General features: G+C 53.0%; 19 protein-coding genes and 1 long non-coding RNA gene across 44 annotated transcripts in view; 12 read left to right on the top strand and 8 right to left on the bottom strand.

Annotated features, from left to right (window-relative positions):
- The window catches only part of CELA3B (chymotrypsin like elastase 3B), a 4,650-nt gene extending 2,503 nt beyond the window's left edge, over positions 1 to 2,147 (top strand). Inside the window, exons 6-8 of the mRNA XM_072884299.1 lie at positions 1,405 to 1,550; positions 1,637 to 1,812; positions 2,141 to 2,147. Of these exons, the coding sequence (XP_072740400.1) occupies positions 1,405 to 1,550; positions 1,637 to 1,812; positions 2,141 to 2,147 (329 nt within the window). The remainder of the gene's footprint in view (positions 1 to 1,404; positions 1,551 to 1,636; positions 1,813 to 2,140) is intronic.
- Positions 2,148 to 4,797: 2,650 nt separating this feature from the next.
- Positions 4,798 to 7,510, top strand: TMEM269 (transmembrane protein 269). The gene is given in 6 exon segments (XM_072884298.1): positions 4,798 to 4,822; positions 6,386 to 6,578; positions 6,664 to 6,761; positions 6,850 to 6,993; positions 7,076 to 7,276; positions 7,377 to 7,510. Coding segments are annotated over 6 exon segments (795 nt in total).
- Positions 7,511 to 8,503: 993 nt separating this feature from the next.
- SVBP (small vasohibin binding protein) lies at positions 8,504 to 9,712 on the bottom strand. Its single transcript, XM_072883977.1, has 3 exons — positions 9,543 to 9,712; positions 8,811 to 8,932; positions 8,504 to 8,724 (listed from the first exon to the last, which is right to left on the bottom strand). Exons 2-3 carry the CDS (start codon positions 8,928 to 8,930, stop codon positions 8,638 to 8,640), a joined length of 207 nt encoding a protein of 68 aa, XP_072740078.1. The 5' UTR covers positions 8,931 to 8,932; positions 9,543 to 9,712; the 3' UTR covers positions 8,504 to 8,637.
- Positions 9,713 to 10,817: 1,105 nt separating this feature from the next.
- On the bottom strand, positions 10,818 to 14,873 carry TRIM62 (tripartite motif containing 62). Of its 2 annotated transcripts, XM_072883939.1 has the most exons (6): positions 14,741 to 14,873; positions 13,755 to 14,171; positions 13,091 to 13,186; positions 12,342 to 12,598; positions 12,155 to 12,270; positions 10,818 to 11,540 (listed from the first exon to the last, which is right to left on the bottom strand). In XM_072883939.1, the coding sequence occupies exons 2-6, from the start codon at positions 14,160 to 14,162 to the stop codon at positions 10,990 to 10,992; spliced, it is 1,428 nt and encodes a 475-aa protein (XP_072740040.1). In that variant the 5' UTR covers positions 14,163 to 14,171; positions 14,741 to 14,873; the 3' UTR covers positions 10,818 to 10,989. The 2 variants fall into 2 exon arrangements, with proteins under 2 accessions (XP_072740040.1, XP_072740041.1); XM_072883940.1 differs by lacking the exon at positions 14,741 to 14,873 and having other exon boundaries at positions 13,755 to 14,186.
- Positions 14,874 to 21,452: 6,579 nt separating this feature from the next.
- On the top strand, positions 21,453 to 32,802 carry ZNF362 (zinc finger protein 362). Of its 8 annotated transcripts, none has more exons than XM_072883947.1 (10): positions 21,469 to 21,525; positions 23,203 to 23,287; positions 25,361 to 25,561; positions 28,969 to 29,032; positions 29,195 to 29,441; positions 29,576 to 29,897; positions 29,992 to 30,216; positions 30,895 to 30,973; positions 31,086 to 31,244; positions 31,322 to 32,800. In XM_072883947.1, exons 4-10 carry the CDS (start codon positions 28,970 to 28,972, stop codon positions 31,436 to 31,438), a joined length of 1,212 nt encoding a protein of 403 aa, XP_072740048.1. In that variant the 5' UTR covers positions 21,469 to 21,525; positions 23,203 to 23,287; positions 25,361 to 25,561; position 28,969; the 3' UTR covers positions 31,439 to 32,800. The 8 variants fall into 8 exon arrangements, with proteins under 8 accessions (XP_072740046.1, XP_072740048.1, XP_072740043.1 ...); XM_072883942.1 differs by lacking the exon at positions 25,361 to 25,561 and adding an exon at positions 23,069 to 23,095 and having other exon boundaries at positions 21,478 to 21,525; positions 31,322 to 32,802; XM_072883941.1 differs by lacking the exons at positions 21,469 to 21,525; positions 25,361 to 25,561 and adding exons at positions 22,182 to 22,228; positions 23,069 to 23,095 and having other exon boundaries at positions 31,322 to 32,802.
- Positions 32,803 to 34,467: 1,665 nt separating this feature from the next.
- PHC2 (polyhomeotic homolog 2) lies at positions 34,468 to 44,776 on the bottom strand. The gene is given in 17 exon segments (XM_072883915.1): positions 34,468 to 34,881; positions 34,976 to 35,282; positions 35,372 to 35,513; positions 35,590 to 35,704; positions 35,856 to 35,985; positions 36,109 to 36,317; positions 37,737 to 37,896; positions 38,413 to 38,759; positions 39,262 to 39,324; positions 39,469 to 39,564; positions 39,567 to 39,675; positions 39,756 to 39,860; positions 40,515 to 40,676; positions 40,771 to 40,848; positions 40,925 to 41,083; positions 41,172 to 41,360; positions 44,604 to 44,776. Coding segments are annotated over 16 exon segments (2,481 nt in total). The 5' UTR covers positions 41,316 to 41,360; positions 44,604 to 44,776; the 3' UTR covers positions 34,468 to 34,726.
- On the top strand, positions 36,470 to 49,696 carry LOC140661582 (uncharacterized). The gene is made up of 3 exons (XR_012045817.1): positions 36,470 to 36,707; positions 43,510 to 43,739; positions 48,916 to 49,696. It is a non-coding gene; the product is annotated as an uncharacterized lncRNA (long non-coding RNA).
- A 27,124-nt stretch (positions 49,697 to 76,820) lies between these two features.
- Positions 76,821 to 89,477, top strand: SLC2A1 (solute carrier family 2 member 1). Its single transcript, XM_072883938.1, has 10 exons — positions 76,821 to 76,965; positions 81,615 to 81,707; positions 85,488 to 85,648; positions 85,843 to 86,083; positions 86,441 to 86,603; positions 86,684 to 86,871; positions 86,986 to 87,090; positions 87,192 to 87,293; positions 87,598 to 87,801; positions 88,170 to 89,477. The coding sequence occupies exons 1-10, from the start codon at positions 76,948 to 76,950 to the stop codon at positions 88,365 to 88,367; spliced, it is 1,473 nt and encodes a 490-aa protein (XP_072740039.1). The 5' UTR covers positions 76,821 to 76,947; the 3' UTR covers positions 88,368 to 89,477.
- A 3,012-nt stretch (positions 89,478 to 92,489) lies between these two features.
- ZMYND12 (zinc finger MYND-type containing 12) lies at positions 92,490 to 104,883 on the bottom strand. Its single transcript, XM_072883951.1, has 8 exons — positions 104,702 to 104,883; positions 103,404 to 103,545; positions 98,609 to 98,780; positions 97,462 to 97,631; positions 95,940 to 96,062; positions 94,962 to 95,082; positions 93,845 to 93,990; positions 92,490 to 92,693 (listed from the first exon to the last, which is right to left on the bottom strand). Exons 1-8 carry the CDS (start codon positions 104,881 to 104,883, stop codon positions 92,574 to 92,576), a joined length of 1,176 nt encoding a protein of 391 aa, XP_072740052.1. The 3' UTR covers positions 92,490 to 92,573.
- On the top strand, positions 104,871 to 107,564 carry PPCS (phosphopantothenoylcysteine synthetase). Its single transcript, XM_072883965.1, has 3 exons — positions 104,871 to 105,362; positions 105,866 to 105,969; positions 106,911 to 107,564. The coding sequence occupies exons 1-3, from the start codon at positions 104,882 to 104,884 to the stop codon at positions 107,232 to 107,234; spliced, it is 909 nt and encodes a 302-aa protein (XP_072740066.1). The 5' UTR covers positions 104,871 to 104,881; the 3' UTR covers positions 107,235 to 107,564.
- A 96-nt stretch (positions 107,565 to 107,660) lies between these two features.
- Positions 107,661 to 147,182, top strand: CCDC30 (coiled-coil domain containing 30). 13 transcript variants are annotated; one of them, XM_072883887.1, is made up of 25 exons: positions 107,661 to 107,824; positions 110,080 to 110,247; positions 110,705 to 110,825; positions 116,072 to 116,262; positions 119,924 to 120,013; positions 120,876 to 121,029; positions 122,760 to 122,831; positions 123,833 to 123,948; positions 126,593 to 126,700; positions 127,136 to 127,242; positions 128,096 to 128,288; positions 132,782 to 132,880; positions 133,529 to 133,669; positions 136,500 to 136,657; positions 137,699 to 137,945; positions 139,604 to 139,777; positions 140,099 to 140,308; positions 140,997 to 141,154; positions 141,698 to 141,845; positions 142,429 to 142,550; positions 143,657 to 143,798; positions 144,377 to 144,513; positions 144,814 to 144,928; positions 145,846 to 145,913; positions 146,636 to 147,182. In XM_072883887.1, exons 2-25 carry the CDS (start codon positions 110,239 to 110,241, stop codon positions 146,847 to 146,849), a joined length of 3,294 nt encoding a protein of 1,097 aa, XP_072739988.1. In that variant the 5' UTR covers positions 107,661 to 107,824; positions 110,080 to 110,238; the 3' UTR covers positions 146,850 to 147,182. The 13 variants fall into 13 exon arrangements, with proteins under 13 accessions (XP_072739988.1, XP_072739996.1, XP_072739992.1 ...); XM_072883884.1 differs by lacking the exon at positions 107,661 to 107,824 and adding an exon at positions 109,939 to 109,980 and having other exon boundaries at positions 133,529 to 133,654; XM_072883885.1 differs by lacking the exon at positions 107,661 to 107,824 and adding an exon at positions 109,939 to 109,980 and having other exon boundaries at positions 141,012 to 141,154.
- Positions 147,183 to 151,312: 4,130 nt separating this feature from the next.
- Positions 151,313 to 167,052, top strand: LOC140661556 (uncharacterized). The gene is made up of 14 exons (XM_072883929.1): positions 151,313 to 151,414; positions 152,443 to 152,658; positions 153,013 to 153,245; positions 153,888 to 154,012; positions 162,505 to 162,566; positions 163,135 to 163,291; positions 163,549 to 163,787; positions 163,908 to 163,993; positions 164,542 to 164,600; positions 164,975 to 165,092; positions 165,293 to 165,410; positions 165,764 to 165,981; positions 166,178 to 166,303; positions 166,775 to 167,052. Exons 2-14 carry the CDS (start codon positions 152,623 to 152,625, stop codon positions 166,890 to 166,892), a joined length of 1,695 nt encoding a protein of 564 aa, XP_072740030.1. The 5' UTR covers positions 151,313 to 151,414; positions 152,443 to 152,622; the 3' UTR covers positions 166,893 to 167,052.
- Positions 167,053 to 172,285: 5,233 nt separating this feature from the next.
- LOC140661559 (ankyrin repeat domain-containing protein 26-like) lies at positions 172,286 to 182,849 on the bottom strand. Its single transcript, XM_072883937.1, has 9 exons — positions 182,678 to 182,849; positions 181,001 to 181,232; positions 178,811 to 179,302; positions 177,653 to 177,805; positions 176,409 to 176,624; positions 175,822 to 176,054; positions 175,054 to 175,178; positions 174,066 to 174,208; positions 172,286 to 172,368 (listed from the first exon to the last, which is right to left on the bottom strand). The coding sequence occupies exons 2-8, from the start codon at positions 181,181 to 181,183 to the stop codon at positions 174,084 to 174,086; spliced, it is 1,527 nt and encodes a 508-aa protein (XP_072740038.1). The 5' UTR covers positions 181,184 to 181,232; positions 182,678 to 182,849; the 3' UTR covers positions 172,286 to 172,368; positions 174,066 to 174,083.
- Positions 182,850 to 182,922: 73 nt separating this feature from the next.
- PPIH (peptidylprolyl isomerase H) lies at positions 182,923 to 193,089 on the top strand. Its single transcript, XM_072883973.1, has 10 exons — positions 182,923 to 183,015; positions 183,608 to 183,672; positions 184,290 to 184,313; positions 184,828 to 184,872; positions 185,310 to 185,352; positions 187,362 to 187,454; positions 188,984 to 189,071; positions 189,868 to 189,908; positions 191,198 to 191,286; positions 192,907 to 193,089. Exons 1-9 carry the CDS (start codon positions 182,950 to 182,952, stop codon positions 191,264 to 191,266), a joined length of 534 nt encoding a protein of 177 aa, XP_072740074.1. The 5' UTR covers positions 182,923 to 182,949; the 3' UTR covers positions 191,267 to 191,286; positions 192,907 to 193,089.
- Positions 193,090 to 197,184: 4,095 nt separating this feature from the next.
- Positions 197,185 to 207,422, top strand: YBX1 (Y-box binding protein 1). 3 transcript variants are annotated; one of them, XM_072883961.1, is made up of 8 exons: positions 197,185 to 197,505; positions 197,859 to 197,922; positions 201,482 to 201,515; positions 203,792 to 203,881; positions 204,105 to 204,407; positions 204,783 to 204,865; positions 204,960 to 205,237; positions 207,047 to 207,422. In XM_072883961.1, exons 1-7 carry the CDS (start codon positions 197,349 to 197,351, stop codon positions 205,204 to 205,206), a joined length of 978 nt encoding a protein of 325 aa, XP_072740062.1. In that variant the 5' UTR covers positions 197,185 to 197,348; the 3' UTR covers positions 205,207 to 205,237; positions 207,047 to 207,422. The 3 variants fall into 3 exon arrangements, with proteins under 3 accessions (XP_072740062.1, XP_072740063.1, XP_072740061.1); XM_072883962.1 differs by having other exon boundaries at positions 197,186 to 197,505; positions 204,972 to 205,237; positions 207,042 to 207,422; XM_072883960.1 differs by having other exon boundaries at positions 197,186 to 197,505; positions 207,042 to 207,422.
- Positions 207,423 to 209,865: 2,443 nt separating this feature from the next.
- On the bottom strand, positions 209,866 to 212,643 carry LOC140661573 (claudin-16-like). Its single transcript, XM_072883969.1, has 5 exons — positions 212,530 to 212,643; positions 212,104 to 212,206; positions 210,902 to 211,066; positions 210,558 to 210,749; positions 209,866 to 209,957 (listed from the first exon to the last, which is right to left on the bottom strand). Exons 1-5 carry the CDS (start codon positions 212,641 to 212,643, stop codon positions 209,866 to 209,868), a joined length of 666 nt encoding a protein of 221 aa, XP_072740070.1.
- A 4,527-nt stretch (positions 212,644 to 217,170) lies between these two features.
- Positions 217,171 to 221,227, bottom strand: CLDN19 (claudin 19). 2 transcript variants are annotated; one of them, XM_072883968.1, is made up of 5 exons: positions 220,977 to 221,227; positions 219,848 to 220,012; positions 219,528 to 219,615; positions 218,918 to 219,064; positions 217,171 to 218,009 (listed from the first exon to the last, which is right to left on the bottom strand). In XM_072883968.1, exons 1-5 carry the CDS (start codon positions 221,197 to 221,199, stop codon positions 217,988 to 217,990), a joined length of 645 nt encoding a protein of 214 aa, XP_072740069.1. In that variant the 5' UTR covers positions 221,200 to 221,227; the 3' UTR covers positions 217,171 to 217,987. The 2 variants fall into 2 exon arrangements, with proteins under 2 accessions (XP_072740069.1, XP_072740067.1); XM_072883966.1 differs by having other exon boundaries at positions 217,171 to 217,547.
- A 1,676-nt stretch (positions 221,228 to 222,903) lies between these two features.
- P3H1 (prolyl 3-hydroxylase 1) lies at positions 222,904 to 230,749 on the bottom strand. Its single transcript, XM_072883923.1, has 15 exons — positions 230,256 to 230,749; positions 229,665 to 229,817; positions 229,266 to 229,455; positions 228,658 to 228,789; positions 226,972 to 227,111; positions 226,127 to 226,216; positions 225,960 to 226,012; positions 225,482 to 225,603; positions 225,175 to 225,302; positions 224,973 to 225,068; positions 224,693 to 224,843; positions 224,071 to 224,188; positions 223,786 to 223,861; positions 223,480 to 223,620; positions 222,904 to 223,400 (listed from the first exon to the last, which is right to left on the bottom strand). Exons 1-15 carry the CDS (start codon positions 230,709 to 230,711, stop codon positions 223,275 to 223,277), a joined length of 2,172 nt encoding a protein of 723 aa, XP_072740024.1. The 5' UTR covers positions 230,712 to 230,749; the 3' UTR covers positions 222,904 to 223,274.
- Positions 230,750 to 230,943: 194 nt separating this feature from the next.
- On the top strand, positions 230,944 to 234,666 carry C19H1orf50 (chromosome 19 C1orf50 homolog). The gene is made up of 4 exons (XM_072883972.1): positions 230,944 to 231,099; positions 232,108 to 232,194; positions 233,317 to 233,448; positions 234,163 to 234,666. The coding sequence occupies exons 1-4, from the start codon at positions 230,959 to 230,961 to the stop codon at positions 234,343 to 234,345; spliced, it is 543 nt and encodes a 180-aa protein (XP_072740073.1). The 5' UTR covers positions 230,944 to 230,958; the 3' UTR covers positions 234,346 to 234,666.
- A 4,625-nt stretch (positions 234,667 to 239,291) lies between these two features.
- CDC42 (cell division cycle 42) lies at positions 239,292 to 269,521 on the top strand. 2 transcript variants are annotated; one of them, XM_072883970.1, is made up of 6 exons: positions 239,292 to 239,389; positions 252,809 to 252,949; positions 257,819 to 257,891; positions 261,816 to 261,925; positions 262,030 to 262,227; positions 268,092 to 269,521. In XM_072883970.1, the coding sequence occupies exons 2-6, from the start codon at positions 252,845 to 252,847 to the stop codon at positions 268,179 to 268,181; spliced, it is 576 nt and encodes a 191-aa protein (XP_072740071.1). In that variant the 5' UTR covers positions 239,292 to 239,389; positions 252,809 to 252,844; the 3' UTR covers positions 268,182 to 269,521. The 2 variants fall into 2 exon arrangements, with proteins under 2 accessions (XP_072740071.1, XP_072740072.1); XM_072883971.1 differs by lacking the exon at positions 239,292 to 239,389 and adding an exon at positions 239,415 to 239,552.
- The last annotated feature ends 2,770 nt before the right edge of the window (positions 269,522 to 272,291 follow it).

The raw sequence follows: 272,291 nt of genomic DNA, 5'->3' as shown, positions 1-272,291 counted from the left end.
AGGGGAGATGGAAGGGGAGATGGAAGGGGAGGTGGAAGGGGAGGTGAAGGGGAGATGGAAGGGGAAATGGAAGGGGGAGATGGAAGGGAGATGGAAAAGGAGATGGAAGGGGGAAATGGAAAAGGAGATGGAAGGGGAGATGGAAGGGAGGTGGAAGGGGAGGTGGAAGGGGAGGTGGAAGGGAGATGGAAGGGGAGATGGAAGGGGAGATGGAAAAGGAGATGGAAGGGAAATGGAAAAGGAGATGGAAGGGGAGATGGAAGGGGAAATGGAAGGGAAACGGAAGGGGAGATGGAAGGGGAGGTGGAAGGGGAGATGGAAGGGGAGGTGGAAGGGAGGTGGAAGGGGAGATGGAAGGGGAGGTGAAGGGGAGATGGAAGGGAAATGGAAGGGGAGATGGAAGGGGAGGTGGAAGGGGAGGTGGAAGGGGAAATGGAAGGGGAGATGGAAGGGGAGATGGAAGGGGAAATGGAAAAGGAGATGGAAGGGGACATGGAAGGCGCATGGATGGGGAGATGGAAGGGGAAATGGAAGGGGAAACGGAAGGGGAGATGGAAGGGGAGATGGAAGGGGAGATGGAAGGGGAGGTGGAAGGGGAGGTGAAGGGGAGATGGAAGGGGAAATGGAAGGGGAGATGGAAGGGGAGATGGAAAAGGAGATGGAAGGGGAAATGGAAAAGGAGATGGAAGGGGAGATGGAAGGGGAGGTGGAAGGGGAGATGGAAGGGGAGGTGAAGGGGAGATGGAAGGGGAAATGGAAGGGGAGATGGAAGGGGAGGTGGAAGGGGAAATGGAAGGGGAGATGGAAGGGGAGATGGAAGGGGAAATGGAAGGGGAAATGGAAAAGGAGATGGAAGGGGAGATGGAAGGGGAAACGGAAGGGGAGATGGAAGGGGAGATGGAAGGGGAGATGGAAGGGGAGGTGAAGGGGAGATGGAAGGGGAGGTGGAAGCGGAGGTGGAAGGGGAGGTGGAAGGGGAAATGGAAGGGGAGATGGAAGGGGAGATGGAAAAGGAGATGGAAGGGGAAATGGAAAAGGAGATGGAAGGGGAGATAGAAGGGGAGGTGGAAGGGGAGGTGGAAGGGGAGATGGAAGGGGAGATGGAGTGATGGAGAAGGGATGGAGGAATGAATGGAGGGATGAATGGCTGGGGAGATGGAGGGAAGGCTTGAAGGATGCAGGGATGGATGGATGGATGGCTGTGGGCTGGACAGATGGATGGACGTGGAGTGGACAGACACATGGATGGATGAGGGATAGATGGATGGATGGATGGATGGATGAGTGGACGGATGGACGGATGAATGGATGGATGGACAGACGGATGGCCGCGGACGGTCAGGGCCACCAGGCAGGACACGGGGCGCAGCCCCCGCTCCGGCCCCGCTAACGCCGGGTTGGCAGCGGGGGGGCCGCTGCCGGAGCGGCTGCAGCAGGCGCTGCTGCCCGTGGTGGCCTACGAGCGCTGCAGCCAGCCCGACTGGTGGGGCGTCCTCGCCATCCGCCACACCATGATCTGCGCCGGCGGTGCCGAGAAGGCCGGCTGCAACGTGAGTGCCGCGCCGTGCCGGGGCGGGGGGGAGAGACACCGGGACCCCCCTGGTGCTGAACCCCCCCCCCCCCTCCTGTGCCCCAGGGCGACTCGGGGGGTCCCCTGAACTGCCGGGCGGCCGACGGGCACTGGGAGGTGCACGGCATCGCCAGCTTCGTCTCGGGGCTGGGCTGCAACGCGCCCAAGAAGCCAACGGTCTTCACCCGCGTCTCCGCCTTCGAGGACTGGATCGCCGAGGTGGGGACGGGCGTGGGGGCGAGGTGGGGTGCCAGGGTGCTGGGGTGCCAGGGTGCTGGGGCGCTTGGGTGCCATGGTGCCGTGGTGCTGGGTGTCAGAGTGCTGGGGCACCAGGGTACCAGGGTGCCACGGAGCCGGGGTGCCAGGGTGCCAGGGGAATGGGGTGCCGGGGTGCTGGGGTGCCAGGGTGCTGGTGTGCCACGACACTGGGGTGCCAGGGCGCTGGGGTGCTTGGGTGCCATGGTGCCGGGGTACCGGGGCGCTGGGGTGCCGGGGTGCTGGGGCACCAGGGTACCAGGGCGCCGGGGTGCCAGGCTGCCGCACTCCCCCTGAGCGGCTTCTCCCTTCCAGACCATGATCTGGAACTGAGCGCGGCGGCGGCGGCGACGTCCTGGCGTGGCATCGGGCAAATAAACCCACAGCTCTGGCACCACGCGTGTCCCTGTGCTGCGGCGTGGGCACGCGTGCGGGGTGGCCGGCACGCGGGGGCGGCTCGGTTGCTGGCGGAAGGCACCGGTAGAGCAGGCGTGGGGAGCACCCGGAGGTGGCCGGGTACCACAGGGACGGGCACCCAGAGACACCCAGAGACCACAGGGACAGGCACCCAGAGGTGCCCAGACACCACGGAGATGGGCACCCAGGGACACTCCAGTGCCACAGGGACGGTTTGCCCCGAGGAGCCATGACGCCACGGGGATGGGCACCCGCCAGTGCCCAGATACCATGGGCATGGACACCCAAAGACACCCAGGTGCCACAGGGACAAGCACCCCGAGGTGCCCTGAAGCCATGGGGATGGGCACCGTGAGGCACCGTGATGCCGAAGGGACAAGCACCCCAAGGCGCCTTGATGCCACAGGGATGGGCCCCCTGAGGTGCCCTGAGGACACGGGGATGGCCTCAGCCGTGTGCCGTGATGCCACGGTGATGGGCACCCAGTGACGTCCTGTCACCATGGGGATGGGCCCCCCCCGAGGTGCCCCGAGGCCCCAGGGATGGCCCCCTCCAGGCGCCCCAGGGCCAGCGGCCATGGCTGTGGCTCTCTCCCACCGCCTCCTGCCCTCCCGGCCTGGCCGTCGCTTCGCAACCGCTGCCGCCGGCGCGTGACCGGCGAACAAAGAGCCCTTTCACCGGCGACCCCACCACGGCCAGCACCCCGAGACCCCCAGCCGGGGCTCCTCAGGTCCCCCCAGCCCCACCCAGGCACCCCGCGGGGACGGGGGCTGCAAGCACCCCCCAGTTCCCCCGGGGATCCGGGTGGAAAATTCCTGCCGTGGGGCGCCGGGGCTGTATAAGTTTTATTGGCCCCTTGTCACCGTGTCCCGGGGGACCTTTGCTCTCCCCGCGGTGGCCCGGCATCGCCACCATCGTCCGCCAGTGCCGCCCCGGCGCGCCGTGGCCCCGCTGCTATCGCGGGCCCTTTGCTCGGGGATGGGGGGGTTGAGGCCACCCCAACTCGTGACACCCTTGCATAAGTGGGTGCCGCCCGCCAGAGGCCCTGGGGGGGGACGGGGGGACCTAACCCGGCGGCGCTCGGCTGAGCCAGCCGTTTCTTATCGGCACGGGGAGGGGGGGCACCGGCTGTGGCCCCCCGCGGCGCCGGCGACGTGAATCGGCGGTGATACGGCACGGGGTTGGGCACGGTGGTGTCGTGCCCGAGGGTGGCAGTGGGCACAGAGGGAGCGGGGGCGTGGTGGTGCCGGGTGCTGTGGGCACGGCATGGGTGCTACGAGCATGGCATGGGTGCTGTGAACATGGCATGGGTGCCGTGAGCACGGCATGGGTGCTACGAGCATGACATGGGTGCTGTGAGCACGGCATGGGTGCCGTGAGACTGGCATGGGTGCTGTGAGATTGGTATGGGTGCTACGAGCATGGCATGGGTGCTGTGAGCATGGCATGGGTGCTGTGAGCACGGCATGGGTGCCGTGAGACTGGTATGGGTGCTGTGAGCATGGCATGGGTGCCGTGAGACTGGCATGGGTGCTGTGAGATTGGTATGGGTGCTACGAGCATGGCATGGGTGCTGTGAGCACGGCATGGCTGCCGTGAGACTGGTATGGGTGCTGCGAGATTGGTATGGGTGCTACAAGCATGGCATGGGTGCTGTGAACATGGCATGGGTGCCGTGAGACTGGTATGGGTGCTACGAGCATGGCATGGGTGCTACGAGCATGGCATGGGTGCCGTGAGACTGGTATGGGTGCCGTGAGACTGGTATGGGTGCTGCGAGATTGGTATGGGTGCTACAAGCATGGCATGGGTGCTATGAGCCGGGCATGGTGGCGTGGGTCTGGCATGGGTGCTGTGAGCCTGGCACAGGTGGGTGCAGCCCTTGTGCAGGTGCTACAAAGCATGGCAGGGGTGCTGCAAAGCGCGGTACGGATGCTGTGAACCCGCCATGGGTGCCGTGAACCCGCCATGGGTGCCACAAGCCCGATGCGGGCGGCGCAAGCCTGGCGTGCGTGCCGCGAGCCTGGTGTGCGTGCCGCGAGCCTGGTGTGGGCGGCGCAGACCTGGTGTGGGTGGTTGGAGCCTGGCACGGGTGCCGAGAGCCTGCTAAGGGCGCTACAAGGCTGGCGAGGGTGCTGCGAGCGTGGCGCAGGTGCTCCACACCTGGCATGGGTGTCGCAAGCCTGGTAGGGGTGCCGCGAGCCCCGCACGCACGCTTGCGAGCCTGGCATCGGTGCCGCGAGCCTGGCACGGGTACTTCGAGCCTGGCACGGGTGCTGTGAACCTGGCACGGGGCCTTTGAGCCTGGCACGGGTGCCGTGAGCCTGGCACGGCCGCCCGGGCCCCCCCCGGGGCAGCTCCTCCCTCGCCGGCAGTGCCAGCTGCCTCCGAAAACCCCTGTGTCCTCTGGCCGGACCCACCCCCAGCGGGGTGACTCAGCCGGCGAAGCCTTTCCTTATATAACGCGGTGTCCGTGCCGGGCAAGCGCCCGCCGAGCCGCCCCTGCCTCAGTTTCCCCTTGCCGGGGCGTCACCGCCGCCACCACCGCCGCAGCCATGTGGATGGTGTCACCGCCCGTCGGTAAGTGTCAGCTCGACGCCGCGATGCTGCTCGACCCCTTCGCAAGGCGTCTCCCCCCCCCCCTCCAAAATCACCGTTTTGGGGGGTTTAGCGGAAAAATAAGGGTCATTGGCTGAGCGCCGCGCGCTCGGCCCTGCGAATTGGGGTAGAAAAGCATAAAAACAGTAAAGCAGCCCCCCAAAATAGTTTAATTCCACACCTCCTCCGGCTGAACCCCCTTTGTCCCTCAGCTCTGGGGGTTCCGAGACCCCCCCGGGGGGCACAAGCCCCCCGTAACACACACGGGGTCACCCGGGAAGAGCCAAAACTGCCTTTTTTTCCCCCCAGAAATAGTAATAAAAAGCACCAGCAGCGGTGCGGGGCTGAGGAGATCCTTCCCGCCCCAGCCCTTTGCTTTTGGGGCTAGAAATGCCAAGAATAGGCAAGTTTGAGTGCCACGGCGATGCCTGGGTATTGTGACGCTTGCTGGCACCAGAGCCGGTGCGGCGGCAGCACCGGTAACTCTCCCCGGGAGCCTGATCCTGCACGGTGCTGGGGAGGGTAGGGATGGTGACAGCGAGCCCCCAAAATCACCGTTTTTTGCCCCTTTTCGTCTTTGGAGACTCCGAAACACACTGGCTTAGCCCCAGCCAAGGAAAAGCAGGAGGGGACGGCGCAGGGCACGTGCTCAGCCCCCCAAAAAAACACCGGATCCGGTCAAATCCAAGGCAGCGGAGCGACCATCCCGGCAGATCGGGGGGGATTTTCCATCCCCGGCCGCCCGGCTCAGCCCGTACTGGTGGCGTGGGGCGCAGTGTCCAAAGGTCACCGGTGGCAGTGGCCGCATCCGTCCCGCTGCCGGCACGCGGAGCCACCGACGCCAGCAGGATTCCCCAAACCAGGAATATATTTTAATTCCTTGCTACCGAGGTGGTTTTTGTTTGGTTGGTTTTTTTACACCTCGGGAGCCGTTTTCGGTGGCGTTTTGGCACCGGGACGGTGATGAGTTGGCCCGGGCTCAGCCGGGAGCGGGTAACGGGGGGCGGCGAGGGGCGGGGGTGGCTCGTGTTTTGCTCTGACGTGCTGTTTTCTTTCAGATGAAGGATCTCACCAGCTTGCCTGGCTTTGGGACCACGGCAAAGGCAGGGTGCAAAGCCCACTAGTAGGACATGACCCTTAAACTCTTTCTCTAAAGCTTAGCCCTATAGGTATATAAGATCAATAGAGCTTAAAACCGGGGTTGGCTTTTAGTCTAAGCTTGGGTTTGGATTTCTTTTTCTTTTTTTATTTTTTTTTGCAGTTCTTTTATTGGTTTATTTGGTTTTACTTTCGCCTCCGGCGGGTAGATAAGAAGCAGGGCTGGCAAAAAGAATCCCGCCACTTGCTAAAAGGCTTTTGGGTGCTTCGGTTTGAGGAGGGGAACAGCCAGCAAGGCTCCCGCCGTCGGCAGCACCCCCCAAAACCTCCTCCAGCCCCTTCCCAGCACTGGAGGCGGGGGGGGGGGGGGCTGCGGGGGCTTTGCCCCCCCTCCCCAGCACCGACCTGCTGCCTCGGGGGGGTTTAAATCACTCCCCGGTTGGAAAGCGGCCGTCGGTTCTGCCCTTCACTGGCCGCCTCGGCGGGTTGCAGGTATTTTCCAGTCCACGAAGAAGCTGTTCCTGAGCGAGCGAGCGGGCCGGGGTCGGACGCTGGAGTTCATCCGGAAAAACGCTGCTAACGGGCTCTCCGTGGCCAATCTGGTGGCGGGGCTCTCCTCCGTCCTCTGCAGCCTCAATAGGTGAGGAAAAAGGGGAAATGGGGTGAAACGGGAGGGGGTCGCAAAGGGGGGGTCACCCCGTTTTTGCCCTCTCCATCCTCCCCAGGCAACACCACCACTCGTGCTGGCTGCTGCTGGTGGGGTTTCTGCTCGATCTGGCTGACGGAGCTGTTGCCCGACAGCTCGACGCCTGCTCGGCGCTGGGTGAGTCTGTCCCGCCGCCCCGGGAGCCCACTGCCGGGCCCTCCCTGCCCCCCTACCCCTCTGGCAGCTGCCCGCTCGCTGCCCGCAGGTGCCAAACTGGATGATTTCGCCGACTTCACCACCTTCGGGCTGGCCACGGCTCTGCTGCTGCAGCCGCAGGGCGTCCTGGACGGGCTGCTGGCCATCGCCTACGTGATGGCCGTATTCGCTCGCCTGTGCTTCTTCTCCAGTGGTAAGCCGAGCATTTTGGAGGGCATCGGGGGGGTTTGGGGGTGATTTCCCCCCGCCCCGGCTGAACGCCTGGCACCCAGCAGGGATCCCCTTCACCTACCGGGGGCTGCCCTGTCCCTACGCCTCCTCGCTGCTGGCGGGCACCTTCCTGCTGACGGGGGGTAACGTCACCCTGCTGCGCGTCACCGCCATCGTCATGATCCTCTTCATGGTGGATCGGGGTTTCTACCCCCACGACAAGGTGCTGGAGTCCCAGCTCTGGAAGAAAGTGGTTTACGCCGGAGGTAAGGACAGGGACAAAATCAAGGGGGGGGGTAAGTAAACCCACCGAGGCGGCGGCAGAAGAGGAAGGAGCAGATCCCAAAGGGTTTTCCCCGTCCGCAGGGGTGGCAGCCGTCCTCTTCTCACCAGCGCTGGTGGCTTCCGTCTACTGCCTCGCCTGGTCGATGTCCTACATCATCTTCCCCTTCGCCGTCTGGAGCTGCAAAGCCTAACCCCTGCCTTCGCCTAACGCCTAGTAAAGCCTTCCTCTTCCTCCTCGCTCTCGGGTGCCGCCTCCTCCACCGAGATCTCCCTTCGCTCTTGTAACCGCGGCAGCCGAATCCCAGCCGCGGTGGGAGCCTGTTTAGAAAAGAAAAGAGAAATAATTGAGCGGTAGGAAAGGCTCCGCTTCGGGGGAGCCCCAAAATACCCTCCCCGCACCCTGTCCCTCACAGGGGGGATGAGTGAACCCCCGTCCCCCACTACAAGAACAACAGCCCCACTCCAGAGACCCCCAAACCCTTCCCCGTGCAGGGGAACGTGAAATTTAGGGATCGCCGCCACTGTACATCATTAATTTATTACGAGGGAGAGGTTTACACCCCCAAAATCCTGACTGTAACGAGGCAGCCCCCTCCCCAGGGGGAGGAAGCCGCCGATCAAATCTCCAGAGGGTTTCTGAAACCCAATTCACCGGCAGTGTTTTGGTATTTATTATTTTACTCGTCGCTGTAGGGAAATAATCTCTCTAATGTGTTTTATTTTTCCCTCCCTCTTGGTGTTTGCTCGCTGGGGCGTGGGAGGGAGGTGGAAGGGCAAAGCGAGATTTGAAGCCGGCGATCCGAATTCTCTGGAAAGCCGGAGGATGCCGGACGATGGCGGTGGCTGGAAAGCGGAGGGCGTGTGGGTGGAGGAAGGAAGCGAAGGTCAAACCTCGCGCCGAGCGGTGGAGAGAAACACTCGGGGTCCCCGGGGAGGCTCCCGCAGCGCCAGCAGCTGCGAGAGCTGGACGCGGCCCCTGCCGTATCCCCCCCATGGCCGAATCCAGGCACCGGGAGGGCAGGACCGTTCCCCTTGGCAGGGAACCGGCGGGCCGAGGTCTTGCTCGGCGTGAGGAGGGCCGGACCTGGCGGCCAGTGGCTGCAGCTGCTCTGGCGCCCGACCCCAGTCCAGCCTCCCCCACGCCATTCCCAGCCGGCACCGGGCCGGACCGGAGCCGCCAGCGCCGCTGAGGGACCAGGAGCCGGAGAAACGTGGAACCACCACAGATTTTATTTAAAAAAAAAAAGCAGTTATTTGGTAATAAATAACAAAGCCGTTAGAAAAAGGGACAGGCAGCAGATGGGGGGGTCCGGGGTCGTTTGGGGGGGCCACGCACGCCACCTCACTCGCCAGAGGCCTGCATCTGCTTGCAGAAGGAGTCGAACTGCTGCTGCTCCAGCTCCGTCATCACTCGGTTGAGGGCATAAATCTGCACGGGGAGGGGGGAGAAAGAGGTGATGGGGGGATTCGGCCCCAGTGTTGCCATCGTCCCCACACCCCCCCCCCGTCACTCACCTCCGCCCTCTGCCTCTGCTTCAGCTCCTGCTGGGCTGATTTCTGCTTGGCCTTCTCCAGGCGAGCCGCCGGCTCCCGGGGCTTCGGCCTCTCCTTCCGCCCCCCCCCACTCGGCTCCATGGCTGGAGCGGGGGGGGTGTCACCCCCGGGCCCCCCACTCCCCCTTCTGCCAGCCCCACGGACAGCTGTCCCGTGTGTAGCCCCGGCTCCACAGCCCCCGGGCCCGCAGCCCTACCCCTGCCCCACGGCCCCCCCGGCCAGCCCAGCGTCCCACAGCGGCCTCCACAGACACCCTGGGCCCAGAGGCGCCCCCCACACCCCCAGCGGCACCCTGAGCCCCACGGGCTCCTCCCCATAACACCCCACACCTCCCCCAGCTCCCTCAGCTGCCCCATCTCCACACGCTCCACCCCACAGCCCCCCCCGGCCCCACAACGCCCTATAGGTCCCACAGCCACCCGTGCCCCACAACCCCCCCTCCAACCCACAGCCCCACTGCCCCCATGAACCGCAGCCCCCCGCCCCACAGACACCCCTGTCCCACAGCCCCCGCCCCACAACCCCTCTCCATCCCCACAGCCCCCACGAACCGCAGCCCAGCCCCGCAGACACCCGTGCCCCACAGGTCCCCGCAGCCCCCCGGCTGCCGCAGCCCCTCAGTGCCCCTCCATGCCCCGCCCCAGCCCCACAGCCCCCGGGTCCCCTCAGCGGCCCCCCACCCCCTCCCGGTACCGGCGGGGCCGTGCCCGGGGCAAGATGGCGGCGGGGGCGCGCCTCTGCCCGGCCTGCGGCGCACGCGCGGACGTGCCGCCGGCGCAGGGGCTGCCCCCAGCGCGCATGCGCGAGCCGCCACCGCCGCGCGCTCAAGCGGGGCCGGCAAGAGGGCGGGGGTGGCAGCAGCGCCCCCTGGCGGGCGGGAGGGGACCCGCGGGGGGCGGTGCCCCCCTTTCCCCCCGCTGCCCCTATATAACCCACCCCTATACATCGCACCCCGGTACAGCCCACCCCTATATAGCCCTGCCCCCGGAGAGCCCACCCCCTATACAGCCCCCCCTATATATTACATCCCCTGTATAGCCCAACCCTGTATATATCAGACCCCCTATATAGCCCACCCCCTATACAGCCCGACACACGCGCAGGGCCCTACAGCACAGCCCCGCTCTCCACATCATGTCCCCCTATATACATATACCTCACGCACCCCAGCCCATCCACGTGGCACGGCCCCATAGGCAGCATCCCCTATATGGGAACCGCTCCTATACGTAGGCAGCATCCCCTATACGGGCCCCTCCTCATCACCCTGGCGTCCCCGGGGCTGTGACAGCGTGGCACAGCATGGCATGGTACACCACGGCACCGTGCAGCCCGTATGGTGTGGCACAGCATGGCGCAGTACAGCACAGCGTGGCACACCACGGCACGGTGCGATATGTACAGCACGGTGCAGAACGTATGGCGTGGCACAGCACGGCGCGGCATGGCACGGTGCAGTACACGTGGCCTGGCACGGCACAGTGCAGTGTATATAGCACGGCAGACCCTGGTGCACCACAGTATGGTGCAGTACGTATGGCGTGGCACAGCACGGAGCACAACGGCACAGTGCCGTACATATGGCGTGGCATGGTACGTATGGCATGGCACAGCACGGAGCACAACAGCACAGTGCCGTACATGTGGCGTGGCACAGCACGGTGCACAACGCCAGGGCACGGTGCAGTGCATATGGCACGGCGCGGTATGTACGGCGTGGCACAGCACGGTGCGCGACGCCGCGGCACGGTACATATGGCACGGCACGGTATGTACGGCGTGGCACAGCACGGTGCACGACGGCACGGCACAGTACAGACGGCACGGGACACCACGGCCCGGCGCAGTACCTGCGGCGTGGCAGGCCATGGTGCCCCCCGTCCCGGCGCACCCCCCGCCCAGGGTGCTCCACCACCCAGCCCCTTCTCTCCAAATCCGTTTATTGCAGCAGCCCGGCCCCCCCCCCCCCCCCCGCACCGGGACCCTCCTGGAAGCACAGGACAGAGAGAAGGGGGAAAGGCCAGATCCTGCCCCGTGCCGGGGGCAGTTCCTGGGGCAGGACCAGCCCAAACCTCCACCAAACAGCGGGAAAACACCCGGGGGGGGACACATGCCGAACCCCGGGGGCCACATCCCCCCGTTAGATGCGAACGGTGTTGATCCGGAGGGGCTGGACGTTCTTGCCGTTGGCGTGGCTCTGCCCGGGGCTAAAGTAAGAGCAGAGCTTGCCGGGAAACCTCTCCCGGAAGGTGTAGAGCCAGGACATGTCGTCGGCGTTGTAGAAGATGAGAAGCCCCTTGTCGTAGTCCAGGAAGACCCCCACCTTCTCCAACTTGCTCTTGACATTGAGCCGGGTCCAGGGCTCGGTGCAGGCGCTGTACTGGTTACCGTCGTGCATGACGATGCAATAAAAACCTCGGCTGGGTTGAATTTGGATGCTACCCTTGCGGGTGACGGCTTCGTGGGCCAAACCGATCATCCACTGGGTCTTCTCGGAGACCACCACCTCCCAGTAGTGGACCCCGCCGCCGAACGCCTCCGAACCCAAGACCGAGACCTCCACGTCGAAGCGTTTCGGGGAGTCCTGCAGCGGTTGGGGGTGCAGGTTGCCGTACGCCACGATGGTGCAGTCGTCGGAGAGGATCAGGCGGTGGTGAGCAGTGCCGGGGTCCAGCGTCAGGGCTGCCGGCACTGGGGGGGGACGGGACACGGGGACAAGGGGGGACAAGCGTCAACGCAGCCCCCAGACCCAGCGCAGGTGGCTCTGCCCCACCGGTTTGCAAACTACTGCGGCGCAGAGGTCACTGGTGTGTCCTCACCCCTCACCAGTGCGGCCCCATCCCTCACCAGTGATGTCCCCGTCCCCGTCCTTCACTGCTGTGACCCTGTCCCTCACGGGCACGTCCCCGTCCCCATCCCTCACCAGCGCGTCCCCATCCCTCGCTGGTGATGTCCCCGTCCCCATCCCTCACCAGCGCGTCCCCATCCCTCACCAGTGATGTCCCCGTCCCTGTCCTTCACTGGTGTGACCCTGTCCCTCACGGGCACATCCCTGTCCCCATCCCTCACCAGCGTGTCCCCATCCCTTGCTGGTGATGTCCCCATCCCTTGCCAGTGACGTCCCCATCCCCATCCCTCTCCAGCATGACCCTATCCCTTGCCAGTGACGTCCCCGTCCCTGTCCCTCTCCAGCATGACCCTGTCCCTCGCCAGTGACGTCCCTGTCCCTATCCCTCTCCGGCACGTCCCCGTCCCTCGCCAGGAACCCCCCGATCCCGCAGCCAGCTCATCCCCGCGCCTCTCACCAGGATGGATATCCTGGAAAAGGGATTTCCAGATGGTGTACTGCAGCGGCCCCATGTATTTGGAGGTGGGAAAGTCCTCGTAGGTCAGGTTGGTCTCGTGGATCTTCCCCTTCAGCCTGCGAAGGGGAGATGATGGAGAAGGGGGGGACGACATAGGGGACCCCGGTGTCACTCCAGTGTCACCCACCTCTCGGAAAGGGAAGCGACGCCGGCTAAAAAGACGTGTTTGTCGGCTTCGGCCAAGCGCTCCTGGAGGATCTGGCTGCCCTCCTGCACCTTGCGGAGCTGCTGGCTGTAGCGTTGGATCTTCTGCTCGATGTCGGTCAGCGTCCGCGCCGTGTCCGCCTCCAGCTCCTCCAGCATCGCCTTCTGCCGCTCCCGCAGCAGCCGGTGCAGCCGCTCGAAAGCCTCCCCGATAGTCACCCGCAGGCTCTTGGCTGAGGACTTTTGGGGTGCAGGTGGGCGTCAGGACCCCCCAAACCTGCCCCAACCCCTCCATGAACCCATAATTCCCAAAATAAACCCCTACGGCCCCGTTAACTCAAACAATTCCAGATGCTCCGAGCATCCAAGGATGGATATTTGACCCCACATCCCTACAGAAAACCTAAAAAACCCCCGTTGCTGGTGGGAATGGAGAGAAAATTGAACCTCGCTGGAAGCTGAATCCCTGAGCAAGGAGAAGGAGATGAATATAAAATAAAAATTAATTTAAAAGATAAATAAAAGCAGCCCTGAAGGAAATAAAAGAGGGATGAGCCACCTCACGGGTGGCTTTGTCAACCTGCCAGCGGCTTTTGGAGTACCGGAGAAGGAAAAAAATGGGGCAGATCCATGAAACTGGGGGGTCTGGGGTCTTTGGAGGTCCCAAAGTCAGGTCGGCGAGGCTTGGGGCTGGGGTGCTATCGGGGGGCACAGCCACGTCCCCGCTCGTACCTTGGTCTCGGCCAGCTGCCGTTTGAGGAGGTGCAGGGCTTCGGTGTGGCCGCGCTCGCTCTCCTGCAGCCCCTGGAGCTGCTCCTTCAGCTCCCGCTGCAAGACGGGGAGGAGAAAAACCCATAAAATAGGGGATTTGGGGAAAAAAGGGATCCCAGCAGGCAGCTTTCCTGCCAAAACCCAGCTCGTGGGGTACGAGGGTCATGGGAAAGGGGGTGCAGGGGGTGGCAGGGGCATGGTCGGTCCCTGCCGGCACGGGGGTCCCATCCCGGGCAGAGCTGGGGGGCGGGTAATGGCTTGGGGGGGTCCTACTTGGGGGCAGCTCAGCAGATCCATGGGGGTGCGTGGCTGTCTGGTTTGGGGGTCCCAAAGGACCCCCAGTGTGGACAGACAGACAGATGGGCAAGGGGGAATCCCACGGGGGCAGATGCACAAGAACATGTGGATTAATGGACGGACAGACAGACGGGAGGAAGCCACGGGGCTGACCCCAATGGGGACAGAAAGGGTGCAGGGGCAGACAGACGGGAGCCAACACCGAGGCAAGAGGGGACAGACGGACAAAGGAGCTCAGAGGAGCAGCCCAGGGCAGGGGATCCTGGAGGGATGATGCTTCATGGCCAGGACGGGATGGAAGGATGGACGGAGGGACGGATGGACCCACCTGCAGCTCCTCGAAAGCATCGTCCACGTTGGTGACCTGGTGCTGCTCGTGCATGGCGGGTTCGTCGCAGAAGAAGCAGACGACGGCGCGGTCGGTGAGGCAGAAGAGCTTGACCTTCTCGTGGTCCTTGCAGGGGAAGGGGCTGCGCTGGGCGCCCAGGATGGCGTCCAAAGGGAAGGCGCTGTAACGCTCCACGATGTTGGCCAGCTTGAGGCTGGGGGCCAGGGTGGGTTCGGCGAAGGTTCGGCGACACTCGGGGCAGTCGCGGGTGCCCTGGGGCTCCTGGCGCACCCAGTGCTCGGTGATGCACCGGCGGCAGAAGTAGTGCTCGCAGCCGAAGCTCACCGGGTCCTGGTAGATGCTCAGGCAGATGGAGCAGAGCAGCTCGTCCTTCAGGCTGCAAGCCATGGCTCGGGGCTGGGGGCAGACGGTAAAGGGGGCCCTGGAGCGGGGGAGAGCTTGGGGGCGGGGAATGGGGGGCCTGGGTGTGAGGCTGCTAATGAGGGGGGCTGGGGAGGGGGATGGAATGGGGAGGAATTGGGGGTCAGGCGGCAATGGGGGGGAGCTGGGAGGGTTGCAATGGGGAGGAACTGGGGGGTCAGGTGGCAATGGGGGGCTGGGGCGGTGGCAGTGGGGGGCCGGGGGTGAAGCTGATATGAGGGGCCTGAGGGTGTAACGGGGGGCTGGGGGTGAAGATGATATGGGGGAGCGGGAGGGGCTGTAATGGGGGGGACAGAGGGGGAAACTGATATGGGGGAGCCCGGGGGTGGGGGCTGCAACGAGGGCACCCAGGGGAGCGGCTGCAATGGGGGGGCCGGGGTTGAGGCTGCCGGGAAGCTGCAACGGGGGGACCCGGGTTCGAGACCGCCCCCCCCGCTCCCGGCAGGACCCGGGTTCGAGACCGCTCCCTGCTCCGCGCCCCACCAAGACCCCGGGTTCGAGGCCGCCCGCCGCCTCCCCCAGCCGCCGGCGCCCGCTGCCCTCACCCAGCCGGTGCCGGTGCCGGTGCCGGTGCCCGGGGAGGGGGGAGCGATCCCGCCGCCGCCTCACAGCGCGCCCCGCCGCGACGGGCGGGGGGTGGGCGAGGAGGAGGGGGCGGGGCCGCGCGGCACTTCCTGCCTCCCCCCCCGCAGCCACGGTGGTGCCGCCCCCGCCCCATTGTCCCCCGCGCGGCGCGGCCCACCGGCGCGCACCACCGCCCGCCCGCGGGGGGGGGGGGGGCGCTTAAAGGGGCCGCGGCGCCGCTTGCGGGGGGGGCGTTTAAAGGGGCCGCGGCGCTGGGACGGCCCCGGAGCCGCTCCCCGGGCTCCGCCGGCTGCTCCAGCCCGGCCCCCGGCCGCGCAGCCCCCGCTCTGCGCCCGCCTCCCGCGGCACCTCCACCCGTGTCCCGTCCCCTCCAGCCGTCCGTCCAGCCGCCACCCGCTCGCCCTCCCAGCCCTCGGTCCGTTCTTCTGTCCCTCTGTCTGTCCATCTGTCCACCCGTCCCTCAGTCCCCCGGCCAGCCATCTCCCCGTCCGTCCCTTAATCCCTCCATCCATCCGTTTGTCCATCCATGCTTCCATCCCTCTGTCCCCCTGTCCCTCCATCTGTCTGTCCCCTCCATCTGTCCATCCTTCCGTCCCTCCGTCCATCCTGCCATCCTTCTGTCCCTCTGTCCCTCCATCTGTCCATCCCTCTGTCCCTCCATCCCTCCGTCCCTCTGTCTGTCCATCTGTCCAGCCCCCAGCTTTCTGCGCCCACCAGCGCTGCCCCCATCCCACCCCCCTGGCAGAGCAACAGGGGACCCATGGGGACAAGGGACAGGGGACACCACGGGTGACACTGGCACAGGTACTGCTGAGAAAACACCACTTCCCCCCCCAGTTTTACCAATTTGGCCAAAAATCACCTTGAGAGGAGTTTTGGGTGATGAGCTCGCACCGTCCCCTCCTGTGTCACCGTGACGCTTGGCCGTGGTGGGACCTACGGGGACCTATGGGGACCTATGGGACCTATGGGGACCGGTGGGCTTTGCCAGCACCAGCTGCCCCACGGCAGTGCCAGCCACCCCACAGCAGTGCCAGCCACCCCACGGCAGTGCCAGCTGCCCCACAGCAACGCCGGCTGCCCCACAGCGAGACTTCCCCCCAAAAAGAACCCGGGGAACCCTGGGGACCCGTCCGGTCCCCCCTCGAGGACCGAGCAAGGCAGAGGATGGGTCCCCCCAACCCCGGGGCAGGAGGGGGCCGGCGGGCCGGGGCCCAGGGGTCTGGGGCCGGGAAGATGGAGGGGACGCACGCACACACACGCGATGCCCGGGGGGTTAAGCTGCATATTTCGGAGGCGGCGTGAACGCCTGGCCGGGAGCCAAGGGGAACAAGCGCCTCGGCTTTCGCTGCCGAATCGCCCCGCTCCGGCTGCCGGCACCCCCCTTTCCTCCATGCCCCCCCCCCCCAGCACAACCCGGGTATCCCCCCATATCCTTTCCCTTCCTTTTGGGAAATAACCACCCGCTTTGTTCCGCTTCCCGACAGGCCCGAAAAGCTTGGAAAAAGCCAAAAAAAAAACCCAAAAAACCCCACATGGGTTTGTTTTTTTCTGCTTGTTTTTCTGCATTAGGAATTCAGGTCTTGTCTCCCCTCCGGGACCCACCGGGGACCGAGGAACGGCTGAAATTAAATCATCAAAGAGCCGCGCCGGCGAGCGGGGATGGGGCCGGCTTGGCCGCGCACTCGTTTTGCCAGAGAAAAGAAAAACCTTTTTTCACCCCAAATCCAGCCCTGCTCATATTCAGGGCCGGGGGGTCCCTTCGCGGCTCGTTAACAGGTTATTATTTAATTTGTATCCCAAGCGGGTGGCCGAGATGCCCGGGAAATTTGGGTGACGGAGAGCATCGTCCCGCTGGACCACGTGGCGGTCAGCCCGGATTGCCGATGCTCATCCCGGCGGCTCGTTAGGCAATGAAGGGAAACCACGGGGCGGGTGTGTTTGGGCAAACAGGGAAATTAATCCCAGTTAATTAGTAAATTGGCTTTGTTACCTCACGGTAACCCTGGTGCGAGCCGGGAGGGCTCCGCCGTGCCTTGATTCTTGGTTTTTTTGGGGGTACGCAGCCCCTTTTCTGCCCCCGGCTCCGGCATGCCGGAGGATGCCAGGACGGAGTGAGGGTCTGGGCGATCCGGCGAAGCGCGGTGATGCACCCGCCGGGCAGGGAAAACCCAACGCCTTCCCACGTGTGCCGCGTGTGCCGGCTCTGCCGCGGGATGCTGGCGGGAAGGGAGGCCCCTGAGCCGCAAGTGCTGGAATTTTCCCCGCCGCCGCCGGATGAAACGGCGCTGCCAGCGGGATGGGCACGCCGGGACGTGCCCGCTTGGCTCTCGGCAGGCGTGCCTCCATCCCGGCACAGCTTTTCCCCTCGCGGCAGCCAAGGCAAAGCGCCGGCAGCACGCCTCGCCGCTTGAGATCTCCCGTCACCGGAGCCCGTCGCCTGGCTGGGTGTTAAGGCCGGCCTGGCCAGGCTTGGTTTAAGGAGTCCCCTCCTAAGGGCGTCGCGGGGAGGGGATTTTAGCCAAAGCCCCCCCACCCCTCCACGGGGTGCAGCATGCGGATGCCCCACGCTGGCGTTTTTCATCTCCTAAGTGCTTTGCAAACATTAACTAATTAATCCTAATTAACTCATTACCTAATTAGAACCAAACGGCCCTCCCATTTGCAGGGAGAAGGGAAATTCACGCACCTTCATTCACGCACCCCAACACCCCAAAACCCCCGCCGGCTTCGTGCCAGCATCGGCGAGGACCTCGGTGCCCGGCCCTCCCAATCGCCGCGAATCTGGGGTGAAAAACCCACTTTATGGGTTCGCTAACCCCAGGAAACCAGGAATGAGGATTTTCATCCGTCTGTCCCCAAGCAGCTCTGGGAACACCGGCGTCACCCATGCCTGGCGTGCCCACCCCGTCACGGGGGAACCTCCTCCGGGGCAGGCGGCGGTGCTTTCACCGGCTTTTTATGGAAAACGAGGGATTTCTTGCGAAGGAAACGAGCAGGCGGTCGGGATGGAGGCGTTTCGGAAAGGCATTTCCCAAAGGATGTCCTTCCCGGTGCCCCAAAACCAGGGACAAAGGCTTTGGGGACACCAAAAAAGCTGGCCGGGAGCCCCACATCACCCCTCGGGACCACGTTTTCCCACCGGGACGTCCCAGGTTGCCCTCCATAAACATCTCCCTTTCTCCGCCGCCTCAGCCGGCGGGGTTTTACGCAGCAGCGGCGCTGTGCCGGACGGATCCGGCTTCACGGTGATGCCGAAATGGGAAGGAGCCGCCGTTCCCGGTGCTTTTCCCGGGCACAGGTGTAGCGGCCCCGTAGCTTTGCCGAGACCCCTGGGGCGGTGATTTACGGCAGCGATTTACCTCTGGTCCTGCCTTCCCCTCCTGTTAATCGCGGTCGGATCTATCCCGGGGGCAAAACCAGCCTTGGAACCATATTTTTTTGGAAGGTGAGTTCTTATTTCCTCCATTTTGCAACCCAGGATGGAGACGGGCACGGCTTTATTATTATTATTTTAATTTTTTTTATCCCTGCATACCAACCACCTCCCCAGGAAAGGGGCCCCTTTCCCACACCCAAGATTAAATCCACCCAACGTAGGGTCGGAAAAAAAGCCCGGAGCGTTGCTTATCTCAGCCAGTCTCAACAAGGACGGTCGCAGGAGATGTTCACCAACCCTTGATGGACCCCCCAAGCTCAGGGGTGACCCGCACCGTGTCCTCCCGCCGCAGATTTGGGGTTGGACAACCCCCCCAGAAGTCAAGAATCACCTAAAATGGTGCAGAGGTTTAAAACCACCAGTTTCATAATCACGGCAAAAAAAAAATCCCAGCAGCCGAAAGCCCCAGGGCTGCGGGAGGAAGCGAAAGCACCGATGAAAATAAAACCAACGAGGGGGAACTCGGCAGCATCGGGGACAGACATCGGTGGCTTAGGGGACAGCAGGGACGCTCTGAGATGTTCCAGTCTCTCCTGGTGTCCTGTTTTGGGGTGACACCAGCATTGATCAGCAACTGCTAGGTGTCAACATCCAAAAATCAGATAAAAGGGGAGTTTTCGAGCTGCTGGCTCAGGTTCTTGGTTGAGTCATGGATAATTAATGGATCTGGGGACCTTCCAAGATGGGGAAATGTTGGGCGATGGGGAGATCCCAGGCCAGCTAGCTGGTGCTGGTGCTAAAGAAGGGTGGGGACATGGGCAGGGGACACGGCCAGAACTGAGAGGTCACCGGGGGGGTGGCAGCACCCCTGCCCCAGCACCACCGCCTCGGCCAGAACCTTCCCTGGGGTCTTCATGCCCCTCCACTCGCCCGGGGCAGTTAGAGGTGGACGCCCACACCTCGGTGGAGACCTCTTGGAAGCTCATCCCACCCCATCCCATCCCATCCCATCCCATCCCACCCCACCTCATCCCACCCCGTCCCACCCCACCCCATCCCATCCCACCCCATCCCATCCCACCCCACCCCACCTCATCCCACCCCATCCCACCCCACCCCATCCCGTCCCATCCCACCCCATCCCACCCTGTCCCATCCCACCCCATCCCACCCCGTCCCATCCCTGCTCCTTCCCCACTCCCCACCTCTCTCTCAGAGGCATCGTTTGGGTTTGCTAATTACGGGTCTGCCTGTTCAGGGCATCCGTGTCACCTCCATCACCCTCCGTAGTGGACCATTTTGGGAAAGTGTGAAAAAAATCACCATTTTTGGGGCTTTAAAAATGATTTTTAAATTAGAAACTCAGAAGCACTGTCACCCCCTGGACCTGGGGAAGAAGCAGCAGAACCGGGAGGGTTTTGCCCCCGCTTTTCCTTCCCCAGTGCACTGTATCTGCTGATTTGGGGCACAGGGCTGAGATGGCGGGGGACACGCAGATAAAATGATGAAAAACCAGATAAATAAATTTAAATTTAAAAAAAAGAGGATGCTCCCCAAAAGGGACGTGGGGAGGAGAAAGCAAATGGAGAGGCCCAAGGGGCTGGCAAAGCTGGGGGGTTTGGGGAGACCCTGGGGTCTGCAGAGACCCACAGAGGGGATGGGGAGACCCCGAGATGGGGGAGACCCTGAGAGGGGCTGGGGACCCCCAGGGAAACGGGGGACCCTCAGGGGCTGGGGGGGACAGGGGGGCAGCGTCCCTGGGGGCTGCGGAGACCCACAAAGGGGCGGGGGGCAAAGGTGGGGGGTGACAGCCCGAGGGGGCTGTGGGGCTGCAGAGGCACAGAGAGGGGTGGCGGGGAACCGGGGGCTGAGGGGCCCTGGGGGCTGAAGAGATTGGGGGGGGAACTGAGGGGATCCAGGGGGCTGAGGGGACCTGGGGGGCTGAGGGGAACTGGGGGGACTGAGGGGAACTGGGGGGCTGAGGAGAATTAGGGGTCTGAGGGGAACTGGGGGGCTGAGGGGAACCGGGGGGCTGAGGAGAGCCAGGAGGCTGAGGGGATCCGGGGTCTGAGGAGAATTAGGGGTCTGAGGGGAACTGGGGGGCTGAGGAGAACTGGGGGGCTGAGGGGAACCGGGGGCTGAGGGCCCTGGGGCTGAAGAGATTGGGGGGGGAACTGAGGGGATCCAGGGGCTGAGGGGACCTGGGGGGCTGAGGGGAACTGGGGGACTGAGGGGAACCGGGGGCTGAGGGGAACCGGGGGCTGAGGAGAGCCAGGAGGCTGAGGGGATCCGGGGTCTGAGGAGAATTAGGGGTCTGAGGAGAACTGGGGGGCTGAGGGGAACCGGGGGGCTGAGGAGAACTGGGGGGCTGAGGGGAACCGGGGGCTGAGGAGAACTGGGGGGCTGAGGGGAACCGGGGGCTGAGGAGAACCGGGGGCTGAGGGGAACCCTGGGGCTGAGGAGGAGTGGGGTCTGAGGGAGAACTGGGGGACTGAGGGGAACCGGGGGGCTGAGGAGAACTGGGGGGCTGAGGGGAACCGGGGGGCTGAGGGGCCCTGGGGGCTGAAGAGATTTGGGGGGAACTGAGGGGATCCAGGGGGCTGAGGGGACCTGGGGGTCTGAGGGGAACTGGGGGGACTGAGGGGAACCGGGGGCTGAGGGGAACCGGGGGGCTGAGGAGAGCCAGGAGGCTGAGGGGATCCGGGGGTCTGAGGAGAATTAGGGGTCTGAGGGGAACTGGGGGGACTGAGGGGAACCGGGGGGCTGAGGAGAACTGGGGGGCTGAGGGGAACCGGGGGGCTGAGGAGAACTGGGGGGCTGAGGGGAACCGGGGGCTGAGGAGAACTGGGGGGCTGAGGGGAACCGGGGGGCTGAGGAGCTTTGCGAGGGGCTGAGGACAACCCTGGGACTGAGGGGAGCTGAGGAGAACTGGGGGACTGAGGGGAACCGGGGGCTGAGAAGAACTGGGGGGCTGAGGGGAACCGGGGGACTGTGGTGATCTGGGAGGGCTGAGGGGACCTGCGGGAGGCTGAGGAGACCTGCAGGAGCTGCGGGGACCCAGAACTGAGGTCTGGGGGGCTGAGGAGGGAGAGCCGGGGGGCTGAGGGAACCGCGGGGCCTGAGCAGATCTGGGGGGGCTCTGAGGGGAACCTGAGGACCCGGTGCCCCGCCGGGCCCCGCCAGCGTCCCCGTCCCCCCCGGCGGGTAGAGCGGGGGGCGAAGGCGGCGCCGGCGGCCGGGCCCGCCGCGTCCCGGGGCGGGGCGGGCGGTGGCGGGGGCGGGCGCGGGGCGGGCGGGCGGCGCGGGGCGCCCATCTTCCTCCGTGCGGCGGAGCCGGCGGGACGCGGCGGGGCAGCATGGCTGTTGGTATAGGAAGTGTCTTTTTTTCTCCCCCTTTTTTTCCTCTTCCCTTCCTTCCCCCTTTCCCCCACATCCATCCCTCCGAAACACCTCAACCCCCTACCCCCACCCCGGGTACGAGCGGGGGGCGGCCCCACACCCCCGCGCTGCGTTTTGGGTTTTTTTTTTATTTAAATTATTTTTTATTAATTTTTTTTACATTTTTTTCCTCACCCCCCCTTTCCCCTCCTCGCAGATCTGCAGAATATGGCGTCCCCGTCCTAGCGTTTTAAAAATAAGCCGGGGCTGCCATTTTTGTTTTCCTTTTGTCTGCGAATTTTAATAAAACCGTCTGAGAATGTGGGAGAGGCGGCGGATGAAGGGGGGGGGGAAGCTCCCGGCCGGGCCAGCCCCCCCAAACCCCCCCCTCCATCCCCATCCCCCGGCCTTTTTGTCTGCAAAAAAAAAGGCCACCCCCCCATCTCCCCTCCCAGGTCGAGGATTTCAACTTCACTTAACGCCAAACTTCGCCTTTTTCCACCTCTTTTTTTATTATTATTATTATTTTATTTTTACCACCCCCCCTCTTCGCCGAGAAGGAAGAAGAAGGAAAAGGGGGGGGGGGAAGGGGGAAAAGGGGGGGGGCATCCAGGAAAATACCCATTTTGCTGGATTTTCTCTTTTTCTCTCCCTCTGGATGGTCTAATGGAAAAGTTAATTGCAGCTGAACGTACCTATTTTTGTGGATGTTGCATGATGGGGGGGGTGTTTGCTTTTTTATTTATTCATGGCTTTTTTCTTACACAGGGGGTGGCGGAAGAAGCGCGGGGGGGTGGTTATTATTATTATTATCATTTTTATTCCTTTTCTTTCCCCCCTTTTTCTTCCTTTCCTCTCTTTCCGCTTTAACCGGTTTTGTCTAGAAAGTGGTCTCGCTGGCTGGAAGGTCTAACGGGGGAATATTTTTGCATCGCGCTTTGGCAGGAATGCGGCAGCCTTAGCGAGGGACCCAAATTTCCGTGGCGGTGCTTAGAGAGGTCTGTCTGTCTGCCTGGACGTATATTTAGCCATATACTATTTATACATCCATAATCTCCTGGCCACCTCGGGGGCCCGGGGGGGAGCTTAGAGCTGGCGTGGCCGCAGCGAAGCCGGACGAAGATGTGTTTTAACCCAGGAATGATTAATTTGCTGATTTTATTTCTTTTTCTCCAGCAAATACCCTGCAAGGTCGGAGGATGCTCCTTGTTTTTTTTTTTTTTTCCCCGGCCCTGCGGTCCTTCGGACATCAGCCGGGTTTTTTAATCCGGGGAGGATGGAGTGGGCGATAGCGGCTTCGAGCCCGAGGCCTTTTGAGATTATAAAGTGATATTTTAGCGGAGAGGTAAAAAAGTTTTCGGTCCCTCCCGGCGTGCAATTTGCCGAGAGGCGGAGGGTCTGGGGCGAGGGGATGGATTTCAACCCCGATTTTCCAGCCAGCTCCCCATCCCTCGGCTTCGCAGGCAGCTTGGGGGTGAGCTGGGCTAAAAGAAAAACATTGCTTTTTTTTTTTTTTTCTCTCTATTTTCAGGAAAAACCCCACGTTCCCACGGGTCGGGTAGGTCGGAGCCGCTTCGCTTTTGTTCCTCCGCTCTGGGATCTCGCGCGCCGGGGGCTGGCGGTGGGTTCGGGGTGTGTGAAGTTGTCCTCCTTGTCCCCCCGTAGAAAAACGCCCCGCGTGCAGCACCCGGTCTCAGCTAGAGCTGGAGATGGACGCGGATAAGGGGAAGCAACGCCAGTACTCGCAGAGGTGGGCATGCCGGCTTTATTGAGGGGACTGGAGAAAAAAACCCATATATATACATATATATATATATATATATTTACATTGTAAAATAATGTGTATGCACGTAATAATATATATGCATATAAAAATAATACATATATGGACATAGTAATATATGTATTATCATGTGCATATATATATTTATATATAAGTGGGGGCAGATTTCGGCCCTCCCTGGGGGATTTTGGGGGGCACGGGGGGCTATCTGCCCACCCCCTCTGCGGGGAGGGGACCGCATCCGGCGGCGGAGGGGACCCCACTCACGGTGTAAGTGTGACCGCTTGAAATTTCCGTTTTAAGGTACATGTATTTGTATGCGTAAAATAATCTTTCTCTCCCTTGAACCCCCCCCCCCCCCCATGATTTTTTTTCCCCTCAAAAAAAATGTGGATTTTCGGTCGGTGGGTGCGATGTCACGACAAGTGCATGTTGGATTTGGTGCGTGCTTGCTACCTCCTCGGGGCAAACCCCTGCTAAGCCGCCCGTGCCTCGGTTTCCCCACCCGCCGCCCCACTGCGGTGGTCCCGTCAGCGCGGGGTGTCACCCGTGGGTGCTCTCCAGACCCCCCCTTGCTGCCATGGGGGGCCGGTTGCCCCCCGAGCTGGCTGGTTTGCGGGTGCTGGCTTTGCCTTGTGGGCGCCCGGCTGGTCTCTTTTAGAGGGGTGGGTGTATTTGGGGGTCTGGGGCAGCAGGTAGCCTCCCAGCGCTGGGGAACAGTGTGTTTTGGGGGGGATACGGGCCCCGTGTTTGGCATGAGCTTCGCCCCACGGCCGCTGGTTTTCCCTGCAGGCTGTCCCCGTGTCCCCTTCGGTGGGTCCCATTGGTGACGGGACAGACGGACGGTGTTTTGACCCCGAGGATTTGGGGTTGCGCTGCCTCAGCCCCCATCTTTTGGGAGCCTTGCCTCCCCGGTTCCCCCCTCCTTCATCCCCGGGGCGGGGGGCACACCGTGGTGGTCCCCAGCGTGGCTTTGCCTCCCCTTTTGCTTCACACCGGTGCTTGGCTCCTCATCCCTGTGCCCGTGCACCCCCTTTCCCACACAGGGATCCCCATGCCAGGATGGGCTTTATGCCGGGGCTCATTTTGGGTTGGTTTTGCTGAAAATCTGAAGGAGAAACACCAGTTAACGGCCCTTCGGGGGGCGGAAACATGGGGTTTAATTGGTTCCATCTTGGGTGAATTCTTCTGGCGCGCGGTCTGCCCCCCCTCCCCGAGCGATGGGGATTTCGGGTCTCGCCTGTCGTTTCTGCTTCCCCGGCCTCGCCTGCCTTCTGCCACCTCTGCTTTGGGGCAAATCCCTCCCGGATGAGGACAATCCAGGCGGGGAGGGATGCGGGTTCCCCGAGGATGGAAGCGGGATGGTGCTGGATGCTGCTTCCCACCCTGGCAACTCTGGGATGGGGTTTTTGCGGAGGGGCACTCGCTTTCCCTCGGAAAATCCTCCTGCTCCGGGCAAACCTTGCTTGCACACAGGGGGAAGCCCGTCCTTGCGGGAGGAGAGGGGCCGTGGCCTCGTGGTTTTGGGGGAAACTGAGGCACAGTGGAGGGCAGAGCTGGGTTCTGCCCTCGCCCAGCCGTGGAGGTGGCGGGGACGCGGCTACGCTAGTGTCACCGTCCCCTGCCTGTCCCATGGCGGCGAGGGCATGCTGGGATTTGGCGGGGGGACACAGGGGACCTCACCCCGCTTGGCTCTTGCCCGCCGTGCCGTCTCGGGCCGCCGTTGGCTTTCCTGCGCTCGCCGCTTGGCATGGGGGGGTGGAATCTCTGCCCCGATGCTCTCGCCGGGACCCTCGGGGACAGGACGCTGCGGCTGGGGACACCGAGGGCTCGGCTTCTCGCTCGGTTGAGGGCACGTTTAGACACTCCGACCGCCGCTCCGGTCACCCCAAATCCCTCCCCTCGCCTCCCAGCCCCCCGTTTGCCGGCTGTACCGGGTCGGTGATCGCTTGCCGTCCGCAGGGTTGCCGGTACCCGGGAGCTGCCCCCTTTCTCTCGGCGGTGCCGTGAAAAGAAATCTCTTGTTTCTTTTTATTTCAGCGAAGGCGAGACAGAGAGGGCTGCCAAGGTAGAGGCGTTCCCTAGAGAACTGTAGCTTGACTTAGCGGCAGTTGGGTAGGAAGTTGGAAGGCTCTAGTGAGCTCGTGCCCACCCGTGCCATCATCTACCTCCCATCAATCTGGAGCCTCATCGACACGTCTCCCCAGGCAGCTGCGGCCACCTGGCTTCTGAGGCCAGCCTGTGAGTACCAAAACACCGGCATCCGACCATATCTCGCCACCGCCGACCCCTCGCTGCCGCCGCCGCACCCCTTTCCCCCTCGGCATCCCCCCTTGCCCCGGCTTGCCAGCTTCTCACGCTCTCTTCCTTCCCCGTGGGTGCGGAGGCGATGATTTTTGTGTCTTTTTAGGGTCGCCCGAGATGCTGCCGCTTCCCCCCTTCGCCTGGTTGAGCGGCGATGCTGGGTACCACGCTGTTCTGCGGGAATTCGGGGTTCGGCCCCTGTTTTTGGGGCTCTGCGCATCTTCCTGCTTGCTCTTCCGATATCCCTCTCCTCCGGCCGTGCCCGCTCGGGCGGCCGCGATGCTTTTTGCACCCACCCACGCCCCCTGGGACAACCTTTGGCAAGAGTTGGCCAAATCCGGTGCCCGTGGAGGATGCCGGGGGCTCTCCCACTCTGCGGTTTGGACTGCAGGACCCCGTGCTGCGGGAGAGCTGTTACCCGGGGAGGGGGATTCCCCTGCCCAGCCAAAAACTGGGGGGCACGGAGAGCCCTAACATGCCCCCCTACCCCGCAGAGCTGGGGGGAGATGCGCTGCAGTGTTCCCCACCCTTCATAATTTCCATTTTAATGGATTTTCTTCTTTTTTTTTTTTTCTTTGCTGCATGTCAGCTTCCATTTTTCATAGTTAGTGGAGAATATAGAAAAAGGGAGGTTTTATATATTTTTTTTTTCCATCTGCTTTATATCCCCTCCCGCTCCCTCCCCCAGCCATCCCAGCCCTGGGAGAGGGGGAAGCCGCTCCCTCCGCTCCCGATGAAATACCGCACGATTTATAACATTAAATCGGGACAGGAACAGGGATTTTTTTTTTTTTTTTTTTTTTGGCACGCCGACCATTTCTTTCCTCTTTATTCCGGGCAGGTTCGTCAAGCTCTGAGCGCAGTGGTTTTGCAAATAATTTGTAATTAATTTAATAAGACCTCCTCAAGTGGAGGCGGGGGGGATACATGCAGTATTTGCACTTTCCTCCCCAAAATGCGCTTCGTGCCTTTGCCAACCCCCCCTCCAGCTTTGTGCAAGGGGTCCTGGGGCTGTTTGTAGCGGTTCCTGCCGCATCCCAACGATTGTTTGGGAGCCGCCCCGGCGGTTTCGATCCTTCGTGGTGCCACCGATGGCTCCGGCAGAGCCTGGCACGCTGTCGGGACAGGGAGAGGGACAGACAGATGGATGGACAGACAGACGGGAAAGACGGAGGTCGCAGGGCACCTGCTGTGACGGGGGAGCAGCTCCAAAAAACCCTTTTCTAATCATAGCTCCGGCTTCCTGTTTTCCCACACCGCGGGGCTGCTGCCGGCCGAGCCGGGGCGGTGGGGTTCATGCCGGGGTGCTTGGCTGCGTTGCGGGGGACCCGGAGCCCTCCTGCCTGCACTCCCCTGCCTGCCCGCTGCCTGCTTTCCTGCCTGTCTCCATCACGAGGGGTTTTCCCTGCCACGACCTCCTCTTTCGGCCCCGTCTCCCCGTGCGCCGGCCCCTCGTGCCGTCATCCCAGAGTCCCCCATCCCATGCTCATCATCCCGAGCGATCTTATATATATATACGTAGCCAGTGGGTAAACACACGACGTGGGTGGCGTGCGGGTACATATATAATCTATATAAAATAGCCGGTGGCAGGCGTGTACGCGTATGGGAAAGCGCATTTAATAGCCCCAGCAATTTCCCTTTCTGTGTGCACAGGCGTGGTGCAGAGCGGGACGCCCGGCTCTGCCTTTCGCCTGCCTGCGCTGCGGAGAGGGGGGTAAATACAGCGGAGGGAGAGAAAACACGGGAAAAACAATCGTGCCTGGGGATATTGTGAGGATCCGGGTCTGCTTTCACTTGAAAAAGCCTAAATTTGGTGCATGGGCAGCTGGGAGGTGACATGGAGCGGTTTGAGGCGAGGAAGGGGAATTTCCGAAGCCGGTCGGGATGCTCGGTGTCCGGGTGGTCTCCCAGCCTGGCCGCGGCGTTGGGGTCTGCCACGCGAAATGGCTCCTATTCCTTGGCGCTGCCTGCAGCTGCTGGCGCGTAGGTCTGAGTCGCCCCAAAATGCGCCTTGTCCTGCGCCGCGCTGCTCCGTATCGCGAGGGTCGGGCGGTCCCCTCCTCCCTGCCTCAGTTGCCCCCAAAAAACGAGCCTGGAGGGGTCCAGCCCGCAGCTCTTTTTCAGGCTGGGGTGGCCACATGGGTGCTAAGTCCCTGGTGGGACCAGGACCCCCTTTTGCTGGGTGCTGCCCACCCGCCTACGGAGAGCTCAGGGGCTGATTTAAACCGAGGGGCGGCGAGTGAGTGCGATGATGAGGAGGAGGAAGGCTCATCGCCCCATCCCAGCCCCGGGGTGCTTTTTTTGTGGGAGCAGGGATGCTCCCGGACGGCAGCGGCACCGGCGCCGTTCGGAGGAGGCCGCCCATCCAGCAAACACAGGACTGCGTCCAAACCCGCACAGCCGTGACCCGGGGCCCTCCGTGCCTCGGTTTCCCCAGCCGCCGGTGCTCTGCTGTAGGCACCTCGCTCCCAAATCCGGCCACCCCGAGGGCTTTCGGGGACGCGCTTTGCTGGAGGTGCCGGTCTAGTTTCTCCCAGGATCCCAGCCGCGGCCTGGTTTATATTGCAGACAGAGCTCCTCGGGGACCTCTCCTATATATTCCACTGGGGTCCCTTATACACTTTACCCTTAAACACCCTCGTAATGAGGTTTGCTGGCGCGGCGATGCCCGGTTACGCCGGACTGTTTCGCCAGTGTCGTTTTCTCGCCGTCCCCCTTTCAGATGTTTTCTATTACGCGAAGATGGATTTAGAATTAATTTTCCCAACGTGTTTAAGCGTCTCTATAAATCTCCCGGCCCCGCTGCAGCCGGGCTTTCCTGCCGAGCTGCCACGGACTTTGCAGGTCGCTTCGCTTGGGATTGGGGGTGGCTTTTTTTTTTGGGGTGGGGGGGGATTCAGCCGGGGTTGGCTTCGGGTTCGATGTGCCGCCGTCATGCCGGCCCTCGCTCCCGCGGCAGCATCCCGCCCGCCTCCGTAATCCCTCCTGGAGATACTGGAGGAGCAGCGCGGATATCTCCAGGGCTTGGGAGATTTGGGGGGTTTTCCCCCCCAAATCCCCCCTTCCTCCTTGCCCAATTGTGTCCTGCGTCCTTGTGCGCTCGCTGGCGTTTCGGGGTCTTCGAGGTGCTCGGCTCCTGCAGGAATTTCCAGCTGGGAGGATGCTCGGGGGGTGCCCGGCCCTGCCTGCTCCCTGCCTGCTCCCTGCCCTCTTTTAGAGCCTGGGCGTTGCTTTTTGGGGGGGTTGGTGTCGGTGGGGTTTGAGCCCCGGGGGGAGGCGGGGTGGGGGGTCGGTGCGGCAGCCGGTGCCAGCCCGTAACCCGCCCCCCTCTCTCCCCGCAGGATGGCGGAGCCTCGCTTCAACAACCCCTACTTCTGGCCGCCCCCCCCCACCATGCCCAGCCAGGTAGGACCCCCCACTGCCGCGGTGGCTCGGGGACAGAGGGATTTTGGGGAGGAGAGAGGACAGACGGACGTGGGGGATGCCCGGGGGGAGGCTGGGGGTCCCGGGGGTGCCGGCTCCTCCGCCCCCCCGCCCACCTCTCTGCCTTCTTCCCCCACCCACCAGCTGGACAACCTGGTCCTGATCAACAAAATCAAGGAGCAGTTGATGGCGGAGAAGATCCGGCCCCCTCACTTGCCCCCCACCTCCGTGGCCTCCCAGCAGCCCCTCCTGGTGCCCCCCTCGCCCGCCGAAAGCAGCCAGTCCATCATGTCCCTCCCCAAACTGCAGCAGGTCCCGGGTCTCCACCCTCAAGCCGTCCCCCAGCCCGACGTGGCCCTGCACGCCCGGCCGGCCACCAGCACCGTCACAGGTACAGCGGGGGGGCTCCCGGCGGCGCCTGGGGGGTTTTGGGGAGGGATCCCCCCAGTCTGGGACCATGCTGTGAGAGAAGAGGGGAGGGTGGACCCCCCCCAACGCCAACGCCCCCCCCTCTTTGCCCGCCAGGGTTGGGGCTGGCTTCCCGCGCGCCGGCGGTCAGCACCTCCGAATCCAGCACGGGGACGGGGACCACCACCCCGTCGACTCCCACCTCCACCAGCCAGAGCCGCCTCATCGCCTCCTCGCCCACCCTAATCTCAGGAATCACCAGCCCCCCCCTCCTCGACTCCATAAAGACAATCCAGGGCCACGGCTTGCTGGGGGCACCCAAGGCGGAACGAGGCCGGAAGAAGATCAAGGCGGAAAACCCCTCGGGACCGCCGGTGCTGGTGGTGCCCTATCCCATCCTGGCCTCGGGGGAGACCGCCAAAGAGGGGAAGACGTACAGGTAGGCGCCCACCCACCCGCTCGGGGGGCCGGGGCGATGGCGGGGTGCCCGCCCCACCCCAGCCCGGTCCCTGCGGGGTTCTCCCCCCCTCCAGGTGTAAGGTCTGCCCCTTGACGTTCTTCACCAAGTCGGAGATGCAGATCCACTCCAAGTCGCACACAGAGGCCAAGCCCCACAAGTGCCCCCATTGCTCCAAGTCCTTCGCCAACGCCTCCTACCTGGCCCAGCACCTGCGCATCCACCTGGGCGTCAAACCCTACCACTGCTCCTACTGCGAGAAGTCCTTCCGCCAGCTGTCCCACCTCCAGCAGCACACCAGGTGAGGGCACGGCGTCCCCGCGGGGCCGGGGGACCCTCCAGCCCCCGACTGCCCTTCGTGTGCCCAGCATCTCTTGCGCCACGCTCATCGTCCCCACCACCTTCTTCATCCCCGCCACGCTCATCTGTCCCGGCCATGCTCGTCGTCCCCACCGCTTCCTTCATCCCTACCATGCTCATCCGTCCCCACCACGCCAATCCGTCCCCACTTCCTCCATCGTCCCCACCACGCTCATCATCTCCAGCACCTTCATCGTCCCCACCACACTTCTCCATCTCCAGCACCTTCCTTGTCCCCGCCATGCCCATCATCTCCAGCACCTTCATTGTCTGCACCACACTCATCATCTCCAGCACCTTCATCGTCCCCACCACGCTCATCATCTCCAGCGCCTTCATTGTCCCCGCCATGCCCATCATCTCCAGCGCCTTCATCGTCCCCACCACGCTCATCACCTGCAGAGCTCTTGCCCGGCCCAGAGCCGAGCCCCCTCTCGGCTCTCAGCCCCGGGTCTCCCCCACCTCTCCCCCGTGCCCCGCTGGGCGCTTTGCCCCCCTCACTCAGCGAGGCACCGACGTCGCCGCGGTCCCCGTCCCCGGTGCGACCCCTCCGCGTGGTGCGGGGGGCCGCGGCGGGCGCCGGGAGAGGGGACGGTGACCTGACGTTCCCCTTCCCCAGAATCCACACCGGCGACAGACCCTACAAGTGCCCGCACCCCGGCTGCGAAAAGGCCTTCACGCAACTCTCCAACCTCCAGGTCAGCGCCCGGGGCGGTGGCGGGAGCGCCGGGGGAGGGGGGGGGAGAGGAGCCCCCCGGGAGGGGCGGGCGCGGCGCGGGGTGCCTGCCCTGACCCCCCGCCCCTCCGCAGTCTCACCAGCGACAGCACAACAAGGACAAGCCCTACAAGTGCCCCAACTGCTACCGGGCGTACACGGACTCGGCCTCGCTGCAGATCCACCTCTCGGCTCACGCCATCAAGCACGCCAAGGCCTACTGCTGCAGCATGTGCGGCCGCGCCTATACCTCGGTGAGCCGGGGGGCACCGGGACACCCCCGCCCCAAACCGCCCCCCCCGCCGCTCACCTTCCCCCTCTCCTCCCGCAGGAGACCTATTTGATGAAGCACATGTCCAAACACACCGTGGTGGAGCACCTCGTCAGCCAGCACTCGCCGCAGAGGACGGAGTCACCCGGCATTCCCGTACGGATCTCCCTCATCTAACCGGGGACGCCTTCGGCATCGGGGCGGGGGGGACGGGACACCCCCGCGCGGAGGAGGAGGAGGAAGAGGAGGAGGAGGAAGCAGACCCACCCGCAGCACCCCAGCCCTGGCCGGGAGCCCGGCGGGACGTGCCCGGGGCCGTGTCCCCCCCGCCCCGCTCCGGGTCCCCGCAGGTTTGGTGACATCCAAAGACGGTCTCAGAGCACTTTGAATCTCTGCGGTTTGGTTATGGGGGGGCGCGGGGGGCGCGGGGAGGTTTCTCCTCCTCCCGAGAGCCCCTGCCCCCTCTCCTCTCACTTTTTGGATACAAATATATATATATATTTATTGGCCAAGAACTTGGTGCTGCTAAAAACAGAAATAAGACCCAAAACGAACCGTGGATGGAGAGAAACAAAGCGGGGGGGGGGTCCCGCCGCCTCCCCCCCCACGGACTCTCCGGCGGGAGCAGACGGGACTCGGGCCGGGGACCGCGGCGGCCGCCACCGCCTTGGGGCCGTTTGGGGTTTATTTTTAAACGTTTTGGGGGGGTTTTTTTGGGTCCCTTTCGAGGGAGAAGCCGGCGGGCAGAGCCACGTCCCTCCGGGGCTGGATCCGGCCCCCCCCCAATTCCGAGGATCCCCAGAATCCGTCTGGGGGGGTGTAAATCGCTTTGCCTTGTGCCTGCCGGCCCCGGGCGCCTGTACATACCCCCACGTATAGAACCGGGGGCGCGCCCCCCGCAGAGCCGCGACAAAAAAACTCATCTATATTCTGTACTCTTTGGTTCCGTTTTTGGATATTAACTGTGTTATTTTTTATACACTTTTTAAGCCTTAACTCATCGTTTATTTTGGGTTTTTTTCGCCAGGGTGTTTTATTTACCTTCTGTTTATTAATTTTTAATCTCCCCCCTCTCCCTGCCCCCCCGTTATTTTTTATTTCCCCCCCATTCCTCGTCCCCCCTCGGTGTTGTACGATACTCAATATTGTAATCTTTTTTGTCAGCATGTTAATACCGTGTAAATACGCCTCTTATACACTTAACACCCCTCCCCTCCCCCCTCAGTTTTGGGGCTTTTTTTTTTTATTTTCCTCGATGGAAATCCAGGCCACGCGTCCCTAGAGCTAGTTCGTACCTTATTAAAAAAGGAGGAAAAAAAAAAAAAAAAGGAAAAAAAGAGAAAAGAGAAAATAACAACAAAAAAAAAGCCCCTCCCCCCCTCCCCTCCCCCCCGCTGTCTTGCATTTGTGGTTCACGGAGAAGCCGGGGGGGAACCGCGGCCTCTCGCCGGGAGCGGTCGCGGTGTCGAAAAGGAGTGAAACCCCCCCAAAACCGGCACCCGTTTCCAAAAAAAAAAAGGAAAAAAAAAAAAAAAGAATAAACCAGAACGACAAAAAAAAAAAAAAAGACTAAATTTTGTTTGTGTTTGTTGTGGACACCCCAAACGCTTCAGGATAAAAGTGGAAGCTGGGGGCGAGCCGGGGGCTGGTGGCCGATGGCTCCTCCGGGCCACCTCGGGGAGCTCCCGCTGGGGCCAGGGCCCGGCCCGCAGGAGGGGAGGGCGAAGGTGGGGGTCGCCCCGCCGGCGGGCGCCTTGTCCCCACCGCGTCCCCAGGGGAGGGGGGCGGCAGCGCCGCAGCCGGGGGGTCACCAGCGTCCCGGGGTGAAGGCGGAAGCGCCTGGTGTGCGGGGACGAGGGCCCGAGCTGGGGCCAGCCCTGGGGAGCAGCGGGACGGGGCCGGGGCCGGGGGGGCACCAGCTCCAGGGACACCTCACTGCGGCCACCACAGCCTCGCCGCGGCCACCAGCTCTGAGGACCCCTCCCCAACGTGGCCAGCAGCTGTAGGGACACCTCACCACAGCCCCCAGCTCCAAGGACCTGTCACCACCTCCAGGGACACCTCACCAACGCGGGCACCAGCTCTGGGGACGCTTCACTGTGGCCACCACCTCCCGGTACACGGCACCATGGGAGCAGCTCTGGGGACACCTCACTGCCATGGGCACCACTTCCAAGGACGTGTCACCACTCCAGGCACCAGCTCTGGGGACACGTCACAACGGCCATCACCTCCAGGGAGACCTCACCAACGTGGGAACCAGCTGCGGGGACACCAGCACCGCAGGCACCAGCTCTGGGGACACCGCACCACGGCCACCAGCTCAAAGGACGCGTCACCACTACAGGCACCAGCTCCGGGGACACCTCGCCGTGGCCACCAGCACCGTGGACCCATCACAACGGGCACCACCTCCAGGGACACCTCACCACGGTCACCAGCTGCGGGGACACCTCACCACAGGCCCCAAGGACGCGTCACCAGGGCCACTAGCTCCAGGGACATCTCACCACAGACACCATCACGAGGTGCCACCACGGTGGGTGTCCCCTCCCCACCTCACGTCCTTTGGGGCCCCACGTCCCCGAGCACCGGGGTCACCCTGCAGGTGCGGAGGGTCCCCCCTCCACCGGGGGGTCCGGTGAGGGGGGAGCGGGCGTGGGGGGGGGTGGGGACACCTCCGCCCCCCACCCCCCCTCGGGGGCACGCCGGGGTCACACAGGCCAGGAGGGCAGCGGGGGGTGACACCAGCCCTGTCCCCACCACCCTCGGTGGCACCTGGGGACACCCCCAAGGTGCTGCCTCAGTTTACCCAGGAAGGGGGGGGGGGCGGGGGGAGGAGAAGCGGGGGGGCCCCGAGGTTTTCTTTTTTTCAGTGTTTATTAAAAACAAAAAAAAACCAGGAGAAAAGGGGGTGGGGCCCTGTGTTTTTTCCTTTTTTTCTTTTCTTTTCTTAAAAGACCGTGGTGGCCGGGGGCGGGGGGTCCTTACCTGCCGGGGGGAGGGCCCCCACCACCACCGACCTCTACTACGGTGCCCCCAAACCAGCCCCAGCATGGGGTGGGGTGGGGGGGTGGCTCCTTCTCCACACCCGGGCACCCCGAGACACCCCCCTGCCGCCGGGGGCTAACACCCCCCCAGGGCTGGTAGCCCAAATCCCGGCTGCTGGGGGGTGGGTGGGGGGTGGGGCACACGTTAAGGCAATCGTCCTGCTTCGCCCTGCCGTTTTGGGGAGGGGGGGGACGGGACACGGGGGAGACGCGGGGACCCCCCCTCCCTGCCGGAGAAGGGGGGTGACCCCCCCATACGGGGGGCCGCTATAGCTACGGGCTATATACACACCCCTGGGGGCGTCGGGGGGCCGCCCCGGGGCTCAGTTGTGCTCAGGAGTGGCTCCCCCCCAGCCCCCTCCCCACGGCTGGGCAGGGGTTTGGGGGATCCGTGGGTGCCCCCCCCCAACCGGCTCTAGGAGTCCTTGAGCATGCTGATGCGGGCGTAGATCTTGAGGGCCGGCCCCAGTTTGATGTTCATGGTGCTCATGAGGTGATCCTCCTTCAGCAGCAGCAGCGCCTGCCCGTCGATCTCCTGCGCCCTGAACTCCTCCGCGATCTCCTGGCAGCCTGCGGGGAGGGCACCGCGCTCAGAAAATCCTCCCCAAACCCCAACTTCCCCCCCCCCAAAATATTTGCGGGGGCGTCCCTGAATATTCCTCACCCGGCAGCGAGCGGATGAACTCGTAGACGTCCTCCACGTTCCACTTGCTGGGCTCGCTGGGCAAGAAGCGATGGCCGATGCTGGCCAGGTCCCGGACGTGGACGTCGGGCAGCTCCATCTCGCGCAGCTCCAGGTCTCGCTCGCCCTGCCGCCGGCGGGAGGTGGAGGAACTGGCCGAGATGGGGGAGAGCGGCTCCTCGTAGCTCGAATTATCCGAACAACGACTCGAATCTTCTTGGCTGTGGTTGAGCTGCAACGACGCCGTCACGGAAAGAGGCACCGAACCCGGCGGGAGAGAAACCGGCGGCTGCGGGACGGAGCAGCACCGGCCTCAGAGCCCACCCACGTGCGTCCCCCCGGACTCGGGGACGAATCCTGCCCGTCCCCTGCCCTCACCTGCTTCTTGGTATCTTTGCTGAGGGTGGGCAACGTCCCCTTGCAGGTCCGGCGGCGGCCGTGGGGGGGACCGCCGGGTTTTTGCAGCTTGCTGCGATCGGGGTGGAACAAACCCACCCGCTTCGTGCACCCCACGTTGTACCTGCGGGGAGGGGAAGGGGGAGGGGTGAGGGAGGGGGCCGGATCCTGCCGGGGGCTGCGGGGGGGTTCGGGGTTACCTCTTGGCGCAAGCCATGGAGCAGAAGCGCTTGGAGCGCTTGAATTTGTAAGCGAAGTCGACGCGGCCGCAGAGCTCGCACTTCAGTTTGGGGGGGTTCCCCTCCTCTTTGGATTCTGGGGGGCGCGGAGGGACGCCCAGAGAGAGAAACGCAACCAGCTCAGCCGCGGGGGACCCCCAAAACATCACCCGGCTTCGGGGTGGGGGTGGGGGGTTCCACCGCACCCCGCTCGGCGGGGAAATCGCTTCGGGGGGGCCGGGCGCTACCTTGTAAATAGGGCTCCTCCATTTCGGAGTCGGTGGTGGTGGTGTTGTCCTGCTGCGGGAGTTTCTCAGCCAGCAGCTCCTGCGCATACTTCTTCTTCAGGTTCCCCACCAGCAACGAGGAGCGCCCCACCTGTGACGGAAAAACACTAGTGGGTGTCCCCCCCGCCCCTCCCCCCCCTTCCAAAAAAACCCCAAAAAGCAGAAATCCAGCCCGGCAAGCAGCGAGAAGGCCGCGGAGGGGGGGATACGTTACCGGGAACGGTTCTGCCCCTTCCTGGATGACGAAGCCCTCGATAACGTGGGTGAGGATCTGGGGTTTCACGATGGCCTGGGGCGGTTTGTTCTCACCATTGTGGGGGGCAGCGCCGGCGACGGTGGAGGCAGAGCTCCCGGTGCCCGAGGTCATGCCGGGAACGCTGGCGAGGGCCTGGGGCTGAGCATGAAGGCGGTCGGCGGGCGGCTCTGCGGGGGCGAGGGCGGCCGTCAGCCCCGGAGGGAGGGGGACCCTCGGGCGGCTACGGGGGACGCGGTGACGCCGGCGGTGACGCCGGGGCCCGTATTACCATACAGCTGGGCTGCCTCGGGAAGGGGGGGGCGGGGGGGGAGAGCAGCTGCCGCCGCTCCCAGTGCGGCCCAGTGGGTCCCAGTAAGCCCCGATACGCCTCCGAGAGCCCTCGCGTGTCCCCGGGGGGGGCCCCAGAGAGCCCCCGGGCCCCCCCGGTGCGGCCCAGCGAGCCCCGAAGGACGCCGGCGGAGCCCGGACAGCCCCCGGGCGCCCCGGCAGGCCCCGAGGAGCCCCCCCGGTACGCCCAGTAAGCCCCGGTACGCCCAGTAAAGGCGCCGAACACCTCGGTAAGGCCCCAGCAGAGCCCGGTAAGGCCCCATCTGCCCCGGAAGGCCCCGATCTCCCCCGGCGAGCCCCCGCCTCCCCGGTAAGGCCCAGTACGCTCCAGCAGGGCCTCATCTGCCCCCGCACGGCCCGCCTGGTGCCGGTAAGGCCCCGGAAGGCCTCGCTAGGCCCCGGTAGGCCCCACCACCTTTGTCCGGCGGCGGAGCCCGCTCCCCCCCGCCCCTACCTGCGCCCGGGCCGCGGCTGCGGAGCCGGGACCGGGAACGGGGCGGGGAGGGCGGGGGGGGTGCGGGGGAGGGGGGGGGCGGATGCGGAAGTGAGGTCAGCGCCCGCCGCCCCGCCGGGCCGAGCCGGGCCGGACCAGGCCGAGCCTCGTCGGGGCGGGTCTGGGCGGGGCCGGGCCGCACTCACCGGCGGCGCTCAGCGGCTCGGCGGCCCCATGGCGCGGACAAAGGCGGCGCGGGCGGCGGCGGCAGCGGCGGAGCGGGGACAAAGGCGGCGGCGGCGGCGGCGGCGGGGCCGGGCCGGGCCGGGGCGGCGGCGGCGGCTGCGCGGGGAGGGCGGGGCCTGGCGCCGGGCACGCCCCCCGCACCCCTATTGGCCACCGCCGCGCGCGCGCCCACGCCGCCAGCGGGCGGAGCCTCGGGGCGGGGCCACGCCTCCCCCAGCAGCCTGGGCCCCCTCCCCTGCCCACGCGTGGGGGTGGGCGGCCCCCGCGACACACGCGTGGGGGGGGGGGCAACGCGGCGGGGACACGCCGCGCCCCCCCCCACCCCCCCCGCAGCCAGAGGGGGAACCCTGCACTCGGCCCGACCCCCCCGCCCCACCGTGTCACCCGTGGGCTCACGGGCCCCGCGCCGGAGCGCAGCCCCGCCCCACGCGGAGCCCCGCAGGCGCCGCACGCCCACCCGTGCCTCAGTTTCCCGCCGTTGCGGCCCACCGGGGAGGGGGGGAGGTACGTGTGTGTGTGCGTGCGCGTGCGGGCAGCTCCACCCCGCGAGTGGGTGCCCGTGGGGGGGCGTGGGGCTTACCGTGAGTGGGGGGCCGCTCGCCCTCGGGGGTGTCGGGGCCCGGGGGGGCGGCGGGCGGCGAGAGGGCGGGGGGCTGCGGCGGGGCGGCGGGCGGGCTCTCGGCGCTCCTCGGGGCGGGCAGCGGGTCCCGGCGGGCGCCCTCGGGGACCCCGAGTGGGGGCTGCGGCGGCGGGGGCACACGCGCGTGCGAGGGTCAGGCGCGCACACGCGTGCCCGGGGCAGACAGGCGTGCGCGGGCGTGCGGATCCGGCACGAGCGTGCGCGGGCTTGCGCGGATGGGACGCGCGCGGATCAAGCACGCGCACACGCGCGTGCGTGGGTCCGGCGCGCACGTGCAGACGTAGGTGCAGGGACGCGGCACGAGCGTGCACACGCGTGCGCGCGTCGGGCGCGCGGATGGAGCACGCGTGCGCGGCTCGGGCACGCGCGGGGATCTGCCGCGCGCGCACACGCCTGTCTGCGCGCGGACACGCGTGGACCGCGCGTGTGCGGGGATCGGGCACGCCTGCGCCCCCCCCACCCCCGCGCGCAGCGCAGGTACGCGCACGCTCGCACACGCGTGTGCGCAGACCGGGCCCCCCGGCCCCCCATGCACCCCCACCCCTCTCCCCCCGCGCGCAGACGAGCCCCCCCAAAGCGTGCCGCGGGGGTGCGGGGTGCGGGGGACGCCCCTCACCGTGGCGCCGGCGGGCTGCAGCTGCAGGATGACGGCGGAGGCGTGCTGGAACTTGCGGGGGGCGGCGTGGCAGCCGGGGTGACCGTTGGGGGGGCCGCCCTCGCCCCCCGCTCCTTGGGGGACCCCCGCTTTGGGCTGGGGGGCCGGGCCGGGGCTGGCGGGGGGCAGGGGTTGGAGTTGGGGGGCGGCGGGGGGGCCCGGGGGGGGCTGCCCGCGCGGCGCCAGCTGCTGCTGCTGCTGCTGGATGACGAACTGCTGCTGCTGCTGCTGCTGCTGCTGCTGCTGCTGCGGCTGCACCGGCTTCGGCGGCTGCTGCAGGAACTGGGGGGGCTGCAGCGGGGCGTAGGCTGCAGGGACAGCGATGGGGGACAGGGACCCCCCGCTCGTCACCGGCACCTCAGCCCCTATGGACCCCACCCCTGGGATCCGCCCCCCACGAGGCTGCTCCTCACGCTGGCATCTGTTCACTCTGGTGCCTACTGACACCCAGCTTTGCCAGCTCCCGCTGCTGCTGTGGGAGGAACCTGGGCTCAGGCTGTCCCGGGGGGAGGGGGGGGAGGTCCCTGTTTTGGGAGCAGTGCCAGCACAGCGTCCCCAGGCTCCGTCACCCCGTGGGGTCCCCTGGCCCACACCCTCACTGCTCCGGCACCCTGCACCCCACTGCAGAGGCTCACCCCACGGGGCCCCAGGACCCTATGGGTGCTGCAGGTGCCGAGACCCTCGAGACCCACAAGGTCCCAAATACAGGCAGGGTGCCCATGTACAGGAAACACCAGGCCGGCCATCATGAGGTTTCAGAGTGAACGCCCCACAGGCTGCTCGGCTGAGGGCTGCGCCCACCCTGCTCACCTCGCCCCGACTTTCTGAGCACCCGAGGCGGGGGCGACATGTCCTGGAAGCGGGTATACAGGGCTGCCGGTCCCACGTACAGGCAAGAAAACCACGAGGCCCATCGTTAGGTTTCAGAGCGAACGTCCCACCCCAGCACCGCTCCCTCCCTGTGACTCCCCCAGCACCCACGGGTGCCCTGCCCCCCGCCACGGTGCAGCACCTTACCTGGGGTGACGAGCGGGTGGGCGGCAGCGGGGGCGGCGGCGCGGGCCAGGGGGTGGGTGCGGGCATCGGGCCCCTCGGCTTTTTTGAGGTGCTCGGCGGGGGGTCGGGTGGGGGCCCCGGGGGCCGGCCCGGGGCGGGGGCCACCGGGGGCTTCATGGCCAGGGCAGGGAGGTGGGGGCCGGCGGGGCGCAGGGCCAGGCTGTGCACCTGCAACGGCAGCGGGTTAGGGGGGTCCCGGGCGGGGATTCTGGGGGCTGGCGGGGGAGCGGGGGCGTGGGGGGGCTCACCTGGGGGGCGGCGGGCGGCGGGGCAGGCGGCGGTGCCGGCGGCAGTGCCGGCGCGGGGCTCTCGGGCCGGACGGCGCTGACGGGGCCCGTGGGCGTGAAGATGAGCTGGGGGGCACAGAGAGTGGGTGCGTGGCCCCCGATGTGGGGGGTGGCACCCCATGCGTGTGTCCCCCCCTCCGTGTCCCTATGGGGTGGCACGCGTGTGGGGCGTGGGATTGCGGGTGGGGTGACACGTGTGTCCCCATACCCGCGTCCCCGGGGACCTCCGGTGCCGGGGGGGGTCCGAGGGACAGACGGCCTATAGGGTCTGGGCACCCTATGGGGCCTGGGCACCCCCAGTGTGGTGGGGGACACCCCATAGGGTCCTGACGCCCCCCAAAGGCAAAGAGCACCCTCTTGGGCTTGGGCACCCCCCAACGGGGCTGTGGGTGCCCTGTGGGGTCTAGGTACCCACAGTGGGGCAGGGGGCACCCTATATGGAGGCGGGAGGCACCCTATAGGGTCTAGGTGCCCTCTGGGGTGTGGGCACCCCAGAGTGGGGTCAGGTGCACCTTATGGGGTCTGGCTGCCCCACTGCGGGGTGATGGGCACCCCACAGCAGGAAGACGGGCGCCCCACGGGTCCTGGCCACCCCACGGCGGGACGATGAGCGCCCCACGGGTCCTGGCCACCCCACGGCGGGACGATGAGCGCCCCACGGGTGCCGGCCGCCCCACGGCGCCCTGGGGCGGGGCGCCAGGCGCGGCGGTCGCCCCTTACCATCTGCGCCCGCAGGTACATCTGGGCCTGGCTGGCGGTGAGGGCGGGCGAGGCGGCGTTGCCCAGCAGCACGGCCTGCTGCGCGATGCCCGAGGCCCCGGGGGTGACGCTCTGCGCCCGGTTCAGGAGCTGCGCGGCCGCCGGCGACGTCGCCAGGTTGATCTGCAACGGGGCGGCGGGAGGAAGGCTGGGGTGCCGCGCCGGATCGGCGGGTGGGCGACGGCGGGATGGGTGCCGGAGGGGACGGGGGACTCACCGTGGGTTGCTGCGCCGGTGCCGGCTGGGCGCCGTTACCGCCCGATGAGCCGCTCTGCCTGTTGGCCGCCAGGCTCGCCTGAGGAAAAAAGCCGAGCGTCGCCCGCGTGCCGCGCCGCAGCACCCACGGGTGCCCCCGGGGCGACGTCCCGTACCTGCTGCACGGCGGCCAGGCTCTGGAGCTGGGCGCTGGTGAGGTGCTGCTGCTGGAGCGCGGCCGTCTGCAGCATCAGGTGCTGCTGCTGCGCCGCGTACATCTGCTGCAGGTACTGCGCCGCCGTGTTGGGCTGCCGGTGCAGCGCTTGCTGGATCACCTTTTGGGGTGCAAACACGTCCCCGGGCTGCACCCCGACCCCAAAACGCCGCCCTCCAACTTCCCCCCCCACCCCAAAAATATCGTACCTGGACGGTCTGGCGGTCGGGGATGCCGCTGTAGACGGAGATCTGGGGAGCGGGTGGCCGGGCGGTGCCGGTGCTGCTGGGCGTCGTGGCGGTGCCGCCGGCGCTGCTGGCGGGCGGGGGTGCCGGGAGCTGCTCGTTCTCCATGGCGGTTTGCCGGGGCGCCGTGAGGCGGCGGGGGTCAGGCTAGAGCTGGGGGGGGGCGAGAAGGGGTGAGAGGGGGCACCCAAAGTTGGCACCCGATGTCTGCTCTGAGCCTCGGCGCAGGGTTACGGCCGGGGTGCCGGCGTGCCCGTGCCGATGGGCGCGTGGGGCTGCTGCATCCCCCCGGTGTGTGGGGGATGGGGAAGAGACACCCCCCCCCCAAGAGCCCCTCCCTTTGAAGGCTCCCCGGGCAAAGCATCCCCCACCCCGGCGTGCACCCACGGGTGCCAGCGGGTGCGGGGGGATTGGCACCCGCGTGGTCGCCCAAGCTGGCACCTCCGGCAGGGCCAAACCCCCCCGGGGCCGGGCGCCCTCCTGCCGCACTTCAAAGGTCCCGGGGGCCGCGGCCCCCTGCCCGCTGCTTCCGGCCTGCCAGAGCCCGGCTGCGGGGGGCCGTGGCTGTGCCCCCCCGATGTCGGCGGAGGGGGAGGAGGAGGAGGACGGCGGGATGGAGGAAGGACGGCGGAGGCCCCGTGGTTCATCTGCCCCCCGCCCCAAAGAGGGGGTCAGCGGGTCCCCGCAGCCCCCCGGGGTGAAGGGGGCCGGGGCCGCATCCTGCCCCGGGTGCTGAGGGAGGGGCAGGGCGGGAGGAGCCCCCAGCACGGGGGGAGACGGGGAAGGGGAGGAGGGACAGGAGGGAGGATGGACAGAAGGATGGACAGAGTAGGGAAGGCATGGATGGACAGAGGGACGGAGGAAAGGGAAGGAGAAAAGGAAGGACAGAGAGAGGGACGGCTGGGAGGAAGGGAGAGACGACGGTAAGGATGCAGGGATGGACAGAAGGACGGACAGGAGGAGGAGAGGGGTGAAGGGACGGACGGACAGAAGGAAATGAGGGAAGTAGGCAAGGGACAAAGGACAGGAGGGAAGGAGAGAAGGACGGACGGAAGGAGGACGGGACAGAAGGAAGCAGGAAGGGGATGGAAGGAAGCAGGGACCAAGGGAGGGAGGGAAGGACGGACAGAAGTAGGAAAGGACAGACAGAAGGACAGATGGAAGTAGGAAAGGGATGAAGGGAAGGATGGAAGGACAGACAGAATGACAGACAGGAGGAGGAAAAGGATGGACAGAAGGATGGGTGGAAAGGGAGGGAAGGGTGGACAGAGGAAAGGATGGACAGAAAGAATGGAAGGAGGGAGAGAAGGATGGACGGACAGCGGAAATAAGGACAGACGGAAGGACGGATGGAAGGAGGAAAGGGACAAAGGACAGGAGGGAAGGACGGAAGGAAGGAGGGAAGGGACAGACAGACAAGAGGGAGGAAGGATGGACAGACGGAAAGAGACGGAGGGAGGGAGGGAAGGACAGATGGAAGGAAGGCCGGATGGACGTAGGGATGGAAGGAAGGATGGACAGAGGAAAGGGACGAAGGGAAGGAAAGACGGAAGGAAGGACAGACGGAAGGAAGAGGGACGAGGGGACGGAAGGAAGGGGAGGGACGGGAGGACGGGACAGGGACCGAGGGCCAGGTGCTGTGGAGGCCGCAGGGGGTTGTGGCAGCTCCACCACGACCACGGTGGCCCTGAGGCTCCGTGGCCACCGACATGCCTGTGCATGGTGGCCCCGTGCGGTGGCCACGGCTCCGGTGGCCCCGTGCAAGCCAAGGGACCTCTGGTCACCCGCCCGTGACACCCGTCCCTGCCGAGCCCCTGCGCTGCCAGGCGATGGGTGCCACCGCCGTGGGTGCCACCATGATGGGTGCCACTGCCACGGGTGCCACCACGGCAGGACCAGGGACAGCGGTGCCGGGCGCTACAGACCATGGACAGCGGCCACGGCGGGTGGCCTCGGTGGCCACGGTGGGTGGCCTCGGTGGCCACGCCACAGTACGGCCCCACCAAACCATGCCAGCCACCTCCAGCCCCAGCACGGCACCCGAGGGACGCGGCAGCAGCGACGTCCCCGGCTTCGGTGGCCCGTGGGGTCGCGTCCCCTGAGGGCGTCAATGCCCTGGAGCACGTGTCCGCGGGCGTGGCACCACGTGTCCCCACCGCTGCTTCGCCTGGCATTCCTGCGTGTGGCCCGTGACGCTTCCCAGCCTCGGGCCTGTCCGCTGGCACGTGTCCCCCACGAGCCGGAGAAGTTCTGGGAAGCGCCTTTCCTCACCGAGCGGCCACGGACCTTTTTTTTCCCCCAGAAGAGCCTGGTGGCATCGAGGTGACACGGGGCCACCGCAGTGACAGACACGGAGGGACCACGCCGGGCCCAGCCGGAGCCAAAATCCCCCCGGGCGGAGCACGGCACAGGGAGCCCCTGGCAGCTCCCACCACCCACCCGCCGTGGGTCCGAGCCCCCCCGTCCTCACCCGCACCAAACTCCCGTGGACTTTGGGGTGTCAGACGGGGGGACCTCGCTTTTGAGCCACAGGTGACAGAGGAAACGCGTTGCCGACCCCTGCAGCCCCCCCAAACCCATTAAACCCACCCCAAAAAAATAAAAGGGGGAGAACTCCGGCACCTCTGGGTGACGGCAGGACCCACCGTGGCCGGGGGGTGTGTGTGGGGGGGTCCCACAGCCGGCACGGGGAGGAGCCGCGGAGCTGGAACCCCCCCGAGCTGAGGCCAAAATGGGGGTGCAAAATAATGGCGGGGTGGGGAAATCATAGTGGGGGCGGGATGGCGTGGGGGGCAGAGAGCGGGGGGATGTAATAGTAAGCAGTGGAGTATGACAGTGGGGGGAGTAATAATAAGGGGGTGTAAAATCAGAAAGGGGGTGCAAGAGGATGGGGGCTGTGATGATGGGGGTGGAAAACACGAGTGGGGGCTGGGCTAGAGAGGGGGTCGGACAGGATAGTAAGCGGTGGAATATGGGGGTGGGAAATAACAATAAGGGGTGCAAAATCAGAGAGGGGTGCAAGAGGATGGGGGATGTGGTGGTTGGGGGAAACACGAGTGGGGGCGGGACAGAATAGAGGGGTGGGATACGATAGTAAGCAGGGGGTATGGTGGGGGAATAACAATAAGGGGGTGCAAAGTCGGGGGCGAGATGATGGGGGGCGGTGGGGGAAACACGAGTGGGGGGGGGGCGGGGAACGGCGGGGGGACACGGACACCGCTGGGGCCTGAGCCGGGCCGGGCGGGCGGCGGTGGGCGCCCGGGTGGGTAAACTGAGGCACGGCGGGTCCCGGGGCGCATGCGCGGCGCGGCCCCCCCTCACCCCGCCCCCCCTCCCCGTCCCTGGCCCGGCCCAGACAAAGCCGCCGGGGCCCGGTAGCGGCGGCAAGCGCGGTACCTGCGGCCCGGGCGGAGCGGCTCCCGCCGGCCACGGCCATGGCCCAGGCGCCTCCGGGGGCGGGCGGGGGAGGGGGGGGGTCCCGGTGCCGGTGCCGGTGCCGGCGGGGCCGGGCCCGCGGCCGCTCCCTCCTCCCTCAGGCGGCGGCGCGGCGGCCCGATGCCATAACTCATTTGCATTCCTCCGCGCGTCACGTGGGGCGGGCGGCCAATCACCGCCCCGCCCGCCCCGACGGACACGCCCAGCGGGCCCCGCGCCCGCCGCGACGGCGGCCGCCGCTCGCGCTCGCCATGGCAACGTGGGGAGGGGAGGGAGGGGAGGGGGCGGGGTCGCCATGGCAACGGGGAGGGGAGGGAAGGGAGGGGAGGAGGGAGGGAGGGAGGGGGAGCCCCGCGCCCCGAGGGGAGGGGGCCGGTACCGGCGGGACGCGGGGCGGGGGGAGGTGGCACCGGCCCCCGGTGCTGCCCGGGGTCACCCGGGGGTGCTCCCGAGGGTGCCCGGGATGGTGCCGGTGGGATGCTGCACGGGAGGGGTGGTGGCACCGCTGCCCCTGTCCCCCCTGCTGCCCGGGGTCACCCCGGGTGCTCCCGGGGATGCCCGCGGCCGGTACCGGAGGGATGCTGCGGCGGAGTGGACGGTGGCACCGGTCCCCGGTGCTGCCTGGGGCCACCCTGGGGTGCTCCTAGGGGTGCCCAGGGCCGGGGGATGCGGGTGGTGGCACCGGTCCCTGTGTCCCCCTGCTGCCCGGGGTCACCCCGGGTGCTCCCGGGGCGCCGAGGGCCGGGCAGGCGCCGGGGGACACCGTGCTGGGGGGCCCCGCGCCGTCCCCGCGTCCCCACGGCTGCGCGGCGTCACCCACCCGCTTCACCGCGCCGCGGGGACGATGGCACCGGCGGGGACGTGGTTTGCAGAAGGGATTCTGGGCGCTGCAGTGCGGGCGGTGAATCGCCCCTCGTCACCTGTGGGCTAATTAACACCTCTTCACCTGGGGTGCCCCTGAGAAGCCTGCAGCCCCCCCCCCGGCGGGTCACCCCCAGAGTTCCCGGGGGCTGGAGGGAGCCTGGGGGGCTCGTCCCTGCTTCTCCGAGGCCGGGGCGGGAGCTGGGCTTCGGACCCGTCCGCCCGGCGGCGGGTGGGCAAATCAGCCCGGCGAGGGTGAAGGGTGCCGGGCCGCAGGTGCCGGCCATGCCGCGAGCTCGGCCACACCACCCCAGCCTGGAAATAAAAATATCTGCTCCTAAAGGGCTCGGGGGCTTGCAATGGGACTTGGGGGCTTGCAAAGGGACTCGGGGCTTGCAACAGGCCTTGGGGCTTGCAACGGGATTCGGGGGCTTGCAACAGGCCTCGGGGGCTTGCAACGGGCCTTGGGGGCTTGCAAAGGGACTCGGGAGCTTGCAACGGGCCTCAGGGGCTTGCAACGGGCCTCGGGGGCTTGCAACGGGCCTTGGGGGCTTGCAACGGGACTCGGGGGCTTGCAAAGGGACTCGGGGCTTGCAACAGGCCTTGGGGGCTTGCAACGGGGCTCGGGGCTTGCAACGGGGCTCGGGGGCTTGCAATGGGCCTTGGGGGCTTGCAATGGGCCTTGGGGGCTTGCAAAGGGACTCGGGGGCTTGCAAGGGGCCTTGGGGCCTTGCAAGGGGCCTTGGGGCCTTGCAACGGGCCTTGGGGGCTTGCAACGGGCCTTGGGGCCTTGCAACAGGCCTCGGGGGCTTGCAACGGGCCTTGGGGGCTTGCAACGGGACTCGGGGGCTTTCAAAGGGACTCGTGGGTTTGCGAGGGGACTTGTGGGTTTCCACGTGGCACTGGAGGATTGCAAAGGGGGCTCAAGGGTTTGCACGTGGGGCTTGAGGATTTGTAACCAGGCCCTGAATATTGGCAAAAGGGGCTGGTGATTTTGCAAAGGGGGCTCGTGGGTTTTCATGCGGGACTTGGGGGTTTGCAAGCAGGATGTGAGATTTGCAGAGGGGGCTCGAGGATTTGCATGTGGCCCATGAGAATCTGCATGTGGCCCTCGAGGATTTGCAAACAGGACTTGAGGATTTGCAAAGGGGGCTCGTGGGTTTGCAGAGGGACTCGTGGGTTTGCAGTGAGGCTCGGGGGTTTGCTACGGGACTCGTGGGTTTGCAACAGGGATTTGTGGGTTTGCAAAGGAGGCTCGTGGGGTTTGCAAGCAGGACTTGAGATTTGCAAACGGGAGTCGAGGGTTTGCAGCAGGCCTCAGGAATTTGCATGCGGGGCTCGTGGCTTTGCAGAGGGACTCAAGGATTTGCATGTGGGGCTTGAGGATTTGCAGCAGGGCTCGAGGATTTGCAAAGGGGACTCGCGGGTCTGCACATGGGACTCGAGGAATTGCACGTGGCACTTGAGGATCTGCACGTGGGGGTCGTGGATTTGCAGAGGGGACTCGAGGGTTTGCAAAAGGGACTTGTGGATTTGCAATGGCACTCGTGGGTTTGCAACGGGGCTGGGTTTTGCAAAGGGGGCTCGTGGGTTTGCAAAAGGGACCGAAGGATTTGCACGTGGGGCTTGAGGACTTGCAAAAAGGACTGGAGGATTTGCAAAGGGGATTTGTGGGTTTGCAACAGGACTCGTGACTTTGCAAAGGGGACTCGCGGGCTTGCATGTGGCACTCGAGAGTCTGCACGTGGGACTTGAGGATTTGCAAAGGGGGCTCGTGGGTTTGCAGTGGGGGCTCGTGGGTTTGCACGTGGGGCTTGAGGACTTGCAAGAGGGACTCGAGGGTTTGCCAAGGGGAATGGTGGATTTGCAAGGGGTCTTGTGGGTTTCCGTGTGGGACTCGAGGGTCTGCAGAGGGGGCACGGGGATCGGCCGCGGGGCTTGAAACCTTGCAAGCGGGACTCGTGGGTTTGCCACAGGCCTGCGGGGTTTGCAAGTGGGACTTGAGATTTGCGAAGGGGACTCGCGGATTTGCAATAGGGGCCGGTGGGTTTGCAAAGGCGACGCGTGGGTTTGCAGCGGGACCCCTGGGCTGCGACGCGGCAGCCGTGGGTTTGCAGCTGGGGGGAGCAGCCCTGAGCGGGGCCGAGCCCCGGCTGCCCCTTGTGCCCCGGGGAGCGGCAGCAGGAGCCCCGGGGGGGGCAGGGCCCGGGGCCAGCAGCCCCCTCCCGCTTTGGGGGGTCCATCCCACCTGCGGGCACTTGGGGTTCCCCCCCGCCCGGCTTTGGGAGGGCAGGTGCTGCCTTCTCCTGCCTGCACTGGGGGGTGGCAGGGCTCCCTGGGGCGGCTGTGAGGGCTGTGGGGGTACTGGGGGGCATCTGGGGGCTATGGGGGGCACTGGGGGGCTGTGAGGGCTGTGGGGGTACTGGGGGCATCTGGGGGGCTATGGGGGGCACTGGGGGGCTGTGAGGGCTGTGGGGGTACTGGGGGGCATCTGGGGGGCTATGGGGGGCACTGGGGGGCTGTGAGGGCTGTGGGGGTACTGGGGGGCATCTGGGGGGCTATGGGGGGCACTGGGGGGCTGTGAGGGCTGTGGGGGTACTGGGGGCATCTGGGGGCTATGGGGGCACTGGGGGGCTGTGAGGGCTATGGGGGTACTGGGGGCATCTGGGGGGCTATGGGGGCACTGGGGGGCTGTGATGGCTATGGGGGCACTGGGGGGCTGTGAGGGCTGTGCAGGGCACTGGGGGGATCTGAAGGAGCTATGGAGGGGCTGTGAGGGCTATGGGGGTACTGAGGGGGATCTGGGGGGCTATGGGTGGCACTGGGGTGGCTGTGAGGGCTATGGGGGCACTGGGGGGATCTGGGGGGCTACGGGGGAAACTGGGGGCACTGGGGAGGATCTGGGGGGCTATGTGGAGCACTGGGGGGCTGTGAGGGCTATGGGGGCACTGGAGGGGATCTGGGGGGCTATGGGGAGCACTGTGGGGGCTGTGAGGGCACTGGGGGGCACTGGGGGCACTGGAGGGCTGTGCGGGGCACTGGGGGAACTGGAGGATCCACGACGGCTATGGTGGGGCACTGGGGGGCACTGGGGGGGCTGTGAGGGCTATGGGGGCACCCCAGGGAAGCCTGCTGGGGGACTGGGGGACTGGGGGACTGGGGGACGTGCCACGGGCTGGGGCATGGCTGAAGCCCCACTTCGGGCTTCGTGGCTGCTGCCACGAGGGGGCAATGCCTTCCCTCCCATGCCGAGCCTGGACAAGGCCTGGGTGAGGCGGGGTTTGTCCCTTTCCCCCCCTTTTTCCCCCTTCCCCCCTCTTTTCCCTTTTTTCCCCCCTTTTTCCCCTTTTCCCTCCTTCTCCTCCTCTTTTTTATTTTTTCCCTCCCTTTTTTTCCTCCTTTTTTTCCCCAGGACCTCCCGGGATTCAGGGTGCTCTGGGACCATCCTTGCCCACACCAAAACCACTTCAGACCAGTGTAAGACCCAAACCGTGCCCTTTTCCGCCCAAAAAAGCAGCCCTGGGTGATGACATCATCAACCGCAGCAGAGGTGGGGCAGGGGGTCCCCGTCAGGTCCCACCACGGCGATAAGACGATGCCCATCAAGCAAACCTCCAGCACCCTTTGCCCCTGGAGATGTGGCTTCATTTCGGGGTACCCCATCCCGCATCCCACCCCTCATCCCCGGCTCCGCATCTCTGCATTGAACTCCCCAAAAAATCCAAGCGACGCCAAGACCCAGGAGCCCCGATGCTCCTCGTGCATCCCGCCGGCACCGCGCCACGATGATGCTGGTGGGGTGTAATTCCTGAGCGCTCTGGGGAACCGGGCAGGAAAAGCTTTTAAGCAAAAATCCGTATTGTTTCCACCCAGCGGGGCGACCATTCAACCTCAAAACACGCTCAGGGTTGGGTTTCCAGCCGGAAATTTCCCGCTGAAGGTACAAAAAGCTACATTTAGCCCCCAAAAATAAGGGGGGGGGGGTGTCAGAAAAAATTCCTCCGCCTCCCCGCGCGTTCGGGCTCTGCAAATGTTTATGCGGTTCAAAAAGGTCCCAAGGGAACAAAGCACGGACACGGCGCGTCCCGCCCCGAACAATGAAGCCGGATATTTTCTGATGTGAGCGGAGCCGAGCCCGGAGCCGGTTCATATCCGCGTACCTGCGGCCTCCAGCTGGTTTAAATCCCTCCGAAAAAAAGGCAACATCTTTTTTTTGGGAGAGGGGAAAAAAGGCTTTTTGGGGGAAAAAAGGGCTTTTTTTGGGGAGGGGGGGAAGGCTTTTTTTGGGCAAAAAAAGGCTTTTGGGGAAAAAAAGGCTTCTTTTGGGGGAAAAAAGTCTTTTTGGGGAAAAAAGTCTTTTTGCGGAAAAAAAGGCTTTTTGGGAAAAAAAAAAAAAAAAAAGGCTTTGCAGAAGCGCCAGGCTCCCACCTCCCTGCGAGCATCCGTAGCGTGGTGGGGGGTCGCACCGTGGTGGTCCCCAAGTGGACGATGCACGGTGTCACCGGGTCCCTTTCTTAATGAGGCAGGCGGTTTAACGAGGCTGGGAGGTCATTATCGCCCGCCGGATGCCGAGGGACCCCCGTCCGTCCCCGCTTCCCTTGCACGAGCATCCCGGGATGCAGAGGTCACCGTGATGGCCCAAAGCATCACCCCCCACCCCAGAGACCCCCCCGGCCTCGAGCGTCCCCCGTTGCAGGGCAGGAAAGCGGGGAAAAGGGAATGACCGAGGTTACATAAATATTTTGAGTCGGCTTTGGGGGTTTATTTCATTTATTTGCAATGGATTCGGGTATTTTTCCAACGGAAATCGCAGGCTGACGTGGTTCCCCCCTCCCCGCTGCCCTCCCCGGCTTCTGCTGGATGCTGCAAATTGGGGCTTTTGGCACCATTTTACCTGGTTGCAGGGCGGATTTTTTTGCAATGCCTCCCATTTTTGCCCCAAATCCTCCGGTTTCTGCTCACTGAGCAGAAATTGCCATTTCCATCCACTTGGTGTCAGCTCCAGCCCCCTCTCCGGCCCCGCCGTCTGTCTGTCCATCCCAAACCACCCCAAACCCATCAGTGTTGGCTTATTTGGGGGGATGCATTCACCTCCCTGCAATTAAGGCCTTAATTTACCAGTGTTAACGATTACTGGGTCACAAATATCCTATAGGATACATATGGGAGTGATTCAGCCCCTATTTTTCAGCTGGAAACCCCGCCGGGTGCCGAATCGGCGCTGGGAACCGAGCGCCTTTTAGTGCTTTAAATCTACTCGTGTCTCCCATGCATCATCTCCTTTGGCAATTAAATCATGCCAATTAGTTCGCAAACAGCTTAAACTCCGGGATGGGGGGGTGTCTCCCAAAACGGAGCCGCTGCTCTTGGTTGCAATGTGAATTTTTCTCCCTGGCACGTCAAAGCAGGGTGAGCCGAGCGCTGCTGGGGTGGGTGTGCTGCCTCGGGCGTGCCGGGGCGGGTATTTAATATCGGGGCACTGGGGAATTCAGCGTTGGTGCATTTAGCATCCGTGCATTTAGCGAAGGAGCCTTTAGCTCCGGGGTATTTAGCATCGGGGCATTTAGCGAAGGAGCCTTTAGCTCCGGGGTATTTAGCATCGGGGCATTTAGCGAAGGAGCCTTTAGCTCCGGGGTATTTAGCATCGGGGCATTTAGCGAAGGAGCCTTTAGCTCCGGGGTATTTAGCATCGGGGCATTTAGCGAAGGAGCCTTTAGCTCCGGGGTATTTAGCATCGGGGCATTTAGCATCTGGGGAATTTAGCATCAGTGCATTTAGCAAAAGAGCATTTAGAATCAGGGCGTTTAGCCCTGGGGCAGTAAGTGTTGGTGCATTTAGCCCTGGGGCATTTAGCACCAGGGAATGAAGCACCACGGCATCTAGCACTGGTGCATTTAGCGTTGGGGCGTAAAGCATTGGTGCATTGACCACCACGGCATTTAGCATCGCTGCATAAAGCATTGGTGCCTTTAGCACTGGGGCATTAAGCATCAGGGCGTTTAGCACCGGGGTATTTCAGCACTGGGGCGTTAAGCAGTGCTGCATTTAGCACCGGGGCATTTAGCATTGGTGCATTTAGCACCGGGGCATTAAGCATCAGTGCATTTAGCACCAGGGCATTTAGCAAAAAGGCATTTTGCACTGGGATGTTTAGCCTCGGGGCATTAAGCATCAGTGCATTTAGCCCCGGGACATTTGGCATTGGTGCAATTAGCAAAAGGGCATTTAGCACTGGGGCATTAAGCAGCAGGGCGTTTAGCATCGATGCATAAAGCATCGGTGCATTTAGCACCGGGGCATTTAGCACTGGGGCACTGAGTATTGATGCATTTTGCACCACAGCATTTACCATTGGTGTTTTTAGCACCGGAGCATTAAGCCTGGGGCATTTAGCTCTGGGGCATTAAATATTGGGGCATTTAGCACCGGAGCATTTAGCATTGCTCCTGGGGTGCTGCGTTGCACGCACCCCCCAGCGAGGCCCCGGCAGCAGCCCGGGCCCCGAGGAGTTTACAGGCGCGAGGGATTTTCATTTTTCATGCCTAGACCCCAAGAGGAAACCCAGCGCTGGGGCCGAGCCCGGGATTTCTCACTCTGTGAAACTGGTGCCCCTGGTGCTTCCAGCACCCATGCAGAGAAGCGGCTCCAGCTGAGATTGCAGCAGGCTCCGATTTTCTAAAGAGCAAATAAACCTTCCCCAGCGGAGTTCGAGCCTGGACAGGGCACTGTCCTGCAAGCGGTCGAACGAGAGCCTTCCACGAATCACAGCGCTGGGGAGAGGGCTGCAAGGCTGGGGGGAAGCCTGCAACGCTGGGTTGCAATGTTGGGGAGCGGGTGGCGATGCTGGGCAGAGGGTTGCAATGTTGGGGAGCGGGTGGCGATGCTGGGCAGAGGGTTGCAATACGGGGTGAGGCTTGCAACACTGGGGAGAGGGTTGCAACGTTGGGAAGAGGTTGCAGTGCTGGGGAGAGGGTTGCAACGCTGAAGGGAGGATTGCAACACGGGAGAGAGTTGCGACGCTGGACACTGCACCACTGCCCGCAGGACCACGGGATCTCCACCACCGCCTGCTTTTCCCCCGCTGGGGATGCTCACGCTGGGGTTGCCCTAGCACCATCCCTCTCCTTCCTCCTCCTCCTCCTCCTCCCCTGCCCCAGCCCGGCATTGTCTGGCTCTGGCTGCGGGAAATGCAGCGGGTCCAGCAGAGAGCAGTGGTAACACGCCGGCATCCTGCTGCCTCCTCCTCGCCCATCCTGGCCTTTCCAGCAAATTTTAATTTCCCTGGAAAGAGAAAAGTGGAATTTGCCAAAAAATTTGAGCTTAATTAAAAAAAAAAACAAAACAATTTTTCCTGGTGTTGGAGGTGGGAAGGGAGCGGACGGAGCTGGCAGCAAAGATTTACGGGCTGAATCGAGACTGGTAATAGCAAAGAAAATAAAAAAACCTGGTAATAGCAAAAAAAAAAACCCTTGTAAAAATAAATTATAAGCTTCTCTATTAAATTTTTCTGCCCCGCTGGAGCTGGACACCCGTCGCCTTTGATCCTCCCGGTCCCGTCCCGTTCCCAGCCCATGGGACGGGGTGAAGGGGACCCGGATGGTAATGGGCACTGACAGCTTGGAAAAGCGAGACGGACGCTTCGTTAATGAGCCCTAACAAGGCCGAGGGGCCCGACGAGGCCGTCGGCGGGTTCTGCTGAGCCGGCTGGGATGGGAGCGGTGGGGTGATGCCCCGGCGAGGCGTTGGGCTTTGTGAAGGGGAAGCTACAAGAAGAGATTTTTTCTCGTTCGGCTTTTGTGCATCCGTCATTTTTCCAACAGGAAATATTTAATTAAAGAAAAATTAACTGGAGATACAGATTGGCGAGCTGGGGGCTTGGGTGGCTTTTGCAATAGGGTGGGCTAGGGAGCTGAGAGTCCAGCCTTGCAGTGAGCTTGCAATGAGCTGGCATGGGCTTGCAAGGGGTTTGCAATAGGCTTGCAATGGGCTTGCGATAGGCTTGCAATGGGCTTGCAATTGGTTTGCAAGGGGTTTGCAATGAGCTTGCAATGGACTTGCAATGAGTTTGCAATAGGCTAGCAAGGGGCTTGCAATGGACTTGCAAGGGGTTTGCAAGGGGCTTGCAATAGTCTTGCAATGGGTCAGCGAGGGGCTTGCAAGGGGTTTGCAATGGGCTTGCAATGGGTCAGCGAGGGGCTTGCGAGGGGTTTGCAATGGGCTTGCAATAGGCTTGCAACAGGTGTGCAAGGGATTTGCAATGGGCTTGCAAGAGCTCCTATCCATACAGGCAGCTAAAACTACTAGCGCATCTCAGGAAGCCAAGTCCCAACTCCCGATTTTTACACCTCGTCCCCAAAAGCCGGCTGGCCGGCGCTGGCGCGGAGGTTTCCCAACGCCCTCGTGATGCCTCCAGCTTTCCCAGGGCTGTCTTATTTCAGACCATCCAGGGCGAGGTTTTCTTTCAAGCCACCCCCCTGCCCTTTGCTTTCCATGATTTAAGGAAAAGCAGCTGCAAAAGTGGGAGATTAAAGAGTCGGCTGAAGCCAAGGGGGGAGGAAAAACCCCGCGGCACTGCAGAGCGGGACCCCGAAGGCACAATGGCTGCATGGGGCTGCGGCTGGTGACGCGCGGGAAGGCAGGATGGCCGAGATGCAGGAAGCCCTGGAGCCTCCGAGTAACTGGAACCAGAAGGGAGGGGAGTCCAGGCTGGGAAATTCAGCCCAGGGAGGCTTGGAGCAGCAGGGTTCCTTTGATCCGGGCATCGGTTCCCGGCTTCCTCCTTCCCTCGCTGGTGGGGATGCGATGGGCTTGCAGTGGGCTTGCAAGAGGCTTACAACAAGCTTGCACAGGCTTGCAACAGGCTTGCAAGGGGCTTGTAACAGCTTTACAAAAAGCTTGCAACAGGCTTGCAATGAGCTTGTAACAGGTGTGCAGTGGGCTTGTAATAGGCTTGCAATGAGCTTGCAATAGGCTTGCAATGGGCTTGCAAGTGGCTTGCAAGAGGCTTGCAACGGGCTTGTAATAGGCTTACAATGGGTTTACAAGGGGCTTGCAATGGGCTTGCAGTGGGTATTGCAATGAACTTGCAGAGGGCTTACAATGGGCTTGCAACAGGTTTGCAATGGGCTTGTAAGAGGCTTGCAGCTGGCGTGCCACAGGCTCGCAACAGGCACGTGACAGGCTTGCAACGGGCTTGTAGTAGGCTTGCAATGGGCTTGCAACAGGCTTACGCTGGGCTGCTCCTCTCACACCTGAGCGGTCTCACTTCTCCCGCTGTTCCCTCCCCTCCCCTCTCCCCACTGGCATTTCAGCCAAACATTTGGTGGCTTAACGAGCAGATCCCAACCCTCCCACTTGCCGAGGGACCCTCTTGCATGCTGGCCATCAGAGGGGGACAGAAATTGAAGAGCATTGCTCCATGCCATTTTCCGCCCCAAGGGAGAGATAAATGCAGGTTTTATTATAAAATATGTTGCTTGTTGCATTTTGTCTTCAATTTAGGGCAAAACGATGGCGAACGGAGGTTCAGCATCTTAGGCAGGTTGGTGGTACCCAATGTGATGCTGTATCAAGACGTGGAAATCCAATTTATGGTGGGAAACGCTTCGATTTCTCCTGGAAGACGCTAGCGGAGGCTCCCAGCACCGCTGCTGAGCAAGAACGGTGCTAAGACAGTAGAGGGGAAGCCCCAGAAATGGGTTTGCAGATCTACGAGAGCCGCCAGCAGAGACCTCCAGGTCCATCTCTGCTTCTCCCACAGCATCACCTGAGGATGGGATTTTTTGGGAAAGGCTGGAAAATGATGCTGTTGTCCTGCTTGGGCCATCCTGGGCTTGCTGTCACCCGCCGCCGGGCATCACTTTGCTTCAATTCCCCCTTGCTTTTAACCAGGAAATGTTAATCATCGAATTAGTAAGAATATATTTTATTTTTAATTTTGAAAGAAGACCTAAATACGCCCATAAATTAGGGGAATTATTTGCATTTTACCATTTTGGAAGGAATTTGATGTTACTTTCAGCCTCTGTTATAGATTTGTATTGCAGATAGAGGAAACCAGCCCCGCTAATTGCAAAAATTGCTTCACTCCAGGCATTTACTCCAATGCAAAAGTCAATAAAATCCCACCACAGCCCTTGTTTGATGAGCAATCCCGTGTCAATTAAACAAATTAACAGGGATTTGGGTGGGAGAGCTCCAAACTGACTCCCAGCTCTGTAGCATCCCCTCCTTGGGGCCAGCTCAGCCATTGGCCCAACTCAAACCCAAGCGCGCTTGCCGTCCCCCTGCTCTTCCTGGGGCTTTCCCTTGGGAAAAGGGAAAAAAATAATCCGTTTTCCCTTAAATAAGGATTTACTGCCTTACTCCAAACCTAATTTATGGCTTTTCCACCTCTTGATACGGCATCACATTGGGTACCACCATCCTGCCTGTGATGCTGAACCTCCGTTCGCCATCGTTTTGCCCTAAATTGAAGACAAAATGCAACAAGCAACATATTTTATAATAAAACCTGCATTTATCTCTCTATATTATATATTTCTGATTTTTTTCTCTTAATGGGGCTACTCTGCCAGTAGGATTTCCCTTTGCTTTTGAGCTTTTGCCTATTTTCAGTGGGATCTGATGATGCTTTTGGTCCCTGTTTTGCACCATGGGGGATGTTCAGCATCACCCCCTGAAAAAATTACATATATCAAGGTCCAAATTGCAACGGGTTGGGGATGGAAATGCCCTTTGCTGGAAATTTCCCCAGCCATCCTATTTGCAATCCCAAATCCCAATTGCTGGAGCAAGATGCTGAGATGAAAGCACCAAGGAGGGATCACTTTGGGATGGAGGTGGAGAAGACATTGCACAACTGGTCTGAAGAGGTTCCCAGCCCATCCCAACCGCTTGTTTTAATCCTTGATATCCAAAACAGAGGAAGAGGAGCTCGGTTCGGAGGGTTTTCACCCATGTCGAAATGCAATGATTCACCCAGCCCCACAACCAGTTGCATGGGTACAGTCACCCATGGGCGTGTGGAAACCTCCCGTGTGGATTGTTACCCTTCGAGAAACCTCCTGGAGAACCTGCTCCTGGTATTTTGATTTTTCCTTGGAGGAGCAAAGACGTTATCGCTGGTAGGTCCTGGAGAACTCATCCAGCTTTGCTTCCCCCCAAGCCAGAAACACGCGCCAAATCAAGCAAAGGAGGAGATAACGCAGGAAAAATAGACTCCCCCGCAGCAAAATACTCCTCAATTTATTTATACCGCCAGAGAAAAACCTGCGTTGATGCTGAACCTGCGTCGTGATGCGAACGTAAAGCTAAAATCCCCTCGATTCCTTGGTGGAGCTGTGTTTTTTTGGCGGAGCAAATGGAGCTGTGTTTTTTTTCCTGCAGATACGGGGTGTTTATCCCTCCGTCTGTGCAGCGAGCAGCAAGTCGATGCCCTCCCCGTGCTCCCCACCATGACCAGGAATGCATGATGATGCTCTGATGCTGCTGGAGATGGTTCACAGCCCCTCGCCCAGCTCCTGGGCATCTCCTGGGGAGATGTTTTGCTGGAGAAACCACCCAAATTTGCAACAAAGCCATTTTCTAGAGCAGGGATGAAGTGCTGCTGGTAATTAATAGAGGATTGGGGCACACTTTGAAGCCTACCGTGATGTTGCTTGGCCATCCCGCTATTGGATGGCGTTGGGGGACTGCAAAACCCTCATTCCTCAGGTGCGTCCATCCATCATTTGGGTGCAATCGCCTCCAAAATCTTTACATGCCAAGACCCTGGCTCTAATGAAGATGCTACAAGCCCTGTATAGTTGCTCATCACTGGAAATTTCTCCTCCAACCACCTCCCGGATGGTCCCACCACCCATCGGAAACGATTGGCTTGGCTCTTGGGAACACAGGCGAGGAAAAATAAACACAGTGAGCTCTTCCCGGGTTATTGAATGTGGCAGCGAGCCAGGCTCAGTATCACCTGAGCTGGTGGGAACAGCTCCGGATTCGGGCTCTTATCTCCAATTACAGAAGGTAAACGGTGGATTTGGGATGTAAGCCGGGCTTAGGTGGGATGGGTTGGTTGTTAAGACAGGTATTGGCATGGTGAGGATGTAATCAGCTGGAAATAAGTCTCTTCTCTGTCATTTATAAATATTGAGTATACGAGTCTATGAGTGGGTAACCATATCCCATAGCTGCATCCAGCCTGATTTCCTGTTGCTTTTGGGGCACATAATGCCATTTTAGGGCAAAATAAGTGTGGTGTCACCTCCAGCTGCTTTACCCAGACATGTCATATGCATCCGACCCCAAATCAACGCAAGGTTTAAGCTCTCCCCTCCAAGACCTTAAGGATTATGCTCCGATGTTCTTCCCGTATCTCCTCCAGCATGGGATGGAGCTGGGACATGGCTGGAGCCGTGCAGCCCCATCCATCCCTGCTCAGCTCCTCTCCAACCAGATAGTTTTGAGCCACCTTGAGGTCATTGACACAAAGTCTTCCACCAGCTCAAGTCCTCCTCGTTGCTCTATTAATAGATTTGGGGGCCAAAAGCTGCCTTCATCATCTCTGGGAGCAACGGGGAGCGCCTGGGCGTGCAATGCTTCTTCCTCGCTTTGTCCAGTGCTGAGCTGTTGCTGGTTGAGTTTCTCCTCCAGCTTCATTTTCCAGGTGATATTAAAACCACGTGGGCCACAAAGCCTCATTGCACCGCTTCGAGTCGCATGCAAACGAGAGCTGGGAGCATGCAAAGTTGTGGAGCTCCCCATGCAAAGCTCCTGTTGGCTTTGCATGCAACTTGGTCCACCCAAAGTAATCGAGAGCTTCAACGTTAGCTCCAACTCCTCCTTTTCACAGCTCTGGTTCTCCAGCCCAGCCTTGTTGCATCTCTTGCTCACACCAAGACCTTCATCACTTGTTCACACCAAGATCTTAATCTCTTGTTTACACCAAGACGTTCATCTCTTGTTTACATCAAGACTTTAATCTCTTGCTCACACCAAGACCTTCATCTTTTGCTCACACCAAGAGCTTCATCTCTTGCTCACACCAAGAGCACCGCAGGTTGGATACACAGTCCCAGGCGAGACTCAACCCCATTCCCACCACTGTTTCCATGGGGTTGCATCCTCCTGCTTTGCTCTTTTGGCCGTGATTATTTGTCTACCACTTGGCTTCTTCCTTTTCCTACCCTTTGAAACAGAGTTTTTGCTTCCTTTTGAGTCAGCCTGGAGTTCCTGTGCTATCCCGGCAAAGATGTGAATAATGTAGGGTTGGATGAGCTACGCTGCTCCGGGAAGAAGGATGAGAGAGAAGAGGTTAAGATATCAACCAGGCTTTCTCCTTTCTCCTCTGGCCAGGAGAATTGACAGCCCCATGACCAGGGAAGGTGACAGCTCTCTTCTTGAGGAGTAAGTAAGCAAGCAAGCAAGCGTATTTCCGACATACGCTTGTTAAGCGTCTGGCCAGTCAAGACCTTTGCTCCTTGGGTCCGTGGCAGCTTCTTGGGACGAAGTGACCAGTTTGGGGACCCCTAGGTCAAGAGAAAGCAGAGGAGGACCAACGTGGGGTCACCAAGATGCCCAGGTCAATGCACGTTGAGAGATACGGGGGAGCTGGGCTGGGGGATGCTGATGAAGAGGAGGGTAAGAGGAGAATGTAACTACAACCACAGTGACGTGGAGGGTGTTCCCAAAGAGGACAGCGCCAAACCTGCCTGAAAATCCAAATTTACCTTAAAATAACTCAATTCCAACACGCTCCAACACACCATCTCCATCACGTGGGGCAACGCAAGCCTGGAGGTGCAGAACTCCTCCGGTTTCAGCCCTCCTTCCCCTCTCCTTTGCCTTTTATAACTCAGTAGCAATAAACCCGCAACGAATGCAGGGGAAACTCGAACAAAACCCCCTGCAAATTATTTCAGCTCAACAGGTCGGAAGGAGGCCAAGACGCCGGCGGAGCTGTCGCTTTCTATTTTCCAGCCCTTTGCACTAGCAGGAGAAATTTAATGTAAATAAAAAAACCCCACATCCATCCTTGCCAGCCCTGTTGAACGGCCGCAGACGCCGTGCGTCCAACCTCAATATAGGTCGCAGCAAAGACCATCGCCTGGCTCTGAATCCATCCAACTCCGATGAAGCCCTTGGCATGAAAATCCTCAGCAAACATCTCAGCTGAGGGGTTTTTTTTTCCCCAAAATCCTTCCCGGCAGAGTTTTCCGGGAGGCGATACAGCCCGGATTAGCGTTCCGGCATCCCACGTAGCAGTGGGTGCATGCGGAGGGGGAAGATGCCCATCAGGTCCACCCTGATATTTCAAGTGAAGAAAAAAGGGGAATTTAAGTTGTGTTTATGATTTTTGCAGCCCTGGAGGGGAGCTTTTAAATCCCCCAGCCTGAGCTATCCTAGGGGTTATAAATTTTATATACATATATACACACACACACACACACACACACACACACATATTTAAAGTTATATATATATATATTTATATATAAAATATAAAGTTATAAATTTATAACCCCTTTTCCCTGCAAAGGGGCTAGCTTGGTAAGGGAGAGCCCAGCCTCAAGCTTAGCTGCCTCCAGCTTAATCCCCTGCCAGCTCCTAACGAAGAATAGACCTGTTATTCATTAAATGGCGAAATAAAACTACAGATGCTCGAAAATATTTCCTGCTGCGGCACGTGCCCCTAAATCCCACGGCCAGGTTTGCTGCTTAGCCCAAGTTTATCTTAATCTCGATCCATAACGTTGCCCTCAAACATCCTCCTGCAGCTTTTAGGCTCGGTTTTATGGTTTTTAAGGTGAAATAAAGGCTTTTTTCATGCCTGGAAATGGGAAAGCATGCTTGGGAATAGAAGTGGATACTAGAAATCCAACAAAAATTTAATTTTTCAAGCTAAAGAAGAGCTCCTAGAGACAAGCAATGAGTAGTTCCAGCCTTTTTATTTTTAAGCAATGCATTATACATAAATTGGTGCCTGTTTTTTGCTTTGAAGATGCCCTCAACTCCCCCTTTTTTTGTGGCCAGGAAGGGGAGGGAGGTGTGAGCATCCCTCTCTGGGGTCGGATGCGACCCTCGCGGGGAAGATATTTGGTGCTGAAGCCGACGAGATGTCCCGCCGAGTGCAGGCGTAGATTTTGCAGCCCTCCTGCTTTTCACAGGGGAAGCAAAAATGCTTTGCAAAACGATGCTCGGTCAAAGGGGAAGAGGTAACGGAGCCTCAGGTAGGCAAAAAGGGGCTCCATGTTTAGAAAAAGGCACCCCAGGATTGCAAAATGGGGTTGTAAATTTGCCAAGCGGGGTCCCAGGTTTGCAAAAGGGGTCCCAGATTTGCAAAAAGGCACCCCGGATTTAAGAAAAGGCACCCCAGGTTTGCAAAATGGGCCTCAAGGCTTGCACAAAGGAGTCTTGGTTTGCAAAACGGGACCCCAGGTGTAAGAAGAGGGACCCCAGGTTTGCAAAACGGGGCCTCAAGTTTCCAAAGAGGCACCCCAGGTTTGCAGAATGGGGTCTCAGGTTTGCAGAAATGCACCCCAGGTTTGCAAAAAGGCGTCCTAGGTTTAAGAAAAGTCACCCCAGGTTTAAGAAAAGGAGCCCTGATTTGCAAAACAGGGTCCCAGGCTTGCAAAAAGGTTTGTAGAATGGGGTCACAGGTTTGCAAAAAGCATCCCCAGATTTGCAGAAAGGCACCCCAGGTTTGCAAAAAGGCACCCCAGATTTGCAAAAAGGGGCCCTGGTTTGTGACACGGGGCCTCAGGTTTGCACGAAGGGACCCCAGGTTGAAGAAAAAGGAGCCCTTATTTGCAAAAAGGCACCCCAGATTTGCAAAACGGGGTCCCAGGTTTGCAAAAAGGTACCCCAGGATTGCTAAAAGGGGTCCCAGGCTTGCACAAGGGCTCCCAGGTTTGCATCAAGCAGCGGGCGTCCCGGGAGGATTTCCCACCCCGTCCCACGCGGGAAATGCCCCTTGAAGCCCCAAAGAGGTATTAAAAATAAAAAAGCCTGGTTTTGGGAAATGATTTAATTGGCAGCAACCCCTCGTTGAGTGGCTCAAGGGCTATTTTTTATCCCCGTGCGATTTTTTCCCAGCTAATCTGCTAATTACTTGATCCCCGCGCTGTTATTTCAGCAAAAATAGTGGGAAAAAAGCACCAAAAATCCCCATTTGGAGCAGAAGAATCTTTGCTGCGCCCGGTTGCACCCCAAAACCCACGCGATCCCCAAAACCGGGGTCGGGGGCTGGAGCATCCCCCCAGCCCCTCGCAGAGCTTTTGATGCGGGAAGGGACTCGACGGCAGGCGTGGGGACACGGGGGGACACGCGAGGGGACGTCACCGGCCGGGCTGGGGGCTCTGCCGGCAGGGACGAGAGCAGACGCGGCATCTCCGGCCTGGCCCCCCCGGCCCCCGCAGGGCGTTTATCAGCTCCCTCCCCAGAGGTAAATGCGTGAAATGGAGACAGGGGGGTTTGAAGAGTGGGGGCCCCCAATAAACTCGTTTTTCCAACATGGGGTCCCCAAGAGACCCGCGTTTGTAACACGGGGTCCCCCAAGAAATTTATTTTTGCAGCATTGGGTCCCCCACAAGACTTATTTTTTTTGCAGCATGGGGTCCCCCGAGAGACCCATTTTTGCAGCACAGGGTCCCCCCCAGAAACTTATTTTTGTAATGTGGGGTCCCTCCCAAGACCTGGTCTTTTTTCAGCGTGGGGGTCCCCCAAGAAACTCACTTTGCAGCATGGGACCCCCCAATAAACCTACGTTTGCAGCGTTGGGGTCTCCCATGAGACACAATTTTGCAGCACGGGGTCCCCCGATAAACCCATTTTTGCAGTGTTGGGGTGCCCCAAGAGACCCATTTTTGCAGCATGGCGTCCCTCAGGAGACCCCTTTTTTTGCAGGACGGGGTCCCCCAAGAGACCCATTTTTGCAGCACGGTGTCGCCCACAAGACCCAGTTTTGCAGCATGGGGGTCCCCCAATAAATCTATTTTCACATTATGGGATCCCCCCCCAGACCCATTTTTGCAGCGTGGGGTCCCCCAAAGAGACCCAATTCTGCACCGTGGGGTCCCCCAATAAATCTGTCTGTCCAGCATGGGGTCCCCCAGGAGACCCATCTTGCAGCACGGGGGTCCCCGGGGAACCCCAGCAGCTCTTGGCGGCGCCGATCCCCCGGGGGCTGCATCCGCCCCCCCCAGCTCTTGTCTCCAGCCCGGGCCCCCCGAGAGGGATATTTTTGCAGCTAGGGCCGGCCTAAAGATATCTGGCCTAAGGATAAACCCAGCCTAGCGCACACAGCCCCTTCGCGTGCCCCCCAAACCCCCTTTTCTCTCCATCCCCCATCGCCCAGGACCCCATCCGTCCTCTGCAATAACAACAACCATAACTTGAATTTGAATTATTGCATTTGAGAAATGAAACGTTTCACTTAAATGTTTTAAAATGGGGTTTTGGATGGATTTAGCCTCGTTTTTGAATAGACTCGGGAGAAAAAAAATGCGATGTTGGAGGATGAACATCAGCTGCGGGGGGTGGACGCGCCTGGGTAGCCAGAAAATGCCCCGCTAAGGCTGGATGCCTGGAAAAAAGGCTGAAAATGGGCAAAATTTATTATTTTACTGGAAGAATAATATGAAAAGAAAATAATAAATACCATGAAAATGAAATAATGGAAAAATGAAACGAAGCAAAAGCAAAACAGTGCAAAAATAAACTAAGGCAAAAAAGAAAATATTAAAATCAATAATGCAAAAATGAACGAGGACTGCAAAAATGAGAATAATAAGATAAAAAATAGAAAAATAAAATAATGCGAAAATAAAACTAGTAAAATAAAAAAATACATGAATGCAAGAATAAACTAATGCAAAAGGAAAACTAATACAAAAATAAAAATTGTAAATGGAATTAAAAAAAAAAACAATACAAACCCAAACTAACGCAAAAATAATGCGATAATAAACTAATGCATAGCTAAAAATGCAAAAATAAAACGAGTAAAATCAATAAAAACTTAACAGAACACAAACCTAAAATAATATAACAATAAAATAATGCAAGAATAAGAGTGCAAAAATAAAAGAGTGCAAAAATAAAAAGAATGCAAAAATAAAACTAATAACATTTATTATTTTACTGTGCCTCCCCCTCCACGTGCTCCCGCGTCGTCGCTTTGCCGGGAACCCCGGCTCCGGCGGGGAAGGACTTTGCGCTGGAGTGGATGCGGAGCGCTCACACCTCCTTCCTCCTCCTCCTCCTCCTCCCCCCCCCCCCCCGCCCCGCGGGGGGTTCCCGGCCGCTTTGTTCCCCCCAGCGCCCTTGGCGGGGAACCGGAGCGGGAACCGACTGGGCACAATGCACATCCCGCCCTCAATAACACCGGGAGGGGGTTTTTTTTGGGTTTCCTGAATTAAATAAACATGGTTTTTTTCCCACCTTTCTGGAATTTTCCTGACCCCACGAATGCCCTCGTTTGTGGTTTATTTTATTATTTTTTATTTTGTTCTCCGGCTGTTCCGGGAAGAGGAAAACAAACCACGCAGGCATCAAAAAAGCCCCCAAACCTCCTTGGACATCAGGTGACGGCAGAGAATAATATCCCAAAAATGTTAATGCCTGAAAAAAAATCCGTGGTGGATTAAAGCTCGTTAGAAAAGGCCTCTCCTAAGGAGCGCGGGCGGTGGGACGGGGGAGGATGCCGCGTCTCCTGCATCCCTGCCCGCGTCACCGGGGGATGATGCTGGCGTGGCCTCGGTACCCAGCGCAAGCGGGATGCTAAAGGGGGGGCCCTCCCCAAAACCCCGTAATCCATGGATTGAGCTCTCTGAGATTTTGGAAAATCCTCCCCCAAAAATCCCCCCCCGTGGGATTTAAATGATGCTCCAAGGGCTCGTGGCCGGCGCCACAAGCGTCAGGAGTTTGCCACGGTCTCAGCCCTGTTGCTCCCTTCGCTCCTGCCCAACCTTCCCTTCGCCGGGACGTCTTTTGCTCCGCGTCTCCTTAGAAAAAGGGACTAAAAAGGTGTTTTTCCATGGGAAGGATTTGAAAGATTAAAACATCCAGTTAGTTATTTATTAGTAGTATTTATTTAGTATATTTCTTCATTATTGTTATTTTAGTCCCAGATATATAATATTGTATGATTTTAATATTTCATTATATATGTTTATTGTATTCTATTATACTATATTATATTATGCTATACTATATTATATAGTAGTATTATATAGTATTATATAGTATAGTATATTTATTATATAATATATTATACAATATATAATTATATTAATATTATATTTATAGATTATGTGTGTGTGTATATATAGAGATATATACAATTTTGCAGCTTTCTAGCGCAAAAAAGTACCCGTCCCCCCCATATATATTCCTATATATAATTGTGCAGCTTTCTGGTGCAAAACAGACCCCAGCCCCCTCATATATATTTTTTTATATATAATTTTGTGTCTTTCTAGTGCAAAAAAGACCGTGAAACCTCCATATATATATTTATAGATATAATTTTGCAGCTGTCTAATGCAAAAAAGACCCCCAAACCCCCATACTTATATTTTTATATATAATTTTGCGGCTGGCATGTCTGAGCATCTCCGCCCGGCTCAGCCCCCCCGTCCCGGCATCCCGGCTGGGTACCAGCCCTCGGCTCATCCCAAACCAGCATCCTCAGGGTTTTCCTCCATAAGGAAAACACCACCCAAGCACTTCTATCTTATACTGGGAGCAAAACTCTTCCAGATGTTCCCTGGCATCCCAGATCCAGATGTTAATTAATTTTCGATGGATGCAAAACTACATTTTTTCAAAAATTTTGGAAAATTTGATATTTTGGGCAAAATCTTCCATGCAGAACTGTATTTATTATCACATTTTTTTGCTTCTTTCTCCCAAATTTATTTTCACACCTTTCCAACCTTCTTTGGAAATTACTTTTAGGGATCTGGTGGGAAAATAAACGAGGATTTTATGTCTATAAAAATCATAACTATGATGATTTTTCGGTGGGACATTAATTTTTCGGCAGGGCGATGCAGGAATTTACAGCATCTCATCGGATTTGGAGCCTCGATGGAAAATTACCGTCGGGTGAACAAAGAAGTCCGGGATTTGGGAGCGGGAAGGGGAATAAACAGGCGGGCCAGGAAGCTGGGAGGAAATCTTGGGCAGGGGAAGGGAAGGGAGAGGAAAGCTCGCGCCGCGGGGGGCGGCGAAAATAACCCCCCGAGAGGGGCCGGGGCCGTGGGAAAGGGGGCGAGCGGCTTCCGCGCCCTGAAATCCCCCCCAAATTAGGATCATCTGGCCGGGGTGTGATGGCGACGGGGGCGAAGCATGTTTCCTGCGCACTCGAGGCCGGCGGGGCGAGCGATCGTGCTCTTCTTTGTTGTCACCCGGGTTTTTCACACCTGCACCCCCCCTGCACCCATATTTTGGATGGGGGGCCATTTTGGGGGGCCAAGGGGTGATTTCTCCTTCCCTGGGTTTATTCAGCCTCATACGTCTTTGCAAGCAGTAAGTGTGCAAGGAGAGCGAGCGTGCAAGAGAACAAGCATGCAAGGGGAGTGAGCGTGGAAGGGAACAAGCATGCAAGGGGAGAAAGCTTGCAAAGGAAGCGAGCGTGCAAGGGGAGCACGCGTGCAAAGGGAATGAGCGTGCAAGGGGAGCAAGCTACAAGACAGCGAGCGTGAAAGGGGAGCAAGCATGCACGGGAGCAAGCGTGCAAGGGGAGCAAGCGTGCAAAGGGACAAGCGCGCAAGGGGAGCGAGCGTGCAACGGGAGCAAGCGTGCAAAGCATTTAAGGGGAGCAAGCGTGCAAGAGGATCAAGCATGCAAAGGGAGCAAGCGTGCAAAGGGATCAAGTGTGCAAAGCACGTAAGGGTACCAAGCTTGAAAAGGGAGCGAGCACGCAAGGGGAGCAAGCGTGCAAAGGGACAAGCGTGCAAGGGGAGCGAGCGTGCAAGGGGAGCAGCCCCTCACCGCGCTTTCGGGGCTCTCCCGCAGCCGGCGGGCTTTGCTGCGCAGCCGAGCGCGGCGGGAGCCAGGCTTTGCAAAGCCAACACAGCCCGACCCGCCGCCCCGGCCCTGCAGACGCAGCAGAAACGCCGCCAGCAGCTCCCACCGCTTCTCGCCCCGGGGCAAAATATCCGGGGGTTTTAGATTGAATTTTGCTTTATTTTCCCCTTGCCTTTTAGAAAATAAACTTTACAAAGAGGTATTAAAAACAAAGTCGCTTTCAAGCCGGGCGAGCACCCAGCATTAGCACCCGCGTCCCCCATGCACCCAGGGCTGGAAATGGTCATTTTCAGGGGTATTTCGGGTGCGAACTGCCTAAATTTGGCTCATGAACAGGCAGATGGAAAGCGGGTGACCCTGGGGGGGGACACACGAGCCCCCCCAACCCCGTGGTTTGCTGCCAGCGAGCGTTTTTGGCTGCTGGAGGTGACCGTGGCCCCGGGAGAAGGGCTCGACCACGATGCCGATCCCCCATCCCCGGGGAACGTCTCCACCAGGAGGATAAACCCAGCTCCGGAGCATCCCGAAAAACGGGAAGCGAGGGGATGAAGAGCCCGGGAGAGGCAGGGAGGAGGCAGCTGCCTGCTCCTGGGCAAGACGGTGCCCATCACCCCAGCGTCAGGCCGCTACATGCCCAACCCCGCTGCCCTCCGCCCTCGTGCAAGAGCTTGGTATGAGGAAGAAACTCGTCCTCCTCGTCCTCCTCCTCCTTCTCCTCCCCACATCCTGGAAGGGGTGCCAGAGCCTGGCCGGGGCGTCACCCCAAAATCCAACCCCCACCCCAGAGCGACCTGTCCCCAGATGTCACCACCGCGGTCCCTCTCGGGGGGGGAGGGGACAGGACCCCCACCCCACAGATGTCCTTCACCCCACAGATGTCTTTCACCCCATGGATGTCCTTCACCCCACGGATGTCCTTCACCCCACAGATGTCCTTCACCCTGCAGATGTTCTTCACCGCACAGATGTCCTTCACCCCACAGGTGTCCTTCACCCCATGGATGTCCTTCACCCCATGGATGTTCTTCACCCCACGGATGTCCTTCACCCCATGGATGTCCTTCACCCATGGATGTCCTTCACCCTGCAGATGTTCTTCATCGTACAGATGTCCTTCACCCCACAGGTGTCCTTCACCCCATGGATGTCCTTCACCCCGTGGATGTTCTTCACCCCATGGATGTCCTTCACCCTGCGGAAGTTCTTCACCCCATGGATGTCCTTCCCCCCACTGATGTCCTTCATCCCCCCATGGACCTCACCAAGCCCACTGGGAAATGGTGCCTATCGGTGTCACGAGCTTCCCAGGGCTCAGCCTCCGCTTGCAGCCGGCCGGGAGCCCGACGTGCCGGAGCAAAGCTCCGCCGCCCTCCCCAACCGCCAGCCAGCAACAGGCCCCAATTATTGCAACAGGAGGCAACAAGCCTTGGCCTGACACACACCCCCCAAAAAAATTTTGGGGCTCCCGTGGACGTGCTTCTGTGCAGCTCCGGGATGGATCGTTTTTGGGTGGGTGTTGCCAGGATTTGACCTCAGTTTTGGAAAGCAAGGGATTTTGGTTTTGCTCCCCTTGCAAAAGCCAAGCATCATTTTTGCGGGGGTCCTTAGGCAAAGGGGTGTGTGGAGGGGAACCCCTAAAATATTGACCCCCCAAACGAGCCAGGGAATATGGAAAGGAGGTAAAAATAAAACAGAAATCCAGGACAGGGTAACGCAGGGTATAATTCAAAAGCCGCAAGAATTTTGAAGGCTAAAAATTGAGGGAGGGATCAAAGCGGCTGCGTGGGAACCTCGCAAGCCCCGGCAGAATCCGAAGGTGGCCTTGCTTTGACATCCCAAAAAATTTTGGTCCATCCAACCGGCATCACTCACCGTCCCGGCACGCTTGGCTGACCCCTCCCTTGCCCCCAAAATTGGGGCTCAAAGCACCTAAAGGACCCCGTTGGGGGGGTATTTTTGGACACCTGGCTTTTTCGGGATGCTCTGAGCATCCCCCGTGGCTCAGCATCCCCCAAACCCCCTGGCACATTTGCAGCCCGGCCGGTTTTCCGGCATGCCGGGACGTGCCGGGAAGCACTCGCTTCTCCAGCATTTTCCTATCTCTCTCCGCTCCTATGCAAAGAATTTGGTGCTAAAAAACCGGTGCCAGGGGCTTTGTTCTGGCTCAATCCCACCTTCCCTGCGGGATGCGGCGGTGATGCTGCCTGCCGGGTCCGGCTTTTGGCATTGCATGGGATGGTTGCATGGGATTGCATGGGATAATTGCACAGGATTGCATGGGATCGCATGGATTGCATGGGAATTGCATGGGATGATTGCCTGGTGTTTCGTGGGATTGCACTGGATGATTGCCTGGGATTGTATGGGATTACTTGGGATTGTGTGGGATTGCATGGAATGATTCCATGGGATTGCATGGGATTGCAGGGGATTGTACGGGATGGCTGCATGGGATTGTATGGGATTTCATTGGAGGCTTGCATGGGATTGCATGGGATTGCATTACACTGCATTGGGATTGCATGGGATAATTGCATGGGATGATTGCATGGGATAATTGCATGGGATAATTGCATGGGATAATTGCATGGGATGATTGCATGGGATAATTGCATGGGATGATTGCATGGGATAATTGCATGGGGTTGCATGGGATAATTGCATGGGATGATTGCATGGGATTGCCTCGGATTGCCTGGGACGATTGCATGGGATTGCATGGGAAGCAAAGCCTGAAAACAGAGAAAGAGCTGCTTCTGCAGGTGCATGAAGGATTTTGGGGGATGCGAGATTAAGATGAAGGGGGATGTTTTGCACCCGTGCACTTTGGGACGGACTCAGGCCCTGTTGCAGCCCTTCGGCAAACATTCGGGGCTCTGAACTGGTCCTGTTGCATTTACAGCCCCTGGGAATGGGGAAGGAGAATCCAGCTGGGAAGATATCGGAGCCGGTTTGGCCGTTGGGGACTTTCAGGCTCCATTGGAGCCTCGAAATTGGATTTAAAAGCATTAAACCTTGCAAACTGCCCAGATAAGGTGCAAAAAGCCTCTTGGCATCCCCTCCGGCCAAATCCAGCCAGGAGCCCCCACCCCCCCGATTCTGGGATTTAATGGCGAATGGCATCGATGCCCCTTCCCTATGACCGCAGCAAGACCCTCCACGTCACCCCACGTTTTTTTGGGGTCTGAGCCCCCCGCTCCACCGCCTCTGCTTTCTTCTAATGAGTGGAGAATTTCCCTTTCCTTCTGCTTTTGTATTTAATCAGCCACTCATTAAAACCTTGGGCTTTAATTACTCCAGACGAGGTGCAGTGGGGGCTGCATTTCCAATTTCCTTTCTTTAATTCTTTTAATTGGGAGAAGCGAGGGGCCGGTGACCCAGCACTGCAAGAAAATCAACCAAGGGGTTTTTGGGGGGCTATTTTCCACCGATTCTATCCAACGGCTTTGCATCACCCCCCAAAATAGGGAGAATACCCCCAAATCCATGAGCAAAGGGGTTGCAAGCTCTGCTTTATCTTGCCCATCGACGCTCAGGGCATGCGTTTGCTGACTCTTCACCTCTCCCAACCTGACACAGCTAATAATAATACAGATAATTTCTATCCAACCTTTTTATTCTTCATCATTTATAAACCCTAAATAAAAATTTGAATAAATCCCAAAGCTGACGGAGACGGTTTTGGGGAGGTTTTTTTTGGAGACGAGCCGGCGGCATGGCTTTTCTTCTTCTCCGACTTGGAAAGGAACAGGTCAAGTCATGAGTTTTGCAATCCGCCTCCTGAATTTTCGGGAGATGCCGAGTCATGAGTTTGGGGAATGGGGTTATTGAGAGGGCGGGTGAGTCTTTGTGAGATGGAGAGATGCTGGGAGCACCCCCAAAAAATCAAATTGCATCATCCTGGGAGTGTGATACCCCCCAAAAATCAAACTGCATCATCCTGGGAGGGTGATACTCCCCAAAAACCCCAGCCCAGCGCTGCTGGAGCGGGAGGGCACGGGGCAGCAAGGTGATGCTCGCCGCCCCGGGGCAAGGGTGATTATTCTTTTTTGCTTCTGAGTTAGCAGAAACGCGTTTGATGTACGGGACCGGCTTTAAAACATGCCCCTGCAAAAGAGTTTTTATGACTGAAGAGCAAAGAAATACCTGACTAATTATTATTCAGTGAGTTAATTAGGTAATGGGGATTAATCTGTCTTCCTGCGGGGCGGTAATTGCCGATGCGAGCTTGCTCCAACCTATTCCCAGTGCAGAAACTGGGCACTTCCCAGTCCAGCAAGGGGATGCGGGGGCAAAGCCCATCTTGCCCGTAGCTGGAGGGATTTTTAGTGCAAGATATGAGGATTTTTGAACTCTGGGATGGGCTTTTTTTTTTCCCCTTTCTGGTGTTTCACAGCTTGGGATGCCAACGCTGCCTGCGCCCAGCATCCGACGTGCTCCCTGTGGGTGTAGGGGGAAAAACTCACCCGGCTCTAGCCTATTTCAGAGGGGGGAAAATTATTAATTAAATTCATTAATTAAAAATGGAATGGCGTCCCATGGAGCATCCCTAAAGCTCTTGAGATCTTCCTTCTCCATCTGAAGCGGGATGTGTGGAGCATCTCGCCCTGCATCCCCCGGGGAGGTGCTTGGCAGCACCCAGCCCACCCTCGCATTTAATATTGCAACAGCAACAACACTCCCAGCCTCTAAAACCACATTGATGCAACTCCCCCATCCCCAAAAACCTTGAAAATCACCCCAAAAATCGTCCTGCAGCCTCTTTCCAGGCTCCCCACAAATGACCGGCCGCAGAAAGCCCATTTCGGGGATGCTGATGGGGATGCTCCCTCTGCACCAGCAGCCCCCCTCGTCCAGCTTGCAAGCTGTCAGGATGCCTTAAATTAGCAAAATTGGGCTATTTTGGGTGAAAAATCAGCATTTTTGGCTTTGCCAAGCCCGACAGGGAACACGGGACAGGCAGGCCAAAATCTGCCTGCAAGGAAAACCATCGCTCCGGGAGCAAACCTGCAATTTCTCCAGGCGCCGTGGGATGCTCAGTGTCGGGCAGGATCCGGCCGCTGCAAAATCCCCCCAAAACCTGGAGAATTCCTAAATCCTGAGCAATTTTGGGTGGATTCCAACAGGGAGGCTGATGCTGGGGAGGGGAGGATGCCCTTTGCAGGGTGATGGGGTGCAGGGGGTTTTGCTGGCGGCAGTTTTTGGGGCATGGCCGTCATGACTCTTGCTCACACATCCCTTATCGCGGCGACCTTGAGCCAAGGTCGGTGGCCTTGGGGACGCGCCGGCTGTCCGGCCTCGGGGCAGCAAACAGGCAAAAATGCCCTTATTCCACCCTTTTTCTCCCCAGGCAGAGAAAATCCCAGTGGCTGAACCCCAAAAACCCCGCAACCCCCCCAAATTCCCCCATAATATGGTCCACACCATGGGAATGGGATGACAAAAATAACTGAATCAATCAAAAATTAAACAGAAAGGAGCATCCCTGCAAGTGAAGGCACAGGAGTGACCGTTAGCTGCTTATTATCATTAATTATTAATTATTATCATTAACAGCCACTCTCCTTTTGCTCCATAAATAGCTCCCGAAGAAGGAAACTGGCAAAGGGGAATTATTTCATCGCAATGTTATGGGAAAGGGGAAAAAAAAATCCCCTTTTTCTGCGATTTTGGCTGCCTGAGGATAGTTTGTAAAGTCCAAGGAGTTTTTATGGGCAGGGAAAAGCAGCATTATATACATGTGTAAGTGTGTGTGTATATGTGGGTGTATATATATATATACACACACATACTTACATGCCCCTTTTTCTTTCTGCTTGGAGGAGGAAGAGGAATCCGCTCGCGTGAACGTGCGAAGCCGAATGGAAAATGGATTCCTGCCCTCCCTTCCCATGGTTTTCAGCTCCGGCTCCGTCGGCACGACACCTCCCAGCGCCGCGGCGTGACTCACCCGGTTATTTTTAGCCCCAGCCTCTTTTCTCCCCATGTTTGCCATGCATGTCGGGTTGCCCTAAAAATGCAAAATAAGGGCTGAAATGCAAAATCAGCCTTTGCAAGACCCAGGACTAGGGGATAATTTCCCCCCTTTAATGGATAAACCAGAAATTCCCTCTTTTTTCCAATCTTTTCCACCTTTAAAGGGCGAAAAGGCACCAAAACCAGTCCAGTTTAGGACTAGAAAGTCACTGCCTAGCCTGGAAAACTTTAAACGAGGCTCGCTGCTTACTCATTGGGATAAATTAAATGACAGTAATTGCTTTTATTGGGTTGAGCATTCCTGCTTTCTCGGACACAGAGCATCCGTCTGTCTCATTCTAACCCACGGACTGGAGAGTTTAATGCACTTTAATCCCGGCCTAACAAGGAGAGGGGTTTAACTAGTCCTGGTTTAAAGATAAAGAGTGAAATCCCAGAGATTATGGCTGTTAAATCCAAACGCGATGGATGTTACGGAGCTTTGGCGTCTCCGGGGTTGGGGTGATGGGGCTGGCGCGTCACCACATCCCTTGAGCTGGAGCGAGCGGCGCCGGGATGCAGCAGAACCATTCCCTGGATGAGGATGGAGCCAAGAACCCCTCCGGGAGCACCACAAAATCCCGACGAAAAAGTCAACTCAAGATATTTTAGGACTGAAATCCCTGGGGAAGGTTGTGCCGGCATTGCCCAACGCAATTTTATTACAAATCCCAATTTCCTTATGGACTTTGCCCCGAATTTCATCACCTGGGCTGATGTTTTCCAGCTTCAGACGTTTTCCTGGCCCGACCCCGTCTCAAGCTGCACCTTCAAAGAGCCTCACGGCAGCAAAACCGTCGCGGTTTGACCCAATTTGCCGAATGCCGGCGTGGCAATGGGGTCACCGGGGTGCGGCACGGGCCAGATGTTGACAGCTGCTTCCGGCTGTTCGGGGCCGGGGTTGTTGTGCAAGCAGCAGTAGGAATGACAAGGTCTGGTGGGGTTTTTTTCCGTGATGTTTTGGGGATGGGGACACATTGGGATGGTGCGTCTCTGGAAATCCCATTTATGGGGATTTTTGCCTGGATTTTAAAAGGGAAAAAAAAAACAACAACGCTTTCGGCTCAGGGACTTATTTTAAAGCTCCTCAAGGCTCAAACGCATTGAAGGACACTGGAAATATTAAATTAAATTCCCCCCAGAAGCGGATTGACTCCATCCCAAGGATGCTCGGCATCGGAGTTCAAGTGCGAAAGTTTTCTCTAAATTTTTTAGGGATAATCCGGGATTTTTGGCTGTGGAGATGCCGATGGCTTCAAGTCAAAGCCAAATTCCCTTCCTTGTGCCGTCTGGAAATGCCGACGTTATTACCTGAAAACCATCCCTGGAAAGGCATCCCAGCCTGGACTTTGCCTGAAAAAATGGGAGCCGCTGCTCAGCCCCTCCAGTCCCGTGTGTCACTGGGACGCCCGTGTCCCCAGTGTCCCCGGGACAGCGATGGGAGAGGCCGTGAGATAACGACCTCGTTCGACGACAACGTGAGATGACACAGGGAAGGGATATAAAAGACACCGGATTTCCTCGTCTGCCGCGAATTACGTTTTTCGGTAGAAATCCTGCCGGCCACGTAGTCGGGGGTGTGTGCCGCGCCGGTGAGTCAGAGCCGAAATCTGCAGTGGGGGATAGGGCAAGGACGGAGAGGCTTGAGCCCATCCCCGTGGCCTCTGGCCTCCCCACAAAACCCCACCTTGACCCTTAAAAAACCATAAAATCCCAATTTCCCCTTTTCTTCCCTCATTCCGTCCCCCTGCAATTCCCCGGGATGTCGGGATATTATTTTAACCCTTTTTCCCCTGTTCAAAGGGACGGGACGGACAAAATCTCCCCTAAATCCCCCTCCAGCGCATCGCACCGAGGGGATTATCCTCCTCCAGCCCTTTTCCCTTCCGTCAGCATTCCCGCCCGACACCCTGGGTTTTTTTCCTGTCATAAAAATGCCAAATCAGCAAATTTTTTTCCCCGTTTCCCATTTGGGATGAGCAAAAAAAAGGGAAAAAAAATTAAAAAGGGGGTTGGGATTGCTAAAATTTATATTTATTGGAGTTTAGAGTTGATGATTAGCCCCAAATGGCCAAATTTGGGGCAAAATTTTGCAGCTTTAGGAAAATAAAATTAATTGTTGAATTTGATTTTTTGGAATTTTTGCCCAAGTTCTGCTTTTGTTTTTTTTTTTGCCTTTTTTTTTTTGCTTTTTTTTGCCTTTTTTTCCCTGCATTTTTTGCTATAGCATAAAACGAGGATTGGAAGAAAAAGAATGCGGGGAATTGAAATTTTTGAATGATTTTTACAATTTTAATGATTTTTTAATGATTTTTTAAAGTGGTTTCAGGGGCAAAGGGTGAGATTTTGGGGGCGGAGGGTGGACAAAGAGCTGCAGGCGCGTCCCTGCGCGGGACCCCCGGCATCACCTTTTGTGGCCTGGCGGTGGGACGCCGGGATGGGAGGAGCTGGCGGACGTGCACGCCGGCACATCCACCCCAGAAACCCCTGCCCGGCTGGTTTTCCCTCCGGATTTTCAGCTGCGGGCACCCCAAAAATTCGTTGCACCCTGGAAAAAGGGGAGGGGGGGTGCTCGGCTTGCTCCCACCAAGCCCTGTGCCTTGGGGGGGGTTGCATTGGGTGCGGGCTTTTGCACCAGGAGGAGGGTTTTGCTCTGGGACTGGGGTATTGCACAGGCCACGGGGTTTTGCAGCGGGCCCGGGGTTTTGCACAGGCTGCGGGGTTTTGCACCGCATGCAGGGTTTTGCGCCGTGCGCGGGGTATTGCAGCAGGTACGGGGTTTTGCACGGTGTGCGAGCTTTTGCACTGGGTGCGGGGTATTGCACTGGGTGCAGGGTTTTGTACCGCATGCAAGGTATTGCACCGGCCATGGGGTTTTGCACCAGGTGTAGGGTATTGCACCGGGCATGGGGTATCGCACCACGTGCGGGGTTTTGCACTGCATGTGGGATTTTGCATTGCGTGTGGGGTATTGCACGGCTGCTGGGTTTTGCACCAGGTGTGGGGTATTGCAATGGCAGCAGGGTTTTGCACCAGGCCCGGAGTATTGCACCGGCTGTGGGGTTTTGCACCACGTGCAGGGTATGCCATCGGGTGCGGGGTTTTGCACCACACGTGGAGTTTTGCACTGCACGCAGCGTTTTGCACCACGTGCAGGATTTTTCACCAGGCACGGGGTATTGCACCGGGTGCAGGGTTTTGCACTGCCTGCAGGGCTTTGCACCGGGCCCACAGGATTGCACCAGCCACAGGGGATTGCACCGGCTGTAGGGTTTTGCACTAGGCCGCAGGGTTTTGCACCGGGGTGATGCTAGAGGAGGATGCTGGCTCGCGGCCGCCTTCTTCCCCTGGTGTTGGTGTTCCAGTGCTGTTCCCGGGAAGCCGGAGCTTGCTCAGCAGTGGGACTCCCGGACTTTTCTGGGGTCGAGGCAGGTGGAGCCGGGACCCCCAGGAACCGCGCTCTGCAACCGGGTGTTGGTGCAAGGGGGGCCGTGCACCCAGCTGCACCGGCGGCCTTGCAGGGCCTGTTGCACACGCACGTGTGCTCGCCAGGGCTTTGCAGGGAAGCTCTTGCATGCGTGCACCCACGTCTATGCACACGCACGCGCGTGCACACACGTGGACAGGCGAGCGCGCGCAGGCAGCTGCGTGCACGCGCACAGGCAAGCACGTGCACGCGCTGCTGCGCTCACCTGCACGGATGCACCCGCACCCTGACGCGGACGCACCCCGACGCGTTGCACGCGTGCACACGCGTGCAGGCGCGCGCAAACATTTGCACGCACGCACGTGAGCGCACGCGTGCGGGCGCGCGCGCGCACAGAACGACACAGCGGTGCGGGCGCGCGCGCGGGGACGCAGACACACGCGCGTGCACACGCGCGCACGTCCACGCAGCTCGGGGGCTCGCAGGGGCTTGCAGCGAAGCGCTTGCACGAGCGGCCGCACGCGAACAGGCGCACGCACGCGCGCACGCTCGCGTGCAGCACAGACCGGCGCGCACGCTCGCGGGCATACGCCCCCGGCCTTGCACGCTCCCCCGCGCGCGAACGCAGGCGCACACCCCCCCCTTGCACACTCACGCACGTGCACACCCCCTCCCACGCACGTGCACGCCCCCCGCCCCCGCGCCCACGTGCGGACCCACACGCGCTCCCCCGCCCCGCGCGCCCCTCCCACGCCCCTCCCCGCCCCTCCGCGCCCGCCCCTTCCCCGCCCCGCCTGGCCCGCCCCTCCCCGCGCCGCCACGCGCCCCCTGCTCGGCCGCGCTCTTAAGCCGCTTCAATGCCCCTGCCGCGGCCGCGCGCCACCGCTCCGCTCCGCCGCGCGCCGCTCCGCCGCCCCCGGCCCGCCAGCCCCAGCCCCGCCGCCGCCGCCGCCCCCCCGCCGCCCCGGGGCCGCCATGGAGACCGGCAGCAAGGTGAGCGCGCCGCGCCTGGAAGGGCCCCGCCGGCCCGTCCCGCTCCCCTCCGCTCCGCTCCCCTCCCCGCCCCCCCGCCCCGCGTTACACAACCGGAGGAGGAACGCTCGTCCGCGGGCGATCCGGGCGAGGCGTGAGGCGGCGGGCGGGGGGGGGAACCGGGCTGCTTTTGGCCCCCTCGAGCCGTCAGGCGCAGCCCGCGCCGCGGACACGCGTGGGTGCCGCCACGCAAAAAAAAAAAAAAAATTTTAAAAATTTTACCTCAAAAACAAGGAAAAACACCCCAAAACCACCCACCCCGCAGCCTCAGCGCTTCACAGCGCGCCTGGGAGAGAGTTTCGGGGTAACCCCCCCTCCCCCGCCTTGAGGTGAGAAAAACGCAAAGGAAAGAGCCAAAGAAGGCACTTTTGGCCCCATTTTGGCTGTGCGGAAAAGGCGACAAGGCCCCAAAACTGCTGAGTTTGCGTTTGGGGGGGGTGCAAGGCTGGGGGGGACGGGACCCCCCCCGGGACCCCTCCGGCGGTGCCGGGCTATGGCGGGGTCGCATCACAGCGTGAGCCCTCTGCGCCGTTTTGACCCAATTCCCATCGGTTTACCCCCCAAAATTGAATTATTAAATAATCTAAACTCGCTCGGCTGGTCGGCAGCAGCCAAGTCCTCCCAGCGCCTCGACTTGCCCCAAATAAATTGATTTATAATAACAAAGGTGGGTTAAAGTGATGCGACGTCAGGCCCTAAATGAGGAAGGTGAGTTAATTGCGGCGGGGTCGTTAACATTAGACCCCGGGTTTCGCTTGTCCCAGCCTCGCCCGGGGATGCTGCCCCCCAGATATTCCCTCCTGGGAGTGTTTTGGGATATATTCAGGTACATAGGGTTTCTTTTTCTAGGGAAATAAATAAAAAATTTGCTCCATGGTGGTGCAGACTGCTGGGCAACATGTAATTAAAAACAAAAATAATAATTTTATTCCAATTAAAGATGTTACGGGAACGACTCCTCTTATTTTTCCCCCCAGCAAACAACTCCTTATTTTTCCCCCCAGCTTTGGAGCATTGGGAAGACTAGTTTTTTTAAATTTTTATATATATGTAATATTGTTAAAAATTATTTTAAAGCTGGCTCTACCCCAGCGCAGTTTTTTTGGGGGCGAGGTGTGGGTTTGGGGCTGGGAGCCGGGAACGTGACGGCCGGCAGCACGTCGATGGGGGGAGGAATTAAAAAGAAATTTGCTCTCGTAACGAAGAAATCTGATGCGCTGCCGGCCGGGCTTAACTCCGGCTGCCGAAATGGAGCCAGAGACGCGCTCCCTCTGCTTTTCCATCTTAATAACTACCCCGTTAGATAAATTTGAGTTAGAAATGATTAATTTTTTTTAAGGTAATTAATTGCAGGAACAATTTTCGGCGCTCTGATGGGTGACGCTTAAATCCAGAGAGCATTTTGCAAGGAAAAAAGGGATTTTTATTGAAGCAGCCGGTGGTAGGGGGTGCTGGGGGTGCTGGGAGGTAGGGGACGAGCTCACCCCTCCACCCTTAAACTTAGTATTATTGAAGCCGGAGATGCTTTTCTGCCCGCGGAGCTGGGCTGCTCTGGCTCTTTGCGTGCAAAAACATCTCCCGGGCTTGTCGCAGACGCTCTTGCGGTTGTACAACTCGGAGGGCTTGTGTCGCCGTCCCCAGCTGACCTTTAAGAAACAAAATAAAAAATAGAATAACGTCGCTCTGGCTCAGCTTCCCCTCACTGCGAGTTTTCTCCCACACTGATAATCACCCAAAATCTCGGCTGATCCCCGCGGTGCCGGTGTTACCCCCCTCTTTGGCTGCACGCCCCCCCGTTGGTAAATGTCGGTGCTGTGGCACATGCCGTGGCTTTAGGAGCAGCTTTTACCCGGCCCTTGGTGGGTGCGTAAGTTTTTCCTGGGCTGGGAGCCAGCGTGCAGCCATGTTATCCCGGGCAATGGCTGGATCCGGTTATCTTCACTCTGGTGAGCGTGCAAACAAGCGTGCAAGATGCTGCAAGGCTGCACCCCCTCCCCACAATAACCCCCTGCATCCATCCCAGGACAGGACCTCTTGCAGTCAGCCTCTGGGATGCTTGTTAAAGCCTCGTGCCTAATTTTTATGGGCTCCCATATGAAATTCCTTTCTGGGGCACTTTTTAAAATATTATTATTTTTTTTTTAATCGGATTATTCATTTTCTTGTTCCATGAGGCAGGCAGCATCCTGAAATCCTTCCACACAGGAGGGGAAAAAACAAAAAGGGTAAAAAAAAAAAAAAAGAGTTGTAAAGCCAAATGCAGCCCGCTGGGGGCTTGGGGGGCTGCTGTCACCCCACGGGTCGATATCTCCTTTGAGCATCCCGGCTTCCACGTTCAAGTGACAAAGGAAGCAGCAAACCCCCCCCCCCCCCCCCCCGAATTTATTAAAATTACAGGCACTGCGCTTGCCATCCTATAGGGTCTAGGAGTTGGTAGGGAAAAAAAGACAAGTGTTGGATATCTCCAGGCTGTAAATAAGTTTATTAGACAAAAGCAAGAAGGGGAAGTATGTTGTGGTGGGTTTGTTTTTTCTGCTGTTTTCTGCAGGCAGTTAAGGGAAAAAAAAAATACATCCCAACAAACCCTGCGTGTGCTTTTGCAGAAGTTTCCCATGCAAGGCTGCCCTTAAAAATCAACTTATTTATTTATTTTTTTCCTAACTCGCCATCTTAAGCCTCTCCTTTAATGGCGAGGTTAAAACTGAAAGGCTCCTGGATCAGGCCGGGCAGCGTGTTTGGAGCTGGGAAGCCTGAAGCGAGCGGGAGGAGCTGACTCACAGTGACCCTGCCCGGGGAGAGCCTCCAAAAATGCCGGCAGCCTTCCTACCAACTCTGTCCCTTCACCTCTTTGAGCTGCTGGAGTTTAATAGAAATATAAGTTGGTTGGTTTTTTTTTTTTTGCAAGAGGTTAAAATTGCAAAAGTAACTTTATTTAAAGGTGGGGTAGGGGCTGGTGTTGGAGCGAAGAGGTGTTGCTGCCTGCCACCTTTATGGAGCAAAGTTCACGCCGGCGTGATGCATCCCGTCCCCGCGGCATGCTGTCGCCGTGACTCACCTGCCCGCTCGCCATATGGGGGGGATCGCCTGTTGGCTTTCCTGGGGCGGGCGAGCCAGCCTTTAGCGATGCAAAGTAAAAATTGCTACCCCAAAAGTGAGGGGTGGCTGCCGAAAAGAAAAATCACCCAAAACCCCATAAACCCCCCAAAACAACAACCAAAAAATTCCCCAAAGCCACCCAAAGACCAAAAAATCCCTCATTTTTTTAACAACATTTGTTCAAGCACAGGTTGCTTTTGGCATTCCCAGTGTTGCCCATCAGTTTTGCGGAGCAGAGGGGGGATGGATAAGGTCAGAGTCAGGATTTCAGATTTTTGGGGGCTTTTTCTTTGTTTTTCTGGGATGCCAGCAACTTTCCAGCCTGTTTTTGCCCTCCCAAGCAGGGCATTTTCTTCTCGGGGTAGGTTTATTCAGAAGCACTGAACAAAACCGAGTGCCCAAACCTCCCTGATTAGTTGTGTTGGGGCCAAGCCTAATTAATGAGCTTCATTAACGGAGCTGGCTTTACTCCCTGTTGCTTTTTCCCTGTGAACTTTAATGTGGGGGGAGGCGGCTTGGCTGGAGAGGCGAGGTCCGTGAGCAGCACTTATTTATATTCATTTATATTATTTGTAAAAAATTAAGAAAATGCTTCTTAAGTAAGAAAATATCCAATTTTTCTTTCATCTGCTTTGCAATCAGCCCTCCTGATCTAGGGGTTGCATTTAGTTGGGGTCCGACCGGCACCAATCCCTTGGGAGTATTAATCCGAGATGCCGGGGGAGCATCACTGAGTTGGGGTGATGCACCGGTACCTGGGATAACCGGGGAGAGCCCAGCCCCCTAAATTAAGGGGCTTATAAATTTCACATGGATCATCCCAAAGCTGATTAACTGGGAATGTCGGATCCTGGTTCTCAGAGCTGAGTGCCGGGAAAATCTCCTGCCTGGGATAATTGGGCTGTTAACGAAGGTGGCCCGAGCGCTGGCCTGCCCTGACCCTGCTCCCAAACAAGGCTCCGATTGTCGCTCCGGCTTAAGCGGGAGGAAGAGGAGGCGGGCGAAGGGTTTGCCAAATAGCCGGGATTTTGCTTAGTGACTGTTAATTAGGTTCTGATGCAAAAACTTCGTTAGCGGTGGCTGTCCAGGACATCCTTGTGCCGATGCTGGGACGATGCTTGGCCGGCGGCGTCCCCGCGGCGTCCCCAAAAGCACCTCACACTGGCGTGCTGCCCAGGTGTCATGTGGAGCCCTTGGAGGGGACCCTGCAAGCCCAGAGAAAACCTCCTGCCCCAGTCCAGAGGCAAAAAATTCCTGGAATCCCCAAACAGTATTTTTTTTAAGCCCAAAAGAGTATTTTATTAATTATTTTTTTCCCCTAGCCCATGTGGATACCATAAAAAAGCAAGTTTTCTCTTGTATCCTGCATGTTCCTGCTCATGATCGTATGAGCAGCCCTCCTCCTCTTGCTGCTCCCTGGGGAGGAGTGCTGGGGGACCTCTCTGATGGGGGGGGCGTAGCCAGGACCCCAAGTATAACCCCTCTTTTTTGTTTTCTTCCCCCTTTTCCTGCAGATGACGGCTCGCCTGATGCTCGCCGTGGGAGGAGCGGTGCTGGGTTCTTTGCAATTCGGCTACAACACTGGTGTCATCAACGCCCCGCAAAAGGTGAGCGTGTGCCGAGCCACCTCGCCGTAGCAAAATTCCACCCTCCCGTGCCCGAAAACAAACCTGCATCCGCTGCCAGCCTGGCTAAAATAGTACATCCCGCTAGGCAGCTTACTGCCTGTAATGGGATTTGCGAGGGAGTTATTTAGCTCCTGCCTTCCCGGGAGAATTAGTTTCCTTCTTGCTTAGTGTTTTTGCTGGGAAGAATCCCAGGAACGTGTGCAGGATGCTCTCCGGGTGGAGACTGGCGTAACTTTTAACCTCGGATTTAGCGAAGGTCTGGGAGCTAATTAGGGTTTGAGTCATCTCGAAGGAGGGAGTGACCGCTCCAATGGGAGCTTTGCATCCCAGAGCATCAGGGGCAGGACAGCCCCCGGAGGAGAGAGGGTCGGCTGGGATGGGCTGCCTGCAAAGGGGGATGAAGAGCAGGCAGTGTTTGCTCCTTCCCCTACCACAGTGCCAGGACCCTCCAGCGACTGGTAGGTACGTGGGAGCCTTGAAAAACTTGACTTTCCCCAGATTTTGTGGCTTTTTGAGGTGTTAAAGGCTTGGAAATGTTAGCTCAGAAATCCCATCTGGTGCTTGCAGCGTGCCCTGGGTAAAGCTCAGCTGCCAGGGTAGGGTGTTGAAAGACGAACCGGGGTCCAGCTGCTGCTGCGTGAGAGCAGAGCCTGTCCCCGAGCACCATGACGGCCTCTGGTGCACCATCCCAAATAATCAAAACCACCAAGGCAGGATTCACGCCACGAGACTATTAATCCTGTTACCAGCGATTGGGCTGCAAAATCTCGTCTCAAGTGCCAAAAAAAACTCCTTGCGGGAGAGAAGACCCTGTGCAAAAACTTCCCAGACCCCCATCAGCGTGGAAAGAGCAAAAAACCTGCGAATTGCCTTTATTCAAGGTATTGCATTAAGTTGTGTTTAATCACAGTGAGTGGCCTGAGCAGGATTTCACGCGGCTGGAGGCTGCGACTCCCGTCCAGCACCCTTGGTGCTCGCACCCACAGCCATGGTGCATGCATCCGTCTGCCGAAAGCATTGCCCTGCTGAAAAATCCTGACCTGTGCTCGCCTTCACCTGGACCAATCTGCGCTGGCGATGTTCGTGCTCAGCTGGCCGCGAGCATCCTCCTCCGGAGACGGGTGATGGGAGCAGCGTTTCAAACAGCGGCAAGCTGGGAAATCCCTGGAACCGTGCTGAGGAGCTGCTTTCTGGCATCTGCCCTCGTTTTTCCCCGAGCTCCAGCACCGCGGGGAGCAGGCGCTCTGTCATTACTGCCTTGTGTTGGGTTTGGGCCCGCATCCCAAGGACGCGTGTGGTTTCCCTGCGGCTGAAGCACTTTTCTCCATCCTCTCCTGACCCAGGAGATGCCGCTCTGGGTGACGCAGGCAGGGACCGTGTCTGAGCTGGGGTCTTCCCGTGGGGCTGAGCTCTGGTTCCTACAGACCCCCAGCAAAGCAAGGTCACCCCCGATGGGTGTTGCTTCAGTTTCCCTCGTGCGTTTTAGGATTAAACCCTTGGGGCTCAGGGCAGGGATGGGCTGTGTATTTTAGGGGTGAGTCACCCAGTGAGTGATGCTGCGTTCGGGGTGCAGAATTGATGGGGAAAAGGATTTGCGGTGCTCTGTATCGGGGGCACGAGGGGAGGCAGGATGGGTGTTGTCCTGGGTAGCAGGATGCTCTGGGCATGGGGGTTCATCCCACTGTTAAGGGTGGGGATGCATCGGGGCACAGGATTGGGGATGCATTGGGGTGCAGCATCGGGTGCAGGATTGGGATACATCAGGGTGCAGGATTGGGATGCATCGGAGTTGGAACGGGGATGCATTGGGGTGCAGGATGGAGATGGACTGGGATTGGGATGCATCGGTGTGTGGGGTTGGGATGAGGATGCGTCAGGATAAATTGGGGTGCAGGATTGGGGTTGGGATGCAGGATGGGGATGCATCGGGGTGCTCTGGGGTAAAGGATTGGCACGGGGATGCATTGGGGCTGGCACGGGGATGCATGGGGGTGCAGGACTGGGATGCATCGTTCCCTGGCTTCAGCGGTGCAAGTGCAGCAGCATTTTGTGGCAGCAGCTCCCCGCGGCTGGCGGCCTCGCAGGAAGGCTTCTTTCTCACGGGGAGGGCCGAGTGCCGGTTTTGTGGTCCTCTTGATGTAGTCCTCTCACTGCTGAAACAGCGGCTTGGTGTTTGTGGGGTGTTTGCAGACGTGATGTGTGGAGGGGACGGCCCGAAACTGGGCGAGGGCTGGTAGAAAACACTCGGCTGAAATGAAATGAGGGCGAGAGAGGAGGAAAAAAACCCTGACTTTTGAGAAGTGCAGGGTTTGTTTTTTTTTTTTGTTTCACGCTTTAAACTTTCACTTTAAACTCCTAATTTTTCATCTCCTCCTCTCCTAACAACTGGCTCGTGGTGGGTTTTTCCATCCATCCTTTTTTGCAGGAGGAAAGAGTGCCAGGAGGGGGGTATTTGGGTGCTATTTTTTGAAAAGCCAAAGTGCAGCCCAGCGTAGCTCAGCCAGGGCTGGGGCATCCGCTGTCGCTTGGATTATTTTTTTTCTGCTTCAAGGGGAGAGAGCTGGAGGCCTTTGAGGAAGGTGGGGAGTAATTTAGAGCACAGCAAGGTTTGGTGGGGTGTGTGCAGAGACCTGCTTGCCCCCACCGAGAGCCTGAGCCAGTCCTGGGTTCTCCAAATAATAATAATATCAATTATTTGTTTTGTTAGAAAAAGTGGGGTAAGCCCCCAAAGCATCAAAACCTCCAGGTGAAGCAGGAGGCACATGAAATCACTTAAAATCCTAATGGTTTAGGGGCTTTGTAAAAGGAATGACTTAAAAAGAATTACATTATTGAAAGCGAAGCATGGGGTATATTCCTTGTGCTGCCCCTGCCAGGGGCTCTCGTTTGCGCTTGAAGCGATAGGAAAACTAGAAAACGAAGCGCGATTGTGCAAATGCTTAATCGGGAGCTGAGCACGTGCGAAACCCTTTGAAGCAGCGAGGTCTTGGAGCTCCTTGATGTCCGGCAGCAGCTTCCCCTGCTCGCATGAAACCTCTGCCAGGGTTGGTCGGGTGTGTTATCAAGCCCTTAGCTTTTTTGTTTTGGGTATGGGTGACCCAGAACACCCTTACTTGAAGCTTTTAGCAGTGGGCTGGCTTTAAAAATATATTAAATATATAAAAAAGGGTGTTCTGTGAAGACAATTAAAAACAAGCGCTTGTCTTGGATGTTGGCATTGCAGAAGCATTGCAGTATTATAGCAGAAGTATGGCGTTATGGAAGTATTGCAGAAAAAACCCTAGAAATTAAATTCAAGGGAGTGTCGAGGGGGATGGGAATTGACCAGCTGCCTGGATGACCCTGCTGTCTTCCTCACCTTCCTCCACCATCCCTGCCGCCTCCCCCCTGCCGCGTGTTGCTTCTCCTCCGGTGATGGAGGCATCCCTCCCTGCCTCCCATGCCCCAGGTAGGAGCGTGACCTCCCTGCGGCTGCCCGGCAAGGGGAAAGAGGTGTTTTGGCAACGCCGAGCCTCTCTCGGCAGGGCGAGACCAGAACCCGTCTGGCTGCATTTCCTCCGTGCATCCCATCAGGTTTCCTCCCTTGGGTTGGAGCCGAGCCACCGGCTGGGCGGCTCCTGGCTTTGTGACGCATCGTCTTGTGAGCCACGTTCACCGGCTAAGGGTCTGTAGGTGGCCGGGCAATTCATAACACTGGTGGCACAGATGAAATGGGGATGGTTTTAACCCATGGCTTCGTTTCTCCCCCCTCTTTTGCAGGTGATTGAGGACTTCTACAACCGTACCTGGCTGTACCGATATGACGAGCCCATCAGCCCTGCCACCCTCACCACGCTCTGGTCCCTCTCTGTTGCCATCTTCTCTGTCGGAGGCATGATCGGTTCCTTCTCCGTGGGGCTCTTTGTCAATCGCTTTGGACGGTGAGCACTGAGCGTGGCAGACCCGTGGTGGACCTCAATGGGGGGTTTGTGCAGCCTCACCCCACCCCGGCATCCCAGGGGGGTGGCTTTGGGCACCTCCCTCCTGCCAAGAACTCATGTTTGGGTTCTCCCAACACCCCTTCAGCCTCTCTGAGCCCTGTGGTCCTCACCGCCCTCCTCCGTTCCCTCCCCAGGCGCAACTCCATGCTGATGTCCAATGTTCTCGCCTTCGTGTCCGCCATCCTCATGGGCTTCTCCAAGATGGCTTTCTCCTTTGAGATGCTTGTCCTCGGCCGCTTCATCATTGGCCTGTACTCTGGCCTCACCACCGGTTTTGTGCCCATGTACGTGGGCGAGGTGTCTCCCACCGCGCTGCGGGGTGCGTTGGGGACCTTCCACCAGCTTGGCATCGTCTTGGGCATCCTCATCGCGCAAGTAAGTGCTGGAGAACCAGCCGGGAGCAGGGGGTTCCCCATCTTTGGTGCTGATGCCCATCAGGGTCTGCAGGGGATGGTTTAGTGCAGAGTGTTGCCCATGCGGTGGATCTGTGTGGTCCTTCAGAAGGAGATGAGGCTGGAGGGACGGACCTGGAGCTCAGCAAGAGCACGGGTGCTGTGAGGTCTTAAGGTTTAGGGTGGGCAGCTTCATGATATGATGTCTGTTGGCCACCTGGAAGCAACGCAGCTGTCCATACCCCTCTGATGGGTGTCCAAGCCTGTAGTGCACCCGTGAGCAGCAGAGCTGGGTCCAACTTGAGTTGGGAAAGGGTGGCTCAACCCCTCTCGTCCTCAGGTGTTCGGTTTGGACTTGATCATGGGAAATGACTCGCTCTGGCCGCTGCTCCTGGGATTCATCTTCGTCCCTGCCCTGCTCCAGTGTGTCATCCTGCCCTTTGCCCCCGAGAGCCCCCGTTTCCTCCTCATCAACCGCAACGAGGAGAACAAAGCCAAGAGCGGTGAGTGACCCCCGTCCCTGAGCTCGTCCCACCACAAAGGAGGGTCCTCAGCCACTCCTGACTCCACCTCTTCCCCTTAGTCCTCAAGAAGCTGCGGGGCACGACGGACGTCAGCAGCGACCTCCAGGAGATGAAGGAGGAGAGCCGGCAAATGATGAGGGAGAAGAAGGTCACCATAATGGAGCTCTTCCGTTCCCCCATGTATCGCCAGCCCATCCTCATCGCGATTGTCCTGCAGCTGTCCCAGCAGCTCTCAGGGATCAATGCGGTGAGTTCTGGGGGGACCTGGATGCCACGGGTCAGCTTGTTTCACCCAGAACGTGGGTCGTGCTGGCTCCAACACATGACTCCTTTCCTCATGACACATCCCTGCCTGTTGTAGGTCTTCTACTACTCCACCAGCATCTTCGAGAAGTCAGGTGTGGAGCAGCCCGTCTACGCCACCATCGGCTCCGGTGTGGTGAATACGGCTTTCACAGTCGTTTCGGTGAGTTTTGGCCCACCAAGCTCTCGCAAGGGAAGGTGGAGAGAAGGGGGCTTTCCTCCAGGCTGGGGACATGCTGATGGACGCCTGTCTCCATCCAACAGCTCTTCGTGGTGGAACGAGCCGGACGCAGGACCCTCCACCTCATCGGCCTCATGGGGATGGCGGGGTGCGCGGTGCTCATGACCATTGCCGTGACGCTGCTGGTGAGTGGTGGGCGTGGAGGGGACGGGTGGGCTAGGAGGAGGTCCTGTGCGCTGCCCCTCGCTGTGGTGGCTTGGAGGGGGAGGTCTGGTTGGAGAAGAGGAAGGGCTTGTCCTCCTGGAGGGGATGGCCGAGTGGTCCCCACTGCCCTCATCTCTCTTGAGGTCCCAGAAATCCAGTATCTGATCTGGAGAAACCTCATGGTTTCTCTGCCAGCACCATGCTGGCTTGAGTCTCATCATCTGGGATGGCCAGATGCTTCGCCGTCCCCCCCACCAAACTGACCTTCTCTCTCCCTTGGACTAGGACCAAATGCCCTGGATGTCCTACCTCAGCATCGTGGCCATCTTTGGGTTCGTGGCCTTCTTTGAGATCGGTCCAGGCCCCATCCCTTGGTTTATTGTGGCAGAACTGTTCAGCCAAGGTCCTCGTCCCGCTGCCTTCGCTGTCGCCGGGCTGTCCAACTGGACCTCGAACTTCATCGTGGGCATGGGCTTCCAGTACATCGCGGTAATCATCTCCTGATGCTCTGGGTGGGAGCAGGGTCGGGTGACACGCCTCACCCCGCACCAGTGGGTTGCGTGACTTACCCTGAGCCCTAAAACCTGGGCTGAGGTGGGTGAACGCCCCTGGGGAAGAGGGCCAGGGCCAGGGCCTAGGGACGGAGCAGGGAGCTGGACTTGGTCCTTATGGGCCCCTTCTGACTTGAGATACGACAGGGAAGGAGGACGCGGGGCTCGGGCCACGGTGGCAGGTATGGGCAGGGCGGTCACTGGACGGTCCTTCAGCCGTGGTCCGTCACTCCACTCCTGGCACCGGTGGCGGAGCACCGTCTCCGTCCCCGCGCTCACCCCGTCCTCCTCTTTTCTCCTTCCCAGCAACTCTGCGGCTCCTACGTCTTCATCATCTTCACGGTGCTGCTAGTCCTCTTCTTCATCTTCACCTACTTCAAGGTGCCGGAGACGAAGGGTCGGACCTTCGACGAAATCGCCTCGGGTTTCCGTCAGGGGGGAGCGAGCCAAAGCGACAAAACCCCGGATGAGTTTCACAGCTTGGGCGCCGACTCCCAGGTCTAACCCGCCCGCGGCTCCGCCCGGCTCCTCCGCCCGCCCGCCTTCTCTCCCGCCTTCCTGGGGGTTGAGTTTTTAAAACGCTTTGTACAGAAACCAGGCAGGAGGGAGCGGGGCCCGGCTCGTCTGCATACACCCCTTTCCCAGACTCCCCCACTGGTTTATCGGGGACAGACTGACCTATTTTATTATTATTATTATTATTATTATTGGGTTTTTTCTGCTAGAAACGATTTTTTTTTTTAGCTGGTTTGGCGTCCAGGATTTCAAAGCCAATAGATGTTTTAAAAACCAACCACACAGCCTCCACCAGCGGGAGGGCGGCTCCCTTTTTTTAACGATGCGATAAGTCTAACAAGAAATCACGGAGCGGAAGTTTTTAAAGCTGGAAATTTTTTTTTAAAAAATCGTAGAAAAATCATGTAAATTGACTAAATCTAAACCAAGTTTTTTTTAAACACACCCCCCCCACACAAATCAAGTGATTTTGTAAAGCAGTCTCATTGATTTCAAGCCCCCAAGGGGTTTGTGGGGGGATTTCCCCGCCCCGGGGGAGCGCTGAGGACGCGCGGTCGGCAGGTCGCCAGCCCCGAGCAGAGCCTCGTCTCCCCCAGCAGCTTCTCGTCTCCTTTGCCTGAATGTCACCCCGGAGGGGAGAAGGGGAGGGGAGTGTCGGGGGGGGGGGGGGGTCGGTTTAATCTCGGCAATATTTGCCTGATGGTGAAGCGCCAGCAGCCGCACACCCCATCGCTACCACCCCCCGTCCCGGCCTCACCGGAAACCCATCATCACGCGGATACATCCATTTCCTGCTCTGTGTATAGACTGGAAGATATTTATATTATATATATTTTTGTTCAATGGTTGTTAATAGTAGACGTTTAAGTTATAGCGGTTCTGATTTGACAAGCAAAGTACTGTAAATATTCTTGGAGTATATTCACGTTGTATAATGTATACAAAAAGGTACAGATGCACAGGTCTAGTTTCTATAGCGACTAAGAGAAAGCTTGTACATGGTTAGGAGGACTTTTGTATAGTTCATTACCTGCACTGTAGTGGTGTCTATTGCACTGAATTTCAGGCTGTAGTATATTAAAGAAAGGAGAAACACTGTCCTTTTTCAAGCAAAACTGACAAAAAAACCCCCCAACCCTCACAAAAAGCATCCCTTCCCCCTGCGGGCAGCTGCTGTGGGAGCTACTGGCACATTCCCGAAGCCACAGGCAGTTTCTTACATAGGTGAGTTTTTTTTTTGTATTTATTTGTCTGGTTTAGAGGTGATTACACTTGACCACACTTGAAAGAAAATAAAGGTAGGAGGGGAAAAAAAAAATCTCTATGTAAAAATACCCTGTGATAAACTCGCCGCGTCTCCGTGCAGCACAGCGCCTGCGGAGTGTGCGTGTCTGGGTTTTTTTTTTTTGTTTTTAAAAAATACATGAACATAAGTGCCAAGAGGAAGGTGTGTGGCGTGCTGACAATAAACGAGGAGGTGTGCAGCGACCCAGCCGGCCGCGTCCTGTGCCTTTATTTTGGCTTAGCCGGGCTTTCCCCTTCCCTTCGATCCATGCTTGTGGTCCAGGGGGGTTTCTTCTGCCTGGTCCTCTCTGCGGGGCGTGCTGCTGGATGGGGAAGCTCGGAGCGCTGCAGCCCCCACCATCCCCGCATCCTCCTGGCACGTTCGTGCCTAAAACGCCGTCCCTCGAGTCAGGCCTGACCCGACTCCCTCCTAAGCTGTGATGGGGAAATGGATGGCCCGGCACAGCTCAGAGCCCTGCTTTTGGGGACGTGGCTTGCAGCATCTTTCCTGAATTTGGGGTTTGCTGGCAGCAGAGTGGCTCTGCTCCCGCTCGGGCTCCTCGCTCGGACCAGAGCTGTCCACCCAGCAAGGTGCGGCCAAACAGGCGTGCCGGCGGCGGTGGGGCTCGCACAGGCACAGGTCAGCGGCTCTCCGCAGCACGGCCGGCGAGCACGTGTCCCTGCAGAGCTTTTCCTCCATGGGAACAACTCCCTCCCTGGGCGTACGACCGGATTTGAGTTGCCCTGAGCAGCCCCACCTGGCACCCACCGCCCTGGAGCTGGTGCCATGGGGGTACCTGGCTGGAGCTTTGACCAGCTCTGTCCCCTCGCCGGACCCCAAAACTTGCCCCCCGGCTCTGCCCGTGGGGCCGTGAAGATCGTCTGCTTTGGGACGGAGCTCTGGCCTCTTGCTGCGAGCACCTGAGCAAGGCAGGGAGGGAGGGTGCTGCTGCTTGGCGGATTTTTTCCTTTCCCCTTGAACTGACAAGGTGCCAAGCTGCAAGCCTGGACACTTTCGGGCAAAGAAATGCTGATCTTGGTCACTTCAGGGTTTTTTGCTATTTATTGAAACATCTCTTTGCCCTGAAGTGCACGCGCTGGAAATGGCTGTTGCAGCATGTCGTAGGAAACGGCTCTTGTAAAAGCTTCCAAAGCTCCCCAAAATGTTCTTTATTTGCCCAGGGCTCTTCTCATCACCCACACTAACGTTTCCATTCCCAGCCCTTGCCCGTCACTGCTCCTGGAGATGCTCAGCTTCACGCAAAGTTAATTTTCACGCCGTCTTTTATGGCATTAAACAGCCAGAAGCAGTGACACCGAGCCGCTGGCCTGGCACGTCGGGCAGGCTCAGCCTGGCTGCAGAGCGTCCCGGGGGATTACTGCCACGATCGAGCCCGTAGCTCCAAATCCCCGGCCACAGTGACCCAAATCCTCCGCGTCCCGAGGCACTGTGCCAGCAGGCGCAGTCCCCCCCGGTGTCCCCCGTCCCGCAGAGGTGGTCGCTCTGGCTGTGGTGAGACCTGATGAGGACGGACATCTCCAGCAACATCTCCCATAGGAGTATTCAGAGGTCCCCCACCCGTCCCCCAAGCCTGTCTGCCATGGGGCCCCTTGTGCACCCCGACCAGTGCCATTCCCCCTGTGTAATGAACACCAGCTGAAGCGGAGGCTTTCCCTTTACCAGCAGCATCAATCCCTTCTAATTGCTCAGGTCCCAGCTTGACGAAGCATTTAAAAAGCGTACTTGACTCCATCCCAATTCAGCAAGGCAATTAAATGCACTCATAAATCCTCCTGAAGTAAATGAGACTTAATCGTAGGCTTAAAGCTCAGCTGAATTCAGACCTTAGCAGCAGGGCGAGTTTCCCTTAACCTCTTTCCCAGCTGTGCGAGGCCGTCACATGCTTTGGCGTCTGAGCGAGCTCACCACCCAGACTGTGTCCTGTCTCGCTCTCCTGGGGTCTCCTCTCGCCCTTCTCCAATGTCTCTTTACCTTCATGCCGAGGGCCACGCGTACCCTCTGCCCTGCCAGTCTCCTCTCTGCAGAAGCCCACGAGAGCTGCAGGTTGGGAGCGTGCGCAGTGGAGGTCTGAGGGCAGAAGCGTGTGGTGACACAGGGGACTTCCTCCTCTTGAGGTTGGTGTCAGAGTTAAGGGGATGCCTACGTGCTGGCAAGCTCTCAGCCATGAGGAAACCACGTCTCCTTTAGGTTGGAAGCTCTGACTGGAGCTAGCTGGCCTTTTAATCCTTTCCCTCAAGACTGCTTACGGTCCCTCATGCTGCTCTCGTGGTCACTCCTGGGTGCGAGTTCTTCCACGAGTGGAACAAGTGAGTCCCTCGGTGCCCAGAGCTACGAGACTCCTCTAAAGCTCTGCAAAAAAAGAGAACGTACATTTGGAGGCGGAGGGGCACTGCAGAGAGGTGCGACACCTGATCGAGCCCAGCCAGGTCCTGGGGAGCAGGTGTCAACCACCCAAGTCAGGTATGCAGTGAAGACCTTCCCTGTGTCCCTCCCTGGTGTCTCCCTTGCCAAACTGGAAGGCAAACTGAGGAAACCAGTAACAAACACATCTGAGCTGGTCTTAGCTTCTGGACAGACAATGTGAGGAGGTAAGAGGCTGTTTGCTTATTCATAAATCATTAGATAATGATTTATGCATCATGTGTTGGTTGTGCTTTTGTTTCCCACCCTCACGCTGTTACTCTGTAAGGGTCTACAGAGGTTGATCAGCACATGAAAATTAACTCCATCCAAAAAGTTTGATTTTCAAACACCTGGAGACAGAAAGGGACACGTCTGGAAAGATGGCAGCAGCAGAAAGGACCTCCGGCTTGTAACGCTTTTTATTTTCAGCAGCCTGGTTAGACAGATCACCTAGCCAAACACCTGGCTCTGGCAGAAAGAGTTCGTTATTTTGTGTAGGAAGGCTTGGAGTTAATCAACTTTAACAAATGACCGATGGCTTCTAGAGAGTCGTGTCGGGGCAGTTGTTTCAGCAGGTCAAAGGCTTTCGTCCCCACCTCGCGAGCCTGGAGTGAAACAGAAAAGAGAAGGTAATTGCCAGGAATTTGGCTTTTCTCAAGGGGTAGCTCAAATACCTGCTGAGGCTCATTGGAATCGCTGCACTGGAGCAGATCCAGGCTCCAGCCACTCAGCCGCCTGCTCCAGAGGGTGACCTGCACAAGCCGCTTTACAGGAGAGAGTAAAGCTGCCAACAGATATCATATTCAGGATTCGGTGGTGCAGACAGAAGAGATTACTAGCCCCAGCCCCCCGCGCTGGAGACCGTTACCTCCCATGCAACACAGCAGCTCATCTGAACATTCCCAAAGCTATTTCAGGAAAAAACCAGCTGTACTGACTCAGTCTGAACTACCTCATGTCCCTCAGTAGCTCTTCCAGGGATTAGACATCCTCGCAATTCTAAAGCTGTGCCTTTTTTCTAATTTGAATTTGTTTCTTTGTGTCTTCCAAACACTGACTCACACCATTATGGCTTTCTCTGATACAATGAAGAGTAATCTGTATTTTCACCCTCCAAAACACAGGCAGAAGAAACTCGGGCTTTCGAGTGCTCAGCCTGAACAAAGAGGCCTGATTTCCAGATGGTCACTCAAAATCAATGATTCCTCAAAATCAATGATTTTTAAGGCAGAGAGTTGGGCACTCTGAAGTTAGCAGTCGCAGCTGAATTTTTTAGCCATAAAGTACAGGGGTGCAAATTCAAAACTGAATTATGGGGTCCAATAGAGTGATCCTATATTAATATAACGGTAATTACAGGGAGTCTGGCTCAAGGAGAGATACGTGCAAGGCCCATGTCCTGCTGACTGCATAACATCTGACCTGATGTCTAAATGCAGCCTGTGACACTGCCAGGATATCCCAGATAAAGGACGAACCCAGAAAACATGGGTAGCTACTGGATTCGCTGTAGATGGCCTGGCAGAGACCAAAACAGATCCAGGGGGCTTTATTAGCCTCGACAGAGTGCAGATCACGAGCTGGCTTCATGCAGAGCTACTGAAGCAGCTTTGTCCTCGGTCATCCAGCGCTCCGAGGCTGTTGTGGACTCAGGAGAGGTGCCAGGTGATCAGAGGCAACCGGCTTCGTGAGATGGGGCGAGCACTGAAGCAGAGTTAGGCAACCCTCTTGGACCCTTTCACCAGACGAAACTTACCTTTGATAAATCCATGCTCAGGTAATAAAGCATGGCAAGAGCATGCAAAACTCTGGCAGTTTCCCCAGGTTGTTGCTTTGGTGCCTGTTCTCTGACATCTAATACTGCATTCAGTACTCGGATTGCTTCTGCTTGCTGGGCTTCAGCTGCACGGAGAATGAAATAATCTTGTCGGATGTATGTATGAGTGCAAGATAATGTATTCAAAACTGTCCCATTATCTCTTCTAGACATCAAAGCATTTCTACTACAAGCATCAACGTGGTATCCCAGCTCTATGCAAATTCCATACCCATTAACAGATATCTTTTCATCCAGTCAGTAATTGTGTTGATTAGCCTTTAGTAAGGATGTGGAGTCATAACAGCTGCATGAAAAGAGCAACTTTCATACGCCCGGCATAACCAAAGATGGTATCGTGTAGCCCTGTCTTGGTGTGGTTCCTACTGGGTGGAGACAATGCCAGGTAAAGGGATTTGCAGAAACGTTTCTCTTCTCTGACAATATTCTTATTAGCATAGATGGTAGAAAGAAGACAAGACCCAGAGTCTAGCCCGACTTCAGTGGAGCGTAGGGCAGTACCATGCACGCTAGCGTACTTCCTAATGCTTTGTGCACCTTTATGTCCTAGTGAGAGACTCCCCAGCGTGCTCTCCAGATTAATACATCCAATTATCAGTACACGCTACTCCATCGTGTCCTACTGCTTCAGAAGACAGAGTTGTAAACCTGCCTAAGTGAGATGAAATGTCACTTTCCCATAATTAAATGGAGACAAAGGAGCTGCAGAGAAATGAGAATGTTGAAGTGGAATTGAATCCTGAAAGGCAAAATCTTGTATTGTTACAGTCCCTGCCAAGGGCGCTGTGAAAAGGAGCATGTAAACAAAAAGGGCAAAGCTGTGTTTCCACTTGAACACCCTCATTCCTAAAGTGGCCTTGTTTGTTTTATCCAGCACAATCCACTGAGCATCGACATCAGAAATACCCATGATTCCCATTAAATTCGGTCTACAGAAACGCCACGCAAAACCCAACACTGTAAATATGAACAGTGGGATGTACGGATTCTTTAAAATCCCGTCTTCCAAACGGTTCTACACAATAGCGGTACTTACTCATACGGTCTTCACGGACTTCCTTGTCCTCGGTGAACGGAGACATTTCCGGTTGTGAATTGAGAATTTGCTCCTGCGCTTGAACTGACTTCACAAGAAAGGCATGCCAGATGTCAGTTACCTATCAGGAAGCAGATGAATTATTTCACTTGTATGAATACACGCTATTTAGCAACTAGTTGTTCTATAAACAATGTGTCCTGCAATGCGCGTCCCTCCCACAATAAGCGGAGTGCCTGCTGGTTAGTGAGCTGGCTGCTGCCAAGGTGGATGTTTCACGTAGAGATCTGACCACTCTTCTCCCAGCAGCGGCCGTAGTTGGAAGCTCACTTCTCCATCTGACTCTTAATTTTCATCAAACTTGAAGAAATCTAACTAAATTGTTAACCAAAAGCAAATTTGGTTGAAGTTTGCAAGGGGCGTGGAGGCAGATTGCACAGCTGCCAAAGCCTCGTTTCCACAGAAAATCAAGCTAAATAAATGAAAGCTCATTTTTTCCAGTTATTAGCGTGATTAGGTAACTGTTACTTCCCTTGCTTGATCATTCTGTTTTATCAGGGTGACTTTTCTTTGATTCTCAGCATAAATTTTACATGGCTCGTTTGTATCCCGTTGCTGCTCAGCACCTCTTCCCTGGCTATGGAAACTCCTTGGCGACCCTCTCTACTGGTGGGACTCTCTTTAACCTCTGGCGCAGGGTATTTGGTAGCAAACCTATTTTTTAACAAGGTTTGGCTGCCCAAATTGAAGACAACTTGAATAACAATTTTTAACCGAGTACAGAATTTCTCTCTCCTGGTTTTAACTCAGAGAAATATTTAAGTATGAAAAGGGTTTCTGAGATTGATCCTAAAAGGCAACGCTGGCACTTGATACGGTCACCATCATATTAAAGGCAGTCAGAAACAGGAAAAACATTGGAAAGAGCACAGAAAAAACCTGGGAAATATATAGAGGATGACCTTTGGTTTTACCAACCTCAGTATACAGTGAGTTTGCTATGTCCATCTTGTTCTGGCGAAAGAAAACATTAGCCATGTGGAAATACCCTCCAGAGGTCTCAATAGATTTTAGTCCAAACGTAGAACTAGCAAGGTAAATCTGAAATCGACATTAAAAAAAAAAAGCAGAAGTTTAATGTTCATATCAAACCTGGGAAATTTTTAATTATGGATTAATAATATTGCAAGCATTCAGTTTTTTTTCTGCGTAACTATAGCGTTGGTTATACCTGATTATGACTGTAAAATGTGGTACTAAAAAAGCTGTATTTTGGGTTTTATGCAAAGGAATGCAAAAAAGGAATGGGTTTTATGCAAAGGAATCACTGTAAATCAGTGCCTCTGCCTCGCTGGGGCAGAGGAACCTTATCACAGCGTGTTACCCCGTTCAAGCATGGGGCAGGTTTCCCACATCTCCTCCTCTCACTGTGCAACCCGTATGTCTCACGTCTTCAAATGCACAACCTGCTGCTGCTTTTCAGCTCTCCAGTCCTGCCTGTGGCGCCTGCTTCTCCCCCCGAAGCCCCAGCAAAGCCAGGGGAGTGGGAAGGCAGTGGTGCATTCCAGCTATTCTGAGCTGGCGTGTGACTCTCAGCAGATCTCAGACACGCAGCCAAAGTTCAGGCAGGTCTCGGGCTGCTCTGACGTAGACCAGCGACTTGCTAATAGCAAAAAACTATTACCTGACGCCCTTTCAGGCACCAGATTCAGGGTACCTAAAAAAACTATGACACAGCAGAGAATCTCTCCCAAAAGGTTCACAGACTAAGCGAAGACAGGGTTGTATATATTATAATAGAAAGGATCTCATTCTCCTCAACCGTATGTCATCATTTACGCCCACACAAAGCTACTATCAAATTCAACAGTAGTGAGTATACATCACTCTGCAGTGGATAAATTTAGTCTACACGGGACATAAATAGGATGTCGCGGAGTTCATCTGCCTTTGGAGGATCAAATGACAGGCAAAGCATCCTCAGGAACACAGCTGGCAATAACCACTTCAAATCCAACAACCTGCTCTCGTGGCTAAAAAGATTGAATTGGGGAAAACGCTACTGAACCAGACATTTAAGTAGTTAAATGAGGCATTCGTTAAATAACGGCTGACAGAGAACTGCTGTCTAATAGAAAAGTATTGAGGAAAATGACAGCCAAAATACAAAGTAACTTATCTGTTGAATAAAAGGCAACTATACCAGTTTGGGGTAGGAATGTCTGTTCATCTCAGGACCGTAACCAAGCCGACATAAATTTATAAGCAGATGCAGTAAAGACAAAGTATATGTCAGGGGAATAAGGATAACTGGTAAAACACAACTTTGGTAACACATGGATACGCAGGTGTCTTAGATCAAGACAGCTCCAGTGTTCATAACATGTATCCCCTCGGTACCTAAAATCAGGATTACAGATCTCTCTGCTGGGGTTTTCATGTCGATCTGGAAGAGTTAGAGAAGAAAAATTGAAGCGTTTCTGTATTTGAGTTGGCTTACATCATTGGCCAGGTGATATAAAGCCTGTTCAAAGTTTCCTTCAGCAGCATAGAAAAGTCCCAGACTACGATGTAATTTACACTGAAGAGCAACACTGCAGTCTGGAGTTCTGAGGACAATCCACTGAGCTTGGGAGAGATACTTAGATGCCTCCGGAAGATGGCCAACACCTGAAATGACACATAGAAATAAGCAGGATAAAGAGCATTTTTTAATTCAGAAAATTAGAGAATACTGCCCATTAATCCTTCGCAGTAGTTTGATACGGAGACCTAGTTTGTGGATTCCCCACTTCTCTCCTGAGCGCTCCTTAGTCGAGCAGGTGTTCAGAATCTAATTTACAGACAGGCTGACTGTCTGGAGCTACCAAAGAAGCCAGAAACTGTTTATTGCATTCAATATCTCTGAAACACGTGTGCAAAACAGGCAGGCACTAATGACTCATGTATTATCACACTAGAATTACTCACGAGATTTTTTTTCCCCTTCTCTCGCCACACCATTTACAACAATCCTTGAGATAGTTCAATTCTGCCAGCAGAGCATTGTGTGCGCTCCTGTAATGGCATTGATTTACAGCGATTCCTCAGTCCTTTACGTCTGCAGCTGAGGAGAGCAGTTCTCCACATGCAGAGTCCTAATTTGACATTTTTAATAAAGCATACAGTTGATGAGAAAAAGCTCCGCTTCAGGCAGAGCGTGCTTTTGTGAATGAACTGAGGCATTCCTCTGATGCAATGGCCTCAGAAATGTTTGCTGGTTCCCTGAGATAAGAACGCAACCAACCACCCTCGGGAATTTAGTGCTTCTGAGAGTCATAGGAAGCCACAGAGGTAAAGAACGGATTTTCATACTGCTTCTCTTGTGGGAATCGGTAGAGATGGAGAAAACGTTTCATTTGCTTTCATTGATCTCTCATCACCGATGAGTAATTCTTTTCCCCAGACCCACACAGAAAAAGGGGGGCGGGGTGTGACTTCTCAAATCTCTCTGAAATGCCCTTGAGGCAGGGCATGGCAGGGCAGAGGCATGGCACAATGTTGAAACACAGAGCTGGTCCTTCCCTGATAAATGGTAAAAGGAAACCAGAAACCTGACCCACGGGAGGTCTTGCCCTTGCCAACTTTACTATTTAGACAATACTTGCCAGTGGAGGCCTCAGCCAAGAGGAGATAAGCAGGCACCAATTGCACAGAATTTGAGCCGTACACTTCAGTACTGAAACGCAGCGCATGCAAAGCTGCAGGTATCGCTTCTTTATGCTTTCCTTCCGAAACAAACTCCTGGGCTGTGCTGTACGTGAGATCGATGATGTATTTCTGCAGGGAAACATAGTAATGGGACGGAGTGAGCAAAGGATAAGGAGAAATAAAAGACACGGTCTCTTTATACACTCAAGTTTGCAAACTCTAAAACAGTGATTGTAATGTTGTTTGTGTCTGTAATTAACAGATGGAAATTAAAGCTGTCATATTAGAGCCTGGCTTTCATTCCTACTTCTAGCAGGAACAGCTTTGGACATCCTCCTAGATCATGTGGTGTCTTACGAGATGAAGAATCCTTTATGCCTACGAAAAAGGGCTAATAAGGCTGCAGCAATAGAAGCTGTGAAGCACAGAAAATGGTCATCACAAGACCATAGAAAAGATTAGACAAAGGGGCTACGGCAGGGTTTTGTTGATGGTAATAACGGTGACTCATAGCAGGCAGCAGAGCGTATGGTTTGCCAAGCTGGTGCCAAGCTGCAGGAGACGCAGTCTGGAAGCGAGGAGAGAGCTCCTCATGTGGTGCCGCAGCTTCCTCCCACCCTCTCCCGGCCAGTTCTGGGCCTGGTATTTTGGGCACGGAGTCTGGAAAGCCGGTCAAAATCAGAACACCCTAATGGACTGCATTACACTCCTTGGGTGTATATCCATCACCCAAGGCGGGTTTGGTGGTCAAGCAGCTTCTGCAGGATTTCTGTTTGTTGTCAGAATCCATCATGTTTCCCGTACGTATAGTTGCTTCCTGCCTTTTGCTGCTTCTAGCAGTCCGCACCGCATTTGGTCTTTTCACCCTTTGCAGCATCTGATCTATTCACCAGCTCCATAACCGTATCTTTTTGAATGCCTGTTCATTGCCGAGAGCTCTACGCCGACTGTAGATGTTGTGCCCTTACAACGTGCTGAGGGATGCCAGCGAAAAAGAGCCAGGATGCTTATTTATCTATTTCTCTTTGCTTTCAGCGTAATTGTTGCCAACTCCCAACACTTCTGCGTTGGCTTTTCACACAAGTGGTGCAACGGGAAGGCTGCCTGGAAAGAAATCTTGTTGCTGGTGTGCCTAGCAGTGCTGCCATGGTAAGTCAGCAAGGTACTCGCTCTTCTCTTGCTAGGAGGCACGGGCAGGCCTGTGCAGTGAGTGCTGGCAGAAAATACCGTTTTACCTCTACGTTGCCTTCTGTCTTACGGCTGTGGCTGAGCAGAGGGCAGAAAAAACAAATTCCAGTGCTTTTGGAGGCCAGGCTTGGGCATTCTGCTGAGCTTCAAGTGCTTAGAGAGAGGCAGAGAGAGTCATGCCATGGGTGAAGGAACAGCTCAGGGACAGGCAACCTCAAGGACAGCCTGTGAATGTTTCCGGGAGGTCCTGGCTGAGATAAAGGGACAACCTTTCTGGATAAATGAGAGCTTTGAAGAACACACCCCAGAGTGACAGCATCCTGCTACAGCAAGGAGAGCCAAGAGCTAGAAAACACAGCGGTCATCCCCTCTCTATCCCCTGAGCTACCAGCATGTAGAGACTGAAAAAGGCACGCACCAAAACCAGGCCATCTTGGGGGAGCATGTGGTGCCCAGGAGAAAGTCAGCACGTGGTCAGGGCAAGGAGTAATGAAAGCTGTTGTTTAGCAGGCTGCCTCTTCTGTCCATGCCACTCTTTCTCTGTCGCAACTGGCACTGGCTTTGGCGCGTGGGTATCAAGCAGATTGTCATCTGGGGAGGTGCTGGAGATCAGCATCATTCTTCTTTTACCTCTTGTCAATAGGATCATCGCTACTTCCCATGATGTAAGCTATCTTAAAACATCTGCAGTGAGGACAGCCTAAGGCTTAGACTCTTGCACAGCTCCTAGGAGAAGAAAGGGCAGGAGACAACAGAAGCCCTGCAGCACTGAATATTTAAGACTGCGCAGTTACAAGCCTTGGGGGGATCGTTAGCTTTGGCCCTGCACTGTTTTTCATCTTGCTCGTAGCCTCACGCCCCCAGGCCTGCACACTTTGGGCTCTTTTCATGTGTGTTGCAATTACAGAGGTTTCTCTGAAGATGCCCCCACGCACGTTTCCCCCAGTTGGGGTTTGAGGTGGCTGAGGACCCCAGCTCTGCTCCAGGTGGGCGCAGGGGGTTGGGAACACACTCGGGGTTCGGTGCCACATTCACTCACTCACAGGCACCAAAAACGATGGCGCGCTTGAAGAAACGACAATTTAAAGAAGAAGGCAGGCTTCCAGTCAGTTTGAGTGGAAACCTGCAGTTGGCGGGGCTAGCATGGGTGCTGGAGGACTGCTGTAACTGGCTGAGGCATGGATCTTTTCCCATACCCAGGGGCTGCGGTAAGCTGACATCACGCAGGCAGGTGAGGCTATTCTACAAACAGAAACTTGGAGTTTTGTCAGTTTGGAAGTACTGTCTGCAGGCAACCCCCCGGCTATGTTGACAAAAGCAGATTTCTATCAACAAAGCTTTGGAGTACAGACGAGGTATGAAACTCATAACCTCCTGGCTCTCAGCTTCGTGCACCTTCCCTTAGGCCACAGGGCATTTTGATGTGCACAGCTTTCCTGTGTCCTGACTGAGGCTCAAGCTGTGTGTTTTCTAAACAAACACCATGCAGGAGTTTGTGAAGTACAGCAGAGGTGTTCAAAAAATAATAAACCTCTGGGCAGGCTTTGAGCAGAAGGTTTTTTTTCTCCAGTCGTCGTGAGACTACGTAGCTTTTCCCTGAGCTCCAAAGGCCTTTTTTTACAGCATTTTTGCTGTCTCTGTGTATAGGAATGTGATGAAGCCACCAAGACGGGGCAGTAAATAATCTCACCCTCTCCACACCGCTCTTCCAACACTCATCAGCCAGTCTAGGACCAACGTTGTCTACCCTGTACCTTGCTGTACATAAAGGGAGATTTCATTTGTGGGCTAGGAGCTGCAGCCTCGCTGTGAAAGCAAGTGGGTAACAAACAAGGTGTTTCCACTTTTTCACTCCTTTCTTAGGAGAGAAGGAAGACAAAGTGTGTTCCCAGCACATACCGTTCCCAGAATCCATTTTATTTAAATAGTCTGGAAACAAAGGTCAAAGAACAAATGTAATAAACAGGGTTGTTAAAGATACTATAAAAATCTCTACTTTGAAAAAAAGTCAGTCTGCTCTCTATGACTTTTCCCATGAAGCCATTCCAAGCCTCGACTAATGCTGCAGGTTTGCCGTTGCCGTCTGCTAACCTAGGTGTGCACTCCAGTCAAGAGGAGTGACTCTCCCTTCTCCACCAGCCCTGCCTTCCTGCTGTCTTCCCCGTGACCTAATAAAAATAAATTATTACCTTCCAGCTAATCACAGAATCACAGAATCGTATAGGTTGGAAAGGACCTTTAAGATCATCGAGTCCAACCTTAAACCTAACACTACCAAGACCACCACTACACCATGTCCCTAAATCAAGGAGTACACACCACGTACCACATAAACCAAGGAGTACTACACCATGTCCCTAATCAAGGAGTACTTCCTTGATCTGGCAGTCACGTGGTCTTTTGTAGCGTACATAGCGTAACTTTAGCTGCTATAAAACCAATGATGCAGTAACAGATGCTTTTGACATCAGTGTTCAGTATGTAGGTAAAGACATAACTGTTCTAACACACCTTCTTTGGACTCTGGTCAACAATCTTGCCTGTGATTTTCAAACAGATGGGATTTTCAAAACCAAACTGGGTTGTCAGTGCCTAGTTCCCACAAAGCCTAAAGGAATCTGCTGCGTAAAGACTGTCGCAAGCTTTCACCGAGCAGGACTTTTGTTTACGCAGGTTCCACCCCTTTTAGACCTTCTCTTTCTGGACGCTCCCAAGAAAGACTGCAGCAACGAGCCAGTCACCAAAGTACTAGCACCTGGCCCGGAAACAACCTTAAAAAGAATACATGATGTAAAATCCAGAAGATTAATGATGTTCTTCTCAGTGGCACCATTTGACTGTTACCAGCTCACTTTCAGGTGTTCTGTAGTCCTATTATTCTGCGAATAGGAGTTATGCAACGATAGAAGGATAATTTATTTTTATGGGCAAGAATTTTAAGTAGCAGATGTATTTGGGTGGGTTATTTTATTTTAACAACATTGTGGAAAAGCAGATCCTGCCACCCCATAAACAAACAAAAAAAAGAGTTGAAAACCACTGGGGCTGGAAAGGAGCTGCACATCTGCAGCGCCCACGAGGCCAAAAAGCAGAGATGAAAGACTGTACTTAGTGGGAAAGGGCGTTTAAAATTGGCCAGGTAAACAAAGGGAGAGGACTTTATTTCTTTGCCCCCTGCTTGGCGAAAGGGGAATCCCTCTCATCAGTGAAGGACGAGGACAGCCTGTAAGAAGCAAAACTCAGCTGGATCCCGGACTAATCGGGGAGATGGACTAACTACCTGGCAAGGCGGGAGATCCAGGATTGCCGCTGCCTGAGGAAGCTCAGGACTTCGAGTAAGGACTGCAAAAAGGCAAGAGGCTCGTAGAATTGGAGAGAGGATGCTCCCACTCCCCTTATTATAGAGTTTTTGTTTAAAAAAAAAAATTAAAGCTCTGCAACTAAGTACTGATCAACCAGTGAGGTGCCCTCCCAACACTACATACATCGAAGTATAGGAAGAAGAGGTCTAATTAAATTTCACTGGCAGCACTTTGAAGTGGTATTAATTTTTCTTGTACATACCTGCCTCTTCACCAGCTGTTCCGTGCCATGTTTTCTCTCTTTTTCAGAAAGGAGAAAAGGGAGGGACGTACGGATTGGAATCAGCAGCTGGCATATTCGCTCATGGATACTAACCCAGTCAGCTTTTTGATGATCTACATCACTAACAAAATAAGGGAAGAATGACATTTTTGTTTGCTGGAAAATGATGTGAGGGAAGATTATTGCCTGTTGTATCTTCTGGACTTTCACCGCAAAAGTTACTCAGAACAGCCACCACCTTAGTCTGCTCACAGAGTACATAATATATACCTGATATTCCCGAACGGGAAGACAGCGCTGTCCTGCCAAGTGACTATGATTCTGTATGTTAAAACCTTATTTAAATCACTCACAAAACTCCCGATACAGTTAGGTTTGAGCAAATGCCTGGCTTTCAGCACTGTGGTACATAAAAAAAACCCCAAAGCCAAACAAACCCCAAGTCATTGTGAAACCAATGAACTCTACAGTTAACATATGACTTCACCGAGGACCCCGTGCAAGTGAAGATATTTGTGTAGACATCTAGAAAGCTCACTGCACTGCTCTCTATTTGATGGGGGCACTGCTGGAAGCGAGGAGGAACGCTCCAGCTGAGCCAGTGCTGAGCGTGCCCGCTCCAGTTCCCGCTACCCTGCCTGCTGAGCTCCGTCCTGGGCCTTCTCCCTGGCTCCATCCTGGGTCTTGTCCCTGCCTCCTGGGCCTCATACCTGCCTGCTGAGCTTTGTCCCAGGCCTCGTCCCTGCCACCCGGGCTTCATCCTAGGCTTCATGCCTGTGTCCTAAGCCTTGTCCTGGGGCTTGTACCTGCGTCCTGAGCCTCATCCCGGGGCTAGTCCCTGCCTCTTGCCCTGTCCCTGCGTCCCAGACTGCGTCCCAGGCTTTGTCCCCGTCTCTCAGTCCTTGCCCTGGGCCTGTCCCTGTGTCCTAGGCCTGGCACTGCCTCCTGGGCCTCATCCGGGGCCTTCTCCCTGTGCCCCGCGCCTCGTCCGGGGCCTGTGCGTGCCTCCCGCGCCTCGCCCGGGGCCTTCTCTGTGTGTCCCGAGCCTTGCCGCGGGGCTAGTCCCTGCCTCTTGCCCTGTCCCGGGCCTGGCCCTGCCGTCAACTGCCTCCTGGGCGTCGTCCGGGGCCTTCTCCCCGCGCCTCGCCCCTGCCTGCCGGGCTTCCTCCCCAGGGCCACCTTGTCCCCTCACGCCTGGGCCCCGGGGCCACCTTGTCCCCTCACGCCGGGCCTCACCCGGGGCCCGCCCCCGTCCCCGCAGCCAGCGGGGCTCTCACCAGTAGTACGTGAGGCGGCAGCGGCCGCAGCGGAGCCGCCCCGCCGCCCCGCACAGCTCGCAGCGGCGGGACCCCGCCAGCGCCCCTCCGTGCGCGGCCGCCGCGTTGCCGAGGCGACGCTTCCGGCGAGGGGAGGGCCGCGCGCTTCCGGCGGAAGGGGCGGGGCGGGGCGGGGCGGGCATGGCGGCGGGCGGCGCGGATGAGGCGGCGGCGGAGGCGCGCGTGCGGGCCTGGGCGGCGGGGCAGGCGGCGCGCGGGCGGCGCGTGGCGCTGGTGACGTCGGGGGGGACGCAGGTGCCGCTGGAGGCGCGCGCCGTCCGCTTCCTGGAGAACTTCAGCAGCGGGCGGCGCGGCGCCGCCTCGGCCGAGCGGCTGGTGGGGGCCGGCTACGGCGTCTGCTTCCTGCACCGGGCCCGCTCCGCCTTCCCCTGGGCGAGAGCCCTCCCGCCGCCCGGGCCCGCCCTGCTGGACGCCCTCCGCCTCACCCCCGGGCCGCCGCCCGGCGTGGCCGCCGACCCCGCCGCGCTCCCCGCCTTGCTGCCCGCCCTCCGCGACTACCGCCGCGCTACCGAGGCGGGGGCGCTGCTGGCCATCGAGTTCACCGGGCTGGCCGAGTACCTGGCGCTGCTGCGAGCCGCCGCCCGCGCCCTGGCGCCTTTCGGTACGGGGAGGGGCCGGCGTGAGGGGACGGGGCGGCGCCGGGGGGAGCCCAGGCGTGAGGGGGCGGGACGGCCCCCCAGGGAGGTCCCCGGCGTGAGGGGACGGGGCGGCCCCCGGGGGGGAGTCCTGGCGTGAGGGGACAAGGCGGCCCCAGTGACTGTGGGGCTCTGGCTTGAGGGGATGAGGGGGCCCGTGGGGGCTCCAGCACCCCGGCATGAGGGTCTGGGTCGTCCCTGGGGGCCGTGGGGGCTTGGTGTGAGGGGATGAGGCGGCCCTGGTGGGTGACAGTGTGTCTGAGGGGACCCCAGTGCGTGGGGTCAGCGCTGCCCTGCTCAGGACAGTGCTGGGGGTGTCTGAGGGGGGGCCCTGGGCTCCCCTAGTTGGTGTGAGGGGGGCCTGGCAGCCCAACCGGCCCTGGTCCATCCCGGGGGTCCCTGGGGTGAGAGGGCCAAGCCACTCAGTACGTGCCGGCGGCGTGGGTGACTGCAGTTGTGTTTCTCGCAGGCTCCAGTGTCATGTTCTACCTGGCAGCCGCCGTGTCGGATTTCTACATCCCTGCCTCGGAGATGCCCGAGCACAAGATCCAGTCCTCGGAGGGGCCCCTGCAGGTGAGGCACCCCTGGGCACGGCTCCCCTCCCAGCGCCCTGCCAGGGTCACTGGCTGCGAAGGAGACCTGCGAAAGGCTGTAGAGCAACGGCTCGCTGACCAAAAAAGCGTGTGTTTTCTCTGCGAATGGGAGGGTGCATTTCCGTGGCAGCAGAGTCCCGTGGAAATATCCCTGTAAAGCTGTACACCCTTACAGCATGGAGATGAGTGGATGGTGCATCTCGGACAGCTCCCAGAGTGCTTGTGTTGCCTTCTCTCTGCTTAACGCTGACAACAGCCCAAAAGTGTAGCACGTGTCTTGTGCCCGGATCCCTTTTAGCTATGGGAGCAGGTGGATCTAGAGCTCTGTATGTAAAAAATACCAAATTTGTTTAGTTTAATTAGCTTTTAACAAGTTGCTGGGCTTAACTCTTTATCCTTAGCATAGGAAAAATGAGACCCTGCCTGATTCCCAGTGGCAGACCCAGAGGTTAAGAAGCTGGAGAACAGGCTCTGACTTTTTTCTCCATATTTATGCTTCATGTGCCTTAAAAAGTTGCTAGAAAGAAGGATTAAGATTTGACGAGGGGCCTGGATTTTGGAGAGCTGAAAACTCAGACTTCTGCAGTTGTAATTCTCTTTTTCCTCTTCCTTTGCTTATGTTATATAAACAGAGTGGGTTTTAGCTCTTAAGTAACAAAATGTTTATGCAGGCCTGCTTCATCGCTTAAGAACACCCTCCTTACTGTTAATACCAGACTGATAATTTAATTTAGTTTTACAGTGCATACCAGTGACATTTTAACCTTGTTTGGTGAGATCTGACCAAATACTGCCTTGGAAAACTTCCCAGTGTAAAAATCATGTGAAATGAAGCTGGAATTTCCCTAGCCCGCCCCCCTTATTAACATGCATCGTAATGTTTTTGCTGAAACTTTTCTCTGCTGTCTTTCCCCCATGTAGATCACAATGAAGATGGTGCCAAAAATGCTGTCTCCTCTCGTCAAAGAATGGGCCCCAGAGGCATTTGTTATTTCCTTTAAACTGGAGACGGATCCCTTGATCTTAATCGATAAATCACGGCAGGCTCTGGAGAAATATCGTCACCAGGTGGTGGTAGCAAATATCCTGGAGTCCCGGAGAACCTCTGTTATTATTGTAACCAAAGACTCACAGACTCCGTTATCTCTTTCTGATGAGGAAATAGCGCAAGGCATGGAAATAGAGGAAAAGATAGTGAGCTATCTTCAGGGCCAACATACCGCATTTATAGAGAAGAAAGTCTGAGGACCAGCTCTGAGTGAAACAAGTGAAATTGTACTAGAGGGGGAGTGGAACCGGAGCGATTCTCTATCCCAGGTAAATAAAACAATCCTCAGTGGAACGCTGTGGGAAAGGCTGCCGTCCAAAACCGTGTAACTTTCCTACAGCTTGGTAATGGTTATTGTTGCTTGCTTTGAAAAAAGAAAAATACACTGAAGTGAAAACATTCCAAAGGATGCTATTTGTTCTAGTGTCTGAAGAAGGAAAGGATATATTGCTTTATTTCTGTCCCATGGGCTGGGAGAACTGGGAGGTGGAGAAATGGTATATATGTCTGTATATAAAAGATTTTCTTGTATCTGCCTCTTCGAAGTTTCTTTTGAATTGTCGGATGGAAGGAATGGCGCTTTGCAGAAAATAAGATGTTCTGTTTTTATGACTGGGCAGCAGAGCTGTCAATCGGCTGGTATTGAAAGTGGACGGTGAAACAAGTGTGGCAGAGGATGAAGGAGAAACGAGGTAACAACTTTGGAGAGAGCATCTGTTGCTCCAGGAGAGATCCAGTGGACCTACGCTTCAAGAACTCTGCTCAGAAACACAGTTCAAAAATATAGGTACTGTAGCAGTGTCCCTAAACCAGTGGTTTCACAAAGGTTTTCCTTCCATTGTGGGTGTTAGTAGTTGCTGGGGGGGTAAAGGCAAGGAGACACGTGGCACTGAGCACAAGCGGGGCTCTCTGAGCGTGTCTTGGGTACAAGAGGTTGGAGGAGGAGTGGGCAGTGAGGGTGGGGAGGTGAAAGCGGTAGCGGTGATCAGCCTTGGGAGGAGACCTGCCTTGTGGCTGTTTGGGTGGAATTAAAATGGGAGGCAGTTAGAACCGGGGCATTCCTGGTTTTCTCTAAATCTAAAGGACTACCAACTTCTAAGCATATATTTCTCATGCTTGCAAGAAGCAAAGTCTGCAATTTTGTGGTAAAAAAAACTTAACTGCAGCTCTGCCACTGCCCATTGTCTACTTACATGCTTTCCTTGAAATAAATTCACTGGAAGTCTGTAAAGAAGGACAGTAATGCACAAGAATGCAGTTCTCGTGCTGAAGCCTTTCCAGAGGTGAGACTGTGCTCTATTTAAAACCACCGAGAGTTCAAGAAGGTAACTTCTATAATAACGCTGATCACCTGAAAATTAGGCGTGCTCATAAAATGAGGATAAGAAACCAGAAGAGCAAGAAAAGAGCGTGAGGATGGGCCCAGTGGATCAGCAGGGAGCATTGGACACTAAAGGACTCAGGGTGTGCAGGGAGGATGTGTTCAGTGATGGGAGAAACAGTCCAGATTAGTCAGGAGTGCTGAGATCCAGCTAGTAACTGAGTCGGGAGAAAGAACTAACAATTTCTACATGGCTGGGACTGATACTTGCAGAAGGTGGAGAGAGAACTGAAGTGGAGGCCGTCCATAGATGTGGGACGTGCCCGTCAGAGACGTGCAGATGGGGAAGGAGAAGGTGGAATGTCCTGCACATGTGTTGTATGCGCTCATGAGCTCCGAGAGCTGCCTGTCTTCATCTTCCAGTACGTAATGAATGTGATCGTCGAGTCCTGCTAGTTTAAGGGTTTCCGTTGTCTTTATTTGGAGTCTCGCACTTACAAGCAGGGGTGGGCTGGCAAAGATGAGAATATAAAAACTTGTGTAAATTGAACGCGCCCTTGCAGGACTGTTAGAACAAGGGGTGGGAGAAGTGCAACAAACGCTGTCTTTGGAGTGTTCTGGTCTTTCTCTGGAAGGAGTCTGTGAAGGAGAGAAATAATCTCAGCTTTTTGAGGAGAAAACTTGGGCATCACCTGTCTCAGACCCTGCGGGGGTCTCCAGGGGCTGCACCGTTCGACTCGGGAACACTGCTGTGGGCATCCCTGCGTAATGTCTGCTCCTCCCTCAGGAGGGGGGTGAAGGCCAGGTTGGGGAGACTTTCAAAACTCAAACTAAGCCACAGCCATCCCGATCCAGTGTCGGAGACAGTCCCGTTTTGAGCAGGAAGTTGAACTAAGACCTGGAGAGCTCCCATCCCACCAAGGCCACTAGCGCTGGCAGCGTTTGGGCACTGGCCCTTCTCTTTTGGGGATGCCGGTTGTGGTTCCAGAAGTAGGAAGCGGCTCCTGCAGGTCCGGGACCATCTGTGCGTCGCTTTCTGAGCGTCCCAGACTCCGCTCAGTCGAAGGTCCTCGCCGTGCGCTGCAGCATCCCTCTTGGTCGTCTTTTCCTTTCTCTGCCATCTTCTTGCGCGCAGCTGGTGAGTCAGCTCTGCAGAACAAAGCCTGCTTTGTCCCTTGCAGTTTCTCCGTCTGCGCTGCGTGCACTTGTCTTACCTCGAGGGAAGCCCTTCATCTCCGGCAGCTTCACTTGGGGTTTAGGAGAAAATCAGAAAAACCTTCTGCCTGGTTTGCCGAGTCTGTGCAGCTAGCAGCAGTCTTCCGGCAGATCCTTCGGTTGTGCGGCGGACTTGAAGCGCTGGCCTAGCGGAGGCGCCGGTTCTACGGCCAGGACCTTCCTCGGTCACCTGAAGGAGAGGAGGGACGGTCGCTGCTCTTGCCGCTCTGCCGCCGAGGGGCGTGTCCCAAGGGACGGAGGGGCGCGGCTTAGGCGCGCAGGGGCGTGGCCTTCCCCGCCGGCCGGAGGGGCGGGGCGCTCGGGGCCTCCCGTTGCCATGGCGCCGGGAGCGGGGGCCGGGCGGCGGCCCAGGCCCGCGCCGCATGGAGGCGGCCGCCGCCGCCCCGGTGGGTGCCCGGGCGGGGGGATGGGGATGGGGAGGGGTGGGGTGGCGGTCCGGTCCGCCGGGCCCGCGTCGCTCATGGCTGCTCTCGGTTTCCCCGCAGGCGGAGGCCCCGGTGCCGGCGGAGACCGTCCGCCGCTGGCTGCGGGCGGAGGGCGCCGACCCCGCCGCCCCGGCCGAGGAGCAGCTGGGCCTGGCCTGGCGGCTGCTGCGCCGCGCCGAAGCCCGTCTCGGCGACCTGGAGCGGCGGCGGGCGGAGGAGATGAGAGACGTAAGGGCCGGGAGAAGGAGCCAGAGTTACCCCTTCGGGTTTTAACCCGTCCGGGCCCAAACGCGCCCGTTTCTCCCTCTTTTTGCAGCAGCAGGTTCGTGGGTGCTCACGGCCAAAAGCTGCTTTCCTCTTGCCCTCAAGAACGCACGGGTGTATGGCCTGGCTCCTCGCGTTGGGGCACCGAAAAGCACCCGGTGAGCCCGCTGTCTCCCACAGAGCCGGGGCTGGGAGTCCCCTGCATCCCAGCACCTTCGTACCGCCATTCCCTCCTGCCCTCCAGACCTTTCAGTCGAGTTTTTAACATCCCTAGATGTTACAAAGGCATAAAGAAGTAGCGTCCTGCAAAAGTTTGGGGTTATCCTGTAAATATTGGGGGATTGAGCTATTTGCACCAACAACTTGCTGGCCAGGCATTGGCAAATGCACTCAGGTATAGCGATGTTTTCTTTATTCCTAGGTGGAAAGCTATGTGGGTCATGTCCGTAACCTGACGGAGGAACGGGACGCTATCACCACTGAATATGAAAAAGAAAATGAACAGCTCAGGCTCGAGCTGACGCGGCTGCAGCTGCAGCAGGGTAATCCTTTCCCTCCAAAACACGGTCCAAGGAGATGCGTTAACAGGTAGTGGTGTATGAGTCCTTCAGCAGAGCCGGTTTAAAGCTTCTTTGAGAGCAAAGCAGCGTTTCTCAGTGAGTTCTGCTAGACCAGCGTGTGTGGTATGTTGTTTAGAAGGTTGGCAGAAGTGTTAATGAAATATTAGAACTGATTTGTAATTGACTTACAGGTTCTTGTCTGCTTTTACTGCCTTTATTCAGTGAATCGGGCAGTTTCTCACTTCATGTGGCTCCGTTGTTGCACTAAGCATCTTCCAGAGGCTGTTTGAAGAACAGAATTGATGGTGCTGTTTGTTTTCCAACTCTAAATTATTTGATGGTGACTCCTCAGGTAACTGAGTGTCGAGCTGTGTTCCCACTGAAGTCAGTGAGTTTGCCGTTGGCTTTGGTTTAGACAATGTCCACGTTTTTTAAAACAGCTTTGGAGGACGGTGGTATGTTTGTGATGGTGACTCAGAACTTGTCCTGGGTGCTTATTTTAGTATAGTCATTTTGTTTAAAACAAATTATTTCACTTCAAATGATTTGCTTTCTTCTCAAACCCTGGAATCACTTCCAGTAAGGGCAAATATATTTTGCTGGGTTTAGTTCTTGATTTTCTTTGGTCTTCCTAGTCTTCTGTTGTGCTTTGAGTACTGCTAATAGCACACCGTTATCATTAACTCCTCCTTTTGTGGTGTGTGTTACTCTGGGCTTAAGGTAAAACTGGGGGTGATAGCACAGCTTGAACAGTTTCTTTGTTATGCATGTGTTATCTGGGGAGGCCAGTATGGGAATTTTGGGAAATCGATTGCAGTTTTGAGTCTCTGTTCAGTTTTGGCCAGCCTGCGGGTTTCAGGGAGCACATCTGATGGAGAGACTTTTCAAAGATGGGTGTGCTTAAGCACTGCCTGAAAATGTGGTTCCTCTGTGCACGTAGAGCCATCCTTTAGTGTTGAAAATGCTGGTACGCAAGGGTTTAAATGACTAATGAGCCTTCGCGAGCATCGCCATGGCAGAGAGCTCTATTACTGGTTCTTCTCTCATCTTCCCCACGAGGTGGCAGGCGAATGACAAAAAATGTCCCAAAAGCTGGCTTTGCATTTATTTCCTCGTAGTGGCTCTGCTCCTTTGGACTTGTTCCATTTTTTTTTTTAAGGATTCTTGTGGCTGTTGAGCAATGATTAACACTCGAATGGAAACAGAGATCCATGTCCATTACCCTGGTAGGTTGCTAATTGCAAGCAAGCTGTCCCCAAGAGATTTTTGTGGTTCTGCGGTGCTTTGGTGCCGTATGGTGCTTCTGTGCAGCTTTCTGGAGGAGTTTGTTTTGGGTTTGCACTGTCAGACTTTGGTTTTTAAGGCTTTTTATTACCTTACTGATGGCATTAGCTGCGGTCCTGTGATATGCATTGATAATTTAGTGATCTGGGCAGTGGATGAAGCCCTGCCTTCCACCAGACTGTCCTGTGCAGCGAGGGGTGCCAGCCCTGATGTGTTTTGGCATGCTTGTAGATTGTTTTCTTGAGGGACTGGCCTTTTGCTTTGCAGGTCAGCCTCTTCACAAAAAAACCCCCAAACACTGGCCATCTCTGGCACAGAGGGGATGGATGTGCTTGTGCTTTGATGTGCTTGTGCTTTAGCTGCTGCACTTTCTCAAAGACTTCTGTCAGGCCTTTGCCTGCTCCGGGTCTCTCATGTATCTCTGCTGCAGGGCTTGATGCCGCATCACTGCGTCTATTCCCTGGGCCTCTGCTTTCCATCAGAGTTTGTGCAAACCAACCCAGAGATGCCTCCTGAGCCCTGTGGGTTGTAGGACAGGCTGAAGGTCTTGAACTAAAGTTGATTGTCCTCTGGGCCTTACTCCTCGTATTTTTGAGGGGTGGCTGCTTGTCTTTAGTAAGGACAAGATGATACTGCAGATCAGGCTGGAAACAGGGCTGGAGAAGGGCATTGTGGAAAGGCAGACCCCAGTCTACTGGGATTGTTAAAGAAAAACGTGGGCAAGGCAAGAACAGAGGATGGTGGTAGGGAGCTTTTGGGAGGCTTGAAATGATAACGAGTTCAGATGGGAACAGGCAGTTGAGGACAGAGGCTGGTTCAAGCCTGTGGTACAAAGGAGGGGCCTGACCTGCGAATGGTGAGGTGCAAGTGGACAAGATCTGTCCTGATCTTGCCTGTAGTGACAGTTGGGAGTCCCAGCTTTGGGGAGCTGAGAGATTGGGAAGGGAAGAGGCAAAGACTCGGGTAAATGCAGGAGATCACTTGGATGGGCTCTCGGGACTGAGCACACTCCCTCTTCCAAAAGCAGCCAAACAGATCAGAAGCTCTGCTTGGTCTGAGGATCACTGGGAGCAATTCGATCTGCTAAAAGCTGTTTCTAACCATAAAAAGTAAGTTTCTGCTTACACATTTACTTCTTGCCTGGAACAGGCTCAAAGGGTTACTGCAGAGAGCAGCCACTGCCGGTTTTATGTTGGGCTATTGATCTGAGCTTTACCTCATTTGGTACCTCTGCCCAGAGTGAAATTTTTCCTTTCCTCGAGGCAGTTCATAATTCGTTTCTGATGGTTCTTGTCAAATATGCCTCGGTGTTTTTGGAGGGCAGATCGATAACTCATGCGCTGCATTACCAGAAGCCTTTCTGAAAAACAAATGTGATGGCAGTAAAATGCAACGCTGTTGGGGGCTTGCCTTGATTTGTTTAAAAAGTGAAACAAAAAGAATAACTAGTTGTGGCCTGAGCTTGTTTATTGTAACAGCTGTACTGCTTAAACGTACCCAACGTGGACGAGAGGATGCAACGTCTGTCGTGGGTGTGAGGATACCGGTGAACTGCTTATTTCTGAGAAACTTCCTGGGGTTAGACACCTTTGCAAATATAAAGCTGGCTTCCAAAGAAGCGAGTGCAGAGGTGGTGCAGGAGATACATGCTGGTGGGAACATGTCAGTGCAGCGGTATAACATTGCTTGTACGAGGTGTTTGCTCTTCTCAAATAGGACACGTTGGATGTGGTAGGGAAGGTGTTTGAGATACTCGTAAGAAGTTAGTGGGCTTTCACAAGCACGTGATCTGTCTTGCGTACACCAGACTCCCCTCATCCTCCCAAATCGTTTTCCTCTTCAGCCTGTGGAGAATTTCTAGGTCTTGTTACCCCAAACCATACTGCTTAGGTGTAGGGGAAGTACTTGCAAGTAACTGTCAGTGTAGGAGCCACCGTATGAGTTCAGATCATTGGTCCTAAAGGGAGATGGCTGTCTTGTTTTTGACCATAAAGCAGAGCAGCTTTCAGCTTATTTTAGATGGGATTTGGCAAAACTGGGAGGAAACTGCAAAGCAAGTTGAAGGCAAGGGGATTTTTCCGTTGAGTATGAGCTGTGGGCTCTTCATAATGCATATGGAGCAAGCAGCCAGCTATTTTTAAATTGCAAAACACAATATTTTGCTCTGCTTTACAGAGGAAAGCTGCAAGTCAGCCATGTTTGACCCCTTCATTGAACAAGCTGTAATTTGTAACCACAGGGGAAGGCAAACGGGAAACCGCAGGGTGTTTTCCATTCATAGGGCTGGACAGAGCTGGCTTCAAAATGCAGAGTGGAAACATGCAATTGATTTGAGCCTTAGGATGTGATTGCACTGGGTCCTCTGTTAAATCCATTGTATGGAAGCGAGGAACAGATTTGTCCAGAGCTGTGTATGTGTCCTGTGTAAGAGTATGAGGATTATTTGCTCTGCTTAACTTCAGATGTCTAACTCTAGCTCCCTAAGCAGTGAAAGAGTGTGAATATCCCTCCTTCCTCCATAAAAACCCCACAACTCCCCCCAGTTCCCATCCTACAGCACTTGGAAACCTTCATAATCTGGTTTGGGCTAGAAATTGGGAGCAGGGTTTGTTGGTTTTCTTTTTAATAAGAATTAAATAGAGAGGTTTTGAAAAATGCTTCCTTAGCTTGACAAGCTATTGGATCCAGTGCGGGCATTGCTGCCCTGACCATGCAGGAGACCAGAGGTTCCTCATATTCTCCTGGCAGATAAATTTCCAACCACGCACATGAGGAGCTCTTTTTAACTACTGTTTGTTGCACAAACACAACGGTGCCTAGCCATAAACCAACTTCTCTTGCAAATGTTGTTGCCATCTATTTGCCTTGGAGGCCATTGAATCTTGAAGTTTTTCCCAGTACAGAGTCCTCCTAGCTATAATTTTGGGATAAACGGTGAAGAATTGATAGGCTAATTCTAAAAGGATTTTTTGCTCCTTTAATCCTACAGGAGACCTTCAAACAACAGGTCTGTGTTACCAGAAGCAGTCCTTAGCCTGGGTTTATAGCTGGTTTTGGAGGAATGGGTCAGGAACGCTGTTCAGGGAGTGATTTCTAAAGTCATGTCTTAAGAAGTACTCCGAGTCCCTTTGTGCCCACGGGGTGCTCTTTCTCTGACTCCACTTCAGGCCCTCGTTGGTTCCTCACCACTCTTTCCTACTGTATCCCATGGGATCCAGCACCCTGATCCCCGCTGTGCATAATGCACCAGGTGAGGCTGCGCATAATGCACCAGGTGCTGCTGTGCATCACTGCTGTGCGTGGGGAAAAATAAGATCATAGAACAGTTTGGGTTGGAAGGGCCCTTTAAAGGTCATTGAGTCCAACTCCTGATATGCAGATCCACCTCCCTACCAGACAGTCCTTAGGAAAATAGTGATGTTCTCTTATATGAGTGATACGGTATTTTGTGCCTCTTCTGCCAAAGAAAATGTTTATGTGATTGTCTGTCCATCTGGTTTCTCTCAATGCCTTTTTAATCTGTTGTTTAATTTCCACCAAACTGTATTAAGGGGTAAAAGGGCTGGGGATAACCAGGTTGGTGAAACTTAGTCGTTGGGTAGAGGAAAATGGTCAGAATAACTCTCCCACTTAAAACAAGGCAGAAGAACTCAGTCTAGATGTAGCAGGTCCTATCACTTGCTTGGCAGGCAGGGTAGTGGTTGGGAGCAGAGACGTTGGGACAGATCAGAGACGCTGGGACAGAGGGAATAGGGCTGAGAGAAGAACAGGGGATAGCAGGCAGAGTGGGAGGTGAGAAGCAGGAGAAGAGACTAAATGTTTTATGAGCTGTTGGTGAGCTCCAGGGCTGTGGTGGTGGGGAGTGTTTAGAGGAGCTAGCACACAGATCTGGAAGGAATTGGGCTTTATTTTTTCCTCTGCTCACAGAAAGCCTTGTCTTGCAGAAGCCCAGCTGAAGGAGGTCGAGGAGATGCTGGAACAGGAAGGCTTGTCCGAAATAGCTCACGGTAATGCCAGCGAACAGATTGCTTACTTACTGGTAGAAAGAATGACGCTGCTGGAGAAACTGGAGATCGCAGATCAGAAGTTGAATTCACACAGCTACGTAGACAGGCTGTGTGCGGCACAGCTTCAGGTACCTCCTGCTTTAGCTGCTCAAGCTGACTGAAGGCGCGCTGGGGAAAAGGTTGTCTTTGAGATATTTTTTTAAGTAAAAATATTTCTCCTATCTGTGAGGACACTGTGAATTCTTAATGCTGAAGTTGATTTCTTTATTAGTTTTCACACTTGTGTATTTACACTTGATTTGCTCCCACATCCTGCATAGGGATAGTGAATAGGATTAATTTTAACAGAGCGAATGTTGATGAGTTTGTGATATAGTTGGTCTGACGATCTTCACTGGGTAATAATGACTTTCTACTAATCTTAATTTCCTGATCCAGTATTTAATTTCAGGTGACTGAGTTCCCCTGAAAATCATTAATTTATGAAAAAAACCTTTCCTATACTTAAGGTAAGGTTAAAACTCTTCCCTTGTCTTCTAGCTGCTGAGCTAGAGGATGGAAGTTAAGGAAACCTCTGCTTACAAACTGAGTTCAGTAAATAAATTTCACAGCATAACTTGATGATTGGCAGGTTAGAGAGGACCATCCATGTCTTGATTTTTTGCTTTCTGAGGTCGAGATGAAGAACGCTGACAAATGGTGGAGGATCAGCAGCTACTGCATTGTTGGAGAGACAGTTTGTGACTGGTAATCTTAGGGAGACCTCCCTCCCACCCACGGCCACCTACTCCTCAATATGGCCGTTTCACAGAACTGGAGCCCAGGAGCTGCTGGCTCTTGTAGCTGTTTCTCCCGCATTGCTGTGCTTGCTGGCCTCATCCATAACTTAGTTCTGACAGCAGTGGCTGTCGGATGTACAGGAGCATAAAAATGGCTGCACTGGGCCAGGTCTAGAGTCTGTTTAGCCCTGCGGTATTTGTGATACAGAGCGTTAAGTGGTTCTTCTTCTTCCCAGTCTCCTTCTGCCACGTCAGAAGTGGCCAGGCCAGGTTGCCCCTCTGGAGGGAGAGGAGTTGCTCCTACCTGGGGACCCAGTGGGTGAACTCAGGGGAGAAGGCTCCAGGCTGCAAGGGGGATATGAGAGGGCCAGGAGCTGCAGCCCCTGCAAAGAGCAGCCAGGCTTCACAGGAAAGCCCTCCTGGGGACAGAGGGGACCGGCAGGGTTTGGTGACCTCCAAAGTCGGACTTGGCTGGAAGCAAGGGCTGCCTGCTGGGGCACAAGTAGGTGGAAAACTTGTGGACAGACCGTTTCACTTCTGTCTCATCTTCTGTCACTACCTTGAACTTTCCACAGTTTTAAGTTTCTAGTTTTTCATTCTGATAAAACTGGTTTGGAGTTGAAAAGCTTCTTGGCCTTTTTTGGGCGAGCTCGCTGGAGGAGGGAGGCTCGGCACACCCGCTGCACAGCTCGGCTTGGTTTGAGCTGTTTTGTGCCATCTGACCAGAAGCCAAATGCAAAACCTCAGAAGACAGTGTCATAGGAGGGCAGATATGTTGTGACAGTTCATCAGAAATGCTCCCCTTGCCTCCAGTGGCATGCAGTGTCTGAACCAGAGGTGCTATCGTTGTGTCTAATAGTCCTTGATTAATTTTTCTCTTCCATGAATTTGGTTGCTTGTTAAACCCATGCAGCTTTCTTACATCCTCAACAGCTTGTAGCAAGGACTTTCACAGTTCAGTTACTGTCACATGAAGTTCCTTTGATTCAACCTAACATCTCCTGGCTTCATTTGATGCTCTCCAGCTCTTGTATTAAGAGGCAGTGAACAATTGCCTTTTTATCTGCCTTTTCTGTGCCGCTTGGTATTTTACCGACCTTAAGAGCATCCCTTTCTGAGGAGAGTCCTAGTCTGCCTAACTATTGTATGGTTGGATGTCATTCGGGATTCATCCATGGTACAATAACACCTTCAGAAAGAATCTGCTTGCAGGGAGGCAGAGGATCTTCTCTGATGTGCCGTCTCCCACTCTTGGATAGAAAATGCCTCTCTGCAAATCCCGAATAATCTACCCGTGAATGTCTGTCACTTGATACGAATATTTGTTGCATTTTTTCCTGCGAAGCAGTGTAATAGAAACCCCACTGTAGTTAAAAAGGGGAAGCAGAGCTGTAACCTTCCAATGAAATGCCAGTTAATCACATCTGCTACCGAGCATCTACCAGGTGTGATGGGATTTGCTCTTCCTTCAGTGCCACGGCTGAGTACGGGAAGTAGGGCCAGCGCAAATGAAGGATGCAGATGCCTGCAAGTCTGGTGTTGAATCAAAACCCTCTTGCACAGAGCTTGTCCTTCTGAGGATGCAGCTGACTTCTCCTAGCAGTCCCCTCTCAGGATCGTTCTTTCTAATGATCTGGTAATGAACATGTGCCTGTAACAAGACTGGTCTTGAATGCTGGATAAAGATGGAGAGATTGTTGTTGCAGCTGGGCTGGGTGAAAGAGAGCTAAGGCAAAGTCTTGTACGTGGAGATAACTTAGGCTGTCTGTGCATGAAGAACAATGTGGAGTTTACTTGAATTCCTCCTGGTACGTGGTGCCAGAGTCCCCTAGTACGTAGACAGGCCTGTAACTACCTGACTTTTACCCACTTTTCATGCAGCTGTTTAGAGGAGTGAGACTTATTAAAGGAAAATGTATTCTTGCATGATCAAAAGACATTATAAGCTTAATGCTCCTCGTTGCTAATCAAACACAACTTCTCTGCAGTTCTTCTACTGGGCACCTTTCTTTCTGTGTTTTTAAAACCAGGTGAAAGACACATTTTTCCAGGAAAACAGTTTCTCTAAGGTGGACTGTTTTTCCTCCCCAGATGATGTCATTGCTGTCCATGCTTGTGAACTAGAAACTGTTGATTAAGCACTGCATTGTTTGGGGTAGCATCACACTTGTTTTACAGAATCATTAGAGTCACAGCAGTGTTACAGGTTAATAGGTTAATTGCTCTTGTTACTCTGTTTACTGGAACGTGTAGCCTTTCTTATTCTCAAATGACCTGTTACGTACTTGTTTCACTCAGACTGGAGGTCCAGATACGTTCCTGTCTGTTACAGAAATGAATGCAGCTTTTAGCTAGACTGCTCAAGCATAATTGATTTTTTTTTTTTTATGCATCCTCGCTAATGCAAAAAGCCAGGGTACAAACGTGGGTCTTTGTGTCATCATCTCTAATATATACGTGGGGAAATGCTTTCTGAGCTCTGGTAGAAGGCATGGCATGTACAAGCATGCTCAGCTCTCTAGAGCCAAGGTGCAAAATATTAATGGCAACCAACCTCCTGAGCGTTAGCAAATCCTTGATGCTGGTTCATGTGTGCAGGCTGCAGGGGAGCAGGAATCTGTTAACTCAATAAGTGGTTCAAAAGAGAGGGACATGGGGAAGTAACCCAGTGTTACTCTGATAAAGTGAGTCAAGCATACTCGGCACCAATATATTTGTTTGGGCAAAGCTGAGCCCACAGGCTCTAAAAGGAAGATGCTAAGGAGATCACAGGTTTTAAAAAAAGTAGTGAACCCGCAGAGTTCCCAGTACTAGCTGAGACAGCTGAGGGATTTTCACAAGGATTTGGGGTAACTCTGGTTGAAATGTTCTCTTCAAATATAAGGTATGATTACAAAACCCCTTCTAATCAAGATATGTTGAAACTGAAAATCCTACACACTGGTGTCGAGGGATACGTGGCAGCATGCCTTCTGGTGGTGTTGATTTATTAAATCTCTTTCTGTGCAAGGATGAGTTTGATCACGTTCATCAGACATTAGATGATGAACTCCAACAACAGCAAGAATCCACGCAGCTTACTGGAGAGACAATGAATAAGGTAATACACTTGCACATTTTCTTGCTGATGACATGGCACATAGTTGAGATTTCAAGCAGTGGGCCTGTTCTGAAGCACGCCGTGAGGTTTTTTTTATTGTTTTTAGCTGACGGGATGTGAGTGAGCTCTGAACTTCAGGCTGTGCCACCACATCAGCCTGGTGCTACACGAGTTAATTGCTTCTGCTGAGAGCCAGGGTTACCATCTCACCAGCTTTGGGTCAGGGCTGGCTTGTAAGCACTCATGTGCCTTTAATGGTAGCCACAAAGAAATGTCATTGGAGATGAGCGGACCAAAGTTGACGGGGTGAGAAATAGCTCCTTTTATATCAGCAGAAATGACTTTTCTGCAGAATCACAGGCCCGTGGGAGCAGTCTGGCTCCTGCACTCTAGGAGCAAGTGCAGACTGGGAGAGGAGCTTAGCAGTGCCAGGCTGGCTTGGGGCTAGCTCTCACAACGGCCATGGGACCACAAACCTGCAGAATTGACTTGTCCTTGGAGCAAACTCTCACGGGGTGTGGTGGAGCCCTCTGCTTGGAAAACCTCATCTATTATGTGTTTGAAAATGCATTGTAATTAATGGCATTGTCTCAGGAAGGGAAAAATAGACCCTTGTGTAGGGAAGCAGCTGCATCACGCTGTTCAACACCTCTGTTTTTGCATGTGTCCGTGGTGAAGAGGGTTATCCACTGCGTGTCTGTCTCCTGCCTCTGCAGTGGCTTCCCCGAGCTCACCTGCTTTCTGTTTGTGTTGCCACCCTTGTTCTGGCAGGTCAGGAGTGGTGTGGAGGGGGGACGTGCCTTGGTCACATCACTGGGAGGGTTATCTTGTTTCTGCTGGAGCATTAGCCCTTGTGTTTCAGTCCTACAGAGAAGAGCTGGAGAGGGAACAAGCATCACGTGCAAGAGTTGAACAAGATCTGGATGAGGCCACACAGAGGCTGATAACAGCCCAGGAGGAGATCCGGAGGTTGACAGATGAGCTGGATGCACAAAGAAAGGAGCAGAACAAAATAGGTAAGCACTTCTCCTGTGGCCACTCCTAATTACTGGCCTGCACTTAGTCCACCCCTGGTTAGTGTAAGCCTTGGACTTCTCACCTGGGGGAGTTGGAGGCAGGCTGTCCTGTGTCCTGTCTGCTTGTAATGTGGAAAAATCGGTGTCAGATGTTAGCCTGGTACCTAGGAGATATGAATACAGTTGTTAACAGTCACAAATCAATTAATTCTGAGTGGGGAAAGCTGAGTCCTGGGGTTTTCTGATCCGTGATTACAGCAGCAGGGTCTTGACTGACTTCGTCTCCCTGGCTCATATACAGGGAGAAATTCATGCCCTAGGAGGGGATGGAGAGGAAATGACGACTTGGTCCAGAAACAGAGTAGCTAAAATACCAAGTACACAGTGTTAGCACAGCTGGACCACTCATCTCTACGTTCTTCAGATGCTATGTTTGCCATGCTGCCTCGTTAGGAGCCGTTAGCAAGTGCTCATAACCGGAGCTTACCAACAGTCTTGATGTGACTGGTTAGATTCTTATCACTGCTAATATTTGCTTAACCTCCTTATTGAAATAACTGTTGTTGACTAGCCCTTAAGTATTACATTTTAAAAAAAATACTGACTGTAAAAATAAACAGTTTTCTGGAGGGAAATCAAACTACTTGATAAAGCTCCTATTGGAGTGGTCCCTAAAGCCAGGTGCTTCACTGCTACTTCCTATAGGAGATTTCCCAAGCAAAACACTGGTTTCTGGATGCTTTTTCTCTGCGTTACTTACGTTGTCCCAAAGTCTCTGATGCACAGTTTCAGTGAAGAACAGCAAAATGTGATGAGATAACACGTTCCTGCCCCATGTGCCTTTGCAGAGACTGATTCACTTCAGGAGACTGGTACTACCTGGGCAGGGTTTATGTGGGAATCACAGGTCCTGATGCTGACCTCGCAGCTCACGCACAACACTCGGACCTAGCTAAACCTTCTAGCCAGCCTCCAAACCCATCATTTACGGCCTTTTAATCAAAGGCAGGGAAATGAGCACTTTGCGGGCATCTGCTTTGCGTATCGATTGATACACATGTCCCTGGGGATGGAGCGAGGGTGGTGTTGCAGCCTCCAAACAGTACTGCTTCTCCAGATCACGGACGGGCTGCAGCGTGCGACTCCTCTCAGTGGATCGTAGCCTGCGTGGGGAAATCTGTGTTTTATAATCTTCTTAAGTATCAAATGAATATAAGGCTTTCCAAACTGTGAGTAAGGGTTTAATGCTTGTTATGTCTGTGTGGTTTATTATGCTGCAAGTATTAGTGTGCAAAATTGTTATAACATCTTAGTGGCTTCCCTGATGATGTATATCTGCATGCCTTCTGCTCCTGACGAGCTTCAGAGCCAACTGTTCTATAAATAAATTGATTTTCTAATAAAAACCTAAAATGAAATCTCTTTTTACTAAAGTAAAACTCCACTTAAACAGTGTATTTTGGTTCAATGATACCTTGCAGCTGCTTGCTTGCATTGAAGAGAAAATACAAGATTGCTCCTGGCCAGTTTGTAGCCCAGTTGGGCGTCTTTGGTGATGGTGATTAGAGATTTTAAATTGTGTGCCTAGTTGCCTGCTGCTTTAATTTTTTTCTTTAGTTTTCCTTCAACTCTGTACTTAACAAAGTGCATTAATAATGTTGTTGAGTTTAGTGTTCAGAAGCATACAAAAGGACTGCCACAGCAAACCTGTCTCTTTATTATCCTTGTAGAATCAGCCTCGTGGTCAGCCCTGCAAGCACCTGAGAGCCGGGAGGAAGGGGTGAACAAATGCAGAGAGAGTGGTAAGTTGTGTTATTTACAAGCAGAGAAGATCCAGAATTTTATCAAGGCTTTCTGTGGCAGTAAACAGGCTTTTCAGCAAAATGAACACTTTGGTAGAAGGTCTTTCTTGCCTTTTATCTTAAATTACAAAACTGAAAATCCAACATCAAAATCCTTGTTTGAAACAGAGGTTTGGGGTTGTGTTTTTTTTTTTTTTTTTTGCCAGATTGGGACCAAAAAAGAAGATATGTTTTTATTTTTGCCCAAATAAAAGTCGAATTGAAGCTGAAATTTCCTGTGCCCAGTGTTAAGCTGAAAAGGGAAAAATCTTTGTTCACCTTTTCTGTAAGGAAAATGGTCTTCTCACTAGTTTTACTTAGGATTAGGATACCAGTGTATACGTGGACACGTTTCTGTCAGTGTGCTCCTAATACAAACATCTTTTCCTATTTCTTGCACTTGAAATACTAGATAGTCTGCATTAATTGGTGTGATGATTGCATATGTTTATTAATTCAGGCTTGAAGGGTTGGTATACAACCATAATTTTTACTGTACTGGCCACTTCATAAATATTAATGCTAGCACAACACTGTGATTGGGTTTCTCCTTGCAGCAAATTATGAACTTGATGATGAAAATAAGAAATAATGGCTGTTTGGGTTTTTCAAAGCTTACCCTAGTTGTTTGTGAAACCCATACGTAAATATCTGAGGTGAGGCATTTTCCATGATCTAGAGGTAAACCGAATCCCTGGAATAACTATGGAGAGACCGCTGTGCTCCTGTAATAAACATAGCAATGCTGTTGAACCTGGATCTCCAGAAACATAAACCTCTACTATTTGAGTAAGTGAATGTGTTCCCATATGTATGGGGAACTCCCCTCTGTGCTGTCGCCCACATACACCTGTGCATAAGAGTAATGCAATTTCAGAAACCTTATTCATGTGATAGCCCCCCTCTGAGCTTGGTCAAGGGCCAAACCGGTGTTGGTGACCAGATTTTTCTGTTCTGTACAGACAGGACTGAGCTACAGAAGGCCATGGAGCACAACAGCAGACTGGACAAGGAAATTCTGGCGCTGCGAGCACGGGTCCAAACGCTCGACTTGGAAAGGAAAGCGTTCCTCGATCTGGTGAGTACCCATCTCCTGCTGCTGGATCTCCTGGTCTACTGTGGCACCAACGAGCCTCTGCGTAGCTGACGCTCCAGGGCTGGCTCCTGACACTCAGCCCTACTCCTTAACCTGCCCTGCCTCTCTGTTTCCCCTCTCTTTTCTATAGTGAGTCTTTCTAGAGCTGCGGTTCTGATGTTTCATGGCTCATGGAGTAATAAACTTTGGGAAACGGGCAGAATAAATAACCAAAGAGTGTTTTAAAGCAGCTGCTGTTACTGCAGCCCTGGAAAAAAAGTTCATCTCTCGTAACATCCTTCAATGCAGGAAGAGTTCGATCCTTCACTGAACACAGAGGGGGCTGTGCATGCTCAGACTGAGTATGTGCTTTAGGGCTTGCAGCATAGAGCCCTGAAATACGTGTTTTCCTGTGCCCAGTGTACAGGATCAGCTTGGTGCTTTCTGTTACTAGTCAATGTTTGCACAAAATCAAGTGGGTAAATATAGTAAGAAACAGTTCTACCTTTTTTGGGGGACTGTTATTAAAGACAGCGAATAAGCTTAGTCTAAAACCCAATACTAGCTATTTTTTAAACAATTTTAAATTTCTGCTCGTGTTCTGATACCTCTCAGCCTCTTTGGCTTTTTAATGTGGCTACATTAATTTGCTCAGTAGAAGATAAACTTTTCATTTTGTGTGGGCTTTCTTAAGTGAATGCCATTACTATTAGTTTAATGTTTGACGTTATAAATTTAGGATTCTCTAAATGCAATAATCTTTATCAACAAGATAGTTCCTTGCTCAGACTACCAATAGTGAATTAATATAACAATCTGTTTCCCATTAAAATGTGTCATTTGGCACAAATTCCGTTTCCGTTCTCAACTCTCAAACCCTTTATATCAGTCCTTCAGCAGCCTATAATTGGTTGTCAGCAGTCTGTAATTACTTACGCCATCCCTGCACAGATAGCTCAGCAGCTGTCTTGTGCGTCTCTTGGATTAAAATGAATATTTTTAAATTAATAGAAGTATCGCTGAGAATACCATGCCCATCTCTTTATGATAATATTGAAGACTTACTTTCTTGAATATAATTTATTCACATTTGAAGATTTAAAAATTTTAGTATGTAGTTCTGTTCCTTGCATTTAAAAAAGTTGCTGGTTCTTCCCTGGCATAGTGTCTAAGCATATCTGTAATCTCAAACCTTGTATTTACAGGACAGTCTGTTTCTGGGTCTGCAGAAAAATATTATTTAGTTCCTATTCCTCAGTTTACATTTTTTTTATTCCAAATAACATCATGTTTGCTTTAGGACATTGCTTCTTTCAGTCACTATGTATACATACACACGTTTACACATATAAAAATATATATAAAAAAAGAAACATACATACACAAAAATGTACAGAGACATGTAAGGTATTGTTTTCTCTGTACAGAAAAAAAACGTAGCCAGACTGAGATCACTTCCAACCAACCACGTTGTTAAGCTAAAAGCAAATTACCTTTATTCCTTAGGAATGAGGTTTAACTGTTGGCATCGAAATTAGAAAACCACGATTTTTCATTTGTAGAAGCTGAAAGCGTACTTTATTACGAGCCACAGGAGTTCTGCATCCTGAAGTCTTTTTTTTTTTTTTCCCTGCCTGTGAGTTACGGACTGCTGGGCGAGGAGCGGGCTGGGCAGTTGGCTCTAGTTTGGTGGTCTGTGGGACACTGACCTTGTCCCTGCCGTGTGCTCCACCAGTTGGAGTATTGAGCCTTAACCGTGCAGGATCCGGTGTCTGTGTGGCGTAAGTGAGTCTGTGTGAGTGGGCTCTGCAGGTGCCTGTGGGTGTGGATGGAGGCATAGCACGAGGCTGAAGGAAGGAAAAATGCACGCTGAGAAGGTGGTGTGTGAAAGCTTAGCAATGGCTGATAGCTCCAGGAACTAGCAGTGCTGTTAAATCTGCAAAAAATGATAAATCTGGGACACCAGCGGTCCGCTGAACCTGTGCAAGGTCCCTGGCATCAACTGCATGAGGCTCAGATGGCATCCACGTGTGCTGCTGGGCACACTTGAAGAGTACAGGATTATATCTGCATCTGATGAAGGCGAGCACTGTCTGCAGGACTTCACGAACACCCATCCAGAAGCCACTGCGGTATGACCCTGCGCTTCTGAGTAAATGTCTGGGGTTGGCCTCCCAGCTATTGCTCCAACCGGTAGCCAAGAGTGAGTGTGCGAGTGAGTAAGTGACTGTGCGATGTGAACGGTTACCTGCTAATAATAGTATTATATTGATCCTATTGATAACAGCAAAGACTAAAAGATGTCCTCAGAAATAGTGGTTGTCATCTGTCTACTCCTCTGCACTCAGTCCCGTTTGGTAAAAGCAAATGTACAACATGTGCATGATCAGTAATTGAAATAAATGAAGAAAAATCGTTACCCTTTAACGCAGCACGGCATTCCGCCTTTTACTGCTCTTTACCTCTCTAAATAGTCTGAGGCCACCCAGCTGGAGCAGCCACATGATCTCAACCAATCCCTCAAGCTGAGTAGTTAATATTAATAAATCTGCAGTTTATCTACAGCAAATTTGAGGGGACTCTTACTCCCCTAAGACAGCAAGATGAATGTTCTCCAAAAATAAAAGCAAGTGTTTTCCTTTTGAAGGTTGAACAGCTCAAAGAGGAGATCTGCGAATATCAGAAGAGCGAGAAACAAGGACTTCCATTGCCTGCACCAACTGAGACTGAAGAAGTCGCAGTGTCCTCGCTGCAGGTATTTTCAAGGGCTTTTTGTTTGCTGTTCTAGAAAGCAGATTGAGCAAACAGGTCCCCCTCTGCATTTCAGCCCCATGCCATAAATTAAGACTCACGGCTTGTAGTGCAGAAACACTTGTGTTCTCCTTTCTACATATGTGTGAGTGCATCCTGTGCAGGTGTGATGTAGGATTTACGCTGGGCATAACAAATACACTAATGTGTAGAGCATGTCTGTTGGCATAAGCTAATACCCACTAGTGCTTTCGTATTATGGATCTTGGGAGGTTTTGCTCCTATGGCTGGTGGATTATTTAATGCAGATAGATGTTGCAGATGTAGCTCATGTTTTCTAGCTCTCCTATTCATTTATGAGAGACTCGGGTAGCTTTGGAATCATGTTGTGCTAAGATTTCTGTCTTAATTATGTGCTAACGTTTAATTTTCTCTTCAGTCACAGGGCACAAAGGATGAAGGGGGAGTTGAAGGAGACCACGTTTCAGGCAAAGTTGGCTCAGATCAAGATGACAGATATCAGAGTAGTGAAACACTTCATAAAAGGTGAGCAATCTAGAAATCCTTCTTCACCTGTTGTATTTTCACAGTGGTTATCTGGCGCTCTGGTTGCTGGTATTCTGTCTTGCAGAGTGCTTTTAAGTATTGGGTTCTTTGGAATACTCTTGGGTATCAGCTTTGTTCCCCTGCTCCCAGATCAGAAAGTTTGGAGGTAATGCAGTCCTGAGTGGGTCTGTAGCCCTCGGTATCACGAATGTGGGCTATTTTCTGGTACTTTCTCCACTTCGTTGCTTTCCTAAAAGAATAGCGTTGGGCTTTTGTGGCTCTCTGCAAACAAAAGTGTTGTTTTCAAAATTGTTTTGTTGCTGGGAAGATTTCTCTGGATTTGGTTCCTGTCCAGGGGTATACCAAGAAAACTTGGCTTTCAGACTTAAATATGTAAACTGAGATTTTTAAGGGAAGTCAAAGCTTCATTTTCCTGTGGTTTGCTCAGGAAGCTGCTGCTGCTGCTGCACCTCTTTGGCAGGTTCAGGGAGGAAAGGGGGTCTGATCCCATCCCTCTGTCTCCCCCCCGCCCCCCTTAACTGCCCAAGCCTGTTCCTCCACCTCAAGCAGTTGAATTTGCCATTGCCTCTCTGCTGTTAGCATCCTTGTGCCTGACCAGTTTTCTCCCTAGACCTTCATCATTACTTGCGTAGAGCCCATCACCAATAATTCCCATGCATCGCCACCTAAATAAGAGCAGGCACAGGTCCTGCTGGATGCGAGACTTGAAATCAGCAGGACAGAAGTATTCCATAGTGCAAAACACATTGGCCAGTGGTAAGCGGTTTGGATGTGTGTCAATGTGTTTACACAGCAGTTCTAGCCTTGGTGATGTCTGTCTTTTGGTGTGTAGGTGCCGAGAGGTGATTGAAAACATTGAGGGCAGGAATTCACAGCTCCTTCACAAGCTGCAAAAACTGGAGCAGGAGCATGAGGATTTGGTTGAGCGCAATGAGGAGCTGGAATCAATTCTGGGAGAGACGCAGATCCAAACCAAGCAGGAGAAGGAACAGTTTGAGAGTGAGGTGGAGGGACTTCACCGGAAAGTAAGTAAGGAATGGAAGAAATATAGTTTGTTTAATTCTAGCTGCTTTTTCTCTGCATATTGATTAGTGAAATAAAATTATGTTTGACTTAAACCTGCATGCAGCTTTGTTTAGTTTGACAAGAAACGCAACTAGCAAAATCTGCTGGCTTCAGAAAAGAGGGGAAAAGAAGGAAAAAAATTCCAGCTGTGAGTAAATGATGCTTGCTTGGAGGTGCATATTTCCCCAGTGTCACAGCAGCATTGTCTCTTCCAGCTCTTGTCCCCCCTCGGTGCTTGGGCAAGCAGAGCTAACTAGCTAACGTACCTCCTGCATCCATGAGATCAGGCAACGCTCCCTTCCCATACAGCCTTTCTGTACGTGTGGGCTGTGCGCTCTTCAGTTTCCTGGCTGAGCTGAAGCAAAGCCTTTTTGTTTCAAGTTCAAGTTGCATCTTTGTTCTCTGGAGCTATTTCTTCTGAACCTCTCGTAGCTTAGAAGCTCCTCTTTCCCCTGAGAGGCTGTCCTAGATGGCATCAGTGCTCCTGACAGACTTCAGCATCTGTCTCCTGCAGGAACTGCTTTTCCACGTTGGACAGTTGTTTCTTCTGCCTGTGGTTCCTGGTGAAGAGCAAGTTCCAGGAAGCCCCAAGTCCTCTTGAGGCTCAGAAGAGAGGCAAGAGGTTTTCCTGAAGCCCATGAGTTGTCCCTTAACCTGGCACCCATGACAGAAGTCCAGGCTTTGACTTGAGTCATTAACCCCTCTCCAGACCTGTCCAACAGATGAAGATGGTCAGTGTGGGACACTGATGCTCCTTGATCCCAGGAAAGTTAAGCATGCTGATGACAAAAGATTGCACTTTTGGCTTTTCCCCAAGCACAGCATCTTGAAGACCTGTCAGCCCATGTGGCAAACACCGAGGCACTTCTGGGTGTGGAGGGCCAGGATCTGCACTGCCTGGGGACATCCCTGCTGAAAATAACAAATGAGGGGACAGTGAGTTTCTCTCATCACCTGTTATCTCTTGCTGCAGCAGCTGCTGCTGAATGGGGCAGGCATGGCTGGACACGTCTTTTGGAAGAGCTGGTACCTCTGGAAAAGCTCTGCTCAATCTTGACCGAGATGTGATCTCACCAGTCTCTCTCTCTCCTGCGTCCTACTTCATTTTGGGCACCCTCAACCCAGGGCATTCTGGATCTTTTCCTGTTAATAGGACAAGACCATTCAGATAATCCTTTGACTTTAGGAGGTTGATAGAAAATCTTTGTTATTTCCACTCATTTGCATGTGACAGGGAACCTCTGGGAAATTGCAGAGGTGAAGCACCATGTTGATTATCTGGTTTACCAGAACCATGGCAAGATTAGAGGTCTCCTTGCAACACCTGCAGAGCCATCTCCATCCACGTTTTGAGCAAGGATTAAGTTATTGCTGAAGCTTCTCAGCCTGATGCTGCCTTTGTCAGAGTGGTCTTTAGCCTGGATTTACTGGATGGACTCTCCATCCCTCTGGAGGTAGCTCCATGAGGAGCACCTGCGCTTACTGACTGGTTTGTGACTGCTTGCCCCCAGGGAAAATACCGTTTGCAGCATTTGTGCAGCATCACTGCCAGGGTATGTGATCCCTTACAGACAGGGCAGCTGAAGAATTTATAGCCAGAGAGAACAGAGGGAGCCAGAAGCTGGTCTTGCTAGATGGGTAGGTGGGCCTTTCCCCTAAAAGGCTGGCTGAGGACATCTTTTCCTTTGGCTGAAGCCCTGCTGCCTGGCCAAAAGCTCTTCCTTCCTTGGGCTCAGTTGCCCTCTCCCCTCTGTCTGTGGGTAAGAGATGCTCTCTGTAGTGATCATGGTCCTGGATTGCCAGGCAGAAGGACCAGTCTGTAGAGGATGTTGGATTTCTGCGGTGAGAATGAAGGGCACACACAGGTTTTCAACCAGGAGTGAGTGGCGCTTGGATATGTCCATACTCTTGCTGTGGTGTTAAAACATGACGTAGGAGATAGTACAAGTGTGAAGGCGTATCTCCTGTGCTGATAGCACGGATGCTGAAGCAGCCGTATATCTCCAAGATGAATTGTTCAAAGGAAGAAAAGATTAATTACTTGTCAGTAGCCTCTGGCTGTGAGGGAAAAGTCTCTAAATACAGTGAAACAGACTGAAGGCACGTTCAAATACCTTAATGAAGGACGCCAGCAGACATCATGTTTCTAAGTGTGTAGCTGGGGAGCCAAGGGCAGGCTTTCTGATGGGAATGGCAAAAGGTCTGTCCACCATGACTGTGCTTTTGTTTAAATTAGGGTTTGTTCAGCACACACTAAAATGTTTCCCACTTTCTCACTGAAGTAGAATAAACACAACGCTCCACAAATCAAACAAGATGCATTTTCAGTTTGGAGAAATCCCTTCTTCGCTCAGTGTGTTGTTAAACAGATTCGTGGGAACGCCGCTTTGGGGGACGCAGGGTGAGCGCAGCGTGGAGCAGCAAGTAGCCAAGGAGATGCAAGGCATTTTGGCTGGCATGAGCTTGGCAGCCGCTGTAGCTGAAAAAGAGGCAGAAAAGAGGCACGCAGGGCAGCGGAGGAGAGAGAAGCAGATTGCGGGATGGAAGAGGAGGTGGGTTAAATCTCAGCTAAATCCAGCGTCTGCTCAGATGGAGGGCTGCAGAGCTGCACCCTTCATCTCCAAGGGGCTTTTGGGTGCCTTGGAGGTAATGAGGGAAGGACTGCACGAAGGCAGGTGCACTGGAGCCTGGAGAAAGGAGCGCTGCTGGGTGTTTGCCAGGCTGCCCCATGTGAGAAGGACTTGAAAGTCTTTTCTATTTTGGCACCCCTACAAAAATCTTGGCTGATTAGGCCACTGACTCAGAACGAGGGCACTGGGATACAATGTGAGTATTGTTCTGCTGTTGGCACGGGACTTACGTGCGCAACTTAAATGCTTAAAAGTTAGCAGCTTGGAGGAAAAATAAGCTAAATGATGGAAATGCATAGCTGGGTATCAACTTCATGACCAAAGGTTGGCTGGGGGGTGGGAAGAGGAGATTTATTGTGCTTTTGAGATCCCTTCCACAGCTCTAATGTCCTGTTGAACCCCAAACTATCATCTAGTCATGCAAGAGGAGGGGGGCTTATTGCCCTCTAGCTCTTCTGTAAGAGGCCTGGGTATTTCACCCCACCAATTTCCTTTTAACACCTAGGCTGGGTAACATCATCTGTCTTAAAAAAACAGTATCACAGCAGCTTTCCTCTGTTAGAGATCATTCCCTGCTGGGAGCTTCAAGGGAGCCATCTTGTGCCTGAAGCTGGTCAGTGAAAGCAAAGCTCCTGGGCTTTGACATGCTGCTTTGTAATCACTTTAAATGGACTGGGATTGGCAGAGACTTGGCACTGCTTCAGCTTTGGCTTCCCATTGGAAAGGAATGAAAAATGATCTCTGAATAAGTGCAAAGAAAGGAGTGTGAGAAAGGCATAAGGCATCTTACATGCTTCACCATACACTCATCTGTATGAGTGGGGTGATGGATGTTGCTTGTATGGGTACGGGGTATGCTGTGTACAGATGAAGCTGGACTTCATCTCCTTCCAGTGTCCCCACTTGCTCTGCTGCCTCGTTCAGTGAAAGCCCAGCTTGGGCAGTGAGGAGGCCAGCTTGGTGGTTTAGAAATAAGAAAACCAGCACAAACTTTCTTCTGAGTGTAATGAGCTGAAAGGAAAGGCTGCTGAATGCCATGCTGGCTGGCAGCGGAGCAGAGTGGCTGTGAGTGCCAAGACTTGGATTTTGCAAAAGGGTCTGCATGAACTGTAATTGGGAGGAGAAAGTGGACTGCTCCTAGCTCCTTTAAGCCCTTTAAAACTGCAGGACTAATAATCGTTCCCACGAGATCCCCCACAAGGGATAGTGCAAATGCAGAGTGAGCACTTGTCCAGACAAACTTTCTTCTGCCAGGAGAAGTACAGAGGTCAGCATTTTGCTGGCTCAAGTTGAGAGTCCTCGGAGCCTTGCAGGAGGGAGTTACAACCTCCTTTGGGTGGCAGAGGGACCAGGACAAGTCCTGGTGGACTGGGTCCAACATCTGCTTGGATGACATCAGCTGCAGGGGAGTGAGTGCTGCAAAAGCATGGGGAAAGAGGATGGCCCATGATATAAGTCAGGATCTCGTGGGGTCCTCTGTGTTGGGAGAGCAGCATGTAGAGGCTGTGGAGGCCTCCCACAAGCTGTGGAGGCCTTGAATTTTCACCATACGTCTGGGTCATTTCTCTCCTTTTGTGGAGCAGGGTTCTTTCATTTTCTGACTTGGCCTGGACGGCTCCTTCACCCTTTGAAGCAGTAGGATGAAAGATGTGAGCTGGAGCTAGCCCACGCTGGCGGCTGTCCACATCCCCTCCTACTCCTTGCTTCCAAACATGGGACTTATTCTGTAATAGCAGCACAAAGAGTAATTTAGTAGTAGTTGTGCATTTAGTACTAGTGGTGAGTACTGGTTTGGTTTTAACTTGTGGTTTGTCTATGTTAAGATCACAAGTTTAGAAACAGAGTTACTTGAAGTGCAGAAGAACAAAACTGAGATGAGTGGGGAAGAGCAGGCGTCGTCTGGAGCACAAGAGATGCAAGAGGTAAGAGGTTTTCCTTGGGAAAGAAATGGTTTTGTTTAGAAATGTATTAAATGAGCATCTCCTGTGAATGCTCTTTGTCACCATCTTCTGAGAATTTGTAGCCCATCAGCTCATGCAAGACAGATGGATGTCTTTGGAGGAAAGTAGCTAACATGCCAATACTACCTCCCTGGTAACTCACCTCTCTTATGAGATTGTCTTGCCTTCAGCACTGCGGATCTTGTTGACTTCTTGGTGAGGGTGAAGGGTTTACACGAATAAAGGTGCTTGAGTCTTGTTTGGGGTTTAGTGAAACCTAGGCAGCGTGTAGCTACATTTACAAGGCTGTTTCCCAGCTGGTTTTGGGCTGACGTTGCTGTTGATTTGTAACTTGCCAGCCAGACAATTGAATCTGCCAGGTGTATAAGCCAGACAGAGCTTATTACATGTGGGAGAGGACCTTCCCAAGGTATCTTGGGTCAGGTGGAGGCTCCAGGCCTTCAGAGATGTCCAGCCAGCCCTGGGTATAAGGTGCAGGAATCCTGCTGGGAACTTCTGAGAACATTTTTCCTATCCTTGTTTTCTAGAAGACACATTTTCTACAATTTGTTTCTCTTCTGCTAGAATAAATGATGCTGTAGAAGTGACTCTTATTTTTGCTTGTTCCAGATGCTGGAAAGCTGTCAGGAAACGATAGAAAAGTTGGGAAGTCAGCTGGGAGAGCGGAGAGAACGGAGGAAGCAACTTGCATCTGAGCTTGAACTGTTACGAGAAGATCTGAAGGCTGAGAAGAAGGTATTGGGCAGCCAAGTACGTATAGCTCCTACAGTGAGACTCCCTGCAGGAGGCAGTTGCCTTTTGTGACTCCATAAAACGTCCCCAGTCGCCCACCAAGTGTATTGCTTGACTTCTCTTGATGCATTTCTCTAGTCCAGCCAGTTTCAAAGTTTCTTTTGTAGATGGTTTTAAATCCATCTGCTTTAATGGAACTGTCTCTAACTCCGTAATTTATTTTTCCTTTCAGTGAATCTAATAACAAAACAGTAATTCAAAGTTTGTAGCCAAAGCCTCCTTCTCTAGAGGACAGAGTGGAAGTTTTCAGACTTAGGTATTTATTGCAGAGTTATTTGTGACCATAAGGCTCATGATCATGAGCCTTTATCTCTCTGTGTCACAACATGGCAGGGTACTTGTAGATTTGAGCCAAGACCTCCCTGCAGAGCAACATCACGGTTACCCATTAGCAGCAATTGCTTTTTTGAGGGCAATCAACTCGTTAATTCTGAATCTGTTTTAAGCCATGTTAAAACATGGGTTAAATATGGTTTAATATTAATAGTATCTTTCTTAACCAGAATATGGCATGATAAGAAGTCAGAACACCTAAGAGTCAGAGAAGTCTACATGAGCAGCTTGCTGGGATCCTAGCGCTGCTTTTTGTTACGTGCCCTAAGGATCTCCGTACACTTTGTTTGAAGCAATTTAACTGCTAGGTAGACTTCTGGCAAGTTTATCTCTGCTGGGAGAGTTGCTGGGGCTCTTGTCTTCCAGTTGGGCCATAGAGGAGAGAGAGCATGTGATGCCAGCAAAATTGCACAAGGGCTGGCGCAGACATAGGCAGAATAGGGGCTGAAAATTAGGCTAAAAATTTATGATAGCTGCAGATCCGTGGCCTGGATCACACAGACAAGGAGGACCTCAGGGAGACGGGCAAAGGGGGGGTTTACATCTATTACAAAACCTATTTTTTTGGCACTCTGAGAGGCCTTAAACCATAACACTTCCTTGAATGTAAGTAAAAAAACAATGAAAGTGCTGAACTGTTGGCGCAACTGCACATACACAAGAGTCTTGCTGGAGGAACAGTGGCATCTAGAGGACAGGACTTTTGTAGTGCTTTTAGACAACAAATTCACATTCTAAAAGCTTGGTATGCAGACCAAGGCTTGCTGAAGAGTGGTTTAGGAAGGGGCTAGGTCAGTCTATGAATATGCATGTGAAAAGGAATTGTCTAATTTGGGGGATGATGGGGAAAACAGGAAGAGTCACTCTTTAACCTTTGCATCCCAATAGTTCAATCTACTCATGGTCCAGGGAGCTTTTAGTCAAAACCATACATCCCTGTAGGTTTGGTTGTAATTCAGCCACCAGTTGGCCGGTGGTTTTGCCTAAGGAGAGGACTATTCTTCTATCAAAGGGATCATGAGATGAAATCCAATGACCTGTTTTAGACTGGACAGCTGTAGTGGTCTTAAAAATAGAGAACTTTGCATGTGTTTGGTGGGATTCCTGACTTCACAAATGGGTTCATTCCCTTTTGCTAGAGTAGGTGTATTAGGATGAATCATTTACCAACTGAGTGCCAGAAGTTAGCTTGGCGTGAAATCATCGGGTTCTCATGGGTGATATGCACCTGGAGGTCAAGATCTGAGGTTGTTCAACGTTGTGTTTGTCAGGATGTCCAACACGCAGAATGGGCAAGTAAATTGGATAGTATTTTTGTTCTTGTAAATTTTAATGATGTGCTATGAACTGATGCTATGCAAAGAGCTCTTTGCATTTGTTTGGAACTCTCTTCTTGTTTTTAAGAGGTTTTTGGACATTTCAGAGGAGAAAGCTTTTTCTGAGCTTGTAGTTAGGGGTGTATTACATCTGCTAACTCCTGTTGTTTCCTCACCAGGGGTTGCCTGACTCAAAATCAGAGTTTACAAACCATTGTAATAACTTCCTGACTCTCCAAAGAACATCAGCAAGCAGGGATCTCATTAACGTATCCCATGAGAAGCTACAAAAAGATAATGCTTTGTTAGATACAGAGATGAGAAATGTAAAGAAATCCCCGTTGTTCTGGTGTCTGATGCAGACAGAAACTGCTAGTGTATGTTGCTCAAATATAAATAAATTTATGTTGGTGTAGATAAGAAGACCTGGAATTGAAATATCTGTGCTAGCGTACACTCAGGAAGAGCTATTGATTAAACAGCTTCAGGAATCAAAGTCATTGCTAGCATTTAGTGGACTTAGTAGTATTTTTCTTTGAAGGATTTGGTTTCACCATTGCTTAGGAGGGGATATTAGACTAGGCAGATTCTGGTTCTGATCCAGTCTGGGAGTTCCTGTGTCCTTATGCACTCATCGTGCCTTCCCTTCTTGCCCCTTTTATTTTCTTGGCACCTTCTCTTCATGTCTCAGGTTTTGGGTCTGCCATTGCCTGGTGTTAAGGCATTAGGTGACGTTGAAAGTGGAGAGCAGCCATCCCTAGAAAGTTGTTTTGGGTTGACTTGGATGGAGGATGCTCTCTGTGTAAGACAACTGAATACATACCTTGTACTCTTCCCATTTTTCCAAGAACTGCTAAGTTTTGTAAAGACACATGGCACGTGATATAAAGCCCTGAGAACTACAGATGGCCAACAGAAGGATGAAATCAAATAAAGAAATGTGATTTGATGATAGTTTACACACAGCTACTTCCCATGTGGAAAAAAGGACTTGCAGTTCTTCAAGGGTGAAGAACTACAATAATTTAGCTACAGAATCACAAGCCATGTCTTGATGAAGTCCCCAGATTTCCGTATACTGCTCAAAAGGTTTCCATGAGACCAAAGAAAATCAGTCGTGGTGTTTTCTGACCTTACAGGTCTCTGAACTCCTACAAGAAAGAGAACAGATTAACAAACTCGAGCAGAAACATGGAGATCTATGTACAGATGAAAGGATATATGAAGAACAGATGGCTAAAGTAGTATTTTTGGAAGAACAGATCAAAAACTTGAGGGATGAACAAGAACTACTCTGGTAAACCTTAATAAGGCCTGTGGTACTTTCTGCTCCTTACCTTTGCTGACTAATTTTTTAGTCTTTTTAAAAATCCCCATAGTGCTGCTTCTGGCAAAAATGGGCACAGCAGCTTTGTCTCTTCCTTATCGGGTAATCATCCCTCTGTAGAGATTTTGGTGAATAAGCATTTCCCTTAGTAACATCACAATCAGTCAGGAATAAACCTTTTTTTCTGCAGCTATTCCAGATTCTGAACAGCATAAATGAGGGCTGTCCTTAGGGAGGAGGCTTCTTCTCTTGGAGTGAGGTAGTATTTGGACTAACACGGTCCCAAAAAGCTCCCATTGTGGGCTAGGGCTCCTTGGGCCTAACGGCTGCCAGCAGCTGCTGATATACATCCTGCTGTGGATTTTGGTTGTCCTTGGAGGGCAGGTGTCAGCAGGCATCAGGGTTGTAAATAAAGCTCTTGCAGGTCCCCTGACTCCCCTTTTTCAGTAGAGCAATACAAATTTGGAGTTGGAGCATCCATGCTCAGGCTCTCATTGGGAAGTAAAAGCTTGGATTAAATTCAGTATAGTTAGAGTCAGCTCAATTACCTGGATAACTAGGTACTGAGAGAAAGTAAAACCAGGATAAGACAGGTAGGTTAGCTTATATAGGGACATATAGTTTGGATGGAGATAAGCTTGATAGGGAGACGTGAGCCTGTACTTCCATGCAGCGAGGCACTGTGCGAGTGCTTCTGTGCCGCTTGTGAGCCCAGACCAGCTCACGTGGCCCCATGCGAGTGTTTCCTTAGCCAGCAGTTAACCTACTCGTGAATGACTGAGAGCTGACCCTTTGAACACACATTTTTTTGTGGGTCAGTGTCCAGGGCAGACTGACCCTTGCCCAGAACTGCTAGACCCAGGATTAAATCCCCTTTGGAGCCTCCTGAGACACTTGAGCATTGCCTTGAGCATTTCACTGGACTCTCGTATCCCAAGTTTTTCCCCTTCAGAGGGTGGTTTCCCTTGGATGTGTATAGTTATCTCTCTCCTTTACTATTTCTCCTTCAAGTTCTGAATTACTAGAGAGCAACAAGAAGAGGGAGGAGCTAGAAAAGCAGCTAAAAGAGAGCAACGAAGAAAAACAGTTGTTACTGGAAGAAATTGCCCAGCTAAAACAAGATACCCTGACTACCCGGGAGCAGGGCGACAGCACACTTGAAGATACTTTGAGGATGAATCGAGGCATGGTGCATAGAGAGAACAGGTTTCTTGTGTCGCAGAGCTCTGCAGGCAGTTTAGATGGGAGCGTTAAACAGGTATGGGCAGCTTTGCCATCTGCACTGTACTTTTCTTCCACTAATTTAGTGGCAAAACCTAACTGAAGTGTACTGGAAGCCAGTCCTTGCAGTGTTGTAGCGTTAGCATGCTGGGGGAGATGAGAAGCTGACTGATTTGCTTGGGGAAAATGTTTGGAAATTAGGAATGTCGTAATTTCCTTCTGTCATGTTTTTGGACATAGTGGGAACTTGGATAAACCCAATGGCCCCCTTAGTACATGTGAAAGAAATAAGTTATACAGTCCTTAAGTGATGTTTTAAACCTTTTGGAGCTCTTTCTCAGCTCCTTTTTGGAGTGTGAGCAATAGAGCTGGCTTGCTACTCCCACAACGGTCTTGCTCTTGCTGTAGGCAGAAGCTGTTCCTCTTCCCTGCTCCTCCTTGGGATTTTCTGCTCTTGCGCTCCAGTGCTTGAACTCATCCAACTGCTGCCCCGCAGTGGCAGCTCACAAGCAGCTGGGTTTTGCTGCAGCCCTGTGCCTGCTCTCCAATTGCTCTGCCAGCTGGCAGGCAAGACCCCTTTTGTCGCTAGGTTTAGCTGTGTGTTAAATGCAATTTGTTCACCTTTCTTACCGTGTGATATAGAAAAGAAGGGGAAGAACAGCTAACCACGCCAAAAGGGGAAGAAATGATGAAGGTACCCTGATAGGGAGTCTGAGGAGGAGCAAGGATTATATGCAAGAGTTTGGAAGAGAAGAGAGGAGAGGGTGGCCTGTAGGCAGGAGTGGGAGCGGAAAGGAGAAGATCAGAGTCATGCTGATACCAAGAAGCAGCAAATCTGTACAGTTAGAGCAGACCAAAGCAAGATACAAGGTGTAGAGTGGATGCTGAAAAGAATCCCAGTAGAAGCAGGTGGGGAGAAAAACCACAAAACCAAACTGATCTCAAGGACAAATGACATTGCCAGATCCCACAGTGCTGGATCAAGACTTCCCAGCTTGGGAATTTATCTGGGGATTTATCTGAGAAAGGAAGCTTGATCTTCTTTCATCTGGGGATTTCATCTGGTCCCAAGAACAGAGGGTGAAGATGCAAAGCGGGAATGCAGATTGACAGACAGCTGAAAGTGATGCTGGGAAGAAGGGTTTTGGTACACCAAACATGGGAAGAACTTTTAGTCTGTGTACAAGGCACTTGCAAGAAGATGGGTGAACCAAAGAGCTCAATTAGCTTCTGAAAGCCATCGCAGACCGTTGGTGATCACCTCACGGTGTCCAGGCTGCTGTCGCATTGCGCCAGTGTGTCTGTTCCTGTACCACTGCCAGGACTCGCTTTGTTCCTGCTGCCTCTGGGAGTTGTGGCTGGATGTGCCGCTCCTGCTTAGTTGCCTTAGTGAGACTCTGGCACAAGAGTTAAGAGTAACCTGGGTAGTTTTGCTTTTGTCTGACAGGTTAGTTTTAACAGGATTTGCTCCCTCATCCAATCTTCTCCCTTGACCTCAAGAGTTGTATCAGCTTCTCTGAGGGGATGGACAGGGTAGGGAGCAGGACATAGTGTGGGGGCAGAAGAAATGCTTGCCTGGCTTTACCCATCTTCCTACTTAAATGCCCTTAAATCCTACTGGCATACCTCTACCTTTCTTAATTACTAGTCTTTATCTTTCCTTGAAGTTACTTTGTCATTGTATTCTTCCTGCAGAGTCTGTCTGATGAGAGATTCCAGCAGCAGGAGGAAAAAATGCAGCAATTGCGGCAGGACTTGCGTCGTGTTCAGAACTTGTGCAGCTCAGCCGAGAGGGAGCTGAGATACGAAAGGGAGAAGAACGTTGACTTACAAAAGCAAAACCTCTTGCTCCAACAGGAATGCACCAAGGTAGGAACAGAGCAGGGAGAACTGTTTGAAGACAGCATCACATCATTTTACAAGCTATGGGAGGTCTGAGGTGCTGATTTCAACAGACTGGACTTCATTTACATTTGACTGTACCTGGGGCTCTCAAGCGTGCTCTGTCTCAGCTTCATGGAAATTGCACTGCCTCCAAATAAATCTTTGTGTGTGCTGTACTTGTTCCCTGTATTTCTCTTTGATTCTTGTTCACTCTCTGGTAATCCTGTTGCCCCTTTCCTAATCAAGACATTTCAGATGATATATGTTGAAATGCAAACTTGATTTTTTTCTTCTTTTGAAACTCAGGTCAAAGCTGAGCTGAAGCAAGCCCGGGCAAAACTCTTGGACACAACCGAAACATGCTCCTCTCTCTCAGCACAGTGGGAAAAAAGCCAGCAGAAGGTCAAAGAACTCGAACAAGAGCTCTTGAAGTGCTCCCAGGCAGATAAACTGCAGAGCAGCGTGCAAGAGAAACTTGCACAGGAGAAATCCAAAGTATGCGAAGCACAAAAAAAGGTAACTCGTCAGTGTGAGCTAAGTTAACAGGAGGTGTGTCTTTAGCGGTTACATGCACCTGTAGTTCAGAAAAAAGAAGCACTAGCAGCTCATTAATTGGTTCCCTGAAGTCCATTTTGCTAGTCCATTTTGAGATCACTTGGATAATATTTTAGGAAGAATGTCTGGTTTTGTCCTTGTTGGAAATGCTCCGTGGGAGCATAATCAAGACGATAGAAGCCAAATCTGACGGCTCAACTCCTGTCTCTCGAGCTCGGTGTCTCTGAGAATAGTGGTGGTAGGGCTGGCAGGCGCAGGGAGCCCAGATCGCATTCTCGCCGAGGAGGTTTGCTGCTGTTTGCTATCTGGTAAATTGCAAAAGCTTGTGTTTTCCATGGCATTGATTCTGCCATGTTCCTGCACTAATCGTTGGATTTGGTTTTGAAGTCTGCAGGATCAGATTAGGTGCAAAAAGGATTGTTGCTAATTCATGACATAGCGTCTGATCCAAGTCCGGTAGCCGTTGGAAAGGTTTTGCTTTTAATGGACTTTGACACAAAGACACACAGAAGTACTTTTGAGTAGAAGCAAGCAAATCTTTCATTCCCATGACTCAGATACTGAGCGATCAAAGGGATCTGAATCCCTTGGATTCACATACTGGCCTATAAATTCTGAAAGTTTAATCCGTGTCCAATTTTAATCCAAGATTTCAAAACTCCAGCAAAAGCTAAAAGATTCCCAACACCAACTCCTGCTGGCAGAGGCCCGTGTTTCAGACAAGAAACTCCTGGAGGAGGAATTGAAGGAGGCCCGAGAAAATGAAGCTCGTGTGCAGCAACAACTTCATGAGGAGCAGCTGAAAAGGTACCCAGAGCTGGGTAAGATCTGTTCTGTGTGTGGAGGGCAGGTGTGCGCCAGCAAATGCTGCTGTGCCAGCCTGCCAGCTGCCTCCTGCAGCTCCGTGCCTGGCCCTAGGTGGGCTCACAGTCACTGCACCACTGGTTTCGCTTCCTATCTCTCCTTTTGACCTGCCAGTGTCCCTGGCAGAGCTCTGCAGGGTCACCTCTTTATGAGATTTAAAAGATTTTTGGAGACTTCAGCTGCCTCAGAAGGTGCGTGGCCCCTCCTGTCAGCCCGGTGATTTGGTTTACCCTCTAGATGCCGGCAGTCCCCTTTCTTGTGCAGCTGGGATTGATGGTCCCAGATACATCATGCACCCTTCCACGTGCCACTGGGACATGGGGACAACCAGGACGTACTGATTTATTTCTATCCCCAGTGTTGCCCAGGGCAGGTGCAGAGCAATGTGATGTTGTTTTTAGATCACAGCCAGCCTTGAATTCACGGTGGCACATCCTGGGCTGGCCTCCACGTCAGTGTCTCACTGTCACACCAACGTGCTTTTAGGAAGCTCCTGGAGCAGCAGGTGGAGGAGCTGCGGCAGCAGCTCCAGCATTCGCGGGAGACGGAGGCATCGCTGGCCAAGATGCACGTGGAGCTGCAGGCCAAGACTCTGCACGTCCTAGAAGATGAGAGGAAAACTGACTCGAGCGAGGTGAGCTGCAGCACGGATGGGTCCTCATCACCCAAGGGGATGCTGTGCTGGTGGCTGACTCCAGAGCAGACCACCGAGCTCCAGGGGGAAATGGGACCATCCCAGTGTGAAATCTGTGCCTGGGAACTGCTGAAATAGGGTCAAATCCAGCCAGGTGCTGAGCCCTTGCAGATCCCACTGATTTAAACAGAAGTTGGAGGAAAGTACCATCCCATCTTGTGTAGGCTTCCTGGGGATGCAGCTTTGAGGGCACAGAAGGAGGACTTGATGGCTTCTTCCCCTTTTCTTGTGGAGCATGGAGCTTTTTGCAGGAAAATTTTGGCAGAGTCCGCTGTCTGGGAGGACGCTTTACCTCTCTCTGCCCCGTTGAAGCCTACAGCTGCCCCAGTGGCACAGAAATCCACACTCCCCCTTCTTTAAGGGGAGGAGGCAGTGGCCTTGGGGGGCAGAATGGATGGATATTATCTGTAGTGGGAACCATTAGGGTTTATGACAGAGAGGCTTTGCAGACCAGACTGAAAGGAGGCAGAGGGGCCCCTACAGCTGAGGACAGACACACAAATAAAAAATAAATGTTTTCCAGCACCTCCAGTGTCAGAAGGAGAACCAGAAGCTTTCAGAGCAACTTTCACTGCTGAAGGAGGAAAACAAAGCCCTTTACGAGGAAGGAGTCCGTCTCCTGAACCAGAAGGATCTGTATGTCAGGTAACGACTGAAGCAGCAGGGGATATGTAGGCACAAAAAATGTAGCCAGGAGTTGCCGTTTATGTGCCTGGCAGAGACAGTGGATTTGACTGTTCTGTAGCCTTTCTTGTCTCTCCTGTTCAAGGCGTTTAGCACAGAGAGACCTGCCTTAACCTGACACCCCTGCATGCAATTATGTTATGCATCACGTGTCTGCTGTCACATTCTCCTTGGCAGCTGATGGCAGCACAGAAAACGAGGGGGTGCCTAGGGAGGGCTGTGGGTGCTGCTGTTTAGGGTCTGGCATTGGCAGAGATGCTCCATGGAGCTGCTCTTTTCTCCCCAGAGTACTTTTGATCTAATCTGAAGCACAGTAGCCTTTTTGTCATGAGTTTTGAGCAAAGGTGGGCAAATGCCCCTTATATGGTAGAGATTTCTCTTTTTTTGGACGTTATTTTCCCTTCTGTCCCAACTGGATAAAAATAAACAAGAGCACTGCCTAAATGGGACAAGTTTGAGGGGAAGAGCAATGATCACAAGTCTCAGCAGAGACAAATATTTAACCCCAGTGTCGCAGCTCTAAGAAGTGCCCACTGAAGTAGCTCTTTCTGCAAGCTGTTTGCCTGACCCTTGCTGTTCAGGATTCTTCTTTGTCTGCCTTTTTCCCCTGTACACAAGTACTTCACCTTAACCACCCACATCCCCACCCAAATAAACAGCTTGCTCCCGTTTACCCTTTCCCTGTTACTTCCAGTTTTGGTGACTTTATAACCATGTTTGGTATAAAGAGCTGAGAGAGGCGAGCACAAGGATTTGTAAAGCTGGGAATCAGTTTTGGGAATACTTTGGGTCCCTTTCCCTCAATCCATTTCCATTTGGTTGACACTTAACAATATAAACTTTGCAACAAAAAAACCCCCAAACTGATCAGTGAAAAGACATAGTCCGGAAAGTCAGTGTGCTCATTCTGCCTTTAGCTGCACAGCCAAAAGGAGACGGGTAGGTGGCTGAGGCTCCCCGTTCACGCTTTGAAGAGCCTGAGTAAATACAGGACATCTCCTGCCTTGCTCTTGACCCGGAACACAAAAGCATTTCACAGCCTGATGTTTGTGTCTCTGCCTCCTAAGGAAATACAACGAAATGCAGCTCCGCCACAAAGACAAGATCCGCAGAGCCAAAGAGACCTTTATCCACGAGGTGAAACAAAGAGACAGCAGAATTAAGCAGCTTGAAAATGAGCTCAGCGAGTCAAAGCTTCAAGTGGAAAAGGTGAGAGAACACATCGAGGGCTTCTCCTGTGAGGGAAGGTAGGGGAGCAGGCTACAGCGTGTCTGCAGGAGCATCCCTTCTTCCAAAAGAAATGTAGTTTAGGAAAAAAGGAAATGAGGTTTAGGAACAGCTGGTTTGCAGACAATGGGATTGCACTGTTAAACAACCAGACAGTCGGAGCACGGAGAGCTCTGCCTGATGTGCTGCTCTGCTCTGTGCGCAGGACTGACACTGCCCTGGGAAACAGCTGGCAGTGCCAAGGGGCACCAGCCCATCCTTGTAGGAACAAAAAGCCAAAAGGAAATTCCTGGCTCAAGTTTGCCCTTGAGGGGAACCCATGTCCTCAAATCCCACTCAGAAGCTACCTAAGTTCCATCTTCTTTTGCCTCAGAAATGCTACTGCTGGGACGTGACTCAAAATTCTCTTTTTGGGGTATGTTACATCAAATAGCGTATCACTTCTAGGAGTGAACATGCTTGATGGTCACCCCTTTGGTAAAGCACTCTAAGGTTTACAGGGGACAGAGAAGAGCGAAGCGTAACCGCTCGTTGTTATTTCCTTCTGCAACACTGCTCAGGGGAAGGTGCTGATTGCACAGATCACTGCTGAGAATGAGAAATTACTCCAGGAAAGAAGACGGCTCCTCCAGAAGATAACTGACCAAGAAGAGACCCCTTGGAGTAACCGGTCTACGATTGCCACCCTGCAGAGCAGGTAGGCACTTAATGATGTCCATGCCCCTGGGAGCCTGCCTCTTCCCAGTGCTTCTCCGGTTTTATCTCTCTTTCTCTTAAGAAATCCAGAGGAAAGCCTGGACTGTGCCCCAGTCGCTAGTGCTGTGGCTTTTAATTGCTGTGGGCTGTAATTAGCTCCTTTCCCCATCAAAGCCCTTGGCATACAGCTGAAGGCTGTGGAGGCCAAAGGGTCCAAAGGGTTGGAAAAGAAAATGCCCCTTGAAAACATAGCGTGGCCGGAGGGAAAATAACTTGTGCCTTGTATGTGTGATGTGCTCAGAGTGAAGATCCCGGACGAGGAGAATGTGCGGCTGCACGAGAGCAAACTCCAGCTCTCTGGCCACGTGCCCACCTCACAGCGTGCGCCGAGGAGCATCCAGGCTCCCAACACAGAGGTGAGACCCTGAGAGGGCTTGGTCTCAGCAGACAGGTTGCAGGAGCTGATGTCTCCTGCGAGTGCGGGTTGGTGTTTGTAGCTGCAGCTGAGGGCGCTGGAGAAGAGGTGAATCGATGCTTTGGTTGGGATGGAAAAGGGCACCAAACACACAGACTGCAACGGCTTTGTCGGTGAGGAGCGACTTTGTGGGGACCTGAAAGCTCAATGCAGTTGCCATGCTGCTCCATCCCCGAGCTGCTGTGCAATGAGATCCTTTTTCACAAGGACAAAAATTTCACTTTGGCTCTTTTGCAGATTTAGTTGTTAAAAGACCTTAGTTTTAAAGTTAGCTCTGAAATTAGGAGAAATAACCCAGAGCAGTGTGGTTGGGAATGTTACTCCTGTAAGCCAAAAAACCTCAGACCAAGCTGACCGATATCGACTACATTGAACTGAAAGAAGATATGCCTTACCTAAAAACTGAGTTTCGGATTGACCAAGTTAACAAAGAACTCTGGGGGGAGAAATGGAGAAAAATCCAGGAAAGTCAAAGATTGTGTTTCAACAAGTCTTCAAAGAAAACGGGTGGATTTGGAAGTTTATTGGTACATTTTGAAATTTGGAGGGAACCCAATTTGGTTGGAAATGAGCTGTTAAGGATGAAAGTGCTGTTTGGGGCCTGGCAGAAAGAGCTGTTTGTGTGTTCCGCTGTGTTTTCTTTCTTTCTCTTTGTTTCACCTGGGCTAGTTAGGGGTTTTTTTAGTTTAAATTCAGACCCAAAGAACAAATCTATGATTAGTACCTGTGTGCAGCTGGAGTTCTTGGGGAGGGAGAACTGCCAGTGGAGCTGGGGCACTTTGAAGACCAAGACTGTATGTTGAAATTCAGGGTCTGACATGCACCTCCTCCTTTGAAAGTCTCTCTTCCTCCTTCCAGGACTTGAAGAGTGTTAACTTCTCCGAACGCCAACTACAGAGTAAGGTGTTGCCATCTCCCCGTACCAGGTACCGTGGGGTAAAAGGAGGAGGCAGGGAATGCCTCTCTGCATGGGGTGAGGGAGAAGTTGAGCCTTTTGGCTGCTCCACCCTGTGCTTTCACCTCCAAGCGTCTTTTTTTTTTTTCTTTTTTTTTGGTCAAATTATAGGGAAAGTGGTATTAAAAAGACTCTATGAAACTAACGGGATGGAGAAGTAAAGTTTTCAAAATATGTCGGGGAACACTGTGGGATTTAGAAATCAGCTTGGTGCCCAGTGGTTTTGGAGGAGTGTCTTTACACAAGAGGTTATGAGGCTTGGAGGACCACTGCTGCCCAGAGCTGTATGACCCACATCCCAGGCTATGGGGCAGGAGGGAGCTTGAGCTATTTCTCCGCCTATGTAGCCAGGAGCACCACGATCCGTGCCAAAACAGGCGAGGGAGAGGCAGAGAGACTCTGCAACTCTGGTCTTTGCTTGCTGGAGACCCAGCACAGCGGGCTTGCTTACAGCCTTTGGGTGCTATGGGGGGTGACAGACAGTCTGTCGCAAGTCAGAGTAGGTTCTGGGGTAGATGGGAGCTGCCAGCTGCTTGGCTGGAGGAAGAGTATTGGAGCCTTAGTCCAAGTGAAAGGCATTGACCGTAGCTCTGTGGTGCCTCGCAGAGATGTTGGGAGGAGCGCTGGGGCTGTGCAGGTGGCAGGGGGTCAGACAGAGTTTGCAGAATGACTTGAGAGGAAATTTGTTTTCAGCTTCCCATCACGAGAACCGCCAGACTCTCTCAACACCCTGAAGGCCATGCAAGACACGAAGCCTGAAGGAGAAGCTGAAAGCCAAGACTCATCCTTTTGCTTATTCCCCTCTCAACCTTCTGAGATCGGCTACTTAAATGTAGCTTCGCCTGGAGACACCACAGCCTCCCAGCTGCAGGAGGAGAGTCAGAGCATCAGCTCTGAGAACTTCTAAACAGGGAAGGATGTTTGTAAAATATTAGCTGGACTGCAAGGTTTTGGGCTCCTGTTGCTGTGGGATGACAAGGACTGCAAGGGGAGAATTGCCAAATGGACTGACCTGGTGATTTCTGTGATATACTTCAACTAAATTATTCAACACCTTTTTTTCAACTTGCCTAACTTTAAATGTTCGTCTGTGTGTCGTCCCAGATCCACCTGGAGGCTGGAGTTTGTAGATAAACTCAGTAAAGTGGGAGAGGGGTGGGGTGAAGCATATCTTCCCCTGAACCCTGATTCCTTGTCCATTCAAAAATTACAAGCTTTGTAAATAAACCTTGTAAAAGTTCCCATCTGTGCTCTCTGATCCCAACCACTCCCTGCCATGTGCCCACTTTTCTCCATTCCCCTCGGCCTGTGCACATGAAGGGGGATGGAGGGGACGAGGGAAATGGAATAGGAACATGTGTGGAGGAGAAAGGAGGGGATCTGAGCATCCAGAGAAGGAAAGGGGGTAGATCTTGAATGCTTACTAACAGTGATGGAGGGTCTATGAGGATGCTTGGGTGGGAGCAGGAGGAATCGGATCGTGCAGAACAGGGGTGTAGAGGGGATCTGTGTATGCAAAGAGGGAAGCAGGAAGGATCAGCGTGAGCTGTGGGGAAGAGATCTGAATGCACGTGAGTGGGAATGGAAGAGATCTGTGCATACTCAGGAGGACATGGCATGAATAGGAATCACAGTTTGCATGAGGGGGAACCAAGGAAATCTGAGGGGGAACCAAGGAAAGCTCGGAGGAGGAAGGGGAGAGGTCCTCAAAAATAAGGAATCAGCCTGGAGGGCATCTGAGCGTGCCTGGAGGGGGACAGAGGGGATCTGAACGGGCACAGAGGGCCACGGTGGGGATAAGAGTGGTCCCCAATGGGAAGAGAGCAGTTCTCTCAAGGGAGGGAACAGAGGATCTTGGAGGAGAATGAAGATTGATAATAGTTTTAAACTAAAGAGGGTAGATTCAGACTAGATATAAGGAAGAAATGTTTTACGATGAGGATGGTGAAACACCGGAACAGGTTGCCCAGAGAGGTTGTGGATGCCCCATCCCTGGAAACATCGAAGGTCAGGTTGGACGGGGCTCTAGTTGGAGATGTCCCTGCTCATGGCAGGGGGCTTGGACTCAATGACCTGTAAAGGTCTCTTCCAACCAAACCATTCTATGATTCTAGGATGCCCCCAGAGCTCCCAGAATGCCTTGGGGTGCACAGAAAGACACGTCAGGGGGTTGTGGGTGCACCAGAAGGAACACTGAGTGGTCTGGGCTGTCCCAAATGGCACAACATGGTGACCAAGGTGCCCCTAAAGGTACAGGGAGGAGTGCAAGGTACCCTGAAAGCCACACAGAGGGTTCCAGGAACCCCCAAGTGGCACACCAAGGGGTTCAGGATGCCCCGAAAAGAGGACAGATGGGATGGGGAAGGGGTCCAGGGCATGGCAAAAGGCATGCCGAGGCGCATGGGATGCACTGAGACCAGGGATGCCCCAAAAGGGACACCAATTGCCCTGGGGTGTAGTGAAAGGCCCACCCAGGGAGATGGGGTGCAGGAAAAAGCACACCAAGGGGCCTGGAGGTGCACCCAAAGGCACACCAAGGAGTAGGGGTAGCCCAAAACGCACACAGAGGGGCCTTGGACTTCTCAGAAAGGCATCCTTAGAGGCTCTCAGCATCCTGAATCGCACACCAATTGCCCTGGAGAGCACTGAAATTCACACATAGGTGACTGGGACACCCTGGAAGTACAGCCACAGGTTGAGGGAGCATCAAAAGGTAGACTGGCACATGCAGGGCAACCCCAAAAGGCTGACCAGGGGTCTTGGAGCACCCCAAAATGTACACCGAGTGGTCTGGGGCAGCCCTCTGACAGCCAAACAGAGGGCTCCAGGGTGCACCGAAGGGCACACCTGAGGGGTTTTGGGTGCACTGAAAGGCACGTTGAAAGAGGCCGTGCACCCTGAAAGGCACATTGAGGGGTGCGGGGAGACCCAACAGGCACACCCAGAGGTCCAGGGTGCACCAAAAGGAACGCTCAGGGGGCTGGGCACACCAGAAAGCAAACCAAGGCGTAGGGGCATCCCAAAATGGACACCAGGGGCTTGGGGTGCCCTCAGATGACACTCAGGGCTCCAGGGATGCAGAGAGAAGCACACCAAGGGGTCCAGGGTGCCCCAAAACTCACGCCGAGAGCCCAGGAAGCACAAAAAGGCACATGGGGGTGTGCAGCCACTGTCTCTTGTGCTTCCAGGGAGCCTTGCTGGTGAGAGCCTGCTCCGCCAAGCCCATTCGTCTCCCACGCAGGCGAGCACTGTGGAGGTGCTGGGAGAGGAGAGGAGGACGATGGGTCTGCAGAGCGTGCAGGGAGGTGGGAGCCTTTGAGGGGTGGCCTTGGGCAACCCTGTGCCCCTGGACACAGTGCGCCAGGGGCTGTTTCCCTTGGCCACCTGGCCTGTGTGCACGCAGACAGGTTCTGAGCATGCGGGCCTCACCGGCCTCTGCCCCCGGCCCCGCCCAGCCCCCAGCACCTTATGATGTCACGGAGCCATTTATGACGTCAGCGCATGTGTTCGCTAGACCTCGGGCGCTGGTGCAGGCCCTGCACACGCAGCACCTGCTGGTACTGGTGGTGCTGGTGCTGCTGGTGGCGGCTCAGTCCATAGGCAGCTGCACGTGCCCTGTCGCTCCTCGGGGCTCGGCTCCTCAGTTCGCAGCCAGCACCTGGTAGTGCCTGCCAAGTCCTGCCTGCCACCGCTCCCCGGGGCGAGGCGAGGCGAGGCGAGGCGAGGCAGTGCAGTGCCCATTCCCGCTGGGCCATGAAGAGGACCTGGCGATTCCTGTGGAGCAGGAGGGCGCGGGAGGGGCCCGTGTCCTCCAGGAGCAGTGGTGGCAATGAGCTCCGGCCGGAGGGCCGGGATGTGCTGCATCTAGAAACTATCAGGGCGAGCAAAAGCTCTGGGGGGGAGGTATGTAAAAATAAAGATTTTAATTTAGAGTCTTCATTATAGGATTATATAGCATGCTAATGCGAAATAAGACTTTTCCATGAATAATGTCTAATGCAGAGTTGTTGAAAACTCTTACAATCTGACACCAAGTTGGTGACAGTCCTCTTCTGGTTCTAGGAAGTGCTGCCACTGTCTCCTGTTTTGAGCTGATTTCCTAAGTTCTGTCAATTTTTTATTCTTTAACTTTGAACAGGCAGGAAACATCACAGCCCAAATACCGATGGCAGGGTCTGATTCATCCTCTTCCCACCTGAGCCCTGGAAGTCACTGGACATCAGAAAGTGCCAATGTGCAAACATTTCTGAGAGAATGCGACAAATGGCTTAGTGTGCATGAGCGCATGTCTCAGGTGCTGGAAACCAACAAGAGCTTGTCTCAGGAGCTGAGCAAAGCCGAAAAAAAAGCTAGCAGGCTAGAAAAGGAAGTGGAGCAACTGAAAAAAGCCCTCTGGGAAAAGACATTGGCTTTAGACATGACAGAAAGAGAATTACGTCATGCCCGGAGGCAGGCAAAGGACCGGCATGCTCTACACCTTGAGAAAGATCAAGAGAGAAAAGATGCCATCAAGAAGGCAGAAGGGCTGCAGGAACAACTGGCCCAGCTCCAAAGTGAAAACCTTTTACTCCATCAGCAGCTGGGAGATGTGCAGAACAAGACCACCCAAGAACGAATGGTGAGTGATGCCTTTACATGCGAGGCCGACAAAGTAGAAAAAGAGGTGAGGTGAGCACTGACCAAGAATGACTTAAAGGAGAGCAGTTCCCAAGGCTATCTGGTGCTTCTAAAAGTCAGCAGGTATAAGCTACATGCCTGGGAGTCCCTCACTCGGCTTGGTTCTGGTTTGTCCTGGTCTTGTTGAAATTGCGGAAGGTTCTGGCAAGCCTTGAGACATGCTTATAGACACATAGATATACAGAAATGCTTAGGCATGCATTGGTTTTCGTTTGTGTAGTAGAAGAATAGTGTAAAGGATGATACACAGAGCTGCCTATAGGAAGCCTTGCCTCTGATCATTGGAGAAAGGGCTGCAGTCCAACTACAGCTCTTCCATTGGCATCCGAGTAGATTTTAGCATTATCTTAAGAAACAAGCAAAGCCCCACAAAAGGCACAGTCTCAGCATCTTCCAAGAAGAATGTGCTGGGAAACAGAAATCTTCATTAAGAGATGACATTTCTTTACTTGTCTTCGCTTTCCAAGAATGGCTAGAGATCACCAGCTGTGCAGATGCCATCTGCTTCCAGTGGATGAGATTTCTTCGCTTTGCGATGCACTTAGAAAACTGATCTCGGTATATTAACTAGTAATTGAAAGTAAAAATACAGATTTGGCTTCTTACCTTTTCCTTTGTATTCCTGTGACATTGTTTCCCTAGAGAACAGTGGGACGGCTGCAAGGAGAGCTCGCTGATGCTTTCAGAAAGCAGTGGGTAACAGAAACTTCACTGAAAGCTTCTACACGCCAATGCGATTACCTGAAGCAAGAAAACTCCCGCTTGCAAGAGGACTTGGACAAGGCTAAGGCCGAGGTATACAAAGTCTGTAAACGTGTTAGTATATACGAAGCTGCTCCTCTCCTTCAAAGAGCGCAAGAGAAGAAAATATTCTGGGAACAAATACAGGAGAGGTTTGTCTGAGGACGTTACGAGCTTCAACATCATTAACAATTGTTTTCCAGACTAGAGGGTGCTTTTAGCTTCTTGCCTTGAAAAACCTTGCCCTCTCACCTTGAAAAACTCAGCCGGCTCTTCAGGGAGATTGTTTCGAGGCTGAGGGGAAAGCAGTGGGTTGGGGGCAGCATCTGGGTGGGGAAGAACGAAGCAGCTGTGCTCTTTCGAGACTCGCTTCTGTTCCGACACCGTCCAGAAGTTGTGGCCATGATGTGATATCGCAAGCCATGTGCTCCCAAACGTCTCTGGGCTTGGTTGCTTTCTTTGCAAGGTTTTTTCTTCTCTTGGTCTCTGCACAAAGATGGTGTCTAGTTCCCTGGTAGTGGTGTTTTTGAGGAAGGCAAGTAACCTTTTGTTTGCCTTTGTCTCGTAAGCCAGGCTTCACCCTCCATCTAAGTAAGGCCTTGAACCTCTTGTCTCTTCCCCTCGACGCTGTCTGCCCAGGCATTAGCACAGGGGTGTGCATATGAGAAGGAACGGGGCAGAACAGGAGTGCGGTGGAAGCAAAATGAAATGCAGTGAACGCGGTGAAATGCAAAAGAGCATCTTCACAGGCATGGAAGCTGTATGATGCTGTAGAAGGAGTCGAGTGCCTTTGCCATGGTGCCTTTTGGAAAGGAGGGACGGATGGAAGCCGGAGCAGTCCTGTCAGCAAGGGCGTGAAAGACGTACTTACTTTCAAAAAAACAAGCAGCTTTTCCCTGGGTTGAAATACAAACTTTTGTATTTCAAAGCAAGCTTTTCCCTGGGCAGCTTTTCCCTTTTCCCTGGGTTGAAATACAAACTCAGTGCCTTACAGCCATCATCTCAATCCATACATTTGCTTGAGTTTCACAGAGATTTTTGACCCCTCTGCTTCAGACCGATTGTTTTTTCCCCGCATCCAGGTGCGCGAACTCTCTGCGCAGCTGGAGTTGGAGTCTGAGAAATCTCTGCAGCTCGAAGCCAGAAATCAGGAGCTGCGAGGGCTGGTGACTCTTCTGCCACATTGCTTGGTGACTCCTGGGGTGGGTCATACCACAACAACGCTTCATGGAAAACAGTGCGAGCAGCAAGCACGAGAAGAAATGAGCGAGAAGGAATATCTCAGTCGACATTTGCAGGTCAGATTATGTGCCATTTGTCTCTGTCGTCAGCGTTGCATTCGTTTGTGGCTGCGGTCATGGCTTTTAGGTGTTTTGTCTTGGGCATCTGGCTCTCTTTGTTAGTGCTGTGGGTTTGGCCTTCCTGCAGGGAAGCTGGGGAGCTGCAGAAGGCTGCATCAGAGTGCTTCCGTGTGTGTCGTGGGACCTGTGTGCGTGAAAAATATGCAGCCTTTTCCTCATCCCTGTCTGTACAGCGTCGTAGGCTGCTTAATACTGGATTTCATATAAAAATGGCAGAAAGAGCGGGTTTGTTGAGAGGGGTGGGCATTGTCTTTTTCTTCCTGTTTCTTGAAGTTGCATCTTCGGCTTTAGACACAGGCAGCCACTCAAGCCAGAATAGAAGAGATCAACACCACTGACGCCTCTTGGAGAGAACAGCTGGAGCAGAGAATTAGAGCTCTGGAATCGGACCTGGAGAGAGCATGGAGCACGCAGGAGGAGAGCGCACTGCAACCGGCATGTGCGCAGGCAGAAACAAAAAGCTCCGAAAAGCGTAATTTGGTGGACCCAGAAATGAGAAGATGCCTCACAGAGAAATTAAAAAAGTAAGTCGAACACTTTCTTTCCCCCCCCACGTAATACAATATGACCCTTTTCATCGCGGCTCTTCCATCCCACTTCCCTTTCTTGGATCTGGTCAGCATGGTGTGCGCACCTTCAAGACAGCGTACTTCTCAAAAGAGTACACCTTGGGTTCTCCCATTCGGGAGGCCTGTTTTCCTTTCTCTTTACTGACCCTGGAGTAACAAACCTAATGAGGCCTGTCTGGAGGACGTTTTGGTTAGTTTGCTTTCAACAGTTTTCTGTAGCCATCTCCTCTTCCTGCATGTCTGGTGGAAAAGAGGAGCTTCACTTCTGCTGCTGTTAGGATAGATACACTTGAAAAAGCAGAGGGGACAGAACAGGAGCCTGTGAGGCAAATATACTCTATTCAGCTGCCGTTACGACGGTGCATCTCCAGTCTGCATTTACACTGGGAGGAGGGAAAGACCCCGGAGTCCTTACCACCTTCTGGGAAAGGTCCTACAAAGGCAGAACACGGATTGCTTGGAAGCCTGAGAAGCAGTACATCTGGAGGGCTTGGAAGTCTGTTTTCCGAAGTGCAACAGCGTACGGTCACACTTGGGGAACAACTTTGTACCAATATGAGCAACAGTCGTTCTTGCATGCTCCCGCCTTTTTCACAGGCCTAATGAGACGCTAGCAGAAGCCAGTGCTAAGAGCCCTCAGGAGCAGCGGCACAGACTCTTCAGTCGCAAGGCAAAGAATCTGAGCCAGAGCAGGGGACAGAGCGGAAACCCATCGGGCTCAGGTAAGCAGCTCCAGATGTGATTCTTCAATGGCCAGGTGGCTTAGGGATTACGGTTGGGTTTTGCCTGTGATACTGAGATAGTGGAAGCCTTTTCTGTGTAATTCCTGGCCACGTGGAACTAGGAGAAAGAAGTTACTTGCTTATCCTGCACAGCATAAAGCAGGTTCTGTTAGGTGGAAACCCAAAACACGTAGCCACTTCTCCAGAGAAGAATTGAACCCGTTTCATGACAATTGTTCCTCTGGAGTCCCGAGGCCCCAAATCGCTGATTTGCTTTTGAGGCTTTGGCTGAATACGGTGGGCGTAGAAAGAAAGTGTTTTGGCAGGACAAGTGCTGCCTATCTCCGCACAGGAAGGATGGATCTGTGCCGTGCTGGGAGATTTCCTTGGCCTGGCTTCGATAAAGAAGCTTTGCCTGTTCAAAGACAGACGATCCCGTGTTTTGGTCAGGAGGACTGCAGAAGCTGGTGGAAAACCTTGTGCTCCACAGAAGCCCTCTTTTGAACTTCTTAGGACAATGGGGCATTTGAAGGCAAAGAGGTCTCGGGCGTCTGAAGTGTAAGCAGATGCCATTTGTGGGCTTTGCGTGGGTTTATCTGTTGTGCGCGGCCTCTGGAATTTCCTTCACGGGCTTTATGGTTGCCTGACCATCAGTTGCCTGATGGTCAAACATGGAAAATCTCATTTCTTCCTTTGCGCGTGCCCCTTTCCACCTTGGTTTCCTCTGGTGGGCTTAGATCTCTCCAGACCTTTACAGCATCCTGTCACAGCTGACAGTGGTCCGTGGACTTTCTGGGCTAGGTCTGCTGTAGAACTAACATCGGATCTTGCTTTTTCTCTCCCAGTCACCCGCGAAGGTGAAACTGGATCTGCTGGGGATTCTCCCTGGACATCTCCTGCTCTTCCGCCAAACGTAAATGAAGTCCAGGATCCCCTTCGAGGGCAACACCGCCCCAGCACGATGCTTTGAGGAACAATTCTTAAACTGGTAGAAAACACTCATGAGAGTTTGTGAAAATTCTTTTGTCTACGCCCATCTCCCGTGCTTTCCCATCGCCGTCCCTTCCTGAGCCACCACAGCATCGGGCTCAGCAAGGTTTAGTGGCTGGGGACAGCAAAGCCCTCGGACACCTCCCCTTCCCTGCCTCCCCACCGACGGGGGTCTCAGGGCTGCGGGAGGGGCTGCAGGTGCCGTCCCGGCGCTGGGGAGGCCGGCGAGGCCTCTGGGACTCTCCTCAGCCCGGCAGCGGTGCTGGGGGCCGGGCCGCGGGGGCGGGCAGGGCCGTTCCCTCCGCCCGCAGCCTGCTGCCGGGCCGGGGGTGTCTGGGGGAGGCCCAGTCCCGGGGCCGGGGCGGGGTGGGGGTTCCCGGGGGCCCTCCCTGGGGCCGGGGCAGCGCCGCCCTGTCCGGAGCTGCTCCCCCCTGCTGGCTTGGGGGCCTGGGGCTCGGGCAGGGCGCGGGTTCCATGGAGACGGGCCCGGAGGAGGGCGCGGCCTGGTCTGGCAGTGCCCGGGGGTCAGCGCGCGTGTGCGGGCCCAGGGCATGCTGGGCGCGGTGGTCCTTCCTCGCCCCGGGGCATGCTGGGAGCGGTGGCTTGCCCTGGGACATGGCGTCTCCTTCGTCGGGCACACAGGAGGCTCCTGGGCGGAGACGGCCTCTGAGGCCAGGAAAGGTGGCCGGAGGGAAGGGGCCTGTGCCGGGCCAGCACGGAGGTGCTTCGAGCAGCCTCACCAGCAGAAGCGCTGCCCGGGGAGGTGTTTGACAGCCCTGGCTGCCGCGGCCACTGCTTGGGAAGAGCGGGAGGTCAGGGGAAGGACGGACACGGCCTTGGCAAGGCCTCGGCCCCCGGTGGTGCCGAATTCCCCCCAACACCCAGGGAGACGGGGCTAACGCCATGCTGCACAGAGACGCTCACCGTGTTCCCAGAGCTGAGGCTTTTCTTGTTCTCCGAATGCTGTAAGAGCAGAAAGTGTCCTGGGAGGAAATACAGGAGAGGTTTGTCGAAGGACTTTGCAAGCGACAACGTCATTCATGATCCTTTTCCCAAAGAGATTGTGCTTGTACCTGAAACGTCCAAAACCCAACGGGTTTTGGTTGCAAGTAAGGAAGTGACCCACCTGGAAGCAGGAAGAAAGGGTGCCTGGCTCTGTTACGGGCTGTCATCAGCTCTAGGAGTAAAGCATGCTTCAGGGTTTCTGCAGGGAAACCAAAAACGTTTTCCCATGCCTCGTCTCTCCTAGGAGCCTTGGTTTGAGGAAGCGCTTGTTGGTAAATTGTGGCACGCAGTGAAAATATATTGAAGTATCTACTAGTGAGTGTGTGCTGCTCTTTTGCAGTTCACTCTAAGTATGGAAAGGGTGATAATCACGGGCCGTTATTATTGCGATAAGCAGTGCCTGCAACGGGATTTAATTTGTCAGCAGTCCTGGCTCACCGGGGAGGTCCCAGTTGACTGGAGGTGAGCAAATGTGACGCCCATCTACAAGAAGGGCCGGAAGGAGGATCCGGGGAACTACAGGCCTGTCAGCCTGACCTCGGTGCCGGGGAAGGTTATGGAGCAGATCATCTTGAGTGCCATCATGCGGCACATACAGGATAACCAGGTGATCAGGCCCAGTTAGCATGGGTTTGTGAAAGACAGGTCCTGCTTGACTTTCCTCATCGCGTTCTATGACAAGGTGACCTGCTTAGTGGATGAGGGACAGGCTGTGGATGTTGTCTACCTAGACTTTAGTAAAGCCTCTAGCACCATTTCCCACAGCATTCTCCTGGAGAAACTGGCTGCTCACAGCTTGGATGGGCGTACGCTTCGCTGGGTAAAAAACTGGCTGGATGGCCGGGCCCAAAGAGTCGTGGTGAACGGAGTTAACTCCAGCTGGTGACCAGTCACAAGTGGTGTTCCCCAGGGCTCAGTACTGGGGCCAGTTCTATTGAATATCTGTATCAATGACCTGGACAAGGGGATCGAGTGCACCCTCAGTCAGTTTGCAGACCACACCAACCTGGGCAGGAGGGTTGATCTGCTGGAGGGCAGGAAGGCTCTGCAGAGGGACCTGGACAGGCTGGATCCATGGGCTGGGGCCAACTGTGTGAGGTTCAACAAGGCTCAGTGCCAGGTCCTGCACTTGGGCCACAGCAACCCCCTGCAACGCTGCAGGCTTGGGGAAGAGTGGCTGGAAAGGACCCTGGCGGGAAAGGACCTGGGGGTGTTGGTCGACAGCCGCCTGAAGATGAGCCAGCAGTGTGCCCAGGTGGCCAAGAAAGCCAACGGCATCCTGGCTTGTATCAGCAATAGCGTGGCCAGCAGGACCAGGGCAGTGACCGTGCCCCTGTACTCGGCACTGGTGAGGCCGCACCTCGACTGCTGTGTTCAGTGTTGGGCCCCTCACTCCAAGAGAGACATGGAGGGGCTGGAGCGTGCCCAGAGAAGGGCAACGGAGCTGGGGAAGGGGCTGGAGCACAAGGCTGATGGGGAGCGGCTGAGGGACCTGGGGTTGTTCAGCCTGGAGAAAAGGAGGCTGAGGGGAGACCTCATCGCTCTCTATAACTGCCTGAAAGGAGGGTGTAGCAAGGTTGTTGTGTTAAAAGTTACTGTCGCATAGGAGTCTGAGGAGTGGCTGGGGGGAAACCCTCCCGTTGAGTCACGAGGTTCAGACAGGACCCCCTTGCTTTCTAAACTTCTCAGAGAGGAGTCTAGGTGCGGCTAAGTCCAGCCTTAGTCTCAGACTTGGTCAACGGTTTATTTTCTAAGGACTGTATATGTAGTCACGCATCAGAGTCAATGTTTGCCTGTCAGAGCCCTCTCTGGGCTTTCACTGAAACAGCTTCACAAATTTGATTAAGGCGATAGCCTAAATTTGACAACATTATAAGTCCGGTTGTGTTCAGTGTACTGAACTTTCACAGTTATGGATTCAGAAATAACACGATGCACCCCCAGTCTAGTCGTGTTGCATGAACTATCATGGCCACACTCAAGGAGTCTGGTTGCGTTCAGTGAGAACTACCACGGCTAGATTAATGAAGAGTGCAGTTTATTAGAGCAACAGACACACAGGTTCTTTGGATTACCCGTGATAAATTCACTGTCTGCAAAGCACGTGCAGATACCAAGCGTATGAGTAACACCGCCGGCCACAAACGTGTTGAAAGATATAAAGCAACTCTATATAGAGGTTTCTAAGTTTCCCGGAGAGGCACTTGGTATAACCAAGTGTTTGAATCTTACCCAAAGGCGTCCCGATGCGTGGGAAGAGAGGCTCAGCCCGTCGACTGATCCCAGAGGTCAGAGTGGTACACGATGGTGTCTTCCCTAACATTCTCCCTCTCTTAAGCTATTTTAGACTATTTTTCACCTTTCGGGTGGAGCTTGAGTGACTCTAGTCATACATACCTTTGTTAGGATTGGTGTAAAGTTTTCTCGCTTCTCTTTTAAAGGTATAAACTAGGAAAATTCAAAGCGCAAGCTTCGTGAGGGGTGGTCGCACCTTGGAGGCGGGTAGCTTTTGGGATGGAGGTGTGTTTTGGTATTATAATGATGTTATAATGAGCAAAGTTCACCAAAAGGACAGCTTTTTGTCAAGAACGTGACAGACTGTTGGCCCAGGGTAGCAAATATGCAGCTTATCAGTTCCATGATACCTTCAAGTTCCCATATTATCACAGAGCCCGGCCGCATATCTCCACACCACTCCACCCTCCGGGCAGTTCCTCTTAGAGCCAACACACCAAGTTCCCCTGGCGTTGCCGACATCTAAGGTTGCAGGCCTGGGGAACTTCTGTGGAATAGATTCCTTGCATGTCAGCTGCATTCCACCCGGGAAGCTTCTTCAATGCTGTGCCTTACCTAAAAGTGTGAATAGAAGTTTAATTTCTAAGTCACCTCCAGCAATTATTCCACAGAGGTGGGCATCGGTCTCTTCTCCCAAGTAGCAAGTAAGTAGCATGAAAGGAAATGGCCTCAAGTTGTGCCAGGGGAGGTTTAGATTGGATATTAGGAAAAATTTCTTTACTGAAAGGGTTGTCAAGCATTGGAACAGGCTGCCCAGGGAAGTGGTGGAGTCACCATCCCTGGAGGTATTTAAAAGACATGTAGATGTGGTGCTTAGGGATGTGGTTTAGTGGTGGACTTGGCAGTGTTAGGTTTAGGGTTGGACTCAATGATCTTAAGGGTCTTTTCCAACCTAAATGATTCTATGATTCTAAACAGGCACACCCAGGGATCTGGGGATCACACAAAGGCACACCCAGGGGTCTGGGCATGCAGCGAGAAGTACACCAAGGGTTCAAGGCACACCAAAATGCACATCATGGGGTCAGGATGCTCCCAGAGCCCCCAGAAAGCCTTGGGGTGCACAGAAAGACACATCCAAAGGGTGGTTGATGGTGGTACAAAACCTCAACTGGCAAAGGTCACATCTTTTGAGGGTTGATAGTGGAGCCAATACAGTTTAACATCTTTATTAACCATCTGGATAATGGGGAAAACCCCACTCTTGGAGAGTTTTCTGATGACACCAAATTGAGGGGGAGCTGCTGAGCTGCTGAAGGGCAGGACTTCTGTACAGGGCCCTGTGGCTGTTGAAGGTGCTCAGGGAGTACGTACAGCATGATCCAGACCATGACATGACTGCCTCTGCAGTCTCCCTTCCCCATGTCCCTCGCTGGGTCCCCACTGCATCTCCTGGGAGGGAAGAGCCCTTGTGTGCAGGCATATAACATCTGACGCTTTACTCGTGCGTGACTCCACCTGAGACCGTCTTTCATCTCCTGAGTCCCAATTCCCAGCCCATCCCCAACCTCTGTCTCCACTGGACAGTGACAAGAGGGCCCCAAATCCAGACTTCAGCCTCTGACAGAGCACTCGGCGCTCACCCCCTCAGCCCATGGGGAACCCAAGAAAAGCATCTGGCCCTTTGAGGGTGCCATTCCTTGGGCCTCTTCTTAATCCCAGCTTCAAAAGAAGAGTCTAACCCTAAGGCAATGCACTGAACAGATCCCTTTTGACTGCAGACGTGCTCTCAGGGGGTAGCTCCGACACACCAGTGCCCATTCGCTCTCCTGCCTTGCCGTGGCAGCATCACACATGGAGACCCAGCAGTAGCATCGACAGCGTTCAAGGCTGTTTGCTCCAAAGCACCACAGCACAGAGTGGAACCGAAGGAAGAGTAACATGACGAAACGGCAGCCTCTGGCAGCCTTCAGCAGAGGTGGCTCCAGGGAAGCAGCAGCGAGGAAGTGCCAGCCGTGACAGGGAGGGGATGGCTCAGGGCTGTCCCCACCTACTGCAGCAGGACTCTTCTCCCCTCCAGGTAGCGCAGGTACCACTGACACAGGAGGCAAGACGTGATGGGTGCCCCGCCCCCAGCTTCCAATATATACAATAGGAACAGACAGAAAAATAACTACATAAAGGAGCGCACAAAGAGATATAAATATGTCCTCTTTAAAAATGACACACAGATACACGATTTTGTATCTGTACCTCCTGCTGCATACATCTATGGAGATGCAGGCCCTAGGAAGGGAGCAGATGTTAACCCCAATTAGGAGAGGCCATGAACCAGAAGGGGAGAGGGAATACACCGATGTTCCGTACACACCTCCCCTCTCTCGGTAGAGGGAAAGGACTGCGGGTTCCATGTCACACCCAAGGAGTCGTACGTCCCCACCTCCCAGTGCCACAGTATTTCCACATCCAGGCACCACTGCAAGAGAGCGTGGCACAGGCATGACTCTTCTTACCACTCTGCACCACAGTGGAGACACCGGGCTGCAGCAAAAGGGGAGGGAAAGACCTGATCTTGCTCAGGAAGGTTGTGACTGGGTAGAAAAGGAGGAGAATTCATCCTAGAGGCCGTGCGTTGGGCTGCTTTGTTGCAAAAGGCTTTGCTGCTCAGGGATGAAGGTGGTGGTAGAGCTAAAGATGGTGGTGGTTCCTGTATTGCTTAAGAAAGACAGAAAAAGGGTGGTGCTTTGGCAATGCTGTCTTCATAAAAAAATCATTTCTAGCTGTTATTTAATGACTGGGGTTTTGTGACTAATTTACATAGTTACCGTAGTTATCATACTTAGGTAGATGAATGTTATTGTGCAACTACCTTAACTTTCCTCTAGAAAGACTGCAGAGGTCAATTCCAACCACATCAGTTGAGGTTTACCCAGCAGGTATGTATTCTTGCTTATTAGACGGAGGAATGTTTAAGAATTGGGAAATACAATGAAAAACAATTGGAAAATAATGAAAACCTCTCCAACCAAACCCCAGTGTTTCCTTTTCAATTAATCTCACTGCCTTCTTAGACTGCACCTGGTGAACTGTGAGCATGACCTAGATATCCATTCTCCAAAGCCTACTTGGCTCCAACTGCAATTCCAAAATAATGTTTTTCCCAATCTGCCATGCTCTTTTGTATCCATGCTGAAATCCAGTGTTAAAAATATTTGTTTGGAATTTGTCATCTTGCTCTCCACTCAGGCTACTTTTCATACCCATCTCAAGAAAATTTCGAGCAATCTTTTCCCAAAGCATGTGGTCCTCTGCACCTAGACATTCTCTGCTTGGGCTACTTGGGGGCAAGGACTCCCAAAACTGGGGGGGGGGGTGCTGGGGGGGTGGTGGTGTATTTTCAACTTGATTTTTTTCACCCTGTAAGTCTCCTCATCTTGTTTCTCTGGCAGGAGAGGCACCGTGTTTGTGCCTGCTCAGGTGAGGTTCAACGGTGCTTGTCCATGACTCTGGGTCTCCCTGTGGAGAGGGCAGTGGGTGGATGGGGACAGCTCCCCAAAATGCCCAGTGCAGTCCCCTTCCCCGTGCAGAGTTAAGCCTGGCAGGGTGCCTGGGGGGCTGGAGGCGGTCCCTGCAGCCCCTCTGTGACACGGGCTGTGGTCACAATGGGACATCCTGCCTCAGTGTGACACCTTCTCTCTCCCCACGGCACCCCAACCTGCACCTCCCTGCGAGTCAGGGACAAGCCCAGGCGCGGGGGGCTGCTCTCGCCACCGCTCTGCTCTTGGCAGCTGCTTTGCAGCCAGGAGGAGAAGGAGGAGGCAGGTGGTGGCATAGCGCTGGGGCTGTTTGGTGAGGAGGAGTGAAGGAAGTTGGCCAGGAGGAGCTGCAGCCATGCAGTGGTTCTCCTCGGACTTCCTCCATGCACTGTCTCCACACCTGGCAGATTTCACAAAGAAGGGTAAGTGCTGCCAGAAGGTCCCGTGCTCAAGACGGATCACTGTGAACTCGGAGACACCTTCCTATCGTGGATGGGAGGACATCCTTGTGCAAAGCCTTCTCATGTCTTCAAGTACAGACCTCCATCCCCAGCACAGGAGGTCTTCTCATGGGGACACAGTTAGAATTCAGCTCTGCAGGCCAGTTCCTGCATGGGTGATTTCAGGGGGGAGGCAGTGGTGTAGGATGATGCCTGCATCTGCTGGCTTGGCAAGGTGATGAGCTTCTTGACTTCAAGCATGGCCCGTCTTCCTCTTCTTCCCCAGAGATCGCAACCATTTGGGATAGCGTGTCGGAGTGCACTCGCCAAGAGCTGCTGTTGAACAACGTGAGCTGCTTTCCTCGTCCTCCTTCAGACCCTGATGTGTCCTGACCCCTCCCCATGCCCGGTATTCCTCCCCCAGCTTAGAAAGCAGAAAAAATGCCCCAGAAGGGTACTGTGGTGGACAGCTTTGCCAGAGAGCAACTTTTGAGTGAATGGAGAGAAAAAGCAAAGCCCTGCTGTAGACGAAGAAGAACACGGGCTTTCTTCTTTGGGGTCTTCCCTAGCCCTGCTGGCAGGGTGTAATGACCAGGCAGAGAGCCTGGGGCAGTGTTCCGGGCTTTTCCCAGGGGTTGGCGCTCCTCGGACCTTCTCAGGCTCCAGGTGGTGTGCCCAGCTTGTCCTTCAGCTTGCATGCCCTGGGAAGAGGGTGAGAGGGTGAAGAGGAGGGAGAGGGGAACAATCTGGAGGGCAAGGCTCTTCTCCAAAGCTTTCCAACAGCCCCACCTTGTCCCTGGGGACCACAGGGGTGGACAGGCCAACAGTTAAGCCTTAGTGTGCCCAGACAAGTCTTCACGCTGTTGTCCCAGCGCAAAAATTCCAACTTCTGTTTCTTTCTTGCTCTTGTTTGCAGACTGTCAGGCTAATGGGCATGGGTACTGTGTACATCAGGGAAGAGGACTTCTGTGATGGGAACAAGGCGAGTTTCAAGGTCCAGAGACCCATGTTCCACCTGGACAAGCCAGTTGAGGTGGGGAACAAGCTCCGCTATGAGACCAGATCACAGCCTGGTAAGAAGAGACCTTCAGACCTGTGCTCCCCCCTTGAGTCACAGCTGGCGTTTCCCTCCATCTCCTCCTTGAGAGCGGCAGTAGTTTGCGTGGGGGCAGGGCGCTGGCCCCCGAAGGCAGGCCGCTTGCTGCTGCATGGGGAGTCGGTGGGGTGGGAGGAGGGTCGGTGGGCTCTTGATGGGTCCTTGTGCTGAAAGGTGACGTGGGTCTGCTGAAGGCTGATCAAGTGACTTTGTTGCCGGGCGGTTTCTTCACAGATGAATTAGAAGTTGCAGAGCTGATCTACACCGAGGCCGCCCTCCGCCTCAGCATCCCCAAGAAAAAGGTCTTGAAATGCGTCGAGGCAACCGTGAGAGTCATTGCGTGGGCCTTGACCGAAGGCAAGGACTTCGACTTTGTCTTCAAGAGCTTCGGCATCCTGGTGTGCCGAGGAAGGAGAGTGGTCATGAGGTTCTTTGAAGACCTGCTCCAAGATGTGGACAAGACTGGGATCCTGGCAAGCACTTTCTTCCAAGTGAATTTGTCATGTTTTCAGTGCTCCCCCTAACTCCTTTGCAGCTGGGTCAAAGCCACGACCCTGGGCACGTTCAATCCCCTGTCTCTCTCCTTCTTGCAGAAATCAAGCCTGAGGCCCTTGGTCACAGCCCGCAAAGAAACAGCAGTTTTCCACATGCCTCCTGGGGGGATCTTCGTGTTCCCACAGTGAGTATGTTTGCTTCTGTCACCCTCAACTGACCAAGCGAGGAGCTTCCCAGCCCTTCTTTGGTCCAGCCGCCCAGAGGTGCCAAGGACCAAGTTACTGGGGCTGGTCTCCTCCTGAAGCTGCTGTGGAGTACCTGTTCCAAAGCAGTCCTTCTCCATGAAGTCCACGGTCACTCCTTCTTTGGGGTGTTGTCAGGTGGCATCCCAGGGAAGAGGGCCTGCATTACCTTCCCCCTGCGTGGGACATGGAGAGGCAGGGAGGGACCATTTTCCATAAAGCTTTATATGGTCCTTCCCTTTCCCTTGGGTGAGAATGAAATAGAAAAAAACCCAAACAAACCAAGCCCAAGATGTCATAATTTTCAAACAGAGTTTGGTGACGCTCATTTCCTAATATCTATTGCCGTCTTGTTGTATGTTCTGCTTTGCAAAACTGGAGACTTGACAGTAGCTCAGCTCTCGAGCAGCTCTGGGAGCAGCTTCTTAGTGGGGGCTGCAGGGGACTCTGTTGCCCTTTATTGAAACCGCTGGCACCTCCTTATTTGCAGGTTTGAGTACAAAAACAAGATGTCTGAGAAAGAGCTGGCTGAAAAGGCAGCGCGACAAGGTACTGTAACAACACACCGATGTCATGTAGGAACGCAAGAGTGTGTTCCCCACATATGACTCCACCTCCCCAATGCGAGAGGTTCTCCAAAGTGACCAGCACGTCCCAGCTCACCCCCTTTTCCAAATGGGGACCCAAGGAAGGAAGCAATGGGGCAGGAACTGCTCAGGGAGCAGCATGGCCCTGTAGAAAGGGAGGGCTGGGAAATAGCGGTAGTCGGAAAGGGCCGACACCGTCCTAGGAAGCCTGACTCCAAGGGCTGAGGAGTCCAGGCCAGGCACTCGTAGCACACGCGTGCACAGATGGCACATCTGTCTTGCGGGAAGTGTCCCAGAGGTGCAGCTGTGAAGAGCTTCCTGGTTTTGTGCTTCCAGCAGCTCATCCTGGCGAGTGCCTGCTCTCCCGAGAGCGTCTTTCTCCCGTCCGGACAAGTGGCCTAGGTCTCACAGGAGAAAAGAGGAGGAAGGTGGGGACTGCAGCAGGTACCATAAGGTGAGACTCTTCAGCCACACCTGAGCAGTACAGCTCATGGCTGTCTCGTCCTGGTTTTGACTTGAGGGTACTTCCTAGCCTAGACATAGCTCTCGTGCAGAACTGCCTTGTACTGCCTGCACAGGGCCGGTCTGTGAGCACAAGCTGAAGAACAGGCTCCCACTGTTCTCATACAAACTCCTTGTGCGGTGTGTTTGCAGCGTGCTGCCGCCAGTTGAGGGGAGCCGTGCAGAGAAACGCAAGGAAGTCAAAGCGACGGACTGTCCTGAAGTCAGGCTCCCTCCTCTGGACATGGACAGTCAGATGGGAGCAGCAGTGGTACGTGGTACAGGTGGACGTGTAGGAAAACGTGGCTCTATGGAGAGGGAGTCCTCAAAGACACCTGCCTAGACTGCGGACGTGTTCATCCCATCACTCCTTCTGGCTCTTCCTTTCCGTCTGGCCAATGACTGCCTCTGTTCACAGCACCCTTGGCTTCCACGTAGACCCTCCTGGTGCCCTAGCTCCTGCCCCAGGGTCCCTGCCAGGGGCGCTTCTCCTCCCTGTGGGTTTCCCGGGTGGGCTGGGGGACTGCAGAGGGCTTGCAGGCCCTGGCTTCTCTAGTGCTGCCTTGTCCAGGCATGGGAGAGAGGTGAGACCTGGGCTCAAATGTTCCTCTTCTTCCCACCCAGGCGAAGCGGCCATCCGAAATACCCCAGGTGCATTGGCCTGACTTGTCACTGCGCTTCCCCTGCCCCAAAAGTACCAGGCAGGAGAGGGCCAAAATACAGGCAGGATGGGAGAAAGCCATCTCCTGGGGCAAGAGAGATGGGGAGGAGATGTCTCACTGCCATCCCCGAGTGGAGAAGGGGAAAACACTGGCCCCTTGGCTGGAGACGCCACGGCCAGAGTAAGTGCGTGCAGCTCCCGGCAAGGCTGGGAAGAGTTGAGCGGCAGAGACCGTCGATCTGTGGGGTCAGGGACCCGATTTCCCTGACATGGGCATGCCTGGGGTTAGCCCCAATGCCCAGTGTCTCTGGGCAGCCCCAGCCTAGGCGCAGGGGCCTGGGCAGGGTGCGAGAGGGAATTTGTTCCTGCCGTTGCAGCCTCTGGCCACCACAAGCAAGGCAGGTCCTGACAAACCTGGAGCCGTACAGGTCCCGCCAGGAGGAATGGAGGAGGAGTGTGTGGCTCAACAGACTGTGGGCAACGGCCCCGAAGCAGTTCCTCTGGTAAATATCTCCAAGCACGGGAGGCATTTTCCCGCTGCAGCATTTTCCTCCCTTGCCTGGGCAGCAGCAGCTGGGAAGGACTGTCTGTACTGACAGCCGGGTGGCAGGAGAGCAGCAGGGTCCTGAGGCTGTGCCCCTGAGTCAGACCTGCCTTCCAGCCCCAGGGAGATGTCCACAGGCAGAACAGAGGCAGACGGGGACATGGGTGGGTTCCTCTGGCATTTGGCTCTGCCTTTCCACCCCACAGAGACTGTCCCTCCTCTGCCAGGGCATCCACACTCAGACTCCTCGCCCGGAGGGCCGTACCTGTCCCCTCCCAGGTCTCAGCCCCAAGCTGATGGGCCTGGTCCTGTGGAGCAGGGGGTATCATCTCAGTGACCACAGAAAGCCTCCAGGACCAGACCTGGTGGGCAGGCGGTCTGTGCCCTCCTCTCTGTACCTCCAACTGAACAGCTTTTGGTTTCTCCTTAGCGCTGGGAAGAAGATGGAGCTCAACAACACCAGAGAGAAGCAGGCCAGTGCGGCAGCACGTGGGATGTGTGCGCAGTATGGCCAGCTCCCGCCACACAGACCTGCACCCCAGCACTGAGGAGCAAAGCCTGAGGGGCCCAGCGAAGCCTCAAGGTTGGACGTGTCAGGGCCGAGCGAAGGCATGTTGGTGCTGGAGCTCCCACTCTTGCTGCCAGTGCTGCCTCCTCTGCAGCAGCAGAGCCCTTAGCAGAGTGGGACCTTTCCAAACGCTGTATTCCTCCCGGAGATGCCAAATAAAGACACTGGTGGCCTGCTCCCAGCTGGAGTCCCCAGCCTGTGCCTGGCAGGACATTCATTGGCAGGGCTTTGGAAAGGACGGGCAGTTAACGAGCCTGTGCACTGGCCCATCCTCGTGCAAAAGCAACCTGTGTGCACAGTGCCTCCCGTCCCCGGCACCCCTCGGAGTGACCACGCACACACAGCTCAGCCCGGTCTTGTCCAAAGTGGGAGCTGAGCAGCACGGAGGGGAGGAGAGGAGATGCAATGCAGGCGTGCAGGAAGGGGAGAGGAGGGGAGGGCAGTGCCCAGCAAGGTGGACAGTGGGCATCTGAGCACACAGGGATGGGAACTGAGGAGGACATGTACACATGCCTGGAGGGAAAGAAGGGACTCTTGAGCCTCCCAGGAGGGATGGGAGGGCACCTGAATGCCGCGGATGGGGCTGAAGGGGATGTGTGCATGAACTAAGGGGAAAGGGGAGGCTCAGAGCCTGCAGCCAGGGTCATAGAGGAGACATGAACGGACACCGTGGGGAATGGAGGGGCTCCGAGTGCTCCCAGAGGGCAACGAACAGCACGGCAGTGCCCTCTGAGGGGAACCGAGGCTTTCTGAGTGCCGGCAGGGGAAGGCGAAGGATCCAGGCACTCGGGGGGTGCACACAGATTGCACTGAGGTGCACTGAAAGGCACAGCGGGGGCCTGGGATGCCCCAAAAGGCACACTCAGGGGTCTGGAGATCACAGAGAGTCATACTTATATGGTTCTTTGACCATACCTGTCAAAAAACTCCATGTTGTTCTGGTCTGCCAGGAAAATAACTAGCCAGTGCTCTCCACGCCCGTTATGTGAATGCATAATCACAAGCAATCTTGCTGGTCTTGGAGAAACACAGTGCCTAAGGAACCATCAGCTCAGGTGAATGCATAGAAATGGTTCCTTGGCGTAGGGCGTCTGCTGAAGGAAACCAAGAGAGCTGTTCGGTGTCTACCCTCAGCACGTAGTTTAAGAGCCAGTTTATTTCTATCACTTTTTTTAAATGCACCCTAGACAATCATATTAATGGTGGTGGTCAAGGCCCCTGCAAAGCATGCTTCTGCTCTCAGGTTTCCTCTTTTAACTGGGGAATAGTTATCAGCACATTCTCTGCCTGAAGAAAGATTACAGGGAGACAACTCATATCCACGGGTGAACTCTTCCCTTCAAGCAGCAGGGAATTGGCAGCAGGGCTGCCAATCGTCTGAACGAGCTGCATATATTCTCCACACAGCAGCCATTCTCAAAATCAGGCTGCATTGGTTTCACTAGCATATGTTCATCTTCCATGCTGAGGGCCACAAAATTTACATCATAATGTTCGAAGTTGGAAGTGTTCTCAGCATGATTGATGCTAAAAGTGTCGTTATCTACAAACACAATAACAATAAGTTTGTGTAGCCATCCCAGAAACAAATTTTCCTGCCAAATTTTGACTGCCAGACGGTATGCTGAACAATTTTATGCACATCCAGTTCACTGGGTATTTAGTATTGGCTGTAAGTAATGCCTCAGCATGCCCCAAATGCACTCCAGGCACGACCTGCATCTCCACATGCACGTGAGGCAGAGGTAATAACCAGCTTGCAAGGTCCTGCTGCTGGGGAGGTCATCAAACAAATCTGTCTTTGGTGCACATCAGCTTAATTTTTACATCCGCACCATTCAACAAAAGCTTGCCAGTGAATAAATCACAAGACCCAAGGCCTCACCAGCTTGGAGATTGGGCCCATCAGATTTTACAATCTTGCAGCAAAGGTATGGCAGGGTGTTCAGATCTGTGTAATCTTCCCCATTCCCAGCTGTGAAAAATCCAGAGGTGCAGCCTCTGCAATAGCAGGAAGTGGAGGCACCTCAGCAAACCGGCTTTTTCAAGGCTGGTGTGTGTTGTGGACACTTCAAACAAATCCAGCTTGTATTTGATACGTTCTTCTGAGCAGCCATGAATGCAAACCATCCCTTTTAAAATAGATTTCCTTTTCTAGTAGAAGGGGATCTTATCAGGACCTTATCTACTAGACCTTATCAGGGTTTTTGTCTCTTCTGCATGGTGGAGCTTGGCTGGCTGTTCTTTTTCTTCTTGTTGTCCTGGTCCAACTGTACTCTGGTTCCTTTTTCTTCTCAAGGGCTGGGGTGGACCTTCCCTCCAGGGGCTTGACATGGCGCTCTTTCTTTTAAGGCTTTTTCTTTGAATATAAGCAAGTCCCTAGTGCTCCTGATTTGACAGCATTTCCAACTTATCCATTACAACCTTGGAAGCACATTTTTTGCAATATCTTGGGCGGTGCTCTTAACATGTGACTTACAATTTCGAAACTTCTTTTCAAAAGAGCCTTTCTGAACAGGCCGTGGACTCTATGCCTCTGACACCTGCACCATACATTGCAGCAAGACCATTGCTGACCCGGGCTCTGTATTCATGTTCAAGGACAGGTCGCCATAATTCTTTACCACTCCCATTTTGGTGTGGTTTCTTAAAATATCAGAGACTTCCAGAGCTGAAGATGCAGCTTTGCAATCCAAAATCCCAAAGCTAAATGAGACATGCCTGTTCTGGTCAGTCTTTATTTCAATGCTGATCATGTCAATGTGCTGGCAGTTTACCAGCAAGTAGCGTGGCTTATCACTGGCAGGATCTTGTTATTACCACCAGTCAGAACACAGCACAATAAAAGAACTGCAAAGTCCCCAAAAACCTGTTATACCCGAGATCTGTGTAGAGATACAGTTAAATCCTCCAGAGAACCCTGCAAAATATGTGCCAGATCCACAATCATAGAAAAAGTGTAAGGCTTTTCATCCAGTTTGAGCTCTGTTTTCCTTGTCACTGCTGGAGAGTTGACAGCTGAAGCTTTGTTGTGGGGGTTCCATCAACATGGAGAAGGACGGATAATAGCCTTTCTGCAAAGCAGACTGCCGTGTCTTTCCCTGCAGTGCTATTTCAGACATGGTGTCTTTGCTGATGCCATTCCAGCTGTGTGGGTCCTGGTTTTCCACCAGCTCCACCGCTCAGTACTGGAGAGCTCCAGGGTCCTCCACTGGTGAAGTATGGTCAAGTTCAAGCTTTTTTTTTTTTTGTGGAAAGGCTCTGGCTCTGGGTAGCGTGATGTAGAAACCCATATCTGCCACCCTTCTTTTGGATACGGAATTGGCTGGATGGTGGCATCCAGAGGGTGGTGCTCAATGGCTCAATGTCCAGATGGGAGATCAGCGATGAGTGGTGTCCCTCAGGGGTCCGTACTGGGACCAGTACTGTTTAATATCTTCATCGATGACAAAGACAGTGGGATCAAGTGCACCCTCAGCAAGTTTACAGATGACACCAAGCTGAGTGGTGCAGTGGACACACCTGAGGGATGGGGTGCCATCCAGAGGGACCTGGACAAGCTTCAGAAGTGGGCCCATGTGAACCTCATGAGGTTCAACAAGGCCAGGTGCAAGGTCCTGCACCTGGGCTGGGGCAACCCCCAGTCTCAATACAGGCTGGGGGATGAAGGGATTGAGAGCAGCCCTGTGGAGAAGGACTTGGAGGTACTGGTGGATGAAAAGCTGGACATGAACCGGCAATGTGCACTCGCAGCCCAGAAGGCCAACCGCATCCTGGGCTGCATCCAAAGAATCACGGCCAGCAGGTCAAGGGAAGTGATTCTGCTCCTCTGTTCCTCTCTGGTGAGACCCCACCTGCAGTACCGCGTCCAGCTCTGGGGTCCTCAGCACAGGAAAGACATAGACCTGTTGGAACGGGTCCGGAGGAAGGCCACAAAAATGATCAGAGGGATGGAACACCTCTGCTATGAGGAAACGCTGAGAGAGTTGGGGTTGTTCAGCCTGGAGAAGAGAAGGCTGCAGGGAGACCTTATTGCAGCCTTCCAGTACTTAAAGGGGGCTTATAAGAAAGATGGGGACAAACTTCTTAGCAGGGCCTGTTGTGATAGCACAAGGAGTAATGGTTTTAAACTAAAGAGGGTAGATTCAGACTAGATATAAGGAAGAAATGTTTTACGATGAGGATGGTGAAACACCGGAACAGGTTGCCCGGAGAGGTTGTGGATGCCCCATCCCTGGAAACATTGAAGGTCAGGTTGGACGGGGCTCTGAGCAACCTGCTCTAGTTGGAGATGTCCCCGCTCATGGCAGGGAGGTTGGACTAGGTGACCTTCAAAGGTCCCTTCCAACGCAAACCATTCTATGATTCTATGATTCTTTTCTCCCCTGCTCCACTGCCAAGCCTGGACTCGGGAGGCTTCTACCCAACTGTTAAATTTCTGTTACCAGCCACGTCACTTCAGCAGCAAGCTGTTTCTTTCTTCCTTTCCCTGTGTCAGCAATGATGTCACTTTTGTAGAGCCTGTTGTCGTTAGGGTTCAGTTTTTGAAGTTCTTCAGGGTAAAACAGCCCCTCAATTGTTTTGTGATCATTAAGCGGTGCACAAGTATACATTCTCTTCTCCCAATTTCAGCTGCTATGAACATTTTGTTTGTGAATGTTTGCTCATAACTTATTCTCAGGTTTCTCTTTCATTCTAGACAGACTGACAAGGTCTCCTTTTTTGAGCAGAGGCACAGAGTCTTTAAAAGCACTGCCATATACACTTTTGTAAACGCTCGATGAGTTTGAAGCATTCACATCTGCAGGCCTGGCTCTGGTAGTGCTGCTGAAGCTCTGGTTATAGTTTTTATTAACTCCAACAGCAAATAATGTAGCAAAAAGTGTTGTGTGCTGTACAGTATCTCCACATCTCTGTTCTGAGCATCCCATTAAAATGCTCAATGACAGAGGCTTTTCCTTCATTATAAAATCTCTCTGAAACTCAAATTTAGGGACTGAGATGATACCTGTAATCCACCCAGTTCATATTTCAACCCAGGGAAAAGCTGCTTGGTCTTTTGAAAGCAAGCATGCCTTTCCAGCCCTTGCCTCCCCCAGACAGCCCTGGCCCCAGAGAGAGCCCCCGGGGATGCCCACCGCACCCCGGGACCAGGACTGGGCTTCCCCCAGACAGCCCCAGCCCGGCAGCAGGCTGCAGGCAGGGGGAACGGTCCTGCCTGGGCCCTGCAGCCAGCTGAGGGAGAGCGATGGGAAAACATGGGAGGATCGGGGTAAACAAAAAACTTTCAAAATTTGCATGAGTATTTCATTCCAGTTTAAGAATTGCTCCTCAAAGCATCGTGCTGGGGCGGTGTTGCCCTCGAAGGGGATCCTGGACTTCATTTACGTTTGGCGGAAGAGCAGGAAATGTCCAGGGAGAATCCCCAGCAGATCCAGTTTCACGTTCACTGGTGACTGGGAGAGAAAAAGCAAGATCCGATGTTAGTTCTACAGCAGACCTAGCCCAGAAAGTCCACGGACCACTGTCAGCTGTGACAGGACGCTGTAAAGGTCTGGAGAGATTTAAGCCCACCAGAAGAAACAAAGGTGGAAAGGGACACATGCAAAAGAACTACTGACAGGCCTGTAGTTCCCCGGATCCTCCTTCCGGCCCTTCTTGTAGATGGGCGTCACATTTGCTCACCTCCAGTCAACTGGGACCTCCCCGGTGAGCCAGGACTGCTGACAAATTAAATCCCGTTGCAGGCACTGCTTATCGCAATAATAACGGCCCGTGATTATCACCCTTTCCATACTTAGAGTGAACTGCAAAAGAGCAGCACACACTCACTAGTAGATACTTCAATGTATTTTCACTGCGTGCCGCAATTTACCAACAAGCGCTTCCTCAAACCAAGGCTCCTAGGAGAGACGAGGCATGGGAAAACGTTTTTGGTTTCCCTGCAGAAACCCTGAAGCATGCTTTACTCCTAGAGCTGATGACAGCCCGTAACAGAGCCAGGCACCCTTTCTTCCTGCTTCCAGGTGGGTCGCTTCCTCACTTGCAACCAAAACCCGTTGGGTTTTGGACGTTTCAGGTACAAGCACAATCTCTTTGGGAAAAGGATCATGAATGACGTTGTCGCTTGCAAAGTCCTTCGACAAACCTCTCCTGTATTTCCTCCCAGGACACTTTCTGCTCTTACAGCATTCGGAGAACAAGAAAAGCCTCAGCTCTGGGAACACGGTGAGCGTCTCTGTGCAGCATGGCGTTAGCCCCGTCTCCCTGGGTGTTGGGGGGAATTCGGCACCACCGGGGGCCGAGGCCTTGCCAAGGCCGTGTCCGTCCTTCCCCTGACCTCCCGCTCTTCCCAAGCAGTGGCCGCGGCAGCCAGGGCTGTCAAACACCTCCCCGGGCAGCGCTTCTGCTGGTGAGGCTGCTCGAAGCACCTCCGTGCTGGCCCGGCACAGGCCCCTTCCCTCCGGCCACCTTTCCTGGCCTCAGAGGCCGTCTCCGCCCAGGAGCCTCCTGTGTGCCCGACGAAGGAGACGCCATGTCCCAGGGCAAGCCACCGCTCCCAGCATGCCCCGGGGCGAGGAAGGACCACCGCGCCCAGCATGCCCTGGGCCCGCACACGCGCGCTGACCCCCGGGCACTGCCAGACCAGGCCGCGCCCTCCTCCGGGCCCGTCTCCATGGAACCCGCGCCCTGCCCGAGCCCCAGGCCCCCAAGCCAGCAGGGGGGAGCAGCTCCGGACAGGGCGGCGCTGCCCCGGCCCCAGGGAGGGCCCCCGGGAACCCCACCCCGCCCCGGCCCCGGGACTGGGCCTCCCCCAGACACCCCCGGCCCGGCAGCAGGCTGCGGGCGGAGGGAACGGCCCTGCCCGCCCCCGCGGCCCGGCCCCCAGCACCGCTGCCGGGCTGAGGAGAGTCCCAGAGGCCTCGCCGGCCTCCCCAGCGCCGGGACGGCACCTGCAGCCCCTCCCGCAGCCCTGAGACCCCCGTCGGTGGGGAGGCAGGGAAGGGGAGGTGTCCGAGGGCTTTGCTGTCCCCAGCCACTAAACCTTGCTGAGCCCGATGCTGTGGTGGCTCAGGAAGGGACGGCGATGGGAAAGCACGGGAGATGGGCGTAGACAAAAGAATTTTCACAAACTCTCATGAGTGTTTTCTACCAGTTTAAGAATTGTTCCTCAAAGCATCGTGCTGGGGCGGTGTTGCCCTCGAAGGGGATCCTGGACTTCATTTACGTTTGGCGGAAGAGCAGGAGATGTCCAGGGAGAATCCCCAGCAGATCCAGTTTCACCTTCGCGGGTGACTGGGAGAGAAAAAGCAAGATCCGATGTTAGTTCTACAGCAGACCTAGCCCAGAAAGTCCACGGACCACTGTCAGCTGTGACAGGACGCTGTAAAGGTCTGGAGAGATCTAAGCCCACCAGAGGAAACCAAGGTGGAAAGGGGCACGCGCAAAGGAAGAAATGAGATTTTCCATGTTTGACCATCAGGCAACTGATGGTCAGGCAACCATAAAGCCCGTGAAGGAAATTCCAGAGGCCGCGCACAACAGATAAACCCACGCAAAGCCCACAAATGGCATCTGCTTACACTTCAGACGCCCGAGACCTCTTTGCCTTCAAATGCCCCATTGTCCTAAGAAGTTCAAAAGAGGGCTTCTGTGGAGCACAAGGTTTTCCACCAGCTTCTGCAGTCCTCCTGACCAAAACACGGGATCGTCTGTCTTTGAACAGGCAAAGCTTCTTTATCGAAGCCAGGCCAAGGAAATCTCCCAGCACGGCACAGATCCATCCTTCCCGTGCGGAGATAGGCAGCACTTGTCCTGCCAAAACACTTTCTTTCTACACCCACCGTATTCAGCCAAAGCCTCAAAAGCAAATCAGCGATTTGGGGCCTCGGGACTCCAGAGGAACAACTGTCATGAAACGGGTTCAATTCTTCTCTGGAGAAGTGGCTACGTGTTTTGGGTTTCCACCTAACAGAACCTGCTTTATGCTGTGCAGGATAAGCAAGTAACTTCTTTCTCCTAGTTCCACGTGGCCAGGAGTTACACAGAAAAGGCTTCCACTATCTCAGTATCACAGGCAAAACCCAACCGTAATCCCTAAGCCACCTGGCCATTGAAGAATCACATCTGGAGCTGCTTACCTGAGCCCGATGGGTTTCCGCTCTGTCCCCTGCTCTGGCTCAGATTCTTTGCCTTGCGACTGAAGAGTCTGTGCCGCTGCTCCTGAGGGCTCTTAGCACTGGCTTCTGCTAGCGTCTCATTAGGCCTGTGAAAAAGGCGGGAGCATGCAAGAACGACTGTTGCTCATATTGGTACAAAGTTGTTCCCCAAGTGTGACCGTACGCTGTTGCACTTCGGAAAACAGACTTCCAAGCCCTCCAGATGTACTGCTTCTCAGGCTTCCAAGCAATCCGTGTTCTGCCTTTGTAGGACCTTTCCCAGAAGGTGGTAAGGACTCCGGGGTCTTTCCCTCCTCCCAGTGTAAATGCAGACTGGAGATGCACCGTCGTAACGGCAGCTGAATAGAGTATATTTGCCTCACAGGCTCCTGTTCTGTCCCCTCTGCTTTTTCAAGTGTATCTATCCTAACAGCAGCAGAAGTGAAGCTCCTCTTTTCCACCAGACATGCAGGAAGAGGAGATGGCTACAGAAAACTGTTGAAAGCAAACTAACCAAAACGTCCTCCAGACAGGCCTCATTAGTTTTGTTACTCCAGGGTCAGTAAAGAGAAAGGAAAACAGGCCTCCCGAATGGGAGAACCCAAGGTGTACTCTTTTGAGAAGTACGCTGTCTTGAAGGTGCGCACACCATGCTGACCAGATCCAAGAAAGGGAAGTGGGATGGAAGAGCCGCGATGAAAAGGGTCATATTGTATTATGTGGGGGGGGGAAAGAAAGTGTTCGACTTACTTTTTTAATTTCTCTGTGAGGCATCTTCTCATTTCTGGGTCCACCAAATTACGCTTTTCGGAGCTTTTTGTTTCTGCCTGCGCACATGCCGGTTGCAGTGCGCTCTCCTCCTGCGTGCTCCGTGCTCTCTCCAGGTCCGATTCCAGAGCTCTAATTCTCTGCTCCAGCTGTTCTCTCCAAGAGGCGTCAGTGGTGTTGATCTCTTCTATTCTGGCTTGAGTGGCTGCCTGTGTCTAAAGCCGAAGATGCAACTTCAAGAAACAGGAAGAAAAAGACAATGCCCACCCCTCTCAACAAACCCACTCTTTCTGCCATTTTTATATGAAATCCAGTATTAAGCAGCCTACGACGCTGTACGGACAGGGATGAGGAAAAGGCTGCATATTTTTCACGCACACAGGTCCCACGACACACACGGAAGCACTCTGATGCAGCCTTCTGCAGCTCCCCAGCTTCCCTGCAGGAAGGCCAAACCCACAGCACTAACAAAGAGAGCCAGATGCCCAAGACAAAACACCTAAAAGCCATGACCGCAGCCACAAACGAATGCAACGCTGACGACAGAGACAAATGGCACATAATCTGACCTGCAAATGTCGACTGAGATATTCCTTCTCGCTCATTTCTTCTCGTGCTTGCTGCTCGCACTGTTTTCCATGAAGCGCTGTTGTGGTATGACCCACCCCAGGAGTCACCAAGCAATGTGGCAGAAGAGTCACCAGCCCTCGCAGCTCCTGATTTCTGGCTTCGAGCTGCAGAGATTTCTCAGACTCCAACTCCAGCTGCGCAGAGAGTTCGCGCACCTGGATGCGGGGAAAAAACAATCGGTCTGAAGCAGAGGGGTCAAAAATCTCTGTGAAACTCAAGCAAATGTATGGATTGAGATGATGGCTGTAAGGCACTGAGTTTGTATTTCAACCCAGGGAAAAGGGAAAAGCTGCCCAGGGAAAAGCTTGCTTTGAAATACAAAAGTTTGTATTTCAACCCAGGGAAAAGCTGCTTGTTTTTTTGAAAGTAAGTACGTCTTTCACGCCCTTGCTGACAGGACTGCTCCGGCTTCCATCCGTCCCTCCTTTCCAAAAGGCACCATGGCAAAGGCACTCGACTCCTTCTACAGCATCATACAGCTTCCATGCCTGTGAAGATGCTCTTTTGCATTTCACCGCGTTCACTGCATTTCATTTTGCTTCCACCACACTCCTGTTCTGCCCCGTTCCCTTTCATATGCACACCCCTGTGCTAATGCCTGGGCAGACAGCGTCGAGGGGAAGAGACAAGAGGTTCAAGGCCTTACTTAGATGGAGGGTGAAGCCTGGCTTACGAGACAAAGGCAAACAAAAGGTTACTTGCCTTCCTCAAAAACACCACTACCAGGGAACTAGACACCATCTTTGTGCAGAGACCAAGAGAAGAAAAAACCTTGCAAAGAAAGCAACCAAGCCCAGAGACGTTTGGGAGCACATGGCTTGCGATATCACATCATGGCCACAACTTCTGGACGGTGTCGGAACAGAAGCGAGTCTCGAAAGAGCACAGCTGCTTCGTTCTTCCCCACCCAGATGCTGCCCCCAACCCACTGCTTTCCCCTCAGCCTCGAAACAAGCTCCCTGAAGAGCCGGCTGAGTTTTTCAAGGTGAGAGGGCAAGGTTTTTCAAGGCAAGAAGCTAAAAGCACCCTCTAGTCTGGAAAACAATTGTTAATGATGTTGAAGCTCGTAACGTCCTCAGACAAACCTCTCCTGTATTTGTTCCCAGAATATTTTCTTCTCTTGCGCTCTTTGAAGGAGAGGAGCAGCTTCGTATATACTAACACGTTTACAGACTTTGTATACCTCGGCCTTAGCCTTGTCCAAGTCCTCTTGCAAGCGGGAGTTTTCTTGCTTCAGGTAATCGCATTGGCGTGTAGAAGCTTTCAGTGAAGTTTCTGTTACCCACTGCTTTCTGAAAGCATCAGCGAGCTCTCCTTGCAGCTGTCCCACTGTTCTCTAGGGAAACAGGAAACATAATCTTTTAATAAAGATGTCTGTATCCCAGCACATAAAGAAGGCGAGCATTACCAATCCCAACTTTCTCATCCTGCCCTCACAGGGGAGGTGCTCCAGCTCCCTGATCATCTCTGTGGTCCTCTAGACCCGCTTGAGCAGGTCCATGTCTTTCCTTTGCTGAGGACCCCAGAGCTGGACACAGTGCTCCAGGTGGGGTCTCACCAGAACGGAGTAGAGGAGCAGAATCACCTCCCTCGACCTGCTGGCCACGATTCCTTGGATGCAGACCAGGATATGGTTGGCCTTCTGGGCTATGGGCGCACATTGCTGGGTCATATTCAGTTTTTCACCCACCAATACCCCCATGTCCTTCTCCGCAGGGCTGCTCTCAAGCCACTCATCCCCCAGCCTGTATCCATGTTTGGAATTGCCCTGACCCATGTGCAGGACCTTGCGTTTGGCCTTGTTGAACTTCATGAGGTTCTCACAGGCCCACCTCTCTAGCCTGTCAAGGTCCCTCTGGATGGCATCCCTTCCCTCTAGCATATCAACCACACCAGTCAGCCTGGTGTCATCTGCAAACTTGCTGCAGGTGCACTCAATCCCACTGTCCTTGTCTCTGACAAAGATGTTAAATAACAGTGGTCCCAATATGGACCCCTGAGGGACACCATTTGTGACTGGTCTCCACCCAGACATTGAGCCATTGACCGCAGCTCTTTGAGTGCGACCAGCCAGCCAATTCCTTATCCAGCGAGTAGTCCACCCATCAAATCCATGTCTCTCCATTTTAGAGACAAGTATGTTGTGCCAGGCAGTATCAAATGCTTTGCAGAAGTCTGGGTAGATTATGGTAGAGACATACATTTATGTATAGACGTATAAGCGTGTCTCAAGGCTTGCCAAAACCTTCTGCAATTCCAACAAAACCAGAACAAAACTGGTCAGTGCTCACCTCACCTCTTTTTCTACTTTGTCGGCCTCGCATGTAAAGGCATCACTCACCATTCGTTCTTGGGTGGTCTTGTTCTGCACATCTCCCAGCTGCTGATGGAGTAAAAGGTTTTCACTTCGGAGCTGGGCCAGTTGTTCCTGCAGCCCTTCTGCCTTCTTGATGGCATCTTTTCTCTCTTGATCTTTCTCAAGGTGTAGAGCATGCCGGTCCTTTGCCTGCCTCCGGGCATGACGTAATTCTCTTTCTGCCATATCTAAAGCCAATGTCTTTTCCCAGAGGGCTTTTTTCAGTGGCTTCACTTCCTTTTCTAGCCTGCTAGCTTTTCTTTCAGCTTTGCTCAGCTCCTGAGACAAGCTCTTGTTGGTTTCTTGCATATCAGCGATGTCCTCATTGACCTTTTGTTGCACTTGAAGCCATTTCTCATACGCTCTCTGAAACACTTGCGCATCAACACTTTCTGATGTCCAGTGACTTCCAGGGCTCAGGTGGGAAGAGGATGAATCAGACCCTGCCATCGGTATTTGGGCTGTGATGTTTCCTGCCTGTTCAAAGTTAAAGAATAAAAAATTGACAGAACTTAGGAAATCAGCTCAAAACAGGAGACAGTGGCAGCACTTCCTAGAACCAGAAGAGGACTGTCACCAACTTGGTGTCAGATTGTAAGAGTTTTCAACAACTCTGCATTAGACATTATTCATGGAAAAGTCTTATTTCGCATTAGCATGCTATATAATCCTATAATGAAGACTCTAAATTAAAATCTTTATTTTTACATACCTCCCCCCCAGAGCTTTTGCTCGCCCTGATAGTTTCTAGATGCAGCACATCCCGGCCCTCCGGCCGGAGCTCATTGCCACCACTGCTCCTGGAGGACACGGGCCCCTCCCGCGCCCTCCTGCTCCACAGGAATCGCCAGGTCCTCTTCATGGCCCAGCGGGAATGGGCACTGCACTGCCTCGCCTCGCCTCGCCTCGCCCCGGGGAGCGGTGGCAGGCAGGACTTGGCAGGCACTACCAGGTGCTGGCTGCGAACTGAGGAGCCGAGCCCCGAGGAGCGACAGGGCACGTGCAGCTGCCTATGGACTGAGCCGCCACCAGCAGCACCAGCACCACCAGTACCAGCAGGTGCTGCGTGTGCAGGGCCTGCACCAGCGCCCCAGGTCTAGCGAACACATGCGCTGACGTCATAAATGGCTCCGTGACATCATAAGGTGCTGGGGGCTGGGCGGGGCCGGGGGCAGAGGCCGGTGAGGCCCGCATGCTCAGAACCTGTCTGCGTGCACACAGGCCAGGTGGCCAAGGGAAACAGCCCCTGGCGCACTGTGTCCAGGGGCACAGGGTTGCCCAAGGCCACCCCTCAAAGGCTCCCACCTCCCTGCACGCTCTGCAGACCCATCGTCCTCCTCTCCTCTCCCAGCACCTCCACAGTGCTCGCCTGCGTGGGAGACGAATGGGCTTGGCGGAGCAGGCTCTCACCAGCAAGGCTCCCTGGAAGCACAAGAGACAGTGGCTGCACACCCCCATGTGCCTTTTTGTGCTTCCTGGGCTCTCGGCGTGAGTTTTGGGGCACCCTGGACCCCTTGGTGTGCTTCTCTCTGCATCCCTGGAGCCCTGAGTGTCGTCTGAGGGCACCCCAAGCCCCTGGTGTCCATTTTGGGATGCCCCTACGCCTTGGTTTGCTTTCTGGTGTGCCCAGCCCCCTGAGCGTTCCTTTTGGTGCACCCTGGACCTCTGGGTGTGCCTGTTGGGTCTCCCCGCACCCCTCAATGTGCCTTTCAGGGTGCACAGCATCTCTTGATGTGATTTTCAGTGTGTCACAGACCCTTGGACGTGCCTTTTGGCTCCTCCCCACACCCCACAGTGTGCATGTCAGCATTGCCCGAGCTTCACATTGTGCATTTTAGTGCATCCTCAGACCCCTCGCTGTGCCTTTGGCTGCCCCTGACCCCTGGGTGTGCCTTTTGGGGCACCCCAAACAGCTTGATGTGTATTTCAGGGTGTCCCAATCTCAAAGGGTGTGTTTCAGGGCATCTCCACACCCCTGGATGTGCCTTTTGGGTGACTCTGGACCCATCTGTGTGCCTTTCCAGATACCCCTGATAAGCTTGTCCCTGAGGCATGGCTTTCTGGAAGCAGGAGGGCAGGCCCAGCCACAAGTACCGTGGAAAACCTACCCATGGCCACGGCTTTGACCCGGCTGCAAAGGAGTTAGGGGGAGCACTGAAAACATGACAAACTCACTTGGAAGAAAGTGCTTGCCAGGATCCTGGTCTTGTCCACATCTTGGAGCAGGTCTTCGAAGAACCTCATGACCACTCTCCTTCCTTGGCACACCAGGATGCTGAACCTCTTGAAGACAAAGTTGAACTCCTTGCCTTTGGTCAAGGCCCATGCAGTGACCTCTTCATGGTTGCCTTGATGCATGTCAAGACCTTCTCAGGTGCCACTTGCCAGAGCCCATGAAAATCTCAAACTGGGAATTGGAGATTTCTTATCTACCCTCTGCACTGCAGTATGTCCACACAAATCAAGGAGGAGGCATGCCACAAAACCAGGCCCTGAACCCTGCTGAAGCACGGCCCTGCCAAGCTTCCCAGGTGTGCTGGTTTTGTCTGGGATGGAGCTGATTTTCTTTATAGTAGCTAGTATGGGGCTGTGTTTTGGATTTGTGCTGAAAACAGTGTTGATAACACACTGATGTTTTAGTTGTTGCTGCACTGGCCAAGGACTTTTCAGCTTCCCACACTCTGCCAGGTGCAGAAGAAGCTGGGAGGGGACACAGCTGGGACAGCTGATCCAAACTGACCAAAGGGCTATTCCATACCATATGACGTCATGCTCAGTATATAAAGCTGGGGAAGAAGAAGGAAGTGGGGGATGTTCAGAGTGATGGTGTTTGTCTTCCCAAGTAACCATTACGCGTGATGGAGCCCTGCTTTCCTGGCGATGGCTGAACACCTGCCTGCCCACGGGAAGTAGTGAATGAATTCCTTGTTTTGCTTTGCTTGCGTGCGTGGCTTTTGCTTTACCTATTAAATTGTCTTTATCTCAGCCCATGAGTTTTCTCATTTTTACTCTTCCGATTCTCTTCCCCATCCCACTGGGGGGGAGTGAGCGAGCGGCTGCGTGGTGCTTAGTTGCTGGGTGGGGTTAAACCACGACAGCAGGAAAGCCCCAGTGGCAGGGAACCATCTTGGAGGGAGCAGGCAGGGTTTTCCCCGGTGGGGCCAGCACCAAGGGATGGAGGGAGCAGCTCGGCCCTGGAAATAAGGGCTTTGCTTCTGGGAAGCTTAAGAGTTGTCCGTGAAGCATAAAGGATACCCCTGGGCAACCAAGATAACAACAGCATCCTAAGCCCCTCTGACACATCTCTGACACCCTCCTGGTGCTGTCTGGTGTCACAGGTCAGTAACTGTTGTGGGACTGACTCCAAGGACAGCTGGATCCATAGACAAAATGCTCTTGGGTCACCAGCTCCCCGCCATGCCGGCTGTGGTGTTGTCTCACAAACGGAGTTGGTTACCCGGTGTGCAACACCCAGTACGCACACAGAGCCGAGATAATAGTTTATTTCAAGTTTTGCGCAAGACCGGGTGCTAGGTGGTAGCTCCGCAAAGCCAGCACACCACTCGTTCATGCAGGTACAATATTTATACAGTCTAGTTACACGTATGCCTAAGTGATTATGCAGAGCAGCTTTCTATTGGTTTACATCTTCTCATCTTATTCTTAAAGCTACAGTGCTACCGTAACATTCTGTGCATGCCCAAAGGTGAGGGGTCTGTGGTCGGGCCGGGGTCTCCAGCTCGAGGCGTGTGACTTTCAGTGTTATAATGAGGACAGCTCGCATGAGGGTGCTTCTTATCACACTTCTACTAGTAGCTTCAGATGGTTGCCAAAACATCTTAATTAGCTTACATATTTCTCCAGGATGTGTTTCACTCCCAAGGACAGTAATTTTGATTAGACGTTCCACATTCCGGTCTGAATCCTCCTTATCAACTTTACCTAAGTCCCGGCCTTCTGCCAGCTCCTGATTGACTACAATGGAGCGCCTGCTGCTGCTGCTGCTGCTGCTGCTGCTCTCGCTCTCCGTGGGCAGGCAGGGCAGCTGAGGGAAGGCCTGAGTCCTGCCCCGCCTCCCACTTCCGCTTCCGCTGCCACTTCCGCTTCCGGGAGAGGCGGCCGCAATGGCGGTGCTGGCATCCAACCCCAACAACCCCGTGGTCTTCTTCGATGTCACCATTGGCGGGCAGGTGGGCGAGGGTGCTGCTGCCGCCCCGGCCCCGGCCCCGGCCCCGGCCCCGGCCCCGGCCCCGGCGGGGCTCGGGAGCTGCGCGGCGGAGGCTGGGGCCGGGCCGGGGGCTGCGGGCCGCACCGGGAGGGGCCTGCGGGGGAGCACCGGCGGCTTGTGGGGGAGCACCGGGAGGGGGTCGGGGGGCTTGCGGGGAGCACCGGGACGGGGCACCCAGGGGTGCACGGAGCGGGCGGGGGTTTGCAGGGGTGCGCGGCGGGGGGGCCTGCAGGGGTTAATTGGGGGTGTAGGAGCGCAGAGGGGGATGGTGGGGGGCACTGGGGCGTTCAGGGGTTCATTGTGGGGCTTGGGGGTGCAGCTGAAAGCGCTTGCAGGGACGCAGTGGGAGGGAGCTGCAGGGGAGCGTCGGGCGGCTGTAGGGGCACGTTGGAAAGGGCTTGCAGGAGGGGTGCGGGGTTGCATCAGGAGGGGGCTTGCAGGGATGGGGGGTGCAGCAGGAGGTTGAATTTGTGCGAGTTCCCCGGGTGCTGAGGCGGGGAGGCTGGTGTGTGTGACTGGGGCCCAGAAGGCTGATCTGGCCACTGTCTCCCCAGGAGGTCGGCCGCATGAAGATCGAGCTGTTCGCTGATGTTGTACCCAAAACGGCGGAGAACTTTAGGTAAGGAGCAGCCGGTGTTCCTGGAGCTCAGCCTGGACCCAGGCTGTAAACGCTTATTGGTCCGGGAATGTCTCTGGTGGCAGAGTGACTACCTGCCCCCCAGAACTGCTGCACCTGCTTTGCTCCTCTCTCCATATCCAGAGAGGTGTGACTGTGCAGCATCCTGATCCCTCAGGGGAGCCCATCTGTCTGGAAGATGAAGGACTCCAGTCCCTCTCTGCTCCCTCTGTGGAGCTTCTGATATGCTCAGTGCATTTATAAAAGGCAGTACCTTAATGTCATGTTAGAGTTTTCCGCCACCGGCTGAAGGATGTACCAGTTGGACATCCCGCTTCCACGGGAGAAATGAATATACCCTGTTCTCTGTGAAACACAGTGCCTGCTCCACGTTCAGTCTCTCAGTGTTAAATGTCTGACCTCCTCAACTGCAGAAAGTGCAGAAGTCTGTTTTGAAATGGAAGCGGGGAGGAGTTGCTGCCGGTTCCCGTTTCATTGGGGATATCCCCAATGCAGTAAGGAAAGTCCTGCACAACAGTCAGTGCACGTTCAGTGAATGCAGCCCTCTGTGTCCTCGGAGTTCAAATGTGGCTCATGCTCTGCTCTTTTTTGTTTTCCAGGCAGTTTTGTACGGGTGAATTCAGGTAAGTGGGTTATAGTGTCCTTTTCAGTAGCCTACTCAGAGAAACAGGCCTGGGTGAGTAGGAAGAAGGCTCACTCGGAAGTTTCTCTTACTATACCAGTACAAAACGAAAGAGTTACAGAAGCTGCTCTGATGAAATTCTGACGGGCTCAGTCAGTCGCGGAGTTGGCAGGCTTTCCCTTTTAGGCATGACTTTGTTCGTGCTCAGGTTGCTCTAAAAAGCCTTGTCTGCAAATCCCACCTGCTCATGCTGCAAATTGCAGTGGGATCCCATTAAGATGATGGTATGGATGTTGTAGGGAGCAGTGTCATTTAATGTGCAGAGCCACTCGAGGTTTCCCTTTGCCTCTGATAGCACCAGCTCAGAGCCAGGCCCCAGCAGGTGGGTTGGCTGGTTGTACATCAAGGCAGCTACTAACGTATAGGGCAACCCTTTGGGACTCTGAATTCCTGGCAGGGTTTTGTGTTGGGATATCCAGTCAGCTGCAATGATTTTCCTTTTTATTTCCTTGCAGGAAAGATGGTGTCCCTATAGGTTATAAAGGAAGCACTTTCCACAGGTAATGCTTCTGCTTTTGTTTAGGCACTTAAATCGCAGCCTGAGCTAGATGTGGTTTTCAGACCTGCCTCGAGGCATTATTGGTCTGGGAGGCATTTGTAGGACATGGCTAATATCATCCTTCTGTAGCTTTGGGGGATTTTGGGGTGCTGTCAGATGTGTATGCTGGGGCCACTGGGAGGGATCCCCCGTTCCTGGTGTGCCAGGGCAGACATCATTTTCTGGCATCTGTCACCTAATCGCTATCCCTGGTCAAGCAGTGGGTCCCAAATTACCTGATGGCAACCAGTAGTTAATATTTGTTGTAGATTTTAGACTGTAGCATTTATAGACCCTGATAACTTTTGTTGTGCTGCGAGGCAGAACTCCTTTTTACCACGTATTAAGCCTCTTGAGGCATTTTTCTACTGAGAACTAAATATTGTTTTACTTCTTTAGGGTAATAAAGGATTTCATGATCCAAGGAGGTGACTTTGTAAACGTATGTACTTCTATATTCTTTTTGTACTTTTCCTACATGGTATAATATGCAACTGTTTCCAAGGGTCCGTGCTGATTTATGGGATCTGTTGGCTCTCTTTTGAGGTACCCAGTAGTAACTGGAGGTTTCCTCATGGCATTGCTGCCATCTTACCGCAACAGACTATAACGTACTTTAAAACAAATCTGGAATCTTGGGTGAACATACCTTCTCCTTCCCCAAATATTTCCTCTCTAAAAAAAGCATGGCAGTACAGCTAGAGGCTTTTCAAACTTGCAGAGATTTTTTTTTTTACCCTGTTGTCCTTCCCCCTTCTCCTGTCCCCCCAAACAAGAAACTCTGTGAGTTTCTACTAGCTTTGTGGAGAGAGACCCTAAGTACAGAATCAAGCATCTAGCGCAAGAGATAGTTTAAATCAAAACTAACTTTATTGTTAATGAATTGTCTCAGGATAGAAAAGACTTTGTGCCGCAGTGGTGGTCATGCTCTGACTTGGGGATAAGCAGAGTATATGGGGAAGGCTGGAGGACCACTGGGTCTCTTACTGGGTCCTAGGACAGTGCAAATTACTTAATTTCTGAAAGTGTTTCAAAATATGAGGGGGGTGATAAAGCTTTTTTAATACAAAATGTATAAAACTTGGTTGTATGGAAGTCACTGAGAGAACTGACCGCTCAGCGGGTGGCTCAGCCACACGAGGTTTTTAGATAGTTGCTAACTGTGATGCTGCTCAAATGTCCCAGTGGGCTTTATTACTTCCACTGAAGCTCAACAAGCATTACAGATTGCACTGGTATTTGTAATTTATAAATTACACTTATTACAAAGCCACTTGGGGAGCAAGAACGGTTACAGTGACCCACTAAGATAGGGTATATGTTCCTGTCTCAGAGCCAACAGTTTAAGTAAACCACAGAGAATAGGAGGAAAAGAAGCAAGGGCAGAGCAAAAGGTGTGGAGCTGCATGTGGTATATTACTGGCATCTTATCTTCCAGTTAAGTTTGGCCTAATAAAGGAAGTATACGTTAAGCAGAAAAGCAATGAAGGGAGACAGGTTGCAGCAAGGCAGAAGAAATGGGGCTGAAGCGACATAGAAAGGGAAGTTATGGTCAGAGTAGTAAAATTAACTGACCGTGACAGAGGTACCTGTTTGCATTGCTTCTGCAGCTTTCCCTGAAGGGTTCCTCACTGCAGCATCTTTAAGGCTGTTCTACTGCAGGGTCCCTGCTCAGTCCTTTTGGCATCATACAGGAGTGTCTCTGCAACACTGGATCAAAGAGCAGCCTTTCAGCAATCCCACAAGCTACGTGTCTCACATGAACCATGCGTCAGGGTTCTGCAAAGTTATAAACTCGTGAGCAGTCAAAGCTTGCAATCTGCAGCTGTTACGGGCCGTGCTGCTTTAATTTATAAGTATCTTGAGATCTGAGTGCTAGGGCTTGTAGTAAGTACAAGATGTCTTGACTTCATAGAAAGTACAGCAAAAATTAGAAACTCCATATTTTAGAAACTGTCCTTGCCGAACAGAGAGATCACTTCCCTGTTTTCAGTAAAGTCACAGAAAATAAGGTGAAATAAGTAAGCATACCATCAGGCGACTTTTTCCACGCAACCACTTCTGCTTTCCTTGTCACACCAGCCCATACTTCTACGTCCCCTCCCTTTCCCCTGCCAAGTCCCGGTGGGTCCATACCAAGCAGCCTGTAGCCTCCATCTCACTCTGGGAGGCTTGGACTTAATCCTTACTATCTCCGTGGGTTTCTGCCAACATATGGATGGCAAACGATGTAGTGTGTAGCTAGAAACCAGTTGCCGTTCCTCTTCAGAAATGAAACATTGAATGTATTCACTGCTGGTGTATATAAATGGCAGTACAGCATCCATTTTGGGTTGAGTTTAACCCTGTCCTTCTGCTTGGGGATTTTAAATTTAATTTTTAAATTGAATTGTTCTGTAGCAATTGCTACAGAACAAATGCTGTGGCTGACTGGGCACCTCTCTCGCACAGGGAGATGGCACTGGAGTAGCCAGTATATATAGGGGTCCTTTTGCAGATGAAAACTTCAAGCTGAAACACTCTGCTCCTGGGCTGCTCTCTATGGTGAGTATAAAATAATGACATTATAAGACTAAAAAGCTTTTGGTACTTTCTCTGTGCCTTTTTCCTAAGCGTATAAATTATTTGCCAGACAACAGGAATCTCCACCATTGGATACAAGGTCTGAAAGACCTGCTTTGTAACTACTAGTCAGAAGGCTACTCATAGGTTAATGTGTTGAGTAGCACAAAAGTCCTGATCCTGCAGCATCCTTTCTTTTTTACCTGTTGGAGTGCTGGGGCAGGCTTTGTTCCATCAGCTTTCAGAAGAGCTTGATTCTTACAGTTTTCATATGGTGGCAAGTGGTGGTGTTTTTTCTTCCCTGATACTGTTATCAAACACTGACCTCAGCAAGGATGAAACAAAGAGATTTGGGAGTTTCAAAGCCACAGCAGTGTTACCATGGTATCTTTTATAACATACGCTTCCTGTTCAACATTGTAGGAAAAACTGCAACCATTGCATGTTGTCTGGTAGGAACAATACGCTGACTTTTGCAATAGAAAGCAAGGGGAGCCAGTGCTTCAGTGTGTTCCTCTCCACAACTGCTTCTTCCCCAGCTCTTTCAGCTGCCATTGCCCTTAAAACCACTTGCTTTGGGCATTTACCTTTTGGATTAGTTATTCATCCAGTTCAAAACATGGCCCAAAAAGAGGTGTCACGACACAGCTAAGCAAACAGTGTACTGTAGTGTGGGAGAAGGGATCCCACACTGGTATTACCAGCTTTGTGTTAAAGTGGCATGGCTCTGGAGTCGTTCTGCTGGGCCAAACCATGGTCCATCCCAGCTGGATCCTTCTGAAGCTGGCTAGCAATGAATAAAAGATCCAACGTGACTGTGTCCTGTGCAGTTCTGCAGCTGCAAAACTTGCCCAGTTCACTTGTCAGCACAGAAACATGCTTTAGTACCTCCTGGTTGTCAAAAGAGCTTTGAAAAATTGAAACGGACTTAAGTGTTGTAGAGATGTTTTCTTAGCAGAGCGCAAATGCTTTTGGTGTTGCGTCTGGGTGTGAATTAAATTTCACATCTGCATGACATCATTACCTTTCTCATCCTGATCATCAGAACATACACTTGGTTTTTTTATTCTGAGGAAACCTTCCAAATAGCAGAAATCAGCTGCTTTTTTTCTGCCCTGGTTCCTGGCTTTCAGTTTTCCCCAGGACAATACTGCAGCAGTAAGTACTCATCACCAAAAATTTTAGCCTTTCTTCAGGAGCATGCTCTAGAGCCCAGATTTCTTCAGCACAGCCTTGTGCTGAACGTGCCTTCCTAGAAGTATAATAAAAAGTTGGTGGCATGGCTCTCGTGCACACTGGCATGACCAGACTTGGTGGCATGCCACGTCCCAGCACAGGGTGCTCTCCTGCAGATGTATATCTTGCTTCCTTTGGTTTTTGTAGCAATAAGCTAAAAATAAGCTAGGCTAGGTCTAGAGCAACAGCTCTTTCCTATGTGAGATGCGTCTGCCTTCAGTTTTGGGAAGTCCTAATTTGTACACTTTTCATATTTTGCCATTCTCGACCCCCAGGCAAACAGTGGTCCAAGTACCAACGGCTGTCAGTTTTTCATTACGTGCTCCAAATGCGACTGGTTGGATGGAAAACATGTTGTGTTTGGTGAGTACCTGCAGCGGAGGCCTGGCGTACCAGCTCACAGACACTCCCTGTGGCTCAGCTGCTAGAATAAACAGCCACGGACTGCTTGTTCTTCCCCTTGCGCTTGTGCTAGCAGAGGTATCTGTGCAGCCAGATACTGAGATGGATGAGTGTTGAAATGAAACATTTTTTTCCTAGGTTAGCTTTAATCCAGATCAGTTTCTTGATCGGTGTATCATGTTACTACGTAAATCCTTGTGCCAGTGCAGAAGGGACAGACAGATGAGTGAAGGGATACCTTTCTTCTCCACTGTCAGAGAGGACTGAGCTTTCAGCAGAGTTTTTAGATAGTAATTCTATGAAACCACATCTGCTAACTTTTCATGTACTGCCACTCGAGCTGTAGGATTTCAAGGCCAGCCTTTAAGCGGATGTCCTACTTACTGCTTCCTCCACTTCTTAAGTAACACTGATAACGTTCATTGCCATTTTGCCATTACAAAGGTTGTGTTGATAGAGAGGTAGTTCATGCTGGTTTTTAGTGAAGCTGGTAGTGGTAGGTCTCAAAACCTAGATTTCTACACGTGCCACCCCTGCGATGGGAAAATGCACTCAATCTGTTCTGAATGTGGAAAATGTTTTAAGAGGGGTTGTTTCCTTTGTCAGTTTAGAGATCAGTAACAAACCCTGAAGTGCCCAATAGCTATATACTGCACGAGACTTTTCAGGAGGGACAAAAATGCATGTACCTGTGATGAGGGGGGGGAGCAAAGGTGAAAACTGGCCATACTGAAGTGGATACATTTTCTCATTCTAGGTAAAATTGTCGATGGGCTGTTGGTCATGAGAAAAATTGAAGTAAGTTGAATTTGCCTATTTCTTTGTGAATGTTCATGTTGGAAAGTCATGTAGAGGATTAACAAGGGTTGTTCTGTTCTCTCCCGTTGTCTGTTTACAGGATACCAGGGAATACCAGTGTTGATAACTGGTATTATCGGTTGTCATCATTATAAAATAGCAGGAAATCTGTTGAGGCAAAGGCTGTCATACAGATTAACTTCAGAAATGCTATGCTCTCGTGGTTGCTGGTTAGTCTTTGAGCGGGGATTGAGTTCTTGTGGCTTTATTTGCAATGCTCTGCATTTGTTCAGGAAGCTGAATTGAAAAGCTGTTCCATCAGCAACTCGGACAGGAGTGTAAAGCAGATCACTTCTGTGCCATTGGCTGGGATTATTCAGTGGATGCTAAATCAAAAGTTCTGCTGATCCATGATCAGCATGTTTAATAAGAAAAATTAAACGAATCTTCTGATGGGCTTCCAGGAGCTGAAGGTAAATACGCTCAGGGGTGGTGGTTGCTACCGACGTTGTGACGGGGTGTCACAGCAGGATAATGAGTGAACTCACAAATAGCAGTGAGTTCTTCAAGACGGCCGCCACTAACTTCATGGCACACGCATGGGATAATGTGCACAAGGGCCTCTGCCATCAGGGAATCCACAAGGTGGGGCACAGAGCTGACAACTGTTAGGTATTGAGAAAAGGTCGCGTGCAAGGAACTGTACAGCATGATATAATCCATGTGTTGCTAGCCCTCTTCACCAGGAGCACTGATGGAAGGCTTGTGGCATGCCTGCTTTGTGTATCACTGCAGGGAGGGGCAAATTAAAGAAAATAAGTAGGAGACTCATGAAAGAGCAGCCGAGTCCAGCAGGACAAGAGGTTCAGAGTGAGGGTTGCTTTGTGACTATCTCATACTTGGATTCCCCTTCTGTACAAAAACAAGTTTGCTTTGCTTGTTGCAGCTGCAATTAGTAACTTTAAAGATTTAAGCCAGAGCAGCCTCAAGTGACACGATGCCCGCTGTATCTCATGAGGAGCTCTCCAGTTTTTGCTCTGTTCTATCCCTCCCATTCAAAGGATCGGGGTCTGGTCTGTATCCCAAACCTCTGCGCGCAGAGAGTTCAGCAGCTTATGGCCCGGTCTGTTGCCAAAATGCACAACGGTGCTTCTGTGTTACTCAGAGCTGTGTCTAGATTTCCCTGTTCCTGATGTTGCACGGACACCTCTTAGCCAGTCTTCAAGTAGCTGTTGCTGGATTTCCTGTGATTTTATAAGGTTTAATATTATATATTTGTTTCTCCCCAGAATGTGCCTACGGGTCCAAATAACAAACCCAAGCTGCCGGTCGTGATCTCTCAGTGTGGGGAAATGTAAAGCAATGGAACAGAAATGTGGTAAGTCTCAGTCTTCACAGGCACCCAGTGCAATTGAACTGTGAGCTGCTCTGCTCCTTACTTTTCTCGTGACTTATTTTCACATTCATTTGAGTCTGCAGAGAGCTGACTCAGCTCAGTGAAACACCAGAAAATGCTTCTCTAACAGCATTAGTTTTTTGCCAGCTCAACTCCCTGAACTGGCTTCCCTCTGAGGTACGCAAGCATCAAAGGCAGTGCTAGAGGGATAAGATTTTGCAGCTGTGATCAAGGGGAAGATGGGGTTGTGGAAGCTGTGCCTTGGATGGGGTTAGGCTGTCTTGGAGCCTTGGCTTTAGAAACCAGCGGATGAAAGGGAACTGCAGCAGGAATCCAGCTGGTACTACCCACACAGTCTGGGGCGGTGGGAGGCTTCACTTTGACCTCCAGGTTGGTGAACTCTGATTGCTACAGAAAGCAGAGCATCCATGTGTGGGGCAGGCAGGGATCAAGAAAAGAAGAGGAGAAAGAGAGGACTTAAGCTTCCTTGCTCGGTACAGCCATAGGACTGCCACCACTGAAGGGCCAAGGAATTACTATGTTACATAGTCTTACCTTAACTCGAAAAAATACCACTGTCCTCACCTGAAGGGCAGTGTTTCCAGCATTTACTATTATTCAGGCTTCATTTTAGTTAAACCAATAGGCTCAAGACAGAGCTCAGGCTAACGTACAGTATTCTGTTTCCATTTTTCCACCCACTTCACTGTAAAAAAACACAAGCATTTAAACAAATCTGTCTAGATTTCAATGTGTCAGGCTGCAGCTTGTCAAAAATCTGCTGTATTAGCCTTTTGGTTGCTGATTTTTCAGATTTCAGCAGGCAGGCAGGCACTGCAAAAGCAAATCCCCACAGTTCTTGACCTTCCATTAAATGATTTCCAAAGACATCTGGAATTGCCATGAAGGCACGTCCCTGCTTCCATAATAAAGTCTTTCAGATCTGCAGCACTTCAAACTCTTGGGAGCTCCTCCTGTTTGATGAAGTGACAACAGGGAATGTAATTGTTCTTTCAGTTCCCTGGTACTTCTGGTGGCATTTACAGGCTTTTGAAGATAGGGGCAGCCTTGTTAATGGGCTTTCTTGCAGATGGGCAGACCTCTGCTGAATCGTCGGGTCCCCTTTAGGGTTGTCCTCAGGCCCAGACTTGTTGACCATTTCGATTTGGAGTGCGTGATCTCTGGCCAACATCCAACTTGAGACTGGAAGCTTTTCATTTCTAGGTACGAGGCTGGTGCCACCTTGCTTACTTCCCAGCCAGGTCTTAGGAACTGCCTTTCTGCCTCTCAGCTGTCTGTAGACAAGAACGGCATTCGTCTTGCCCAACTTCAGACAGATAAATCTGTTGCTTGTCAAGATGCTTTAAAATCAGCCAGGACAAACAGGCACTGTTGGTTTTAAGTTCAGAGGTAGATGCAGATGGAGACCCAGGAGGACCCCTGGGTTCTCTAGCTCAAGTTTGACATGAGCTAGTGCATGCAGCAAGTAGCACTCACTTGAATATTGCTGTAGCGGCACCCAGTGTCACTGCACAGTCTTGCTGCTGTAGGATGAGTTGGGAATGGCTGTGCAGCATTTTGGATGTTTCTTCTTCGTTTCAGTGTTCCTTCACTGGTGGTTAGGCCTGTGCTGGCTCCATGCAGTTCCAACTCCAGCCAGTTCCCCCACTGCCCCAGTCTTCTCCGCAGGCCAGATCCACGCTTTTGACATTCTCCTGAAATTATTTAATAGTTGGGATCTATCTTTTTTTATGTTTTGAAATGTAAATAAAGAATTTTGTTAAATATGTGTGCAGTGCACATCAGTTAACGTGCTTGGGAACAGCTGCTTCTTCAGGTGAGAAGGGCTATAGCATCTTCAGCAACGTGTGTTACCCCTAGCTGGTTCGGTAGGGAACATTTACTGTGCGTTCTATTGAGGGGCATTGCTGCTGGGCATTTGCAAAATGGGAAAGAAGGGGTGAAAGGAGCATGGCAGTGCTGTGCTCCACCAGCTCCTTTACTCGGCAGGTAAATAAGGCTGCCTGGCAGAGAGGTTCTTGGCATCTTGGGAACCTCCAGAACCTTTCTATGTGCAGCCTTACTGAAGCACAAGAAATTGGTATGGCACAGACTTCTGTCACCATGAATGTGCTGGGCTCTGAGGTGAGTTATGTTGTAAACAAGGGTTTGTAAAACCTCCCCTGGCACATTGTGGCATTAGGCCATCGGGCTGTTACGTGTGCCACGGGTGTTACAGGAATTTACCTGGGTGCTACAAGGGTGTTGGAGCAGGGCTTTGGGCTGGGAAGCAGAGAGTGATTATGCTGTAGGAGTAGAAATCAGAGCTCCTTATCCTGCATGGTTACAAAGAGCACAGCTGAGGCTGCAGGTTGATGGAAAAACTGACTTTCTTTTCCCAGAATCAGGTTGCAAGCTCACCTACGTGCTGGAGGGGCCAGAAAGCACCCCTCATGGGGGCTGGGCTACGGCGTGAGTTTTCTCACCCAGCAGATTAAACGTAAAGGAGTTGGGACAGAGTCTGTTCTGTCACGTGCCGGCGCTTCATCCCTGGGTACGTCCGATCACTCCCTGGGCAGCAGGAGTGTATTGTGTGGGGCTGTCCTGGGGAGGTGCAGTCTGTGCGCTTAGCTCGTGCTAGATAGCAAGCGCTGACGTACCGGAGGACAGATCCTGCAGGCATGCTTTGGTGTGCTCTTCTATCTCGTGGCTGTTTAAAGTCCTTGAAGCAGGCTCTGGATGTCAGGATTTCCAGGTCTCCATTCCTGGGATTGCACATCTGCTGAGGACGCTCGTGCTCACTTCTCTCCAGCCCAAGGCATCTCACCTTCTTGTACCTGCAGAACATCAGGTGATGAAAGAAACACAAAGCACGCCATCCCTTTCCTCTCCAGCCCCAAAAAGACTTTGCAGAGGGCTCTTTCCTGTGAGATGAGGGTTGAAAATTCCCGACAGGGAGGAGAAAACTGGACCCAGATAACGGCTGTGAGATAGAGGTGACCAAAAAGAAACTCAGCTGTTGGTCCTGCTCAGGAAACGTGTCCAGATGGTCTGTCCCTATGGGGTTTAGGCAGGAGCTTGGCTCCAGGCGGCTCGGGGGAGCTCTGCCTGCCAGCTGCAGTGCTCAGGTCTGCAGTTCTGGCTGTGGGTACCCAAATTCACTGTACTTTTTCACCAGGGAAACAGGCTTATTTCTGGGTCCACTCAGCAGCACTTTCTCAGCTTGATGTCGCTGTGATCAGCTAGCCTCACTTCCCACATAGCAGGGGTCACAGAGCTTCCCCCAATTAATTAACAGCAACACATCCATTACAACCTCTTTGAAAGTTGTTCTAATGGCTAATTATATCCCGTTACGTTTCTCTTTGACACTGAATGTGCAGAGTTTCAGCTTTCCAACTTACGTATCTTGCTGTTCCTTAGCTGCTGGCTGAAAGTTCTCTCAAAGACCACATTTTTGGGTTTAATTCCCCAATGATTAAGTCCCCCTTCAGTTATGTTGTATGTAGGAAGTCCTGGAATCTCCTGCTGGAGAGCAGATGATGGATCTTATTTCTCTGAGCTCCAGTGTCTTCCTCCAGCTGTGGATGCTGCAACTGGAGACAGCGTTTCTGATTGCCTCTATTCACCTGAGGATCAGGTTAGCCTCTGGGCCCTGCAGTGTTACCCCCCCCCCCAACGTTGTTAGCTGTTGAGTGGCCCACATTTTCTTCTGTAGGTGCATGGCCCTGACATCCTCACAGGCTTCATCGTGAGATTTGAAGTTTTCTCCCCAGTTTTCTCCCTCTAGGTTCTCTCGCATGGTGGATTCTCTATTTGCCATTATATTTTAAGATTTATTTTTCAGTTGACTTACTGAGCATCATCTGATTTTGCTATCATTCTAGTTTCTTCATCAAGGTCAGAATTCTGATGCAGATCCCTTGTGGGATTGTATTATTGCTTTAAAGCTCTCTCCTTCGTTAGCTGAGTTGGAGCTAACTTACGAGTTGGAGCTGAGTTGGAGCTTAACTTACCAAGGGCTATGTTGGGCTGGAGAGGAGTGAGCATGAGCGTCCTCAGCAGCTGGTAGCTTTTCATGGCAAAGTTGCCAAGATAGCTTGACAAGACCTACGTCCATAAACCCACACTGGTTGTTGTGGTGGGTTGACCTTGGCCCCATCTGAGCCCCTCACCTGGCCATGGTGTAATGTGGGGAACTGGCATCTATTCTTCATGCTGGGATGGGGAAATCGACAGTGATTTGTGTGTGGTGCTGGAAGGGCTGATCCTGAGGGGATACACGTTGGTTGCAAAGATGGTGGAGTGCTGGGTCGGCTCCCAGAGACCTTCTTGGTGGTTGCTGGTGTTCTTTTCCTCCTCTTATGTGGGAGGAATGACATAGCCAAGGGCAGGGCTGTGAATCTGTGGCCAACAACAACATTTCTCAAGTGCCCAAGGCAAATAACTTGGACAAGGCGGGTGGGTTTCCCCTGGACCTTCCCTCTGGGGAATGCGGCAGAGATCTTGGATCTCTCTGTGCCGCTGTAAGGTGAAGACATAGGGGATGGGGGCAAAGAGGAGGTGAAAGGCGGTCGTTAGAGAAGGGCTCCATCAAGATAAAGAACCCAGCAGTGATGCTTTCCCGACTGCCTGGGTGGGGAGAAGGGCTCAGGGTAAGCAGAGCTGCCCCCCAGCCTCTCCCCATCCCTCTGGCAGAGCGGCTCCCCTGGGAAGGAGGGGTGGGATGCTTAGGAAGAGGCTGACTAAGGACGAGACCTGTAAGAGACCTCTGACCCGGGGCTACAGCCTGGCTCTTAAACGGCTGGATTAGGAGGTGTTTATCTCGGGTAACCGCCCAGGCAGGTGCAGTCAGAGGAGCTGCTCGGGGAGCAACGCAAAGGCAGGCGGAGGCCGAGCCCGTGCAGCGCAGCTGCGGCGTGGAGGGGCTCGAGGAGCACCTCGGCCCCTTCCCCCTCCTGAGCAGGAGGCCGGGCAGGGGGCTCAGGACCTCTGCGTGCTGCCTGTACCCTGGGGGGGTTAGACCGGGCTGCCTGCACCCGGGGGGGGGGGGGGGGAGGCAGGGCTGCCTGCTCTCTTGGAGGGGTGAGACCGGGTCCCCCACCCCACTTTACGCGGCAACTGCGGCACTTGGGCCGCTTCGTTCCCCGCCAGCGCAGCCCTCCCCGCAGCACGCCGTTTCTCCGGAGGCGATTACACTGCTTGAACTGCACGTAATTACGTATTTCAAGCAGCTCCGCCATGTCTCCAGGTCCGTCATTTCCCCCCGTTAATTAACGCCCCCAGGCTCCCTCCTTCTGATTATTATTTTTATTAATGGGAGCCGCGCGCCCCGGAGGAGCGCTCGGGCTGCACCCAGCCCCTGTAACGGGGCCGGAGGCGGGGGCCACCCGCACGATCGTTCTGCCCCGTGTTTTTAAAGCGAGGGGAAACGCCGCCAGCGCGTCCGTTGGGCCGAGTACCGGGGCTGGGGCTCATCGGGGGTGAAAGGGATGGAGAGGCCCCGGGGGGGCCGCGGTGCTCCGGGGGCGGGCGGGGACGGAGCGGCTGCGGGCGCCGCCGCCGCCGCCGCCACATGGCCGCGCGCACTTCCCCGGTCGGGCCCGTTGGGGGCGGGAGCGGCTGCGGCGGCCAATCAGGACGCGGGGGCGGGGACTCCGGGTAGGCCGGTAAAAAAAGCGAGCCTGGCAGCCGCTGCCGGAGCAGCCAATGGGCGCACGTTCCCGAGGAAAGGCAGGTGCCGCCACCAGTAGGCGTTCCGCGAGGGGCGGTGGCCGGGAGGGGAAGAGCCAATGGGCTCGCTGGCCGCTTAACGGGCGGCCCGAGCGGCGAATAGCGTCGCGCGCGGGCGGGGCGCGCGGGGTGGCTAGCCGGTGCGGGCCGCCATTGTGGCCAGTTCGATCGGTATCGGGAGCGGAGAGCGGAGCTCAGCGAGCCCGGAGCAGGGAGCAGCCCCCCCACGGCCGGCCTCAGTCACCATCACACCGCGGGAGGCGGCGCAAACAGCCAGTCACCACCACCGTCCGCACCGAACAGCCGCCGCCATGAGCAGCGAGGCCGAGACCCAGCCGCCCGCCGCCCCCGTCCCCGCGGCGGCCCCCGCCGCCCCCGCCGACTCCAAGCCTAACGGCGGGACCGGGAACGGGGGCAGCGGCCTGGCCTCGGCGGCGCCTCCCGCCGGCGGGGACAAGAAGGTCATCGGTGAGGGGAGGGGGGGTCCGCGGCGGTTGGGAGGCCTCGGCGGCGGCGCGAGCTTCTCCCCCCCCCCCCCCCCCCCCGCCATCGTTGAGGGGCGGCGCGCGCCGCCTCCTCCGCCTCCCCCCGTGCGCGCGCGCCCCCTCGCTCGCGCCCGCGGCGGCCGTTGGGCGCCCTCCTCCTCCTCCTCCTCCTCCTCCTCCCGCGCGCGCCGCCGGGCCCCGCGTGTCGGCGGGTGGGGGCGGGGCGGCTCAAAATGTCCGCCACGCGGGGCCTTTGTGTGCGCCGCCCCGCCACGTGCCGCCCTGACGCCGCCGCCTCTCTCCTCTCGCTCCTCTCCCTCTCTCCCCTTCCCTCAGCAACGAAGGTTTTGGGAACAGTGAAATGGTTCAACGTGAGGAACGGTTACGGCTTCATCAACAGGTGAGGGCCCGGCGGCGGCGGCGGCGGCTGCTCCCCCCCGCCACGGGGAGCAGCGGGGAGCGGGCTGGGGGCGGGGGCGGCCTGCGCTCGGGCCTTGCAGACGTTGGACCCGAGATCAAGTGCGCTTCTGGGTGACACGTGCTGCCGGGAGCGGGGCGGGTGGCTGCGGTGGCTGCTCGCTCTGGGGCGGCAGGGCGATGCCTTTGTCACCCCTGTCACCTTATACGTGGTGGCACTTGGCAGAAGAACCCGGTAAGATGTGTCCTACCTCCGTCCCCGGATCTCCTCCCCCGTCGGTTTTTATTGGGTTGGTTTTTTAGTACTTGAATCTTGGCCTTGCTCTCTTAGTGAATTTACTTCTTACGTTAAGATTTTTTTTCTTTATGCTGGTTTGGGTTTTTGTGGGGGTTTTTTTGCTCTTAAGGGTATAGAAGTCTGCTGGCTGTTAGCACACACAAAATATTTGTTTAAACTCTTGCGTGAAGTTCAGTCACATCAATGCAAGCAAAAACCGCTTTGAGCGCTTGGTAGTTAAAAGCACACTCTCTTGAGGAAACCCTAAACGTGCGGGAAAACGAGCAAAATTCAGATTTCTGTTCTGTCGCAAGACTGGAGTGTGTAAAGGGGTCTCAAGAAACAAGTGTCTAGAAGAGTCTTTTTATGGCAGTAGTTGGTTTTAAAGAAAAATTTGAACGCTTAGAGTTGTGTAAATACTTAAAACAGGCATATCCGTGAAGCTATCCAGTAGTAGAGGAGTCCTGGAATTGCTCTGCAAACCAGTTCAAATGTAGATACTGCTGCTTTTATTGGGCCTTGTATTTAGGTTTGTTTTAAATGTTGCTTTTTTTTTTTAACTGTCTGTTACCTTATGACCCAATCTTAAGTGTCTGCCAGGCTCCTTAATTGGTCTTGCGTCTGCAACTTTTAAAACTGGACTCTTGAGTCTGCCCAGTTTGCATTCTTCATGTAGGTTTTAATGTTAAATGTCGTGTAGTCGTCAGTGCTGTAAGCTTGAGCGTCTTTGGCTTTTGTAAACGCGTATAAAGTCATAGGCCACAAACTCTACCTCTAGGGAAGGCTTTTTTCCTGTTTCCCTCAGTAGTGGAAATGCTCGGTGATGCGAGTCAAGCCAGGAAGCAACAGCAGCTAGTTAAGACATCCGAATGGCTTCCCCAGTCATTAATTTGGCAGCTGTTTAATCCCTGAGGTTGCCATTTTTAATGAGAAACCCAGCGTGATCTCATGTTATCAAGAGATTAGAGCCGCAGCCTGGGAACTGAACTGGAGGACATTTCCTCAACTCTGGAATCTCTCTGGCTTGCTACAAGGGAAACTTTGCGGGAGCTGCTGCCCTTGCTTGTCTTTGCTTCAGCTGGGTCTGCTTGCAGCTAAAATTAGCTTTGGAGCTAAAATTTAGCTTTACTGTAGGTGCACGTTAACTTCAAGTATTTCCTGTGTTCTTTTAATGTTAAAAGTGCATTTCTATTCCAAAATATTAGTTTGAATTCAGAGTATCTGTCAATTGTTTCTCACAGTTGTCAACATAATAAATGGATGTGTGGGCCACTGACTTGGTCCTCTTACCATAATTGGAGCTGCACACTGATATCTGCTCTGTATTTAGTGCTCTGCTGGAGTTAACAGTGATGTTTTCTTAATCTCTCTGCTTGTCTGATGCCCTTTTTTTTTTTTATTTTGGGTGTTAAAGGTGTTGAGGGGAGAATCATTTAGTGCAAAAGTAAGCCAAAGGGCTTCAGAAAGGGGCTTTCACAAAGAAAGCTTGAAATGTTACAAGAGAAGGTGATGGCTATTACTAGTACATCATCCAGGCAGCAGCAGGCTTGCTGCTTCTAGATGTGCTTGCTGGAAAACACCATCAGGAATCACATGGCAGGCACTGGGCTTCAAAATTGACCAGTACATTTTTTAACTAACTGTGTATACACCTTGAGCTCACTCTGTGTAACTGAGTCATTTGTTGATCTAAAACTCCAGTGTTCTCGTAAGTGGAAACTGCATTTTCAAAAAGACTTTGAAAACAAGCAGCTGATATGGTTGTCCAAAACCAAACTTGCGCAAGAGCATTGAGCATCCACGCTTGCAGAGCATAGACGATGAGCACTTCCTACCACCATTTTTCAGTGGAGAGTGAAGGAAGGTGCTAAGCTTCCCTCCCACCCCCCAAAAACCTGTTACTGGGCTCTTCTGCAGGTTTTCAGCTTTTGGAGCCTCTGGTAAGAGACCTTGCATTGCTAAGAAAAAAGTATTTAGGCTCGGGCTTTGCAAGGGCTTCTGGATGCTGCTTTGTGGGGCCTTGGAGATAAGCTGCCTCATGATGATCAGACCGGCTCTGCTTTGTGTGCCTTTTGACTACTTTTTTCTAGTAACCTTTGAGGCTCATAGGCATCAATTCTATGAGGAAACAAGGTGACTTATTTTTACTGGTGCTGTCTGACAGAATAGCCATAGCTCGGATTGAGTTTTTGGAAAAGTCTTAATTGTCATCATCCTCATGTTTTAAAGCCAGTGGTGAGGAACACTTGGCTTTATCTTTAAAAAAATATCTTTATTCTGTTACCCACACCTGTAAGCTCTCTAGTTCTGAGCACATTTTCACACAAGCTTGCTTTGCGATGTCTCTAACCAGTCATTCTAGGAAATAAAAACCACTTTGCTATTCATTCAAAGCGTTCCACAGACTAATGAAACTAATACTGCAGCGAGGTTCAGTTGGTATGATGCGAGCTTGGATGTATGGCTGTAAGTTTGTTATGAGTGGTGGAAATGGCACGTACAGCGCTTAAAACAGCGTGGAGGCTGTTTCGGCTGTGCTGCTTAATTGCTGAACAGAAACTTTTCTGACTTCAGTTGGTACCATATTGTGGTTGTCCAGCCTCGCTCAGCCTGGTAATTGCGGAAACTGTGTCATGATCACACTGAAGGATGCTTTTGGATGCTTGTAGGTACGGACTTGAGCTGTTTTCTGTTTCTTGTGAGGGGAGAAACCCAAGCTTTTCACTCTGTGTGCTCACAAACGCGACTTGAATAACCCTACTGCCTTCAGTGATCAGCTAGTGTTGTTACTTCTTAAATGAAGGAGACATTGAGGCTGAGAGGATGTAACTCTGGAGAGATCACGTAAGGCTTGAATGGTGATATCATAGCTTGTTTCAAAGACTATGATAGCCGATCTCCCACACAGACCCCCGTCAGAAATGGTCGACTGGTTGCTGTCAGGTGTTTTTTCTTCAAGCATCTCCATCAGTGGGATGTCTCCACAGAGGGCTGTGCAGGAGGGAGGAGGAATGCTTTCACATGCAACTTACTGGACTTCAGCCTGTGCTCTGGACCTTGCATAGGCTACCTGACAATCTCTTCACTTCAAGCAGCAAGCTAGTAGGGGACTAGTTGAGAGTAGGTTGAGGAGCAAGGCTGACGCTAAAAGCTAGTTGTCTTGACGGTTCCCTGCTTTGTCCCCTCCCCAAACAACTGAATTTGTAAACTGGGCTAATTTAGTGTGCGTTTCATACATGAATTTCAATTACCTGTTGTCTTGCAGGAATGACACCAAGGAAGATGTGTTTGTCCATCAGGTAAGACTTCCTTGAAACTGAAACATGCTACCTCTCTGAAACTTGCTGTGCATGACCTGTGTAAGTAGGATTGAAGTTGTGAGGGAGCCTCACGTTTTCCAAGAACTGTTACTGGAACACAAACAACTGTTTCTCACTATTGGATTGCAAGTAGAGCCTGCTTGTGCTGGGAGTTTTTGCATATCCACATACATCCATCATGAGGACATGAGATACGTGGGTGGAGCAGGCTGATACTGTACAGTGATGAGGATTGCACTCTCTGCAAGTATGCGCTGTTGGCTTGGGGATAACTGTTTGAGTCCAGTTAAGTTGCCTTGTGGATTCATATAGTTGTTAGTAAGCATATGGAAATAAGGTTAAATGAGAAGCTTGCAGCAGGGAGAGAAATTAATTGGGCTGTAATAGGGATTAAGTGCTAGTGAAGATTTTTTTTTTAGGCAAAACTTTCATGGAATTTATGGCTCCAGGCTTTCAATGAAAGCCTGAAAACATTTTAATAGGTACTTTTTCAATTAAGCAGATACATACACTTAAATATTATCTCTGGGGAGCACATAAACCTCTGGAAACTAGACTAGAGTGAGACTGCACACAACACCTGTGGTTTATTTAATGGAGCAGGTTGGCCTTAGTTTAGTCCTTTGTGTCTGACTTGTAAGTGTCTCTGATCAGCTCTGTTTTTTACCCTGTCTGTCTTAGGATCTCTTGTTGTGAAGCAGCCCACAAAGAGTTCTTAGTGGAGCATGGCTTACTTCTGCCATTTAGGAGCCCATGGAGCGTTCTTTGTTTCGAGTTAGGGATATACTGCTGATGTTGTAAACAAAGGGAAGAAAAAGTAACCCCCGGAAAGTGTTTTGACTTGAATTTGATTTGCCATCTCTCAGCTTCTTGCTTGTGCTATGTCTGAACTGCCTGCTAGTAAAATGTGGAGGCATTTGTTTATAAAAGGTTATTCTGTAACGGGCAGTGGAGAAAGGCCAAGCGACTCTACTGTGTTTCTGTGTACCGAGGCAGGAATATATACCCCGAAGGAAAGCTTTCAGACTTTATTACTCGATTTGCAAGCAGGGTAACCTGTAAGTGACCTTGACTTACAAGCCAGATTTCAGGACTTCTCATGTAACTACTGTCTATGTTTCTAAAAGCACAGTTTGGCAGTGAGTTGTTTTAATGTAATAATTTTCATGATAAAATAGTTTTAGGGGACTAATCTGGAAGAGATCAGCTTGTTTTAGGAGTTACAGCTGTGTTATGCTTTTTCCCATCCCTGTTGTCAAGCTTGGGTCTCATGAAGAGCTGTTACACTCAGCTACTGTTGTAATAAGGTTTCCTGTCTTTCCCTAAAACCACTGCTTTATAGGCTGAGACTCGTGGACATGTTTTTCCACAGATTTTGTTCCATTTAGGGAAAAACATCTAGTCATTCTGTTGCTGGTATTGTTTGTAAAGTTGTTACTCGTATTGCTGTTCAGTTAAAAGTGTTTGATAAGCAGAGTGTGGCTGAGAGCGGTGCATATTGCGTATTAACTCATCTGTCAAAAATTTAATCCACTGCTGAATAGCACAGAAAATTCAGTGTTTTCTAGTCATGTCATTTAACACGCAGATGCAGATACAAAGGCTTGTCTGGTGCTGACACCTTGGAAGGGCTAATCCTTGGTGTGTAATACACAGCTAGAGTAGATTTGTGATTAATTGGTAAATACCGTGGCTGAAGCGATGGCATTGGAAGCCTCAGAGAAAGAAACCTCTTCATTTACGGTCATCGATGTGTTTATATAGCTTGGGACAGCCTCATGCCCGTGTAGGCTACTGCACGCTGCGGTGGTGTGGGAAATGGTAGAGGGCTGGAAATCTGAGTGTATGATTGGAAAGGCTTATATATTGGTGTATATACTTCAGAGGAATGTATAAATACTATGGGGGTGTTTAGTGCTAAACTCCGGTTAGGAATACTTTGGCCAGTGTCTATTGGGGGGTTGGTTTGTTTGTTTTCAACCCGCTTTTTCAGCTAGCAGGCAGCATGTTGACAGATGTTTCTAGTCAGCTGTTACACATTTCAGGTGGGCCAGAACTATAGTAATACAGGTAAATTTTATGGCTTCCTGGATTTTCAGTGTTTTAATTGCTTTTTCAGGAATACAGGTCTTTCTCCTAAGAGATTAAATAATCAAATTCCTTAATCTTTTAAAAAAAAAAAAAGTCTTCAGATATGCCAAGTAGTGTTCTCATGCTGTGCCTGTAAATGTAATTCTGCAATGTTATGTTGTTAGACTGCCATAAAGAAGAATAACCCCAGGAAGTACCTCCGCAGCGTAGGAGATGGAGAGACCGTGGAGTTTGATGTGGTTGAGGGAGAAAAGGTAAACGCATCTCTCGGGTGTTAAAGTATGCACAGAAAACTTGGTCTGCAGGCTTTGGTGTGGTGCCTGTGGTTTGAGTCAATGCCTGATGACATCCAAGGCGGTGAATGTTTTCATTACTTTACAATGTGGATGTAAATCGTTGCTCAGTACTGAATTATATTATGCTGTGACTGATTCAGTGCTGACTGTTTCCCTACCTAACGCTATCCCTGCTCTTTAGGGTGCGGAGGCAGCTAATGTTACAGGTCCTGGTGGAGTTCCAGTGCAAGGCAGTAAATACGCAGCAGACCGTAACCATTACAGACGATATCCACGTCGTAGGGGTCCTCCACGCAACTACCAGCAAAACTACCAGAATAGTGAGAGTGGGGAAAAGAACGAAGGAGCAGAGAACATACCAGAAGGTCAAGCCCAGCAACGCCGTCCCTATCGCAGGCGGCGGTACCCACCTTACTATATGCGTAGGCCCTACGGGCGTCGACCACAATATTCCAACCCTCCCGTGCAGGGAGAGATAGTGGAGGTAACATTTGCTTAAAGTGTGATGCTAAACTGGCTTGATCGCTTTGGAGCGGGGTGATGGGACACAGCTTTTTGCCACTTTTTGTAGGTACTTCAAGATGGTTTTGGTAAATGTCGATAAGCTGAAGGTCTTAATGTTAACCTTTTAAAAAACAGTGTGTTTGAATTTACGGTAACTTCCTATAGATTAACTGGAAGAATCTCAAATTCTAGTGGTGCGTATTCCCGTGCCCTAGGACCTCTGCCCACCTTGTTGGATGCCTCAGACTTAACGTGACAGCCCCCCTTACAGCCATCTTCATCGCGGCTTGACTAGTTGTGGCGTTAATAGGCTTTTGCATGTGGCTAAGACGGTTTGTTGCCTAATGTCTTCCAGGGTGCTGACAACCAGGGTGCAGGAGAACAAGGCAGACCAGTCAGGCAGAACATGTATCGAGGTTATAGACCACGATTTCGCAGGTATGCTGCAGATCAACTTTTTTTTTTAAACCTTGCCTTTTAGCAACAGAGACAGAACATGGCGATGGTCAGATGCTGCATTGTTAAAGCATAGCTTGACTTTCAGGGGTCCTCCTCGTCAAAGACAGCCTAGAGAGGATGGGAACGAAGAAGATAAAGAGAACCAAGGGGATGAGACCCAAAGTCAGCAGCCACCTCAACGTCGGTACCGTCGTAACTTCAACTACCGACGCAGACGCCCAGAGAACCCTAAACCACAAGATGGCAAAGAGACGAAGACAGCCGAACCACCAGCTGAGAACACGTCCGCTCCCGAGGCCGAGCAGGGCGGGGCTGAGTAAATACCGGCTTACCATCTCTACCATCATCCGGGTGCGTGTCTGGAGGTTCTTGAGGATACGATTTGATGACTGACTTTTTTCTTTTGATGCTTTCCTTTAATTTTTGCCTTAAAAGGTTTGAACTAGTCTTGCTCGTGCGTGTTGTAACCAAACTGGCTGCGCTTGTGAGCATGCTCACTAATATCTGCAAAACCAAACTGTGAGACTTTGCTGTACAAATGCTGATTAATTGGGAGGACTCGGTTACCACGCTTTAATTTTCATTGATGGAGTCACTGCCTAGAGTACTGTCAGTCTTAAATCTTGGCTGTGCTCAGTAGTTCAGGCTTATGGCGGTCTTTGTCCACCCAGAAATAGTAATTCCAGCAGTGCTGGTATAGCAACTTGAAAGTCGCTGGGAGAAACAGGTACTGGGACTTACTCGGCTTTCATCACTCGGCCAAAAGGGAAGTGAATAGCGTTAAGACCTCTAGGCATTCATTTCTAGAAAGTTGGCGCAGAATTTGCAGGAGTGTCTCAGTAGCAGCTTTTTATCTAAACAAAAAAGTGCTGGAAAAACTGGTAGAGATGGTTCTTCTTATGGAGCACCCCAGGTGCCTGTGGTTGAAGTCCTGCAGCGCTGGTGCGGCTCGCTGCTTGGGAGGATTGCCTAAAGGTTAATGTGACAACGTTGGTTTCGTTGCAAGGTGGACTGGCTGTGACTTGGCGCTTGTTTGGCGCTGTCTTCTGATGGGCAGTTTTGCTAATTTGAGAATATTTTCAGTGCTAGGTCTCTTTCTATTTGTTCTGCTTTTTTCCTGGCACCTTCCTTGTCTGTTCTTCCTCTCTCTTCCTGTGTATTTCCTCTCTCACCAGTGTTCATATCCCATTCCCATTGTGTCTTGCTCATCACTCGTTGCCTGGAGGGCAGGCAAATGGAAAGGCAGATTTAGGCTCTGGTGGGAGCGGTAATGAATGGTCACTTCAGTGGGAAGAACGGGGAATGCAGGAGCTGGGCGTGGGTGGTAGCTTGGCGTCATCAGCAGCCGCAGACCTCTCCCAGCTACGAGCGCTTAGGGACTCATTCTTCGAGGGCTGGGATGCTGCTGGATTCGTCGTGCAGGTGGATTACATGATAGCTCTTCAAGCCTCGCTGCAGTGTTCTGTGTGCTTGATGTGAACCTTTGTTTTATCCTGGTGTTCATCTTCATGGTTAACACCTGCTGGACAAATTCTTCATATCACGGGCTTCAGAGAAACCCCAAGGTGACGCTTGGTTGTTCTTCCTGTCTATTGATGGTATTGGAGAATATAAATTGTGGTTTCTGTGGTCTGGGCAGTGGCTTGCCGATGCCATGCTGCCTCTGTTGGTCACAGGTAGAAATCTGCTCTTCAGCCACCTTCTGAAGCTCTTCAGTTGTCCTTGTGCCTTCCCGGGGGTTGGCTCGGAGTTTACCAGCTCCGTTTCCAGACCCGATCCCACAGCGCAGGGCTGTGTGTGTCTGCAGGGCCTGATGGGAGCAGCTCTCCCCAGGAGGCTGTCACGGAACAGGCTGAAGCAGGAGGCCAGCGGGGGGAGAGGCGTAGATGGGATTCCTTTGTGTGTAAATTTAGCGTCTTGTCTTCCTGGAGTCCTTTGCCTTCGTTTTCCATGGAAGATGGCAGTTTTGGCCACTGAAAGTGGGCTGATGGTGGGAGTGTGGTGGGCTAATACAAGAGCTGTAGTTGGTGAGGGTTTTTTCTGTGTGTATGAGTTGGCTCAGTGAGAACTTGTGAATTGCAGGTGAGCCCTGGTAGACAAAACCCCTGTGTAACCCTCCGACACCTGCCTGATGATGCTTTTTTCTTTTTTTCAGTTTAGTCATCAAAGAAAAGACTTAAGAAATGAAGAAGAAAAGAAAATGAAATTCCAGCAATAAGAAATGAACAAAAGAATTGGAACTGAAGACCTTAAGTGCTTGCTTTTTGCTGTTGACCAGATTACTAGAACTATCTGCATTATCTATGCAGCATGGGGTTTTTATTATTTTTACGTAAAGAAGTCTCCTTTTGGAAACGATAAACACGTTTTTTAAAAGCCTGTTTTTTCTCAATATACCTTTAAAGGTTTTTAAATTGTTTCATATCTGGTCAAGTTGAGATTTTTAAGAACCTCATTTTTAATTTGTATGAAATAATACACCTGATTTTTTCAAGTCAAACTGCAAGCATCTGTTAATAAAGGTCTTAAAGAATTACCTTGTGTGCTTGGTTGTTTTAAACCCACTTTTGTATGAAAGGTTTTAAGTGTTCATAAAGGTTTGGGAAGAAATGACTGCTTTATTTCTTCAGCATACAGGGTGTTGGGGTAAAATGCAAAAAAATTAGTGTAAAAAAAAAAAAAGTAATTGAGCCCCACTGCAAATGGTTGGAAAGGCTCTCAGGGTGCGGAGGGGAGGTGCTTGGTGTCAGTCCGGTGCGTTTCCAAGAGCTGTTTGCTGGAGCAGCTCAGCCACGTCCCTGCTGGGATACGGCCGTCACAAAACTGAGGTGGTGTGAGGGTGCTTAAAGGAAAAACAAGCCCCAAGACTTGTCATCGGAGGTGTGCAGAGCACAGCTGCTCTTGAGTTCCTCCAGCACAGATGCGATGTCTTCAGAGCTGAGTCACTGCAAGAGTTGCTGGTGTCTCGCTCCTGGTGTGCGGGAAGGGGAATCTGGGCAAAACCAGGGGAAAATGCAGGTTCCCAGCCGGGTTTGAAATCCAGAGCCTCCAACAGCAGCCTCGTGCGTGCACGGGCTTGGCTTAGCTGTCACACTCGGCTCCGTGTGGGTGCTTCGCCTCTGGAGTGGCAGGCGTTGGAGAACCCAGACAGCTGCCTGGAAGCCTTTTCCTGTGGCGACAGGCTCCTGGTGTCCCCGCGGTGACTACCGGCAGTCTGCTGTCACACGGGGGGTGAAGGAGCACAGAAACTGAGCTGCACCTTGCAGCAAAACCGGCTCTCGCTGCGCTTGGACTTCGGGGTGAGAGCCAGGTGAGTGTGGGGCTGCTCTGCCAGTGTCGGAGCTGTTTCCTCTCCTGGTTGCTGCTTGCTCAGCCTCACCCAGCCCCACAGCTCGTGGTGCTGTGCTCTAACAACACCAGTTACAAATTGCCAGTAACGAATGCGACTATCGTTGTCTGATGGCAGCTTTTGAGAGCTTTCCTTTCTATGCACTGAGCTCTGTGCTTGTATGGTGCAAATGTTTGCTCTTTTTAATTGTTTTCCTCTGTGCTCAAGAGCCAGCCAGGAACAGCCCCGTGCATTTAGGTTTTGCTTTCTCTGAATACCTTCTAACACGCTTCTGACTGCCCATCCTCTCTGTGTCGGCTGTAAGCTGTCCATCTTTTGGACCACAGACATCCTGCAGTTTAACAGCAAACTGTCAGTCATGCTCTTTATTTCTGTCACACAGCTTTAGTGATTGGATTTCCTCGTTTTTCATGTCCCTGGGGCATTGCTTTAACCTATGCTCATAATACTGACAGACTTGCTCCCACGCTGCAGGACACAGCGGTTGGCCTGTGGTGTTTGGGTGTAGCACCCAAAGTGGGAGCTGCAATAAAGCAAGAGGTTGGCTGCCTTTCAGCTTCGTGTGAGATTAGAAATGATGTCCCCATCTTCCCTGGGGACAGGTGGCTTGGGAGGACCCTTGCAACTCTTCTGGTTTGGGGGTGTAGGTGTTTCGCAGCCTGCCTAGCCTACAAAAGGGCTGCTGTGACTCTCTTCTGCACCTTTCTGATGCAGGGACTCTCTGTAGCCCTGCGGCAACGTCTGCTCAGGCCAGGGGCTTGGTTTGCTGCCTTTTGGGATCACAAAGCCCCTACCAGAGACCTTTCTGCCCAGCTGCCCTGCGCTGCGATGGTTTCTGTGCTAACCTTTGGGTGAGAAGTAAGGGATAAGGGCAAAGACTAAGCAGTCAGCAATTGCAGGGGGGTGGTTGCTGGTTTTGGGTTCTGGTTTGTTTTCATAATGGTTTGCGAGTGAAGAAGGATAATAATTCCCTTGGAAAACAGAATTCCCTTTTCGTGTGGACTTAAAAACCCAACTTTGCAGGTAGAACACCTCCATCTGGCTTCAGACTGACTCATCTCCTTGTGCCTGACATGTATGGCTACAGCGTTCCTCCACTGATAAGCCCATGATAACAATAAATGCTCCAGGCTACTAGCTTTACCCAGTTTTTAAACACAAACCTTGTGCTGCCAAATTTCTGAGTGCAGGGGTGGTTTCCAGCAGGCTGGTGCATGAGTGATCAGGGCCAGCAGCCATGTGGAGTCAGTGTTGCTCTGTGCAGAAAAGGCTTTCCACTAAATTCCTCCAAAGCAGCGGCTGAGCAATGTCGGAGGAGCTCCTTTGCCCTCAGTGTCCCAACAGCTTCCCTAGGGGACTTGGGGGCATCTTTTCTTAAAGCAACGCTTTTCTGGGGTTTATATTTGTGAAACCTGGTTGGAAGTGGGGGAAAAAGCCTCCTCAGTGGGTGACTTCTGCAGTACCCCTGCTTTTTTGCAGCCACTGATGCTACGGCTTGCGCAGACCCCGCAATTGGAGCCTTAAAGCAATCGCAGAGATGTCCCAGTATAGGCAATGGTGCTTTAATGGGGCCAGGCTGGGGGGGAGGGCATCCCACAGCGGGACCGGGTGCGGGGGGTGCTGCTGTCCATCACACGCGGGAGTCCATGGCGTACATCTTGCTGGTGGCCGTTCGGCCCCGGGGCTGGGGAAGCCTCTGGGGTTGCCAGCGGCTGCTGGGGTCTGCCAGGAAAGAGTTGGGGTTGTGTCATGGCCGGCAATAGCAGGGGGGCTCGGGGGGTGCCACAGCATGGGGACATGGCAGGAGAAATGAACCCAGACAGCCAGCGCTACGGGGTTGACTTCCCCCCAAGTCATAAGTTCCCCCCTGGGCATAAGGGCTGGAGATGATGTCTGGCAAGGCATCACCTGCCCCACGTCCCTGATGATGGGACGGTCAGATTTCCACCTGCACATCCTTGTGGCCACCAGCTCAGGCTTTGGCTGGCCACAGTGATACTGGTCCAGCATGGCCACTGCTTTGGGTAGATGTCAACACACCTTCACCAGCACCTCGAGGTCCCAGAGACGTGGATGGAGCATTTCTGCAGCCCCTCCATGCCCTTGTGGGACTTATGGGGTCCTCACTCAGCCCAGTCCTGCCTAGCATGACCCAGCCTCCCCAGCCAAGGTGCACGGGCCAGCTGCGAAGGGGTTCCCCTTGATTTGGCTGGACCCTGCAAGCAGTGCCCGCGCCTTCCGAGCTGGTCCTTCACCCCACATACAAACTTGCAGGGCAAAAAGCTACTTAAGGTGGGATGGGGTGGGACAGGGCAGACTGACCTGCACAGGCGTGGAGGCAGCAGGTCAGCAGGACGGATGCCACGAAGCAGCCCGTTGAGCCAGCCATCCCCAGCCAGCACGACCACCCGAAGTCGTAGTGGACTCCCAGGAATATATTGTGCGACACCAGCATGGCTCTCTCCACGTAGACGTCCACCGCGTACCACACAGAGCCCACAAGACCCAGGATGCCTAGGAGGAACAGGGCTGGTTAAGAAAGAGCTATACAGCCCCTCATGCTCACCAAGACCCCTCTGAGGGGGTGCCCCTAGCTCCCGGCATCTCCCCAGCTTCCCATGAGCCACAAGGTCCATCTGTCCCCCTGAGCTCTCCCAGCCACGCACTCCCAATGCTGAGGATAACGCCGGCCCCAAAGCACATCTTCAGTTTGACATGAGGCTCTTCCTTGAGGAACTTGATGCAGTCGAGCCCAAGGAGCAACGTAGCCAAAGCCAGGCCAGCCAGGAGGTCCGCTGTGATCAGCAGGGTCCGCGTCACCACGATCTTCACTGGGCAGGGAAGGAAAAAAAAACCCAGAAAAAGGACTGAGGAATGGTCAGAGGAACTGGTCTCCCCACTCCAGATTGCTGCCTGTGTCCCTGCTAGAGTCATCCAGCTCACCAGTGGGCATGTCCATAGGAGATATCTACATTGGGACCCACCACCCCAATGCCTGCCATGTGCTGTAGGCAAGGTGCTCACCAGGCTCATCTGAAACCTTGCAATAGGACTTAATAAGCCCGTTATTAGACCAGCTCAAGAAACCAAACAACTTAAGGTGCACCCGTCAGCACCTGGGATGTGGTCAACCTGCTCAAGACCTTCTTGCACAGGCTTGGACAGAAGATGCTGCTGTCCAGACTGTCTGTTTTTTCCTCCAAGTTGCGTAGCTGGAGTTTTGGGCAGCAAATGTCAACATACCAGTGAAAAATATGAGAGCTGGCACGGTTCACATCACCAGCTGTGTGCAATGTGACTTCTCCCTACAAAGCTTTTTCCCCAGAGCAGCGCAACAGCCCGACTTAGTCCATGCTGACTTCTTGTTCCTTTCTCCACTGCCCGAATCTGTGTTGTCCCATGTCATCACCCTGTATGAGGGTTCTTCTGTGCAGGGCCTGATGTGCCCTGTGCAGGCCAGGAGAAGTCTCCATACCACAAGATGACTGTCCACGAGCTGGGGACACAAGTCCTTGGCCAGTGGGAATGGTCCTCACCCCTGCATGCACCATCAATGGGGTTGCAAATCCCACCATGCAGTGGGGGGTAGGAGCTGCACCTGGGCTCTGTGTGCCAAAACACCTTTGTTGTGAGGTGGCACAGCTCATGGCCTCTCTCTCCTGCTTGGTGACCCCATGGCAGACCTGGCTGGCCCATGGGTTGCTGTGCAGGCCATGGTGATGGGGCAGGAGGCCAAGAGAAGCCCTGGGCCTGCATTGCTAACTGATGAAGGTCAGCCCTTTGCAACAAGAATCACCTTCTCGAAAAGGGAAGATGGAAAACTCTCAGCTGTGAACTTAAAAAATGCCTCCAGGCCATGCCAGCTTACCTGGATGGTCTGCCAAAATGGAGTCATACTGGTCACAGGTCCTGACCCCGTCCTGCATGTTGGTGACACACTCCCTCCAAAGCCCCCGGCATTTGTGACTTACCTGGAAGCAGGAGAAAGACACTCAAGCGAAAAGGACCAAAAAGCATCCCAGCTCCCCAGAGCAAGGCAGATCTTCAGGCTCTCACACCACAGCTGGACACATCCTGGTGGCTCCCTGCGCATGCCTTGCTCTCTGTCTCCTCCTTCTGCTCCAGCATTTCTTTATCTCTCTAATCCTCTAATCCTCCAACTCATGCAGAAAGCAGTGGGTTTGTCCCACCATGTCCCCTTTCCAAGCCCGTGGAGACATGGTGCAACCCCATGGATGTCAAGGTACCCACCTTGCTCCCAGCTGCTAACCTTGAAGATGGTTGCTCTGCTCACCTCCAAGCTGTCATCAGCGTTCACCATCCAGCAGTCAGTGCATGTGGCAAGGAGCAGGAAGAGGGTTGAGAGAAGAGCAAGACCAAACGCTGTCATCTGCAAGGCTGCGCTCATGGGGTTACCTGCAAGGGCACAGAGATGTCCTCCACCTCTGCTCTGGCCACTTCCTAGGTACCTGATCCACCAAGCACAAAGTGCCACCTAGGCCAGGGTGTCCTCTGGATCCCTATGAGTCATCTGGGACCCATCTCATGGTCCTCAGTGCTACCAAAATGCTCTAATACCCTCAGCTGAGGTTGGGCCACCACATTTGCAGGTAGACAGGGCCTTCAGAGATACATTAATTTTACAGTGGAAACACACCCATATTGTGTTGCTCTCTAGATCTCCTCTCTTCCAAATAGACCATCTGAGGTTGCCAACCATTAGTACTTGCCCTTTGGGAATCAAGAGCTGCTGGAAAACGTTGTCAGACAACTACTGTTGTCAAAGCCTGTGATCTGAGCATGTGTCTCCTGATAGCCTGAGGTTTTCTTGTTGCCTCCATCCCTGCATCCATGCGATTTGGTGGGAAGATCACCTGCCTTTTCTTGCTGCTTTTTGGAGAAAAGCAATGAAGGGTTGAAACATCCAGGCTGGAGCACAAGCAAGTGTCCCATGGAGATGTCCTAATCTCAAGCAGCAAGCCCAGAGAAAGCATCTCCCATTACGGAGGTGGATGATGGCTGCTGGGGCTTGATGTGGGTGCCCTTGGGTGCTGCCGAGGCTTTCCAAAGACCAGAGAGGATGTGACCGTCTGTTTTCCATCCTTGCCAGAGATGGAAGGACTTTGCAGAGAGGGGAGCTATGCCCAAGGTATGGAGCAGAGGACATCGTACCTCCACAGCCTGGCCGTGAATCCTGCTTTGCTGTGTTTTGCAACTCAAGATGCTAAATATTTTAGCGCCTGAAGTTGCAACCACTGCAACATCCCTTTGGGCAGAGGGGTTCCCATGAGTGGGTAATTAATGAGACCAGATGGGTCTCTGAGCTGCGTAGGTTAATTATTTTAGAGTGATGACTCTTCACCACGGCAGAGTTTGTGACTTTCAGCCAGATGCTGCCCACCCTGGCATGTCACAGGCTTCCCCACGGGGCAGAGGTGGGAAGGAGGGTGACGGTTCCCACAGCCTGTGTGCAAGATCTCCCACCACACCCCCTCTTGGGACGTCGCTGGGAGCAGAGGTACCACTCACCCCGTCTCTTTGAGCATTTCCATCAGCTTCACTCTGAGAGTGTATGTTATTAACAGGCAGCCTCTTAGACCCCAATTTACAATTTTTTTTTAAATTTCCCAGGCTCCCTTCTGAGCTCACTCTCCATAACCGCATTTTTTTCCACTAGACCCTGGCTGTTTTGGAGCCGTTGAAGAAAATCTGTTCAGCCATTTGAGTTATATGAGCAAGGAAAAAAAAAAGGAAAGAAAGAAATCCTTAACCCCAACAAAAACCAGCTCTGAACCCTGTTAGCAATAAAAAGGGGCTCGGGGGGGGAGCGTTACCTTCACCGCAGGCTCATCCTTACTGGGGTGGGATGATGGCAAAAGCTCTTTGTCGCCGATGACTGGGGCTGGGGACGTGGGTCTTGAAGGCTTTCAAGTGCTGATGGGATTTGATCCTGACCCACCTGATGGAGTCAGGGAAATGCAACGCCTGCCGGAGCCTGTGCTGGGCTATTTAAGGTTTTTCCAAGGCACGTCAGATGGGCTTTGTGCTCCAAGGTGTGATGGGCAGCCCTGTGGTTAAAATGGTAATAGGTTGGAAATGGAGCCTCCCCAAAAAAATATCACGTGGGGAGACCTGTGAGAACGTGCTGGGAACACTCCCTAGGTGGGGGACTCTGTGTCCCGGGCAAATATCCCACATTTTTTAATTAGACCTTTTAATTACTGCCTAGGAGTGAGTGGCCTAAGATATGTTGGGTCCCCAGGACTGGTGCAAGAGAGTCAGAGGGGTGGAGGTGGCCAGAGAAAGAAGCTAAAATGCAAGGAGTATAATTAAAAACCTTTGGCCAGGCTTGCAGCCAATAATTAAGACCCTTTTTTTTTTTTTCCCCATTAAGTGGAAAACAAGTGATAACCACTGCAGTGGTCATGGCTCAGATAATGTGCCTGGTCAGCCCCCGAGGAGGTTTTTGTGGCCCTGGAAAGTGGTACCTCAGCTGCCTGGCACTCGGAGCTGCCCTAAAAACCGCAGGTTTGTTCCCTGATCCCCTACTATTCAGAAAAAAAATCGCTTTTGTTCTTGCTTTCTTGCAAAGCATCGCGTTGCGGCATCCTCTGAGCATCCCTGGCATCAGCCGTGCCATAGCTCTCAGACATCGCTACACCCTTGTCTCCTAGACCCATGGAAAACCCACCTGTATTTCCATTTCAGGGGTTATATTTATATTTAAGAGATGCAACTTGGGTTTTTTTAGGTTTGGGTTTTTTTTTTTTTCCCCTCTAGATAATCCTCTGCAGCACTGAACTGCGGGGATTTTGGCAATGCACCAGGGTCTTGGCAAATCCTTGAGCTTCAGCCTTGCGGAGGCACCCAGGTGCTCGATGTGTGCGATTGCTGTGGCTTTATTTTGGGTTATCCTGTTTTCCTGGGATTTCGGCATGTGGCAGGTCCAACGCTTGGGCACGTAGTGGTGAATTAGTGCTGAAAACCTCCAGGAGGGTTTGTGTACCTTCATTTTCCAACATTTACAGCTCAGGAATTTATGGTACTTGGACATCCATGGTATAGGTAAAATTCTGGTGTGGCCCCAAGCAATACAAAACAGCAGCTTCATGCCCTGTTGACACCTATAAATAGGTTTATTTTTATTTTCTGCTCATCTAAACAGTCAGTTTATTATATATCAAACTAATCTGCCTTGTTGATTCTCAATTGAAACCTTTTGGGGGGTTGAAAAGATGCAGAGAGAGGGGCAGGTCTATCAGTGGTTGAATAATTAAGATCATTTCCCTGGTTAATGAAGGTGAAAATCAGATCTTGTGTCCCACTAGGTTTGTAAAACCCATATGTTAAAAAAATGGTGCCGACAGGAGACCCAAATCTTTGTGTTTTTAGCACACATTGTGCAGCATAAACCTGCTATGGCTGGAAGGGAAAAAAAAAAGAGATAAAGAAGTTTTCTTCGATGGGACCATCTCAAGAGGTGGAGACGACTCTGTAGATGTCGCTGGGGCAGACCAACAAATAAAAATGAATACAAATTAATAAAAAATAATAAAAATGAATAAAACCACCATCGAATAAAAACAGTCATGGCTCAGAGGCGTGAGAAAAGCCTCTCTGCGTGTGGACCGGCTGCAGGCCCCCGGCCAAGGGCAGCGCTGCCACAGAAACATCTTCGTGCTAAATATAACAAGGGGTGCTGAAATGGATTTTTAAGTTATTTTAATAATTTTATTTATTTTTTTAAGAAAAAAGGTGATCTTTTTCCCTACTCTATTATTTACGTGGAATTTCAGTGCCATGTCAATTTGGTGAGATTTGCTGCGATCTTGGCATTTGGGGTGGTCATTTTCCCTTTTCCCTCATTTCTGCCTATTTAAGAATGAATATTATTTCACAGGGTTTTGTATGCAAGCAAGAGGTATGACCAGAAACCTAAATGTTGTTCTTCATACCGGTTTTATTAAATAAAAGAAGTGTGTTGGAGGGGGGGGAAACCACGTTTTAGCTTGGATGCGATGTGGACGGAGGCAGATCCCACGTATCGCAGCGAGCCCGGCGTCCCATTCCCATATTTTATCCTGCTTTGCCCTGTGCAAAACACACAAGGGATTGTCCGGAGGACAGTGGGGGCCTTTATACCCCCGAACATGTTATCGCCGCTTAGCTATTTTCCCAACCCCCTCTCTTTGATGCGCTTCCAGCCCGGGTGCCCATCCCCAGGGAGCCCTTGAGTCACCCGTGGAGATGTCACGGGAGCCACCAAGGACCCCAAATCCCTGCTTTTGGAGATGGGATGGGGTGTATTTGTGGACTAGGTGCCACGGGCAGGATGAGGATGCTGAGATAAGACACTGGCCGTGCAAAAACCTGGATGGAAAGCATCATCCCCCAAGGAAAACCAGGCACTGCATCACTGGGGGGGGTCCTGCCCCTCCACGGGGAAAGCAAAAATCAGCTTAAATTAGCAAAGTGCCCAATTAGGCACAAGCCAGCTCTGAATTCACAGAAAATGGAAGAAAATAAGGGAGTGTCCAGTTTTGAGGGTCCATAAGAGGGGCAATAAGAGGAGGATGCTGGTGGCATTTCAGCCTTGGGAAGAGCCCTGCAGAAGGACCAAGTGGTGCCTGCAAGCACGAGATAGTGGGTGCAACCCTGCTGCATGGGACATCTGGGCTTTTCCATGGGTTTAGCCTTAAATTAAGCAACTTTTAAGGCCACATCCCCTCCTTCGAGAGTGACACATGCCAAAAGACTCAAGATATTTAGCTAGCACCTGCCCAGGAGGGCAAAAAACGTTCAGCATGGGGGAGAATCTCCTGCCTGGACCATGCTGCAGAAGTTGCTTCGGCCCAGCAAAAGAGCCCCTTGCATGGGACTGGCCCAGATTTGGAAGGGGGGAGAACAAAGAGACAGTTTTAGAAAGATGCCCATGATCGGAAATATTTTAATACCACTGAGTCACAATTTTTAGTACAAACAATCAGCAAAAAAATGCATTTAAAAATCCCAGCCGGTCCCATTCCCACGGCCATGCATCCCATAGAAAAGTTAATGCAATTTTATATTAAAAGAATAAAAACATTCTTCTACACAACACTGTGCTCTTGATATAAAAACGCCTTTTTGATTGATTTTTTTTTTTTTAAAGCATGAGTTGCCTTTTCAATCCTCACTGCAATAGCTTTTGGTGTGTATTTTTGGAGGGGAACCCCATAAGTCGGGTTCAGCCAGCCAAGCACCTGATGGATGAAGGCAGACTATAAGCACTGCTCTCCCCTGATGGGTGAAGAAGACATTTTTACAGGGGGTCTGCAATTTAAAAAAGAAAGAGGGCTGTTAGTCCTGCGTGAGAAAGAGAAATCACCCCCCACCCCGGCCTGAAATCACATTGCTTCCCCTCCAGCATGGACCAGGGCCCAAAGCAGTGCATGGGCATAAAGTAAAATAGAGGAAAATAAAATAACATAGAGGAAAAGAAAATTTACAAAATCAGCTACTTCAGCTAATTGGGATTAAAAAAATAATAATAATAAAAAATATATAATCAAGCTCTTTGGATCGTTTCCGCTGTTTTTTCCTGCAGGTTAGCTGGCATCGCACATGCAACATGGATGGACGGATGGAGATACGTGGGGCTTTGGGGGGATTTACGGGTGAAATTGGAGCTACAGCGTTTGCAGAGCAGTTAGTAGCGGTCGAGATGAGGTACAAGGAGGTGGAGGCAATTAGCACGTCGGCGTTTGAAGACTTCACCGCCCGCTCCAGGGGATCCTGTCGGGGGAAGAGGGATTTGGACACAGCAGGGAGGCATCAAAATTCACGGGTCTGTCCATCTGCTACCCGAAATAGCTGCGCTGGGCACCAAAAATAAAAACAAACCACTGCTTTGTGTTCAAAGCCCCCTTTTTGCCTGCTTTAATTTGCCCATGCCATTTATTCTTCTGCTTAACAAGGCCACATACTTGTGCCTGGTGAGAAATAAGCCCAGGGCAGATTTTAGCTGGCAGAGCTCAGCTGGAGCACCAGCAACCGGGTGGTTTCTAATTCCTCATCTGCTCGAATCAAGAATTAGTAATAATATAAAAAAATGTTGCTTTTGGGTAGCAATGAGGCGGGGGAACACTTGCACCCCAAAAGCATCCCTCTGCCAAAAGTGGGGCACGGGGATGCTCAAGCCCTGTGTTGGGCTGGGTCTGACAGAGGTGGGCAGCAGCTTCATCCCGGGAAAACCAAGCACCGGCTTCGCTCCCGGCGTGCTCCCAAAAACAGGATGCAGAGGGTGGGGGGTGGTCACAGCACAAAGCGCTTCTGTGCAGCACACCCCCGCGGGACCGGCATCGTGCCCCCGTGGGACCGGCATCGCCCCGCCGATGCCGTCGCTCCACAGACGGACGCGGTCCAGCCACCCACAGTCCCAGCCACCCCGCAGGGGCTGGGGGTGCCAACCCGCCTGGCTGGGGGGAGCCTGGCAATGATGGATATGGGAGCTATGACCCCCAAACCCTCCTATTTTAGAGGATGGTGCTGCAAATGGTGCTGAAACCTGGAAGATGAGGAGGAGAAAGGTCCCACGGGGCGTCCGGGGACCACGCGGGGTGGGAGCACCGCGGTCTTGCCTGTTTTTGGGAGGGGAGGGAGGCGCTGGGCAGCAGGAGGGCAGGGTTAGGGATCAGACGTACTCCCGAGCCGTGGAAGGCTGCGACTGCCGGTAGTACTGCTGTCCTCGCCGCTCCTTGGCGGGGCAGGAACAGCACAGGAGGGAGCCCCCCAGCACGGTGAGGCTGGCAGCCCCCCAGCCAACGAAGAGAGCCGAGCCGAATTCGTACCTGTGGTGAGAGAGAGCAGGGAGCATCAGGGAGGGGGGGCAGAAAAGGCAGAGGTGCAAACTGAGATGAGGACCCCATGGACACAAGGATGCTCGAAGCCCTGACGAGGCTACAGGCAATGTCGAGGCAGATGTTGGGTCTTCTTCTCTCTGGCCATCCCCATCTTTCACGTTGGCTGGATCCAGCTACTAGGTTTCCCCGTGCTTTAACCCTCCCTCGGGCTGAGACTCCACGTGAGCGTTCTTACTCTGTCCCAGCACAAAGTTGGCGGTGGTACTGACTAAAGCTTTGGCATCGGGGAGATCCGCAACAAGGCAGCTGTGGGGTGACATAGGTCCCACCCCGTGTGGCACATCTGCCTACGATCCCACGCGCTGCCAAAACCGGCAAGGGAAAGTGCTGTGGGAAGCGCAGGGACAAGCTGGGATTCAGATAAAGAGGATCCCCCAAGCCGGGCTCTTACCGGGCGTTGATGGGGACAGTGCTCTCTCTGAAGAACTCGTAGGTCACCTGTGTTGCGTATAAGGACACGGCAGCCAACGTGCACAGACCTGGACATAGAATCATAGAATCTTAGAATGGTTTGGATTGGAAGGGACCTTTAAAGGTCATTGAGTCCACCCCCCTGCAATGAGCAGAGACAACTTCAACTAGACATCAAACATTGAACATCAGTAACACCCAGTCCATCACCAAACTTCTCCCCTTCCTCCGTCAAACAGCTTTTAAAAGGTGTTTGAGTTTTTCTGCATCAGAGAGGTGCAACGGCTGGAGCTGCCTTACCGGAGAGGACAAAGAGGACACCTCCAGCAACAGCGATGCGGCTCTTAGTAACGGGATCCTCTTCGCCAACTTTGGTGCATTTCATGCCCACCACACTCACAATGATGCCGAAGAAGCCCAGGAGGAGAGAAATCACCATGAGAGCCCGGGAGGTCTGGATGTGAACTGCAAGGAAGGAGGGAGAAGAAAAGCTGCTCGCCAGCATGTGCTTTAGGCCACAGCTGGTCTCTCCGAAAGCAAGGTCACCTCCTCTCACGCTGGGGATGAACCTGTCCTTAACCCTGTCCTTGCTGCGTGGCTCCCGCGTCACCCCTTCCCCGCACGGCTGGTGGGGAGACCTCAGCTCAACTCGGGGTACGGCACCCATTGCCCTCCCTGACCTTCCTCCCCGCCACACTCATCCTTGCCACGGTTTCCTGGGCTGGGAAACGCCTTGCCCACAGCGGCACCACAGTCCCCAAATGCCACAAGGGTGACGCACAGCCCCGGGGCTTGTGATGTCCCCATGGGGTACTGTCGGTCCCCAAATGTGATGCCCACCCTGGAGCTCAATCCCACAGGGGTCAGGGGGGTCTCAGACACACAAAGGGGCCCAAATCCATGGGGCCAAGAGGGGCTCAGACCCTCCCACGGAGGGGAGGGGTGAGGCTTGGACCCACATTGTGGCTCAGATCAGTGGAGGGGTAAAGGGGGCTCAGACCCTTTTGAAGGGGGCTCAGGCGCATTAGAGCGGCTCAGACCCACGGCTGGGGGGGCTGTGCGAGAAGGGCTCAGACCTGCCGAGGACTCAGACCACTGCCGGGGCCAGGGGAGCTCAGACCCACGGGGGCAGTCAGACGTGGGGAGGGTACAGACCTGTTGGGGGGCGTTCAAACCCTTAGAGGGGCTCAGACCCATACGGGAGGGGGTCAAACCCACAGAGGGGCTCAGACCCATACGGGGGGGTGTCAGACCCATAAGAGGGGCTCAGACCCATGGAGGCGGGTCACACCCGCAGAGGGGCTCACACCCGCAGGGGGGCAAGGGCCGCTCACACACATAGGGGAGCTCAGACCCACGGGGGGGGGGGCCCTATCCCACGGAAGGAAGCGGGGCTCGTCCCCACGGGGCCCGCCCGCCCCGTACCCACCGTCGAGCGAGAGGAGCGAGTCGTGGAGGCGGCACTGGACCTGCCCGGTGCTCTGCGCGGCGCAGCTCATCCACAGCCCCTCGTGAAGCCCCACGGCCGTGATGATGGCGTCCCCGGCGTACGAGCTCTGCCTCCACTGCGGCAGCACGGCGGCCGCCAGCGCCGCCACCCACCCGCCCAGCGCCGCCAGGTACCCGGCCAGCTCCCGCGCCCCGCCGCCCATCGCCGCCGCCTCACGCCCGGCCGCGCCGCGCTCCCCGCCGCGGCCCCGCTCCCGCCCCTCCCGGCCACGCCCCGGGGAGATGGGGGGCCCCGGGAGGCGGGAACAGGCCATGGGGGGGGGGGGGCCCTGAGCGGGAGGGGGGGCTGTGGGGGATGCGGAGGGACCTGCGGGGGAGGGAGGGGGTGGGTCCGGGGGTGATTTAGGGTGCTGGGGGAGGTTTGGGTCCTGAGTGGGAGGTTTGGGGCCTGGGGGGGGGGATTTGGGATCCTGGGGTGGGGGAATTGGGGCCCGGGGAGGATTTGGGGCCGGGGGAGGATTTGGGTCCGAGGGGGAAAGATTTGGGTTGGGGTGGGGTGACGATTTGGGTCCTGAGTGGGAGATTTGGGGCCTGGGAAATTGGGATCCTGGGGTGGGGGGATCTGGGGCCCGGGGAGGATTTGGGGCCTGCAGGGGGAGGGTTTGGGGCCTGCGGGGGATAGATTTGGGACGGGGTGGGGTGAAGATTTGGGTCCTGGGTGGGAGATTTGGGGCCTGCGGGGGGGATAGATTTGGGACGGGGTGGGGTGAAGATTTGGGTCCTGGGTGGGAGATTTGGGGCCTAGGGGGAAGACTTGGGTCTTGGCGGGGAGAATTGGGGCATGGGGGGTATTTGGGTCTTAAGGGAGATGGGGACCCCCCAAGCAACAGTGGAGAGAGATGGGAAAATGGGGATCCCCAGGGGAGACAGGGAGGGGCGACGAGGGAGGACTAGGGGAGGGGAGCCCCCCCCCCATCGATTGCCCCTTGCACTCCTGCCATGGGCCGGGACCCCCCTTTCAGCCGCAGAGGCCCTGGGCTTAGCTCCAAAAATTCAGCACGGGAGCGAGAAAGGGGGCCATGCCCCCCACGCCGCCAGGCCTGACCCTCGCCTCTCTGCGGGGGGAATCCAGGCATGCCACCACGGCATCAACAAGAGCCGGCATTGACAGCAGCATCCCCCCGCAGGAGGGGGACACGGGGTGTGGGGGGACACACACGTGCCACCGCCCCGGTGACACCAAGCAAGTGGCAGCCCCAGGACCTGGCAATCGTTAACCGCCCCGGCCTCATCAGCAGTCTGCTCACGCGCTCGGCCGGCCGGGGTCAGACACCGGGATGGTGGGCAACCACCAGCGGGACCATCCATTCATCCTGGAGAAACCGTCCCCCAGAACCCCCCTTTCCCACCCCGAAGCTGAACGGGACCTGCCCTACGCCCTCTCCAAATATTATGGGGGTGCCCGGCTCCGGCAGCGTGGGGCAGGATTTATTTACTCACATTCCCCAGATGGTTATGGTAATGGCCGGGGCCGGACACCCGCGGGAACAATTCGATGCCCTGTTCGGGGGGTGCTACGGTGCTCAATGTCCTTCTTGTTCAAGGACGGTTCCCTCCTCCCTGAAATCGTGGGTCCCTTCCCACGCTGCAGGAGCGGGGTCCAGGGGATGCTGTGGGGCTCAGCCGGGGGTTGCATCGCCCCTGCCAAAAATCCTCCAGCACCCGTGGGCCCTGCTTGCTCCCAAAAAGGCCCCCTTGTCCCCAAAAAACGCCTTCCTGGGGTTGCATGGCTGCAAACCCCTTGGGTAAATGTTTGCAAGGAGTGAAGGATGCGTCCCAACACCGGACGACAGCCAAGGCTGGGGGCGGGAGAGGACAGCAGCCTCCAGCCCACCGCTCGGCAAGTGACAGCTTAGAAAAAAACGCCTTTATTCACCCATTTTCTGCAGAAGGCACTTAAATAGCCGCAGGTTCAGCTGAGCGGAAAGGCACACGTCTGCTACCGTGGCACCGGGTCCTCACCCCTAAAAGAGCATCCCTCCCTTGTCCCTCATGTCACCCACCCCCAGAGTCTCTGTGATACCCACAGGTCAAGTGGCAGCTCCACAGGAGGGATGCTGGATGCTGCAGGGGTGGTGCAGGACATCCCCCAATTCCCCATCCCACATGGGCTGGGGGCAGCGGGGGGTCCCGTCCAGCAGCCCCACTGCTGAGCAGCCTGAAGCCGCAATGCTGGTGTCGCTGGTCCTGGCAGGGACGTCCTGGTCCCCGTGGGACGTCACAGCTCGTCCTTCCCCACTGCAACGGTAGCCGGTGGTTCCTGCTCTGGCTCCATCTCCTGCAGCAAATCCCCCTCTTCTGCCCCGAAAAGCATCTTCACCAGGTCGTCTGCCTGCACGCGCTCCTGTGGGGCAGACCCACAGGGATAAGCATGGCCATTGTGCCCCCCAAAAAACCCACCCGCTGCCAGGGAGGAAGCTTACCCGCTCGCTGTGCCGAGGGTCCAGGGTGAACCAGAGGGCGATGGCACAGCGCTGGCCCTTAGTCACAGCTTTCACCCCATGGGGGTTCTCCGAGCCGGAGGAGAAGCCCACGGCGCGACCACACTGCGGCTGAACCTCTGCCTGTGATGGATGGGAGACCCTGGTCAGGATGCACTTGGTGGGCAAGGGGATGAGTTGGTCCCCCCAACCCAACTTCATCCCTTGCGGTGGCACAGGGGATGGGGCCAGCGGGCAGGACCTGGGTTTGGTGCTACACATGGATCCTCGAGGAGCTGAGCTACTTACAGTCTCGGTCTTGGCATCCAGCTCAGTGAAGTAGAAAGCTCCTCCTTCAAAGTCCCCGTTGAGGTAGAGGATGGCACTAAAGGAAACAGGGGACAAGCGGACGTGGCGACCATCACCCCAGGCCACAGCTCCAGCAACTGGGAGCTCCCCCAGCACCATGGCAAGAGCCAGAGGCAAGAGAGCCCAGGCTGGGTTGCCCTCCCACCCTGCTCCTCCCAACCTAGGTGCCACCAAGCCATGGTGCCCTCAGGTGGGGAAGCTCTGGCTGATAGACACCACCGGTACCTGTAATCCCGGAAGGTGTAGGCTGGCGGTTCCTTCACGCACACCATGGCCTCCGCGTTGAGGATGCAGTTGTCCACATGCACCTCGTGGCTGTTGTCACTCCGGCCTTCTTGCTTCTCTAGGGTGGAACAAGACCTGGCACGTCAGGATCCCTTTGCCCCTGCAGGACCAGGGTCTGTCCCCACGTGCCACATGCTTGGAGGTGACAAGAAAGTCACCTGTAGCCTAAAGCCCTTCCACTTGCTGGAGCATGGACCATGAGAGGCCATTTGGGTGGCGCAAGCCTCTGTTGACTTGTCCCATGGCATCTCCACGGCCCTTCCAGACACAGTCTCTCTCCCAGCACCCAATCCCAAATGCCTCCGGGTGCTGAAATCCAGTACGCCACGAAGCCACCACTGGGGGCAACCAACAGAGCTGCTCATCTTGCCAAACCAGGCTTAGCAACAAGCTCCCCACACCTTCCTTTTGGGAAAAGGAACAGGTTAGGGAGCGGCAAGGACGTCTCTAAGGAAAGGTCCAAGACCAGACCACCCCAGCCGTTGGAGGGGACCCAGACAGGACAAGAGGCTGAAGGAGACTTGCTTCTCCTCAGGTTGTGCTCCTCCGAGGCCGTGCTCACCATCAATGGCTGTGCGGCACACCAGGTGGGAGTAGGAGAAGTGGAGCGGGACCTCCAGGCGGAAGTAGGACTCCATCATATGCCGCACCTTCTCCGTCACGTTGTAGTAGAGGTAGGCGCTCTGCAGGGGCACCTTGCCCTCCTGGCCCAGCTGCAGGGGACGGACAGGACGCGGGCTCAGCCCCAGGCAGGCTGGGCAAGCACAGGCAGCTGCCTGCCTTCAAATCCCTACCCTGGTCTCCACAGCCTGTTTCTCCCCACTCCCTGCAGCCACCCTAACCTTGAGGGCCTTGAGGACAGTCACGCCGTAGAAGGTCTCGCTGGGGGTGTGAGGAGATGTCTTCCCACGATAGCCATCCCCGGCTGAGGCAGCTGCCTGCAAAGCCCAATCGGTGTTACTGGTCTGACTTCTGAGCTGCAGGATGGGACCCTTCAGCATCCCCTGCCCCATCCCTGCCCGCTCCTCCCGTCCCCACGCTCACGTTGGTGAGTCTCTGCAGCTCCCGGCACTCCTCAGCGGAAAGGACCCCGTCCACCACGACACGCTGGGAGCCGTTCAGAGTCTTGGAGTTCATGGTGACACTGGCTCCTTCGTACACCAAGGGGCCACCTGTGGCACAAACGGCATCAGGAGGACACAGGGATGGGTGCCACCAACCCTGGGGTACAGCGCTGGGGGAAGCTGTGGTCCTGCCACCTGCTGCTGCCACCACCCATGTGGAGGGACCGTAAGCTGACAGTGGGGGACATGGAGGTCCCCATCCCACCTCCCCTCCCAGCCCTCCGCACCTTCTCGGATGAACTTGCTCATATCGGCAGACTCCTTGGCCTTCTCCTCCACCAGTGTCTCGATCTCCTTCATGAGGTTGCCGATCTCCTCTGAGATGCGCGCTGCCGTCTCCCGCTCCACCCTGGGCACACGGCAGCCATCAGCTCCACCGCCCCACTGTCCCCATGTCGGGAACAAGGGGCACCAGGACAAGGGCAGGACAAGTTGTCTCCAGGGGCCGGTGACAAAGCCCAAGGCTGGAGAGTCATCTCAACACTTCCCTCACCTGGAGCTGCTCGGGATGACCTACCCATCCCCATCACCCCAAGGGCCAATGGGGAGCAAAGTTCTGCCTCTTCCAGCCCCAACACCAAAAAACCTCCCTGGCAGCAGCTCCATGGCCATGGCCTGTGGCCCAAACCCCATGGAGGAAGAGGGGTACATCCCATCGGTCCTCCCGTTGGGTAGACTTGGCCATCAGCTTGGGAGAGCACTCACTTTTGTTTCTCTCGCAGCCTTTTTGGTATCACCTCTTCAGGAGTCCATGTGTCCTGCAGCCAGAAGAACAACAACATCAGGACCTGGATGATGATCTGTCTGGGATGCAGACCCCTTGTCCCCTTCCCATCTGGCCACCGTGTCTAGCCTGGTCCAGCACCACTCACTGGGTCCACGAAGGGGATGCCAAAGACATCATAGCTGAAGAAGAGCAGCTCCTTCTCCATCAGGCTTCGCTGGTGGTACGCCTGGATCTCCTGTGGTGAGGGGCAGAGGGACGGGGTGAGGGGGATAAGGCTCTGGAAAGACCCTTTGGAGAACAACAAGGCTCTGGAAAGACCCCAAGTGAGGGCAGGAGGGTGCTGGGTTCACATCATTTCTGCAGTCCTTGCTCCAGACCGGCAGCCCTCGTTTCCCTGTCCCTCTGGCAGCCAGGAAGCAAGTGGCCTTCCCTATCCTGCATGAACATCCCTGTCCTGTGTGGGTGAGCCCTGGCGAGAGGACAGGGGAGACAGAGGCACAGGCACGTGTCCCTCCTGCAGGAAGCTCTTTAGAAGCAGATTCCCTCCCCTGCTCCACCTGACATGGGGTAGAGACCTCCATCCCTGCCTACCACCTCCCAGGCAGCACCCGAGTGTCTGGATCCAGCTATTTTGAAGCCAAATCCTCTCCTTTTTAAGCAATTTCACTTCAGTTGTGGAAGTCTGTAGCAGAGGTGAGCTCAGATCCTCCTAAAGTCTGCCTCTTGCAGACCTCTCCCACAAAAACTGGTCCATTTGTGCAAATCATCAAGCCTTCACTTGGCCAAAGATATTTTGCCAGTGACGTTTTTCAGTCTCTCAGCTACTTTCCAACTTGTTGGGTCTTGCATCCATCCATTCCTCTCCACCTTGCCACCGAAGAGTGGCTGGACCAGAGCAGATCCACCCAGAGCAGATCTCAAAACCTCTTAAAGGTCCCCAAGGAGGAGAGAGGATGTCCCAGCAACGGCTCATCCCAGCCGGTCACTCACCTCTCGGGGTTGGATGGGTCCTGCCAGGTTCTCCCCCAGGACAGCAGTGTAATAGGCCAAATTCTGGTTCATCACCTCATCATTTGGGAAGAAGAGCAAATAGGTTTTGGCGCATTCAATGGCTTTTTCATAATTTCCATCTGCAAAGAGAAATGGGGCTGTTACGGCACGTCCAAGAGCATCAGAGACAGAGCAAACATGGATATGGAGGAGAAACAAGAGAGAAAGTCCTTGTTGTTCTCCAAAGGGTCTCCCAAGTAGGGCAGATACCCTGGAGCACAGACAACTGCTGCCACAAAGGCAAAATTAAGAGTTCAAGGCGCTCTCCTGCCTCCAGAAATCAGGGTCACTGCTCGGGTAGTTTTCTCACCTGGAAAACATCTTGAAGCCTATTTCCAGGCAGCAAGACCCAACCATTTCCAGGCTAACCTGCAATTTTCAGGCACCCAAGCACCCTGACCCACTTTCATGCAAAGGATTGCACCCTTTCAATCTTCTTGGACTTCATTTTTTTTTTCCTCCTTTTGGAGAAATTTGCATAGAAACAGTTTAGATTTTTCTAAGGAGGTGAATAAAAAATAAAATAAAGTTTGGTATATTTGCCTGGGTTATAACTAACTGTTCTGGAGGGGGAGGATGCCTCTGTGGTTTGGAGCAAGGGATGGATAATTGGCAGGATAAAAAAAACTAACACTTCTCTAGGCTGTTATTTCACTTGGAAAGTGAAGCTGCCCAGGAATTGAGCATCTAAAGTGACGTGGAGAGTTCTTGCAACCAGGCACAGCAAGACCCAGCTCTCCTGTGGCACATTTCAGGCTGGAGGAGCAGGGCTGTGTGAACCTCATGAAGATCAACAAGGTGAAGCAGAAGGTCCTGCACCAGTATCAGTAAAGACTGGGGAATGGATGGGTTTAGAGCAGCCCTATGGAGAAGGACTTGGACTGGTGGACAAAAAATTGGACATGAGCCGGCAATGTGCGCTTGTAGCCCAGAAAGCCAAGTGTATCCTGGGCTACATCACAAGAAGTGTGGCCAGCAGGTCAACAGAGGTGATGCTCCCCCTCTACTCCACTCTTATGAGATCCTACCGGGAGCATTGCATCCAGCTCTGGGGTCCACAGCACAAGAAGGACATGGACCTGTTTGAGCAGGTCCAGAGTCAGGCCACAAAAATGATCCAAGGGTTGGAACACCTCTCCTATGAGGACAGGCTGAGAGAGTTGGGGTTGTTGAGCCTGGAGACGAGAAGGCTCTGGGGACACCTTATTGCGGCCTTTCCATATATAAAGGGGGCTTACAAAGAAAGATGGAGACAACTTTTTACGAAGGTTTGTAGTGACAGGACAAGGGGCAACGGTTTTAAACTGAAAGAGGGTAGGTTTAGGTTGGCCATAAAGAGGAAATTTTTTATGATGAGTGTGGGGAAACACTGGAACAGGTTGCCCAGAGAAGATGTGGATGCCCCACCATTGGAAAAGTTCAAGGTCAAGTTGCACAGGGCTTTGAGCACCCCGATCTCGTGTAAGATGTCCCTGCATCTTGGATGGGACTAGATGATCTTTGAAGATCCCTTCCCAACCCAAACCACTCTGTGAGTCCATGATTTCTGTCCGTGAAGAACGGCCCATGCAGAGCACGATGGCCAGTGCCGATGGCCAACGGAGGACGGGGCAACGAGCTGCTTACTGTTGTAGTAGGCAAACTGCAGGTAGTTGAAGTGTGAGGGCAGGAAATCCTCCAAAGGTTTCTCTCGGCCGGGCTGGGAGGCCAGCTCTGTAACGCAGCCCTGCTTGCAGCTTAGCACCTGCATGTAGTGATCTGGGGGAGAAAAACCCTGTGTCACTGCACATGGTTGTCCAAGGGGTGGTGGACAGGACCTTGGGGGCCTCCACTCCAACCTGCTGCTCGCAGCAGGGCTGTTGACAGCTTTTCGGTGGTGGAAACCCCCAAGGATGGTGGTCACCCATCTCTGCGTGATTGGTGGTGAGGCTGTGCTGCTCCCTGGGGAAGGAGTGACCATCCTCAGCCTCCCACCTTTACATCCTGGTGACCCTCTGCTGGTCCTTCTCCTGTTTCTTCACATTCCTCTGGAATTGGGGGGTTCCTGGGCATCACCCCCAGTGCTGAGCGTGGGCAAACACTTCCTGCCACTTACTGGCCATGCTCCTCCTAGCGAAACCTAGGATGGGGTTTGCCCTCTTTGGGGACCCACTACCCCCCAGGTCTTTGAGGACCACCACCCCCCAGGATTGTCCCCAGCTCTTGACAGGGGACGCAGCACGCGCAACTCCCACCTGTGATGGCCTGGAAAAGGTCTGCGTTGTACTCCAGGTAGTTGTAGCCCTCGTAGTCGTAGGGTCCCTCGCAGAGTGCACGGCACTCGGCATCCGCCACAAAATACTCCTCCAGCGCCTTCTCCAGGTGCAGGACGGCAGCGGCCGGCTGCTCCTCCGTGTAAAACCGGACGCCCAGCCGAAACTCGCTCTGCGGAGGGATGACAAATGACGGTGGGGGCTCAACACCCCGCTCCCTCTGACAGAGCACCCGGGGCGCCTTGTCCTCACGGGATGGACCCCACAGCACCAAGGTGGCATCTCACGAGCGTGCCGAGCCAACGGCCGTGGTGTGACCTCCCCAGGTCCGGCAGTGGAGGGGTGTTTTGGGAGGGGCTGCCCAAGGCTGGGGTGTCTCACCAGGTGGGGTTTGGCCTCCAGGTCCGTGAAGTCGTCCTCGCGGACGCCCGCCATGGCTTGGTAGTACTCCAGGTTCTGCCTCATCTCCTGGTGCCCGGGGTTGGCCATGAAGAAGGTGTGTGCCGCCGCTGCTGCCTGCGCCGGCCGGTTCATCTGGGCGGGACGGGGTGTGGGGGGGTAAGACAGTGCCCACCCCTCGGAGCGGACCCCCGTCCCCGGGGCACCACGGCCGGGATGGAGGGCGGTGACGGGGGGCGGCTCCGGCGAGCTCCTACGTGGCACTGCGGGGGGGGGACAGCGGGGGGACGGGCAGGGCCCGCGGCCGCCGTCCGACGCCCCCCACCCCGCCGGGGCGGACAGCCGGCCCGCTCCCGGGTCCCGGGACCCCCCCCACCCCTCCGGGATCGCCCCCGCCCGGTTCCCTCGGACCCATCGCACCATCCCCCGCCCCGCTCCCGGTATCCCTGCGGGCATCCCCCTCATCCCGGATCCCCCCGCACTGGGACAGCCCCCTTCCCTTCCCGGGGTCGCTGCCAGTCCCGCCGCCCCCGGACCCGCCCCCACCTTCCGGTCCCGCCGCCGGTCCCGTACCTTGAAATAGGCGACCTGGAGGTAGTTGTAGGGGCTGCGCTTGCTGAACTCGCGGTCCAGCTCGTCGCCCAGTCGGTACCGGGAGGGCGCGGCGGGCCCGCAGCCCCGCAGGCAGGCGGCGCGGCGCAGCAGCCCCCGGAAGAAGAGCAGGTCGCGGAGCACCGGTTCGGGCTGGGGCTCGGCCCCCTCCGCCGGTCCGGCCGTGGCGTTGGCGCAGCGCAGGCGGCACCGCACCAACCGGGAGCGCACGGCCGCCCGGGCCCGTAGCGCCCGCTCCATCTGCAGCACCACGGCGGGCCAGTCGCCGCGAGCGTACGCCTCGGCGCCGGCAGCGAACAGAACGTCCGGTGGCTGGGCCGGCAGCGGGGGGTCGGCCGGTACCGGCGCCGGTGGCGTCGCCGCCCGCACCAGCAGCCCCAGCAGCGGCAGCACCGGCAGCAGCGCGGGCAGCGCCATGGCCGAGCCCCGTGGCCGTGGCCGCGCCCGCGCGCGCCCCGCCCCGCCCCGCGCCCGCGGACGCCCCGCCCCCGAACCGGGCACCGGAGCGCCCCGCGCCCCGCCCCGCCCGCCTCGCCCCGCCCGCCGGCCAATCAACGCCCGCAGCCGCGACGCCTGTAGCCCCGCCCCGCTGCTCTCCCGTAGCCCCGCCCTGCAGCGGAAGCTCCGCCTCGCCGGGGAAGGGGCGGGGCTTGCCGGGACGGTGATGGCGGCGGAGGGCGGCGCGGAGCCCGGCGGCGGTGGCGGCCTGGGCCTGGGCCTGGCCCTGGTGGAGGGCAGCGCAGGCCGCGCCGCCCGCGTCGGGGACCCCGGGGACCTGGTGGCCCTGGCCCGGCAGGTGCAGCAGGTGAGGGCCGGGGCCCGGCGGCGGGACGGCGGAGGCAGGGCCGGGCTCGAGGCCGCGCGGGTGCCCGGTGTCCCGCTCCCTCTCGGCCGTCTCCGGGGTCTCCTCGGCCGGCGGCGGCCCTGGTGCCTCCCAGCACATCCTGCTGCTCTCCGGTGTCCCCGGCGGCCTCCCGGTGTGGTCCGCGGTGCCTCCCACCGTATCTCACTGTCCCCTCCCAGTATGCCCCAGTGCCCCCCCGGTGCCTTCCCGTGTTCCCCAGTGGGCCACGCTACTGATACCGCCAGGCCCTCCTATTGCACCTCAGTGCTTCCCACCGTGTCTTGCTGTCCCCCCAGTGACTCATCCACTAAGTGAATGTGTGAACATCCCAGTGAACATCCCGCTAAGCTCTCAGGCCGCCCCAGTATGCCCTACTGCGTCCCAGTATGTCCCACTGCCTTTAGTCCACCCCAGTGTGTCCAGGTGTGTCCTACTGCCCACTCTCACAGTCAATCCCAGCACCTCCTGGTATGTCCTATTTCCCCTTCAGTGACTCCCAGTCCATCCCGGTGCCTCCCACTATGTTCTGCTAACCCCCCAGTGCCTCCTAGGACATCCTACTGCCTTCCAGTACTATGTCGTAGTCCAGTATGTCCCCCAAAGCTTCTCAGTCCACCCAGTTCACCTAAATGCTTCCCTGTAAATCCTACTGCCTCCTCCCAGTGCATCCCATGACCTTTTGGTCCACCCCAGTGCCTCCCAGTATGTGCTACAGCTCCCTTCCACTGCCACCCAGTATGTCCAGGCACCCCCCAGTGCCTGGTCCCTGCTCCACGGCTGTCACCCCGCTGCCCAGGGGTGCCACAGCTGCCCCCCAGCCGCATGCAGGGCAGCTCCTGCACTACCCACAGCCCCGTTAAGCCTTGAGCGAGGCCACGACTGCCGCTTCTCCAGCACACACCCAGCATGGCAAGGTCTGAAGGGCCGTGGCTCTTCCCCGTCCTGACCAAACTTCGTTCTTCTGCACAGGCGGACGACTTCATCCGAGCGAACGCCTGCAATAAATTGACCGTCATCGCCGAGCAGATCCGGTACTTGCAGGAGCAGGCTCGGAAGGTGAGGATGCATCTGCGAGCTGGGCAGAAGGCTCGTTGCCTTGTGCTTGCGAGGGGAGGGAGATTAGCGTCTGTCTTAACTGCCAGGCATTCGGGAAGAGCTGTGGCCCGGATGTGAATCATGGCCAGAAGCCAAGTAGAGAAGATTGAGTGGGAAAATAACGAGGGTTTATTGTCTGGTATCAGCTGGGGACGGGGGAGGATGTTTCTGGTGCTTTCCCTGAGTCCTCTGTGCATCAGAGAGGACTTCTGTTAAGGTGGAGGAGCGAGGGTGGCTAGTCAAAAGCAGCTCAGGTGTCAAGAAGAAGGACAGAGAGATGACTCTGGTTTTGGGACAGACAACTCCTGTCACCATAGTGTGTACGCTGTGCTCCCGGAAGGACTCGGCGCAGGGGGGTGACAACGTGGCCCTGGCTGGATCTGAGCCCCTGGGAGAAGATGAGCTGTTACCTGACGATGGGCTTGGCTTTCCAGCTTTTCCCAGCTCATTTGCTGGAGCAGGCGGCTCTGGCAGCAAGCCCAGCAGGGCTCGGCTGTCCTCTTCAATTCAGACTTCACCCTTGGGGGTGAAATCTTGGAGCCTGAGTGGGAAAGGATCTGCCAGTCACTGTGACTGGCCCGCTGCCATCAAGGCTACTATGTCATATAATTGTTAACTGGTGGAGCCAGAGCTGTGGAGCAGTCAGCTGGTGGAGCTGGAGAGATTAATTCCCCTTTGTTTGCTGTCCCTTCCCTCAGGGACCGCAGCAGGGAAGCCCCTAGGGTCCAGCAGCTGTGTATGGGGATGAGGATTGAGTCCAGCACGTGGTGGGGTCAGGCGCAGAGGGGAACCTGGAGCTGTGGTGGAGAGGTCCTTGATGCTTGGAGGTATCTCCACCTCCATGGAGGGGTGCAGGAGCTCTGAGATCCAGCTGACAGGGGAAACTTGGAGAAAACTTATCTCTTTGGAAAGCACCTCCTTCCTGGGGCAGGTAACAATGTGCTTTGTGCAGATAGATGCGTGCTGGGGAGGATGAGGCCTCGTGAGCGGTGTGTCAAGTGATGTATCTCGGGCTCTGGCTGAGAGGCAATAGCGTACTGTTGTTTTATATCGAGTGTGGAAATTTTACATTTGTTTTTTTAGGTCTTGGATGAAGCTAACAGAGATGCTGATCTGCACCACGTGGCCTGCAACCTTGTGAAGAAGCCAGGAAACATTTACTACATGTACAGGCGGGAGAGTGGCCAGCGATACTTCTCCATCCTGTCTCCCAAGGTGGGTGGTAACAGCCCCTGAGGAAGCAGGGAGGGGAAAAAACCACATTTCTGGTGCTTGGGCACTTCTGGACCTCAGACAAAAGCACCAACTTGATGGAGGCGTTTGTTGGCTCCTGCTCAGTTGGCGTTTGTCCTTGGTCTGAGTTACTCTGCTGGTGTAAGAGCCACGTTATGAAGTTCTCTTAGCTCTTGATGGATGCTGGGCAAAAAGACATTTGGTGTGTGGACCTGAATTCTGTCTTTTGGTCCCTGCAGTTCTTTCTCTGGAAGTAAAGAACTGCAAACATGCCCTGGGCCTTCCCTGTCCGGTGGCTCTCTGGCAGTACAGTCTTCTGAGGGGCTTCAGTCCAGGGAGTGAATTTGTCTGCAGCTTGGTGGGGTGGTCTTGGAGATATCGTCCTTCCAGGCCACCTGTTTTCTTAAGTGCAGGGTGAAGGCTTCAGAGCAAAGCACCGAACATGTAGAGGAGCTCTGTGCAGGTCAGGGAGATCTTGTATCCCCAGGCCTCCCTGTGTCAGCAGCACTGTAGCTTGACCTGGTCTTAGGCTTGGGGTAGTTGAGCCTATTTTTAGGTTAGAAAATGGGATGGTCATGTAGGTGGGACTGCTTCAAAGGCGGTAGGACTATCGGGCATGGGCAGAGGTTGGGCTGAGGGACAGCACAGCCCAGCTCCAAGGGAAACTGAACAGTGATGCGAATCTCTCTCTTTCAGGAATGGGGGACCAGTCCCCACGAATTTCTGGGTGCCTATAAGCTCCAGCACGACATGTCCTGGACTCCATTTGAGGACATTGAGAGACGAGATGCTGAAATAAACATCCTGGATAAGCTGCTGAGCCGGCAGGCAGCGCTGCCCCCGTGTACAGAGCCCAACTTCCAGGGCCTCACCAAGTGACACAAATGACCATACAGGACCCCCTGCGCAGAGTCCCTGCATGAGGACAAGCAGTGCCTGCGCACTGCCAAGGCAGAGCAAGAAAAGAGACCAAGAAACAAAAATGCTGATCCGGCCAGTACTTGCTCTGTGCTTTAACGAGACTAATTCTGCATTCAGTCTTACTGGATTTTCTAGTAATTGAGTAATTTATTTCTTTGACTTATGCCAAGCTGTAGCGAGAGGCAGATAATATCAGGTGGAGTCAATTCCAAGAGGGCTTGGGGCAAAAAGCAAAAATGCTTGGGGCCGATGTGATAATGCTATAAAATATGTCCTACCTGTCCGGCTCTGGTGTACCTCAGTGTGACTACCTGCAGCAGGTAATGATTTCAGGGCTGGATTTTGCCCTTGGTTAAAATGCCCATATTTAGGAAGCTCTATGGCCTGGGAAGAGCAGTTGAAACCCTGCACAGAAAGGTCTGTTGTGACCTGAGTCTGTTGGTCTCTGTCCCAGCTGGTCCGAACCCCTGAGTCTGTCACACAGGGTGACCTCGAGCTCTCTTCTTTGCAAAGAGCATCCTCAAAAGTGCCATGCAGGCTTCAGGTGCTCTTCAGAAGGTGAGTGTTTCACAGTCCTTGTGTATTCCCCTTGGCTTCGAGTGGTTGAGCTGCCAGGGTGACACAGGAATGTGCAGGGACACTGGATGCCTCTGTGCCAGACCAGTAGAGAAAATAAAATAAATCAATCTTGATCTCAGATTTACCTCTGAGACAGGCCCTGTGTCCTGTCTGCATGGCAAGCATCCTTTTGGCTTTACCAGGGAGACTTGGTGGCACGTGGAGCTGGTAGGACATGTCCAGCCTCTCTTTTTCCACCAAGAACTGGGGAGAGGCAAAGATCAGAGCTGCTGAGGAGATGTCTTTCCTCTGCCCAGCCGCACAGGGCTCCTCCAGGAGCTCACCTGCTCTGCGAGGATCTGAGGTGGGAATGTACGGATGGAGAAGGAGATGTCCAGGTTGGATCCCAGCATGTAACATCAGATCTGGTTGGATCCTCCCATGACTTGTTCACCTCCCTGAGACAACAAGGTAGTGACCTTACGTGCTGCTGAAGGCGTTGCACATCCACACTGGCCTTAGCCTCCTCCTCCGCTGGTGATGTGTGAAGGTTGGAGACTGTTTATGGAAGGGGAATTGTGACCCTGGGGTCTGGGTCCACCAAGGGTGGAGGTGGTGCTTCTTGGCGGAGCCCAACCACAAGTGACTTGCCACCAAGAAGCACCACCTCCACCCATATTTGCAGTTGGGCTCTCTTCACTTCCTAGGTGGTGATGGAAGAGTGGTCCTCTGTTCCCCATGGCATGGCCTTGGGTGCAGCGGTTGCTCGCCTTCCTGAGGCCTTGCTTGCTCCAGGCATCACTCAGATCCAAGTGACCTTCCCAGGTATTGCCTCATCTCTCCTTAACCACTGCTGAGGAAGACACCGCTGCCTTCAGCTCTCCTGGGTGATGCCTGACTCAATTTGGGGCTAAGTTCGGGGCTAAGTCTGTGTGTCAGGCTTGGATCGGTTCATGCATACGCTCTCAGTCTAACTCCTTTACACTTCCTTGTTCCCTTTCTAGCATTGGCTTGTTCATCTTGCACCGAGTCCCCAGAGCGTCCTGCTCCTGGCCCTCGCCTGCAGCTGGGAGGGGTTTGGGTCCCCCACTGGAGTCCTGTGGAGGAGGATGCTGCAGCACCACGTTCTCCCAGGTCACCCTCGACTCATGCATCTCCATCTCGATATCTGAACCTACTGCTTTGGGTTAGGTGCTGCAGTGACTCTGCCAAGGGGAGGGAGGACCTCTTTGCATCCCCAAGAGACCTTTGGGGACCAGCACCATCATGGGGGCTTGCCATCGCTGCAGTTTATTCCCCCTTTGGCAGGGCACAGCCTCTCCTCCAGCCTCCAGTTTCCCTCTCGCCTGGTCCCCATACCCCCGGCGCACCCTGGGAGTTGCCTTGAGAGATGCTCGGGGCTGCTGGCAGCACCTATTCCCCGTGGGAAGAGCCGTTCCCTGCTGGGATCGCAGAGGAATGGGAGGTTTGAGACAGCTCTCTGGCAGCCTAGGATTTTTTTTGGTCCGAGATTTTCTTCCCCCAGCTCTGCCAGATGCTGTAGCTCAGCCCCATCCCAGCGTGGTTGAGCCTCTGGTTCGCAGAAACCTGGTCCTCGGAGTCAATGCGTGACATTTCAAGCACCTTTTCCCAGCTCACCCTCCCTCACTTGGAGCACAAGGGCAGATTAAAAGCAATGTATTATTATTATTATTATTAGACCAGGGTATAATTAATTCCTTATCGAGTCACAAGTGTCTAATTTGATGGGTTTTTTCCCTGCTTGTTTCATCGCCCCAGGTCTTATTTTACTGCACGTTATTAAGTCTTAACTTGGAAGGGAGAAAGTTAATTACTGCATGGGCTTTGCCATGGTGCTAATTACAGCAACATCAGAGATCTTCACATGTGTTGATTTATGCTCCTCTGGGAAGAGGGGATTCCTGCCCCAGTTTTATCTCTGTTTCCCATCGTTAAAATCTGTACGATGACATGTGCGGGGATCGGGGTGACGTCCGTAGACCTCCGTAGCTTGTGATTTCACACACTGGCCTTTGGTGGGATTTCATGCATGCTTTCCTACATCTCCAGCAAGCACCCCTGACCATCCGTTACCCCGTAACTCCCCGGTGTCCTGCAGTTCCGCTGGCAAGTCTTTTTCTTGGATTTGCCTCAAAAGAGCAAAACCTCTGTGGATGTAGCTTTGTATGAAAATCTCCAGAAGGTATCAAGAGGCAAGACACAGAGATGGTGGGCTCATGCTTGGTGCTCTCTGCACTGCGGGAAGCAGGGATGTGGCTGCCTAATGGTCCTGCTGCAGAGCAGGGAGGTGATGCCAGAAAGGGGGAACCATTCCCCCAAAACACCAGCTGGTTCCCCCAAAACAGCTCGTCCAGTGTTGCCATCTCAGCTGGTTTTTGATCTAATTAAACCCAAAGAGCTGAGGCAACATCAGAAATACTTGAAGGTACTGCTGCAGAGCCGAGCAACCCATCCTCTGGAAAGCGGGCAAGAATGGAGCCGGTGGCAGAAAGATGAGCTGGAACCTCCTTGGACGCTTGCAGCGAGGATGAGTTTCTGGAGAACCGAGGAGATGGTGCTCAGTGGAGGACTCCTCGAGTCCATCCAGGTTCACGATCTCATCCGTTTGGCTCAGCCGCTACCGAGCCATTGCCTTTATGGGTTTTTGGCTCGACGGGGCAGGGATTTAATCCAAAAATCAACTGGGAAGAGTCAGCAGGATGTGGTGCCGGAGGGCAGAGGTGTCCGCAGATGAGGTATGGGCCACGTCTCGCTCCTACATGTTTTCAAGCCTTTCATTTAGACGAGCGTGTGCCCTGTGCTTTGCTTGGAGGAACAACCAGGTAGGTAAGAAGTGAACAAGGCAGAACCAGAGGCTGCAGGCTCACGGCTGCTGTTCCAGCTGCAGTACGTAATACATTTCCCAGGTAAAAAGGTTAAAAATCAGCCGTCTCCTGCAAGACTTCGTTTACATTCACAGTTTCATCTTGAAAATTAATTTTGAAAACGTTCCTCTCCTTTTTGTGAGCACTCAGGGCAGCAGTGAACCTGGTCTGAAGGCAATGGCTCGCTCCGAAATCCCCAGGAATGGACAATATCTGCAGGAGAAGACAGAGATGTGCTTCTGACACCATTAAGGTTGGGCAGAGCGGTTTTTGCTCCACCTTTGGACATGCAGATGAACCACCGTTTGTTTAAAAGGGCCGGCAGAAAGATGCTCTTAATGTCTGATCTGCTCCTGGATGCTCCCCAGAGCCGACGTTTGCTGACTCTTAGGGCTGCCGTGGGCCGCCTTGTCTTCTGGTCCTGAGAGATGGATTTATTAATGGCTCAATGGTGCAAACGATAACTGAGTGAGGGAAAACATCTCTTGGATGTGCTAAAATTGCGGGAGGCACCGAACCAGGGCCAGGCACTGCAGGCAAAAATAAAAAAGATATAGAGGGTTTTTTCCAGCCTTTTCAGATGATTTTCAGCTGGTTTTCAACAGGGATTTTTAACCACAGGCTTTCTGCTGCTTCCATGTCACCTTCTTGAGCTGCGGTGCAAGACTGGCAGGTCTTCCTGGCTTTTAAAAATGGAATTAACTCTAAACAAGTTTTCTCTTTCAGGGCAGATTTTGGCTCCTGCTTTTCAAATTGGCAGCGCCAGGAGATTTTCTTTTTGTGCTCTTGTTCCTGAAGGGTAGCTTTGATTTTATTTGGGGGTTTTAGGAGGATTTGGTTATAACGCCCCGTGAGTGCCCACTGCACTGCAGGGTTGTCTCCCAGCAAGAGGAGTTGTGGCTTTTTGGCCCTTTTTGTTTCAGCTTCAGCTCCAGGCAGGAAAAAAAAAAGGCTGAAAAAATTGAGGGAATTTGGAAACAGTGATGCAGGGGTGCACGTGCACCCTGTGGGGGAGACTTTGTGCCCTCCATGTGCTCCTGCAGCCCTTGGGTGCATGCAGGGCGGTGCAGGTGCGCGGTGGGGGTTCCTGCAGCCCCCGGGGTGCATGCACGGCAGTGCGGAGTGGGGGGGTCCCGCGGCCCCCGGGGCGCGTGCACGGCGGTGCAGGTGCAGGGTGGGGGGTCCCGCGGCCCCCGGGGTGCGTGCACGGCGGTGCACGCTTGGCACGGGGGCTGCTGCGGGCATGGCCCAGGGCCTCCCCGCGGGTGGACGGGGCTCCCCGGGTGCGAGCAGCCGGGCCCCCCCCCGCCGCGCCGTGCACCGCCCTGCAAGCAGCGGCGCGCGCTCCCGCCGGGGGCGGTGCGCTCCCGCGGTGGGGCGGGGCGCGGCCGGCAGGGGGCGCTGTTCGGCTGGCACGCCCCGCCCCTTCCCTGCCGGCCGCGCCCCTCGCCACCGCCCCGCCCGGCGTCCGCTGCGTGGTGACGTCACGGCAGCGTGCCCCTGTGCCTGAGCCGAGGAGACCCCGCAGCGAGCTGCCAACGCCCGGCGGAGACTCTGAGGTGAGCGGCCGCGCCGGGGCGGGCACGGTAGCGCCGCGACCACCCATCTCCTGTTCCCCGTCGTCCGGCCCGGCACCGCCGACCGGTGCCTCTGCCGTGCGGGAGCCGCCCTCCCGGGGCCCGCGGTGTGCGGGCGGGGCCTCCCGGGGCAGCGGCCAGCGAGGTGTGGGGGGCCCTTCCCAGCGCCGCGAGGGGGGGGGGTGCGGGCTCGCACGGAGCTCCCCCGGTGCCTGTTGCGGGGGGGGGGGGGGGAGCTCGGCCTTCGTGGGGTCGGGTCCGCCGGGGGGCGGCGGTGCCGGGCCGCCTCCGCCTCCTCCCCTCCCCCGCTTCCTGGCGCGGCGGGCGGGGGCCCGACCCTCGGCGCTCGGGAGCGGCGGCAGGAAGCGCTCCCGCTCCTGGGCTGGGTGCATCGGCCATCTCGGGGGCCCGGGCCTCGCTCCCCGCGGAGACTGCCCTGCCCTGGCTGCGGCGGCGGCTTCCCGCTCCTTGGTGCGGCTTGGCTGCACTCGGGGGCTGTGGGGAAAAACCCCGGGGGTCAACTTGTGCCTGTGGGGCTGCGGGTTGGGCTCTCTGGCTTCTTTCAGGCGAGCAACGCTGGGCACCATAGTAGCTCTGAGCCGCAGCGGGGTGCAGGGCCTGTGAAAGGCTTAGCTTAAGCTGTATGCACTGCAAAAGTCAGTTCCTACACGAGGAGGAGTTGGGAAGCGCTTCTTGTCTTTTGCCTCCGTAGGTGTGAGGTCGTTGGCTTACTTGAAGGCCGTCCTGAAGCTGTTATACAGTGCCAGTGATGTCGCTGGTTTTGACTAGGGTGGGAGCCAGTGCTACTTCGAGGGTTGGTGCTGACACGCGTTTCTTTTTCTCCTTTGAAATCTCATCAAGACTACAGCAGCATGTCACCTAGCTGTGTTGTAAAGGTTTGCTTTAGTGATCTGGACTTAGTAGTGTTTTTTCCTATAAGTGGGTAGAACTTGGAGCTGGTAGCAACAGTGGGAGACACTTGTATAGCCAGGTAGCTGTGAACATAACAACCGGCATTGTGAAACCTGTGCTTGATGAAGAATTGCAAAATGGTCAGAGCTCCCGTTGCCCTGTCTGTGTGGGTACTGCAGTCAGAGGAGCCAGAGCAGCTTTGCTACCCTCTTTTGACAAAAGCACGGGGAAGACAAGGCCTTAATGAGGAGGCCATGTTAGATGACAACTGTGTAGTCAGAAGTTGTTCGGTCTGGCCATCTGTGATTGTCTTTGTCTCGTGTTCATCTGTGCTTCTTCTCTCCTAGGAATGGAGGTGCTAGCTGTCTTTATTCAAAGTGTTAAATTGCAGTGCCCCAAAAGCCCTTTTTTTTTTTTTTTGGAAGGGTGTTTAAAACCTGGATCAAGCTCGTCATATTGCTAATCGGAATAACTCAGTAAAGCACTTAAAGCTTTTCTCTTTCAGTTAGCAAAAGGGTCTTATGCAAAACCAACTTTAGATAGAAAGCCTTTGTATTCTGCTAGCTATACGTGGCAAAGCTGTTGTTCTGCTTTGTAAACTGTTCCTTCTTGTTAGTATAGGATTATGGGGAAGGCAGTATAGACAAATGTATGTTTGAAACAGGTCTTATGGATGCACGTAAGACTTGAATCAGTATATCGCTAACTGTAGAAATGATTCTGTGTTTAAATTGTTCACTTGTATGCTTCAGTAACAATGAGGAAAAAGATTTTTATGTCTTGGCAGGGAATAAAAACTATTGCGATGCAAGATAAAACATGTTTGCAGTTTGGTAATGTTCTAGGTAGAAATTTTAATCATTAGATTTGCATACTTTGAAGTTCATTATTCATGACCTGCAACTGATGCTCTTAGTTCATTATATGCCCTGCTTTGGGGTTATTTGTTTGCCTGAAACTGATGGCACTTACTGTGTTTTCCGTGTTAAATAGAAATGTTTTGGAAGTCCTAGAGTGTCTGGAGTATCTAAAATGGAAACTGTAGATCTTCTCCTAAAAGAACAATAGTAAACAGAAATGGAGACCATCTGAAACTCCTAGGGATTTCCCTGATGAGTGTACAACTGTGCTTTTCTTACTTTCCTGTAAAGCATGTGAAAGGCTGATGTGAAGTGCAGCCTGAAGTTGACTGCTGATCCTGATGTAAAAGTTCCTTCTGGTGAAAATGCAGCTGTAGAACTAAAATAGATTTCAAAGTCTTATGAGCATAGACAGCTGGATATCTTAATTAAAATCTTTTCAACAGCTGTCTGTTACCCTACAAGCTTCAAAGTTAATACAGCATGTTGATGTAGCTGGGTTCCAACTCTGCTTCTGGCTCCTGAGAACTTGTGCAATAAATGAATATGCATCATTGCAGTTGAGGTGTGTGTAATCTGTTCTACGCTAATGTGAGTGCTCACAGCTTTTAAAAGTCATCTGCGGGCTTGTGTATTTTAGCTCTCTCTTTTCTCTGCCTGCCTTTTGTGGTCAGCCAAGCTTTCACGCTGTCATTAGGCTTGATCATATGAATTTCAATGATCTGAACTTCTAGAATAATAGCCTGTAAGGAGGAATTGTAGGGGGATGTAGTTATCCTCGCTCTTGAGGCTCCATTCTCAAGGAAAGAACAGCACCTTTTCTTGTAGAAGATGAAGGTGCTGTCAAATTAAATGGAAGTGAAATTGGTTTCTGGTACTCCAGGTAGCAAGAAGCTCTCTTTAACCACTTAGCGTATTGTAGACTTCTGCCTTGGCTCCTCTCACACCATTATGCTAAATACAGGTGAAAAACCCCGTATTTTTAGTATTTAATAGATGACAAATAAAACAATGTATTGACTAGATAAGCTTTTATGCTGAAGTTTTAAAGAATTTAAAGTATCTTTACACTTCTGCAGCCTATCATCATTTAACTAGGTGGCTTCCTTCAAGCCCTGTTTAAAATAGCTTACACCATACTAGCTAAGGGTATCCATCAGAAAGGATTACCCCGAGAAATGGCAGGTAAAACCCTTTCACCAGAGTATCTCCTACGGCTAAAGCCTGGCACAAAGTTATCCCTCCCTGAGTATGTATGGCCATCCATATGTAGTAGTTAGCTGCCTCTTGCAGCCCCTACTGCACCTTTATGATGGTGTGCAGGTAAATGCCTGAGATAAGTGACAAAAATGGCGTTAAGGCAAGATATTCCCAGCTTCTGGTGGTGGATCCTTTAGATTGTTGTTGCGTGGAAGAACTGGGTTTGTTTATGCAGTCCTGGGTGTGCAGTAAACTGAAAATAGTGAATATGAGAAGCAGAGTTTCAATGTTGCTGTCATGTAATGGATCTTTGTAATCTTCCCTTTGAGTTTCAGATAGTGACTTCTATTTTAAAGAGTTTTGAAACTTCAAAATACTGTTTGGCCTGTTTTCTCAATGGTAAAGCAGCTGTTCTTTTCTTGAAGATGTATTGACCTTTCTTTTAAGCAAGTAACATTTTACAAAGAAAACAGTTTTGCAAAAGCTTTTAATACCCATTGTTCTATTTTAAGCTCTTGTACTGCTAATTCACCCCATTACTTTTGAATGTTATGGTGTAATTCCTAGCATGAGAGTTGTTCCAGGCACTGTTCTCTTGTCTTGTGAAAACCCAAAACAAACCCTTTTTTTAATAAAGTAATGCAGAGGCTTCCTTTGAGCCGTTCTGTCTGGAGGTGGTGTGCGGATCCTGCCCTCGTCTGTATTAAGACTTCTTTGCCTCTGGTCAGATTGCGTGGTATCAATGTGTGTTTTCGAAGTGTAGACCAAACTATGTCAGGGTGAAGGTTTTTACCAAGCTAATACAGTGTTAGAGCACACCTTAAACGCTGTAGTGGACCGGGACTAGTTGAGGCCCAAAGGCAGACTACCGGGTACAGCGGGAGAGGATTGCTGTCACTTGTGGTGCCAGACTCGCAGCAATAGCTACGGCTGCCAGAATTGTCTTGCTTTGTAACAAGCTGTTTTGAATTGCTCAGCTCTTCTCAAGTTGAAAGATGCTGTGCTGTGTTTTTGGCCAACGATGAGTGTTCTGTTTTGGGGAAAAAAATGACAAAAATGCTCCTGCAGCTTTGGATGTGAGGAAAGAAGGCATCTGCCCCTTCATCAACTGGTGTAGCTGTTTGCGTTGGGCCAGCTGTGGTTGGTAAACAGCTGAATGCAAAAGGGCTTGTTGTGGGAGGGCTGTGTACTGGGCTTGGATTTGACAGCAGGCATGCTCTGGTTGTGGTTCACCTTGGTGCGTTTGAGCAGTTAGCTCAAGTTTAGTGATTTTTGTTTGTTAGTGCTTGTGAAGTGTTGCTTGAGCTAAATGCTTAGTTCCTCTCAGAAGGATCCTTTTCTTCCGTGTCCTGAAGTGGGGGCTGTTACTTCTTCTTGAGTGTCTTCTGCATTTACCTACTGCTGAGAAGCTGCCAGTTGCCCAACAGGCTCTTGGTCCTGCTGCCTCGGCCACAGCCACGGTGCTGCGGGTCGCTTGTCTTCTGCTGTGCAAGAGAGGGTGGTTCCAGCTGCTCTGGTTCTTTCCTCTGGTTAGGTGAGTGCAGGGCAACCTTTCCCGCTTCAGTCCTGGTGTTAGCGAGCTTTCCAGCTACTTCGTTAGTTTTAATAGAAACACCAAGGTAGCTCAGTGGCTGGGAAAAATTGCTTTGGGAATGTTTTTTAAGAAAGCTTCATCTCCTTAGGCCTCAGACAATATGTTGTGACTTGGCCTGAGCTGTCCCTGCTGAACATACTGCTTCCTCAAGGCACCCTTCAGGCTGTGTGCATGGAGCACCCACAACTGTCCCATTCCTTGAGCGTAACAGGAATGAGGAGCGATCTTTTGCAACTGATGTGCATGCAGGGTGCTTCCCATTATGCAAAAATGTGCCTCAAAATAGAGGAACTTATGCCAGTGTCTGTTTTACCACTGTTAAATGTAGTTGGCCATGGGTATGGGGAGAGAAACATCGAGGCTAGTGTGTGCCATGATTTGGTAGTATGTGTGAACAGGAGTATAGGTACAGCTTGTATTTTTTAAATATTAACAGTAGGAGACCAAGCTAATAAAGATAGGTTTTTTTACTGTGGTATAAAAATACTGAACAGGATTTTGTTACATGGTAGAGTAAACCAGCTTCCTGTAGAGTATGAAAGTGAAGAGCAATAATGTAAGATTAAAATGCCTTTGGCAGAAAAAGGACTTAATGTAAGCCCACATACTTCCCAGTGTTTAATCTGGGGCAGGTTTTCCCAGTGCTGACTGCTGGTTTTGGCAGTGTAACCTTAGCCAGAGTGATAACAGAGAAGTTGACACTTTTGCTTTTTTCTGTTGTTTGTGATAAAGTTAAGGTGGTCGTTTTGAGCTGTGAGGTGGGATGGACCGGCGATGCCAGTGCTGAGGCAGGTGGGCAGATGCAGGCATGGCTGCACCACAGTGTAACTGGTATGGCAGCAAAGAGTCTGCTGAGTCATACTCTCTGTCTGACCAGGCTGCATGGGCAGCTCTCTTGTTTTGAATTGAGGACTAAAATGGGATGACATGGCTTTCCCCTTCTTTTTTTGAAGTTATAGAACTTGAAACATGTTGGTAGTTTATGTTCAGGCTTTTAAAATTCCCCCACCCAGCTGTCTTCACTTCCTATCTTGTGTATGTCTCTGCTTTACCAGTTTGTTGCGAGGAGCCTTTACGAAGATGTGCAAGTAGCTGTCAATTTTTACATAATTAGACAAAGAAAGTTACATTAAGTGTAGAAAATATCAGTTGATCTCAGACACTTGCATTTTGAGAAAAGATCTCTTACTTCTTCCTTGGTAATTCCTAGTAACTTGTCCAGAAATGGGTGCTTCAAAACCACAGAGGTGTTGTGATACACATGCTCTGTCGAGTGGCAGACTTATCTGCCAGGATTCTAGACACATACTTTATCTTGAACAGGGATTCCCATAATGATAGCGGATTTTGTGGGTTTCAAGAACAGCATCAGCCTGAGAGCTCAGTTAGGTCTGTCATGGTGCCGGTCCAGTTACATCAGTGATGGTGGTCCCATGTCTCTTCATACAGTTTGCTTTTGTGGGCCTCTCTAAATGTTTCCCATTCTTGTATCCGACACCAGACTGAGACTGGGTGTAGGCAGGCATATAAGATGGAGCCTGGCAGTGTGCTCTGTTGCTGTGAGTCTCTTCAGCTTCATATTGAGACCTGCCGGCTGCAGATCTGGATCTTTACCCAAATTCTTGTGGTGTTCTTGACACCAACTGAGCTTTTTTGGCTGTATATCTCATAATTAGACACCTCCCATATAAACGGAATAGTAGCGCTGTTTTTTGGAGCTAGTTCTCCCTTGTGGAGGGCAAATTCTGAGATAGGATTTAAAGGATTGTATGACTTGTTAGTGGCAGTTAAAAAAAACCACAACAAACAACCAATGCTTAAAAAGAAGGATATCTTTTTCAAGATCGTGAACTGATGTGATACAAGATTGTTTCTTCAGTCTGTCCCTTCTGCTTTTTGCAGGTTTTGCCTTGGACTTCATGATTTGCCTTGTTCTAAGGGAGTGCAGCTCCTGTGCTGGTTTGTAGTTTGACAGCCTTTCTAAGCTCTGTTTAAGAAATTAAATACCCAGGCCTTATGCTCATTTTGGAACCTTGGGGAGCAAATGCATTTCTGTATATAGCTTGGGTGCCTGCAGCAGTCTGAGCTGTGGGAAAGACAGGCAGGTGATCTTGGGCACCAGGTGGTTTAAGGCATAATATATTTTAAATTTAATTTACCACGTTACTAGCACAGAAGTGGCAGATGTGTTTAGTTCTGGGGTGAGATCTCTATGAAGATGATGATTCCTAGCAGGCTGAAAGGTGGGCTTTGGGCTGGAAGATAACTTCTGTAAATGGCTACTGTACACCTGCAGAGGAGAATACTGGCTGTGGTAATACTGCTCTTGAAACCAGTTTTGCTTTCTGACCGGTTGGTCTTTCTGGAGTTCAGCTCTTAATCAGAGCACGGCTTCTGTTGGTGTTTTGCATCATAGGTTTGTGACACTATCAGTGTACCAAGAGGCCCAAGGTCTTTTAACCCTATGGCTGGCAGCTGAACTTGTGCAGTCTCTTCATTAGTGGTTTGTGATCTTTGCAGAGAAGTGGTGTGTTGTATGCAGTGATCTTTGTGATGAAGTGTTTGCTGCACCAGGTTTGTAATACAGGCATGCAATTGGTACCTTCTCCATATAATGCTGGTAGGTATCTCTGGTGGGGAAAACCTGATTGCTTGGATCATAGTAGCTGATTATCTCTCTTTGGTGCCCCTGATTTGGGAGACTTGTCACTCTGAAAAGCAAAAGTGTTAGTTTGTAGTAGGGATAGGGGAAGTGGCAGAGGGCAAGGACCTCAAAATGGTAGGGCAAGGGTGCCTTGAAATGGATGTGATTAATCTAGGAACAAATTATCAAATACAAACAAACACTCTTAAACGTATGCGTTTTATAAGGTATGAAAATAGTGTGGAAGGGTAAAAGTGGTTAACAGATATCATGAGTAAAATCCTGTGAATGTTGTTCCTCTCATTGTGGACTCCTCCTGAGTGCTTTGACCCCACAGGAGTTAGATGAATAACCTGTTTACTGTAGAATTACATTGTTTGGGGGAGGGGGGGGAAAAGGTCTTATTCCTAGTTTTCAGAAATGGCTGTTTGTTTTCTTGCAATGTAGAGCAGGCTTTCGAACAGGGTCTGGAAGCTGTGATAGACCGGTTAAGCTTTGACTTGTGAGTTAATGGTGTGTACTGAAGAGCATCATGAAATGGTTCTTGGTCATCAGCTGGTAGTCGCTTGCAGCAAGCTGCGTTTAGCCAGTACCTGTGATGAAATGGCAGCAGTTTCAGTCCTGCCTGAAAGAGGAAGTCATGGTGCTGCCGAGGCTCGACAGGAAACTAGTGCAGGATGTGTAGACAGATTTGACAGCTTGGTTTCCTTTGGCTAGGAGAATGTACACATTTTAACCTGAAAACAGACTTCAGTAGCTTAAAAATAAAAGGCTTGTGGTTTCTGCATCAAATTGCTTGTATGGCAAGAGTGAAGGCAAGATTATGCAGATTCTTACCTCTTGGTTTAGGATGGAACACTGATTGTGTACAAAGACCCACAAAATTTTGCTTAATTCTTCACAGTCAGTAGTTCATATTGCTGCTAGAATATATTGCAACTACTCTGCATTACAGGCAGTTTTTAAAACTAAGGAGCTCCCATAATAACACCACATTTCACGTGCTTGCCATTAAAATGGGAAAATTAGGCTTGCGCAAGAGGGGTTGTGGCCCTCAGTGTCAGGGTACATTTGGTACAGCACTTCTTGCAACTTGTGCTTAGTAAATGGGAACCTGCCATAGGTACCATGGATTTCTTCAGCCTTTTGCGATCTGTCACTGTCTTCTGGTGTGTGTACAGGCCTGTGTGGAGAAAGTGCGATATTTCAAATTTTCCTTTGCACTGGGAAGGATTACCTACAACATCCCACTGGAGACTTCAGTTAAGTGTTCATTGCAACACTTGCATCTCTCAGTAACCACTTTTTGGGATTAATCCTAGATGCAGATAGGCTGTCTTTTAGGAAAGTGTAACCGAGCTTCAAAGCAAAATTCTGTAAAATGGGCCTATTCAGTCTGGAATAGGACCATCTGATGAATTTGACAAAGCTTACAAGGCTTTGTAATCCACAGTTTCCAGGATGCTAGCTCTTAGTTTTCCAGGATCCTGCTGAGTTCTGTGAAATCCCGCTGGTGTGATGACATGCTGAACAGGTTAAAATCCCACAAATATTAGAAGTATGATCAGTTAACAGGTACTTTACTGAAGTTTTTGATTACAATACAGAGATGTTTGAGAAATTAAATCAACTCATTTTTAAGAAGTCTTTAGATCTTGTTGAACAGAACTAGGTCATATTGGCTTGTATTACATTTCCAGTCTTTATCAGCTCTCCTCTCTGGGCTTGGCAAGATGGCTCACGATTACATGGCTCAAAATCCACTCACTGCACTCAAACTGGGATGACTTCAGCACTTTCCAGTCTGTTTCAATTCCCTCAGATATTTAAAACTACTTGGAGTGTTTTCTAGTCCTGCTGGGTGTTGTATATGTAGACTTCCTTTTATTAGGCTACTTTGGAGGGGGAACAAACCCAACCCCCTTGTAACTTCTTTGTTTCTCCCTCCCTTGGCATTGCACTCTGGGGATGAGTTATTTTCTAGTCGTATCTCATATTGGACTAAGGTACTTTTAAACCAGAAGTCAATGATGTATGCATCCTTAAAGCTTTTCCTATGGAAGGGTAGGTCCCAGGATAGTGCATCTAAGCTCCCTAAAAATGAGTTTGTTTTCAGCTCTGTTCTGTGAGCCTCTTAGAAGTGGAAAACAAAGTAGCTCATCCAGCTAATCTAGAAAGCCTACTAATCCAAGTAAAATAACTTATTCAACAACTCCATTTTCCCACTGGTAAGACTTTGGAGGCCTGTGCTTAAGACTCTAAATATGTTTAAAACTTAGGCTATCTTATTTCAGTATTTAAAGATAAAGTTATATAGCCATTAAAAAAAAAAAAAGGTGAGGGGATCCCTTTACCTAAAGGTGTGCTCCAATGTGTTTTGGTCCTTTAAAGGTGTAATCCTGAAGTGTTTAATGGGGTGGGGGTGGGGCAATTAAACAACTGTGTAAGAGAAGTGGTAGTCGCTTTGTACATAAAGAACTTCCAGTGGGCCAGTTCAATGTTTTTAATGGCAAATTTTGTTAATTTCTTCCTTTAGAAAGAAAAAAATAAAACACCACCAAAAACCAATCCCCCTCAGGCTTTTCCAGGTCCCCTGTTGGGCAGTTCAGGTTCTGCTTTATGCTCCAGAGTGAGGCCTGGGGTTATTTGCACTCTGTTTTGTTCCCACTGCCAGAAAGCTTGAAGGATCGGGTCACCTGATAGGAAAACGTGGCACGTGGTTTGAATTCAGAGCCCTTGGTTCGCACTCACACCCAGTGTAGGGTGGTACACATTTGAGTCAGTGATGTGGACCATACCAGCCCTGTGAATTTAAATGAATTTGAGGTGCAGGGTAAGAGTAAGCAGTGCTTTTATGGGAAATAGTCTTAATTTGAACTGCTGGTGTTCTGTATTGTGTGAGAGTAATTATGTAGATAAAGTTGACCGTTCACTGCAAGAGTCAGAATTGATAGTTGCAGGAATAATGCAGTCTGCATACAAGGCGTGTGTGTACAGCTTGTGCTTTGTCTTAGCTGGAGTCTTTGACCTGAGCCCTTACCAGAGTACAGCAGCTTCTCCCCCAGAGCCAATGTGGGGACTTGGCTGTGTCTGAGGACAGAAAGAAGTGGAGGTTTGCAGTACAGTCGTGTGATCTGATGTGCTTTCTGATACTGTGGTTTCATTTTGTTGCTTGCTTGATGCTCTCTGGAGTAATGAGTTTTAAAGAGTAACACTAAACATTTTTTTTCTTTACAAAGGCATATGTGAGCTTTTCTTGTACGAGTGCATATACAGAATTTTAAGATTTATAGTTAATCATGGATTGGTATGCTGCGCTGAGCATAGGAAGTGCTTCAGAGTCTGGATTTTTCCTCTAGTACGCTTTCCAGGTTCTGGAAAGGCTGTCTTGAAGCAGATGTGTAACCTGCAAATTATGGGTAAATAAGGAAATATGAATAATTGGGGCGAGAGCGTAGAAGAAGAGGTAGGGCAGGAAGGGAGGGGAGGAATACAGAATGGCGGAGGAGGTGGTGTCTGCCAGGGGGAGGGCAGGGTGGAAAGTGAGATTAGGTTTCTCTAAAGGGGTGGCTGCACAGTGCTGTTAAGCTAGAGGTGGATGTGCTCATCCTCTTGTGATAGCACTTGGAGTGAGCAAGGACAGCTGGAGCAGAGATTTCCTGCGTCTGGGTGGGCAGTGTAATGAATTCCAGTTGAAATTGAAAAAGCGTAAAGGTGGCTGGGAAAGCCATTGTGGAGCGTTGTTTTGTACTTCATTTATTAACTCTGAAAGGAATTCACGAAGGCTGCTACCTGTGCTGTGCAGTGACACGCTGAGTGGCTGTGTTTGGGTAAATCCCAAAACAAAAGGCAGATGATGGTGCCTTATTGCATGGATAAGGCTGGCAAGCTAGTGAGGCATGCTGGTGATTTGGGCTGGTTTTAGTCGGAGTGTGCTTGAGTTGGTTAGCTAGGCCTGATACCTGTTTTGATGTGTTTTCCTTTTAAAATCTACTTAACAAGTGACTCATCCCTTTCCACCTTTGTTTTGGGCATGAAGCCTTTCTTAATTTGGGACTGAGCTGCTCTGTTCCATTGCCTGCTTTCTTTCTGGTGACTTTTTTAATTCTAAAATGTGACTTTTTCTTTGTGATTAGTGCCACCAGCATGGCAAGGCAGAACTATGTGAGCAACTTGGCACTTGAGGGAATATTGACTAATATCACTTAGATACAAACAGTTGAGCTGACCTGAACACAGAAAATGTCTTTTGAAATGGAAATGATTTCTTTGTCCTTCTGAGTAAATGTGTGTTTGCTTCAGGGCCAAATTTCAGAGCTTTTTGTAGTATTAATGAAGGGCCTGTTGATATGGCTTCGCTGTGCATACTGCTGATTGTCCTGTGTGAAACTGAGGTCCGCTGCATAAATCAACAGATTCTATTATTTTGATACTGAAATACGGCACCAAATAGAGGACTGGTGATAACGCCTGATGCCTACGCAAATCCTTCGTCTCTGTATATGTTGAAAGAAGATGTATAGAGAGCAGTGTTGTGTGTGTGTGACATACCAGATGCTGGCTGATGTCCTGCTCTGAGAGAATCTTTGCTGCCATTTCCTAAAATCGACTGCTTGTGGATCTCTCCGTGGCTTGTGGAAATGGTGGTGATTAGTATTCCCCTACAAGTACTGTTTTTAGGAACTTTTGAGGACGTTTGTTATCAAGGTAGCTGGCTCTGTCTAAATCTTTGAGCATCCCTGCAGCATCTGAAGAACCGCTAGTGGTACAAGGCTTGTTTTGAATTGCTAGCAATTACCTTTCCTTGCAAACGTGGCAATGTGGTGTGCAGTATCAAATCACGTTGCTAGCTGTGACCAGAACACTCAAAAACCTGGAATGGCATTGTATTTCTTCCAGATCACTCTGAGAAGTGAAATCCCCAGGTGGTGCCCAAATGCATATTTCAGTAGGGATCAATTCAATTTTCTTAGTGCAGTTACCCAGAACTGAGAGCCATGGCAACATCCTTGCTAGGCTAAAGCATTGCCACCATCCTGAGGGTAAATTTGCTGCAATGGATGTCTCTTGTCCTCTCCCCCCACACCCTGGCAGGGGGTAACTTAGTTTGCAAGTCTTTGCTGTAAATAAAAGTACTTCCAATAATATGGAAATGTTGGAAGTCAGTGGGAGCTTTGCCACTAGGCTTGCTGGGGTCAGGATTTCACACCTGTATATGAAAGAATGGCCAGAGGCCTGGTACTTTTCTAATTAAAGTAATATATTAATGAAGGGCAGCTGTGTCTGGCACTGGAGGTGGCTAAATAATGTTTGGAGAAGGTATTGATGGCAAATATTGATTTAGTTCATGTGCTAAAGTTTGTGCTGGGTCAGTGTTGAAGTAGCTGGGTGCATAATGATTTTTTAATGTCTGGAGAGTAATAAGATTCCTTGGGAACTGGATGCCCTGCTGAGCTGCTCAGTTCTGTTAGCCACTTCAAAGGAGGGATAAAGGTACATGTTAAGTAGCAACTTTAACCAGAAGACTGTAGAACTGTACTTAGGCTTTCAAAAAAAAAAACCAACCCACCAAAAAAAGGCAGGGGGAGGAGGAATTAATCATGTTTACTTCTGTCTGTACCTGCTTATTTTTATCCCATAAACTATTTTCAAAGCTCATACTGCTGTGTTTCCTGCTGAGCTTTCTTTACTGGAGTCTTCTCCAGAGGGAAGATCTTTTGGGAGGCAGGTGTGTTACTTAGCAGCTATCAAGACCCAAGCTTACACTTTTGGCTTTCAGTGTGTCTAAGGCTGGATGCTTCCATGCATTAAAAACAGTCTGGAAAGGCCTTAAGACCTTTTTTCCTCACTGCCAGGTAACTAGGAAAAAATTACACTGAATTTACCTAGTCCTTCTTCCCAATGTAGAAAAATGACCATGTCAAACAGTCTTAGGGGGTGTTTGGCAATTGTATGCAGTGGGAGGGGTCTAGCTGTAGGGAGGAGGTATTTGCCTTTATGAAAAGAAGCAGCCTCCCATCTTGTGTGTGATGGAGAGAATGGATCTACCAACTCATCTAGGAGCTTCTCATGTTCAGAACCCATACTGCTGTTAGTGGTTTGAGCTCCAGTCGAAGCTCATTGATGACACGTACTGCTATCTAGTGAGAATGAGAAACATCTAAATATGTGTATCTTTTTTTTTCTTCTAGGTTCTCTTGGAGTTGATATTCTAGTAGACTTCAGCTATGCAGACGATCAAGTGTGTAGTCGTGGGTGATGGTGCTGTTGGTAAAACCTGTCTCTTAATTTCTTACACAACAAATAAATTCCCATCGGAATATGTACCAACGGTAAGTGGGAGAATGGCTCCAGTTGTTCTTTGGGCATGGGGGGGTAGGGCAGCATGAGTTTCCTTCCGAACTAATCTTTGTGGCATGCACACCTTACTACTTGTTCTTATAGCCTACTTTCCTGTTGGAGACTAACTAATATGTTGTGGAAAAGTAATCATCAGTGTGTTTGGTACACTGCTGCTACCTATCTTTCGCATTACGTGGTAGTGCTGGGATGCCTTTCCTGTATGTGGTCAGTTCTGTTTGTTGATGGCCACCAGCTGGATTCTGTGAGCCAGATTGTTTGCAGTTGTTAAGACTGCTAAGTGGAGAGCAAGCAGCAGGAACACCTGCTTTCCATCTTGTGCTCTCAGTTCTTGCCACATCTTCATTTTTAGGGAAAGTAGTATTTTATGCTGCTAGAATAGTCAGTGACTACAGTTAATGTTTTCTGATGCTCATTTTTGCTTTGCAACTCTGAAATATCCAGAGGTCGTTCAGTGGAGTGTGGCTAGTTATTCCTCATGTGCTTAGCTGAAGTAGTTTGGATCTAGACTGCCCAGTCTCATTCATTTGTACTTCCAAACACTTGTCAACTTAGAAATAGTCAAGGACTATACACAAAGTAACCTTTTTGAGTCTTACAGGCTCAGTTTTCTGAGATACTGAATCCCTTGGCTTATCTAAAGATCAAGTTGGGAGCAGTTTGACTACCTGCAAGGAACATGTGCATTATCTTTCTAATAGCAAAATGCTTTTCTTGCTAATATTGCATATGCAAGATCAGCATCCTGACACTGAGGTGGTTCAGTTTTTTTAGTGAGGTTGCTGCAAGAGGCTTTGACATCTGGATGCTCTTTTTATTAGCCTTTTCAGGTCTGTAACAGAGAAAACTATCTTCTACACATATACAAATTGAAGAGTTTATCCAGATACCTCAAACAAATTTAGATCTGGAAATGCATGGCAAGGAGGTTGAATGCCTGTAGCTGAAAGGGTCAATGATCTTTTCTGTTACTATGAAGCAACTTAAAAGAACAGATAGCTCCTCTGAGATGCTGGGTAGCTCCTGCCTGATAGCTCTTTCAGAATAGCTTCTTATTTATAAAAATATCCTCTTTTTGTGGAAAAGAAGTTGCAGTGAACTTCATTGCCTCTTTTTGAGGTATTGGCTTTGTACACTATCCAAAGATCTTCAACATTTGAGGTTTGTGAGGAACAGGGCAGAATTCCACAGAACAAAAACGTTTGTGTTTAGTTGTAGATCTGGAATGATGAAAGGACTCCCAAACCCGAGAGTATTCAGGTTGGATGCAGTGACCACTGTTACGAACCTGAGGGTTGTGCTATAGGCATGGAGACCCAAGTTCAGCCTCTCTCATGGAGATCCTCTCGTTATGGCCTGGTAGAGAAGAAGTTGTGTTTGAAACTGCATTTTGCCATTCTCAAGTTTTTGAGTGGTGCCAGGTATCCTGGTGTGATGCTTCTAGGACACCCACATCCTGTGCTGAACCTGTGGAAGTCTGCTTGCCCTATTTAAGTTATTCTTTATGGTCAAGACAAAATGAAAGTGGTCAGTGAGTTCAGGCAGTGAGCATTTCTATACTTAGCCTTAGTGAAGTGACCCTTAATTATGTTGAAAAATGTTATAATCTTAAAAATGTGTATTTTGAAACCTTGTGAGTTTGTATGCTGTCCGGCAGATGGTGGTAGTGTCTATAAATCCCTGCTAACAAACAATATGGAAAAGCTACTCAGAAAAACAAAGTCACTTGCCAGTAAAGTGTGTTCAAGGTGTGCTAAGGCTTATTTATAGTGCCTTTTAAAACCGTCCCATGTTTCTGGAATAGTATTTACCTCTCAACTTCATGGCTTGAAGAACTTGCTGTTCTGGGGATATCACAGGCCTATTCCTAATTCTGTGTATGGCCTAGAGCTGTATTTCAAACTCTGGAAACTGGTAAGTAACCTCTGATATTCTGGCTAATGCTTCTAGTAATAGACAAGCAAAGAAATATTACAGATAGCATTGTTCCCAAAATGAAAGCAAGCTGTCAGAGTCGACAAGCCTTAATATCCCCAGAATGTTTGTGGCTGAATAAGGACCCTAGGATAAAGTGGGCAGGACTCAAACTGCTTAACAAAAATGTTTAAGCAGGAAAAGAACCTGGAGATAAAGTTCTGATTTTGAGAACCTGGTAAATACTGGTGGTAACTCAAGGCCAGTGTACTGACAAACACCAGGAATCCAGCTGCAGCAGCTACTGTGAAGCCTCTCTTGAGGGGAGGGTGTGTCCTTCCTTGAATGTGTCCAGTGGTACAGGGCACAGAGCAATTAGTAGCAGGTAGGGGTGCTTTAGCAAATCAACAACAGTCTGGCTTCAGACTGGGCTGCTCTGCATGTGTAGGCACTGGCATGGCTGGTGTAAACTGCCTGTGCTGTTGCCCTGCGTAGCTGTACTTGTGCACCATAATCGGAGTAGTGCTCTGCAGCAGTGTGGCCAAAACATCGAAGGGGAATGCACCAGTTCAGACTGATAGATTAGTTTCTTTCACTTGGCTCAGTTTTGTAGCTCTTTCTGTTTTTTGAGGATATTTCCCAGTGAGAGATGGGTTTCATACTGGTACTGCACATGGTTTGTCACCTGCATGTTTTTGACATCATTGCCATTCTCAAAAAAGGCAGTGAGGGGCATGTCGGTGGAAAGGCGCTGGCAACATTTGGGCAGTGGTAGATCAGGTGCAAGTCCTGTAACCTGAATGCTCATGCCCGCTGCTGTAATGGGCTCTCTGGCACTGGCAGGAATTGAAACTTCTTGTTGGGCTAATTGTTGCTCTGGTTTTTAGCCTGTTTGGCACAATTGAGGATGAAGTTGTTTGTGGATTATGCTATGAGACTGTAGTTGCCAGGATTGTCTGAAGGCTAGCCTTGTAACCCTGGCCTGCTTTGGCTGAACCGCAGACCTTTTCAATAGTGGCTGTAAAAAAAGAAAAAAAAAAATTAAAAAAAATTCCTATTTTGCAGACAGGGAGCTTAAAAAACCCAAACAAATGTGAGGGAAAATGCATGCTAATCCTCCTAAAGGGCAGCTACAAGAAGTAGTATTGACTTGCTGTTCACTGGGCAAAAATGAGGGGACGTCTTTGGCGGATTAAGCTGCCAACCACCTTCTGATGTCTGAAAGAGCAAATGCTCTGACCTTCAACATGGAGCATTCCAGTTTCTTGTTCTGTACCTAGCAATAGATGAGTTCTCATCCTGACCTGTCCTTTGGAGTCTTGAAGTTGTAGTCACTGCATATTGATATGCCCTGTGAAATGCCTTCCGCCCTTCTCTAGCCTGAAGATCTTATTTGTAGCTGGACGCTTTCTGGGGTGTTCAGTAAGGCAAACTCAGTGCAATGTGTAAAGGATTGGGCTGCAGGTAATGGAGATGAGTGTTGGAGTCTCTTGCAGTACTCTGAAATTTTGAATGCTAATCCAAAATAGTATGAGAGGTGGACTTCTGCTTCTAGCTGATGTTCCTGGGGATATGCAACATGCTGTGGCTATAGCTGCTTTTGCAGATGCTGTGAGTTGTGACAAGTTGGAAAAAAATCAGTATGGTGTCAGTTACTGCTTTAACCAGGGCAGTCAGGTGGAAAGGAGACAGATCTGAACTCTTGGAAGTTCAGCTTTGAAGTGCTGTCTCACTGGTCTTATCTCAGTTTTGAGTAGGATTTTCTCAAGGTCCTAAGCTCTTACTAAAGCCCTGTTAATAGATGCATGTGACTGCTTATTTCTCCATGTCCCTCCCTCCTCACTTCCATGAAAAGCTTTTGAGGTGACTCCTGGCCTCTTTAATGTTGGGGTTTACCTCAGCTGCGGGAGCTGCTCAGACTTCAGTTTTGTGTTGAAGCAGAGCTTTCCTATCCTTATTCAGAGATCTCAACTGTCTCTGAGTAACCTTGTAGCACAGTATGCAGGGACAGGTTGATTTTTTTCCAGTGGGAAGGATTTTTTGCCGAAGGTACTTTCTGAAATACTGTCTATTGCGGTTCTGAAGATAAAATGGTTCTTGAAATTAAGGATACTGAGCTCAGACAATATAATCCTTAATGCTGAGTGTGGGGGTGTTGGAAGGAGAAGGCTTTGGGTAGGTCCTCATGCATAGTTGTGTTGTAAACAAGTTACTGGGTGAAACATTTTTGGTAGTGTTAGCTACCCTGTGTAGCAGGTCTGCCCTTGAGGACAGGACTATTGTGCCAGATGCTGTACAGAGACAATACAACTTGGTCTTCTGGAGCTAGATTCTCCATTTAGACTGAGTGTGAATTTGACACAGACTGATTTTGACCAACTATATTGCTTCCTCCAAAGATGGAGGATAAATTCCTGTTGAAAAGATGGACTCTCTTGAATTCCCTAGATGTTCAGAAAGATGAACTTCAGAGGACTCAGGTCCTGTGAGAAGAAGCCCCATAGCTCTGTGCCCTGAAGGGCAGGGCTGAAGTTTATCAGTTCTGTTTTTTGTGGGGATGTGTTTACTGTGTCAGACCAAGTGTGAAGGTTGAAATTTCTGTGGCAATGTGGGAAACCTCTTTGCAATTACAGGCAAGAGCTGTTGCAGGTGTGTTTCCTCAGTGGCTTTTACCCTCTTATATGCAGTGGTGTACCTAGTGTGCCTGTGCTTTAGGTACCTCATGGAAACAGCTCTTGTATCCCTATTCCAAACTGAATTGTCCCGTTAACAGCCTTAATGGTAGTAGCATTGTAAGCCTAATGGCTTCTGTTATCCTGTGCAGATGACTTGTACAAATCGGAGGTGGTCTGGCAAGGTGAGTAGGAAGATGGTTTGAAAGATGGCTTATTCACATCCTCTTAAATGTGTTTCTCTTTTCTTACCAGGTTTTTGATAACTATGCTGTAACAGTGATGATTGGAGGAGAGCCTTACACCCTAGGCCTCTTTGATACTGCAGGTGAGACATCAAGTGCTTGTGTCACTGTAACTGCCCAAGATTTAGTTGAGGTGATGTTAAACATGAAGACATACAGTTGGTTCTTTCTTTTTCTTTATGAAAGGGAAAAATCTTTCTTGATTCTTCTTTCCTGATGTTTGAGGAGTTGCTAAATAGAGTTTATTTAAAAAACAAAGAAACAAAACAAAAACAAACAAAAACCCACAAACAAAAAACCCCTAAAACCAAAACAAGAAAACCTTCCACTTTTCTGAGCTGTTTTATTTTGTGACACCAGATGACAAGTTTTAAACTTTCACTTCTAATCTAGGGGATACCTGAAGGGGTTTCTATGTTTTTGAACAGAATTAAAGGAGAAAATTGTGTTGAATAAAATACGTGGATTGTGTGTGGTTTTTGTTTAGTAAATAGCCTATTTTTTGACCAAATGTCAAGACAGAATGACTAACATTAGAACATCTTAGATGTGCATGTGGCTTGTCTCTGCATTCTTAACATGGATGAAATCAGGATGTTGTGTGGAGTTTCATAGAATCATAGAATGGTTTGGGTTGGAAGGGACCTTTGAAGGTCACCTAGTCCAACCTCCCTGCCATGAGTGGGGACATCTCCAACTAGAGCAGGTTGCTCAGAGCCCCGTCCAACCTGACCTTCAATGTTTCCAGGGATGGGGCATCCACAACCTCTCCGGGCAACCTGTTCCGGTGTTTCACCATCCTCATCGTAAAACATTTCTTCCTTATATCTAGTCTGAATCTACCCTCTTTAGTTTAAAACCATTACTCCTTGTGCTATCACAACAGGCCCTGCTAAAAAGTTTGTCCCCATCTTTCTTATAAGCCCCCTTTAAGTACTGGAAGGCTGCAATAAGGTCTCCCTGCAGCCTTCTCTTCTCCAGGCTGAACAACCCCAACTCTCTCAGCGTTTCCTCATAGCAGAGGTGTTCCATCCCTCTGATCATTTTTGTGGCCTTCCTCCGGACCTGTTCCAACAGGGCTATGTCTTTCCTGTGCTGAGGACCCCAGAGCTGGACGCGGTACTGCAGGTGGGGTCTCGCCAGAGAGGAACAGAGGAGCAGAATCACTTCCCTTGACCTGCTGGCTGTGATTCTTTGGATGCAGCCCAGGATGCGGTTGGCCTTCTGGGCTGTGAGTGCACATTGCCGGTTCATGTCCAGCTTTTCATCCACCAGTACCTCCAAGTCCTTCTCCACAGGGCTGCTCTCAATCCCTTCATCCCCCAGCCTGTATTGAGACTGGGGGTTGCCCCAGCCCAGGTGCAGGACCTTGCACCTGGCCTTGTTGAACCTCATGAGGTTCACATGGGCCCACTTCTGAAGCTTGTCCAGGTCCCTCTGGATGGCACCCCATCCCTCAGGTGTGTCAACTGCACCACTTAGCTTGGTGTCATCTGTAAACTTGCTGAGGGTGTGCTCAATCCTGCTGTCTGTCATTGATGAAGATATTAAACAGTATTGGTTCCAATACGGACCCCTGAGGGACACCACTTGTTTCTGTTCTCCATCTGGACATTGAGCCATTGACCACTACCCTCTGGATGTGACCATCCAGCCAATTCCTCATCCACCCAACAGTTCACCCAAGAAATCCATCTCTCTCCAGTTTAGAGAGAAGGATGTTGTGGGGCACTGTGTCAAAGGCCTTACAGAACATCCGTAGCTCTTCTCTTGTCCACGGATGTAGTCACTCCATCATAGAAGGCCGCTAGGTTGGTCAGGCAGGACTAGCCCTTGGTGAAGGCATGCTGGCTGTCTCGAATGACCTCCCTGTCCTCCCTGTGCCTTAGCATAGCTTTTAGGAGGATTTGTTCCATGATCTTCCCAGGCACAGAGGTGAGGCTGACAGGTCGGTAGTTCCCAGAGTCCTCCTTGCTACGCTTTTTAAAAATGGGTGATATGTTTCCCTTTTTCCAGTCACGGGGGACTTCACCTGACTTATGACTGTTTCATAAGCTCTCTCACTGTGTGCTTTTTTAAAAATTAAAAATAAATCTGCAGGCTTCTTTGTTTATCATTATTAGACTATCTCAATTTTCTGGCTGGAGAAATGTACAATGATTAAACAGCTACACACATTGCTTTGCACATGTGAAAATTTAGCAAGAAAGGGTAGAAACCAGTTCAACTGCTAGTTACCAACCCATAATAATACCAAAGTGGTATGACAGCATCTGGTATTGTAAACTATCCTTCAAGAGAGCCCTTCCAGAGGGCTTAGTTACCTCAAATTGTCTTGAGAGAACTTAATCTGTTTCCAGCTGTATTCTTACAGATGCATCATTAGTGTCTTATTTGATTAATGAAATGATCTTATGCTTCCAGTTAAACACTATAGCTTCAATTAGCTCTTCACATTCTTCTCCCAAATGTGATTTGTGTGTTAGTTGTTGCAAACTCCTTAGTTCATGGATAAGGAGTTAAATAGAGAAGAGAGGCTCCTTCCTGACACACATTGTGTAGGCTGCTGTAGGGACCAGCACCTAGATGGCTCTCAACTATAGCATTCTGGTACCTATGTGGGTTAAAGCTGTGTTAGGTCCTTCTCTGCCTATTTTCCTGCTGAGCTCCTCTGGGTTCAGGCCTCTGGAAACTGATGTGTGTGTAGATATGCATATCCATGTTCTGTCTATCAACATGAGTGCAGTAACCCATCTAGTAATTCTGAAAACTTACCAAGTGGCTTTAGTGCATGTAGGTGACTCTATGCGCTTGTGAATATAAAGGCTTTCCTTTTGGAGCTGGGCTTCTGAAGTGGGAGGCTTTTGTTCTTTAAAGGTCACCTGCTTTTTGCTAAATAGTAGCCAGCACAAGTTACAGAACTTAACTATGGATAAAACACCTATTACTAGCTGTCAAATTAAAAAAAAAGTCTTTGTTTTGAACTTGTGCTATGAAGACAAAGCTTTTTGGAGTAGTCTGTTAATTGCAACAAGATATTTTGGTCAGTGCTTAGCTCCTCTGTGTCCAGCCAAGTATGATAGCTGCAACGAGCTGTTTAGACCTCTGTCTTCAAACTATAGATCTTTTTCTACTGAGATGACCCAGGTGTTGAGTCACTCCTTCAAGATCTCAAAGGTCTTTATCCTGTATGATAGGCAAGAGAGCATCAGTTGAAATCTGAGGAATTTTGAACAGGTGTTTCTGATTTGGTTGCCAGCAAGTACAGCAGCTCTTTTAGTGCCAGGTTTGTTTTCTAAAAACAGAGTGCTGTTGAATTGAGCAGGTGGAAATTTAAGAATGAGCTCAGGCAGAGTCGGGCTGGTGGGTCAGTGCTAGTGGTACCCTGCAGGGACTGCCTGCTCTTACGGACCCAAAGGGAAGAGCCTGGCTTCTCCTGAAGCACAGCCTGCCCTGGGGCTTTGGTGTGTTTTTAGGGGAATGCTGCTGGATGGCCCGGCCACACGCACCTGTAACAGCAGCATTCTCTTCTTACTGCTTGGAGGACGCTTCACTAAGTGTTCGCAAGCATAAGTCAGAACGTTCTAGGGAACAAAACTGTGTTTTTTTTTTTTCCAAACTTCAGGATTTTTTCAGGGTAATGAAATTTGATGGCATGATACTTCTAATGAATGGACTAGGTGCAGAGTAGGTAATTTAATTATAATTGAGGAAAGTGTTAATGCAGTCTGAGGATGTTTGATCTAAAAATTCGTTAGAGCATACTCCTATCAGACTTCCCAGCTGTCCTGTGACTTTAAGCAGGTCGTTGTTACATAGCAACTGAATGAATTCTGTATTTGAAGACTAGGATCTTTGAATATTTGGGTTCAGAGCATGTGTATTTGCTTAAGAGTTAGGATTAATCACAATAATGCTGTTGTGCTGGAATATGCATTCTAACCACCTGTAAAGGGCAGTCTTTCATTGTCTGGGTCTAACACTGGGTTAATTTTCTCTTCTCCTAGGTCAGGAAGACTATGATAGATTACGACCCCTCAGCTATCCACAGACAGATGTATTTCTGGTCTGTTTTTCAGTGGTCTCTCCTTCTTCATTTGAAAATGTGAAAGAAAAGGTTGGTCGAACTCTGCCTAAAAAGAGCTGCTGCAGTGATTTCGGAAACATGTGAGGAGTTATCTTAGTGGTTAGTAACAAATACTATGTCTTCTCTGTCTTTAGTGGGTACCTGAAATTACTCACCACTGTCCAAAGACTCCTTTCCTGCTTGTTGGGACCCAAATTGATCTAAGAGATGATCCCTCAACAATTGAGAAACTTGCCAAGAACAAGCAGAAGCCCATTACTCCAGAGACGGCTGAAAAACTGGCCCGGGACCTGAAGGCTGTCAAATACGTGGAATGCTCTGCACTTACGCAGGTGAGGATTGGTCTTTGACCATTTTTGCTTGTTTTTATTCCATGCTTTTTTGTTTTTCAGTTACAGGGAAAACCAGCTCAATATGGATGGGAAAGGGCATGAGCTCTGTTTCTGCTGGTGACACAGTAGCTTTCTCTTTGTCCTGTTGTTCTAAGGCACAAGGAGTTGGTCAGTGCTAGAAAGAAAATCAGCCTGTGAAGATTAGGCATAGTGTAGAGGGGTGATGGAGGAGGATGCGCTCGCTGTTTGCTTTTGTGTTGGAGGAAAATAGCTATTGAAAACTTAGAAGGTGTGTTACAGACAATAAGCGGGTTAGGACACAGAATGCAGCTCACTACTGAAGCAGCAAAGAGCAGGCAAAGAAAAAATCTCTCAGAAATGTAAGTTCTGGTACTTCTAAGACTAGAAGCCTTCATACTTGAGAGCTTCCTTCTCTTCCTGTGCAGTTGGTGGTGAGCTATGTTTCCTGTATCTGCCTTAAGATGGAAGTTCTGTTGAAACAGAAAATAACAATGAAATAGTTCTTAAGATGTAAACGCAGTGATGTTGTGTGAACTAACTTGTGAACGTGAGTCTAAAGCTAACAAAAATAGCTGTTTTGAGGCCTGGAAACCTGATTATCCTTTCCCTTTGAGTTAGCAGTACTATGGTGGGGTGGATGGGAGCCATCAGCCGGCATGTTGCCTTGACTTTGGATGCTCTGGGAACTTTATCTTGCGTGCCTACCCTCTCAGAATTGACTACAACTCTTTAACAATTTCCTTAATGCTACTCTGTAAAGAATTTGTCCCTACCTGATGTGCATGGAACCAGGGGTGCACAGTATCCAGTCCCTCACTCTTTTCAGTTTTGTTGTGCATTCATCTCCAGTATCTTGAGCACAAGCTTTACTGTTAAACTGCCTGAAGCCTGAAGTTCTGCTTATCTTGCACCTTTTGCCCAGATTGCATGTTGACTCTTCCATTTGGGATCCTGAGACTCTTTTTTTTTTTTGTAACAAAGCTTTGCCTGAGTGTTTGCTGAGAAGGAAGAGGCTTTTGATGGAATTGTGCAGGACACTGAGACTGGAGATGTTGTGGCGAGGCACACTGCAGTTCATCCTGGGAATCCCTGATCAAAAGGTGGTCTTGGCTGTGCTTCCTCACTGCCCACATGCAAGCTGAGGGTTATTTGTGCTTAGGCTGTAATTCTCTTAGATTGTTCAGTCCCAAAATACCATTTTAGATGGTGTTTGGCACATCCTGAATGCTGCTGTGAACTAGGCCGTAGAACTTGCTAGTTGGTTAAATACATACCAGGACCTTTTGTCCTGTATTGCTCACTGAGACCCTTTCCTCTGTAGCTTTAAACTTGCCTTGTTTAGTCTGCTCAAATTGCATGGAAGCACTTAGAATTACCAGAGTAAGAGTTGATATGATTAAAAATGTCAGTGTTTATCCATTCTTTTTATTTCCAGATAGACTAAACTGTGTCTGTTGCAGAGAACAGCTTTATGCACTTGGAAGCTCAACCTGAATTTCTTCCAGAGCACTAGTGCTTGTATCCCCATTGATGGTTTTAGGAATCAAGAGTAACCTGGGAGGAAGGTTCAGAAGCCTTCTCATCTGGAAGACTAGTCGGTTTGCATCTGCTCTGTTGTTCTTCCCTCATTTGTTGTTGACTCCCCTTGCAAAATGCCTCTTTCTCAGTCTGTCAGTAATAGCTGCCAAACAGAAATGTAGATTATCTGTGAAGGGTTGTTTGAAGTTCCCAGCAGTGACCTCGCTGGCCGCTTGCTAAACACAGAAGCAGCTGGCTTTCCTAGCCAGGAGGGTGGTTTTCCTACCTGCAAGGCAATGTTGTAGTAGCTGGTTTCAACTGAAGCTAGACTCAGCTTGGTAGTTCAGTCTCTCTTTACCTTGGCTTCTGTCTGCACAGTTCACTTCAGCAGTCTAGGGTGTTTCTTTCCTTCCTAACTAACTTACAAATGACTTTGACACCACAGTAGCAAGTAATCATAAAGCCAGAGCGTGTTTTTTTCCTGGGAGGAAGAATTTGCTTGTCTGTGTGGAAGAGTCGATGTTCTGAAAGTACTAGGTGAGTCCTAAGAGGCTGAGTTTCTGAGTGTTTTCTGCAAAGACAGAGTATCTTCTCCTCCCTGAATTTGAATGACTGAGTCGTCAGTTCTAATCCCCTCTTTCCTCAGGTTATGGAATCCCTTTTTGTGATGAAGGCACTTTCAATGTCTATCTTCAACCTTTCTCTATAAATAGTACCCAATACCACTGTAAAAAGTCAATAACACTTTGCTATTAGGAAAGGGTGACTGCCAGACAGATTACAACTAAAATGATTGTTCCTTCTGTTACATTTATGAGTTGAATGTCTGAGCGGACTTTCTGAAGCTCAATGCTAGTACCTAACACAAGGGAGAACTTTGAATTCGGTTCCTTTTTTCCCCCCTTTTGACACAGTCAGATTTATAAAGTGTCTTAAACTGTCCATGAATGGAGGGAGTAAAGGGAGCTTGAGCTCAACCTGTTCCCCAGTGCAGCACAGGAGCCATTTTACTTTAACTGGAGTATCAAGGCCCGTGTGCCAGTGGTATCAAACACAGCTCCCTTCATGTGGTTACTCTTGTATCACCCAGGCTTTTAACCCCAGTCCCACTTTCACAACAATTTTGTCCCTGTCCTGTTTTTTTTCTCCTCTTCCCTTGTCCCAGTTTTTTGCTAGGGCCTTCAAAACAAATCCCAAATTCTGTTCTCTTGAACAAATTGATTTCTCCTGTGCAATAGGAAAACAAAAGAGGAGTCCCCCAGTAGGAGAATTAAGGAAGCATGTTTTCTTGACTCTTGCCCTGCCTGGGTTCTTAATCTATCTAACAGTACATAATTGAGTTTATATACAGCCTTATTCTTGCAGAGAAAGAAAATCTATTAGTACTCAGACTTCACATAGGCATTATTTATTTGAAGTCTCTAGCTCTTTTGTCAGCCTGAGTTGCAACTCCTTTAAAAAAAAGTTGCTGGGGAGGATGTACAGAATGATTGTACATGGTAATTTCCTTAACTTCTGTTCTTTCAAGTATAATCTTGCATGTAACGTGATGGACTTAAATGCTTCCAGATGGAATTGCCTTAGAGATCTCCCATGTATGTCCTTCAGTAAAACAAGATTAAAGACCTTCTAAAAGGGATATATCCGGTCTAACCTGTGAGGGAGAAGCCAGTTACATTTGAATGATTTAAAAAAAAGTCTTAATTTTGCAAAGACTGCAATTGTTTACAGGAAGTAGTTTAAGCTTTTCTGTTTGTCTTTAGCTGGGATAAAGCAGTTCTGAATTTATGGAGGTTGCACTCATGACAGTAGATTTAGGCGAGTCCAGTTAGCATAAACTGAGCCAGGTTTCACTTCTGGTGTTATGTGTAACTTGGCAGAGTTGTGTGGGAGCGGTAACACGCTGCAGTGTTCCTGTTGTGCTTATAGCAAAAGCAACGCATGCTTCGTGCTCCAGTGTAATCCCTGCAGACTCCTTGCAGCTCTGTGACTGCTTGTCTGGTGTTGGATCTCAGTTATTCCAATCCTAACACTGTTTCTGTCTTCCTGTGACTTGAGTGGTTATACTTGCTTTGGTAACTAAACTGAATAACTGAAACACACCATTTCCATGCTGGCTCTCAATGTCAAAATAGCAGCACTGGTAAGGTATTGCATCGCTTCTTGAAAGACTGGTAGTCAATGTCTGAAGATGACGATGGCTTACCAGAGAGGTACTGCTTCGATCCCAGATCATGTTTTCCCAGCCATCTGGAGATCTTCAGTTACTCAGGGGCTGAATTCACAAAGCAGAAGCCTTGTCTGAAGCCTTTGCTCTGGGCTAGCTGCTGCTGGGGTAGTTGGGAGCAGTAAGTCTGTGCATCTGAGGTGCTTGCTTATCCTCAGTGGGTGACTACAAAAGGTTTACCTGACCTTTTGGATCCCTGTGGTGGGGCAGGCTGCTCTTCACTGTCTTTATTCCCCTGTAAACTTCCTAAGTGTATATTCAGCAGTTAAGTGGAAACCACCATCTTTTGTGAGGCCCCTCCCTCCCCCGTGTTCTTGCCAATTGCTGCTGTTTGTGCCTCTGCCCTTCTGGGTGTTCATTTTGTCTAACTTGGTCCATCACATGTTCTGTCTGTCTCTGACATTGACTTCTGGGTCATCTAAATGAGATTTCCTCCTGGGATCTACTTTGTTTTTTGCAAAGTAAATCTGTTTACTGCCTCTGTGAATTCAGCCTGGTCTATCCTGAATGCTCTTTGTATCTGCTTGTTTTTCTCTAATCCTCTAACCTGGCTGCTGTTTTTTCTCCTCCCCTCTGTCTTGTAGAGAGGTCTGAAGAATGTGTTTGATGAGGCTATCCTAGCTGCCCTCGAGCCTCCGGAAACTCAGCCCAAAAGGAAGTGCTGTATATTCTAAACTTTCTCCTTCCCCTCTTGCTGCTGCTTCCTCTGTCCCACTACTGTAGAAACCTGGTTAAAAAGTGAATAAAACCACCTTGATTGAAAGCTGTTGTGTCTGCTTACCATCTTAGAGCAACCTTTGTATTAGTTCTTGGACTGAAAACAATACTTAAGATCTTTAGTAAAACGCTGTGACCGTGGAACATGAACTGGACTCGCTTAACTCTCTGCTGCTTGGGTTGCCAGGTGTGGGTAGCTTTATAATTCAGGCTGTTGGGGAAAGGATCTGGTTACATCATTATTTAAAGAAAGATCAAAAGACTAAGACATGATGTTTGATCTTCCTGAATCCAACTGGAAGAAACAATGCGTGTTTTCTCAATTTCTGCTTGTGACTCTTGTTAACTGTATTTGCATGACAAAAGTACATGAAATGGTGATCTGCAAGTTACGCTGTAATGTGAAGGGTTTTCTGGTTCTCCTTTGTGCAGTGAGATGTTTTTCTGTTGCTGTTGCTTTGGCTGTCTGTGCTGTAGTGGAGTATTTGTCAGTCCTTGGGGGGAAGGAAATATCGATGTACTTGCTACTGCTTTATGAACTGTTAAAATTCTTGCTTTCACTAACATAGTAGACCTCTTCATTTCAATAATAGATCCTTAAAGCCTGTTACTGTAAGATGTAAAGCTGCTTCTTACTCTCATGCTTCTGATTTTTATTGTTTTAAGGAGAAAACATCAATTGTAGCTTGTCTTTAAATTTTGAAATTAAAAATTGCAGTTGTTTGTATAAATGACTGATGAAGCTTTATTCCGATTTGCACTTCCTGGCTTCAGTTTAACACTTAACGCAATGTACAGTACCCGCCTCGTACTCCTCCCATCTTGACTTCTCTGATACCATGCACAGCTTCTGGGCTCTACCTGGCTGCTTCTAACCGTCGGGTGTTTGGGGCCGGAAGCCTGACCAGAGCGTGTACCGGACCGATTTATCGTTGCATGCTTGCCTTGTCTCTTCTCTCCCCTGACACACGGGTGTCTGCACTGCTGTACCTGGCGTGCTCCAGATTGAGCTCTTCCATTTGAATGCAGCACTTTCTGCTTTGTCATTAGCATGTGAAATGTGTTGGTAGCCAACTAATCATAAAAATTGCCTTAAGGAAATGACTTTGGTATGTGTGTTTTGCTTCTTGTGAAGTATACTGGTCTGGTCTCAAAGGATTCGCGTTCCTGTTCAGAAAATCAGATGCTGTGCTAAGGACCTGCTAACCACAGCAACAGAGCTTGGACAGAGCCTAGCTGAGCAAAGGAGACTCTGGGAGTTGTAGATGGCAAACCTCGATTCATCATTAGAGGGGTTTGTCTGCCACTTGGCTTTCTGTGGTTTTGTTTGTGTGAAAACTCAAAAATGAGACTGCCCCTTTCTCTCTTTGCCCCTTTTCAGAAAGGCCTAAAGAATGTATTTGACGAAGCGATATTGGCTGCCCTGGAGCCTCCGGAGCCGAAGAAGACTCGCAGGTGTGTGCTGCTATGAACGTCCCTCCACAGCCCCTTCTGCAAAGCTGGTGTTTGACGTCATACTAAAAGCAATGTTTAAATCAAACTAAAGATACAAATTTTAAAATTTGTTTTCGCAATAATGACAAAGGCCCTGCACTCCCATCTCCCCCACACGATCCCTGTGTGAGATGAGAATGTTAGTGTTTATTCCCCAGTGCCCCCTCCATTCAGTTAAACTAGTTAATTTTGAGTAATTATGTATTATCAGAAAACACTGATCAGTACTAGTTTTTTATTTTGTTTACTGTTTCTAATTTTTTTGTTTAAAATCCAGGCATGCTTGTGATGACTTTTTCTGTAACAGACTAATTCTAGGCTGTTTTACTGAAGCCTTGTCCCTTATGCCAGTCTGGCAAGACTTGGTTCTAGTTTCAAGAACTTCTAGGGCTGTTCTGCAGCCAGCCAGCGAGCAGCCTGGGTGTGAGCAGACTTTAGTACTAAAGACAAAGACAGGAAAGTAAAATGTCCCAAGCTGGTGCTCCTCTAATTAGGAGTGTAGAAAATGTATCTGCATCTCCTCTGAAGTTGCCTTGTATCTCTTCCCCTGGCTTTCCACTGTGCAGGTCATAAATTTTTACCCCATCCTCTAAGTTATGAAGCCTTAGGAATAGGAGAATCCTTTTCTCTGGATGCACCATCAGACTTGAAACGAGCTTGCCAGTCTCTTCCTTAATCTTGACATCATAAGCTTTTTGTCCCATGACGAAGAAATGACTGCACCTTTTAAAGCATGCCCAGCTGATTCAGTTGGCTTTTAACAGATCTATCTTCTGCCAATCCTTAATTATTAGAGAAACGCTTACAATGACCAGCATATACACTGCTGTTTGGACACTCTGAAAGGACCTGGTGTATGTTAAGACAAGTTTTGGAGCTGGCCCTGGTGGTGCATCTCTTACTGGATGGCTTGGCATCCTTCAGGGAGGGGTGGAAAGATAGACCTGTGTCAGGAGGAAGGAACTGCAGGGAGGGGTTTCTAGTGTTTAGTGTGGCACCATATAGGGACCAGTTAAGGGAATCCCCTTTTTCTGCATTTTGCTCATAAGTAACCTTGAATCTGTAAGATGGGCTCCAGCCTGCTGAGGATTGTGCGCGGGGTCTTTACATAGACTGACTGCAGTGTTGTAGGGATTTTACCAAAAATATATTTTGGCTTCCAAATTCAGAGTTTTTTAAGACTTAGGGAATCTTCTCCATCTTCCAAAATTCCGATTTCTTGTAGACTCATTAGTGTTGAACCAATGCTTTTTCATGTCTAAGTTCTTTGTATATGCATTCTTTTCAGATGTATTAAACATAAAATATCTTCACAAGCTTGCCTGAGGGTAGTTATTTCCCTTGCCTTTCTCTTGAGTGTGAAGGACTTGTAAATATGGCTTTTATCCCTTGCGAGCCCCACTCTCCTCCTTGCAAGTTAGTTTGGGTCTTTCCTTAATGCTTAATCCTGTCAGTTCGTCTTCCCTCATCTCTGCTGCTGGCCTCAGCTCTGTCAAGACTGCTCTGATCTTTGATGCAGTGTCTTTGCTGTCATACCTAACTCTGAAGAGAGGGCATGGTGGTTCTTAACGAAAGGAATACTCATTGTTGTGCATGTTCCCAAATATTAAAAGTTGGCTTTTGGGGGTTATTGGGCTCATGTACTTCTTCTGTCAAGAAGCTAGTCTTTGTGAAAGTTTCCTGTTGTTCCCTGTTCATAGGCAGATAGCAAAAACCCTAAAGAGACAAATGACATCATACCTATCTCCCTCCCAAAAATGCACAGGATTTATTACACCTTTTTTTAATTCTCCAGAGAAACGGTGAAGTCTTACACTGTTGATGCATAATTTGTATTAATTATTAAAACACATTCCAAAGAGCCTCATTAAAGGTCACTTTTATTTTAAGAAGCTGACTTGTGGGTGCTGCAATCTAAAAGCTTAGTGTAAAATGTGTGCTTTTCTCTTTTCATAGTGATTACTGCTGCTGTTCAACTTTGCAGTTCAGTTTTTAATTGCTGTCTTCTGTGAGGAGGCTTGGCTGGAAGTCTCTGGCTCCCAGTTGAAAGTACTGCTGGTACTTGTAATGCTTGGTGACAGCTGAGCATTGGTGGCTGCTCCATGTGGTTACAGCAGGCTGAAATGGGCTTCTGCACCTTCTAATAGCTAAACCTAATTCGTATGTCTATAAAGCCAGCAACAAGACTGGTGACAAAGGGATTGCCTGCATGAAATCAGGCAGGAAACTGCCTCTGAAGTGGAGGGAGAACCCTTTAGGGCTTCTGCTTTAAGTGGCAGGGTTACCCTGTCAAGCTTTTTCTGTCTTGGATGCATCCTTACATGGGGGTTTCCTATAGCTATCTGGTCCCTCTGCATACATTTTCTGGCAGTGACCTGTGCCAGTCCTTTCGTGCAGGTCCATTTGGCTAAGCAATAAAGTCTGTTCTGTTAAATGGGTGCCACGAGGTTAAACTTGGCTCTGGAGGGAATCCTGGAGGCACTGGATGATGGAAAAACATCCTTTTCAAGGAGCGGTGCTGCTTCCTTCCTCTGTGTTGCATTAGCTTTGCAAAAGTCTGGCTGATAGCTCTGTGACTCTGCTAGGACATAGCTGTCCCAGTCCAAAGGGAGGATGAGATGCTGGAGTTAGTTAAAGAAGCTCAAACAGCTTAGCTTGTGGGCTGTTTAACGCCATGCCATTTTTCTTTGGAGCTCAGTAGTGAGGTCTCTCTCAAGCTGGATGTGGGAGATGTGCTGTGTGTTGCCAGGTTATATGAGCACCTTGGTGACTGTCTCCCTTCCTGTGTGAAGGCATGCAAAACAGGGGCAAAAGCAGGCAAAACCACCACTTTCTTCTCCTTCTGTGAGTGCCATTTTCAGCTAGGAGGTTCGAAAGCAATGGTCTCGGAGGCAGGTGGGAATACTTGGCACTTCCCTTGATACTAGTGTGGCAAGCTAGTATGTGGTATGAGCTGGGATTGCCTCCTATTACTGCTTTTACAATAGAGGACTCGCCTTTCTGAAGATGCACCCGCAGCTCAGTGCTGTCTTCGTTCTCACCTGTGAGGATTCTTGAGGTACCCATAGTAGCTCACTAGCACAAATAGTGCATGAGGTCTGGGCTGGCTGCTTAACCACCTGCTATGTGTGTTAATGGTGTCTCTTGTAAAGGGCCAAAAATCTCTGACGGGAAGGCATCTGAGAATCATATTAAAATTGCTCCAAGGACTGAAGGCTGCATGGAAACTGAAGAGCAGCTTCTTGTTTTAATAGCTGGGACACACAGCAATCTCTTAAGTCTTTCGGGTATTCATGTAACTCTTCTACTGAACAGCCACTTCTTTCTGCACAAGGAACAGGTTAGTGACTTCTGGTTTTTGGTTGGCTCTCATGTGAACCTCTAGTTCCTCATACTAAATCAGTTTTGCTTAAAAGCATACTGAGCAGAGCCCTTGCTTCTGTTGGCTACTCCGAACAAGTGGCTCTGTGTATCTTTAGCAGCTGCTTGTTGTCTCTGAAGCAGTGATCATCCCCTTTCCCTGCCTTGGTTGAGTGTTCCCACACCATCCTTCACGTTAGCTCCGTGAAGCTGTACAGGGAGACGATTACATTCACTAATTGCATGGAAAGGTAACATCTTGCAGGATACTTTCCTGCTGAACTAGTGGCCTCTACTGCCTGTTCTTCGTGGTAAAGCTGATGCCAAAATGACTGCAAGGGAGGAGGTAGGAGAACCAGATCTGGTGTAGAGGCTTAGGGAGGAGGTGGGAGCGTGCACACAGTCTGACCAGTTCAGCTGTATCGGGTAAACACACGTATGCCATGGTGACAAATGGCATGAATCAGTTTGTTTTCCCACTGTGCTGTTAACAGAGTTGAAGTATGGAAATTGAGGACTATTGGCTAAATAGGCAAGTACTTAATGTGGAGAAAAGTCCTGCCTATCTTGTAAGGGACGTACTTGTATCAGAAATCCAAAACAAGAGGCTGGACTCCAAGGCTGATTACTGGTGGGAAGAGTGCTCCAGGGCAGGAGTTGCGTTCCTGAGCAGCAGATAACTTTAAGCACACCCTTACACTTAGTCCCTCCCTTGATTTAGTTAATA

The sequence above is a fragment of the Ciconia boyciana genome, chromosome 19, assembly GCF_034638445.1.
Source record: "Ciconia boyciana chromosome 19, ASM3463844v1, whole genome shotgun sequence".
NCBI lineage: Eukaryota > Metazoa > Chordata > Aves > Ciconiiformes > Ciconiidae > Ciconia > Ciconia boyciana.
The sequence above is the reverse complement of the archived record's forward strand: the minus strand, read 5'-3'. Positions and strand labels throughout refer to the sequence as shown.

Coding starts and splice junctions, on each gene's coding strand:
- C19H1orf50 (XM_072883972.1), top strand. CDS start 230,959: ATGGCGGCGGAGGGCGGCGCGGAGCCCGGCGGCGGTGGCGGCCTGGGC. Junction 231,100..232,107: donor TGGCCCGGCAGGTGCAGCAG/GTGAGGGCCGGG, acceptor TCTTCTGCACAG/GCGGACGACTTCATCCGAGC. Junction 232,195..233,316: donor TGCAGGAGCAGGCTCGGAAG/GTGAGGATGCAT, acceptor TTGTTTTTTTAG/GTCTTGGATGAAGCTAACAG.
- P3H1 (XM_072883923.1), bottom strand. CDS start 230,711: ATGGCGCTGCCCGCGCTGCTGCCGGTGCTGCCGCTGCTGGGGCTGCTG. Junction 227,112..228,657: donor GCAGTTTGCCTACTACAACA/GTAAGCAGCTCG, acceptor TTCTCTTTGCAG/ATGGAAATTATGAAAAAGCC. Junction 223,621..223,785: donor TGGATGCCAAGACCGAGACT/GTAAGTAGCTCA, acceptor CATCCATCACAG/GCAGAGGTTCAGCCGCAGTG.
- LOC140661559 (XM_072883937.1), bottom strand. CDS start 181,183: ATGCATCAAGGCAACCATGAAGAGGTCACTGCATGGGCCTTGACCAAA. Junction 177,806..178,810: donor AGACCACCCAAGAACGAATG/GTGAGTGATGCC, acceptor CTGTTTCCCTAG/AGAACAGTGGGACAGCTGCA. Junction 176,055..176,408: donor ATCTCAGTCGACATTTGCAG/GTCAGATTATGT, acceptor CTTCGGCTTTAG/ACACAGGCAGCCACTCAAGC.
- TRIM62 (XM_072883939.1), bottom strand. CDS start 14,162: ATGGCTTGCAGCCTGAAGGACGAGCTGCTCTGCTCCATCTGCCTGAGC. Junction 12,599..13,090: donor GGCAGCTGGCCGAGACCAAG/GTACGAGCGGGG, acceptor GCACCCCAAAAG/TCCTCAGCCAAGAGCCTGCG. Junction 12,271..12,341: donor GTCGCTTCCCTTTCCGAGAG/GTGGGTGACACT, acceptor TCCCCTTCGCAG/GCTGAAGGGGAAGATCCACG.
- SLC2A1 (XM_072883938.1), top strand. Junction 81,708..85,487: donor TCATCAACGCCCCGCAAAAG/GTGAGCGTGTGC, acceptor CCTCTTTTGCAG/GTGATTGAGGACTTCTACAA. Junction 86,872..86,985: donor AGCTCTCAGGGATCAATGCG/GTGAGTTCTGGG, acceptor TGCCTGTTGTAG/GTCTTCTACTACTCCACCAG.
- LOC140661573 (XM_072883969.1), bottom strand. CDS start 212,643: ATGAGCGCAGCCTTGCAGATGACAGCGTTTGGTCTTGCTCTTCTCTCA. Junction 211,067..212,103: donor CATTTTGGCAGACCATCCAG/GTAAGCTGGCAT, acceptor TTCCCTGCCCAG/TGAAGATCGTGGTGACGCGG. Junction 210,750..210,901: donor CGTTATCCTCAGCATTGGGA/GTGCGTGGCTGG, acceptor TGTTCCTCCTAG/GCATCCTGGGTCTTGTGGGC.
- CDC42 (XM_072883970.1), top strand. CDS start 252,845: ATGCAGACGATCAAGTGTGTAGTCGTGGGTGATGGTGCTGTTGGTAAA. Junction 252,950..257,818: donor CATCGGAATATGTACCAACG/GTAAGTGGGAGA, acceptor TTTTCTTACCAG/GTTTTTGATAACTATGCTGT. Junction 262,228..268,091: donor AATGCTCTGCACTTACGCAG/GTGAGGATTGGT, acceptor GCCCCTTTTCAG/AAAGGCCTAAAGAATGTATT.
- CLDN19 (XM_072883966.1), bottom strand. CDS start 221,199: ATGGGCGGCGGGGCGCGGGAGCTGGCCGGGTACCTGGCGGCGCTGGGC. Junction 220,013..220,976: donor CTCGCTCCTCTCGCTCGACG/GTGGGTACGGGG, acceptor CCTTCCTTGCAG/TTCACATCCAGACCTCCCGG. Junction 219,065..219,527: donor ACTGTCCCCATCAACGCCCG/GTAAGAGCCCGG, acceptor CTCTCACCACAG/GTACGAATTCGGCTCGGCTC.
- ZMYND12 (XM_072883951.1), bottom strand. CDS start 104,883: ATGCCCGCCCCGCCCCGCCCCGCCCCTTCCGCCGGAAGCGCGCGGCCC. Junction 103,546..104,701: donor TGCCGCCTCACGTACTACTG/GTGAGAGCCCCG, acceptor TTATTTTGTTAG/TGATGTAGATCATCAAAAAG. Junction 96,063..97,461: donor TATATCACCTGGCCAATGAT/GTAAGCCAACTC, acceptor TGTCGATTTCAG/ATTTACCTTGCTAGTTCTAC.
- YBX1 (XM_072883961.1), top strand. CDS start 197,349: ATGAGCAGCGAGGCCGAGACCCAGCCGCCCGCCGCCCCCGTCCCCGCG. Junction 197,923..201,481: donor GGTTACGGCTTCATCAACAG/GTGAGGGCCCGG, acceptor GTTGTCTTGCAG/GAATGACACCAAGGAAGATG. Junction 204,866..204,959: donor TATAGACCACGATTTCGCAG/GTATGCTGCAGA, acceptor GTTAAAGCATAG/CTTGACTTTCAGGGGTCCTC.
- CCDC30 (XM_072883883.1), top strand. CDS start 109,957: ATGGAGGCGGCCGCCGCCGCCCCG. Junction 139,778..140,098: donor TCCAACAGGAATGCACCAAG/GTAGGAACAGAG, acceptor TTTGAAACTCAG/GTCAAAGCTGAGCTGAAGCA. Junction 143,799..144,376: donor CAAAGCTTCAAGTGGAAAAG/GTGAGAGAACAC, acceptor AACACTGCTCAG/GGGAAGGTGCTGATTGCACA.
- PPCS (XM_072883965.1), top strand. CDS start 104,882: ATGGCGGCGGGCGGCGCGGATGAGGCGGCGGCGGAGGCGCGCGTGCGG. Junction 105,363..105,865: donor CCGCGCCCTGGCGCCTTTCG/GTACGGGGAGGG, acceptor TGTTTCTCGCAG/GCTCCAGTGTCATGTTCTAC. Junction 105,970..106,910: donor CCTCGGAGGGGCCCCTGCAG/GTGAGGCACCCC, acceptor TCCCCCATGTAG/ATCACAATGAAGATGGTGCC.
- PPIH (XM_072883973.1), top strand. CDS start 182,950: ATGGCGGTGCTGGCATCCAACCCCAACAACCCCGTGGTCTTCTTCGAT. Junction 183,016..183,607: donor ATGTCACCATTGGCGGGCAG/GTGGGCGAGGGT, acceptor CTGTCTCCCCAG/GAGGTCGGCCGCATGAAGAT. Junction 189,072..189,867: donor TGGAAAACATGTTGTGTTTG/GTGAGTACCTGC, acceptor TTCTCATTCTAG/GTAAAATTGTCGATGGGCTG.
- SVBP (XM_072883977.1), bottom strand. CDS start 8,930: ATGGAGCCGAGTGGGGGGGGGCGGAAGGAGAGGCCGAAGCCCCGGGAG. Junction 8,725..8,810: donor AGCAGAGGCAGAGGGCGGAG/GTGAGTGACGGG, acceptor CTCCCCGTGCAG/ATTTATGCCCTCAACCGAGT.
- ZNF362 (XM_072883941.1), top strand. CDS start 22,204: ATGGAAAAGTTAATTGCAGCTGAAC. Junction 29,898..29,991: donor AAAGAGGGGAAGACGTACAG/GTAGGCGCCCAC, acceptor CCCCCCCTCCAG/GTGTAAGGTCTGCCCCTTGA. Junction 30,974..31,085: donor CGCAACTCTCCAACCTCCAG/GTCAGCGCCCGG, acceptor GCCCCTCCGCAG/TCTCACCAGCGACAGCACAA.
- LOC140661556 (XM_072883929.1), top strand. CDS start 152,623: ATGAGCGAGAAGGAATATCTCAGTCGACATTTGCAG. Junction 163,788..163,907: donor TGGACAAGACTGGGATCCTG/GCAAGCACTTTC, acceptor TCCTTCTTGCAG/AAATCAAGCCTGAGGCCCTT. Junction 163,994..164,541: donor GGGATCTTCGTGTTCCCACA/GTGAGTATGTTT, acceptor CCTTATTTGCAG/GTTTGAGTACAAAAACAAGA.